This window comes from Hippocampus guttulatus, chromosome 10 (assembly GCF_054856545.1).
Source record: "Hippocampus guttulatus isolate MCC_2025c chromosome 10, RoL_Hgut_1.0, whole genome shotgun sequence".
NCBI classification, from domain to species: domain Eukaryota; kingdom Metazoa; phylum Chordata; class Actinopteri; order Syngnathiformes; family Syngnathidae; genus Hippocampus; species Hippocampus guttulatus.
Window position 1 is genome coordinate 16,429,073 of NC_141270.1, and position 288,358 is coordinate 16,717,430.

Consider the following 288,358-nt stretch of genomic DNA (forward strand, 5'->3'; position numbering starts at 1 on the left):
CTGCACTTTTATATAAATAAATCATTTTAAATAAAGAGCAACAAGTTTTTTTGTATGAATGTATTTATTGATATACAGTACAATGCATCCATTTTCCAATCCGCTTTATCCTCACAAGGGTCGCGGGGGGTGCTGGAGCCTATCCCAGCCGTCTTCGGGCAGTAGGTTCACCCTGAACCGGTTGCCAGTGAATCACAGGGTACACACATATGAACAACCATCCTTGCTCACACTCACACCGAGGGACAATTTAGAGTGTTCCATTAACCTGCCATGCCTGTTTTTGGAATGTGGGAGGTAACCGGAGTACCTGGAGAAAACCCGTGAAGGCACGGGGAGAACATGCAAACTCCACACAGGAAGCCGGAATCGAACCCTGCATCTCAGCACTGTGAGGCGGACGCGCTAACCTGTCGACCACTGTTCCACCTGTACAATAGATTTGGTAAGCTTAATGCTGACCCAAGGAGAATAAATAACACATCATATACCGGGGAGGCTATTTTCATACCACAATGAAAGTTTACAAATAACCACTAGATGGTGCCTGTGAATAAAACACAATGCTGTTGTCGTCCTCCTGTGGGTCTTTGCTGTTTCGTCCTCCCGAAGCCCCCCCCCCCCCCCCTTTCAAACGATGACGATGAAGTGTTGGCAGGTTTACTTTAAAAGTACCGTATTCCGAGACAATTACTAGTTACCTGTTTAAAAATGTAGTTAGTGACGTCATCAATGTCCCGTAATAAGTCATGTAAATTGAATACTTGCACTTACCGGTACTTTTAGATGACTCCAACACCAAATATGTTGAAAACATTCAAACAGACAAAACTATCTGCATTACAGTATAAATATTTGTACAAATGTATCCAGTCTTTTCTGTCTTATAGATAGATAGATAGATAGATAGATAGATAGATAGATAGATAGATAGATAGATAGATAGATAGATAGATAGATAGATAGATAGATAGATAGATAGATAGAGAGTGTTTGTTAACTTGTGAGGAGCTATTCACTTAACTACAGGAAAGCTTGTTTTGCCAACAAGTTTCAAATGGCGAGGCGGATACTTTTATCCATTTTTTTTCTCTGCATGACAAAAAGTGTTTTTCTTCACGATATGGATATCTGAAAATAGCATAGTTATTAGATCATTACAGAGCACTGGCAGATGTAAGCATTAGTTTAAATTAGCTGACTAGATTAGCGCAAGATAGCATTTTTCGGACCTTGCTTCAGCCGCAGTGCGTATGTTTCGAGGTGGAGGCCATTTTGTAATTGAAGGGAAAGTGCATCTCGCAGCTTGTCAGTACTCCATGCTATTTCTTTCTTTACCTGCAGGCCAGTCCGTGCAGGGTTGCTTGGTTGACACATTCCATATTTTTTTCAAACCTTTAAAGGAAGAAGCCCAGTGTCTGAGGATGTGAAGCTTTAGACTTGAAAGTATTTCCAGCCAAAATTGGAATGTGCTGTGCTCAATGTTGGCCTCCTGCCTTCATCCACAAGATGATGGGAAGGGAGTTGTCCTTTTGTTCGCCTCTGGTGGTGGTTTCTTGAGCGAGAAAAGGCCTCACAATGGGAGCATGACTCCTCAATGTGCTCTTCACTAAAGATAGCTCAACACAGGAAATAGTGCAGACTGTCTGATGGATGCTGGACAGGTGTTCTCCTTCTCCAGTGGTCAACAACCAGCTGTCCTGAGTACCGTAGTTTTAGTCCATTATTTTTCATTGACTATGAAAACTACACTTGTATGACAATTAAAATGTGTTTGTTTTTATTTTTTTTAATGTTTTAACATCGAGACTAAGTGCCCAAGAATGGGCTGTGTTTGACTTTTGGCACGAGCCATAATTCTCCACTTCTCTTCCTTAACATTTGAGAGACTGTCCACTTTATATCACTGAAGCCTGACCGCTATTGATTTTAATTGACAACTGACAGAAGATGGCAGAGACAGCTGAAGTCAAAGTTCAAAGTGTAACATGCTCCCATCTTGACCAGCCAGTTTGCAAGTACTCCTCCAGTTGACCACATTTTCAGATCTGTGTCATCAAAGCAAGAATCCCCTGCTTGAGTGAGCTACTCTCCCTTCAGTAAAGCACTGGGAGTGAAATAAACCAATCGATCAGTCAAGCTGCTATTCGTTCCATGGGGATCAACACAAAAGTGTGAAAAATGATGAGTTTTATTTCAGTTAGAATTAAACACCGCTATCCTGTATCCGCTTTAAGTGTTTAAAAAATAGCAGCAGGGTGATTGTTATAAAGCAAATTGAAATTCAAAGGCATACACCAAACCCTTTCAAGATGTTTGCCTCCAGCATGCGTAGAATGGACTGTTTACAATATTGTGAAAATGAATGTGTACATAGTTAAAGTCAATGTTCTTCCATGGAGTAATTAATGAAATGGACAATTTCTGAAATTAACTTTTTTTAATTACTGCATAGACACAAGACACACAAGGACATGGTAATAAAAAAATAATAATAGTAAATCACATTTACATAGCCCTTTTTCAAAACACTGAACAATACTTTACACTCCAAACAGATAAGAGTAGTAGATAAGAATAATATAATTGCAGAGAGCATGCAGGAAATGGGGGTGGGGTATCACGTAACTATGGTATTCTAGAACAAACCACTGTTACTTTCAGTGTTCAACATTCTTCAAACACACACAGACACAGATTCACACACATTAACACGACTATTTGGTCTTTGTCGAGCATTTCGATTCAAATTTTTGAACTTGTCACGGCATCGATGGACGATCATGGCACATACTCACGTACAGTCAGGATGTATTAACACAATGTATTAACCATTTCTAAGGGAATCGCAATTCTAGTTTGCATCAAACTACAATGCACACCATACACACACATATTTTATTGAAGGGAAACTAAGGTCACCGAGACATATGAGTGATGGTCCTCAGCTGTTTGCAGTACCGGGCGATGAAGGTTAGGATCACTAAAAATAAAGCCTGTAATTTCACCAAACCCTCCCAGGGAGTTGACACTGGCCGCGCGCTCTAATTTAGGAGCTCATCTGGGCTCTTTGTGATTGCACTGCTCCACTCTCGCTTATCTACTGCCTGTGTCCAGACGGTGATTAATGTTGCTCACAGACAGGGAGGAAGTGCATGTCAACGTGCATGTCCCCACATATGTTATTTATAGGCTAAAGCATGGACTCTACAGCAATACCTGAAACTGAATAGGGAGTAGTGAGCGGAAATACTCTTTTTTGCCTTTCTTCAAATAGAACACTAAACCCCTTGCAGAGCAGATAGCTCATATAAACGGATGTCATGCCTCTGTCCAAGAGCTTTATTTTGTTTAATCGCCTATATTCTAATGTTGATAAAATCGACGCTAAGAATAATGTCATGCCATTGTACATCTAAAAGTATGCCGATATCACGTGCATGTTTTGACTGTCATCTGTAAATGTTTCCAATTTGCGGGGGAATAAAACTCCCAAAAAGCCGCAGCCTCATCCAAAAGAGTTGATATTTAAATGTCATTCATATGAGAAATGGGAAGACCATACGTTGTACGAAGCACCTGCGCTGCATCAATAGTCAACATTGTAGCTGTCAACTCGTGACAGTAGTAGCATAAAGAAAATATCAGTGAAAAATCAATTGGAACACAATGTATGCACACGTGACTTATAGAACTGCCTAAATGTTAGTGTTGCTGTACAGTGTCAAACAAAACATTTACTGTGGTATTTTTTAGGTAAAAAAAACTCTGTCTTGTTCTGATTTTGAAAGTTTTTTTTCTCTTTTAGGAAAAAGAAAATGGAGTTGACGGGGTACACCTTGAACTGGTGGCCAGCCAATCGCAGGGCACACAGAGATGAACAACCATCAGCTCTCACAATCACACCTAGGGACAATTTAGAGATTTCCATTAACCTGCCATGCATGGTTTTGGACTGTGGGAGGAAACCGGAGTACCCGGGGAGAACCTACGCAGGCACGGGGAGAACATGCAAACTCCACACAGGAAGGCCTTAGAGCAGCGTCAGTGTACACCAGCTTGGTAACACCTGTACAAAAATGTATGTATTTTAACTTACTTTAAATTGGGCCACTTTTAGAAGTCATCAAAAAAAGAAAAAAGAAACGTTCAGCGGCTGTACTAGCGAATGAAAACCACTTATTGGCAAGATGACTGGATGGAATTTGCCCCCTAAAAAGTACAGCTGATGAGACGATGATTCACCTTCAACAAAATGATGGAAAAGCAAGAGGTTAAAAAAAAGTACCTGCTCATGATCCTAAACATAAAAGCTCATCCGGGGAGGTAATTCACAGAATAAAATAATTGGCCTCCCCGTTCCAATGCTTTTAAAGGTGAGTGTACTCTCCATCAGTGGTACCCAACCACTGGGCTGCGGACCGGTACCATCCTATGGGACATTGGGTACCAGGCCACACAGAGAGACAGGGAAAAAAAAATCACACTTTAGAGTCCGACAGAAGTTTTATTTTCAAAATCAGTTGCATTCACCTGCACCTCCGCCAGCATGTCGCTCACCAGACATGGTTGTAAGAAAATAAGCCAACAAAGTAGCAAAAATGAATAAAAACGCTCTGGAGAGCTTCTTTGGAAAGTGGAAACATCAACAAGTGACCCAAGTGATTCTATGCCCGCTCCGCATAATATGAAATCTTCTAAGCTGTCAAAAAACAACAACATCAACAAGATAAAAACACTTGATACCTTGCTTCTATTTCCAACTTCCTATATTTGCCAAGCAAATTTGTCTTGAATGACAGTGACCAAAACAAAATGATGCAGTAGACTGGACAGACCTGTAAGTAACACACTTAAGGTGCCTGTAGTCTCCCATTACCCAAGATGAGACCGGTTCATCAAGATGAATTACAATCGCTAAATTCACCATAACAGTGCACTGTATTCTTCATCATTTGTTTTAATCTATTTCACTAGGATGGGGTCCGCTGCTGTATACTGTGTGTGTCTTACGGTGTCCACTCGGTGACAATGGTGGTAAATTCAGTTGCTTTTCTAGAATGTTAACGGTATTAGTGTTACAATTGCACATCCTTCTTATTCATAAAGCACTATTGATTACTTAAAAAAGCAGTAATGGATTTATTGGTCCATCTATCCTCATAAATCCCAGAACACTGACTTGAAGTGGCCGTGGCTTGATGTGTCAAACCAAGCACAGAGAGAACTGTGGAGTACATGTATGAGGTAATTGTTCATGTTTGGTCACATGACCTCCTGCAGCAGCTGTCAAATACAATGATAACAGGAGAATCCTTGTCCCCGCCCCCTGCAGCTGATAGGATTGCTAGCAGCAGTCTAGGGACTGTTAACCAGGATGCCATCCCATACATGCACACATTCAAGCTGATAGTTGGAACAAGGATATACAGGTATAGTACTGTACATGTATTGATCATTCACCCATATGCCTCGATTTACTGGTGATCTGAATTTCAATTTAATATGGACAGTCAGTGGGGTATACAACTTGAAATTACTAATATCCTCTTATTCAGAACAAGTTCAGGTGCACTGATGGTTTGAAAAATGCAGATTCCTACAAATTTACTGGCCTGCGTTCCACAAGTATTGTTTTTTGAGCTCACATACTCTATTTTTTAAAATTTTTTGAAGACTTTCCAAAAAAAACATTCTGCAGTGTTTCTATGTTGACGGAGAAAACTGACCTCTTTGAATTGTGCTGCATTATTTAATTTATTTAATAATAGAACATTTATCTTTTTTTTCTTTTTAATAAAATGAATAAAAACAAAACTGTACATGTGGACAGTGGTCTTAGGCTAAATATGTATCTCTAGAAATGCACATCTACACATCCATTTTCTGTACGACATGTCCCATTCAGGGTTGCCTATCCCAGATGACATCAGGCCAAATGCAGGCCACACTCCTTTAAATAGTGTTTGCTTACAAGTGGACGCCACTATTCATGGATTATAGGGACTGGGCCAGCCATCAATTAGCGAAAATCCATGTATCATTGACGTCCACTAAAATGTGTTGGGATTTCTTTCTTTCTTTATTTATTTATTTTAACCCCCACCAAATTCTTGAGCCCCCCCCCCTCTGATTAACCTTCGATATGCATTCCCCACAAAGAATAAATAAATAAATAAACACACTTGAACCCCTCCCAAAAAACAAGAAAAAAAAGAAAAATATTTATAAAATATTGGAAAAAAATGCAAAATATGTGAATGCGCGGGAGCCAAACCATGAGTATGTGGGCTCCACTGCACGACAAATTGCTCCCATTTTGGTTCTGATTATGGAGATATTCTAGCAGGAAACAAGGCCATGGCTCACCGCAAAATCCTGAAAGATCTTCAACAATTTTGCGTTAATTGCGTTAAACAGAATCTTTGAATGAGCACTTTTTTCCCCAAATTAAATATAGTTTATATCAAAAGTATACAGAACTGCGTTGCATATATTTATTCACTGATGGATTTGTTTTGGTGTGTTTAATAAACGCTTAAAGTGACCCAAGCCGTTTTCTTCAGGGCGGTTCTCGGAGAAAAAAGTAAACAGAAATACTGTATAGCTGTGAACTACAGCAACATGGTCCGGTAGCCCGTTATCAATTTTGCATTTTTTATCTGAGTCTAAACTCGGAATGTTATAAAAGTTGTTTCCGCCAACCGCCGGCCGCCTTCCGTTTCTGTGCAGAATCATCTTAAATACTGCAATTACTTTTTTGTTTATCGGTTGCCAATTGAAAATGGAAAGAAAATTTGATACACGGATCAGTAAGACGGCATAATGAATTAATACAATAAAAATCGCTTAGATGGTTAAAAAAAATCAAATCGGCACGTCTGTACAGTACTTTACGCGATGCACTTTCTATACAGTGCCTTGGTTCCAAATGTAAGCTCCGCCTCTCCACCAAGCGCACTCACACACCTTGTTCTGGCCTCAGCTGCTCCACAGAGCGTCCGGCAAAGCGAGTCACGCCGGGAAGCGCACACAACTGATCGGCTGGAGATGTGATCCAACACGCTGGAAAAAAAGCTCCGATGAAAAGGTCACATGTTGGATTAGAAAGCCCTCACTTAAACTTCATAGTGTGGCCACACCGAAGATAGTGACAGAAAAGTGCTTTTCGCCACATGTGGGAGCAGTGTAACCGGTGGTGTTGAGGTAAGGGAGGAACATGCAGTTGTGTAGCCTCTCGTTACGCCTCGCAGCCAGGCACCGAGGCTGGTGATGCCCGCCGCCGTGCGGTGATCACCGGCGGTCGGTAGCAGCAGCAACAGCGGGAAGAGAAAGCGCAAGAGGGCGGCAAACCAGGGCGGTCGAGGACAATGATGATGATGATGATGATGATGATGAGTTTAAGATCGAGATCATGGCAAACGGAACCGGTACTATAATGTTAAAATGTGTCGTGGTCGGAGACGGTGCAGTGGGCAAAACGTGTCTTCTAATGAGCTATGCCAATGACGCCTTTCCTGAGGAGTACGTCCCAACGGTGTTTGATCATTATGCAGGTAGGCACAGAAATATCATATTGTTTCTAATAATGACATGTTTGCGTGTTGCTGTTTTTTATTTTAACATACTTGTATAGAGAATAGTGCACTCACTGTTTCCTGCTGCACTCAAACTGCATCGGCCTGCATGTGTTGCTATAATCAAAACCACTTGTTTGCCTTCTTTGCAGACAGAGGTTGGGGACCCACAGCCCCCCGCTCCCCTCCGCTTTATGCACCCACCCATACCTTGTCACCCACAAGGCTTCCTCTTTCTAACTGCTCTTTGTTATTTCCTCACAGTGAGTGTTAATGTTGGAGGAAAGCAGTACTTGTTGGGACTGTACGACACTGCCGGTCAGGTACGTACGCTTTTTTTGTTTTTGTTTTTTTGTAACTCTGGTCTGATGCCAAGCATGTCAAAGAAAAGCACACACACCCCCGCCCCCTGCGCACCCACACACACACACACAAACACACAGGCTTCATATTTAGATCAGACACTAAGCTGCAACAGGTGATAGTGTTCGCACATATTTGCTGCCAAAGTCTTGTGTACCATACACATTGGTGGTAGTGAGAGGCATTCAATAGTTCCATTATGGCAAGAACAGGCTTCCTATGTGCAGTAAAGATGTCACAGATGTGTTAATAGGGCTGCCTATTGCTGCGATTTTTTTCCCTCAATGTGCCATTCAGCACACAATCGTTAAAACTCAGATCCAGCAGCCCACACACACATGCACACACACAAACACACACAATATTTTCTTTCAACACTAGGGCCTGTGTGTGTGCAGAAACACTGGCTGAAGCAATCATATACGAACAACAGACACAAATTGAGTAAATGTTGAGAAACGTCTGGTTGCAGGCATTTGAACTTCCTGTTCTGACAAATTACCAGTCATTTAGCGTTTTAACTACGACAAAAACTTGCTTATAGACCAGTGGTGGGCAAACTACGGCCCGCGGGCCGAATCCGGCCCGTTGGTCTTTTTAATCCGGCCCGCCGAAGGTTGGTGCGCAATTAAGGTTCGATGTGAATGATTGGATTCATTTCAATTGGACTTGTAATGACAGGCATTTCAGCGGCAGGTGGCACATTGACTTGAAGTTGCAGAACACGGGGGGGCGCGGCAATCTTTTCAACCACCTAGTACCTCTGTATCGCTCTACTTCTACTGGTCTGATCACAACCCATCTGCAGCGATGCACAGGCTAAAATAGGTCATCAACAACACTTTTGTCATTTTAAAAAAGTATATTAATACCGTACTTTCATGCTTTTGTTCTGTTGATGTTTGATATGGACTGTCAACAAATGCAGTTTTTTTTTTTTAATGTACCATAGCTCGTGCTGACCTGGCCCTTCTGTCAAATTTTAAAAGTCAATGCGGCCCCCGAGCCAAAAAAGTTTGCCCACCCCTGTTATAGACAGTACTGAATTTGAATTATTTTTTTTGGCTACATATTCCTAAAAGCAAATACTTGCGTTAAAATATTTATGCTTTACCATTTTTTATAGGTTTGATTTGACATATTGTAAATCATTTACAGAGCAGAAATGAAGTCACTGAATGATCGGCAAGATTAATGGTGTCTTGTGGAGTTTGTGGCAGTGGGCGCCTATGAAGGAATGTTTCCGCCGTTAGCTCCTGTTTGATTTGTAATAGCATTGTGCACAATGAAACCAGCTGCAAAGTTTTGTTCTAAATATGCCTAGGCATACGTATGTGATGAGGACCATATGCTGGATTCATTAAAACAGAGAGGCAGGAAATAGCCCTCTTGGAGCTTATGAATCCAGTTAAAAGTAAACACAAAGACACGTCTCACTACTTAGGTCATAGGTCAGCATAGTATCTAGCAGAAGAGGTAGAAAATGCTGAATGCTAATGGCAATGTTTAGGGAAACCCATCTTTGACTGGTGCATTTTGAATAATAGTGCATCAAAATATAATAAATATAAAGATAATGACCAATTTCTATTCATAACGTACATTAAATGGCAACATTGAGTTTGCTGAATCAGACCAAAATCGTGTGTTTGTATCAAAAAAGTTGTCTGAAAAGTAGCAAGTATTTGGTAAGAGACGTGGGTGTTTGAAATGTACGCCTCACAGTGAAGTAGTGGTGCAGTAGATCACTTTATCCCAGCCAGAAAAATAACAATTTGAAAATACACGCCGAGCGCGCACTGCTTCACTCCAACCATTTGGAAACTCAAGACCTGTTTTTCAAATGTGCCATTGGGTTATTCAGAGTGTTCCAAAAAAGGAGTGCTGGAGCCCAGTGTGTCAGGCAGTAGAGATGGAAACTGTTCTAGTACGAGGTGCTGATTGGTTTATAATAGGCTGTGTTTGTAAATTAGTGGAAGGGGGCACACTCTGCCTCTCCAAACCCACACATCTCGGCTTTTAGGGTATCTGAGTGAATTTCCGAACGCACCTTATGTTGACGGGTGCGAAAGAGTTCTGGTTGGATTCGAAACTTCAGCTTCTACTGACGTAAAACTTTTTCTTTTTAGTTTAAAATGGATTACCTTAATGAGTGTCCTGCGTCACAAAGATAGAATGCTGGTCGGTTATGGCGTTTTTTTTTTGCTGCTGTAAATCCTTGTTGCAGCATATGGAAGCCACATGCTAACAGGGGCGGTTCTGGATCAATTTCACTGAGGGGGCCGGGCTGGGGCCAGGGGTTTTGATGGGGGGGCACATTCAACCTAGGGCTAAAAAGACAGATTTGAAATCTTATTTGACTTTTTATTTCTTCAGACTTTGAAATTGTAGTCATAACATTACAGTGATGAGAAAAAAAACAGTATTAGGAGGGCTAAAATGTCTGCAAGCGTAACAATACGCCGTGTCCATCTGTTGAGAATATTCAAGCCAGGGGATGATATGGTACCAGCCCGCCGGCGACAAAAATTGCAAATACACTGAAGCTAGATGTTTTACATGCATATAATTATCCAAATTTTAAAAGGCAATGTCTTATATATTGATCCTGTTAAATAAAAATTAAAATAAAAAGGGAGACTAAAAAAGTTACACACAGACACACACACACACACGCGCGCACGCACACACAAACACGCGCACGCACACACACACACACACACACACACACACACACAAACGCGCACACACGCAAATAGCACTTGTGTCGTGGTAATATCCTTCTCTGCGGACTGCTTCTCATTTTCCCGCTCATTTTTAAATGGCACAGCGCACTAAAGGGTCCGACTAGAATGTTAAATCACGCACTTTGGTTCCACCTTTCACGTCGGCGACTCGGCACGACTGCGTAATCTGCGCTCGGAGGGGGGGCCACAGGGGGGGCCAGAATCGGTGCTACAGGGGCACTGGCCCCCGCTGCCCCCCCCCCCCCCCAGAACCGCCACTGCTTGCTAAGCTAGCGATACTTCACACATTAGTTGCCATGACAACTACTGCACTACTTATTCTGAAACAATGCTGTCTGTTCCTTTGTTGGGAAGGGAGCAAGCACCTTTTTATCTCTCCTTAACCCGCTGACGTCATCCAACAAAGGTGAAGGAAAAGCGGCATGAGGGTTAAGAGATTGGACTTTCCGAAGAGGCCCTTCGAAAGACCTAAGAGGTCTTTCCAGCAAGCTACAAATGTGCACGTCACATGTTGGATAGCCAAAACTGCTCAGGCTCGATTAAAGAGTGTGAATGAGTCACAATCTGAAACCAAATCTGTTTGCCGGGAAAAAGATAAACAAGGCTCATAAAGGATAAGAGATTATTGAAGTCTGTACCTCTGGGCTCTTAATTTCTGAATGTTAAATCAATTTCTCCTCTTGCCACACAACAATCTATCCATGGCTTTGTGTGTTCCTCTGCAGAACACGGATCGCTGTTGTGTTACACTTTCTTATGCTTCCTGATTGTCTATTCTCGTGTGTGTTAATTGTAAGTGTGTGCATGTGTGTGTGTGAGTGTGCATCTGTGTGTTTGTTTTTAGCTCATTCTGAAATAGAGAAGTTCCCCCAGATGTCAGCCAGGGAGAGTAGAGTTTCCACCGTTCAAAATCCGTCCCCTGCCGCCCCTGACTCTGCTGACCTCTTTCAGGGAGCAGGAGGCCAGCTGCTAATGTTTATAGCTTCAAAGTGTGATCAAAGCATTGTGGCCCAAATAGAGGGCAGAATGACTGAGGAGATACAAAGAGGAAGGACAGACAGATGCGGCAAAGACAGAGTAAGGCATGACGCTTTTGAGAGAGTGAAACTCCTTATGAGGAAGAAGAACCCACTTTCAGTGTTTGTTGAAAAGACTGTGACCTGGTTTAAAAAAAAGTTATTGGAGTAGTTGTAGCAGCTGTTGGGTCTGCTGCTTGATAAAGAAACACAATGTGCAACTGTGATGTTGTCATCCAAAAGTATGCTTAGCATAAAATGTGCATGCATGTTAAGTTCATTCAAGATTCTAAATTGTCGATAGGTATGACTAATGGTTACTAATGTGTCCAGTGATCACTTGGTGACCAGTCTAGGGTGTACCCTGCCTTTTACTCAAAGTAAAATGAGGTAGGCTCCAGATCTCCTACCAATTCAAGGGCATTCCCCATGTGTTGCGCAGTAGGGGGTGACACAGGAATGGATTTTCAATCCTGTCCCATCCCACTCCCACAGAAAACAATCCTGTCCTGCACCAGCCCCAGACCATAGTTAAACAATAAAAAATCCTGTTTCATCTCCTTCCAAGTACATCCCATTCCCCTACTGCTCGCATTTTGGAGGTCACCTACATTAAAACTGACTGTGCATCTGCCCAGTAGGTTTTTTTTCTGACTGGATAATGCAGCTGCCCTTTGCTCTCGTGAACTTTTTATCCCGTACCATCCCAATCCTGTGATAAAAGGTTAAGTTGACTCCCATCCCATGGGATTCCCACGGGACTCCCGAAAAAATGTCAATCTCATTGATTTAAATAGGTCATTTGCTCACCCTTTTGTCGTTTACGCAGTGCAGGTGGAGTAACCCTGAAATGTGGGCATTCCCTGTCTAGCGCACATTCTCCCAAAGAATTAGGCTACGTTAAAATGATGACGATCTGAACAGAAGACGTAAAAGCGGTGTCTGGTCTCCACTTTTCATTTTGTGTTTAGACAAGCGTTGAAAAAATATGCATGCATACGGTGATGCAAGCGTGTGTGTAATTATTTTGTGTATGCATGCCAGGCAGCAAGGTGGTGCTCTGATATAACACCGCCATGTCCGTACGCATGCATAAAATCTCCCTTCAGCTGATCTGCGTTCTACGTCAATGCTCTGCGCCACGAAAACCAAAATTATGTCTACTAGCAAAAAAAAATAAAAATCTTTTGGACAGACGAAGTTGAGTTACTTCTACCAATCACTTTAGAAAAGGCTCTTGAACGGCCGACGGATGGATGTAGTCAGACATGTTTGTTCACCTCCCGGTACCGGCACCTGTATGTGACGCAAACGCGGATGCGACGGAAGCACATCTGAGTGGCGTTTTGGGCATGAAGAGGAGTTCAGAACATTCAGACAGATATGCCTGTCTTTTCCCTCTAACTCTTAGGAAAGTACACCAGTGTCCCTTATTGGATGAGTCACCAAGCAGTCACTCCAGTGTGTGTGTGTGTGTGTGTGTGTGTGTGTGTGTGAGTGTGTCTGGACCACACATTCACAGCTCATTACAGTGTTTTGTCTGCCTCCTACCGTCTGAAAATCCACTCGCAATTAAATTATTCCATAGGGAACACCAGAAAAGCCTTTATCACTAATTGTGACAAGGAAGCAGAGGGCAAAGTGTTTATTTATTCATTTGTTCATCCGCTGCGCCTGCACTCAAAACAACCTACCAACACTGTTCAAGTAGCTGGACAAAACAAATCTTCGAAGGGTTGAACTTGCAACCCACACCGAGAGTTCATTCCATGTCTGGCTGCCTTATTAACCCACTCCCTTTTATGTAGTAGGGCTGCCTATCGATTCAGATTTCGATTGACAAGGACCCAATTCAGTTGGATTTGCGATTCAAGATTGATTTGGATTGATTTTCGATTCGGTTCAAGGATTTCACGCAGTGCCAATTTTACTTTCAGATGGAAACACATTCTCTGAAGTAACAATGCTGCAAATAGTAGAAATTTCTTGCTCTAACTTTTTAAAAAATTACATTAGGAATTGAACCCAATGCAGTTAAATGTACGTTTTATTGAACATGACCCGATCAAAACAAAAAGTCTTATTTTAAATCAATTCCAACCACAGGACAGGCTGCGTAAATAAAGAGGCAACAACACACTGTAAACCAGGATGTCAAGCTTGTTTTCATCATGGGCCACTTTTGAGTTGCGTCTTCCCTCAGAGGGCCGTTATGATGTTTAATCTCATTATCGCATTATTACTCTTAAGGGTAACAAAATGATTGCAAAATCTCAACGTTATGTATTCCACATGACAATTTGACATTTCAGTATTTTTTTTTTTTAGCAAGGATCATGCAAGTTGACACACATGATTTTCTCTCAGAGGGCCACATAAAATGATGTGGCGGGCCATATCTGGCCCCCGGGCCTTGAGTTTGACACTGTGCTGTAAACTAATAACATTCCCATTCTTGTGACTGTCTCACAAGGTTTCAGTTCATTGCTGTCTTTCTGGTTGTTAAAACTCAAAAACCTCCGGACATCTGCCTTTTAGCTTGTTGGCTCTGATTTCATTGCTTCCACCATCTTGTTTTGTTACGCTACTCTCACGAAGTGACAAGATCTTGTGTGACCCAAGATGTCACATGAATGTGGGTATGAAAAGGATAGATTCATTTATGAATCAATATTGGGCTATAAAAGGGAAAATCAATTTTATAACAATTAGTTGATTTAAAAAAAACATCGGTCTGGTCCTCACGCACTACACCATCACACCTTACACGTCACATCTGTTCATCAACGGAAGACTCTTCTTTTCGAGATGTCAAATAATGTTTATCCCACTGTCCTCAGTACATGTATGCGTCTATGGAGCAGTTGCTTGTAACGTAGCAAGACAAAAGACGACCACTTCTGTGGAGCCATTTAAGAAGGTTGGCTAAAAACTAGCTGTTGGCAATGCATCTTGATCCACATTAAGTGTAACAATAAAGAGATAGTAAACATACTTAAGCAGCAGATGACTTCAGAAGGCTGGCAGACCTCTTCAGATATCGCAAGACTCTGATGTCTAACATCCGGAATGCCTTTATACTAACCGATAGCAGTTCTGTTTCGAATGAAGACAAACGCTGTATAAATAAGCAGGTTCTTATCAAGATAATAATGGTTAGTTTTGATTGACACTGATGGTCGTATTAAATAACAACAATAGTTTATTACTGGGGTTGTAGTTTGCAGTGCTGTAAAATGTATTGTTTAAATGAGAACTGAACTATTTTAATAAAGGGGAGATGCATTGGCACATACATATTACATTGCTAACTACAAAAGATGATTATTATTAAAAGACAAACTATTGATAAAACACCTGTGTTGGATATCTTGTGACTGAAGGTGTACCTAAAGTAGGTTGCGAGACTTTTTTTTTTTCTTTGTGGTTGAATCTTCAGTTTGCAGCTGAGTCTTGTGATAAATGTCTTGATGTCAGCAAATCGGTTATACTAATCAGGATGAGTCAAAATAGGCAAGCTTGAGTTCATGGTAAGAAGAAATGTCAACCAGTGGAGCTCTTAAATGTTTTTAGCTGGTTTGAAAACTGGGCATCGCCACTGCACCAAGGAAAACAATCCTTATGCTAGTATAAAGAAATAAATACAAATCATGAATGTACTGGGGACCAGTCATCAGAATGGCCTCCCTGCAACAATGTCGACGACATGGCTAACCTACCGTCCCATCGTCTGAACATTTTTTTGGTGTTTTGGAAGCGATAGTTTCTTATGAGCGCCACTGCCTGTAAATCAACCCATTAGATGTGAATTCTATGGCATGATGTTTATTGATCATCCTAAAATAAAAGGATTTTTGAGTAGAACCCTTTCATGCACCAATAATGATAACCGGATAACATGCTAAGCTGTCCACTGTAGTGACCGCTGGCCCAGAAAAGGTTAAATCCAGGTCAGTACAAAGCTTGGGTTTGCAAGCCAGATAGTGTCAATTTGGTGTTGCATTCTTACCCAATGGCCATGTGAACACAGATAGTTCGCGGAATGGAAGCTATCAATTTTATTGACCCCTGAGGAGGTTACAGAAACCGAAACAGAGGACAATGAAGATGAGGATGTGGTGGTGACTCACGAGATTTGTGCTCATATGTCTCTGAGTCACACAGCAGAGCTCACACAGTGACCTAATGAACGCAGCAAGCTCTGCATGGACTCAAAATACGGTGATTCTGCTCGAGGTGTCAAAATGAATCTATTCATTGACAACTACTCAATTATCAAATTAAGCAACAACTATTTTAATAATCGAGTCCTCGTTTACAGCAATTATTGAACATAAAATCGGGCAAATCCTCAGCAGTAATTTTTTATGGCTGTGTATTTATGAAATCAAATGGATTCTTTTGTGTTCAATGAAAATATGACATTCAAGAACAGCTGCTTTTACGGTGGAAAACAATGACTGAGGGAATCTGTTTCAAATTCATTGGCGTGTACATCAGTGCCTCTCATGTGGATTGCTTAAATTGTTTGTTTTTTTTAACCACTAAACAATACCTAATAAACAAGAATTGGTTCGTAAACCGTAATTAGGGGAAACATAGTTTTGTAATACACTTTAATGCAAAATTACAATTTGAATTGACAAATTTATGGAATATAAAATACTAAAAATATTCGATAGTGAGAGCCACACATCTTATCAGTTGCCCGGATTTCTTGTCCCCCCTACTGATGATAGGACAGTATTTGGAATATTTGTGATGCAATGTTGCTGCAATGTCATGAATTGTTGAGCTGACCTAATAAAACTGACATCCTTGTGATAGAAACATTCAACTCAACAAAGTGCCCTCTGAGCAGCAGAAGATTGAACAGAACTGGGCCAACAAGCGCCGAACAGCGATTATTAGAGCTGAGCAAGCATGTAAACCGCCTCACTTGCGGCTCGAGGACATATTGCGTTTAGTGTCAGAGGTAAAGTGAGGAAATGCGCGAGGCATTGATTTGGTCTCAGGAGCTGTGGGCCTGTTTGGGAGGAAATACGCTGAATGGATCCCAGTGTTTCTTCAGTACTGTGCATGATCGGAAGATTGAATTTCGTGAGCACAAGTCACAGGCAACGCACCACATTAGCACGCCACTGGAGTATTTCTTCCTAAATGGACACAGGAAAGCACATAGATTGCAGATTGCGTCACAAGTTTGCCGTCGCCAAAGGAATGCCAACCGGCTACGTGGGAGAATGTAAGCCCGCTTGTCGGAGATGCCGCCATCAACAGGGACACATTGTTTCAACGGCGGTGGCGGGGGTTGGTTCACAGCCTTGACCGGGTCAGGGAGCCTTGTTTTGAAGGTTTCCCGACACGGTCAGCTCTTTTTTAGGCACATCACAAGGGAAGCAGTGACAGCTCAGACGAAGGCTGAAGCGACAGCCGAAACTGTCAGCTAGGTCAGATTTTTTTTTCTTCACTAAAAAAAAGACCATTGTCTGATTAAAAAATAAATCTTAATCTATTTCAACTAATAAGAAGACAAGATACATTTTCTAACCCGCTTATACTCACAAGGGTCTAGCCTTCGAGTCAAGTGAGAGCCACCTTCTACGCCACCAACACAAGCGTCTTCTCCTCTCAGAAGGCAATGTTGATGAATGTTAACTAATGTATAAGGTTTTATAATTCAGGATTTAAGTAAATATGTGTACTGTTGTCATCTTTGTCTCAAATATTTAAAGTATAAATACTCTTTATATATTTCAAACATGCTGGTGCCCACATACACATACATGAAGATTCCTGGGGCGAGGGGGCAAATCATTCCTTGCGGTTTTCACCTTCTGTAGGGGGTTTCTGTTCCCCATGAACCGTGAAAAATGAGGGCTACTGTATTTAAAATTAAAGACTCAGGTGGCATAAAAGTGTGATTGGGACTACCCTAGTCATAAACATTCATCCATCCATCCATTCATTTTTGGATCCGCTTATCCTCACAAGGGCCACGGGGGGTGCCGATACATCCTGAACTGGTTGCAGCCACTTGCAGAAATTCCTCAAAATCTTTTATTGTAGTTAAAGACAAAAGAGCTAGATCAGATGCACAAAGGATGGTTTTCTGTGTGTGATCTTACAAATTTGACCTATAACGGATAACAGAGGCATGGAATCTAATGTCACACTTTGTGGCTAGCTTACTCTAAAGGACAGCAAGTTAAAAAAAAAATTGTATGTCATTGAGAGGGCGAAGGAGAAAGTAAATCCCACATGAAGGTCTTCACATTCTTTGCTCTTCATAACTCAGATCCACGTGACAGTCTTACGAGTATCAAGCCTGTCATAAAATTACAAAATAAAATTTCATATGCGAAAAACAGCTGGACCTTGGCAGTGTGTATGGAACAAACCACTTGATAAACGAAGAATCAGTTAACTCTCCCAACCTGGCTTCGGTGAAGAGAAAATGTTAAAATTGTATGCACCTAAATATTTCGTAGTGATTCATTACACTGAGGTACATTAAAGAAAGAAAAAAAATGATAACTGCCTATGACTTTCCTAACGTTGAATCCTTTTCTAGGAGGACTATGACCGGCTCAGGCCACTGTCCTACCCGATGACCGATGTTTTCCTCATCTGCTTCTCGGTCGTTAACCCTGCCAGTTTCCAGAACGTGCGTGAAGAATGGGTGCCTGAGTTGCAGGAGTATGCACCTAATGTCCCCTACTTGCTCATTGGCACTCAGGTGAGCCCAAACCAAAATGCTGATCCTAAATCACCCTTTGACCTTCCCGTGTGTATAAAAATCTGCAGATTCGTTTCGTATAAGTCATTTTAAATTGAACGTGCTGAAATGGTTCTCTTGACTTTGACCAACCAAGTGTGCAAGATGTTGGTATGCACACTTAACAGCCATAACGTTGGGCACACCCGCGCTTTTAACCCTTTCAGGGACAGCGGTAACTACAGTAGACAGCTTAGCATGTTATCAGGTTACAGGTTATCATTATTGGTGCATGAAAGCGTGAATGCCAATATCCAATGCAATGGCTGTGAAAACTACGAAACTCTGCATTTAGCGTGGTAACAACGAGCATGTCTCTTGTTCATTCCTCAGACTGACCTACGTGATGACCCAAAGACCATTGCCAAACTGAATGATATGAAGGAGAAACCTATACTGACTGAGCAAGGCCTGAAACTGGCTAAGGAGGTCTGTATATTTTGAACGGAACCTGAAAGCTTTTATGTTCCACGCAGACGAGCTGCCAGGCCCAGTTACAGCACGCAAGTTGCCTTTTTGTTGAAATGACACCTCCAGAGGATTGTTCAGAGCTTTCATCTAGAAATAAAAAATACAACCAATCACATCCTCCAAACACTGATCGTCATATTCAATTAAAGTCCTTTTATTATACCGTATTGGCCCGAATATAATATAAGCTAACTCCTGTCACGAAGAATAAAAATAAAAATAGCGATAGAAGAGTTAACAGAAAATGGAGAAACGTAGTGACAATCTGGAGAAAAGTGGGTGGAAGATCGGCCAGGTTATGATGTCATTTATATTTCAAAAACCAGAAGCCATTCATTTACAAATGTGATTGCACTTTAGTTTACATATTTAAATGTTCAGATATTAAGATTTGAATGAGGCAAAATGACATGCATTTTCTCTCAAATATATTGTTATAATCATTTGTTTCAGATGTACTGTAATTATTTTCTGTATAAAAATTAATTTGGTGTTCAAAAAGTCTTTTTTCAAACTTGAGTCTTGAAAAAGAGGGAGTCGTCTTATAATCAGGGCCGTCTTATATTTGGGCCAATACGGTAATATATTGTAGCATTTTATTCATTTTTGAACAGAAGTCAGATCCATTATTCATCCTTTACATCCATTCTCCTGTGATAGGCAGTGCACACACAAACACAAAGAAACCGACAACCACTTATATACCTTGTGCTAATGGCAATTTCAAGTCAACAATTGACCAAATGCTGCGCATGTAAGGAGCCTGGAATGAAAGATACATGAATTGCCATGGCATCGCACATTAGTCCATCCATTCTTGGACATAAAAATGCAAACATTTGAAAATTAATGGAAAAATAATCCCCACTGAGGCGACTTATATTACTTAAAAAAAAGGGCTCCTTTTGAAAGGGGAAACTGCCCCCCGGCCCAACGTTACCTCACTGACAGGTGTCCATCCATCCATTTCCTATACCACTAATGTCCAGCGTCTTCCACAAAGTGCTGATTGCTTTGCAGCTATTGAGCTGACACGGACAAATATTTTCACTTCTATCCTCACCTAAGGGCCATTCAAATTCTTAATAGTATTAACCTAACACACCCGTTGTGACTTTGGAAGGAAGTGCAGATCGAAACTCCATAGAGAGGTTAAACCGAGACGCCAAATCAAAAATCTTGCTACAGAATACCGGATACATGACTTGTTGACAACCGAGGGTTGTTTTTGTGTTGTTCACTGACTGCCAAATCATCCTCTTTCCTACTCCTCAGATTGGTGCATGTTGCTACGTGGAGTGCTCAGCACTTACCCAGAAAGGCCTGAAGACAGTGTTTGATGAAGCCATCATCGCCATTTTGGCTCCCAAGAGAAAGAAAGGAGCTCTGAAAAGAAGACTGCGACCCCGTTGCATGAACTGCTGTCTAATCACATGATACAAAGATGTCCCTTTTCAGCAGCAGACCACACATGCCCCGGACTTGCAAAAACTCAACGATAGTTGAGCAGGGATAAAGAAGAACACAGACAATGACTGAGTTTTGAAACTGCGACGCACTCCAAAGGCCATGACTTTCTTTTGCTGCCCAACATGTGAAGCGGCGATTACAAGGAGCACAAACACAAAGAAAAAAACCTCTTCTCCTAATTCAGCTGATTTACATATAAATAAATCCATTCAATCAAAAGTTTAAGAGAACATGTTTGCATTACGAAAAGGGAGCTTGATTTGTAAAATGTTTTTAAAAACACGAATGTTGACCTATGACGCCATCTCAAGGGAGACGTCACTCAGAGCAAAAAGTAGTACGTGCCCCTTTTTGGGCATGAAAGCCAGGTTGTTGTCTTTTTTTTTTTCTGCCACCCAACTTGTCTTCAATTAGTCGTCATTTGACAAACTGTAGTTCAAACCATGCTTTGTATAGGGATTACTAAATGAGAAATGGAAATGTATCACCAAAATATTTTGGACCGAGAGATATTTTTTCATATTCTTTGTCATGCAATTGTATGTTGTACTTTTATCGCTTTTTAAGTGTGAGAGGAAAGACGGTCCATCTTTGGACTATTCACATCCAGAATAACTCAAAGAAACAAATGCAGTCATCAAAAGCGGGTTGCAAAAATGACCTTTGCGCTTTATAGGAAAGGCTCAACTGATGAAGCACATTCCTCTGCTTATAAGCCTTGTCCATCTTCCAGCATGGGGACGCACTGAGGATGCACCTACTTGCAGGCAGAGCTTGAGCAGTTTATCATTATACAAATTTGTAATCCTAAATCAAAGTCTAGAATGCTATTGCTGTGCATTGGATGGAAATTTTTGCGTACAATACAGGGTCAAATGTGAAGCTTGTGAGTAAGAACATTTGTCAGAAAAACAAGATGGAACAAAGGTATTTGCAATTAAATTAGTTGCATCTATATGTTTATGAAGTACTGTATCTGATAAATTACGGTAATCTGGAGTAGTTTTTTAAAAGGCTGACTAGAAAGCAGCGCTTTTGTTTTTGCTCTCATTTTTCAGAAATCAAACTCAACTAATCTGTCATTTTCCATGTACACAAAAGGCAATTTCTCCCCAATGTCGTTTACTTTTTTTATCTGTCAATCAGTACCTGGTGTGACGTCCATTTGCCTCATTCACAGTGCCTCTCCTTCACATTGACATGAGCTGATCAGGTTGATTGTGGGGCCTGCAGAATATTGGTCCACTCCTCTCCAATGGTTGCTTTGGCCAAAATGGCAGGAACTGGATACCACTGTCCGGGGCACCCCAAAAACATACTCAATGACGTGATTGTTTTGGACGAATGGCAAAATTGCATGTGAAGATGTCTTGAGACAATTCTGAAAGAATTGAATTATAGTCTGTCTCATTAAGATATAGAAAGGCTAGGTTTTAAATATTGATCCATCCATCCATTTTCTGGTGTGTTTAACCTAGCAAGCGTCGCAGGGCGTGCTGGAACCAATCCCAGCTGTCTTCAGGCAGTAGGCGGGGGATACCCTGAACCGGTTGCCAGCCAATCGCAGGGCACACATTGACAAACAACCATTCACACTTAGGGACGATTTAGTGGTCAATCAGCCTGCCATGCATGTTTTTGGAATGTGGAAGGAAACCAGAGTACCCGGAGAAAACCCACGGGGAGAACATGCAAACTCCACACAAGGAGGCCGGAGCCGTAATCAAACCCTGCACCTTTGCACTGTGAGGCCGACGCGCTAACCGGTCGTCTACCAGCCCACGCTTTCTAATTTCCTTCCTCAATTCATGTCGTTGTACTTTATTTACATGCCATGACTATTACACATTGCCAATAAATGAAGTATATTGTTATATAACATTGACCCAAGTGAACAGTAGCATCAGATTTTATTCTCAGAAGCATTTATTTCTATGAAGTTTGGGTGTCTGATGAATCAGAGGGAAATGCTCAAAGAATGAGATCACTGCAGCCAAAATGAGTTGAAATGCTTATGGGTGGCTGGTTTGGTGTTGCTTTTCAATTCTGCTGCAACAGAAACCCAGAGAGGCAAATTTATTCCATTTGATGCTGGGGTGAAGACGTGAAGACAGAAAAATCACACTTCAAAACCTCAGTGGGTAAACAATTAATGGATGACGGACTTTTATGAGCCTACGCCTCCTTTGAATAAAAATAAAATCAAACAAAAAGCTTTCATATAAAATAACATATTAACCTGCTTTATTGCAGACTCACCCTTTTCTAAAGCAAATGTAGGAAAGATGACATTTCAAAATAACTGGCACAACTCAAGATTGGTGGACAATGAAACATTTTCAATCTTTTTTCCTACGATAAAACATGTCATGTGATTGAAGTGACTGTGCATGTTTTTTTGTTTTTATTTTTCCTGAAATGCCCGACTGGGGCTCAAATGCATTTGGACATTTGACCGTCTCGCTGCAGCCTGTTTTCTTGTTAGTTCGAGACAGCTAAAAGGCCAAGTGATAAAAATCTGGAGTCTTAGTTCAAAGAAGACAAAAAGAGAAAACTGTCAATTGAATCCAACATGTATACAATTCATTAATTTGTAATTTTAATGATGTCATATTAAACTATATTTAAGATTGATATGTTGTATCATGTCAGGCGAAACAGGGCCAGTGGGCACTATGCTGGCATCTTAAAATGTACTTTTCCTGCAAGCCAAATGTCCCCCAAAATGGCCTATGTTTTGTTTTGTTCATTTGCTGTTGACTTTACTTGATACTATACTTGTGTCATTCTCCAAACTTTTGCCATGACTGTAGATGAACAATGTATTAAACTTGTACTTATAAATTTCAGTAATTAATCGTATGAAATTAATAAATTAATTAATCATGTAGCGGCCCGGTAGTCCAGTGGTTAGCACGTCGGCTTCACAGTGCAGAGGTACCGGGTTCGATTCCAGCTCCGGCCTCCCTGTGTGGAGTTTGCATGTTCTCCCCGGGCTTGCGTGGGTTTTCTCCGGGTGCTCCGGTTTCCTCCCACATTCCAAAAACATGCATGTCAGGCTGATTGGACGCTCTAAATTGTTCCTAGGTGTGAGTGTGGGCGTGGATTGTTGTTTGTCTGTGTGCCCTGCGATTGGCTGGCAACTGATTCAGGGTGTCCCCCGCCTACTGCCCGAAGACGGCTGGGATAGGCTCCAGCACCCCCCGCGACCCTAGTGAGGATCAAGCGGTTCGGAAAATGGATGGATGGATTAATCATGTAATGGCACTTGGTTAACGGCCAGTACTCAAATGTAGACTAAGTACTTAAAAGGGAAATCAACCAAGAAATTTCTTTACAGTAATATGTTCTACGTGCCTCCACTAGTCTAAACACGGCATTCAGATTAATACTGCGGTTAAGGAATATGAGTTAAGCATCAAAATTCACCCATTTTTAGCCATCTCAGGGTCAGACATTTTGCCACTTGCTGTCAACTGAATATGACATCACAGTTAAGAAAACCTTTATTAGTCTCGCAATGGAGAAATTCCCAATTCACTGCAGCAAAGTTATGAAAGGAAGAAGTAGAACAACAAAATATAGGAGGTGCTGGAAAGGCAGTTGCTCAGGGCTCGGGTAACGACCAATCACGGCTCACCTGTTTTCTGAATTTGAGCCATGATTGTTTGCTGTTATTGTAAAGAAAATGTTGGGATTGACTTCCCCTTTAAAGACGTCAAATATTTTCATCACATTAATATGTTCTATGTGCCTCCACTAGTCGAAACACGGTTTTCTAAAATATATTGCACTCTCAAGAATAAGCAGTTTGGATATTGAATGGATGAATGGATGGAATAACAATGAAACAGATCAATCAATCCACACGTTTCAGCCAGCTGTTGACTGGACATGGCGTCAAAGTGCCCTTGGGCTCATGTTACAAAAATTATGGCTGACCTGTTCTCTAGGTTTGTTCATGTGACATTTGCAAAACGAGCCCAAAGGCACTTTGACATCAATTCCCGTGAAGTTCAAAGAACATTTTTAAATCGACTTCCACTATAATGGCCTGAAAAGAAAAAGTGGTATCTGTGTATGCCTAGTTAGAATTGTAACCAAGTTTATGAACTACAAGCAGCATAGTAATTTGTCATATTTTGAAGAATTAAATACATCACATTTGTATGTCAGTAATAGGCAGAAGGGGGAGCTCAAAGAAAATAAAAGCACTTGGCATAAATGCTTTACAGATTGTTAAAAAAAAAAAGTATTGTCAAATCAGCCTCAACCTGGGCAGGAGTGAAATTATCATTTGACGATTGCAGAAGAGGTCCTGAACAAAAGCATAGAAGTTATAAATCCCCTTATTATCATTATGAATCTAAAGGTCAGGCTAGAATTGAGTACAGAGACAAGCCTAAAAAAAAAAAAGTCTGGGGCAGTTTTATGGACTGAGTTGAAGATTAACCTTGACCAGTGTTTTCAGTCTCCAGCAAGGTGTATCGCACATTGTGATGAGCAAGCAAATGGATACAAATCACCGTTGGACAAACTGTGCACACTGGACAACAAAATGGGTCTCATCAGCCTGATAATGATCCATTGGGAAACAGTAAAAAGCTGATTGAGTAGAACATATGCGCATTTACCAGAATATCCTCCATATTATCCATCATGAGATTATCCATCCATCCATTCTCTGAACCGCTTTATTCTCACAAGGGTTGCAAGGCGTGCTGGATACTACCCCAGCTGTCTTTGGACAGTAGGCGGTCGACACCCTGAACTGGTTGCCAGCCAGTCGCAGGGCACACAGAGACGAACAACCATCCGCGCTCACAATCACACCTAGGGACAATTTTGAGTGTTCAATCAGCCTGCCGTGCATGTTTTTGGAATGTGGGAGGAAACCGGAGTACCCGGAGAAAACCCACGCAGGCCCGGGGAGAACATGCAAACTCCACACAGGGAGGTCGGAGCTGGAATCGATCCCCGGTACCTCTGCACTGTGAGGTCGACGCGCTAACCACTTGAACTCCGGGCCACCTCATAAGATTATATTGCTACAAAATACTCGACAACTGTGTGCAATAAACAGTTGCAATAAATTATTTTATGAATTATATATGAATTATGAATGAGTTATATTAGAAATTATATTTTCTTGCTCTCATTTTGCATCAAATAGAATGTTTTATTTAATATGTTCATTTTTGTAGGGGGTTCCCAAGTATTAAGTGGGTAAGGCCCTGTGACATCATTTCAAAGCTTTATCATAGGGTCACCTCTCTTATCATCAAAACTTGGACTATGGTCTTGAGTAACGTAAGCTTGTCTCTATATGGTATTGACATATTGTTGGATCACAAATTTGATATTGGACCTGAGAGCTTTAATTTTCCCATGACTTTAGTAACATACATGCAGAAACTATCGTGCGCTCCCTTGGCGGTCAGCTCATATACTTGGGCTGACGTATAAAAAATGAGGACCAATTCTTGATTTGATTTGTGACATTCAAGAGGTCACATAAGCAAGAACATCCAGCCCAGGTCCATTCTGTACTGTGCTGTACACAACAACAAAATACGAAGGCCGGATATGGATCCCTCATCTGATCCTTTCGGACTGAAGAGTTTAGTGGACTGTATTTTCAGAGCAGTATATTTTTCGCAACCGACTGACATGAGTGATTTTATACACCAGTATATATCGGATCTAATGGACTTCATCGGATTTCACGAAGAAGAGAGTCTTGAACGTCTTTTTGTGGTTTTTCAAGAACAATGGGGTAAGATACAGTTCTTAAAGTACTCGTAGCTTGATCATGTAATCCTGCAAATTACTGCATCAGATTTTAGTTACTGGTACTTGATTCAGGCTACAGAGCAGCAACTACGGTGCTTCAAATGATATTTTTACATTGATAGCCTTCGTATGTTACAGTTACACCGTTTGTTACACAAATACATCCTGTCAGTCATTAGTACAGATTTAACGAATTTCCTCAAATAATGGCCTGTAAATTGTGATTGACTCGATGTGGTGACCTCTAATGAGACGAGGTGAAAGTTACATACACTTGAACGTGCCATCCAAATGAAAAAAAAATGTGTCCGTCGATTATTATATCCAGGAAAAACAAAATGGTTGCGCCTCAAAGTAGTCACATTTTAATAACATTTGCACAAGGTCAAATCTTTATTTTTTTCCAGCAAGACCAATGTCACTGGAAAGAGCTAGAATCAAGGAACAAAACAATGTTTACATTTTTGTCGATATGTTAAAACTTAAGGAAGATACGACATTTTAAAGGCTTCAACAAACGGGCAAAAGTGTCTGTAACTTTCTCCGTTGTTACATTGGAACGGCTTGTGACTGAAAGCGGTGCGTGGCTGTTTAGGGGGTAGTAAAAGCAAAGAGAATCCTTTGGAGTGGAGATAAGCATAGGGAACGACTATATGTGCCATAAAAGCCATTTCTATGATACGATCCCGATCTGCCTGTTGTTTGTTTGGCTATCGGAAATTCCCACACCATTGCTGGCAACGGACGGCTGGCTTATTCCCGGGGGAAGCCTCCCCTGCATCTCCTCCCGATTCAAGGTTAGGCGACGCAAATTTTGGCAACATACTATGTTCTTTGGCGACATACTGTACGAATTGGACGTATCTTCATCCACATGTCCCCTAAAACTCGAGATTGGCCGTGTTGATATAATTATTCCAGATGGCGATCAAAACGTTTCTCCGATGAGTAACCCTGCCGTGTGTGCAATCAATATAGTAATACTGCATGAAAATCATCAAGTTGAAAACAAAGTGACATTATATCGAAAAATAGTTGCAGAAAACACATTTTTAACAAGCCAAAGCTAATTTTTCTGTTAGGATTGCAAAAAGCACACAAAAATCGCCTCACAAAAATGGCGTAAATGAGTCAGTTGTCACGTCCCAACAATACTGCTACATCATAGCACCCGGATAGTGTAGAAAAAGCTGGCAAACTGCAAAGAAAACATGACCCATTTTTTTTATAAATCCATCCATTGTAACCCTTGGCATTTTGTAACACATTTGGATTGTATCTAATTCTTTTGTGTCCCCTGTTAGAGGTATTGGAAAAAAATATATATTCTTTCACATTGGTAACATAATAGCACATCAACCAAAAAGGGTCTGTTAACAGAGGCAATTTCTTCCCATTGTAGCAAACAAGTAAGTGTAGCAAACTTTGACCAAACAATCAGTGGCCACTACTTGAGGAAATACGGTATTTGGTGTTGGAATAAAATGAAGTGAGGATTTGAAATGTTACACAAAATCCTATTTTGAAAGTATAAACTCATATCTGTCGTTTTGTAAACGACTTTCTACAGAGAAGAAGTTTCTAGATATTAAAGACACAAAAACATGCATGGAATCCGTCCCATCCTTACAAAATATATCTGAGGCAGAGATCGAAGACCTTTTGCAGAGGCTGTACAAGGATTTGGCGATGGCAAACGTATTACCACAAGAGGTAATCCATAAAACTGGAAGAAAACGGGAGAGAATCCAGAAGCCAGATGATAATACATGTGCAGTGGATTTGCCAGCACAGGTCGATGATGACTGCACAGAAATAGATGTAGTGTCGATACAATGCGTACCAGATGAAGAGGATGACTTTGGAAGGCATGCTGAAGCACTCCTGGATGAAATGCCATGCTTGTCGCCACCTTTATTGGTGACGTCTTCAAATGTAGAAGTGGCTACATCGCCGATTTCTTGTGATAGTCTGTCACAGGTGTCACCAGAGCCTGTTGTCGCACCTAGTCCACCAAGGCAAGAGCTTGTTCTGCCACCTAGTCCACCAAGACCTGAGCTTGTTCTTCCACCTAGTCCACCAAGGTTTGAGCTTGTTCTGCCACCTAGTCCACCAAGGCTTGAGCTTGTTCTGCCACCTAGTCCACCAAGGCGAGAGCTTGTTCTGCCACCTAGTCCACCAAAGAAAGAGTTTGTTCTGCTACCTAGTCCACCAAATGAAAAGCTTGTTCTGCCACCTAGTCCGCCAAGGAAAGGGCTTGTTCTGCCACCTTCTCCACCAAAGAGAGAGATTCTCTCACCTTGCCCACGAAGACAAAAGTTTGTTCCTCTACCTAGTCCACCAAGGCGAGAGACGGTTCCCCCAGCTAGTCCAACAAGGATAGTCCAGCATGAACCAGTGATTACTGAACAAAGTAATGTTGTGCCACATATGAAAGGATCAGCCGAGGGCAACCGCAGATCCACAGGGCAATATGTATTGCAGACTGAAAAGGATAAAACACCTGGATCTGAGAAGCCCAAGTGTATGAACAGAGTAACCCTGCTGTTGCCTGATAAGACCAAGGAAGAGTCATTTGAACCCAAAAAAACAGGGTCAGATGCCAGGCCCAAACAAAGCGAGCCCAAGAGCCCGAGGATAAGCCCCTTCAGTTTACCTCAACGGCAAAGACCTTCAAAATCTGAACTAGTGAGCAGATCAATGCAAGAGTCCAAAAAAACCAGGCTTGTTTACGGCCAGGCATCTGGACCAAAGAAATCTGAAAGATCAGAATCACAAAGCCGACTAACAATTCTGGAGGCTGCCAACATGGTGTCTCGTGTAACATCTGCACCAAAGAGGCCAAAATTAGGACCAACACCATCCTTACCAGAGGTGAGGAGAACAAGGTTGAGTCTTCACCGCTTATATGGAGCAGAAAGGCCTAAAACTGCTGGAGCGGACACAAGATCAAAACCACAGCCAAAACAGCCCTGGAAAAATCCTCTTAGTGATCCTCCAAGAAGGGAAGGACCCCCACGGGTTCTTTGGATGGAGAGGGAAAGGGTAAAGCCCGTGCAAAACAAAAAACATTGGAAACTTCCTGCCAACCTCTTGTTTTGATATGAACCAGAACCAATATCCAAGAACCAAGTTTTGAATCCTTTACTGTTTGTCTTTTTTTTCCATCCTGTATATTTTGAGCAGTTTGTTGTCTTTTTGCATGCTTTTGAGTTGGCATCGTGTCTTACTGACTTCCTGGCAAGTTCCCACCTCAACCCACGGACTAGCCCATGATGAACATCTCTGCCTAGCCATGTGAGATCCCCCTGGGGTAACACTGGCAGCAGGATATGGTGTCAGAACAGCCCTTTTGTGTCTGAGATACAGATGATCACATATTTTTTTGTGCCTACAGGAACTTCATTGCAAAGGTAGCAATTGCGAGCGGGTCCGACAGCTCGGATTGGAAGTGAGTTGACGCAAGGCGTGCTGCGATGACTGGCTACAAAGGATGTTGGAGGACCCCATTCCACCGTCCCTCAATGATGAAATACCAAAATTTTACACTGACATTTGGCTCACTGGAACCAATATTTTATTAATTGGTGCTGGCAAACTCAAACTCTTTGGTAACATTTAATTCAGATATTATTAGTGGTAATGGAATGTGAAAATACATTTACTGCCTTGAGTAATAACATGTAAATAAACCGCTCTTTGTATTCAACCAGCAATGTCCAAAACATTTTGGTTGTGCAGATCTCAGCAATGGTTTGCCATGTCTGCTTTTTATTGAAAAATAGAATCTTCAATGGAACTTAGTCGAACACTATAGTTGAACTGTGGGTCCCATAAGAATATTTCATCTTTTACAAGGATCCCTATTATGTTGGAGTTTGACATTTGCAACAACACTAAATATATAGCTTTCTGCCGGCACCGGATATTGGCTTTCAGAAGAGGAATTAGAATTGGGCTGTTCAAGGGAATTTACAGTATAACAAACCAGTGCTGGTTGCAGAAGGCCAAAGACATCTGATGAATTCTCTAGGAGGGTGAGTTTGACCATGGACCCGATCAAACGGTAAAGTGATGTGACAATCATTTTCTTTAAAGGAGTTTGCAATTAAAAAAAAAAAAATTCTTGTATTTGTGAAAACTCAGTATGACCTGACAGTACTATATTATGGTATGAGCCAATCTGAACCTTTTTTTCACAGATTTGTCCCTAGGTGAGTGTGAGTGTGAGCGCGGATGGTTGTTCGTCTCTGTGTACCCTGCGATTGGCTGGCAACTGGTTCAGGGTGTCCCCCGCCTACTGCCTGAAGACGGCTGGGATGGGCTCCAGCACCCCACGCGACCCTTCTGACGATGAAGCGGATCGGAAAATTAATGATTCAATGAATGTGTGATTATGGCTGCTGTGACAACTTATTTGCTGTTCAGTAGCTACTCACCTATATCCACTCTGATGTAATTCTCATTGAAACGTAATCAAACTTTGTGTGGATGGTGGAAGATTTTGAATTACAAAAGCTCAATACCTTCAGATTTCAATAATAAATGAAAAATCCCAACCATACCTTGTAAACAATCATGTGGTTATAATACTCTTCGGATGAAGGTGGTACGGCATTTTGTTAGATGTGTGTGGTGCGGGTTTCTTTGTTTTGCTGCCACAAGAGGGCAAAAGAGCGCTTAGTTCAAAATTGTTGGCATAAATCGTATCCTTTCAAAGGGGTTAATGTCCACACACAGAAATTAAGTTAACCATAGTTACTACGACTTGAAAACAAAATGATTTGTCAGATCATGACAGAATAACAGTTTTATAAATTTAGCAAATCAAACAGTGCAAAATCATCAGATTCCCAAACTTTCTAAATTTTAAAAATGAAGGATGACCATTAAGAGATATGTTACACATTTACCTCTCTGTCCACATTTCTTGACTGATTGAAACCATTACTATAAAAAAAAGATTTAATACATTCCCAAATCTCCACAATTAAATTTTCAAATGTATGTGATAGCTTTGTACGGATTTAATACCCCCTTCCACTTTTTTTCAACAGAACTATTCCAACAAGTCTAATTTTACAAAGCACATTTAACCAATTTGTTGAATTTCACGAAATTCCAATGTCAAATCCTCATGCAATTACTACCGAAATTGTATTTCTAGTTCCTCAAATAATCCTTGGCATTAGACGTTTAAGGTGGTGGTTATTATTATTAGTAGTAGTACTTGTAGTAGTAGTTGTTGTATTACATTTAACGTTTAAAGCTCTGTTAGTGTTCTTACCTTGGGTGACGTAATTGTGAGTGCGGCCTGCTTAGGTCACGGGAAGCATCATTGCAACGGTCCACGTTTCCAAGTAGCTGCCAGTGACTTGCCCAATCCTGGGCTGTGTGCTCATTGGAGGCACGGCACGCCCATCACTGGGCGACGGCTCCGGGGGGTTTCCCTATCCGCGTTCCCAGTCGGAAGTGCAATTGATTCCCTTGTTCTCCATTGGACCACCACGCCGTCAGTCGTGCTGCTGAGGTGAACGAGCGCTCCCCGGCCGTCAGGGCTGCGAGACCGCAGTCATATTGGCCGCTGGAGGCTGCAGCTACCAGCTCGTTGGCGAACAAGACTCCCCTACTCGCATGGAGAACGGGAGTTGGTGGCTGTAATTTGATTTAAGCCTTTTACATGTTTTGCACTGTAGCTGCCAAATGTTTTGAGACCTAGGGATGACATCATCAAGGATCTTCGGACCTTTTGCGCCTTCGTCCGACACCGTGGTGAGCCAAAGGGATATATGCCTGCTCTCGTTCAATAGCCATTTTTTGCAGACAAAGAGGGCTGTTGAATAGGGCTCTCAAAAAGCCACAAGGGTAAGCTATATTTCGACAGCACAACACATTACATATGAATCATATTCTGTCTGTCCGCGCGGTTACTGCTACACACTGATGTTCACCTCATTTATGGACAATTTGCCATGGATTTTTTTTAACGCCAACCATGCGAGCCATTATCTGTGTGGCTAGCTTGAACGCTAGCTCCAAACTAACGCTATAGGCGCCCCTGTCCGTGACTTGCTAATGGTTAGCATTGTGGGATATTTTTTCCCCTAATTGCAAATATTTAGTATTAAATGTTCGAACATGCTGTTTGGGTGACCGGTGTCTTTGTGATTGTTTGGCAAATGTATGTCAATATTGCAATTTTTGTAACTGCGTTTTCCGGCGTATATGGGCGAATGCTAGCAAGAGAGCTATCTTTGCTGGGATTAGGGGATAAGAGGAAGACGTCCTCCTCTATTAAATTAAAAGATCTCGCAACTGTAATTAGATGTCTACAACAATGTTTCAGTCACTCGATGGAACATGTTACAGTATTGTCACCAATAACGCACCTCATATGGTTTGGAACCTTTCTTTCTTCCACAAAGTAATCTAAAATAAATATACTGGTACGCATAGTAAAATACCCGGCAAAGGTATTAAAACTACCTCGGCTTTTATAATTTTATTGCACAGTCTTGTTTTACGAATCGTTTGTCATTGTTTTAGTTCCTAAATTCGAAAGGAACTGTTATAGCTCTGGCAGTGGTTATTTTGCCGTGGCCGGAAACTCCTGCAAGCGTTATTTTGCCGTGAATGCCTCCGATTAGTCACTCGCCGGTGGGAGGAAATCTTGACCGACAGTGCCGTGTACAGTATCGGCTATTTTACCGTGATTACAGGAGGTTGGACGTAAATTGGTTATGGGGGCCCCAACAATTTTTGTGGTTCACAAGCTACAATGAAATTGTTCAACTGCATAATTGTTTCGTTCTTCCATAAAAACGTGAAATAAAATGTCTTGTTTAAACTCCCGACTGGTTGCAAAAAATTGTAAACATAGTTTTTAAAAAAAATCAATATGTAAATGTCGAGAGTGGTATTTGAACCAGTGATGCAATGGAATAAAGCATCACTTTTGGTGTGACTGCTCGACCCACTACACCATGAGCTGGCACACTTTCTCTGGCACAAAATTTTTACTTGTAGTTCTCGCGCAACTTACCGCAAACCACTAAGTGGAAAGTTGCCAGTCACGGCAAAATATCAACTGCATAAAGCTTTCATTGTCTTTGTTAGGTATGTACATGAAACCAGCATTATGAGACAGATCTTTTAGAGATCTATGTTCTTGTGATGAACACAAAGTTATGCCTATTTAAGAGCAGTGAAGATGTACCAATTTCTGGCCAACTTCTTAATGCAAAGTCGATGGGGAGGTTTAGTTGTGACTGCTTTATTTGTGTAGAATCCAAGTGGCAAACTTCCATAACTTTCTTTAAACCTGAAAACCTGGACTCACCCCCACTCACCCATTTTTAATATGCATATATTATCATTTATATTTATTTATATACTTTTTGTTCTTCTACTTCTCCCTTTCATAATTTTGCAGCTGTAAATTGGGAATTTCTCCATTGTGAGACAAATAAAGGTTTTCTTATTCTTATCTGATAATTCTTATTCATTTTTATCCTGTTTTCAGAAGACTGCAATCATTGGAAAGCTTGCTAAGCACAGAAACCGACACCATACAAGATGGGAATTATTTCAAATTAATTAGGTAAATAATTCTACTATGTGAAACAGTATCAAAATTTTAGGAGAACAAAAATCTGAATTTCAAAACGGGAGGCCTGGTGGTCGCCTGGTTAGCGCAGCAACCTCACAGTGCAGAGGTGCAGGGTTTGATTCCGGCTCCGGCCTCCCGGTGAGGAGTTTGCATGTTCTCCCCGCGCCTGCGTGGGTTTTCTCTGGGTATTACGGTTTCCTCCCACATTCCAAAAACATGCATGGCAGGTTAATGGAACACTCTAAATCAGGGGTGTCAAACTCATTTTTGTCGCGGGCCACATTGTGGTTACGGTTTCTGTTGGAAGGCCGTTATGAATTTTGGGAAACCATATAAATGTTGAATCACAGCTCCACATATGACAAACACAGCGCACAACAAATTGATAGATAACTAGTTTTAAAATCAGAAGTCAAGAAAAATGACTGTTATTGCGGATTACATATGACAATTTGAAACTTTGGTTCAGGCTTTAGCAAGCATCATGGAGCTTGGCATGCTTGATTTGCTTTTGCGGGCCACATAAAATGATGTGGCGGGCTAGATCTGGCGCCCGGGCCTTGACTTTGACACATGTGCTCTAAATTGTCACTCGGTGTGAGTGTGAGCGCGGATGGTTGTTTGACTATGTGTGCCCTTGGATTATCTGGCGATTGGTTCAGGGCGTCCCCCGACTGCTGCCCGAAGACAGCTGGGATAGGCTCCAGCATCCGCCGTGACCCTTGTGAAGATAAAGCGGATCAGAAAATGGATGGATGGATAAATGTTAATACCACAATGAATGTTTTTAAATTTAAAATTTCAATAGAAAACAATCTCCCTTTAAGTAAATATAATGCACAATTATATTGTGAATGTATTAAAGTACGACAAAATATTGCTGTATGTCATTTTTAAAATGGGTGCCGTGCATACAAAAAAAAGTTCCGAGAGTCAAAAAAATAGTCCATGGGTTGTTAATATATAAGGGACAAAGGTATCACTACAATTAGGGGGGCATTTGTAGTTGGGGGAGGGGCGAGGAGGTGGTAAAATGAATGTCGAAGGCGACGGACAACTTGAACCATCATGGTGGGTCAGAGTCACATCATTATTGTGATTTGGCAAATTCTCTCGATAAGTTGACCAATTCTCTTAAATTTGGCAGAAGCATAGAAAGTCTATATCGTCAACAAATACGGGCATTTGGATTTGACGAATGACCTTACTCACCCAAAAGTTTCTGAAGGGGGTTTGTCAACTCCAAATTCGAGAAATATTCAATCTTATCTTAATCTTTCAAAACATTTCAAAGTCGTAATTAAAACTTTGACGACTGTTCTGCGTCATCGTTAAGTGGTTTATAATGGTAAGATGAAAACGGCGGTTCCGGCGTCACTCAAGATGCATGTTGGTTTGCATGGCTCTATGAGTGGCCATTTTTTGTAGGCGTATACAGTACCCACATACCTAAAATTCAACTTTACACAAATACTGCTATGTCAAAAAGGAAGCAATAAAAATAGTCAGCATTTTTTTGACCAGTGCATATTGTACCCTTTCTTTGCCTACAAATACATTTTGAGTTATGCGTTAAGAGATTATTCTCCCACCCTCTAATTGAATTGCTGGGATTCAAGCAATCACAAGAACAAACCCCTGAATAGCTTAGCATGTGAGGCATAGCAGATATCTTCTCCACTCGCCTTCTCCCTTCATCATGCCTTGCCAAGAGCCATCTCAGAGATCAGTTTGATCCCAGGAGAATGGGTGTGTTGGCCTGCCAGACAGGCGAATTAGCCTAGTTCTGTTAGCCACACAGTTGCTGGATTTATGTTTCCTGCGTGAACATGAAGATGTAATCGGGGCTCTAAAATAACTTTTGCACTGGTAGCACCAACTTTTGCAAGTGGTCTCACCAGCACAGTATTTGCTCGCACATTTTTGGGGGCGGTACATCTTGACCATGTTTGCTCATGTGTAAATCGTCCAACTAACTTCAGTTTTCCTTTATATTGACTTCGAGCATCCGGTTCCAATGATGGACAGGTGTCCTAATAGGTACCTTTTTCACAAAACTAGACATATGTAGACAGTTGACCAATAGCGCTATCAATGGATAAAGCTTCTCTTCGGGTTTACCTTTTGCGTGCTGGCCTTTAGACATGGTGACCGGAAACTAAGCATTGTAAGTAAAGTGACGTTGGTGGTAAAGGTCTGTACAGACTGTACGCTAGGAGGTTTTGTTGTCAGTTCTACCACTTTAACGGGTATTTAGTGCCCTTTAAGGTCTTTTTTAAAAGTACTTTTTAAGGTCTTGGCGGGCATGGCGAATGATTTCAGAACTCATAGTCCAACTCAGAGTGAACAACCAAGTAAATTATGCAAAAAGAGCATAATAGACAAGAGCTGTTAGTTCAACAATGGTTAGCATTAGGGCGACCTGGCTATTATTATCAATAATGTGCGCTGCTGCGCCTCACTGAAAACATGACATGGAGTTGTGCGTGCACGAGACATGCGAACCAACATGGAACAGTCGAACTGAACCGATTTTCAAAAGCTATTTAACTCCTACCGTGTGTGTGTGTGGGGGGGGGGCAACTCTCACAGCGCCGAACAAGTTGAGATACAGCAGGGTGAAGAAGCAGTGTGAGTGAATGATGATGACGTAGGTAAGCAAAAATGCATGCAAATGACCATTTATCTAGTCCCAAATTTTGGGACGATCTTGTCCATTTTTTCTGATCAATTGATAAGTCGATATATTAATTTTCGTGACCGGCCAAACCCCCATCATTTTTATTGTTACAGTTTGACAGAAAGCCCACATTTTTGAGGATGTTTGTAGTTATTAATATTCATAACTGTATTCATTTTTCTGTTTGAGTGCAAAATGTCCAACTGTATTTGAATGCACCTTGAGTCTCGCCAAACACGAATGATGTCAGTGTTCAATGTCATGTTCCCGTGCGGTCCCTATCCGTTTGAACCACAAAGGTTAAGGATGTTTGACAAAAAATAATACAAATAATCAATCACGCAGTCTGACAGTGAGACACAAGATGCATCTTCGCTGTATGATTATTGATCCTTTTATTGTATTGCATACATTTTTTTTTGCACGTCTTGTTAAATTTGTAGTCGTAAGCAATGGCTTGAACAAGTCAACGCCAAGAAAATGTTCAATTTTACGCAGCGAGAAAACAACATAACATGCAAAAAAGAACTATCCTGAAGTAATATTTTCTTAAAAGCTCAAATAATTCAGTGTCAAGGCGCTAAATATGAAATAATTAACTTATCGTATTATATCATGAATATAAAGGGCCAGTGCTGCAAGGCCACCACTGTGTTCAAACTTTCCTCGTGATAAGAAAACTGTTTGCGACAGGTAAGAACTGTCTGTGAACATTTTTTTGCAACCTTTTGCAAACTTTTAGGAACCTTAACGGAAACCTAAAATGTTCTTTGTTCACTTGCATTCACCGTTCATATCCCCTTTGTACCATGCACCCCAATCCAGACCAACTTTGTCTTCTCCTGAAGAGCTTTAGACTTGGAGACCAGAATTTGAGGGATCATTTGCCGTTTTCCTGAGATGGCAGGAAGGAGTGGACACAGGTTGTGGTTTTCTCCATAATTACACTTCGGACGAGGCGGCAGCACGATTCACTCGCAGTCTGGTCACAGAGGGTGCAAACATCTTTTGATATGACTACATTTCGGAGAGAGCCTCCAATAACTAAAGAAAGGGTTTTTAGATTTGTCACTTAATATTTTAAAGCGACACTTTTAGAGGGGTGTGAGTGTGTTTACGTTTTCTCCTTACAAATATCCAAAATATGATTCGGAGGATAAACCCGGAAAAATGAACCACAATTCTGGATGTTCCCTGTTTTTCTGACAACATAAGATCCAATTCAACTGCAATAGCAATTTCAAACAATTTTTAAATTCTTGTTGGTGTTGAGACTTTTTGTGACTGCGCAGCTCTCCACAAATCACAATTTGCTATCAATTTTCAAATTGGAAGGTATTTTTCGTATTTGTATTTTTCCTATTTGTTTTTCTTTAGTTGGTGATGCAGTCCTGGTTTTGATAGTAGCAGTAACAGCAGACAGCCGTATGATATTTGCGACGTGCAAATGATTTTGTCACAGCAACTTAGTGCTCGTGTTGCACATATAAAATTCTAGATTTATTTTTTGCACATGCTATCATTAAAATTCTCAGCAGGCCTCAAGATAGTCACATCTCTAGAACTCTGCAATGGTTCTTTTGAATTTATCATCAGAAATAATCTTCAAATGTGTCTTGGAGATGCACCGAGCCATTTGATTTGAACTGGAGCGACATGCCTAACCAACGTCTTACGCTGTGATAGAGAGTGTTATAGAAGTGTGACCTGGGGAAAGAAAAATCACTTCTTGCTAAAGTGCATTGCACACAATGTCAATTTGATGCCGTTCAGTTTGTACTTTGCACATCTAGTCTGACAAAGTATTGAGAGGAACATGGGGAAAATGATCTGTCTAGGTTTTTGACTCTTTCTACAGTACGTTCAAACCACACTAGTCTTTGTTTTGGAAGAAAAGACATCTGTCCTCTGCACCTTCTTACAAATAACGATAATGCTGCTTTGTTCAAGATATGACAGAAGCACGCGAAACAAAACTCTCACAAAAAATGGATAAGCGGATAAATGTACATGTTGGGAATGATAATTTCATTGTCCTGCCTGTCACTATATGCCGCTGGCGGAGATAGTTGAGCAAACATGCATTATATGTTGCAAAATTTGACAGATTTCCCCCCCACATTTGTTGCATTCACTATTTTTCCATTCTATTCTTGAGCACATTTCCTATGGATTGAAAAGGCACGTAAGTCAGCTGCAGGCATTATGTAATTTGCAAAGCGAACGGTAATCTTTTTGATAATGTCTGCCGTCCCTCAATAGTAACGAGCATTGTTCACCACCAGAGGTTATTTTGTACCGATCATTGGTAATTTATACTACTTTTTCTACCAAATACAGTGCCTTGTGAAGTATTTTACTTCATCAAATAATCATTGCTTGGGTAGTTCCAACTCATAATTCTGAATCCTACATTTTTGGACGATGTTATGCTGCTACCTTTTGTGCTATGCCTCAGTGGACAAAGCAACGCTGGTTGGAACAGCGCATCGCTGAGTGCATACAAAAAGGAGGGCATTTACATTTACCCCGTCTGCTCTCATTTCAAGAAACATTTTGGTCGGGTCTAGACTAGCTCTGTAACAGAGTACATACCGGCAGATCCTGGGTCATTTATAGCTTTGGCCTTGTGTCACTGCACGTCTGCCTGGCAACCCTTAACTCTACTGTTCCAACAGCTCAAATCCTATGTATCACAGTCTATGTACCTTTTATAATACCATTTTTTTTGGTCTTTTTTTTTGCAGGTCCTTGGGACTCTTGTTGAAAACAAATTCAGCAATATGTGGAGTAGCCTGAAAAGCAAATGCCAAACTCTCTTTCACAACAACAGTTCAGGACCCAGTGAAGGCAGGAATGAGGCAGACGCCGTCCACTGCGTGGTGGATCTCGGCCAAGGAGGTGCCTCAGGTTCAGCTCAGGCATCCGAAGTCTCCACTTCATCGAGTACCCTCGTTCCAGTGCCAATGGTAACCGTAGGGCGTCGTCACAACTGTGTCTCGGACACCCCTCAGATAGTAGAGATCACTATCGACAAGGACACAGAGGATGAGGGTGGGGGATCAGGAGGTGCCCCCTTGGCTCGCAGAGACTCCTATTCCCGTCATGCGCCATGGGGGGGCAAGAAAAAACACTCGTGTTCCACAAAAACTCAAAGTTCTTTAGAGATAGATCGACGGTCTGGACGCCTGCGAGGTAGTGGCAACCGTCGAGACAGACGCTATGGTGTCTGCTCGATCCAAGAGATGAGCGAGTCTTTGTCTGGAGGACGCAGTTTGAATAGTCGGTCGTTGCGTCAGCGACTAAGCGATACCGTAGGCCTTTGCTTACCACTACCTGCTAGCAGACGCTCTTCGAAGAACCCCGTTATTTCCAAACGAAAGATTCACCTGACCGAGCTGATGCTGGAGACCTGCCCCTTTCCACCAGGCTCAGACCTTGCCCACAAATGGCATCTGATCAAACAGCACACGGCACCAGTGAGCCCACATTCCTCAACTGCCCTGTTGGATGCCTTTGACCCAGCACACCCTTCTCCTGAGGACGAGGAGGAACGTCTGCGCGAACGCCGCAGACTTAGCATCGAGGAAGGTGTGGACCCACCTCCGAATGCACAGATCCACACCCTTGAGGCTGCCGTGCCAGGCTCATCTGTCTACAAACCGGGACCAAAGATGGCTCCAGGCATGGGAGATGTCCCCAGCGATGGCCGAGCCTCAGGAACTGCTAGTTCTTTAGGAGCTTCAACATCGGGGGCCTGTGCACAGGTGTTAGGGGCCGCAGCTTCAGCCCAGGACACTGACTCTGAGGAGGACTCGACAACCCTCTGTCTACAGGCCAGGAGACCAAAACAAAGGCACGCCTCTGGGGAAGGTCACCTGAGCAGACAGCAACCTGGGCCCTGGAAGGTTCACACGCAAATCGATTACATCCACTGCCTTGTGCCAGATTTATTGCAGATCACATCATCGCCCTGCTACTGGGGTGTCATGGACCGCTACGAGGCCGAGTCACTGCTGGACGCACGTCCGGAGGGCACCTTCCTGCTGCGTGATTCCGCCCAGGAGGACTACCTTTTTTCTGTCAGCTTCCGCCGTTATAACCGCTCACTACATGCCCGCATTGAACAGTGGAACCACAATTTCAGTTTTGACGCACACGATCCTTGCGTTTTCCATTCTTCCACCGTCACGGGGCTGCTGGAGCACTACAAGGACCCGAGCGCCTGTATGTTTTTTGAACCTCTGCTCACAGCACCTCTCCATCGGACATTTCCCTTTAGCCTGCAGCACCTTGCACGAGCAGCCATCTGCCGCTGGACCACTTACGATGGGATAGGCTCTCTGCCGCTGCCCCCTGCCTTGCAGGACTTTCTCAAGGAGTATCACTATAAACAGAAAGTTCGAGTTCGCTGGCTGGAAAGGGAGCCGCCGCTAAAAGTCAAATAGTGCTCTTTGTCCATTTGCCTGTCAGATCATGGTGAAAGATTACGGAACTCAAGAAATGCCTCATGAGAGGCCACACCGACTGAGTGATTCACCTCTTTCCAGTGGAGGTTGGAATTCAAATGTAACAACCTATACAAGATTCATTCTAATCTTTATTTTAGTTATCACTTAATAAAAAGCATATGAGTATATCTGTGTAGTACTGCCTGGCTAGCACAAACGATGGAGTACTCTATGAGTATAAACAGTACCGGTATATTTTTGAATGAGGGCAGGGAGGAGTAGCACAAATAGTGCAAAAACATCGTTTACCTCCTGCTTTGCCCTTAACATACTGTATGCCTGATCCCAAAACATCACCCTGCCTGTAGACCTCCATGCATGCCTCCCTGTCAACTCCACTCAAAATTCTAATTCAAATAGTTATACTAAAGCCAGATTCTGTAGCTACATTGTACAGGTCACTTTTTATGCACTCAATTGTTTTTCTTGTCAAAACACATGGTGGGACACCTTTCCAAGAGTTTTTTTTTTTTTTAAAGGTGTGTGCTTGTCAAGGCATCTGGAAGTGCTTTTCGTGTGTTGCATTCTGGGCTTGCCTCATAGATAAAGCTACATAAGCCACATCCTTTGCCATCTCTTTGCACATGAGCATTAGCTAAACAAGAGACGGGTGAATTCTGAGAGGGCCCATGGATGTTCAGGAAAGTAGATCAGGGAACTTAAGTGCTTTTTAAAGGATTATAGGTTATTATCAACATGTTTCTCCCTAAAAGGTTTATGGTGAATGATAAATAATAAACGAGCCTACTGTTTCTTACTTTGTGAGCTATATTGTCAACTTTATTCTCACTGTATGGATTGGCTTTGTGATCAGGCGACCACAGAAACACCCAGTATATTTCCTCCTGGATGAAATTCAAGTCCAGACTCCATATTTTTCTCGTTTCTGTTATTTAACATACATGAGGTTTCTTCATCAGCTTCATGACAGTTCTTGTCTTGCAGTAATCATGATTCAGTCACTTAGTTGATTGTGCTTACTTTTTCTTCATCAGCCACTTGGAACATGCTTGTGTCACTTTTTGAGTATTTAAAGAAATAAATAAAAAAGGAATCAGTCAGAAAAGACAATCAGTCAATGTCTAAAATTTGAGGACATCATTCTCATGTGGCTGTGTGGGTCACTTCCAATTCTTAGGGTTATGTACAAAATGGAAACTTGTAAGGCGTTTTTTTTTTTGGTCATAATTTCAAAAGACCACAAAAAGGTAAGGTAGCTCTTTAATAAATTGTTTTGATGTTGCCACCCAGTTAACATAACCCCCATTGTTAGTCTTGGAGCAGCATTGAAGAGGCTTTCCGACAGCATGTAATCTGTGCCGTAGTGTTCTGTGCTGTTATGCATCATGCTGCAGTCAAAGTTGAATTTTGTTGCAAAGCAACCTGCATGGTACAGAGCAAGCCACCGGACATCGTGGCTTTTAGAACATCGTGGTGCTGATGGTGCTTTGAGTCCGAAGGTACTGACACATAGACAACTTAAGTGTGACCTATGTGCCTTTTGTGTCGAACACATGTTCATCTAAATTTGAAGTAATTCATGCCTCATCAGTCCACTGATGTTACAGAATCACAAACATATTGGTGCATGAGCTCCAAGCTCTTTCACTCGCGGTGCACATAAGATCTTTGTTTACTGGTGCTAAGTTGGATAAGCTACAGCAAATGAATTACTTTCGGGGGTGTGATAAAAAAAAATACTTCTTATATGTATTTCTATCTCCATACACAGTTGTTGGGTCGCTAAAAAAATGCAAAAGAATATGGGTCCAATGCCATCTCTTCTGTACCTGACAGCAGTCGAGGCCAAAGCAGCTAGTTTTCCTTCTGCAATTTCACAAACTACCCCGAGAATTTAAACATGTTTGTTCGTTTATTTTTGTTCACTTATTCACCAGCATTCAATTAAAACTGCATGATCCACATAGCTCTTCAAAAAAAAAAATGAAAGCCCAATAATCATCTGTGCTAAATATACGCTCCCTTCCATTAAACAATGGCTCTATGTAAATCGCCACCCTCATGTCACTTTGTCAGGACGCATCTTGCCATGGTTTATTTCTTGTCATTGTCATTGAACAGAAATTCTTTATTTTTTATGAATAATTTTTGAAACGCTCTTCTATTGCCATTGAAAAATCCTGTGACCACGGAGCAGTATGTGTCGACAAGCAGGCTAATCATCGCTGCTGTGCTACAACGGTATGTTGTGCCAAGTCACATTTAAATTGATTATCAGTTGACGAAAATTGGACACTTTTCTTGGTTAATGAAGAAAAAAACAGGACCCTTTTCTGTTCAAACCTACTCGCAAAAATCTCAATCTCTCATCTACACCTTCAACCCATTTGTTTTGGATTTCTGTAGCTGTAATTTGCCTCATATCTCACGAACCCATACAGTATTGTAATGTTTCCATCACACTGTGAATTGATCCGGATATGTCAAACATTTCTCTGAAAAAAATGTATCCTCGGTCTTTAAGTGGGATATATAGTGTCAGCAATGAAGTCATATGCATTATCTTTTATACCATGGCTATCCTGCATGGTACTTCTTAGCAATAACATTACCGGTACTCCTTTTGTTGTCCTGTTCGCTAAGTAGCGCCAATCGCAGGCAAATTGAAAAACCGAGCGCCCCTGCGTGTGGCCTTACGGAGGCTGTTGGAATTAGGGAAATCTTTTTACCGTAATTCTTGACTCTCTATCGAGCTGCGGGCCTCCCCAGGGGGCCAAGTCTCTCAGGGTATCAAATTGGCTGAAGTCCTGGAGCCAGTCAAAAATGGCTACCGTCTCCCGAGTGCCCTTGCCCATTGATTACAATTTATATATATTTTATACAGTATATATATATATATATTCTCTTCAATCAATATTACCTTAATTACAATTATAAGATGCAAATGTTGAGTATGAGGGCAGTGATATATTTTTATTTATTTTATTTTTTTTGCAAAACCTGATTCCAATGAATCTGGGACCATTGTGTTAAACATAAAAAACAGAATACAATAATTTGCAAATCATGTTCAACATAGACTTAATTGAATGCAAAGACAAGATATTTAATGTTCAAACTGATCAACGTTATTGTTTTTAGCAAATAATCATGAACTTGGCATTTTATGGCTGCAATCCGTTCCAAAAAAGAAAAAAAGCTGAGACATGGTCATGTTTCCCCCAATGTGTTGCATCACCTTTTCGTTGAACAACATTCAATCAATATTTGGAAACTGCGGACACTAATTGTTGATGCTGTCTTGGTTGAATCATTTCCCATTCTTGCTTGATATACAACCTCAGCTGCTCAACAATCCAGGGTCTTCATAAATCCTGACACATTTTTTAATGGGACCCCATGTGGTGAATTCCATTACACATCGATGTCGGCTTTAATGCAGTGTTTGAGGGGTTGACGGTCACGGGCATTCAATGTTGGTTTTCGACCTTGCCGTTTACATGAAGTGATTTCTCCAGATTCTCCGAACCTTTCGATGATATGGACCGTAGATGATGAAATCCATAAATTCCTTGAAATTGTACATTGAGAAACACTGTCCTAAAACCGTTCCACTGTTTTCTCACACACTTGTTCATAAAGAGGGGAATCTCGCACCATCTTTGCTTGTGAATGACTAGCAAGTCAAGGAAGCTCCCCTTTTTTTTTTTTTTTTTTAAACCCAACCATGGCACCCACCTCTATCCGGTTGGCTTGTTCACCTGTGGGATGTTCCAAACAGGTGTTTGATGAACATTCCTCAACCTTCTCAAGTATTTTTTTTTCCCACCTGTCCCAGTTTTTTTGGAACGTGTTCCTGCCATAATATTCCAAGTTAATTGTTTGCTAAAAACAAGTTGATCAGTTTGAATGCGAAATATGTTGTCTTTGGAGTGTATTCAGTGAACTGTTGCATGATTTACAAATCATTGTAATCCTTTTTTTGATGTTTAACACCACTCCCAACTTCATTGGAATTGGGTTTGTATTTGGTTCATAGCCATAGACATCTAAATCAGTATCTGAATTATTTAATCTTTACCCATGATACAGCAAGTAACTAGGAATGGGCATGAGATGAACATTTCTTCAACTAAGGAAAATTACCGATCAGTTATTTATTAACAAAAAAGCCTAGTGAGGTAGGACTCTCTCTGGATGCAGCTCAACTTTTCATAGCTGTCAAGTTTTATGCACCACAAACTAACTGTAGTTAAGACTGTAGCAACAGTGCCCGTGCTGGTTGCCTGAGGTAGCGGACTGCATGTTGCCAGAGTAATATACACCGATGAGTTCTGTACAATCCACTGAATTCTTAATGATTAAAAATATTATGCCCATCCATACAAGAAATTATTTATTGGGGAAAAGACATGTCGAAAAAATATAGTGAAAATCAAAACAATGTAGTTAGGGGGAAAAATATAAACTGATATTTCATCCATCCAACCATTATCTGAGCCACCTATCCTCACGAGGGTCGCGTGAATGCTGGAGCTTATCCCAGCTGTCTTTGGGCAGTAGGCGGGGGACACCCTGAACTGGTTGCCAGCACACGACTATTCACACTCACACTCCCACCTAGGGACAATTTAGAGTGTTCAATCAGCCTGCCATGCACGTTTTTGGAATGTGGGAGGAAACCGGAGCACCCGGAAAAACCCCCACGCAGGCACAGGGAGAACATGCATACCCCACACAAGAAAGCCGGGGCCCAGAATCCAATTTGCGCTGTGAGGCGAACATGCTAACCAGTTGACCACCGCGCCGGCCACTGATATCTCCGTATTAGAAGAAAAAAAATAGTACAATGTTACTATTTCAATTCGTGCTCAAAAGATGATTGACAGATATGGGTTGAGGTTGGCTCATTACAAATGACTATTTCGGGATTGGATATTTCAATATAAATTCAGAACCTTGGTTATGCGACAGTGATTTCGACCCACTCGATTATCTGCAAAACCAATAGCAGGTTTTTCATCAGTCAACTGAACAAAAATGTGTGTTCATATAAACCGTCGCCTGAAATTGGAGAACTCATTCATTTAGCTTCAGGCAGAAGCATGAGTAGGAGTTCCATCATGCAGCCAAGTGTGTGTATGTGTGTGTGAGGTGTGGGGAGTCCCTATGGAAAGGATGTGAACAATGCCTCTGTCCCTATTGCTTCCCCATTAAAAATCAAGCCGATCCATTTCAAGGATGGTTCTATGACCCTCTGAACTCGTTTTTTTCCCCCCATGGGAAGTAGATTCTTAGCATATAACTGATGTGACAAACTAGGAGAAATAAACCATCGTGATCTCAAGCGAAGTAATGACGCCTGATAGACATTTTGTTTTATGTTGGTGCACGGACACGCACATCCGCACACGTGTTAAACATGGACCACATTTAGCCAGCACCATGTGTGTGTGACTTCGAAAAAGCATGAGAACAAGAGGGGAGTGTCTACATTTGTATTATTTACAAGAGGAAACTACTTTTGTTATGAAGCTGCACTATTAGGAACCTTGTTTGTGGCAAGACACGACCAGGTCTGGATATGAGTGAGAAAAGAATATTTAAAAAAAGAAAATCCACTTTCCACAAGAATATATATTTTAAAAAGTTGGTTTAAATGCTGCATACAAACAGAAATCTATGTGTGAATGGGTCTGAATTTTCCATTTGTCCCCCTCCCTCCAATATGCAACCGAGTAATGTAACAAGAGTTGCAATCCTGTCACTTTAATGCTGTATGTGCACATTAGTTTTGGGTGTGAATGTGAGTGCGGAGGCAACGGGACTTGACAAATGATGCCAACTAATGATTTTCACTCTGCAGTACGGCCGTGCATTCCCCCAGACTGCCTTGTTCGTTCTGACCCGTCCCTTTTAAAGTGGGACCGCGGCCGCCGCCACAGGCCGGCCAATCTGACGTCAAATGAATATCGCCGTTTCCTTTACCTCAATCCCACAGCTCAACCTGTTTTCTTTTTCAGTGCGGTAGGATTTGGTGTGTGTTAATGGCATAAACATGTTCATGTTCCATTGTTTGTTCTGTGCGTTTGCGTCACCAGTCAGGGTGTTGGGGGGGGAATTAAAATTCCAGTGTAACCTGTTCATTTGGAAAAGTCATATATGATGCTATACATGTAGCTGTCACTCTTGGTGCTTGGCTTCTGCTTCATTGTCTTAATATTCCAATAAAACTGTTAAGTGTAAACCACACTGACCTGTCTTTTTTTTTTTAATACCTCTTCTCTTTTGACACCTAATCGGTGAAGTTATCAAGAATTGAACAAGACGCTATTGGATACACCTGCACTGTCTGAGATCAATGTACTTTTTCTGCCTTTGAGAAGTCTTCATTAACTTTTGCACTGGTGATGCCAACTTTTTCAGATGCTCCATTAGTTCATAGAATTTTAAAAGAAGACACCAAAAAAGGGGGAAAAAATACTCTGGCAAAAACTTCAAACATGAGTAAAAAGCAGTGAAATAATTGACAGCCGAGCAACTTCAAACTTGACTTACTTGTATTAGTTCAACAGAATACGATAAAGATAATTAGAATGTGTTTGATCACAAAAAAAAAAAAATCAGTCCAAATGGAATTTACAAATGCTCTGAACATAAATTCTGAAAGATTCTATGTATGAATCAACAATTGAATATGAAAAATATTTTTAACATTTTACACACTATTATATTTTAAAAATAGACAAGAGCATAAGCGCCTCACTGAATTGGAGAGAGCTGAATGGAAAGCCGTCCTTTTTAACGTAAATGGTGCTCATTCGGATAGATGGCCGTTAACGTGGCAAAGTACACCTCCCGACTTCATTTTTACAGAAACTTAACCTTAACCTGATGTGCGTTCTGCAGTCCGTGTGCAGTCTGATAGACAGACGAAAAATTGGCGTGCCTCTGCTGTATGTGCCGGTAAAAGCATTAAAAACAGGGGTGTCAAACTTTTTTGTCGCGGGCCACATTGTAATTACGGTTTCCCTTGGAGGGCCGTTATGAATTTTGGGAAACCATATAAATGTTGAATCCCCTCCACATATTACATACACGGCGCACAACAAATTGATGAATAACTAGTTTTAAAATCAGAAGTCAAGAATAATGACTGTTATTGTGGATTATATATGACAATTTGAAATTTTGGTTCAGACTTTAGCAAACATCATGCAACTTGACATGCGTGGTTTGCTTTCACGGGCCAAATAAAATGATGTGGTGGGCCAGATCTGGCCCCCGGGCCATGACTTTGACACCACTGATTAAAACACACACAATCGCGTTGTGCGCTCAGGTCAATTTTTTACCAGCACCCATTGAAAAGTTGATCGCACTTGCGAGCATAATGGTCGCAGTATCGAGCCCTGCCTTTACAGATACTGTACGCCAACCATCATTTGACCTTCTTGTATCTGGTTAAGATAAACCACCCACGAAGTGCAGCTGAGCATTGTCATCTTTCTTCAGCCATGTTTTAAGATACAATTGGGTCTTGCATTATGAAACACTTTCCCTCCGGATAAATACTGTATTTATATCAATCTAATATCATGCCTGGTGGCTCTATACATGATTATTTTACTGCATCATATATGATGACGCGTACATTAATTAACAAACATTTCTACCGGTATGCTGTTCAAAAACTATTGTGCACCGCTGTGTTATAGATTCAACATTGAACTATAAGGGGCGGCCCGGTGGTTAGCGCGTCGACCTCGCAGTGCAGAGGTACCGGGTTCAATTCCAGCTTCGACCTCCCTGTGTGGAGTTTGCATGTTCTCCCCGGGCCTGCGTGGGTTTTCATGATCACCTCTCAAACACAATGTGAATCCTGTCTTTCAAGATAATCATTCTAAACAAAGCAAGCCACTAAAAATGTGTCTTTGTCCCACAGTGAAGTCCATTCATGGTAGGGGTAAATCCCCTCAACTACTCATTCAGTTGTTGACCAGTTGATTGAATTTGCATTCAGATTTGGTCATCTGTTCAAGCATGGCAATTCACCAGTGCGCAACGCTAGTTTTGTGAAGGCATCTGGTGTGGAATAATTTGAGAGAGCTCTCACCCCAACACCATTAACCAACTTTGGGATGAACTAGAAGAGCGATTATGAGTCCGGCCCTCTCTTCAAAAATAAGTGCCCTTTGTCCTTCCAAATGTTGTTCTGGATGGACAAAAATTCTCTTTGACACAATGGAATCAGTTCTATTTACAATGTGGAAGATCCCAATACACATATCAATATTTCTTTTTAATATACAGTGCAGTGCAATGTGACTAACCAGAATATCCCTGGTTTTTAGAATATTTTTTATCATTACATGCCAGACAAGTTACCTGTAGGTGCAGTAGATTCTCAGAAAACAAAAAAGACCCAGCATTCATAATAGGCACGCTCCGAGGGCTGTGCAATTGGGCAAATAGTTCAAAGGGGGTGTTCAAAAAAATAGCAGTGTCTGCTGTTGACTGTACTATTTCCTCTATTTTGTATTTCCAAAAAAAAGATAGGATTTAGCAATCCTAATATTTAGTTGCATGACCACAGTTGCATGACCACAATTTTTTATAACTGCTTCACATCTGTGTGGCATAGAGTCAACCAACTTGTGGCACCTTTCAGTTGTTATTTCACTCCATGATTGCTTAACAACATTCCACAATTCATTTACATTTCTTGGTTTTGCTTCACAAACAGCATTTTTGATATCACCCCACAAGTTCTCGATTGGATTGAGATCTGGGGATTGGGCTGGCCACTCCATAACATTAATATTATTGGTTTGGAACCAAGACTTTGCTCGTCTACTGGTGTGTTTCTTGTTGAAACACCCATTTCAAGGGCATGTCCTCTTCAAGGCAACATAACCTCTTCAAGTATCTTGACATACACAAACCGATCCATGATCCCTGGTATGCGATAAATGGGCCCAACACCAGAGTAGGAGAGACATTCCCAGACCATGATACTTGCACCACCATGCTTCACTGTCTTCAATGTGTACTGAGGTTTGAATTCAGAGTTTGGGGGTTGTCTCACACACGGTCTGTGGCCCCTGCACCCAAAAAGAGATCATTTTAGCTGAACAGCCAACAAGTTTTTGCACCTCTTTATCGGTTCTTCCCTCTCCAATCAACTTTTTAATCAAAGAACGCCGTTCTTCGGAGCAGTGTCTTGAAACGACCCATTTTCCTCAAATGCATGTTCAACCTGTGCTGGCTTTATCATCCTTAAATCGGCGCCACCCGATTCACACCTGTTTTTGTTTTTTTTCTTCCCCAAAATTGATGAACTCAGAGATTGGTTGCCACACTGCTATTTTTTTTTAACACACCCCTTTGAGATCCTCAGATCCTCGTCCTCCCTCCGCCTGTCAGTGCCCCCTGCCCGACTGAGCACCATGGGAGCCAGAGCCTTCAGTCACGCTGCTCCAAAGCTCTGGAACAACCTACCTCCGGACCTCCAAAACTGCACACCTCTTTCCACTTTCAAGTCCCGTCTAAAAACACACCTGTTCAGGATTGCCTACAACACATAGCTCTTCCATTTCCTATGTTTTTATGATTTTATGATTTTATGTCCTGTTTTTATATAATATCTCGTTTACTAATTTTTACATTGTATTTTCTTATTGTCTGTACAGTGTCCTTGGGTGGCATGAAAGGCGCTTTTAAATAAAATGCATTATTATTATTATTATTATTATTATTTGAACTATTTGCCCAATTGCACAGCCTTCGGAGCGTGCCTATTATGAATGCTGGGTCTTGTTTGTTTTCTGAGAATCAATCTACTGCACCTACTGGTAACTTGTCTGACATGTAACAATAACAAATATACTAAAAACCAGGGATATTCTGGTTAGTCACATTGCACTGCTATTATTTTGAACAGCACTGTACATAAAATCTTTCATGTACACCTTCAAAGGTGGCGAGCCACTGGTTCAACCTTTCTCCCCAAAAAGAAAGTTGCCCCTGCATGCCTCCGGTCCAACCATGCAAAGACTCCGCTACCGTGGCCAGAAGCAGCTGTACAGTCACTGCCAAGCAGCCAGGAACGCCACGCTTGAAAGTATAAATAGAACGCGGGTTATCAGTTTCAAGTTAGCTACCCAAGGCTTATGAAAAGATCTTGAAAAGTGTATGAAAAGTCATTGTTTATCATACCATCCACAGTCATGTTTTCATGAATGAGAAAGTCAACTGCTACTGCACGGCCACCCTTCAGTGAGACGTTGTCACCCCACTGAAAATTTTCTAGCTACGCCCCAGCCCAAGGACGTCAATTGCCCGATTGTCGTAAGTCTAAGATTTTCTTGTAATATTGTTCTTTGGCTGAAGTGTGTTAAATTGTGGATTTTCCCAATAGTAGCGTGCAAAACGGGTCGGGACGGCAATCTTAGATTTTAAACATTCAATATTTGTTTGTGTGTATGTGCAAAGTACATTGTAGATATCTGGAGTCATTTGACTCCATGCCCTGACTTGAATGGAAAGGAGCCAATCAAAGAAGCATCCTGACTGACGTTAAGGAAGCGATGGTCGGTAAAATAGGCTGTACGCAATGTTCTTTTATTTATTTATTTATATTTTTTTTTTCATCAAAGTGGGTTCCCCAGAGACCAAGAAGTACTTTCCAAGGCGCATCTTTTTTTGCCAACACCACCATTCTGTTCCAACACGACTTAGCACCAGTACATAAAGCAAGGCCCATAAAGACAGGATTGGCTAGAAGAAACCTCCGACTTCAACTTCAGCCCTCACATACTGTATGTGCTACTGGGAAATGTTCAAAAATTGCTCTTCCGAAACAACCTGTTGAACCTTGTGGAATTATACAGGTATGTCCAAAAGAGTTGAAGATGTAGAAGAGTGGACCGATGTTATATTGAACGCCATGAATTAAGAAAGAATGCAGGTGCCTGTACACCTTCACATTTAATGCCATTTAAGAATGAATAAATAATTTTGGGCCATGCAGTGGACTGGCTTCGTACCAGCACAGATTGTGTAATCAGCGAGCATTCACAGCATTTTCCATAGCCCTAATTGTTTTTCTTTTTCCAAAAGAGATGTCAGATGTCTTGTTTCCCTGCCAAACGCAACAAAGAGGGTCTTTGTCTTCATGTCATGAGGATGCATGTGTAGAGTTGTCTTCAGCGCGGTGTCAATGCTGTTTTTTTGTTCGTCTATTTTTTTATTTTTTTATAACGATATCCTAGAACAGCGAAAGGTATGAGATGTTGGAAGGCTTTTTTTTGGGGCGGGGGGGGGTGTCAAATTAAAGTGCAGTCATTTGATGAACTCAAGAATCTGACTCAACCTCTTGAAGAGGATGGAAATGAGTGTTGCTTACCACAAGGACTAAATAAAAGCTCATTTCAGCAGTTCACAGTTCAGTGACATGCAGATCAATTATGCACGTGTTAAAATACTTTTTCAGAAGGCAATTTCTTGCAAGTTTGCAAATGACTATTTGCAAATCTTGAAAGTCCTTTTGAAAGTTGAGGTTAACTGTTAATCATCAAAATGATGTAGAAAACAAATTATTTCACTCTGTGTGTACACAATCAGTACCAGGCATAAGTTAAATTTTCCACAATATTCAAATGTGGTGAGCTGCACCTTTGCTTGGAGTTAAAAGTATTTCAAATAAATTCTTCCACGATAAGCCCTTAGGTAATATACTGTCATGCCTACTCCACCTTCACAACACAAATGTATTTTCTTGGATATACAGCCATCCTTTGCTCGTCTAACCTGCATGTCAACATATGAACCTTTTCATTCTCGTTACAATTTCTCTGGAGGCTCCGCGCGTGCGCACGCAGAAAAAAAGCCAGATCAGAGCTCACATCCACATCACGTGGCTCCTTTACCGTTTTATCTGCAAACTGCAGCCCGCTGTTAAAAAAGAGACAACAGCAAGAGCAGGCAGACAGTGCCGTTGTTTATCCCTGTGTTGGAGAGCCTCCAAGTCTGTGGCTCACAGCCATGTGAGCCTTTGACCTCTGCCTGACCTCGTTACAAATGCACAGGAGCCTGCACATTTCATAGCGGAATTATATTTGGTTGATACAGAAAAGCTATGGTTGAACATTGTCCGTTTCTTGATGCTCTAACTGATCCATTCCATTGATATGTGGAAACGTATTGTCAATGAAGACCCTGTCAGGTGAATTCAGGGCCAAGTGATGAAATTGGGTGTCCAGCATATGAGTCCCCCCCCCCCTTCCCAACATAAGAATTGAACGCCTTCATTTCATCCGTGGCTTTCCAGTGTACACTGTAATTCAGTGTACACCGGATAGCTCACGTATTTATCAATCCTCGGCCCATTTCTACCACGATATCATTATTTACAATGTAATCATCTGATTTGGGAAAGACGGAAGGGGGGTCTGATTTGCTTACCAGTGGTTCAGTTCCAACTTCACCTCCTACATATTCTTAGACATCCCATCTGTTCAACATCCGCCGGCCAAAAAGACTACAGGCTTTCTTTCAAATAAAATGATTCAAATAAGCCACTCAGTTAGCCTTCAACCTTTGCCTCCCCCTAAACCCCCAAACCAATCGAAAGCTCTCCAACGATTTTTTAAAACTTTTTTAAAATATCCAGGTCAGACTGTGCCCCCTGTCCCGCAACTTTTCATCTCTTGCTCTCACACACATACACACCCTTGTGTCCTTCTCCTTCAGCACAGTGTATCATTGCCGCTTGGCTGGCCTTTGCATAAACCCTCAGTCTGCCCAGCAGCCCTGCTTACTCTCCCCCTCTGCCTTCCCATGGCCCAGCGAGCCCCCGGAAAGTTCTCCTCACTCACTCAGAGCGCTGGCACCGGGATCTGAATCCATGCATGTGTTTATGGAGCTCTGACAAATTCCTTCCTCCTCACTCCCTCTCTTGAGTTGCAGACTTGACATGCGAGCGAGCATTATATTTAATCCCTCATTCCCAGTGCATGCAGAGGCTGTGTGGTGGAGCCTCCATGGCTTTTGGAGCTCAAACTGTGCCTTCTGTGGTGGCTGGTGCACCATTATGGATGCAAGCAGGCAGCGTTATTCAGATTTGTCATGCGGTGGAGCTATGGGATCTATGGCGGAGCTGTAATTTCTGATGGTTTGACTTTGCCCGTGTCCTTGGTCGTTTCGACCGGGCAAACTTTGGGGTCAGAATCCAAAAGAGGTTTTTACTGAGTGGTTGAAAGTCACAGAAGGGTGGTGCGACTCTGAATCTGGATGGCAGATGGTTCCACTGATGCCATCATGACTGAAAATTAATCAATTGCTGCATGTGTGCCTTTTATTCAGAGGCTCGACGGGATTTAATTGTTTCTTGCTTCACCCAGCTACAAAGTTGAGAGGAAATCTGTCATGCGTGTTTGTGTAATCTTGTTTTGTCTGTCCCTTTTTTTGTTGAACACTTTTAAAATGACTGTTGTGGAAGAGGTCATTAAAATATCAAAACAAAGTATGACCATTGGGTGTTTGGATGTGTTTTTGCAACAACAACAGAAACCTCCAATAACACCAGAATTTTTTTTTGTTACATGTGTCTGGGGAGTTTCATTACTTTTACATGAATACATCTTACAAAAAAAAGAATAATAATAATAGGGGAGTGACGCATAGTGCTCAGAGGGTTAGCTTCACATAAACAAACTTTATCAGAATCAGCCATTTTTTTGTTTACATTCACCTTGAACGCTTTGCAGTTGGAACTGGGACAATGCAAGTGGGATAATTCCGACTTCCCACTTTCCTCGAATGCAGCATTTGCTTGCAAAGGTTACATGACCAAATCTGGAAAACGGGTGAGCCATGATTGATCATTACCTGAGCCCTGAGCAACTGTGATCAGTCGACAGCAAGTGGCATAACTGCCGTCCCCCGGAAATAGATACAAACAGGTGGATTTTACCGGTTAACTCATATCTCAAACCCATTATTGATCAGAATGCAGTGTTTAAGCTAGTGGGGGTGTATTGAACATTTTATTGTACAGAAAATGATTGCTTGACTTCCCCTTAGACAAGTAACCAACCACAATGTTATGCAAAAGTATCTTACTCATCATAAAGAAAAAAAGCACTCGAATAACTTTGGTGAGTCAGCTATTCTGAAAAACATTGCTTTCCCTGGGAGTTCAAAACCAAAGCATGTGGCATTTTAAGAGAGCTTACTTGAAAAAGACCTTAACAAGAAACGGCACCGGAAAATCTGTGTTCCCCCCCCAACCCTGGCCCCCAATTCTGGTGAAAACTTGCAGTGGCAGAATTGACGGGGTCCCAGAGAAACTGTGGTTTTGTTTCTCAGCAGTGTGATTGAGCCAAAGATTACCACAAAAGAACCCAGGGCTATTTATTTCATTCATCCCCCAGGGTCCCCTCGGTAAAATCTAGGGTGTGGGGGACGGGGCGGTTTTGTTGGGGGGTTGTGGGGAGGTTAATGTGACATTAGCCCGACACCCCTGGCCTAAGTGAGTGGTCCAGATCCAACACGGTCTGATGAGAAGTGTGACCGTTTGTGTTGTTATGGAAATTGAGGGAAATGATGATGAGGAGGATTATTCCATCCATTTTCCGATCCGCTTTATCCTCACCAGGGTCGTGGGGTGGGACCAGATTTTCCACACAGATTGCAACCTATCACAGCTGTCTTCAGGCAGTAGGCGGGGTACACACTGAACCAGTTGCCAGCCAATCGCAGGGCACACACATACGAACAGACCATCCGCGTTCACACTGACATCTCAGGACAATTTAGAGCACCGGTGTCAAAGTCAAGACCCGGGGGCCAGATCTGGCCCCCCAATTCATTTTATGTGTCCCGCATGAGCAAATCATGTGTGTCAATTATCATGATTCTGGCTGAAATCTGTACCGAAATCTCAAATTGTCTTGGGTAATAAATAACGTTGAGATTTGCACCGGCCCTCAGAGGGAAGCCATAACTCCAAAGTGGCTTCAGGCTCCACATACGTACTCCTGTCTTGAAAGTGTTGGCAATAATTTAAATCAAACCAGGGGGTTTGTGTTTTGGGAATAAGGTACAGTAACGGTATATGGTGAAATTATTAAGACAGGTTCTTTTACCGACATGAACTGAAAAAGCAAGAAGAATATTAAGTATCTATGAAAATCGACATGGGTCCCACTCGGGCCCATGTGATTTACGACAGTCCACCATTTATTTCATTCAATTGTCGGCCACATGACCTCCCACATACAGCTGCTGCCGTGATGTCCACCACTCTGCTTGAATGCATACAGACACTCTGCCTATTGTAAAATGTATATTTGTAGAGAGAGCTGTATAGTCTACTGCATAAACGTGGCCTGCTTGTGGGGTCTTTATATGGCCACAATCCAGAAGAGGAGGAGCAATTGAAATTTGTCACAAGGTAAATTCACTCTGAGAAAATACCTCTTTTTTTTTAGCTTGACTGTGCTACTGTAAACGAGACCCAAAGCCAAATCGAGAACATTTTTAAGAACGTGCTGTGTTTGGCTGTGAGTCTTTAAGCAAAGCATAGAGAGGCACCAAGTGTTGAGTCTTGACTTTGTGGTCAGCAGAACTACGAGCCCGACCACAGGAAATGACAGAACTCTGCACAGTGGCTAAAAATAATGGCCGTTGTTAAGAGAGAATAGCGCTCGGGAGGCAGTGAAGAACAGCAAATATTATTGCAATTAAACCACAAGCCTAAAAATCGCGGCTGTTATTTTAGGGAAAAGACCAGTTGGCTACTAGAAGGGGAAAAAATGGAGGAAATGTGGAGAGAGGGGAGAGGTGAGGAGTTTAAATCATTGCCAATGGAGTGAAATGCGAGGTGGGGGCGATGGGGTAAGATTCCTGAAGTTATGGCGCAGTGCTTGCACGTTTCCACCCTCACATTACATTTGTGAACAAAAGCTGAAAGACGGGGTGCTGAGGGCTTTAACTTTGGAATACAAACTGACACCAAATGCCACTCCATTTCACCTCCCCCTTTTCTATGTCACACACACACACACACACACACACACACACACACACACACACACACACACACACACACACACACGCACACACTCTGGCGAGCTCCACACACCCCTGGCACTCAGCAGCGCCGAGCTAAGAATGGAGCCCTCCTCTGCTCACGCAATGTGGTGTGCTGAAAGTTCCTGCTCTGAAAAAGTTAGTGGGAAGATACCCATTAAAGTGTGTGAGGGAAGAGGAAAGAGACGAGCGCTTGTGCCAACCAACTGCAGACACATGGAATGATAAAGAAACGAAAGAAGGCGGTGGAGCGGGTGGAAATTAGTTTAGTGGAGGAAAGTTAATGACAGAAAAGCACAAGAGGGGGATGACATGCTTTCCTTGCTGACCACTGGCTAAAATGCCACCCATTTTCAAGGAGGGGGTCAAACACATTTTGGCTTTATTTCACATTCCCTTTCTTAAAATTCAGTTTTCAATTACCACCCGGCAGTGCTCCCTCGAACTCTTGACTTACCCAAACCAGAAGCTATTTCCCGATTCACTCCCTCCCTCATATAATTATTCTTGTAGGCCGTTCTTTCTTCAGCCTTTTTTCTTCCAGTACTGCCCATTCTGTACTTCGGGTGACATCACCTCCCCAGTGGGGTAGCCTGATAAAGTATGTTCGCAATAGACCAGAGGTCACGACTGCTCAGAATTTTCACATATACTTTGTGTGCTCTGCGTCGGTGTAACATTCACATGTAGAGTTTTGTGGGAAAAAAAAAACATTTGAATGGAATACTGTATTTAAATCATGTGGCAGTGAATGGCATCATTTAAAGACCCTGTAAAGTGAATCTCGTGGTTTGTATGCAGAAACTGAGAATTATGTAATACTCAAATACAGTGTTGAAGTGGTTTTCGCCATTTCAATTTTCCTTTTTCTTTGGGGGTGGCTAAAACAGAGCCGAGTGAGGCACCTTGACGCCGGCATGAGTCGCCCCCTACCCCGCTGTATTACGTCAGCACGTTCATTCATGTCATCAGCGGTTAGCCGTCATTGCGGTTAGCTAGCTATATATGCCAACACCCAACAGTACATCTTGATTAACAAGAAATGCTATCGTGTTTCATTTAGATCGCCTTTTTGTTGGCCATGAGTGCATCTGCATCAGCAAGAGGAAGCTGGCAGAGCGAGGAGGCTGGAAAAATGTAAAAACAAATGAAAAATATCTGACCAAACAGTCACCATATGATTTGGGCGTGGCCGCTTTGAGCGCCTCGTTCTCGGCCACGAGTGCTCACAAGTCATGGAGACAAGCCAGAAGTGAAAGGGGGAAAAAAAATCCGACCTGGTAGACACCAGGTGGAGAGGGGCTTTGCGCTGGTGTAGCTGCTTTAGAACACCTTGTTATCATGGTGTGCACAAGCCCTATGATGATTCAGCCTTTAAGCAGATGTAGTATATTTGCATCGCTCACCCATGTAGTTCAGCGTAGGCCTAAGAAAGATGCTTTTGACGAATTGGCATCCATTTGACCAAGTAGTAGAGGTGGTGATTGACAATGGTGGACAATTCACAAAAAGTGGCCGGTCCCTCATCTGTCATATTTTTTTTCAAGCCGAACCAAACCGAAATCATCAGTTGGTCAGGTCGTAATGTTATTTTAAACGTGCTTTCGTAAATGCTTCCATCAGTAAATTTCACTGGTCCGCCAGTCGGTCTATCTTCAGTCCCTCAGGCCATTTGGAAATTATATTCGGTGTGTATCACAGGAACGCAAAGGGGAATTGAGTCACATGCAGTATGCAAAAGGCCCTTTTTGGAGGCATCACTAGCTCCTCTATAAATGGCTACATTGTTCCTTTGTTCCATTATAACTATCGTATATTTTCTATAACAAATTTGATTCATTTGGAATGTGCCCTGAAATCATATCTTGTGAGCCCATGACCGCATTGCATTAATTATTTATTTCATCTACTAAACCTGCACATGTTCTCAAAGCACTCTCTCTCCTTTTGTCTCTCTCTCTCTCTCTCTCTCTCTCTCTCTCTCTCTCTCTCTCTCTCTCTCTCGCTTTCACTCTCTCTGGTGTATGCTGTGTGGACCTGTGTTGACACTTGGCTCTTCCCCTTCCATCTGTGTTCTTCTGTCCCTATTCCAGCTGTTCTTGGGTGTGGCTGCTGCTGGCATCATCAGGAACTTTGGCTGTGGCTCGACTGGAGAGAAAGAGTTCTGTGCAAAAATGGGGATCTGACGAAAACCCTGTTGCTACATTTTACTACTCCCAATAAGGAAAAAAACCCCACAGTGTCCTAATTTTACAATAAATACCTTAACTTTGGTGGCATATAATGGAAGGGCTGCAACTTTTCTGACTTCTGGCTTTGAATTACTTAAAATAATTACACTGCTCATTATGTGTCCCAAAACGTATTTTTGACACTAATTTTTAAAAAATCTGTTCAGATTTTTTATATATTTGCATTTGACCTTTGAAACATTGAACCATACACATTTTACCATGCCTGACGTTTCAGAAAAAAAATCCATCTGTTGGTGAAGTTGATCTCCATCTTGATCTTATAATTACTTCCTAGTTTATTTGATTGTGTGTCGTGCTTAATTTCGGAAACCTTTGTGTTTAAATATATACATTAGGATGCAGTGAGGCAACAGTGCTAAAGCCTCTCCTATCACCTGCTAAGCCGTTGAGTGATACTAAGTGAGACTGTTAAATTAAGCCACAGCTTTTACAGCCACACTAATCAGTCTTTTATAGCAACAATGGGTCAGCGACAATTGAAGTGAAGTATAACGTGACACACCCATTGAGAATTGTCACCCAGCTGTGCAGTTCCTTGGGAGCCTTTCATGTTATTGTTATGATATGATTTTATTCCTCTTTTGGCATGAAAAAAAATAATAATGACAGATGTAATGAAAAGAAATAATGAATATAAGAGATAACAACATTTGAATAGCTGTCCCTGAAAGGGTTAGAATGTTTGCTTCCACTATCTTGTGACTTTAACAGGCAGTGTGAAATATTGTGGAATCATTGAGAAACATCCTCTCGCACTGATCCGAACCTCTCGACTGTGAGACAGCTGTATCTCAAACTGCTGTCATTGGAAAAATTGACCGAAATATTTTTAAACAAAATGAGTTAAATCTGAGTTCAATTTAGTATGTTTTTGGCCTGGGAGAACAGTGTATTTGTGGTTAGCATGTCTGCCAGAATTATGACAGGGTTTGAATCTCCGGTCTTATGTGGCATTTGCCAGTGTTCCCTGTGCTTTTGTGGGGTTTCTCCCAGCTTTCTTCTACATTCCAATGAACATACATTACAGAGTACCTGTACTGTACTCTAAATGGCCCCTAGCTGTGAAGGTTAGCGTAAAATGCTGGTTGTACCTTGCCTCTCACCCAAATCAAATCAACCGCAGCGATTGGCTCCAACTCTCTCGTAACCATGAAGCGGTATAGAAACTTGGATGGTTGGAAAGAGAGTCTTAATTTAGCGTAAATGTATATTGTTACCAAGATATTGGAATTGGAGCAGCTGTTTTGGATTTGGTCATTTGAAGTGCAGGATGCAAAATGCTGTTGACTTTCTAGCTCTTTCAAATTTGAGTTGACAGTTTATTATTATATCTGGCAGTATAAATAAACTTTGCAGAAAAAAACCCCCACAACACATTATACATTATAGGGGTGTTCACACGGCACACATTTGCTCCGGCGCTGCACCGATGTATTTTGTTGCGATATATTTTGCACCGCAGCAAATTGTGTGGAGCGTTCACACGTACAAAGCCGCTGAGCGTGTCTGCACCGGCACAGCGTCGGTGCAGCCCCACTTGCGTTCACACGGCAGTTTCTGCAGCGGGGCAAAACGACAGAAAACAAATGAGCTGTCGTGTTGGTTCTTTTTAAAACGTATACACAACTCAAGCGACTACTGGACAGGCACGTCCTTCTCCTTCTCGGTCTCCGTGCCTTCTGCTCGAGAGTGACCGCCCCCAAAAACGTAAATCAACGATGACTTCAATGACACTCAGAAAAGCAAACACGTAATGCGCCAAACAGAAAATCAAGAGAGGAAATCACAAAATAAAAATAAATTATATGGGGAGCGGGGGGTTGTGAACACACAACAAATGAACAAACTACACAAACAACTCCGAGACAGTCCAGTCTTCTACAAAAGGAAAGATGTTACCAGCCAAGTCTTATGTCGTTATTAAACAAACACATGGCGGAAGTCCGACAGAGCACGAAAGCAACGCATTCTCGCCGTACGTAAACTCTTCACAAGCATTTGCTCTGGAGCAAATTTAACCCAGTTGCGTTCACACGTGCAAATTTACACCGGTGCTGCTTCGCTAACGAGCATTTGCTCTGGAGCAAATTTTTAAACCACCTCCCTGAGGTGGATCAAATTTGGTCCGGTGTAAGCTGTTTTTCCGGGGCTACGCCGGAGCTAATTTGCACGTGTGAACGCTCTACTGGGGCAGCCCCGTCATAGCACCGGACCAAATCTTGCCGTGTGAACACCCCTTATGTAACCATGACATCATATTTTGATGACAGCGTTGCACGAAAGATGTAGTTTCCAGCGTGCGAAAAACCAAAAGTTGACGGTTTATTTAAAAAACAACAACAACAACAACAAACAACCTTGCACATGCACTAGAAATCTAAGAATCTAAGACAGCAACAATTTGAACATGGTGATTTATTGAAACATTCCAGAGCGTATCTGATCTTTCTATTTCCAAAACCAAGCAACACCCCGACTTGTCCATACTCTCTTCTAAAGCAGTGCCACAAATAGGCCACAGATGAGACTACAATATATACTGCAAAGGCAGATGACATTCTACACCAGATTAGAGGTCAGGAGGTATACAGATAAGATCCTCATCCCCATAGGAGGTAGCAAATGAATTTGCAGCTTAAAATACAACATGCGTGTTAAATTGGGGACGCATGTGGAGTCACGTCATACGAGTGACTGATGATGTCAGGCATCTGCTGTGTGAGGTCAGGGTGGCGTGCCGGGGATCAGAGCGGGGTTTAGCACCAGTGACCATGATCTACTGTAACATGGATCGGGCTGCTGACCCGCCATGGTTGCTGACATCAACATACGGACACACGAGTGCGCACGCACGAATGCACACACACACGTTCACACACCAACAAACATGTAAATAAAGTAGACCGAATCTTGCGGGATTTGGAAAACGACCTAATCCATATTACTGTGCTCGAACACAAAAATCTTGGGGCACCACTCTTAACAGTATAGTCAGTCAGATGTTGGGTTTAACCCCTTGGTTATTCGTTTTAAAGGTCAGATTTTGTTACCTTGACTACTTGGGGTGGAGCTACAAGGCTGAATCTAACCGGCATCCAACATATAAAAAAAATAAATTAAAAAAGTCGATGGTGAACTGTGATCAACACGCAATCCCCTCCAAAACAGCTTTGGCTTCGAGTTCCCTCGTCAAGGCAGCACCAGCTTGTCCAATAACACTTGTCAATTAATATATGGAGTATGGGAAGCGCGCACGTTAAAGCAGCATTCAAACAAATGCACCTCTTCTGAAACCGTGTTCACAACTTTACGGAGCAATGGCACAAAGCTATTTGAGTCTCGTATTTTCTGCACTATAAGGCACTTTGGATTATAAGGCATAACTTCAATGAATGGCCTATTTTAAACCTGTTTTCATATATAGGGTGCACTGCATTATAAGGCGCATACAATAGTGAATGCAGTTGCATTATGCATCCACTAGATGGTGGTACGCGAAGGCAATACCATATAATACAATAGGGCTCGCATCCACAAGGGGCTCAATATCCTTAGATGCCTTGCTTGTCTCCTTCTTCCTTTGTTTAGCCATCAGTTAACTATGCTTTTGGGCATTATCTACGTTTCATAATGGCTGCGCAGAGCTCACAAAGTAGTTGTCTGATTGTGTGTTGGCGAATGCACATGTCAGTTAGTGTCGGGCAGAACCCTTTTAGGTGACAATTGGTTCTTGCTAATAATCACCACGAGATGGCATCGGAACACGAACAGGGAAACAACTCAATTAGGCATATAAAAAGACTGTGTAACACCATACATAAGGTGCATCGGACTAATGGGCACACTGTCGGCTTTTGAGAAAATGGAATGCTTTTAGGTGCGTCTTATAGTCCGGAAAATACGGCATTTATTTGTGAGCTTTAATCCGATATCCTTAATATCCATCTTAACGTTGATGTGAATCATCAGTCTCTTTCGAACTTGGGTGATCATAGGACCGCATATCAAGGAAAGTCCTACGTGAGAGTTTCCGTTCATCTGGCGCTGTAAACACACGACAATGAAAGATAATGAATGGGAGCTCCTTTGTTCTTCTCTTCTCTGTTCTTCTTTGCAATACAATAAAAATGAGAAACAGAGCTTGAGGCATCAATTGAAACAACAAATTATATGATTAACAGTGAATTAAATTTAATGACAGATATCCAGATCATAGTCCATGTACAAGTACACATTTTTTTCTCATTCATAAGAAAATGTTGCCCACGAATTGAATGACTGGGAGCCACGAGTAGAATGGCTGAATTTGTTTCCCACTAGTAGTGCAAATGTTGTCTTATTTGATTTCAATTACACCTGACTAATAAACTACTATACAACTAATAACACCCCTACACTTAAAGAGTGGGCATGACTTTTTCTTATTAATCGTTATTTTTTTCCCCACTATTCGTACCACTTTTGCATTGTTAGTACAATAACAGCCGTGGCGCTCTAGTCACACCTCTAAATCCCACTCGTCGACATATGTCACACACTAGTAGACATTAAGTTTCACATTCCAGTACACTTGTTGTTCCCATTAGTACTCTAACTCAGTGGTTCTTAACCTTATTAGAGGTACCGAACCCAACCAGCTCATATGCACATTCATCGAACCCTTCATTACTGAAAAATAAACATTCAAGAAGTGTTCCTTCAGGTTTGCCGGTGCGAGACTAGAGTTGCTCAACTTGGCATGACAAAGCATTCAGAGAGGATGCTGAGTCCCATCACATTCTGTGATGCATGTGAATCCATGTGGTACATATTCGTCCGACCACTTCTTTTTTTTTTTTGCTCGACATAGTTAGCGTGTATTAAAACATTCAAAAAAAATCACACGACGTACTATCACGACAGTCACAAGTTGACTACTGAGTAAACTAAATTTCCCGCAGCACTGATTGGACAAGCAATGCAATGTGATCGTCTGCAGCCAGTGATGGCCAAGTGTGCGTGTCATAACTAATGGACATGTTGAGTCGGGTGTGTCTTAACCTCCATGGCAGAGTCTCCGTCGAACCCCTGAGACTGATTCACCGAACCCCTGGGGTTCGATCGATCCCAGGTTAAGAACCACTGCTGTAACTTGAACATACGCGGAGGACAACTGCATTTTACTTTTGGGGCAAAATTGTGCACAAGTTGACATCGGTGCGCTACTATAGTTCTACTAGTAATGTTATAACATCTAGTAGAAGAAGAAAAAAACAGTAAGACACAGTCGATCGACTGGTGTGCCGAATTGTCTTATAGCATACCCGTTCATGCACCTGAAGACCACTAAGACTGAATAAACAAAAATCTTAAATTCTGTATGTTAACACCTCTTTTGACTGTGGACCTTACAAAATCAGTGCAGCTCAATGCTGCAGACCTTTTTTCTTTGATATCATCCTTTTTTCCCCCCTTCGGCATCTAGAATGCAAAATCATGCCACTTCGGCAAAGCCGCCACTGTCTAATTCAGGGGTGCCCAAACTTTTTTGACTGAAGATCTACTTTTCGATCAACCAACCTCCTGGGATCGACCCGTTACCGCACACACGCGCGCATACCGTTTTAAAACGCTTCTCTCGGCCCTCCAGATTCCGTTTCTTTGCCCGTCCCCTTGGTGAATTGTACAAAACAAACTCTGAATGAGAATAATGATGAAAGATATAGCACAACAACTCTGTTCACAAGCTGCAACTGCAGACTGCTGAGCACTAACAACTTCAGGTGACGCACTCACACACCACCATAGGTTAAAGATGACCCGCTTTATTTTAGTTTAGCGCCACTTTCAAAAATACTTTTTGCGAAAGTGAGACTGATAGAATGATTAGGGTGCAGTGTGCATTAACACAAAAAATATATTACTAACATGCACAGAGACACAAATGTTTTTGGGGTTTTTTTTCCTTTAAACCCCTCGGATCGATTTCGGACCAGTCCCTGATCTACTGGTCAATCACGATCGACCTAATGGGCACCCCTGGTCTAATTGAACTCGTCTTGGTTGTTCAGTTTCACACGTAGTGGACGGTGAAGGCCCTTGTGAGACCCAACAAAAAGTGAATTTTCCATCAGACTTCTTTGAGACATTTTGGATGTCTCTATGCTTCCAAAATATTGGAAAAAGAATGTCATTTTCGGTTTCAAATTGACAGTGTCCCCAGTTAACAAAGCAAGAACTAGATCGTCCAGACTTCACAAAAGTTCTTTTGCAAAAAAAAAAATCCCAATTTTATTCTATATTCAGTCATTATAGGTTATAATTACAGTATTTGTGATGCAGTCATGTGATGGAAATGGAAATGCTGCAAAGAGTCTTTCCATCAACACTCAAGAGGCTCTTGACTTAGCGTGTTGCATCTTGTTAAAAACATTTCGGGTTGAAATGTTGGAGTTCATCGTGCATGTTGGGTTTTTCCCTGAGAATTATGTGGTGGATTTTGGCACACTGACTTCCTGGAGTCTTGCCGTGCCTAGCACTCCAAGCCTCAAGCAAAGACGCTCTGTCGAATATGCCTAATTATAACTAAAGCTGCAAAATATCCTATGGCGAAACAATTTCATTTGTCCAAAGGAGAAGTGAATGTAGGGGGCAATTGTTAGGTCACAAAAAGGGACACGAACACGGAACGTGATAGGTTTACCTGTGTGATATCGAGATGAAACCAGATCAAGACAGAGAGGAACAAAAGATGATGACTATACTTTGGCACTGCCTTGCTGCTTCAGGCTCTTTCCTGTGGTCACACATAAAATCTAAGGCAGGGTGGCAGTGATGAGCTCACGGAGCGCCTTTGAGGATCACAGAAGGCCGATAAAGCCAATAAAAGGCTGCCGGGAAAGAAAGGGGACACCACCAAGGGAGTCTGGGGCAGCAGGCATCCAGACGACAGCTCTGCAAATCCATGGGCCTTCTCTGCCAAACAGCTGAGCCTCGAAAACCTCTCGCAGGGCAGGTTGCCACATGCTAGCATTATCTACACTATGTCATTCTGTGATGAAGCTGACATTTTCGTGGAGGTTGAGTTGAGAAGTGGGACACAGACCATTGTAGTAACATTTCATTCATGATAAAGCCTGAATTAAACTAAACTAAAGCTGGATTATCGTTAGGCATCTTTACAATTTGTAAGAAAACATGTCACGATTGTCAAAACTTCTTCTCAGATGTTTGTAGTCTTGAAAGATGAGAGTCCCGTGGCGCAGATTGCATAAAGTAGCGTGGCAGGCATATGATCAGTTAGAAGGGAGGCCGCATACCGCGCCATCTGCTGAGTCATAGCGAGTGCAGTGGTTTCCTTTTGACCCTGAAGACTGGTCCAATGGTTAGAGGGACAGTCACTTTCACCCAGTAACATTTTGCAGTCAGTCACGGCAAAGAAAGAGACAAGAACAGCAATTTCTATCACACACAATGCAAGTAATCACCACGGTGTATTAACTCATTCAGTACCAGCCAATTCTAGACCAAGTCTGAAAAGACGTTTAAAAGCGTCTTTGGGAGTGAATGAGTCAAGGCCACGGTAAAACGAGAACAAAAAGGACATATACGAGAACAATGATGTAATGGGTCAAAATAAGACTACTTGCCTGAAAACTGGGAAGTTGGCAATTTTTTTACCTCTGACAAGAAAAAGTGCATTTCAAAATTAGTTTGTGCTAAGAAGCAGAGGTGGAACAACTTAAAAAAAAGTTGCTGGTCTGTCGTTCGTCAGTCATTTCTTCTTCTTCTTGGTTCATTGGCGGATTACAGCTCTTTGGTGCATACTGCCACCTACTGAACAGGAAGCGCAAAGTGTTTCCATATATAGTCAGTTAAAGCAACCCTGCTTGTATTCAGCCCCGCGAACAAACACCCAAGACACATGGCCGTGTTTGTGTCAGTCGTCAGCAAAACAGGCGTCCATCAGTGACAGTGAGAGTTTTGTCTGTACTTCACCCGATTAGAGACGATTCGATTGACGAACGAAATCCCAGTTCTATCGGTGCTTCATGTGGTTTTTTGGTTTTTTTAAGTTTCCCCTCATTCGTCAATGGTCAGCAAAATAGGCAACGTCCTTCGGTCAATACTTACGGAATGCCCACCTCTGCTGATAAAATGTACCACTGCATCTACTTTGCTCTTGGTGAAATTTAAAAGGCTTCCAATCACTAATACGTTTTCAGCATAAATATACTGTAATGTAGCATGCAATGCTAAGAGCGTAAACAACATGTTTTCTGTTGCCAGTCAACTGAACACTTTTTATCTAATTCCCTCCTTTACTCTAAAATGGTTGTGATGATTCTGAATGTAAATAGAGTCTTGTTGGATAGGTGTCACTTGAAATCGACATGGTAATAAACAGACAAAAAATATATAGGCTATTGGCATTGGAAGTGCCGAGTAAATCCAACCCGAGTCCTCCGAGTTTGGGACTAATAGTTTTTTAAACCTTTGCACAGGAAATTATGTAATCACTGCTGCAATTAGCAAGATTATGCAAAAATAGCAGGCCACTTACTTTGAAATGGAAAGGAATTGTGGCGCGTGAGCCAAAGCTGACACCAATGAATATTGTGCCCATATGAGGAATTCCAACATAATCTGTCCTCGGCAGATTGATTTTCCTTTCCCACCACTGCTCTTTTTCATTTTGTTGTAAAATGCCATTGTTGTTTGCTGTCGGGGAGCTCTACCTGCCTGTAAGGTTGAATGCTAAGAGATAAAAGGCATCCTTTGCACGCCACAGTTTCTCTTTCCTCATACAGCTGGGCGAGAATACTGTTGGGTGGACGAGGAAGGCCAGAGACTGGGGGGGCTTATTGTGACATTGGGGGGTATGGGGGAGGGAGTGGGGAGGGGGGGTACATTCCTTCCATCGGATCTATGCTTCTGCTGACCGGGTCACTCCCAGTTCAGTCCTAGGAAACTGTGAGTGAAGAATGTCCTAAATGTGTCCACACTGGGGGCGGCCACATCTTGCACAGTATGCTTTGAGCATTTGGAACATGTGTGTGTGTGTGTGTGTGTGTGTGTGTGTGTGTGTGTGTGTGTGTGTGTGTGTGTGTGTGTGTGTGTGTTCCGACTTCCAGGCTTCCTCGAGTTGTGGGGCCATACACATGGTTTCATTGTGGGGACCCAGCTTTCGTTCTTTCGGGGAGATTATAAATCTCATCCTTCTTCTTCTTCTTTTCCTTTCGGCTTTTCACTTCAGGGGGTCGCCACAGCGAATCAGTTGCCTCCATCTTACCCTGTTTTGTGCATCCCTTTCCCTCACACCAGCTACCTTCATGTCCTCTTTCACTACATCCATAAACCTCCTCTTAGGTCTTCCTCTCAGCCTCCTGTCTGGCAGTTCAAGACTCAGCATCCTTCTCCCAATATATTCACTCTCTCTCCTCTGGACATGTCCAAACCATCTCAGTCTGGCCTCTCTGACTTTCTCTCCAAAATCTCCAACATCAGTTGTCCCTCTGATGTACTCATTCCTGATCTTATCCAACCTGGTCACTCCCAAAGAGAACCTCATCTCCTACCTCCAGCTCTGTCTCCTGTCTTTTCTTCAGTGGCACTGTCTCCAGTCCAAACAGCATGGCTGGTCTCACCACAGTTTTATACACCTTTCTTTTCATCTTAGCTGAAATTCTTCTATCACACATGACACCTGACACTTGTTTCAAATCTCATCTGTTCATTCAGTCTATTTCCATCCATGTGTGTGTGTGCGTGTGTGTGTGTGTGTGTGTGTGTGTGTCTGTGTGTGTGCGTGCGCACATGTGTGTTTGATGATTGTTACCGAGCACCTACTATTGTATGTCCTGCATGTTATTTGATCGCAAGTCCAACAATGGAGGGATAGGTTGGTGTAAACTGCAGATGTAGACTGCGTAGGCAGACAGGAAGGCTGGCAACTAGCGCCTACCGACTCGCACCAAGACATGAGAAGAGGAAGAGGAGCCTGGCTCTATTGCTGACTGGAAAGTACCTTTGTGTGGTGGGATGCCTCCGAGTGGTGCGAGGGGGGAACGCCGGGACTCTTGGGCCCCTGATGTGGCTAATGTCCACCAGCCGGCGGGGAAGGAGGTGGGGTCTCACCGGAAGGTGAGTCGCCCAGCGCTCGCCCCGCCGGAACGGACGGGAGTGGGAGTAGCCGCCCCACAACCCTCCTTAAACATGAATCAGGCGAGGGCCCTTCCTGGGCCCGCACTGGGTGTGAACCTCGCGAGGCACCAGCGAGAGTCGCACCGGGTGTGGGACCCGAGAATGGGGGGCAAGGTCCTGATCGTGGCCGATTGCCTAGAAGGAGGATGAGGAGACTAGAAAGTAGAAAGGTGTGTTTTGAGAACAGTTTATTATTTAGTGATTTCTCCAAAAGAAATTGATCAAATTGAAAATGCAAGCTAATTTCATTGTGCTTATAAAAACCTACATAAATAGTTTGGGATAAAAAATGGGCCATCCAGGTCGGATGATCCCCTGAAGACCAAATCCCCTGTCTTACCTATATCGACGATGGCTGATATTTTATTCATAAAAACTCATTTACAGTATGTAGCATTACACATTAATGTCTATGATTGACAGTCCAGCACATCTGCTTTAGTGATAAACTTGCAGTCGAACTAAATATAAGCTGCTAGTGTGGCTGTAAACTCGATCACATTCAATCTCATGCAGTTCATCATGACATGGCCATCTGTCGGTTATAAAACCATCACTGAGGACAATGCAAATACGGAGAACATATGCTGGAATTTACATGAGAATAATCTCGTGGTTCATTTCATCTTTATGAGTACAACATGATTTTGATTTCAAATACGTTTGTATTATGCATTGCATTATTTGATGGGGACATTCACTCAAGAGCATTGTTGGGCTTTAACAAAGGACTTGCATAATCATGCATTTATTTAACCGACTATGTATCGCAAGAATTCTCGCAAATCTTTTTTTTGGTACTTTTGATACCAGCGAAAACTATGCCAAAAAACATGGAATGATCTCCTTTGAGAATTGTGGTTTCTGCTTAATATGGTTCAGATTTTTTTTTTCTCAAGATGGCACAAAATATAATAGAAGGAAATGCGTTGACAAAGGCTGACTTCACTAGATGGGAAATAGTGACAAAGTTTACAGGGTGGGAAAGAAAATAAAAACTGGCCCAAAATACAACTTGCATCAGCACATATGTTCATATCCTGGAATATGTTTTGAAAGAATATTATTGATCCAGTGTGAGATGATAACTGTTGTTAACACGCCTGATTCACAATTCTGAGGATTCGGGTTCAAATTGTAACTCCACCTTCCTGTGTGGAGTTTGCATGTTCTCCTGATGCCGTTGTGGATTTTGTCTGTGCGCTCAATCATCCTCTCACATGAAATATATATTTTTTTCTTTTTTTTGTGACACCAGTCCTGGAACTATTCTGAAACAACCTCGTGTGTACCCTGCAATTGGTTGGTGGCTGGTCCAATGTGTAATCAGCCTCTTGTCCAAAGTCAGTCTCGGATTTTGCCGAAATGATGTGTATTTCCTTTAGATTATTCCGAGATGATTGTATTTTATTTGGAATTCAAAATCATAATGGATGGCCGTTGCTTTAAGAACATGACAAAGATTTCGCCATTTAGTTTTTCACGTGCTTAGGCTGAATTACAAATGTGGGTCTGGTCAAATGCATTTGTAATATCTAATACAGAGTCAAGAAATTACTTAGAATTCATTACCCTCACACATAGCTTGCATAATGAAGATTTTGTTTCTACTCATCTGATTTCAGGTCTTTTGGAAAAGTTTCATTTGCCCAATACAGTGACTGAGCGGTTTTAAGTTCTTTTCTGAGAGTATAGTGCCCTCGTGTGGCCGCATCGCTTTGTGACCTGTATAATCTTGTTACAATACGGATTTTACCATGCATTGTAATTTATAGCTTTGACATTTCATTAAAAAAATTATTATTATGAAAATATGATGTGCTGGAGAAAAAAACCATTGCAGGTTCTGAACTAGTGCAAAAAATAGGCTGGAAAATGTTACCTTTTTGTAAACGTTTATTGTTAAGATAATATTTTACTTACCTCAGCCACCCAAGGATTTTTTTTCAAGAAAATAAATTCATTATTCATCTGTTTAAGACAATGCTGCTGGATTTTAATTATTTAAGATTTTACCTCCTACAAGTCTTTCAAGGTTTTTTTGGAAATGATTTGTATTTGCACACCTGAGATGGGTGGAATTGCCTATAGCTAGCTCTACAGCAATCCATTTTGCTAAAAATCCATGAACACAAAGCCAAAATCTGACAGGGCTACTACAGTCTTATAGTGTACTACAGGGGTGTCAAACTCATTTATGGCGCGGGCCACATTTGAGTTACTGTTTCACTTGAAGGGCCGTTATGACTGAAATCATGAAAAGAAGTCAAGAATAAGTATTGATTCAACTATTGTTGAAGTTACTATCATGAGGGGTTTGGTAACAAGAACATGCTTCGAAAATATATTTTATTTATTACATATGAGAATTTAAAATGTTGGTAGATATTTTAGAAAGGATCATGGCAGTTGACACGTTTGAGCTGCTTTCGCGGGCCACATAAAATGATGTGGTGGGCCACATCTGGCCCCCTTGCCTTGAGTTTGACACCAGTGCTGCACTATAAACATGGGCCCTTTTTGATTTCTCGTTTTCACCTTGGAAACTTCCTTTCCTATTCAATCCAAGCGAGCTGACCCGGAAGTATTTGGAGAATCGGATTGTTCGAATTCTACAAATTCTTAGCAAAGGTGCTTTCAGCCACCTTTGGCAACGGTTACTTTATGAAAATATGTTATCGACAATTCTTGACAGCAGCAATATTTAAAGCAACCGACAAAGTTTGACAACGCCAAGAGGTTTGACACTGTCACATTGGTGACTTTGAACACATTTTGAAAAATAGAGATGCTGGGAAACAGCTTGGCATCTATAAATCATTATCTATAAAGTTAATGCAAACGAATATTTATTATTATAATAATTATTATTGTTACATCTAAATATTAAAAAAATAAAAATAATACTACAACTAATAACCAAACAAAAACATAGCATTAAAAAAATGAAAAAATAACAAAAATAAACCTGCTTTCAGAACTCAATTTTAAAAACAAAAGTCAATGCTTCCTTTTGTCATTTTCATTATTTTTTTTAGAGTACTCTTGACTTCTGTTGATGTAAAAGAGTTTTCTTCATCAAGGAAAGGATCAGCTGATCATCCATTTGTCTTCTGTGGTAGTCTTGTCCTGCATGTTTTGGTGAAATTGAGTTTACCAGTTTTTCCTTCCTTTCAAAATAACGGCAAACTGTGAAACAGCTCCTATCTTGTATTTATAGCCCTGAGCTAATAATGGCTGTCATCGCGATGGCAATGTAATCTCCTTGCACATCATATCAGACAGCTTTCAAATGCCATCTTATTACCGGTACTCAATATTAACACCAGATTTGTTATCGCTGCAATACCGCAGTTATCTACCACTATAAGAAGAATGCCTGACTTCTTATTGGACAATGCAACCAAAACTCTGTATTAAGTTGTCATGGACAAGCATGCAACGACACCAAAAATACCCAAATCACAATCGATGTGTCATGTGACAGTTGACCCCATCCCTCATCCACACCCACGGAGACAAAGGTGTGTGTGAGCGTTGGACCACCAGATAGCGCTTCCTCTCCCATCAGTCAGCAGTGCAGTGATGGCCCAAGTAAAACTAACAAGGGATGCGATGAGGAGTCATCAGGACTGTGCTGACGTGTACTCTAATATGGCCACTGTCAGCTCCACTGCGGGTAAGTTCACAAAGCCAGATTTATTCACGTAATAATTTTCCCATTTGAAACAAAAAAAACCCCAGATTTTATCAATTACTTTTCATTCATGATGTTTTATTCAAGTACAGCGATGATGCAGAATGAACTTGATTGAGTACGCGTGTACAATTAATGTGATTCACAAACGCTTTCTAATTGAGGGATCTTTTATGAAAAAGATAAATGAAGTAATGCGATGTCATTATGTGTCCTCCAAGGTACAGTATGTATGTACGTATGTAACATTTAGTACGTATGCTGTTGCGTGACATGCCGTTGGATAAATATATATACTTATCCATAAAGGGTACACTTAAACAGCACAATGTAACTCCACATGTTCCCTTTATTTTTTCGAGCAGTTCATAAATAGAATGAAATACAAATAACCAGTGGCAAGAAAACACATTTAATTAATGCAATTACAAGGACTTTAACCCTTGTCATATGTGTTTTTGATACCTGTAGTTGAAGGTGTATCATATTGAGCATATTGGTGTCTAATTTAGGTTGCACTCTGTTTTTATTTTTAAATTTAGATTGTGTGTAAAATAGTGACATCCACATCAATTCCTTGCAAAACTTGCATTGCTCACCTAAGTATTGTTTGTAAAAATTATGACTTTCCCATTGAATTTCTTTTTATACATTTCTTGATACAAGGTTATAAAAATAATTATGTGTAATAAATAATGAGCCCGGTGTTACCTGTGTACTTCTGCTGTGAATGGTTAGAAGCAGAGAAACATAAGATTATTCAAACTGGCCTTTTTGACAGGGCAAGGTTAGCTCAGTTTCCCACTCTGGCAAATTAGTCCTTTCGCTGGTCGTGGTGGTAATAATCTGCATCAAATCCCTCCGTTTCTGGTATCTTTTCTCACGAGCTTGTGTTTGGCTGCAAAAGCTCTCTGGCTCTCATGTTGCTTCATGGCAGTGGGAACCATGAAGTCTGGGTAATCCCTCTTTTATCGAAAAAGTCATCAGTGAGCTAACAAGTTAAGTCATGCTTTTCGCGTGATGCCAACCTGAGGAAGGCAAAGAAATCACGAAACAGGAGAGGAAGAATTGTCTTGAAGTACAAGTAAAGGTGCAAAACCTCACCCTCTTTGTTCACCCTGAAAGCAGATATTGGAGATCCGCTGAGCAAGGGGTCATTGAGTGAGACCTCTGCGGCTGTGACTGTTGGCCGACGGAGCCGAGCTTTTCAGTCTCCGGTGAGAAGGCGCCTCCGCACCACCTTCAGCCACAAGCAGCTAGAACATCTGGAAATGGCCTTCGGACAGAACCAGTATCCTGACATCTACTATAGAGAGGAGCTGGCCCGAATCACAAAGCTCAATGAGGCTCGCATCCAGGTACACGCTACATGAGGGTCTACAGACTGAAGCCGACTTGCCGAATTTACGACATCAAATTTGGTTTTGGTGTGCGTGAGGTTCAACATTGATGTGTCTAGCTCACTTTGCCGTCTGTCAATGAAAGAGAAATATGCAATGGCACGTCAAGCGTTGGCTGCTAGCATAACACAAATTTATCTTACAGTCTTAAGTATTATAAGTAGGATACATTACGTTTGGATAGATGTATTTTCTCAGAATTTGATATAAAATATATCAGAGAATCGGAAAATCTGGTGGGACACTGTCAGCACCCCAGATTTATAACTGGGAACAATAGTCACTTCCTTCTATCGTCACTTAATAAGAATAAGAATAAGAAGACCTTTATTCGTCTCACAATGGAGAAATTCCCAATTTACAGCAGCAAAGTTATGAAAGGAAGAAAGTAGAAGAACAAAAAGGAGCTACTGTAAAGGCAGCCACTCTCGCGGCGCCATCTTGAAGTCATAATAACATAACATCAAAGCATAATACTGTGCAATGCTTTCTGGATTCTGATGAGGACTTAAAAAAGACATTGTTCATTTTTATTCACAATGTCTGACATGTCCGTAGCATGGTTGAATCAGGATCAATGACTGAAGTATACTTGACACACTATTTCGGAAAGCAGTGTGTTTTTATTAGGGGCTGGCCTAGCTCATGCAAGTGAGCCAGCCATTATCCCACTCCATAAACTGCTAGGCCAACGCTGAGTCCTGCTTTCATTACCATGATACTCAACGACAGTGCCTCAGATTTGCCACTACCAATGCTTTGAGGGAGATCAAGCGTACTGGTGCTTGATCTCACCGGAAAGTGAAAGTCATTGGTCCTCTCTTTTTTTAATCGCTTTAGCAATTTATATTTTAAGTGGGTGTAATCTTTCCAAATTGTTTGTCTTTACGTTTTTTTTTCTGAAGCAGAATTGAAAACATACACTGTTAAAAAAATGTTGGGTGAAACTCAGTTCATTTTCATTTTCTTGAAACAAAAAGATAGGATGTTAAAGAACTAACTAACTAAATCACTAACATTGCTGCCATAAATGTCAGTAATTTATATTTTAAAGTTGTGCCAACTTAAATTTCTGTTAATTTTGTTCTTCACAGCACATACATGTAAAGTCACTTAACTCATTCAATCCCAGCCATTTTCACTGGAGCAACCCCCTCAATCCCAGCGTTTTACTGGATTTTGACTGATCTTGCAAGGCCCACAGAATATTTGGTTCTAATGCTACATAAACATGGAGCCTACCAAAATAAAGTTTGGAGTCTCTTCTTTCAGCAGAATTTTTTTTTCCATTCTTCAGCAATCGGCATTACAAAATGGCTAAATTTCATGAAAATGGCGATTCCTGGGCAAAAAACAGAGAAAAAGAGCTTTTTGTAAAAACATGCATTTCAATCACGTGAGGCACCACTGACACCTACTGGTCACTTTTTTACATGATTTACAATGCAAACGGCTTATTCTCATTCACAGATTGCATCAGACCCTCCTCCTCTCTATGACGCAAAAAAAGACTTAGACGTACAAGTACGTCCTTGGTAGGCAGGGCCTAATTTTAAAAAGATGTACAAGTACGTCTTGTGGAATGAAAGAGTTAACAGGGAGGTTCATTTAAAGAAGATGGATGTATGATAACATGTTTCCATTTAGTTGTTATTGCCTCTTGTCTGCTAATTCATCGATGTCTTGTCAACGCGTCAACAGGTGTGGTTTCAGAACAGAAGAGCCAAACAGCGCAAGCACGAGAGGGTCTCCCAAAAAGTGCACCCACTGGGTGTGATGTCGGGCCCCAGAGCACTACTGGGCAGCATGCACGTCACACCATCCATGGCCCGACAATACTACGGCCAGCCTCTTGCCCATATTCCCCACGTTACTGCGGTGCTGCCTGCCAGAGTGTACCCCCACCATTCCCAAGGTCCGGTCAGCCCGTATCCGTGTCCCCCCATCACGGCGCAGGCGACCTCTCAGCAGCAGCATGAAGAATGGTACAGCCACATGAGGAGCAACCTGACCTCAACCATGTTCTCTTTGACATCCATGCAGCCCCTGGAATCTTCCGCTCATTGGAGCTAAGCATTGTAGGGTCCTCAGTCGAGATTTTTAGCTAGGATGTATGTATGTTCTGAGTACCAAGTCAGTTATTTCGGACTTGTATTAATTAGAAATGTATTACAGTGGAGATGATGTATTACAGTGGAGCAATAATTATGCTGCTGGTGTTCATGCCCACAACCACAATGTGTACCAGCCGTAATGAGTCTGTTATTTTCAATCAAACCAATTTGAATCTGCAGGAGCACGCTGGTGGCCGCCCACCCAAAAGTTGTGTAGCTCTACACTACTTAAAACTACAACCAGAGTCAACAAATTGTTTGAACGAACACCTGACAGTGGCAAGAGAAGACTGGGCATGTTTGTTACTTCGTTAATTGGCTCTCATTCAACTGTGCCAGTGTACCCAATAAAGTACACTCATAAAAACACGCCCGGATGAAAATATTTATTGTATTTCTTTATTGCACTTTACTAGCTGCACAATGGCTTTCAAACTAGTTGCATTAGTTTGTGCTGGTAAAAATCAATAAACGAGAAGAATCCCATCTCTTGATTACAGATTTTAATAGTTCACATTCCAGTCAAAAACTTTTGTTTTTAAATATTTGTATTCAACAGCAACCTGACTGAAGAAATTACAAGATGGGAAAATATATGTTGAGAGAATAACAAACTGTACATTGTCAAAAATCAGATGGATTTGACAGTTTTAAAGACGTTTTCATCTCGAGGCAGCGTATGTGTGTGCGTGCGTGCGTGCGTGCGTGCGTGCGAGTTTAGCTTCAAAGGTTTACAAACAAAGAGCAGCAACCAGCCGGTCTAAGCCAGTGTTCGAGAGACAGCATTGCACAGGACGGCACTGCGTTACATTCATTGTGACGGGTTCCTGTCACATATCCGCATGAAGACAGCGAGGCAGACAGTCATTGGCCCATACGTACTGTATAATTCTTTGACAATCATCATCAAGACACAAGTTTCAGTAAAATGTTGCAATCACGGCTACTACATATCACTTTTTTGGTTTTTTCGCTCTTCCAGGGCGCCACTGTGATGGCCTCTGCAGCTTCATGACGACATTGTTGTGGACAAAGAAGTGGAAACAGTATGGTGCTGGGTGATGTGTTATTCCAGTGATTTGGCAAACTCTGCGTAGTCAATGTAACCGTCATTGTTTTTGTCATCCTCCCTTAGAACATCATCGATGAGCTTCATTAGCGTTTCCTCTCCTATTGACTGGCTGTCCTCCCCTCCCTCCTAAAAAAGAAACACAAATAAGTGACATCCATCCAAATCAATTGCATTGGGGAATATACATACACATATATAAATATATATATATACAGTATATACACATACATATATACACACACACACACACATATATATATATATATATATACATATATATATATATATATATATATACATACATACATATATATATATACGTGTGTGTGTGTGTGTGTCTGTACACCATACTACTCACAAAACAAATAACTATACATTATAGAACATGTAAGAAAGGAAAATTCGGGCATTTACAGGTTGAACATAGTGAAAGGCATTGTAGGAGTATTCAAATGGAAATGACCATCGGAAGGACTGACATCATCGTTTTTTCTAACGTGTCCATAAATGGCAATGGAGGAAAGAGTCAGAGATTTGCGTTTTCAAGCAGAAAGTGTAGTCTATTTTTCAAGTTTGTCAGCTCAAAACAAAAATATTTCAGTTGCTTGCACACTCTACGGAGCTTTTGTAGCTTCACTGACACGACATTAAAAAAAAAAAAACATTTATCGCAGCGCAAAGAGAAAGTCACACCAGATTGTGTGAGTGCAAGAGGTCCCTAAATGTAATAATTAACTTTATAAACAAGTATAAATGTTGAGTTTTGCCACAACACCATGAATAGGTACATGTGTCAAGTAAAAAAAATTGTAAATTTTATTTAAAACATATTTATATTAGGTGAAGTCTACAAAGACTTCATTCACTCTTGAATTAAAAATGAGTAGCGCATTTATGTTAAGTGAAATCCATTAAACCCTTTTTTTATTCCAATAATTGTAGTAAGTCAAACAGACCGTCTTCATTTTTATTTTTTTTGTAAAAACTAACTTTATTCTTAAATATAACTGCGAAAAATGCACTTGCAATTAAGTGGCAAAACCAGGTACCATTTTATGTTCAGCAGGGTTCTCTGTGTCTGCTGAATGTAACTATTAAAGTAACATTTGTAACTTTTAAATTCAAGCAATCGGTAAAGTAACTCAGTCAGAGGTCAGTAAAGTGACTAAATGACTCCGGTAAGGTAACTGTGGCAACACTCATGATGCTGCTTGCTCCCCAATATTCTTTTAACAGACCTCCGAGACCATCACAGAGCAGATGCTTTTATACGGAGACTAGATTACACATAGGTAGACTCTATTAATCATCATTCAGACAATTAGGTCAACGTTGGATCATTCCAAAATCATCAGGGATTAGTTGGCCGCACTGACATTAAAGGGGCTTGCCACACTTTTCATTTATTTATTTTTTTTACCTCCCAAAAGTTCTTGAACAAGAATGGATAGCAATTTCCACGCAGATATGGGGATTTGCACAGCAAAGAAAAGAAATGCTGCATAGTAAGTACCTTTGCAACGTATCTTTGTTCACATTCAAGAATTACAACATCTATAGGAGGAAGTAATTCTTAAACGTTCACACTCATACCTCTTTGTGGACGTGTGTGATCGCTGTTGCCAACTCCAGCCCGTCTAACAGGTTGTTGCCATCATAATCGTGCATTTTAAAATAGTGAAGCTGAAGTTCCTGAGGTGACATGTCTTTCTCTGGTTTGTGAATCACACCCTCCAGATGCTCCATAATGTGGCTGCAAGACAGGAAATAAATTGCTGCACACTGCTCCTATGTGTGTGCGTGGGGTGGGGTGGGGGGGTCGGAAGTCCACTTGAATGTGTAAAATCAAAATATCACTCACTCTCTATCCTGGACCATGTTTTTGTCGAAGCGACCATGACTTGACAAGTGATCCGCATTCGCGTCAATGGGGCGTTGTCCATGATGCTCAGCGTTCTCGCGAGAGTGGACACACAGAAGACAGGAGGTGAAGAATAGGAGGAGACTATGATGTCTCATTCTGCTCCAAGGGACACATGGAGAGACAAAAGTTACATGAAAGATCAATGTGTTACGGCATAGTGTTGCAATTCGACACTCAAGTAAATAAAACCTTCAGGAAATGATCCTCTCGTTATATAAAGCATTGATTTCCAACCATGGTCTTGCAGCATATCATTGTGCTGTGTTTGTTAATCTATCCATGCCATCAACCTATTGTAACAGGCCTTTATGCTCTTCCATGAGATGGAAGAAGGTGCAATCCTTTCTTTGTACCCACCCGTTACCAAAGCTTTAGTCAACACAGGCCCAAATTTCACACTGCTGAATACATTAAATGTGTGGGTACATTGAGACCAGATCACCATTATTCGTAGTATCTATACTTTTTATGACGTTTTTTGTGAAGTGGTATGTCGTGAATTTTTTTTCATCTGACTTGGTTTGAATGGCTTGGGAAACATTGAACTAATTGAATTAACAAAACTCAATTACACGCCGTATATAGTAGCTGTGTATCATGCAGAATTTAAGGACTTCAACACTGGAAACCTTCAGCACAAGGAATATATATAGCGCGTTTGCAGTCATTTGCTGTCCCACGCACATAAAATTACGAAAATATATTGATTGCAATGACGTTACCTCAAAGTCGATTGTTGCACAGCAGCTAGCGCGGATCTTAACGTTTGCAGTGCGTTCGGTGTATCGCAGAAATTGGTGGCGCGGAATGAGTTTTGAATCAATTATTATCACACGGCTGCATATATTCTTACTTATTTCACTTGAATCAAAGTTGCGTGATCAGGTTTCGCGGATCACTGGTAAAGACTAAGTGAACAAAGCTTTGACAGAGCTAGTCACTTGCCGTAGTTCCACTTGTACACGACATCGGATTTTGATTGGTTGTTTTTGGCAAAGACTATTGAAGTCAAACAAGATAGTTACCACCATCGGTTTTCGTTCATTTTTTGGCAAAACCTGGAAACGTAATCAAACCATCAGTCAGACAAGTCTGCAGTACTGTTAAATACTGTACTGAAGAGTAGATATTGCCGATTATTTCATTCTGTTGAACATTAGTTCGACAAAACACGACTCGATTTCAAGTTCACTATCAATGATTGATTGACAAAACTGACTTCGGTTCGCGTCTGATAAAACTAAAACACTAAAAATAAATAAAACAAAAAATGTAAACACAATGTGATTAAACTACAAAACACGTATGATTTGTTTTACAAACTCATCAGTTTAGTAAATACTAAAGAGACTTTCTTGGCAAACTATCATTATGGTCTGTTTGAGACTTTATTTGCACGATCCGTATTTGTCCATCATGGTGGAGGTCCACATTGGGAGGATGAGAGGATAAACTTTTAACATATGATCGTGTAATTCACAGTTAAAAATAATTTTACTAGACTACAGACTACTATATACACATACAGTATATACATATGTGTCTTTTTTTTTCTTTTACACAAAGAATATCAACAATTCATTCAGTGTTTTGGAATCAAAAACCTTTTTGTACATAGATCACGTTTAACTGCAGAAGAAACGCATAAAAACAATAAATCTTAGATTGTATGTACAGGTACCTTTGGTAAATTACAGAATACGCCCAGAAATTTTGTAATAAATCAATTCTAACTTTAGTGAAACTGGGACAGAGAAAGGCGACATAGTACTGTAGGTGGATGGATGGATGGAAGGATGGACGGATGGCTAGATGGAGAAGGCACTCCATTTTGTTGTAACAGTCTCCCCCTGTCAAGGAAGTCTTGTGGGATTTTTTTTGGGGGGGGGGGGGGACAATTTTTGCCCCTGTGAACATTTTTACTGTGGAAACTTTACCCTGTTCATTTTAAAAGACATCTGACAAAAGTTGATGAGGCCGTGAGAGTCATATTTTTTTTGTAATGTTACATTATTATTATGATTCAACAACTCTTGTTGTTTTTTTTAAATCCAAATTGGGCACTGTGAAATATTATGCCTTCATAAAATGCAGGTGACCTTTCACCACCACAAAACTCCTCCTAGTTGCCTACTCCCACTTTTGTATTTTGGACTTTCAGTGACAGTCGGACTGACTGCTTAGTGTAGAGAAAGAAAATTGTGGCATATTACAGCAATAAGGCCCCAAACTTTGATTGAAATAATGAATAATAATAATCTTCTTGTGAACGTGGAGAAGTGGATAGCAGAGAACCAAAATTCGTTCCTGCCACCAGTCTGCAACAAGCTCATGTGAGTAAGCTGCGTTACATTCATGTATTAACAATATTGTTTCGTATGTGCCAACAGAAAGGAGATTTCAGAGTTGCAATCATTAAGAAACAGAATAAATTCACACCAGATCACTAGATTTGAGCCGCTGCTGTTTGTTTAAAGATTTTTTTTTTTATCTCATTCAGGCACTTTTCCCAGTTAAACATTATGTTTGTTGGAGGACCAAATACCAGGAAGGATTACCATATCGAAGAAGGGGAGGAGGTATTTACAATCATTATCACAATATTCTGGACATATTTGCAAATAAAACAACCATGCATGACTCCGGTATAACTGCTGCTATTAGTTTCTGGTCTTTTAGTTATAATAAGATAAGATAAGAAATTATAATTAGCAGAGTAACAGTGTTACTCAGAGCGATGTTTGCAGATGGCCGACAATCACATCCTCTCCTTTTGGAATGCTTGATTAGTATTCCAGACAAATAACAGTTTCATCATGTATGACTGGAGTTGATCAGGTAGGCTTTTTTGTTTAACAATTCAGAATTGTTTAGCTATGATTTCTAACAAGAATTCTCCAGGACCTCCCAATTGGGTAGAAGCAGCTGTGGCTCAAGACAAACTGTGGCAGGGTTTACTTCTGCACCTGGATATTATTTGCATTTTGGTCATTGATATGTAACACACACTATGATTTCCACATGATATGGAAGTTATATACAGTATGTTGTGGCAATATTGTATATTGTATATTCCCAACAGCTCTTCTATCAGGTGAAGGGGGACATGTGTCTGAAGGTGATTGAAAATGGCAAATCCAAGGATGTTCACATCAAGGAGGGCGAGGTGAGCTGAAATGGAGAACAATGCATAAAGAGCAACTAATCAAATTGTGTTGTTATAAGATAAGATAAGATAAGATAAGAAAACCTTTATTAGTCTCGCAATGGAGAAATTCCCAATTCACAGCAGCAAAGTTATGAAAGGAAGAAGTAGAACAACAAAATATAGGAGCTGCTGGAAAGGCAGCCACTCTCGCGGCGCCATTTTGAAGTCAAAATAACAAAAATGACACAACACAACACATAGGACAACAGACAGTCTAAATAGGGACCTTGTTCATTCCGAGCGTATATGGGTTCTTTCTGGGTCCCACAGCTAGCAAAAATATTTGCAAAAGTAAAAACACCGTCCAAAAATGGAAGTGACGGTGGATGGTTGTTTATTTTCAATGCAGTATGTGACCACCCTGAGATTGACAGTTGATCAGTACAGGGCATGCCCTGAGTCGGCTTGAATGGGCTCATATTTCCATTCATAAACCGTTGTGGAGGGTCAATCCACTGGACCCAAACAATGAAGCTTAGCATTAACAAGCTGTACTGCGGTACAGTTAGAGAGCAGCAGAGTCAGTTCAACAACCAGACAACTCATGACAAGCAAGCTTTTCCATGGGAAATTCCATATATTATGCATTTTATCATCAGCCAAAAGGCAGATGTCAGACACTCACAGAGCACATATTGAGACAGACACCCATTCACACTCACATTCACACCGTCACTGAGTGGAACCTGAACCCATTTTGTCTCAAAAACATCAGTGACCTACTATAATAATAATAATAATACATTTTATTTATAAGCACCTTTCAAGACACCCAAGGACAATTTACAATAACAAAAAACACAAAACAATACGGGTTGAGCAGCGGCAGCCAAAACGCGCCAGCGTTCACTCAACCCGAAAGCCAGAAAGAAACCACAAGGGAGGGAGATGGCGAGAAAAAAACCCACGCTTGAACTACCCTCATTTTGAGGATAATTTGAGTGAGGCAAAAAACTCCTGCACAAGCATATGACAGTTACAACAGGTGAAACAAGGGAATGTATGAGGGAGGGGGTGATGGTGGGGGACTAGCTCCCGTGCATACTTTCATCAGGGGAAGGTCGAGATAGCAGATGTTGTTTTGGTAGCAGGCTGCCCAAGAATTTAAGACAGCCTTGAGTCCGTGGCTTATGTCTCTTTAGTGGCGTCGATCAGCCAAATCCGTGATTTCAGTCAATATTTGAGCACGGATTCCAGTTTCTCCAAGTTCTTGACCATCTTGCAGAGACGCTCCAAAACCGCAAAAGTTTGTGGTTGAGCACAGTCTGAGTCTGAGTGTTGGACATCCGCACTATGCCATCCTTAGACCGGCAGCCTCTTCACTTCCAATAGAGCCGCTACCGTCGGTTGAATTTTGCGATAGATCAGGAAACTGCTAACACCAAACAGCAGCATACCTGTTATCGGAAGGCCGAAAATGTAGATGTCATCCACATCCTCAACGGACAGTGTTGACAGGCACACCATTCTCCGCTTCCTCCAAGGATCTAGGGTGTACCCAGCAGCAAAAGTCCCCGAGGGGCAAGTAGGCTCCCCACTGCCTGCTCTTCTCATCGAGAAAATGTTGTCGATGGCATCGAGAGACCAGCCAACCAATTCCATGTTTGTTTTTAGGATGAAAATACGACAGGAGGCTAGGAAAAGTCAGACAAAGACAGCACATGGACTGAGTGGCGAGCAGGGAAGGGTGGGGGTGGGGGTGGGGGACAGGAGCAGAAAGCAAAAGCGTCCGCCTTCGTCGAGAGCCAAGCAAGAAAAAGTACTATTATCCATCCATCCATTTTATGGGGGATGCTGGAGCCTATCCCAGCTGTCTTTGGGCAGTAGGCGGGGGGACATCCTAAACCGGTCGCCAGTAAATCGCAGGGCACACTGAGACAAACAAACACCCGCGCTCATACTCATACCTCGGGACAATGTTGAGTGTTCAATCAGCCTGTCATGCATGTTTTTGGAATGTGGGAGGAAACCAGAGTACCCAGAGAAAACCCACGCAGGCATGGGGGAGAACACACAGGAAAGTCGGAGCTGGAATTGTACCTCCGCACTGTGAGGTCGACGCGCTAACCACTCACCCACCGTCCGACCTACTATTAATCCATTTTAAATATTCTGACAAAAAATATATCCACTTACATGCAGACCTGCAATAGTTGGAATATTCATTTTATCCTGGTAAAATACAATAACTCACCAACTCAGTCTGAACATGTTCAACAAAAAGATCCCTGAGTCTGGACACACCGAAGGCATGGAAAAATGTATCTTATTTTTTTTCATTTGGTTTTTATCGTATGCCCTTTTTTTTCATTTGGCTTTTATCGTATGCCCTTGACTGAGATGGGGCATCATGATGGTCTATAGTGTAGCAGTTAAATTCACAGCCCTCCCCTGAAATCGTCTTTTCCATTTTCAGATGTTTCTGCTGCCTGCTCGGATCCCCCACTCCCCTCAGAGACAGGCCAACACTGTGGGACTCGTGGTCGAGAGGAGACGGCTGCCGACTGAGACCGACTGCCTCAGGTGATGTAATGAGCCTATTTGGAAAAGGATGGCAAATGAAAACGACAAAGACAGAATGGAGATTTCCAAGCATTTTGTATTGAATGATTTTGTTTTGCCATGATGCAAAAATGCATGTAGATTTATCTGGTTCAAAGTCATCTCGTAGACACAATCATGTGCTGGTGCCTTCAGGTACTACGTTGACAACACAACTGACATCCTGTTTGAGAAATGGTTCTACTGCGAAGATCTTGGAACCCAACTGGTGCCAATAATCCGAGAGTAGGGAAAAAAAAGCTTATTTTATGATTGCCCGCTCTGCGCTGCATTTCAACCAAACTTCCTTCCATGATCAGGTTCATGGCGTCAACTCAGTACAAGACAGGAAAACCTGATCTGAGTGAGTTGCCGTTTCAGATCTGCAATTGTTTAGCCTTTTGAGAATTCTGTTATCATTATTATTTTGCGGGGGGAACAGGCGAAGTCTTCGCGGAGCCTCCATTCCAGATGAACAACATGAATGTGATGTCACCCTTCTGCTTTAAGTCCTGGCTGGAAAAACAAAAGCCATTCCTTGCCAATGGCAACCCCATTAATGTGTTTGGAGCTCAGTTTGAGACCGAGGTACAATGTTGTCACCTCATCGGCCATAGATGCAACCTTTGATTCCAATAAACAAACCTGAATATCTGGATAACATCAATAACATATACTCTCTTGCCACATTAGCTACCCCTTGTTATATCGAATATATGATGACATACAAGAAAGATTTTGAATGACGGTGTCAAAGAGGTGCCAGCAATTGTACAATATGAAACACCAACACGAAATAATGCAGCTACGTGTGACCCTGACAGGCAACTATGTTTGGACCCGGTTTGTCTGATGCATCCTTACCACAAAGTGATGTATGGATTTGGCAACTGGTAAGTTCTCTACATATGTTGCTTTTTGCATAGCTTCATGCTCTTGTGCACCAAAATCAAGACCAAAATCATTCATACCATTGCCACATTTGGAATCAAAGCAGAATTATAATACAGTACAGTAACTTTGTACATAATGGAATTATGATAAAAATTCAAAAGGCCTGCCTTAGAAAAATAGTTTGAATAATTTTAGACATGGAACTGTATGTATGACTGCAAAAACATAAAAATCACTTCAAACCACAGATTACAATCTTTTTTTTCACTCTCTTGTGCCATTTGCAACAAAAACAAAACCCACATTCACTGAACACAATTTTACCATAAGTCAAAATTGTATCGCTCATTCTGCTTTTCACCATCAGGAGGGCTCGTCAGTGGTGACCATGAATGAACAGGAGTTTCATCTCTCTGCTGGAGACAGTTTACTCATTCCCGAGCACACCGAGTCAGTACACCCGTCTAATTTGCAATGTTCATTCTTATTCAGATCATTCATTAAATTCACATGTATGACTTCAGTGGTTATGATTTTTAATACAGTATGTTTTCATATCTACTGTTGTAGGTACCAGTGGAAGAGAGATGAGGAGACTGTTGCACTGGTTGTGGTTCAAAACCCTGAGCGTAAAAGACCCTGATCAGACCTGCCGACGAAAACTCTCAACGTCGAGCAAACCGCAAATTGCAAAATTAAAAATAAATAAATAAATAGACTCAATAGACGTAGACACGAGACATGTGAAATTTTGGGATTAGTTGTATTATTCCATAACTTGCTCATAAAATATGATCAGAGCTTCGTCTGTTGAATCACTATAATGAACAGATGTTGTCGCATTAAACTAACACAACACAAACAATCGTATGATTCCATGTGCTTTTTGTACACACCACGTTAAATTCACAGTGCAGGGTGGAAAAAGTATGTGAACCTCGGCCACTGACTAATCTGTGTCAGGAGTCAGCGATGGCTGGCGTATCCCGATGGATCCCATGCGGTGCACTATTCTACGGAGCCCCTAAGTGGACATGGAAGGAAAAAATAAATAAAACTTTGCAAGATCTTGCAAAGTAATGCGAGATCTCGCAAAGTTTTATTTGTTTTCCTTCCATGTCCCCTTAGGGGCTCCGTAAGAATGGGCATAATGTCCACAATACATTTTAAAATGACAATTGAATGCTTTTTTCTTTTTTTTTACATTAAGTAAGGTAAGCGTTCTTACACTGTTCAGCATGTTAGACTGTCCCGTTTGCTTGTTTACCACAGTGTCCTTTATTATTTACAAATATGTAAAAAATTTTATTGATATGCCACATGACACAGTGACACACAAAAAACCTCATCGGTTCACTTTGAAAAAACAAAGTGCGGGATTTTTGCATGCCAACATTGTCGTATTTGTCGCATACAGGTCTGTGCATCTAAAATATTTTTCAGTAAGGCCCTAATAGGCTGCTGCAGATAAGACTCAAACAAATCACACCTTTGTTTCTGTACACTTTTAATGTCTTCGAGACAAACAGCTCGACAGAAGTATTTTTTAACACAAAAGTAGCTACTATGATAAAGCAACATTTAAATTTAATTAGATCTATATTTTATTCATATATACCGGTCAGTATCTCACTGTTCAAACAATCAGTTTCAAAATGTACAATTCATATAATAGTTATCAACAAACAAATTCAACCATCACATTTCTTTCTTGCGTTGGGTTATTGGCTGAAAATGCTGGAAATGACCTAAGATTAGATGTCCTTCCAAATCTCAACAGAAGATTTTGTTATGATATCATCCATCCATTTTCAGATCCGCTTATCCTCACAAGGGCCGTGCTGGAGCCTGTCCCAGCCATGTCCGGGGCGGCAGTAGGCGGGGACACCCTGAACCGGTTGCCAGCCAATCGCAGGGCACACATAGACGAACAACCATCCGCGCTCACACTCACACCTAGGGACAATTTAAAGTGTTCCATTAACCTACCACGCATGTTTTTGGAATGTGGGAGGACACTGGAGTACCCGGAGAAAACCCACGCAGGCATGAGGTGAACATGCAAACTCGACACAGGAAGGCCGGAGCCGGAATCGAACCCTGAATCTCCGCGTTGTGAGGCCACTAACGCACTAACCAGTCGACCACCGCACCACCCTTGTTCTGATATAGAATAACTTTAACATAAATTATACTAGATTATAATAATGAGAAGCCAATCACACATATAAAATTAGTCCAACATAAAGGCTTATAAAAACAATGGGGGGGAAAAAAAAACATTTCATAAACTTGCTTTGGTGTGGTTTGTTCCAAAATGTGTGAAATAATTCGTGAGAGCAGCTGTTGGAAACTAATTTTTCCAGATGATAACAATAGAGGTTCACTTGCACATTCTTACCCTCAGAGTGTTTTTGATCACATGCTGCTCTGCGATGAAAGCTGCAACCGCCCAAGGTAGCGAATACTCCAGAGTCACCACTCCACCCAGATTGTATTTATAACCTGAGTAGTCCCAAGGACAAGCCCCCAGCAGCCTGAGCCCACTGCCCCAGCTGAACTCCCACAGGTAGATGAAGAGTGTATAGGTTATCAGACGCACAGAAAGTGGTTGGCGATGAGTCAGCAGCCATCCTCTCAGACTCTCCATGAGGTAGATCGCAGTGGCGTACATTGGCAGCGCCCAAAGGCTGCTGTATCCCATCATCCTCCTGTCCTGGATGCTGCACCAGTCCAACACAGCGGTGAAAGTCACCTCACAGAGGCAGCCGTGCAATGCATAGACATAGAGGCGAGCCAAAACGGGGAGGGAACGTGTGGAGACACTCCCGCTAAACTCTGATGGGTCATCACTTCCAACATGTCCTGCTACCAAGAAAATATTGTTAGTGCAACTTAGGGTGGGGTGTGGCAAAACAGAAATTTTAAAAAAATGAAAAAAAGAACCCAAAACAAAACAGTAATTAAAAGTTGAATACTGCATAAAAAAAAGGGAAACCCGTTATTATTGCTCATAGAACGAATATGCTATTTTGTTTTTGTTTGTTCACAAAAACGTCCATTCATTGCCTTCTACTGTCTTGTTCTTGTCAGAGTGCACACTGCTGATTGCAGAAAATGCAGCTAGTCACAGTATGGCCAGACAAACAAACTCAAATACTGTACTAAGTTGCATCATTTTATTTTCACTTTTGTTAACTTCTCAACTTTGGAGGAGGTCTCCCACTGAGTCCCCACTGCAGACACAAATGAAAAAAATGGCAGCTAGTTGTTGAAGAAATGCTTGTCTACTAGGTTGCTTCTGTCCAGGTGCCCTTAAGCAAGGCATTGTCCCGACTACCCCATGTCAAGTGGTGTAGCACCCTTTAAGGCTTGCAATTTACCTGTATAAATGCCCTATGCGCATGCCAATCGCATCACTTTAGCCCCAGCAAGTCAATGTCTGCTTTCCTAATGTTAAGCATGTGTGCGCTTTCACCGCACTGATTTTAATGCCAATGAGGGATTCCGCAACGTTGGCCCGAATTTGAGTACGTTCCATCACATAACAGCACACAACAGCGCAAAAGCCCTGTTACACCCAATTCTACCTGTGCAAAGTATAGGAAAACACCAAATGAAAGAAAACTCCACCCATGCGCACATTTAAACTGAGCTTTGCGCTACATTTGTCCTGGGAACGAAAACAGGGCCTTGAATCTCTCACTGCATGCGTGATCTGGTTGTAAGAGTGGTGTACAAAACAAAGTATATGTTGGAGTGTTAGATTAATTTCCCATTGTGGCACTATATTGAGGATTAACATAGAACCAGTTGGATACCAGAAATGTCTCCTTCGAACTGACCAAATCCAAATGCAATGGCAGTTAAAAGTATTGTCTCCTTTTCAGGAATGGAAAATGATAGGGAGGCATTATTTTAATAATTTCATGTCACTTGGACTGCCCATCCACTTCCACTCTCCCAAATTTTCGATGTTATTGTCGCTACGCTATACACACATTCCAATAGCTGCAGCTCAAGGACTGACCGTCTTGTGTGTCTTCTCTAACTAGGATTAATGAGACAGTAGGTCATTTTAGCAGATCAAAGACTTAGAAAATGCGCACCGCATTGAGAAATCAATACCCAAACAAATTAGGCATATTTCATTGCATCTCTATTGCGTTTCCTTGCCACAAAGTTAAGTACAATACGATGACTGTCGCTCCGTGACTTAATTTTGCCAGTGGCAATGAATGCTACATCAAGTCGCCAAGTGTGAACATGGGCAGTCATTCAACATGAGTTAACGTGACAATAACAGCCATAACTCTCACCTGAGTGGCCGCCACCTTGTGCCTTCCTCTCATGTAGTATTCTCGCCTCCATCCTCAGACAGCATGTGTTTCCCCTGTGACTTTTATATCCCTAGTGTGTGTGTGTGTGTGTGTGTGTGTGTGTGTGTGTGTGTGTGTGTATTTTGAGCTAAACATTAAGCTGATCCATGTTAGACAGAGAAGTGCCCATCCTGGCCTGAGATCGAGAACAGATGGATCGACTTAGCAAAGCAAACCTGGGCCACTTGATAAAAATTATGTGGCCCAAATGCCAATATCGATTGCAAAGTTGCTCATGTGAATGTTCGCTTCACAACTTGAGCAAATGTGCCCATCCTTGTATTGAATGTGTGCTGTAAACCAAACATACAGTCATGTCTGTGTATTGGTGCAGAAGCTCCATTGAGTACAAGGTCGTTGTGTCATTATCGGGTAAGTTCTCAACTGAACAATAGACCCTTAGAAGCTAGACATGCCAGTCAAGTGAATGAAAGTTAACAATTGCCACTCCACGCTGTTCATTTTACAGAATGAGCAGTTAAAATCGCTTTATAGATTGGGTCTACTGCAGGCCTATTAACTACAAAACACACTCCAGATCTATAGCAGCGAAGCTAAATGCTACATTTCCGTGAAAGAGTCACTTCGACACAAATAAAAGTCATGTCGAAAACAGGTTGTCGAGTATAATTCCATGCATGTAATGTTGCCATGTGAGCCAGTGCCAATTTAAGATGTTTATTTAGTGTGACCACCGAAAACCAGTTTGAAGAATGATAGCTCTCCAGATCAGAGTCCAGGGAGTCAGTAAACATGCACATGAAAGGAGAATATGCCAATACATCAGAGTCAATGACCATAAAGTTATCAAGCTGTCAACGGTTGGATGCTTGATACAAAGTTTGGTTTGGGAAATTAGCTGTCTCCTTGTGGGGAAAGTCCTCATTTGGATACCAATTTTAATATGAATATCAAAATAACTTCAAATAACTGATAATATTTAGCCATCTGTGATAGGCTCCGACGACTAGTGAACCTGAACATTGTGAATTTATTGTTTTATTGTTTGTTGTATGAACTATTTCTGCTCCATGTACAGCACTTTGTATACAGCGGTGATTGTTTCAAAGTGCTCTATAAATACAGATGAGTGGAGTTGAGTTGAAATGAGTTGAACAGTTTAGAAAACGGTCACTGCATGGTAGCAGAGTTCATAATACCTCAGATAACATTTATTCAACACACTGATTACTGTGTGAAGCACTCATTTCCAAAAGGAGAGAACATTTTGAAAAGATAGCTCTTGCCATGACATTCAGTGTGTACAGACTGTAAATTTTTGTTAAACATGTTTGGATCAATCTTTTACTGTTACCATGCCAAACAAATGTTTTCCTGCACGTCGGTTAATGTATATTCGGTTCATTATAACATTTGACAATTCCTATAGCATCAGAAATAGAGATCCCCTTTGCCTCAGAACTAGTGATGATTGTAAGTACATGTAATCTATTTTCGTCCCTATGTTAAGTCTAGCCAAAGCGCAGTCTAACTGTACTTATGGGTGGAATTTACTTTGTTTTGGTATTTTTGTAAATGGGTGCTGTTACAAAGGGGAGTTTGCGCTATTGTGGGAGTGAACACAGCCGACTTGTTTCCCGGACAATGGAAGCAGCTAATCTCCTTCCCTTTGAATTCAGCGAAGGAAGCACACACACACAAATTACGTGGTTGGAGTCCATGCAGGAGATTGACCTGTGCAAAGTACATTCATAGGAAATGTAAGCTCTCCATTTGCAGGTGATGTAAATGTGGCCAAGGTGATGACAGATCACCACTGTGAAGTCCACTTGGAGACCCTCTATCATTTGTTCGTGTCCATGTGTGGCTCCCTCTAGTGTTCAGGAGGGAAATTATGGATGGGGGTATCTTACCCAAGGGGAGGTCGTACCGCGCTCTATCTAGCCTATATGTTTGCTATTAAATATGTTAGCTGTACTATCATACAACATTACGGAGCGGGAGGTGCTATATACATTATCAATTAGCTGTCTTGACTTAGTACCATCAGACTTTTTCAAAACTATTGTAAAATCTGTGCAAACCAATTTTCAGCAACAATTCAACTGCTCACTTCAGTCAAGCGAGCTACGTCTACCCCTTAAAAATAGGCTCTGTCAAGCCCCTTCCAAAAAAAGACAACGCTGGATTTCTCTATGTGCTTGTCTTATTAGATCTCAATACAGCATTTGATACAAATTATCACAATACAGTGTTGACTAGGTTGGAAACTTGGATACTTGGAGCAAAGGAGTTACTTCGTGACTGTTCAAGTTTTGAATCAGATCGAATGACCATGACATGTGAGGTGGCTCAAGGGTCAGTCCTTGGACCCCGTCTTTTTATGTGACCTTTGGGTCAAATACTTCACATGTTTTAATGTTGGTTATTACAGTTATGCAGATGACACACAGCTATATCTCTCAATGTCCCCAAATGACAGCAGTTTAATCAACGTACTGTACTGTGTAACTGTCTATAGAGCAAATGTACAACTGGATGAAAGAACCAACATTTGCCTCAGCTATACCAAAACAAAACGGGGGTAATTGTTTTTGCAATAAAGAAAAGATGATTGCACCTGAAGTCACTGTCTTTAGAAACCAAAGACCAAGTTTGAAATGCTAGACTCAGACCTGACAAATACAAATAATTTGCACAAATTTTGCAAGACATTCGGTTAAAGTCACTGTACGCACAGCAACAGCACTTGTGGCTCTCTGCCGCGATTTTTGCAACTACAACTTCCTTTTTTCACATCTACAAGTAATTTTTTTGCAACAACTACAATGTTTTTTTTTGCTCAAATTAAAAACATGATTGTCTACAACTAAATTTTCTTTTGTACATCGAAAATTTACCTTTGCCAAAACTACAATTTTATTTATTTACTTTTTTACAACTACCGGTACAAGTTACTTTTGCACCAGATATACCTCAAACTACATGTTATTTTGGCTACAACTACAAGTATGTTTTCTATTGGTAGAAGTTACATTTGCATCATTGATCTTGATATTAAACAAACCATCTTATGGTTACCCGATTGCTTCATAGATATTGGGGGTGTGGAGAGTCCTGTTATTCGTTGAAAAAAAACCCCCACCCCTATTTGTGCAATACAAAAACCTTACTGTAGTGCTACCTGGTGGCAACTTTTTGTAAATCAACTACAGTATATTGAAACGGAGTTCAGGAGATTCATTTATTCAAGGCATCGCGTTGCCCCCCTCCCCCACAAAAAACAAAAGACAACAAACGTTATTTGCTGCTATCTTGTGCTATCTACAGGCAATTGCAGTACAAACCTTTTTGGGTGAGCGTCAATTACTCATTGAATGCCGCAACTCACCTGCGTGAGACAAATAAGGGGAAAAATACGTAAACAGATTAAACTAATACTTCATTCGATTTAAATGTCAATCAACCAACTCTATTAATTTCTCTTCCCCAACATGATACCTTTTTTTTTACAAAACATGTAAAAATTAAAACCCCGATGTTGGGATGTGCAAAACGTTGATAACAGAATACAATAATTTGCAACGTCTTTTCAACCCATATATTCAGTCCGATACATCACAAGCAAGACATTTAATGTTAAATTGATAATTTATCAGATAAACATTATCAATTGGTCATTTTCAACGTCATGCTGTCTTTTCTTTGCAATACGCATTCGTTGGCGAACGATTAAATCAAGTAAATATGACGTTATTATTTGAAGGTTACATTTTTTTAACGGTCAAATTAACAATAATCTAATTTCTACAACTGAAGTAAGGCGGGATTCGGTTATTTAAAGCAGATTTGTTCAAGTAGAGGTGCCGTACTAGCTGCCAAAAGTAAACGTGAATGACGTTGAGCAAAATGCCCAGTATCGATGTTCGACAGCAGGGAGCGCTAAAGAGCCTCCACGATTTAAGAACTGCAAACAGCGAGCTCTTGCACTGGGAAAAGGGATTTTCTCTGAAAGCAAATGTCAACTTTCCAGAGAGAAAATGACCCTGCCAAATCCTTACTCAGAAGACTTGAGGTTTTATTTTATTTTATAAAGTAGCTGGCGTTGACTTCTGTAATAGTTCGTGTTTGTATACCTGTGTTGTACTAGAACAAACGCAATTTTAGAATTGGGGGAGTGTATCTATTTTATCTAGTGTGTTATTTTTTGTTCCCTCTTCAGTTGTGTTAGTGTTCGTTTGATCCTTCCCTGGAAGTGACTGATTGACTTAAACCAGCCTTGAAATATTGCCGAGCCCGGACAGACGTAGGAACAAGTTGCAACCGAACAATGTGGAAATGATGTGTCGTTTTCAATGAGCGACGACCTTTTTACCGTATTTCATGCATGTTCTATATACACTCTGTTTGGACACACAACTCGTTGCATTGCTGTTTTTGCAGTTTGTTCAGGTCTTCCCGATCCACTTAAGGTATTACCTGGGGAAAAAAAAGCTTAAGAGCAGGTGCCGAATACACTCCTGACTCCTTAAGCCACATATATACGTTGAATATACTAAATATCGTTTTGATAATATCTATAAATTGATACAGTACTCAATTATCACAGCATTGTTCCACAGAGTAATTTAAAACTGTAAGCCCCGCACACACACACCACCACCACCACCCCACACACACCGCACGCTCCAAAGTACATTTTTTTATTTCTCCTTAAAGTCTGCAGTGACTCCCATCGTCTCCGGGGAGTACAGTCAACACCGGGACCGAGCTGCTATGGCATCCCGGATCTCCTTCACCCAGTTGCGGCTAGAAGCGGAGCTGGATCGGTACCGGGCTGAGTGCCAGTGGGACAGGATTCCTCCAATCGTCGAACATATGCAGGCTACACGTATGCACGAAGATGGTGAGTGCACGTGTTATCCCCAAGTTTTACTTTACAGCCCGACTTTTTCTGGCAGTGGTCGCAAAATACATTTCTTTTTCCCCCCCTGCCTGCTGCGGTCGAGTCGATTAAGATAGTAGTACAGTACTGATGTTTGTGTAACTGTAGTATGTACACGAGTTGAACTTTGTACTGTTGACAGCATACAGTACGGACTCGTAGCTGGCAGGTATTTTTGAATGGCTCAGTACATCGACAAAATGTGTGTGTGTGTGTGTGTGTGTGTGTTTTTAATGGACTTTACTAAACATACTGCAATTTTGACAGCGAATTTGATATGAATCACAAGAATGCAAATTTAGAGCAAAAAAATGTACTGGGGGCGACATGACATATAAGGAAAAGGAAAGAAAGACGTTGGAAAAAAAGATATACTGTACATACAAATGTCATTTCAAACATGCATCATTTTGGGCTTGGTTTGGCAGACACTAACAGGTTATAATTATAATTCAAAGTCCTTATAAAATGCTGCATAAAATTATAATAATAATAATAAATTTGTAATTATCAAATGTATATTTATGAGAGCAAACCTGTGTATATAGATTTATTATGTAGATTTTTTTTCTCATTGACGCCTTAATTACTCTTTTTATAAAGAAACCCAAAACAACATGCTCATACGGCAAATGTTTATCACAGGTTAATCTTGCCACATCCCTTCATAGTTTTGTGGTGAGGGGGTAGTTATTAGTTTTCAGAGTTTTTAAATGTGTCTGCAGTTTCCTGTGAAGAGTTTGTCATTCATAACATTGTAATTTTACCAACATGAGTGCCAAGATTGTATGGACAGTAGTTAGGCTTCAAATTACTCATGACCTGGCCAACTTCTGAGGAGCAGTGAATTTTTATTGGGTAAATAAATGTGAAACTTCTGGTTGTAAATGATTTTCATGTGGAAAATCTGACTGATAGATTTTGCACTTGGAAATCAGGCAAAATGTGCAATGACAGCCTCGTATAATGATGACACATGTGCACTATATTTTTACTAAATGTTACAAAGTTACACATCCTCAAAATGTAATAATAATAAAAAAACACACACACACAATGCAACATTTTTCTGCCTGTACATCATCCAAATAAAATCCATGTTCGAGCTAGTTGTCCAGGCAGCCTTAGTTAACAACAGCTGCACCCCCAGGAACCTTCGGGCAGTAGGTGGGGTACACCACGAACTGGTCGTCAGCCAATCACAGGGCACACATAGACGAGCAACCGTATACACCAGTAATAAACAACAATGAATTCTGTCCAATCCACTGAATTCTTAACGATTAAAAATATCATGCCCATCCATACAAGAAATCATTTGTTGGAGAAAAGAAAATTGTTGAAGAAATATGGTGACAATCAAAACAATCTAGTTAGGGGAAAATATATACACTGATCCATCCATCACACCTCGGGACAACTTAGAGCAGGGATGTCAAACTCATTCTTGTCACCGCTTTACCCTCACAAGGGTCGCTGGGTGTGCTGGACATTTTCCCGGCAGTATTCGGGCAGGAGGCGGGGGACACCCTGGACCGGTTGCCAGCCAATCGCAGGGCACACAGAGACGAACAACCACCCGTGCTCACACTCACACCTAGGGACAATTTGGAGTGTTCAGTCAGCCTGCCACACATGTTTTTGGAGAAACCGAAGTACCGGGAGAAAACCCACACAGGCATGGGGAGAACGTGCAAACTCCACGCTGGAATTGAACCCGGTACCTCTGTACTGTGAGGTCGATGCACTAACCACTTGTCCACCGGGCCGCCTACCCAACAACCACATTGTTTTTTTTAAATTCAGGAATTCAAATTACTTAATATCTACACAGACATTCTGCATCTTTGAAAAGACATTCATTTAAATCTCAGTGGGCATCAAGAATTATTGTTACACATTGGTTTACTAATCATGACAGAAACATATAAAAAATGTTGCTCAACAAATTTAGGGCAGCTTTGGCATAAAGGTGGTGGTGGTGGTGGTGGGTTCAAGTGTCAATAAAGTGTCAAGACATAAACACTGCTGACTGAACTGGCATTTGAACACATACAAAACACTGAACAGGAGTGTGCGTCTTGAAAACCGCCCAGCCTAGAGTATGTGTAAACTGTATGCAGTATCCTGATTTAGAGGTTACATTTCAAAGCATCACGGAAGATAGAAGCAGTGGTTTTAAAACCATTCCAAAACTGTGTCTACTGCAGGACTGTGTCCACTCCTGAGATTTTACAACATTTATTACACTGTGTGTGATATGAAAGAAAGACATATAACCCGTTTACCTTGAGCGTGGACTTTCTGGAAACTGTTCACCGTGACTTTTTTATATCCCGCCTTCAGATGATTATGGGACACTGCTGTTGGCAGAAGCACTGCTGGAAGAGTCCCTGCAGGAAAATATGGACCTGCTAAGGAGTTCCACACCTTTGATGGACAAAATGCAACCAAAATTATGCCGGGCTAAAAGCTACCTCAACATCATCCTAAGCCGAGGCCGTCTCAGTGTAAGTCAAAATGGTTTCCTTTCAAGAGCTTTTCATTCCTCTTTGAATATTACATTATTAACACTTTCCAATTTGAACAATGTGGGAAAAAAAAAATGAAGACAAATCTCGTTTTTCCGCCTTCTCCTCCAGCCCCGATATCTGAATGAGGCTCTACTGCTGATGGCCAAAGTGCATTATGTGCAGGGTTCCCATCGCGATGCCCAGGGAATGTGTGCAAGGGTGGGACTGGAAGAGCTAACGCAGGACGATCAACCCACCTACCACCTCCGCCTACTGGCTGAGGCCTTTGTCATTAAAGGTACTCCTTGTATACAAAGCTTCCCAAACGTACACATTTCAAACAGCATTGATACATTTCACATCTTTACGAAGGAGATTATGGGCCACGTTGAAAAAAAGGTTGTCTGCAGTCAGACCCAAATCTGTATGGTTCTTCATCTGCACTAACAATATTTACCGGTACATAATCGCTTCAAATTACTGATACTGATGATCATCCAAAGTTAATTTGCGAAAATACTGAGTGTTTCATTTCATTCTCATAATATTACATCTAGAAATAATATTACATCTTAAATCACGAAAACATACACACCATAAAGCCTTTTTAAATATTCCAACTTTGAACTTGAACATACTGTATACAACTTTTTATTGTGAAAATGGGACACTCTCATGATGTTTTATTTGTTTGTTTGTTTGTTTGTTTGTAAGGTGGCCCTAATATTCATTTGTATATTTTGGGATCTTATACTAACAAATATCTGTCCAGATCGAAAGGGAGAATCGAATCTGAAGAAAGAGCTTCAAGTCCCCAAAAAATAAAAATGGAATATTCTCCATGCCTGTACGTCCTTTCAGCTCTGCATCGTAGACACGGAGTTTTTATTTAAATAACCTGAGTAAGATCAGGTGCAGTGTGGCTATGAATGGTTTTGAATTTAAAAAAAAAAAAGGCCCAATACTTTTGTCTTGGGCGGAACTTCCAAATGTCTAAAGTCAAACCAATCTGTTCAATGCTGACTCTTGACATTAGTTTTTTTTTTTCCTGGTCCTTCCCCCCCCCCCCCCTTCCCTTTTTCAAGTTATGGTATTTTTACATTTGGTGAATAAAGGAAAATACAGTACTGCACATATGGATCGTCTGGACCCAAGCTACATTTATTTTCAAGTTAACATTTCAGATCCTTACATGCTTTGCGGTCACTAACAGATACAATCCATGGTCAAGGTCAAGGGTCAGATCCACAGAGTATGATGTGCGTCATACTGGCTAATCTTGTGATCATCATCATCATGTCATTACACCCAATATTTCCTGATGAGTGAATGTGACTTTCTGCTATTTGTAATATAATGATGCCAGAGTCACTGGTTTGCTTTCTTGGAAAGTCTTGTAAATTATTTTAAGGTGGACTAACACAGATGTAGTCAAAGACTTCATGAGAAAGTCGACCTATTCCTTTGGGGGTTGCCTCCCTTTTTGGAGATCTTGCTTGTCCTGCATGCTGTTGTGGGAATCAAGTGTAGTTTGGCTATGATGTCTATTTGGAGCACTTTGCTTATTTGATTAGGCCTGGCGTCTTGCCTGAAGAAGATGCTACCCATATCAGGCCTCTGGCTCACTATAGGGAAGGTTGCTCTGACTAGGGGTGAGACGATTTACGGTTTGCCGCTAAACAGTCAGAGCCTGTTTCAAAGCGAGTCAGTGAGTGAGGAGAAATTAATGATTGCCTAATATCAGCTGTGGGCAAACTTTTCTCTTCAAGGACCACGATGGATTTTTAAAATGGTCTGCTGGGCAGGCTAATCCAGCGCACTGGGAAAGTTCACCGCGGGCCAAGGTGTTGTATGGGGGTGCAAGGGGCTGCTATTTTCTCTGGCCCGCTGATCTGTTTTGAAATCGTTTATGATCTGGACTGGCAAAGCGCGTTTCATACACAAGGGGGCAGAAAGTGTGTCATATAGTTTCAAAATAACGTTTTATTTCCAAAAACAACATTTACATACACCTATACAACAGATACACACAACAGGCAAAACACAGAAGAATTTCATACATCTAATACAGTAGCAAAGTAGAAAAATAAAAAGTACTTTGCTACTATTACTAGAACCGACAGCGCAAGAACATGATTTTGGAAAAGATGGGTCTGGTCCATCCCTCCTTCCTCTTTCCACAAAACACATCTGCTTCTAAATTTCTAGAATCCAGAGTCATTTTTCTGGGTGGTATCTGGAATGCAAAGGTCATAATAAGACTTGATGTTCTGCACATGAGTAACTGTCATCCATGTGTGCCCTGGATACACCTCAAGTTATCACACTGGCAGTCAAACTGGGAAGCTCATTTCTTTGACAAGAAGACAATTGTGTTTTACGAGTTTTTGACATCAACATACCTGTCAACTCATACGGTTTGGCCATAGTTCATTCGGATTTTGTGGTGAATCTTACGTATATGGCCGTATCGCACAAATCATACGGATTCTGAAAATTTCCGTCCGTCCCCCCTCCCCCAGAATGGTGCTAGTTCATTTCCAAAGTAAATATGAATGGATGCTGTAACTTCGAGCCGATGGGTCAGCATTTGGAGTTGGTGAAAAAAGTAACGCAGGAATACAACTCTGAACACAGTAATGCCACTAACTAGAATGATGATTAGACATTAACCAGACATTGTATTATGGAGATCTACAATATATAATATAATTGAAAAATTCGTTGGGTTTTTTCTGCCGTTATTTTGACATATAAAATGCTTTGGTATGTTATAAGGATTTTTTGCTCTTTATAAGGATTTTTTTGGTAGTTTATACAGGTTGGCGCTCCGAAAAGTTGACAGGTATGCATCAATTTTTTTTGTTGTTGTTTGCTAGCCTCTGACACTTTTGTTCTGGCCTTGGGGCTGGGCCTTGTTGGTCTGATCCTGTGGTTCATTTTGTTTTTCGAACCAGCTAGTGCTCAAGCTCATCCATCCTCTTCTTTACTGCGGACTCAGAATGTTCACATTCTGAAATGTCTTTCTCGACATCATCATCAAGTCTCTGTCCTCTGAGCAGATGAAGAACCATACTGGCAAAGCTTTATTTGCGTCCTGAAAATAAGGTAGTGTTAAAATTGAGTATGAGAAAATTTTCCCAAAATGCACTACTGTTTCCACATTTTTATAAGCACTGGGTCCCGTGGACCTGAAAACCCTGCAATATAAACTGACTCAACCACCAACCGTAGCCTAGTCGCAAGTCAATCATGGAAATACTGTGACTAGGGCAGTGAGTGGGAAATGATCCCAATCCAGCTACCCAAAACGACAGCTCCAGACCTGAAGCCCCATAGCTGCTGAAGCTCCCTGAAGGAATGATAAACAAGTGACAATGTTTGTGTTTTCCTTTGCTTTGCTTATTAAATTCCAAACCGTGGTATCTGTATATATTCCAGGTCTGTCTCTAGACCACCAGGCTCTGTCTTCAGTGTCTCGTATCCGTCTGCTCGAGAGGGAGGAGGAGAGTCTTTCCTGTTACCTCAAGGCCTGCGATGCGGCTCTTTCATATCTGCAGGAGCTTGATAAGGTGCGCCCGAGGAGATTTTTGTCCGTTACGATCTTTTGTGTTGGAACGGGCCCAGTCAATGACACAATTTTGTGCACACAATGTGTAGCGGGGCTGGGCAAACGTTTGTGCTGAAGCAGCGCATTTAAAACAGACAGGTGGATCAGGTTATTTCAAATAAAAAATAAAACAGTTTGAAATTTACCCTGAAACATGTAAATGCAAAATTAATTAAAAAAGCATAAAAAGTCATTCTAATTTTTGAATTCAAATTTTTATTGTATTATTTTTAAGTGACCATTTTTAATAAAATAAAGAGGTGTTTCACGTATTTGTATTATTTTTTTGACTTTACTAATATATTTTTTTATTATTTACAATAAATCAATTAACTACTGTTAATAAATAAAGACAATGAAATATGAATACATACATTTTACAGAAGCAATTTCAGCAAAGAATGGCTAAATTACTGTAACAAATATTACAGGACTCTACGTAATGTAAATGCTCGGTAGGCTGTATCATGGATGAAGCGGGCCTGATGTGACACGTGGGCCATACTTTGTTGACATCATCACTATTTAACTATAGAAATATTCGTGCACAAAAGTATAAGCACGTTCCTGAATAGATTTTTTTTTTCATGTTAACCAAATGAAGACACTTGAGCTGCACTCAAGGAAGGTGGGATGTTGGACTTTTCTGACTTCCAACTCGGCAAACAAAGAATCATAGAATTCTTTGAACTGGGAAGTCCTAGTTTCAAAGTCGGGGGAAAAAAAGGGACCCGAGTTCACTAACCGATGTGTTCTCACGTGACAATGGCGACCCCATGGAGACACAGACCATGAATGGCAAAACACGATTTACAAGATTAGAAAAATAAATTGGTATTTATTTATTTATTATTTCTTTTATTTCGTAATTCGAAACAACCTCACAAAACACAGCGTGATTTGTACTGACTGAGTAAATATGCCGTTATCGCCATGCATGAAGTTTTTTGGTGAGATGAAAGAAATGCTGTGAAGATATTCCTTTATTCATAAATATTAAGGAAATCATATGAAGGTTTGCTGGAGCTCCAATGTGGTGTTTTGAACTAGAGCAACAAACAATTTATTGGAATCAGCCATTTTTGTTGTGTACATTCGCCTTGAACGCTTTGAGGTTAGAACTGGAACACAAATAAAGAAGAGTGTTTTTCTTCTACCGCTGCTACTCTAAGTGACTCGGTAAGACATTGCAGTATTTTAGTAGAGGATAAAGAATATATGCGTGTGAATACTCTTACATTATCTATTTACATGTGTTGACCCACAGTTTAGGTTCAAATATCTGTTGCTTAAAGGGTTCTAAAAATGTGACTGTCAATGCTAGTGTTAGCATCTCAATTACATTTTCCATTATGTTAGCATTAAGCTATCTCAAGGCACCATTGTAGTGTAAATGGGACATGATTAAACAGTTTTGACTGCTGCAAATGAAAGGGGACGTTATTTTGGGAATGTTAACAAAATGGCACACATTAATGAAGATAGGATTAAGTTTGTTGATCAATGGCCGTTGGCATGTGAGTTGTATGGCTCTCCAAAGGTCCAACACACTGAGATTATGTTTGAAGTCAACATTTACTTTCAGACCATTTCAACACCCCACCCAAAGACTGCCAAAGTCCATCTGCTTTCTCCACCTGTGGACTTGGACTTGGGCTTCTTCCTACAGGCAGCACTCCAGAGTGCATACCTGTGTTTGCTGCAGAGAGGGTGAGAAACACGCATGCACACAGCACACTGTTGAGAAATTTGGGATTTTAGCAAGTGGCTTTTGTTAAAATCAAGATGCGTTCCAAGATTTCACCAGTAGGTGTCAGTATTGCTCTTAGACTCAGAAAATGATTGCTGTCACGTTCAAACTGTATGGAAATGACAAAAGAAAGTCATGGGCGAGGAGTGTAAAACGTTTTCTTTCATATTGTCTTATTATTTTTTCTGTTTAATTTTTCTGCATGATTACAGTATGAAAATCCTGAGAACATTAAGATCCTTATCCAACAATTGAGATCGTTTGCACCATTCTGAAGTTACTGTATCTAGCATCATTAAAAGCTTTCCAATTAACTACGAATGTATGACTTGCCTGTATTGAGAAATGCTATGAATAATTTTGTGCAGCTCTTCTCATCTGCTCCTCCTTGATGTGTTATTTGATTTATCTCCAGTTTCAAAAACATTGAAAAACACTGTGTTTTTTTTTAGTCATTTAGCGCAAGGTGCTCACCAACTACGTCGTGTGATGAGAGTGGTGGAGTCACGAGGGTCTCAGGGTTTCAGGAAGGTCAGCTGCCTCTCTTACACAATACAAAAGACGTTACGTATGGATTCTAATGTTGGCCTATTTTATGAACTAGTCAAGAGCTTTTAGGTGACAGCATGTGTCAACATAGTACTGTATTGACACTTGACAACAAACCGTCACCGAGTGACTACTTCAAAATACTAAGTTCAACCACGAACACAACGTTCATACTTTTGCAGGCCGCAGCAAGGAAGCTCGCAGAGGTGCTGCTGAGCTCAGTGAGCGAAGACAGTTACTGGCCCCCTTTAGGACCACCACCCTCGGCCTGGCTCCGTAGAGAGGGAGCAGCCACCTCCAAAGACGCACTCTACCCCACCGTCAAACCACCACAACGTTACATGATTGACAGGTTTCAAGCCTCCGTCTTGCTTTTCACTGCCACCATGTGCTGATTCATTCATTAGCAATCCATCATACTGATGTCAGGAAACGTTAATAGTTTGATAGTGTGCAAATACTACCACTAGCTCTGTTGTTTTAATGACCTCTTTCAGAGATTTTTTTTGAGGTAGTTAAGGTTTATGCTGTAGCTGTCCTACATTTAGAGCATTGGTAATTGCCAAAATCACGGTTTACGTTTCAATAATGGTTAACACACCAGTCCGAGGTACATTTTCAAAATTACTGTTTTAAAAAAAAAAACACAAAAAGAATGTCTTTTGTTATTGAAGGTTATGCTTGATAAATTGTTGACCCCTCACGGAAGCCCTGTGAACTTGCTCAAAGTGGTCTCTCATAAGGTGAATTCCTCATTCAAAATAGTAAAATGTTTAGTGCTCTGCATGAAAGCTCCTCTCTACCTAACATGTCTCGTTTTCTCCATTTGGACACACAACTGTCTCACCAATTAGACTCTTCTCTGTTCCCCCTCCTGCTTGCTCGTTGTGCAGACCCTGCAGCCAATAGTTACTGCCACATGAATAATCCTCAGACACCTTCAAAAGATCTTGATCCATGTCTGAGATTAGAGATAGAGACGTGACACAATTCATTCTGAGGAGCAGCTATGCTATAGTATTGTTTGCGGCTCCTGTATTGTCATATGGCGTACCTTCTTTTCAAGCCCAATGACGTCTTCTAAAAATATGGTCCCGAATAGAATAGTACAGAAAGTGTTCATTAAACAGATTTACATGTTGAGAATGGAAGTATGAAGCACTACGTATGAGATGTATCTGAGAACGTGTGTAGTTAATGAGACTCCAAAGGTGGGCCGTGTAGGATTACACACCATGTGAGTCCGAAACCAGACACTCCGGAAACTCAAAAGGCTTGAAGTAAATGATATGTGTGGCTTTGCGTTTATGTCGACAAGAAAGACTTTCAATAATCTTTGTTTCCTTTGTCACTGCAGTTGCTTCTGTCCCCAGGACGTGGTTGAAGAGGCTGTGTTGCTGCTTCTCATAACAGAGTCCATGGTGAGACACACACGCACACACACACACACACACACACACACACACATACACACATACACACGTGTTTGTAATAATAATACATTGAGACCCCTCATTGTCTTCTCTTCACTTCAAATATCATTTTCATCCAGGCTAGTGGTGATGCGGTCATCAGTCGTCTGCCAGATCAGGCCGAGGCTCTCCAGGCCACCCTGAAAAATTCGATTTCTGTCTACGACCTGCTCGCTATTGGCATGGCGAGAAGGAGGCAGTATAACATGTTGTCTGAGGTCTGCAGACACACACACACACACACACACAGTCTTGCAGATGAGTGAGAGATGTAATACGGATTGCCTCGTCTGGAGCAAACCTTTTAATGAATGCCCTTATCACTCTGATCTTAAAGGGATTGCAGCATGTAAGAGAACTACGCAGCAATGACAAGTTTACAGCACGGCACAGCATCACATTGCAAACAATAATGCTAGGCTAATAACCGCAGCCTATATAGTTTACCTTTCTTCGAATCTCGATGGGTCTCATCTGCACTTCGTGTTCGGCCGTTTGTGGCACAACATTTTCTACATCCCGAGCATCTCACTCGTACATGTATGGTCCAACATACATCTTGCCAACAACCTCCTCTTCCCCCAATGCCTTCAAACACCTGGAAGCAAGCTTCATATTTGTTTGTTTGTGTTTACGCCGCTAGCTTGGTTGTTCAATTGTGTAGCAGTTCTTGTGGTGACAATTGTTTTATCAATCCACCTCTCTGACATTCTCCTGAGTGTCAAAAGCAACAGTTCTCCACTTTTCTCTTAATTTGTACTGGAGTTTGGTATTCGTGGCTTGTTATCTAACTCCTCACTATAATCTGCCATTGCACAGTGGTGAGAAACCAGCCACCGTATTTTGAGAACTATCAATCGATTTTCATTTGTAGTTTCTAATCCAACGTAGTTTCCTCTATAGGTTCTCGTGCAGCTGTAATTTTATCAGTCTTTATGATGAAGGATGAAAGCTTTTCCTCTTGCTAGCCGTTGTTAGCTCCATAGCAAATCACTGCTTCTTGTAATGTTGGTCCAAATCCTTTTCGTGCGCTCCAAATTCTGGGCTCCAAAATAAGTTTTCAATCCTACGCATTCTTTTAGAACGGCTCTTATTCTAATGTTATTGCAGTTTACTGCGACTCATGGTTTTCACGCGTCTACGAGAATTGATCCTGCACGTTGGTAGTCATCCACTTGCGTCTGCCCATGCTTTGAAAAGACTATGTTAATCACTGACAGAAAAATAGACGTATAGTAAGACATTTGGTGTCTACACAGCTCAAGACTAACCCTGACTGAACAAAGCCTTTTTTCCTATAGTGAGCAAGGTGGAAAATGTAAGAAAGCACCTAAGTATTTTATAGAGTCTAAATTAATAAGAGACAAAGTAAATAAGATATAAATGAGTTAATGTGTTTATAATGTCCATGACACAAACTGCATTATATATCGATTTCTGTATGCCTGCTAAAAAAAAACCTCTAGTATACAATTTATATATTGTGTATATGTTACCTTTTTGAAAATTCAACTCTTGTCAATCGTCTGCATTCACCTTGCAGTGTCTGGAACGAGCAATGAAGTTTTCTTTCAACGAGTTCCACCTTTGGCACCAGCTGGGCCTGTCGCTCATGGCGTCCGGGAAGGTGAGTTTGTTTCACCTTTAAATGCCACACTCACCCATTTTGCTACAGACATCCGTCCCGCCAAATAAGCAACAAATGGTGGTCACAGATCAAAGGTTTATTCTACTTGTACTGTCAGGGGGTTAAACCAGTACGAACACAAGATCATGCTTGAATGTACAGTGCAAAGATTTACTGGCTTGCCCTGCACCCTTCATCAAACAATCCTAGAATAATAATTTGGGTCTGTTAACAGGGCAGAATGTAATTCAAATATTATATCAAGAATTAATAAAGGTATTCATCTGAGTAAGACAGCAAAGGACTTGTCTGCGGCTTCTGTGTTTCTATCAAAGTCCTGCTGTGTATAGACATGTTTGTGTGTGAAAAATCAATCTGGTTCCCAGTATGAAGTGACACTGCGGATCAATGGAGAGTTCTACAAATAGGCTGCTCCCAAGAAGGAGAAAGGGCCGCCTCAGTGTTGTAAGTTGCACGTCTATTTAGAGCTCAGCGGCAGTGTGCATCTGCGTCTTTGCATGCGTGCGCCAGGCCAGCGTCGGCTCGCCCATGAGGTGAGATATTGTAGGCAGATGCTGAGGGTACCGTGGACTGTTGGGGTTGCCAAAAATTCAACTTCAATCGACAGTGATCCTTTGCCCCTTCGCACTTCAAGTTTTGCGGCTTCAGTGTTGCACTTTTTTTTTCAGTATCAATAAAATAAAGAAAATACAGCCATATCGGCACCCAAATTGCGGAAAGACGCGTTGTTTCATATTTATGCTGCAAGAGAGATGGTTTGCCTCGACAGGATAAGCGGTGTTCATACCTGTCAACTCATACGGTTTAGCCATAGTTCATATGGATTTTGTGGTGAATCTTACGTATATGGCCGTATCGCACAAATCATACGGTTTCTGAAAATATCCGTTTTTTTTTCTTCCCCTAACAGGTAGTTCCGTTTGCATTTGCCCAGAATGGTGCTAGTCTACTCGAATGCTTTCATTTCCAAAGTAAATATGAATGGATGCTGTAACTTCGAGCCGATGGGTCAGCATTTGGAGTTGATGAAAAAAGTAACGCAGGAATACAACTCTGAACACAGTAATTCCACTCAGTAGAATGATGATTAGACATTAACCAGACATTGTATTATTGAGATCTACAATAAATATCATTGAAAATTTCGTGGGGGTTTTTTCTGCCATTATTTTGGCATATAAAATGCTTTGGTATGTTATAAGGATTTTTTCTGTAGTTTATACAGGTTGGCGCTCCGAAAAGTTGACAGGTATGGGTGTTGAAAATGGGTTGATGGACTTATATGGGTTTGATTCACTCATGTGGTACGTGTCTTCTGCATCTACTTACTGGTGACTGCTAAATGAATACAAATGACAATTTCTCTCTTATATTTATGCGTGTATGTTACAGGCAGTTGGTGCTGTGTCTGTGTTCAAAGAATGTGCCAGGATGAGACCGGAGGACCCGTTGCTGCCCCTGTTGGCCGCTAAAGTCTGCATTGGTCAGCTGCACTGGGTAAAAACAACACGCAAAACCGACTCATATAAAACTAGGTTATAATTCACACAAATGTTTGTGCTATGGATAGCGGGCTTGGGGCATGATTCACTCTTGTCTTGTCTTTGGTTTTATTGGAACTTTTAAAAGTTAATTCCCATCACTCTTCAGTCACTGTTTATACCGACACATTGGCTACTCCTTAACAAGTCGCTTAAAAAAAATAGATGGCATTCATTTTATATTAGTCAATGCTTTGCGGCAGTAATTTGGTCTCAAGAGATTTGTCTTTGGACCAATTGCAGAACACATACACCACATGGGAGGCCCTGTCCCTTGATTGGTGTGAAGCAGGTAAACAAAATCAACTTAAAGTACGATATTAAGCAAAAACATGAGGACCTGTGGTGACTCCAAGTGGAATAAGCTGCATAGGGCAGCAGCAGAGTGCACTTTGCCTGTTCTTGTGGTAGGCTACTTAAGGGACTACTCAGGCTTCCTCCCACAATTTAAAAATATACATGTACGGTTTATTATACATGATGGAGGAGGATGTACATTGTATGCCTATGCATGTGAAATCATCGCACACCAACACTTGTGTTGCAAATGTTACACAATTGGCATATCGGTGACTCACACAGATGCGCATGGCCAGAATCTCGTGCAGCTTGCATAGTCCTGCTGTTCATGACCTATAGGCATGAGTGAGAAAATCAATCGTGGCATGTTGGCAGGGGAAAGAGAGACCTATAAGGGTGAGGCAGAAAGAGAGAAAGAGAGAGAGACAGAAAGGGCTAGATTAGAAAAGAGGAGTTCATAGGGGTGAGTGTGGAGAGCACATCTGTCGGTGACTAGAGCTCATGCTAGGCGGGAGACACTAAGGAGCTTAAGGTCTTAATCACAATGGGCCTCTGTGGCCATAGCGCAGTGGGGCATTACATAAATGGGCCAGCATTATCGGCCATCAGATGAGCTGGGCAAACAAATGTGCAACTTTTTCTTTCGCGGATCGTAGCACTTAAAATCTGACACACCCGTGCCCATCCTGTGCCATCACTACAGCAAAACTGCATTTCCAAATTCCTGAAAAGCAGTTTTATATTGGTTTTTATTTGTCAACCTCAAGATTACTCAATTGATCTCTGTCCAGAATGTTTATGACGCTTATATCTGTGTGTTCCACATGTGCTCCCACCATCAAGTGTGGTAAATGAAGTGAAGCATTTATTAGTAAAGTAGAGTTGAATATTACACGATAAAAGGCGACTGGGAGGAAGCAGAAAACACTTTGGTGAAGATCTGGATCAAGGTGATCAAGGAATTTAGTTTGACCGTTTTACTCACTATGACATCAATGGAAGACACCGCCTGTCTGTCATCCACCAACACTTCCAAACAAAACACACTATTGGGTAGAAACATAAGTACACACACACACACACACACACACACACTCAATTCTTCAACACAAAGTTCAAAAGCCAGCATCTGTGATGGTATGAGTCTGTGTTAGTGCCAATGGCATGGGTCACTTGCATATCCGTGAAGGCACCATGAAATGCTGAAAGATACATAGAGGTTTTGCAGCACCATATGCCATCCAAACACTTCTTTTTCATGGACGCCCCTCTTTATTTCAGCAAGACAATGCCAAAACACATTTTGCCTGTGTTACAACAGTGGGACTTTGGAGTAAAAGTGCAGGTAGTAGACTGGCCTGCCTGCAGTCCTGACCTGTCTCCCATGGCAAATGTCTGGCGCATTATGAAGCGTAAAGTACAACAACGAAGACCCCGAACTGTTGAGCAGCTGAAGCGAAATAATTCCATCTATAACGCTTCTACAATTAATGACCTAAGTTCCCAAATATTTATTGACTGTTGTTAAAAGAAAAGGTGACTTAACACAGTGGTAAACATGACCCGGCTTTTTTGGAATGTTTTGCAGCCATAAAATTCTAACTTGATAAGTTTTTGCTAGAAACGTCAGAGTTTATCCGTTTGAACATCAAATATGTTGTCTTTATAGTGTATTCAATTAGGTATAGGTTGAACATGATTTGCAAATCATTGCATTCTGTTTTTATTTACTGAATATTTAACACAAGGTCCCAACTTCATTGCAACCTGGTTTGTAGTTATTTATAATTGTGTTATTATTTCAATGGTTGTCTTTTGTGCGTTATGTACAGCACGTTACAGCTGCAGTTGTTCTTAATGCGCTCATGAAATAAAGTCGAGTTAAATTATGACACTTTGTGCCTTTTTCCGTGTGTTTCAGTTCTCCGAAGCGGAGGCTCTGTCCCAAAGCGTGGTCTCAATGGGAGAGGGAGCCGGGGAATCGCTTCCTAGGGCCTACCTGGCTTTGGGGCTCTCCTACAGTCTGCAGGCTTCTGATGGTGATACAGAAATTGGCTTCATTCTGAAATGTTGTTGGGGGGGGGGGGGCTGAGGCTGAATTCTGAGCACCAATGAATATCCTTGAGCAAGGCACTGGATCGTGACTAAAAGGGTCACGATCACAGTTGAACATGTGTAATTCAGCGGTCGGGTGGTGTGTGAAGTGTTGCCTCCATGAACCAAATCGCGATCGTAAACCATCCCTGTCTTTATGCAGGCTTAAATTTGTTTTGCGCTTGATTTCAAGCTGGCCTATCCTCTTGCTCCGCCCCTCGTCGTTACAGTAACCCAATCCATACTCTCAGCACCAGTTGAGTGTAGGCCGAGCAGTTGCTCATTCACCTGCGACGCGCAATTTTCAAAAACGTCTGCTTTCAATTGAGCTGTAAAAAATTGGGGAAAAGTGTTTTGTATTTTTATTTTTTTAATCCTTGGGGTATTTTGACCAAAGCGTGCCACAGACACAGACCACGTGAGAAGTGCTAGAATTTGGACAAAAATCATATGTGATTTTATTTCCGATCTCGAGACTTGGCACATGCAATGAAGTTAATCTTACTGCTTCGTTTCATCGTCAAACACAAATTTTTGAGGCTAATGTCTCAAAAGAGCAGACAAAGCTAAAGAAAAGGCAAAACACCAATGTTGAGTGAATCCTATAAGCCTTAATATTTTTTGGTAGGTCAATGAAGTACTTTGTCGTCTTGCGTGATATGGAGATGATCCTGTTTCAAGGTGCTGATTCTGTCCTTTTTGTAGCCTCGTTGAAAGAAGATCGCGACGAATACAACAAAAAAGCTGTACGAATTCTGAGGAAGTAAGTTCTACTTTATGTAGTCAGATGTTTGTAAAATGTATGATTTTGAGGCATGAAGTGTGACACATACTGACTGTTAAATATGTTCAATAATTCTGATCTAATATCTCAGGCAATATATTATGGGCGGTACATGCATTTAACTCAACTGTGCAGTTTTTATTTGAATCATTTTTGGCGCCGTTTGACCTGGCATGACTCAATCTGTCTGTCTTCACAGGGCTCATTCATTAGACCCACAGGACGCTCACATTGCCATGTGCTTGGCTCTGCAATTGGCTCTTGTACGGCAGGTGAAAGCAAACAAATACAGGAACACATTACACGTTGTCTCTCTTTCCATTGTCAAATCATCTAAAGGGTTCTAAAATGATAGAATTGTATATTAGCCCTACCGTAGCAATTTTAGGCATCCCTCAGTTGGGGGTACTAAATATTGTGCAACCTAAAGGGTGGAGTTAGACACCGCCAAATACCAACAAATAAACAGGCCAAAATGATGGAGGTCCTCCAGTGTTGTCCTGTTTACTTTGTGATGTTCCTCTTCTTCATCCACATATGCAACATTCCAAACTGTACTCTTTGGAACTGTGGAAATGCGGCTGAAGTTACCTAAAATGATGCCTATGCTTGGGCAGGTATCCACAGCCATGGAACCATTGCAGGAGGCTTTATCTCTCCAAGGGGATGACTTGCACTCCCTCCATTTGCTGAGCCTTCTCCTCAGTGCTCAGAAACACCACCGCCATGCCCTGGACACCTTGGGACTGGCCCTCAGCCAACACCCTGGCAACTTCAAGTAAATCCACAACACCATCCCACTCACGCAAGCAAGAGGAAAAACACTGATGCATGTATTGGTCAAGTGGGAATGAAGCACTCAAAGTAAAAATACACAATCCCTTTTTCGACTGCGCGGTTTCTTAATCTTTGAGGGAGCCAAAGAGCGAGCGAGAAAGAGAGCGAGAGATCCTGAAAAGCCACACAGCACCAACACTTGTCATCTTGCAGGGGTAGGGTGTCTCAGCTCCACTGCGTTGGAGGCCAGGCGCACGCTTGCACGAGCGCGCACACACACACACGAACACACACGCACACACACATTCACACGCACACACACAAACACGCACACGCTCTCAATGCCTTATTTAGAAGTGCCAGAGTGAAGGCCTGCATTGCGGTACCTATTTCCCCTCATACAGCCCTTTGCCTTTTAACACTGTAGCTTTGACCCACTCCCAACATGGTCATCATGTCTCACTGTTGTTGTGTTTTATTTTTCTCCAATTAATGTAATTCATTCTATCAAATGATAATAAATATCAGTAAATCAATAAAACATATTGAATTATCTTATAACATCATACGTGGAGGAAGCCAGATGATATTTGAAGGAAAAAGTAACAGTCCAGGTCAGTGGCTTCACACAAATTACATTATGAAAGCATGTTGCGTCATCTCTCGTATGTGTTTACTCGGTGTTTTTGGACGCCTGTAAATGCATTTCTCAATGCAGCCGTTTGGGGTCAGTGTTGACCACCATAGTCCCAGTATCACTAGATGGTCTACATCACTACATTAGAAAGGACGGGGAAGTGAGTGACACTGCATGAGCACAACACAATGAATGCAACAAAACGGGGACAGAAATAAGGCCCCTTAAAGAAGAAAAAACAGAAGAAGAAAGGAATGGTTCTCTGATGAAGGTTCATTGCTTTCCTCTTCTTGGAAAAAGAAAGTCTTTGTACTCTCCTCTCCGTCTAGAGGACAAAGTCACACATATGCACCAGCACACGCACTGCTCCTTAGTCGAGACACTTGACTACTTTGACCCATTTAAGTGCTCTTTTCCCTGCCCAGCCAATCACCTTCGCTCTTTGAATCCCTGATTCAAGCCCGCACCACCGCGGTGACGACAGAGTCGTATGAGTAGAGCACGTAGCATCAGTTGTCATTCCAAAGCTTTTTCGTGTGAGCTTGTACGTAGAAATTATGTCAGAAAACAAAAGGGCGCGAGCAATAACTTATAACTTTGTTATGTTTAGATGTGTCAGTGAGAGTTCCTATCTATCTATCGATCGATTGATCGATCGACCGATCTATCTATCTATCTCTTGAAATAAATACTGATTATATGATTGAGTAACATGATTATGGTTATGTATGGTTAGCAAGTCTGCTTTACAGTGGAGAGGTTTCTGGTTTAAAAACCTTAGCTCAGGCCCGTTGCATGTTGTCTCTGTGCTTGTGGGGATTTTCTCCAAATTCCAACAACATGCATTGTAGCTTAATTGAAGATTAGAAATTGTCCATTGATGTGAGTGCGGTTTGTCTATGTGCCCCGCAACTAACTGGCGACCGTCTCACTCACGACTTTCGTGCGGATCCGCGTTATGCCAATTGGATGGATGGGTGTCTGAAACCAATTATGGTTGTTATTTGGCACAATTTGTTGAAATGAACTAGATTGCCCACAGAGAGGATATTCATGAACATTTTAAAGTCACAGAAACTCACATGATGTGGCAAAGAAGAACTAGATAACAGGTAAGAAGGCATTCGGCACCTTTAATCAGTTGGAAGTTCTAATTGTGCTCATCCTCAATGGAGGTGTATTCTCTTCTAACAAATGATGTTCAAAAATATCATTTGTGCTGAGTGAGAGTCGCATATCCAAGGCAGAACGACACATGTCTGGGTACTGCGCTGGTGTGAGGAAATGGATAGTGTGTGTGGATGCGAGAAGGGGTGAAGTACTTGCGTCCAGGATCTTAGTCTTGCTCATGGAGGATGATGTGTCTTACTATATTTTGGAGTGTGCATGCATGTATGTGATCCCTGTTAGCGATTGCCTCTGCGCACCACAGCAAATTTGTTGTAGCGTAGCAAATTTCTTCTTCCTCCATTTCTCTCTCATCCTCTTCCACCACCCTCTCACTTACTCTCCAGCCCTACTTCCTTGGCCTTTATTCATTGATGTCCTTTACACAGTGCCTATTGAAATATTGATTTTCTCCTTGTTTAATTGTAATCACACTAGGATATGGATATGCTCCCACTGGTGGATATGCTTTTGCATTAGACTGAGAGACATCAGTGTTTGAAGGCTATGGGTGTGTCAGAGTGTCCAAAACAGAATAAATAATCAGAGCCTTTGATTGATATAGATAGATGTGTGTTTACTACTGGCAAGCACTACATGCAAGCTTGCCCAAGTGTCAAAGGAAGTGCTGTATCTGCACAGGCTTTCATCATGTACACTCTACGTGTTTTGTACATGTGCACCTGCTCACAAAGCAGAGAAAACAAAGTGATCTGTGGGGGTGCAGAATGAGTAATACTGTAGCTGGACCATTTTTTTTTCAACCGAACATTGCTAGCTAGCTATTTTTAAATGCGGTTGATGCTGGCACTCGTTGCCCAAAGCCGGCCACCAACTAAGCATTAACGCAGAGCAACTCCGCTCACTGCCATCCACTCGTCAACACGACGCTCCGTGCACACTACAGTCGGTGCATTCCCGGAAGGCTGAAAATGACAACAATTGTATTTGGGTGCATATCGTCTCATCTTGAAATCCACCTTTACTTACTTACTGCAGCTCGAAATGAAAACGCTGGCTTTGAAGGAGTGCTGAAGTTGTCCTTGGATGACTATGAACAATTAGCATTGACATGAAAATAATTTCTTTTCTGAGGAAATTGAATTAGCTCGCCTTACATTCATTGAAATCTAAAGCATGCGTGTGATTTTATTGAACGTAGGAATACCATATAAAGGCGGCCCGGTAGTCCAGTGGTTAGCACGTCGACTTCACAGTGCAGAGGTACCGGGTTCAATTCCAGCTCCGGCTTCCCTGTGTGGAGTTTGGGTGGGTTTTCCCCGGGTACTCCGGTTTCCTCCCACATTCCAAAGACATGCATGGCAGGCTGATTGAACACTCTAAATTGTCCCAAGGTGTGAGTGTGGGCGTGGATGGTTGGTCATCTCTGTGTGCCCTGCGATTGGCTGGCAACCGATGCAGGGTGTCCCCCGCCTACTGCCCGAAGACAGCTGGGATAGGCTCCAACACCCCCCGCGGCCCGAGTGAGGACAAAGTGGTTCGGAAGATGAATGAATGAAAAAATGAATACCATATATACTGGAATTTGTTTTCCTTAGGCACACACAGAATGATATTCTGTCTATAATACTTTTTTTCTACTTATCAACCACCGTTATGTTCAGATCTCCAAACATTTTCTCCAGAAAAAGAAATACTCACTTTCAGAGTCAAACTGTCACTATCACAACATTCTTACCGATAATAACAGAAACAAAAGTCCCTTCAGTCTCTTCTTCAACAGACGGAAACACTATTTTGTTTGAAGTCTGAACATTGACTTCATCAGTGTAAAATAGAAACTTTTAAAAATCTACTTCTTGCACCCGATGAACTCCTTCAATGTTTTGGCAGTGATTTGGCTCATTGGCTTGCTGCAATTTGAAGTATATTCCAATTAGTTTGGTTTATCCCTTTCAGGGACAGCGGTGACTACAGTGGACAGTTTATCATGTTATCAGGTTACAGGGTGCATGAAAGGGTTAAATAGGCAGATAAAATGTTTCTGTTGATTTTTTTTGCTGTTGCCATCATCTGACGACATATTGGTAAATCCCCCTGAGAAGAAGCCATCCAATCTCAAACTATCACATTACATCAGGAGTGTCAAACTCATTTTTGTCGCGGGCCACTTTGGAGTTATGTTTTTCCTCGGCGGGCCATTACGACCGAATAACCGAATAAATCATCTCAAACAGGGAAACAAAATTATTGCAAAATCTCAACATCATTTATTACACATGACAATTTCACATTTCAGTACAGATTTTTGCAAGGATCATGCAAGTTGACACGCATGATTTTCTTTCGCGGGCCTTATAACATGTGGCGGGCCGGATCTGGCCCCCGGGCCTTGACTTTCACACCTGTGCATTACATGGACAATGGACAAACATGGGTATTTTTGTTAGGAATTGGATGCATGATGTACCTGTATGCATTTATAGCCCATATTGTGTGTGTGTGTGTGTGTGTGTGTGTGTGTGTGTGTGTGTGTGTGTGTGTGTGTGTGTGTGTGTGCGTGCGTGCGTGCGTGTGTGCGTGCGTGTGTGCGTGTATGTGTGTGTGTGTGTGTGTGTGTGTGCGCATATCCCTTAACCCTTTCAGGGACATCGGTCACTACAGTGAGCAGCTTATCATGTTATCAGGTTACAGTTATCATTATTGGTGCATGAAAGGGTTAAAGGACTTCTTCACGTTCCTATTTTGAATGCCATTTTCAATGTGCTAATTCATCTCAAACACCCTTAAGGTGGTTTAACATTACAATCAACACCTTCCATTTAGTCCAGAGAGAGAGAGAGAGTCTGTTCACATGATACACACCAAACACACTACGTCACATTTCAACACTAGGGTGGGTTTACACCATCAAAATGCCTCGGAACGTTTTGCCACAGTGGTAATAGGGAGCCTAGAGACACACACACAGCAGGTGTACCCTTCACACAAGCAGCCCCATCCTCCCACACACTCAAACTTACAACTCTTCCTTTTCTCCCTCTCACTCTCAACACTCTCTCTCACACACACACACATGGACACACACAAACCCACTTACACACTCCCTTGCCCCGGGAGGCTACTGACCCATGTACTGGTAATAAGGCGCATTTCACAGTGAGTTTTCTCCCCTGACAAAAGCGCTTCTCACTCTGCTATTGATCCTCACCCTCCCTTCATACTCCTCATCCACTTGGTTTCCTCATCTGCTGTCCACACTCCCCCCGCCCAACCTTCCTGACTGAGCATAAAATGATTGGAGGATCATTCAGCGAGGATGCAGCAGACAGCAAGATCACCTTAATCTTGTTGACTCTTGTGCTTACTGTCTGTCCTTGCTCCTTAGTGATGTCCATGACAGACTGCTTTCACTGAGGAACCCCCCGGCACTTAACGCATGCACTTTCTCTCTCTCTCTCTCTCTCTCTCTCACTCACACTCACACACGTTGACCATGCATGTGTACCTTATAGCTGACATTCCCACGTCACTTATCCCATTGTTTTCAACTAAAAGGGCTGAGTCGAAATGCTATGACATCTCCTCGTCATTCTTTCAACATACCTCACACACACACACACACACACACACACACACACTTTGGATGCTTTACAAGATTTTTAAAGCTATGTTACAGTAATTTTGCAGCAGGGTCCAATGTAACCAATACATCAAAATGATCAATTCAAATTTGTACTACAACACAATATACCGGTAATTACCGTTCAGATCCTGCATAGCGCACATGCAGCGGACAGATGATCAGACATGAATATGTCCAAATCTCCGTCCATCGCTTGAAAATGGTGACTCATACTCCATCCTGAAGAAACTCAGTGTGGGAGAGGTGTTATGTAAACCAGCTACGTTGTTACACCACATTCCAGTTAAAAAGTCAATTTTCTATCATCTCTGATGTAAAGGAACATTTACATGAAGATTGATAGCATGGTCAAGAAGAATCTCGAGTTATTTGCTGCCACAGTACTTGATCATCTTTATATCTTTACACATCTTCTTTGGAGCAGGCGGTCTTTGCGTTTGGACTATTTATGTTGAAAATATCTTCAGATACCTCTACTATGGAACAATTGCTGTACAACTTGAAGCCTTATTTTGTTCACTTCAATACTGGCAGAGAAACAGGGATGAAAATATTCAGATGAATATTATCAATATTCTCCCATCCCAGCAAATAAAATAATTAAAAAAAAGACTATTAATTAGTTGAATAAAATGAATATATCAATATTCCCATAGACATTATGCTCATCTAGCGGTTAGCATGTCTGCCTCAAAGTTCTGAGGTGTGGCATTTACATGTTCAAAAAACACATGCATGGTAAACTGCACATAGAAGTGAATGTGAATTATTTGTTGTCCAAATGTGCTCTCTGATTGGCTGGTGACTGGATAATATTCCCTATAATTGATCTGAAGTCTTGTTTGTTAAATGTGATTCTTGTGTTTTGTGTTGGTTAGTTTTTTGTTTTTTTTGCTCTAGTTTGCTGTTCACAAAGGCTAAGCTTGAAGAAGTCCTGTATGGTCCATCTGTGGCCTTACAAACCTGCCAAGAAATGCTACAAATCTGGCAAAGGCGCTACGATGTCAGCCGCTCAAAGTGAGTAAACCTATAATAAACTATATCTACATTTACAATAGCGTCGACATATAGTAGAATCCCATATTTTATTATGTCCACATATGCATTTGTATGATGCTCCTATGGTAGATAAAAACCTTCAAAGGGAAACTACTAGTTTACTAGCTTTCCGTAAAATCTTTGTTCAGCTTCTTTGGGGAACTTTTGAAATATTTCAGCAATTTGTGGGAATTAATTGATCGGAGTGGGAGTAAATTCTAAACACAATTTTTATAGACAGTGAGAAGACAATCGAAGTACGGATGGTTCATCATAATGTAATTTACAAATGTGTGTGTGTGTGTGTGTGTGTGTGTGTGTGTGTGTGTGTGTGTGTGTGTGTGTGTGTGTGTGTGTGTGTGTGTGTGTGTGTGTGTGTGTATTTTCCAGTGAAGCAGATGACAGTAGCAGCATAAGAGTGGTTGAGAGGCTGGATGCCGGCCCTCGAGTCAGTAAAACATCCATCCACCTCACTCTGCCTGATTTCCAAGATACCTCCACTGGTCTGCCTTTTGACTTTTTAAATGATTGTTTAGCCTTGTGTTTGTAGAAACTAACACTGTACTGCGCACATTTTGAAGTTTTGAGTATACTCACACCGGCACGGGCAACGAGTGGCCCACGGGCTTTGTGCGGCTGGCGAGTAGGTGGATGCCATATGAATCTGGTTGAAATTGCTATGATACAAATCACCCACAGCGGGAGGTCTAAAAAGTGGGGAAGCCCAGCAGCTGCAAGAGTACTTAGAAATATGTCAATGTGACACTCGCTTGAAAAGGTGTTCTTTTTTCTGACTTCGAAACAATATACTGTATTGTAGTGTTATGAGTTCCTCGTTCTGTATTTACAAGGGATTGTCAGTTCATTTGAAATGCGTAGTTGGTTATTGAAGTAGGAGTCTTTGTATGACACTATCAAGGTCTCTAATATTGTCACACAGTAATAGTATTGTTCTGAAAAGGAAAAAAAAGATGAAGTATCACACTTTTTTTTTGCGGTACTCTCATTTCAAGGCTAAAGTTTTTCATGTCGTTCTAACAATGTATTTTATTCATGTTTATTTTTTACTTCACTTTCCATTTTCAGGTTCAATGAGTCCATCGTCAGTTGCAGCATCCCGTCTTGAAGCGGCTCTCTCAGAAGTGTCGGACATCAGCTCCACGCATCGCCAGGGACCCACATATATCTGGACTACTCTTGAACGTATTTGGCTGCAAGCTGGTATGAGAGCAGCACACTGATTTTAAATAAAACATTCTGAGTGTTTTGATTGGTTGTTAATTGGGGCTGGAGAGTGAAAGCAGACTCAATAATGGATCATGTATTATATAATAAAACACAAAAAATTCCCGTCTCCTGACCTTTGAAATGCGCGAAAAAGCCTCATTTAGTGGCTGGAAAACTACACCCATGTCTCATGCAGTGTTTGATCAGTGCTGGGTGTGAGTGTATGTATGCCAATGTACAGTATGCTTCAATCTATAGTAGAACATCTGAGTGTGCAGTATCGGTCGCACTACTGACACTTTAAAAGAAGTGGGAATGGTGTGGTGTCCTATTTGTAGATTAAACTGCTGTGGTAATGAAGGAATGAGTGTAGGCATGTCATGCGTGTGCTTGATGCTCCCCAGCGTGAGAGCAGCACGTAATTGGGCACGCTCGCAGCTTAGAGAGAACATCGCCGCTGACCCCGCAAAAGTTTAATACTTTGTAAATGGACAAAACATTTACATCATATTATCACAATGGTTCCGCAGAAATTGTAGAACAAGAACAGTTGTAAGTCTAGTATTGACAACGTTCCCGCACTATAGGTGACGCATGGAGTTAGCATCGCATGTTCCTCGTTCTTTCAGTCACCTCGTTCCAAAGAATGTAGGTATGAATGTGAGTGGAAATGGTTGTTTGACTACAGGAGGTGATCTGTGATTGACTGGCAACCAGTACAGGGTGTGCATTGCCTCTCGCGCAGTGACCCTGAACAGAATAAGCAGTAGCAAAATGGATGGATCAAAAGGGTCTTCACCTCACCTCTTGTTGGAAATGGAGCACGTAAAGTAGTAATCTGGAGGATTTCTTGAGGATAAAAAGTATGATAAACGGCTGGCCCAAAGGAAGACAATGGTTTCTCGTGGTGGTGTGGTTTACCATAATTACAAAGCTCGAGTAAGGCAGAAAAGCCGGCAAAACAGGATGGCAGCAAAGAGTTCGATTCATCTGCACACAGAACACAGAAACAAAACAAACAACAACAACTGATCTGCCAAATTATTGTTCATAAACTGAACAAGTGCTTCTGTACTAAAAGGCTCAAGCGTGAGATAGGTAGATGAGATGCTCACCATAGAGACAGTGGTCAGCACGCACCTGTCACCCTCTAAAGTTCTAGTAGGCTTTTTTTTTTTTTGCATTGAAAACAAAACAAAACGAAATGTCCCAAACACTTGTGTTAGGGTCCATTGAAACTAAGGCTGAACTTTTACACTGTCGTTTATTCTGCATCTTTTCCCTTATTTCTCAACAATCCAAAACTAGTCAGCAGGCAGTGATGATTTAAGGTCTAGTTTTACTCTCACAACAGGGTGGGCTCACTTGTGTGCCACACTTTATTTTAAACGGACACAAAGATAAAGTATAGTTGCAGCAGAGGAGACGATTCAAAAGGGAAATTGAACAACCAGTCTTCCAGTGTGTTTATAGCGCCCTAGTGGGTCGAAGTGGGTGGGGCAGATGGAATTATGTCGGGGTCGTGTCCCTTGTGGCTCTCAGTAATTCGAAAGTTATTTTTTTTTGGGACCAGCCTTTTCCTCATGTTATTCAGCCGCTTGTGAAAATACGGCATAGTTTCACTGAAGTCTCTTAATGTGTTTCCTTAGTGTAATACGACCAGGCTGGGTTCTTCCCAGCATTCCTGCTCTCATCGCCAACTTCCTGTCACAATCTCAGTCGGTGATTGACCACGCAGGAAAAAAAAGCACACACAGAGCAATGCACTACTTTGTCACGTGCGACTGCAAATGTAGATATTAGTACTTTGCATCAGTTATCCTGGTTGCCCAAAATAAAGCTACTGCAAGAGAAACAAAGTTAATTATGACAAGTGATTCCTTCCGGTATATTTATACTTAGGTAAGAAAAAAAAAACAATAACAACAGAACACCTGCCCAATGCACAGATTAATTCACAACGCATTCAGGAGCAAGAAGCGTGCATGATATTTGCACAACACGGTTCACCTCAGATCTCCCTGAACCACTTCTGCTGTTTCGTGGTGTGACTGTTTCGAGGTGAAGAGTTCATTTCTCAAGGCTTGCTTGGCTGTTGTTGCATAATGTCATGGAAGTATTCTCCAGTAATCCAGATCTGAGGTATCACTGGACAAAATGGAACCATTGCATGAACTTGAGTGGAATATGTAATGTTTAGTGTAATTGACCTTAGCGCTGTTTGTATTCGAACATGCTGCTTTGAGGTTGTTACTTGCACTTGGACCCGACCGTCTTGATATGTCTGTCTGCCTGCGCAGGGGAACTGTTCATGGAGGATGGCCGACTGAAAGAGGCCCAGTTTTGCATCGCCGAGGCGAGCTCACTCTTCCCCAACTCACACTCAGTGTTGCTGCAGAGGGGTCACCTAGCCGAGCTGCGGGGTCAACTGGATGAAGCTAAAAACCTCTACGATGAAGCCTTGGCCATCCACCCTACTGGGGAGCGAATACTGGTGCACATGGTGAGCAATGGCAAGAGCTATGCTGATGCAAAATTTCATGTATTATCGGGCTTTTTTTTTTTTTTTGGAGGGGCGGGGTTACGATTCTTTTAAGCCCTCTACATGGTTCCCACCTTTCAAAACAATTGTTACACTTAATAAGTTTAAGTTTTAAAATGCAAAATGAAGAATAAAAACTGAAGCTGCAGGCTGCATTCATAAATTATTGTGAGCGGAGCATGCTCTGCTCTGCACGCCAGCAGCGGACGAGGATGACGGAATGTAGGTTAGCCAAAGGTACGATCCTGGTGGATTGACGCACCTTTTAAATCCTTGTTGTTGTAGTTTTTGTTGGGCAAAGCGAAAGTTAATCGCTATGACGGCCGTCTTCTTTGTCGTGTTCTTTTCTCTTCTCTCTTCTGAAAGAACTCTCATATAAAAAAAAAAAGACGATGAAGAAGAAGCACTTCCGTCGGAAGTAGTCATGGAAAATAACTTTAGCTTTGCGCAATGAGAAGAATTTAAAAGGCGCATTAATTCACTGTGATTGTTCTTTTGGCTGCAATGCGAGACAAGATTCTAGTTAAGTTAAGCTGTTTTTAGACAAACTTGAGAAAAACTTTTAACATAGTTATTTGCCAATATTTCATCATCCTTGTTTGCGGTTGGAGGCGGAGCGTGCACCGCTCACAATTTTTATTGATTGTACAAATCTTCACAGGCAAAAACTCAAATCTGAAACGTATTCAGACATCCAGCATTATTGACCCGCTCGGTTCACAATATCCTCCTCTGACAGCCTCCCAATATTTAAATTAGTTAAAAAAAATATACAGTATATATACTGTATCTCTCTCTCTCTCTCTCTCTCTCTCTCTCTCTATATATCCATCCATTTTCCGAACCGCTTGATCCTCACTAGGGTCGCGGGGGGTACTGGAGCCTATCCCAGCCATCTCCGGGCAGTAGGCGGGGGACACCCTGAATCAGTTGCCTGCCAATCGCAGGGCACACAGAGACGAACAACCATCCACGCCCACACTCACACCTAGGGAGAATTTAGAGCGTCCAATCAGCCTGACATGCATGTTTTTGGAATGTGGGAGGAAACCGGAGCACCCGGAGAAAACCCACGCAGGCCCGGGGAGAACATGCAAACTCCACACAGGGAGGCCGGAGCTGGAATCGAACCCGGTGCCTCTGCACTGTGAAGCCGACGTGCTAACCACTGGACTACCGGGCCGCCCCTCTCTCTCTATATATATATATATATATATATATATATATATTCACACGCAAGAAGCAGCTTTTGTAAAGGGAGAATCAGGCATCTGAAAAAAAAGTATGAAATTCCACAATTAGGCCAGTAGTGTTGTGCTGCATAATGAGATGTTGCATAACAATATGACCCAGAAATAAAATCTGTTTTTAACTGCGCACACTATCAACACTCCCCCTCCGCCAGTATTCCCCATTCCCCACACATTTCGGTTCAGCATGTACATGACAACTAAAAGGATATTAATCTTCTATTTCTACTCATAAAAACAATCATGATAACAGTGAGCATAATAACTTGTTTGTGCTGAGGAGAAAATAGTGTGCAAATTCACATTTCTGATTTGCTTTTTTTTGGAGTTGAGGGAACTGATTTTTACCTTCTGCCACCTGGTGATTTCCTCATCTTGATCACAAATGACGTGTTCAGCTCAGATCTTTACGATCAGCGTGAACATTCCGGTTCATTGGCTTCGATTCTGTCAGTGGACACGGGAACGAGCAGATGGCACTTTTTGAGGTGATTATTGTGTGGATCAGTGCTAGATTGAACGGCACAGATCAGGATGAGTGCCACATTCTGAAAATGAAAGACGACTACCACCTGCCTATGCCTGAGTCCTCGTGACCATGGAGGCACTTGCTGAAGATTTTAGAGAAGGTGGAGTTGTTTAACGCTGAGAAAATGAGGTTTAACTTTTAACTATTTATTTTAAATATGCATCGATTTGGTTGAATTACAATATGCTGATTGAGATCCTTATCCAATCCCAGGTGCTACTTTTAGGTCTAAAAAGTGTCCAGGGAAATCTGGACATCTGGTCATCACCTGACTGACAGATGAGACGCCAAAAAGCTGCATGCGGCTCTGTGTTGGCCACCCTTGAACAAGGATACATTTTTAATTTTAACGTGTCATCTATGGGATGTGTGTGTGTTTGTGTAATTCTAAATCACCTCTTTTTTTTTTTTGTCAAGTACAAATAACTGTACGGCATTAATGTCATTTTTGATTAATCTGTTCTTTTTGTGGACTCAGAATATGGGTCGCATTAGTGCTAATTAGCACACCATCAAGTGCTGATTCTTTCAATGCCTAGAAAGCTTTGAAACTACCGCCAGTTCTTGACCAAAAAAAAAAAGAATTCATTTGCTAGTGACTTTCTCCTTTCTGATCATTTGGGCAACCCACGTTGTCTCGCTCGCTCTTGTTTTACCTCTCACCCAAACACACTTCCGCTCTCCAAAGATCCGCTCCCGCCCACTCCCCAACAGTCTCTCTCTCTCTCTCTCTCTCTGTCTCTCTCTCTCCCTCCGACTGCCTTCCAAATGATCCATGATTAACCACTGTCCCTGTGACCTTTGAACTGTCTCTTCTATCCTGCTGAAGGGACTGGCAAGGGATGTTCCTGAAATCCAAAGACTTGTGCGCAATTGACACATTCACCCACCCACACACACACACACGCGCACGCGCGCACACACACACACACACACACACACACACACCAGTCGTCTCCATAGTTACCATCGATGTGTTGGCTGATACCTCTGACTGGCTTTCTTGTGACCACATAAGGCTCGTGTGTTTGCTCTTATTGCGTACTTTAGTGTGTGTGCATGTGTGTGCGTGCGCGTGTATATGCCAAAGTGTAGTCGCGTCTCTTCCATATTTGGCCTGTGCTAAAGCCAATCCCTAGAGGTGAAACGTTGAAAGGAAGCCAGCTGGCAGTGTCCCACGCTGTAACTCTCACAGGGCAGATGCGCTCTTTGTGAACTTGTGTGTGTGTGTGTCTGTGTCTGTGTGTGTGTGTCTGTGTGTGTGTGGATTTAGTCTCATGTTGTGGTGAGCGCTGGTAAAACAAAAGAGCTCCTACCATGTCTCCCTTCATATTTTGGATTAGATGAGTGTGCTAAAGGGATGCATCCTTGCTTGCTCAGTGGGACAGCGTGTGGGCCATTTAACTTGGAGATCTTCCTATATTTCTGGCTTGCATCAGCCTGCAAGAATACAACCCACAATGGCAGGTTTTCTCAGTGGCTCAGGCTCCCTACATGTATTTTTATACTGTATGTGCCGCTGACACTTTATGTGCCAGTGGCCCATTTATTCTGCTCTGCCTGGAGGGGGAACTCTGATTATTCTTGGTTGATGTTCTTGAGTTATTATTCTCCAAAAGTACATTCTGTTCTGCACTTTCCTTGAATATCCTCCAGGCTTGGGTTATTAAGGTTGGAAATAAGATACTTTCCAGCTGTTGCTTGCACCATTACGCAAACATGATTTGTGGGTAGTCATCTTAATTAAAGTCAATCAGTCTTATCTGGACAAATTCTTCCCCAAAAAGTCTGAAATCAATGCATATTATTTCAAGCAATGATGATTTTTCCAAATCCTCACAGACTTCTCTGCCCGACTGTCTCCGCACATGGACCAAATTGCTGATACAAAAAAAAAGAGAGCACTAGGTTTTATTTTAATTGGGCACCGGAACTCACTACGCGTCGCTCTAGCTGCCCAAGAATTTCGTCAACGTTTTCTTCGCTTCATTACAGCAGACTTTTTCCTTGAACCAACCCTTAAAGCAGGGGTGTCAAACGCATTTCATATTGTGGGCCGCATACGGCCTCGGTCGATGTCAAGTGGGCCAGACCATTAAAATTATACCATACTCTGCTGTAAATAACCAAAATATCATGTTTTTCCTTTGTTTTTATATAGCGAAACACAAGAACATGAGGAAAATGTTGAAATGTACCTACATTTCATTTACCTAACATTTCATAAAACACCTTAGATTTCCTTAGACAAATGTTCAATTTACTTTTATTATTCACATATATGCATTGCAACTGATCCCACTGATTGTACAAAGGCACCAAACTTGAACAAGTAGTTAGTATTTAAAAATATAGTCATGCATTTTAAGATTAAACAAGATTTATAAAGAAAGATTATTTTAAACCATGTACACATGTGCATATGAAATCTTAATGTAACCCCCGCCTACACTTTACAAACTAAAGAGAAAACAGTGTGCCCCCTAGCGGATAATACATGAATTGCATATTATTAAAAATATTCATTCCATGTCATTTTATGCATTTTTTCATTTTTAAATTATGTCGCGGGCCTGATCGAACACCCCCGGGGGCCGGTCCCGGCCCGCGGGCCGTATGTTTGACACCCATGCCTTAAAGAAAAGTCACAGGGTGTGAAGTTAGGACTCTTGGCTAGCCACTCATACGGACCACGATGAAGGCCAGGGAAGTGACCTTGCAGCCATTCACTGATGACAATAGCAAAATGTGCAGGGGCACCCACCATGCCTTGCATGGAAGTCAAATATTCAACATTCTCCCAACACTGATAACTGGACAGATTTCTCAACATTCATGACATGGTGAAGAATGAATGGGAGAATAATCCTGTCTTTGTTCAGCTCCATTCTCCATTTTTTTTAGAGATAATGAGGATCTTCTCCTGCCCGATAGCGCTGGTTGTTACAGTGTGAAATACTGCTTCTTCAGTCAATCTTTTTGTCAAGCCAGCGTAATCACCGCTAACTCCACGTGAATGTTGCAGTCTTCCACTGAGAGTGATTGCCACTAGTGCGGCAAAGCGAGCATCTCCTTTCAACTCCTTCTCGAGCACAGTTTGTGTGATGTGAAAGGAGAGCCAACTTGATTCGCTTGAGATTCATGTTTCCAGTTCCACGGGCAGCTCCTTCTTCGCGTGGCAGCTCAATCTGATCATCTTTGTGTCAAGTGGAGCATGTAGCTTTGTGGTCTTTTATTTTAACTATTTTTGCAATGATGATTTCCGAAATTCGTACCTTTGCCACTCGCCGGGCATTCTCCTTCCAAGGTATGACGTTCAGCCATGTTCACAGGAATTCCGAATTTCAGACAAATATCATCCATTTGAAAACAATTGCAGATTAATACAAACACAAAGTTGAGAAATAAATTCCAATAAATAAATGCTCAATAAGTGGTTTAACCCTTTCAGGGTTACTACAGTGAACAGCCGATAATGTTATCAGTTTACAGGTGCATGAAAAGCTTAAAACGGTGAGTTACTTTTCAATCTCCCCGTATAGCTACTGTATATACATACTCGTACCAGCAGCCATGACCGCATGTTTCTACTGTCATCAAACAGTGACTCACAGCAATGGTCAGCTGCTGGTATTTTTAAATCAACGCAGGCGTGGCTGTGAGGAAAAACTGGAGTGTGTGCGTGCGTGTGTGTGCGCGTGCTCCTGGTGAGTGTAAGAGTCTTAGTTCAAGCCCTCGCAGCAGCCCACAGGCGAAACTAAAGCCTATTTTCAGTTTGTATGCCTTGTCAGCCCGTATGCATTCGTATGCGCAACTACATGACGTCTGTGCAATGTGGCACAAGTTTATACAGGTATGTTCTGGCTGTATAGCTGATCCCTACACAGAGTCCAGCCTTTCAACTTGTGGTAAGGTGGTATGTCATGAATCTGACCCACTCCCAACATCCTCCACATTTCATTTCCCATGTGCCCATAGTGGCACCTGCTCTGAGTCAGCCACACACGCTCTGCTTTGCCTCCTCTCCTCCAGAAGCATATTCATACACATGCATGCAAAATCTCAAGGACGGGGACTTGTGCTCATTGAATTAATTTTTTTTCTCCCAATTATCAAATGCTCCCATCTTTCTCTCCTCTCCTTCCCTGTGCTTGGGGGTGGCTGTCAGCTGATTGGATCATGGGAATACATTATTTATAACTCTTCTTGCCATTTTATGGGATTGCCTAGCAACCCAGGAAATATATTCTATTGAGTAAGACCTTCGATAAGCAGAGAGGAGGCAGTGGAAGAGATTCAGAGGGAAAAATGAATCAGTGGCACAAACACTCGGGCAATTGCGAGCTGGTTGCTGCCTTTTTTGCAACGTATGGCTTCATGCAGTTGTTTGCCATTCGTCTGCCCCTTTCATTATTCAGGTTTCGCTAACTTGAAGCATTCCTTGCTTTGGAATGTTTGCCTGCATTTACATCCTCAACTCCGCCCTCCTTCCATTCTTTCTATTTGTCCCTTTCCCCTTCCACTATGGATTGCCATTCACTTGTTTCCCCACCCTCTGACTTGGGCTTTGCAAATGTGTGGGTGCAAGGGAGAAAGGTGGCAATGGTCTTTGAAATCCAGGGCTCAATTGTGGAGGCATGCAGACACGCAAGATCCACCGACAGCCACTTGCACTCCTCGTACAGCATGTGAACAAATGATCAATAACTGTGTTTAAGATATTTGGCTCACATGAATGATAATTGATGATTTGACAGTGTCAGCCTTTATAAGGCACTCGTTGAAATGGAATTAAACTTTAAGGAATCTTTAAAGATTTGTTTTACTTAAGGTGAACTAGAAAATGGCTCAATTTTTTTCCCATTTCACCTGCTGACACAGGAGGCCATGCCTCATGCAGGGAACGACAACGGTAAAGATCTGAACCACAAACCTAAATGAGATTGTCAAACAACTGGGTCAGACCAAGTCCCAAACGACATGTCTTGTGGGGGGTTTTCCACTTTAGACTGGTTGGTACCTTCTGAAAACGATTTAAGAAGATGGACAACCAGAGAAGAGAGTATGACAGGTGCAAAGTGTTGCTAAAATGGGTCGAACCGATTAGTCGACAAGTGGACTTCACTACTCCACTTTGACATTTAAACCTTAAAGTCAATTAATTGCTCATCGTGTGTATTTTAAAATCTCGTCTTCGAGTTGGTGAGTTCAGAGTGAACTGACAGCTCGCCTACCACCACCACAATTCTGTAGTGCAGTGAAATGTCCAGCTGACAAGGCACCGCGGTCTTCATACATCTGCGCAGGTCCCAGAGTCTCAAAATAAGATGGTTGTGGAGGAGAATGGAGGTTAGCATCGCATCGCTAACCTCGATTTCCGTTCATCTTAAAAGATTCATACCAGCGTTACCATGGGACTGGGTGAGGAATAAGGGCAGCGGCGTGATGTAAAGCTACATCTATGTCGCCAAAGTGTTATATGCAATCATTCACAGGCAACAACAATGAGCTAATGGGCAATATTATTAGTGTCTAAACATTTTCAGTGGGACAATTGCAAGCAAATAGAAACTGAGCATTTCTTGTATCAAAAACATAAGGCATTAAATACCAAAAGGCTTGAACAGCCTTTGGGCAGCTTCACTTGAGCGGCGGCCATTTTAGCATGTAGCATAATATCATACGGTCGGTACGTTGCTGTGCATTTATGACCTTAAACCAGCAAAACTGGAACAAGACAAATATTCAGTAGTACACGTTTTGTCAGTGTGAGAAGCTTTACAGTTAAGACACCTCAGGAGGAAACGGTTGAATTAGTGTACTTCAGTTTAAGAGTTAAGTTGGTTCGCTCTAATTCTCAAGAAGGAGTCAAATTACTTGATGTAGCTCAGGAAATTCAACCCTTTTCATTGGTGAGAAATTGGCGTCTTAAAATCATTTGTGGTAAATTTTCGATCAGCCAGCTAACTTAAACTGTCTGATAATTGTAACTTATTTCAGAACAGGACCAACTGAAGATTCGTAGTCATCTTGTTTGCATGCTCCTATCCGTTCATTGTAGAGCTATTTTAGAGCAATGTGACACACGCAGATCGACGTCAACAAAAATGTGATTTATCAAGATGGAGTTTATTAGTCTTTCTATCACAATGGTTGTGATTATTTTAACACTTTAACCCCTTCATGCGCCAATAATGAACCTGTAACTGTAACCTGGTAACATGATAAGCTAACCACTGTAATAACCCTACACTACAATAACACTACACCAAGCTACACCAGCCAAAACAGTTTTCTGGATTGAATTTGCTGAACATTCATTCATCCTCAGCGTTGCTATTTTTAAAAGTCCTCTTCTGTCAACATGATTGAGACGAGTATATATTCAGTATTGAGTCATTTGCATTCATTAAGAGCTGTGGAAGACATTGTTGATTTATTGATTTCTCCTGGGAACTGATTTCCAAAGTATGAAACCAGATAGCTTTTTAAAATAGATGCAGATGAGTTTAGACTTTTTTTTCCTTTTCATAAATGAAATCGTCATTTTGTTTTTACTTGGGTTGTTTTTGTAAGATAGTAAAATTGGATTGATGATCCAAGACATTTCAGTCTGTTAAATATAGGCAGGAGGCAAATACTTTTTTACTGCACGGTCTGCAACTAATTTCTTCAATGACATTTAATTCCGTAACAAAATGCTACTAGGATTGTCTGTTTTGTAGAATTATGGTTTTATTCTCACCTGCAAAGGAAAGATGCTGTCTTAGGTGGTGTATTTTGAGCAAATTTTCCAAATTATTTGAAAGAGGAATGGAAAGACAACTAACTAGCTTGCTTTATTAGCTAACACTCAGCTTGGCTCAGCTCACTTCATTTGTGCTTTCACGAGACACAAATCTGCATCACCAAGCTTGTTGCGATCGGCTGAAGTAAAACAAGAGACAGATGGCTTGAAGCAGTTCAAGTAAAATCAACCCGGTACGAGTTTTATTTCCTGTGATGCCAGAAACAAGCAGTCCCAATGTTCCTCTTCCCATTTTTGTTGCAAGTTCCAATCTGTTCACTGTGAGATGTTGCCCACTTTTAGTGGACTGTTTTGAAGTTGAAAATTCAGTTTTTCCATGACCTCTGCCTGCTCATTATTGTCAAGCGTTGTGGTCCCCAACCTTTTTTCCGCCATGGACCAATAAATACAAGTCCATAATTCTTGCAGAATGGCAAATGGGAGGAGGTAGGTATTAGCGGGGTGGTATATTTGCTACAACTACAAATGTGAATGTGTTGTGTATTTTTATGTACCTTTACTAGCAGCAGAAACACCATAATAATGTTAATAACAATGTTTTAATGTGGTCTCTCTGGTAACTGAAACATGCTACAGACGCCACAGAACAAATATGAAGTGTATGAATAATGTTAGGTGGGCGGGGCTGTTTGGTGTTTGTCACACACAGCCCCACGCTATGGGTGGAAGTTGGTTTGCAAGTGCCCACTTCACAGTGGCCAGCTTTACACCATCCGCAAGTGGAGATTGTCTTGCAGTTCCTCAAAAATGTAAAATGCTTGGCTCACATTGATACCTTCTGGCGAGTCCGTTTGTGCTTCCTCCATGTCGCTTGTGCGCTTCTCCTGCACTGAATTGAAAGGGAATGAGAGGAGCTGCTTCCTTTGGCCGAGAAACAAATTGGCTGTGTTCACTCCCACAACAGCACAGACGCCCATTTCAACCTTCGCATTTCTACGAAAATACCAAACTAAAGGCTCCACCCATGTGCACAGTTAGACTGCACTTTTTGCTAGACTTGCAATTGGCACATAAATACGACCCAAAGCGTAAAAACACTTTTTTCACCTTCTCAGTTATCATAGTTAATATTTTGGGCGGGGCTAACACGAGGCATGTTGATATCCAGTGCGGTTGCGAATTACTTATAAAACATAATAAAACCTTGACCCATTTCTAACACAACACTGCTGTTATCTAGCTGCCATCTCGCAATGCCTAAAAGCCCCAAAGTATGCATCAGTTGCGTTTCAGATTTGCTAAAATATTGTGTCAATGTAACATGCAGTTCCACCAGAGAATTCAAGCCCATCCAAATCCGGGAGAAATAATTGGAACAATAGCTCATTATTAAAGGGACTTTTATATCCTGGCAAGGCTGCATGTACGAGTGCATCCCGTGATAACTTTTCTCCATAAACGACAGTTTTTCTTCTCAGCAGCAGCAAGAAAATGAAAAAAACAACCCAAGGTAGACACAGCGGGTGTACACGCTCTCATTGAAAGTTTCGTCAGAGCTCCTCGAGAGCGACCTTCATGTGAATCTCAACCTGTGCTCTACCAAGTGGCATGCAAGTTACGTACAGCTATTATAGCATTGACAAGAAATTAGCCTAGAATATTAACATAGCCTTTCCCAGCTTACTTTGGGGAATAGGCGAGGTACCCTCTGGCCTGGTCGCCAGACAATCGCTGGAGAAATAGTTTGCACGTGTATAGCAGCGGCACTGTAGTAGTGGAGTAGAAGAGGCTACAATATATCACGCTGTGGAGCAGTTCAAGGTTTGAGGCTTCCCTCAAATTCACTTCCACAGTCCTTGTAGGGGAAACTTAGTGCTGTGTGTTAGTGTTAGTACTACGGTGTTTGTCCGTTCCCAGCAGGTCTTGAACTATACGATTTCCAAGCCAGCAGCCTTGTGAGGTCCTACGTTTTTTTTTAAGATCAATAATGATATCCAATATGAGAGCTCCTCAAGTTATGAGACTGTTGTGCTCTACTGAAATCTGCATTTACAATTTTAAACACACTTTATGAATGAATACTACTTTGACAATGTCAATCAAAATTGAGCATTTTTGATGCAAGGCAGAGTATTTTGATGCAGTTCTTGAACTGGTTCTCATATATTGTGGGAGGGTTCATTGTGGTTGGTATTGGTCGTCGTAAAACATTGATTTCACAAAATTGTGAAAGATATTATATATGAATTATAATTTTACAATTATTTGCGCAGGGTCGGCTGCTTGTGAAGACGGGGCGTGCAAACCTGGGGGAGAAGGTCCTACGTGATGCCGTTCAAATCCACAACACGTCCCACAAAGCGTGGAGTGGACTGGGAGAGGCTCTGCATTCTCTGGGAACCACTCAGGCCCCCGACTGCTTCCTCACAGCTCTGGAGCTGGAAGCTTCCTGTCCCATCCGACCTTTCACCATCATCCCCAGGGAGCTATGAGGAGTCTGGACTGGATTGTAGCTGTGGGTCAACAAACTGACAGACAGATTCGACACTGGTGCACACATAGTCTATGGGTGTCATAGGCATCAGGGATGTTGTTTGTGTGGTAGGATCGAAACACTGACACAAAAACTCGCCCATGTTTGTATTCATTGTTAGTTATTTTAAGTGAGGCCTAAAGAGTGATTTAGCTTCACAGCACAGCATGTACAGTATTGACATTTTCTTAAAAATTGTAAACATGTGCATGAAGGAGGTTTGTCTCTCAATTAAAAGAATGAACAGAAAATGAAATTAATTCATGAGATTCATTCCAGGAATTCGCTATTTGACAATATACGCGTGATTTAAATTTTACACTGCATCCAAATATGCAAAACATAAAGTCTTCCTATAAGGCTAGTATCAATATAGAAAATGAAGCCTACAGACTTACAATGATGGTTCAGTTACCTATAAATTGTGATAATAGATGGAATTGTCATCATTATAACTATTTGGTTTTGCCTAAAACGAAGATGAACTGAATACACATGAAGGCAGAATGTGGACAGTATGTAGCAATGCATAGACATTAATTTTGTATAGGGTTGGCAGGCACAACAGCAGCCCAGATTCCTCTTTATTTTAGCCTCTGATTTATCTTTGATGATTGTGTTGATTGGCGTGTCTTACATATGCACATAAATTCACCCTCATTCATTTTTCAGCAGACCCGTTAAGCTATCAGTGTGTCATGAAAGGGGATGTTCATACTGTAAAAGCACAGTAATCGTGCATTGTTAGTAGCTTTGTGTGAAAGAAAAGCCAAGTAACAAGTCACAATGCCTTTGTGGAAGATTGTTGTTTTTTTTTTTTCAGGAGGGATGGGGTTGGGGGGGGGCTTCACATCCAGTCTTAATCCTCCCCATTATACATAATAACAGCTTTTAAAATCACTGCCGGATGCTGCATCTTCACCTGCCTTGTCAGTTGTGACTAATGGGCATCACTTCCCCTCCCAGTGTCTAACCGCATTAATGTGAACACTGGGACTTGCCTACTGGCTTATGTAACACTGCCAGCACAGTTTTCTGCCTCTGAACGTCCCCCACCTCGCTCTCTCCCTATCTCGCGCTCTCTCCAGGCTAGCCTGATGTGATGTGGCTTGGTTGCCTAGCAGCCACCCCCTTGTTTGAGTTACTGGGGAAAGCGGAGTGATATCTGGTCTTCTTAACGACACACTCACATGCGCACAGCAAGAAGCATCTGATGACCGCATTGTCATTTTACAGGCTTGTCAGTGTGTGTGTTTGACTTGTTTGCCTGCTGTAGCCATGCGAGCTACGATGCAGCTGCAATCAAAGGCTTAGCCTGGTGTCAATTGATTTGTCACAAGAGCACGGTACCTGTCTTTGTTCTTAAAAAGCACCTGTTTCCTAAATCATATATTTCGTTTTAATGCAGCTAGAATTCCTCTTTGATTTTGAAGTCCTTAAAAAAACAACAACAAAAAAACATTCGAACCGCCCACACACTCCCAATATGAATAACCTTCCCTTATCAATACTCCTGATGACGCAACCCATATCAATCACTGTCTTTTCTTTTTCAGCTGTCTGTCTATTTTTACTCTTTCCTTCATTGCTCAGCAGCCAGATCTCCCTCGTTTCCAGCCTTCCTCTCATTAGCACAGTGTGACACCCACACTGTGGCTTTGGGAAATGAATGGTCTATCCCTGTGGGTAAAGAAGTGAAATATTGCAAGTTCTGCTGCATGCATGCACGGGCATGGACTTGCAGGCGCTCACAGTGGCACAGAAAGAGCATGCACGTATTCAAGCGGGGATGCAGACAAACACTGTCTTGACAGCCCCTGTAAAAGGAGATGGATTAATGGAGGAAGCGAGGCCACCGTTGAGCCTTTCAGAATGTCTTTTGGGCAAATGCTGCCATTCAAACTCACACACATACAACTAATATACTTCTGTACACTTGAGTTCAATGATCGGAACACATCTGACTCGAGAGGGGTGACACTGGGTTACGCACTGTTCAACATCACAAAATCTATTTCAAACACTTTGAATAATAAACAATGGAATGCAAGAGCTCCTCTTCATGAATCCAATGAATTTATTGGAGCCAAACAATTACCGCAGTACAAGTGAAGGGAAGAGATCGCCGGGGACTTCAAGATGGCAACTGAGTGGTTAAGTGTGTCGATGGGCTTCTTCTATGCATTGTGGCCATGCAACGCATCATTGCCACACGTTAGTTGCGGCACCATGCATACTGGCTTTTATAGCCAAGAGAGTAATTGAATATGTCTCACACACACATACACACACACGCGCGCACACACACACGCGCACACACATGCACACACACACACACACACATTCATGAAAAATATTCCACAGACTGTCAAACATCATCGTGTGCTGTACATGTGTGATAAAACATGCCTACTGGCGATAGAAAGACAAACAGCAACAAAAATAAAAAAAATTAAATACTTTAAACCGGGGTGCCCAAACTTTTTGGACCGAAGATCGACTTTTCGATCAATCAAGCTCCCGCGATCCACCTGTTACCGCACACGCACATACACACCCATGCCATGTTGAGCAACAACTTGACACGGAGGCATGCGACGCACTTTTGCAGCCTGTTAACTATCGTAGCTCACACTTACCGTTTTAAAGTGCTTCCCTCGGCACTCTAGATTGTTGTTTGTTTGTTTTCTCCTCCAAACCCCTTGCGATCGACTTGGTACCAGTCCGCCATCTACCGGTCGATCGCAATCGACGTAATGGGCACCCCTGCTTTAAATTAACTGAATTTATCAAACGAAACCCATCCATCCATCCATTTTCCGATCCGCGTTATCCTCACAAGGGTGTGTGTGTGGGGGGGGGGGGGGGGGGGGGTCCTGGAGCCTATCCCAGCCGGGGATAGACTTCGGGCAGTAGGCGGGGTACACCCTGAACCGGTTTCCAGCCAATCGCAGGGCACACAGAGGCAAGCAATCATCCGCGCTCATACTCACACCTGGGGACAATTTTGAGTGTCCAATCAGCCTGCCATGCATGTTTTTGGAATGTGGGAGGAAACTGGAATACCCGGAGAAAACCCACGCGGGCCCAGGGAGAACATGCAAGCTCCACACAGGGAGGCCGGAGCTGGAATTGAACCCAGTACCCCTGCACTGTGAGGTCGACATGCTAACCACTGGACCACCGGGCCGCCAAAATGAAAGCAAAAACAACATAGAAACTCTGATTATACCCCAAATCTCAACCCAATAGAAGAACTTACCCCATAAACCAGTCCGCAAATTAATGTGCCTGCAAAAAAACACCTTGATTGGAAATTCTTTATGTACAGTGTATGTGGAATAAAACCTTTGAGATGCGACTTCTCATCTGTGCGGGGTTACAGAGGTCTGGCAAAGCATCTCCAGGGAGGAAAATCAATAGGTGGTGATGTTCATGGGCTCCAGATTTCAGGAGCTCATTGACTGCAATGACTTCAAATTTTATTTGTTTGGCCTTGTTTGTACTTATGTGTATGATGTCCAGTTTAGTTATGCATTGAAGTTCAACATCGATCATTTTTTGTATACTAGAACAAACACTTCATATCACACACACACACCCGCACACACACACACACACACACACAAAATTCTATATATATATATATATATATATATGTATATATATATATATAACTTCAGTTATATGTATATATATATATATATATATACTGTAAAAAAAAATCCTCATCTCACCCCTCGGGTGGTGTCCGTCCCTCATTCAGCTCGGGTCCTCTACCAGAGGCCAGGAAGCTTGAGGGTTCTGCGCAGTATCCTTGCTGTTCCCAGCACTGCACATTTCTGGACTGAGATGTCTGATGTTGTTCCCGGGATCTGTTGCAACCACTCATCTAGTTTGGGGGTCACTGCCCGAGTGCTTCGACCACCACAGGCACGACTGTCACCTTTACCTTGCAGGCTCTCTCCAGCTCCTCTCTGAGCCCTTGGTATTTCTCGAGTTTCTCGTGTTCCTTCTTTCTGATGTTTCCATCACTTGGGACCGCTACATCCACTACAACGGCTTTCCTCTGCCCTTTATCTATGATCACGATATCTGGTTGGTTCGCCATTACCATCTTGTCAGTCTGGATCTGGAAGTCCCACAGTATCTTCGCTTTGTCATTCTCCACCACCTTCGGAGGTGTTTCCCATTTTGACCTTGGGGTTTCCAGTCCATACTCCGCACAGATGTTTCGGTAGACTATGCCAGCCACCTGGTTATGGCGTTCCATGTAGGCTTTCCCTGCCAGCATCTTACACCCTGCAGTTATGTGTTGGATCGTCTCAGGTGCCTCTTTGCACAACCTACACCTTGGGTCTTGTCTGGTGTGGTATATCTGGGCCTCAATGGCTCTGGTGCTCAGGGCCTGCTCCTGAGCAGCCAGGATGAGTGCCCCTGTGCTGTCCTTCAGGCCAGCCCTCTCTAGCCACTGATAGGACTTCTTGAGATCAGCCACTTCAGTTATGGTCCGGTGGTACATCCCGTGTAGGGGCTTGTCCCTCTTCCAGCGCCTCATCCTCTGTTCCCCATTGTCTGAGACATTCTCTGAGTACGTCATCCGTTGGAGCCTTCTCCTTGATGTATTCATGGAGCTTGGATGTTTCATCCTGGACAGTGGCTCTCATACTCACTAGTCCTCGGCTTCCTTCCTTTCGGCTTGCGTACAGTCTCAGGGTGCTGGATTTGGGATGGAACCCTCCATGCATGGTTAGGAGCTTTCGGGTCTTAACGTCCGTGGTCTGAATCTCTTCCTTTGGCCACCTTATTATTCCTGCAGGGTATCTGATCACTGGCAGGGCATAGCTGTTTATTGCCCGGGTCTTGTTCTTGCCATTGAGCTGGCTTCTTAGGACTTGCCTCACTCGCTGGAGGTATTTGGCCGTAGCCGCTTTCCTTGTTGCCAGTTCGAGGTTGCCATTGGCTTGTGGTATACCGAGGTACTTGTAGCTGTCCTCAATGTCTGCTATTGTTCCTTCAGGGAGTGAGACCCCTTCAGTGCGGACTACCTTTCCTCTCTTAGTCACCATTCGACTACATTTCTCAAGCCCGAATATATATATATATATATATATATATATATATATATATATATATATATATATATAAAACATTTTTAAGTAACTCAATGCTGGCAAACATCACTCGTCACACTGGACTAAATAACAATCGACAGCAATTAAAACGAGAGCCACATTGTGGTGTGTAAGTGAGCTGGTTTTCAGGTCACTGTTGTGTTTATGTGGATGTTTTGCGAATCCTTATAGATAGCATGGCCACGGTAGTGCATGTGCGGGTTGCCAGAAAGGAAGCAGTTTCTCTTGTCCAAACCAAGATTCGTTGTCTTTGGTGTTTATGATCAATGACTGACCAATTTTCTGTCCATTGTGTCATTGCAGAACTGCTGCTATAATAATAGAAATACTGTACTTTGAGAAAGTACGCAGACTGTGCTTTATTCACTGTGCCACCATGGGTTTGGGTAAACCTATTTTATGGTGAAATGGGATGAATTATTGTTGATGCAACACTCAAAAAAATGTTCTGACGACTTCTGTCAGTCATTGCCAATTGACTATCTCGGGTCAACATTAACACCACCTAAACTATGAACCCCTTTGTTTGGTAAAAGTCACAAATAGGGGCTGATTAAGGTGTCACTTGTTGCTGTTCTGTCCGCCTCATCACCAGCGTCGACATAGATACGATTGCGTCAATGTATATGTACTGTAAATACTACGGTAATAGGTCAAGACTATTGACTGGGAGCAGTAGTGCTTCGTGAAGACGATGGTTGGATCAAATATATGCAGCAAAATAAGCATTGTCTGTGGGATATTAATTCATAACTGGGCCCTCCCATGCATTTCATGTGCATCCCTTAAGTATAAGGTCTGGGGATGGGTTTATGCGGAAGGCTGCTGTGTTCAGTGTCAACTCGGTTTAGACTTTTAACATGGTTCCCAAGTTACAGTAACATGCCAATCACATGTGTACAAACCATTTTACCACAAACACGAAAACGCAGCATGCATAGAGTCCATTAATCCATGTGTCGATATTTTGTGACATTTGTGTTTCGGTGCACACTAAATGCAGTTGGGTCAAATTGAACCCAAATTCGTTCATCTTCAACCCAGCCGCTGGATTATTCGAGCACCATCCCAACAGTCGTTCATTTGACCCAGCAGGAAAGCGCTTGCAGAAGGTCAGGATATAAATAACTAAAATAGCTTGCCACCAAAGTACATGAAAAATCCAATTGCAAGTAAAAATAAGCAACACAAAATTAACAAGAACACTACTTACAACACAAGACAAACTACGGCATGAGTCAGAATTGAATGTCTAGACCAGGGGTGGCCAACTAGTCAGAGACTAAGAGCCAATATTTTTACCGTGTTACTGCAAAGAGCCACACACTTTTTTGAGCAAAGATCGACTTTTGGAGCGACCAACCTCTCCCGATCTACCTGATCGCGCACATGCAAGCACACACACACACACACACACACACGCGCGACCATGCACTCGCGCACATATGAATGCACGCCACAACGAGCAACAGCCTGAGCGCCCGAACATAAATGAAACCTAAAGACACAAACACACAAATCTTTTTTTGTTTTTCCTATTTCCTCCTCCCACCGGTCGCGGTCGACTTGGGACCAGCGTGCTGGCTCTTGGTCGATTGCGATCGACGTATTGGGCACCGCTGCCTTAAAAATAGAGGTAATTCGCTGACTAGCTTAGCACTTAGCTGTTGTCTGCGCATGAGCGGTGATTCAGTCATCTGATTGGTTGCCTTCTATGTCAATCAAGTAACGGGACTGGTGGTAGGCTGACGTAGTATGTTCTATGTATTATGCACCGTTGTTTCAATGGCAGCGCCATCGTCGAGGCATTTTCGACAATTGTCGTGTGAAAGCCCGGGAGCCGCGGGCCAGTTCTAATAATAAATCAATATCATCCCAGGGGCCACTGAAAACATTCTCGCGGGCTGGATCTGGCCCGCGGGCCGGCACTTTGACATATGTGGTCTAGACAATAAGCACTTGCCACATGGGCTGCAATCAAGGCGAATAATCCAACGGTAAATTGTCGATGTAGCAGTCCTTAAGTAGTCCACTAATGGTAATACGTGACAGGTGCGGCATCAAAGGAAAACGCCCACGACTCCCGCTGGAAACTGAAAGCAAAAGCAAACAGGAACGTGACACAAATATGACTCAACTTACAGTATATTTAAGTACAGAATCTGAGTACAATTGTCAGCTCTGTCTGGAAATCGTGCTCAGAAAACCAATGTTGTTCGTGCAGATCATCAACTCATGACCTTTGAATTATGTAATTCCACACTGTCAGTGCAACTTGCATCTTCGATCACACTTAAATCGCCTTCTCTTCACTTGAAATAGTAGCGCTGTTAAAAATATCCGTGGTACATTATGTGTGGAACATTTTGCTCTCTCTCTGGGTGCTAATGTGTGGTGTGTGTGTTTTACTGTCAGTTATTATCAATTCCTGTACAGTTTATATAAAAGCCGTTTCTCATACAGGAGAGGGTTGTATGCATTCAGTCACCAAAATTGAATGAACAAAATATCACATTTTCTAGAGATGTGAGTGTTCTCTAGTCCACTCATGTTTTAAATAGACAAAGACGTGTGTACTCATAAGATGTTACAGAATTTACTTTTCCCATTTGTATATATTTTAGATGTCATTTCAGAGTGTAAAATGGAAAAAAAAATGTTTGCGTGAAATTCTTTTTGTCAGTTTCCCTTCACCGGCACAGCAACACCAGACCCTAGTTTTCCATTCTAATTGCCAAGTGGCCATGGCCTGCAAACACCAACACACCTTCATTGGTCTTTGGGAACATACTTTACTGACTTAGCACAACTCTGCCGAGCATTGTGTGGCTGGGAAAATGTTTTCAAATTTGGACAATTACAATGGTACAGTTTGACTAATCAAATAGAATACTGTACATGATATCCTTTTTTTAAAAATACTGCTTTAGTGTTTTTGGTGGGTTGGAGTCTATCGAAGCTGACCTTTGGTGAGAGACAGAATACACCTTGAGCTGATTGCCAGCCAATGAAATTAAAAATAGTACTGAGTTTCATCATATTGTTCCCAAATATATGTTATTATTTAAGTATAGTACCGTACATAATGTGTTACTATGAAAAGGGGGGAGCTTGATTGGCAGTGAAGAAACAGGTGGGTGGCCGCTCCTACAAAAGTGTTAAATTGTCGCTATGAGGCATATGTCAGAGATCAGCAGCAGACTGGAGAGATGACTGAGATGAGAAGGCAGGATGGCCTCTAAAGGTTGAGAGAGGCAGATTACCGAGGGCTTGGCCTCCACAGGAAGAATGGCTGTTCATGATTCGCGAACACAATGACAGGCATGCGCCATCGTACTTTCAGTCTTCATCTTGCATGTTCACAAGTGTGAAATGACGTGGTCGGGATTCAAATGGCAGCTGAGACATGCAAGTGCTAATGTGCCGCACTGTTCGTGTGACAGCTATCCCAAATAAAACACTTAAGTGATGCCACTGTGTCGCATCCTCATGCCAGGTGCTCTTGTAGCACTCCGCCTTAAACTCCATCGTCATTTGTCCAACTATTAATGTCAAAGAACATACTAGTTCTGTACATGCAATCATAGTCTTACGAGCTAGCTAATGAAGTCTAACTAGCTAACAAAACTAGCTAGACAAAACACTGCAGTAGTTAGCATCCGCATGCTACTGTATGAAAAATATATTTTATATCCTTGATGTACAGTATAAGTTACTTGTATTAATACACTCTTTTTCCTGACTAGTAAGACATTTCATCATACTAGTAGAGGAAAACACATTACTTGTAAGACAGTCATTCTACTGTCGTTGATTTTTAGATGGAATTTTAATGTTCTCAATAGTGATTTTAAGCTGTAGTCAGACAAAACGTATTATTAATAGTTGTGTTATTAAGATGAAGAGTTTACATTTGATCTGAACCCTTTAAATGCACCCTGTAAACTGATAAACTGACATGATAAGCTGTCCACTGTAGTAACCGCTGTCACCGAAAGGATTACTTGTTCATCATAATTGAGATCATTCCTTCATTGCTTCCAGCTTTGGGGAGAGAGTTGGGTCAACCTATTTTCTGCATCAAAGCAAGGTCCATAAAGGTGTGGAAGAAAGTGGCTCACTCAAATAAAGAACCTGGATCTTAACCCCATGAAACAGCTTTGGGACGAATTAAAATAGAGATTGTGAGCCAGACACTCTCATCTAAAATCAGTAACCTCTGACTTCACAAATGGTTTTCAGAATGAGTAGATGAAAATTCTGACACACAGTAACAACATAAAGCGGAACAGAAAATGGATGGATGGATGGATGGATAAATGAAATGCTGAAATAAATGCTAGCTATATGAGTGTGCTAAGCATGTACTGTAGTCCATTCATCCATCCATTTTCTGAACCGATCTATCCTCACAAGGGCCGTGGGGGGTGTTGGAGCCTATCCCAGCTGTCTTCGGGCAGTAGGCGGGGAACACCCTGAACCGGTTGCCAGCCAATCGCAGGGCACACAGAGACGAACAACCATCCACACTCACACTTACACTCACACCTAGGGACAATTCACAGTGTTCAATCAGCCTGCCATGCATGTTTTTGGAATGTGAGAGGAAACCAAAGTACCCGGAGAAAACCCACGCAAGCCGGGGGAGAACATGCAAACTCCATACAGGGAGGCCAGAGTTGGAATTGAACTCAGTACCTCTGCACTGTGAGGTCGATGCGCTAACCACTGGACCACTGGGCCTCCTTACTGTAGTCCTAGATCATTAAATTAAAGAAGAACATGGTTGTCATCTTCAGACTTATTGCTCCCTGTAATGAAGGCCACGATTACCTCCATTGCTGCATTCTTTACTTCCCCAAATGATTGGCTGCGTTAGGTTTGCCGAAAGAATGTAGAGTATGCAGAGTCGGGAGCGATAAGAATAGCTGTATTTTTGTGTGCCACTGCCTTGGCTCATAATACTGAATGTGTTATCCGAGGGAGCAGCATGCCACACGAAGCTATGTGCATGTGACGCATGGCTGAGCAGCATTCCTCCTCCTGAGTGCATCGCAGGGCAGAGATAGTAGGAAGGCATAGCTGCCTGACTGCCAACAACAGCGAGGAAGCGAAAGGAGTGAGAGAAGTGCAGCAGAAACATGAAGGGTGACAGCAACACTGGGAACATGTAGTTAAGTGGAATGAAGTACCCTTTGTCGCAGATAAGATCATTCTGCTTTTCTGGCCGCCGTCACTCCAGTAATTTCAGCGACAGATGTAACCTATTATACTGTTGGCAGATCAGAAAATCTATGTAGATCAACATAAGTCCAAGCATTAAGAGACAAACCTCGCAAGAGCCAGATTGATCAATCACTCAAACAAGTTCTCACAGTATCAATCTGGCAATGTGATTTGATCTGGAAATGAGGGACATTCAATGCAAAACTTGGAACTGGTTGGGCGATGCGGCAACTTGTGCACGCCAACCTTTAACTTGTGTTTTGACCAAAATGTCATCACCGTCATGCATTTTGTTTTGATCAGTTGAGTCCTGTTATGTCGATGGTTGGCACAGACGACATCATGGCATTGACTGATGTTTGTCATTTTTGCTGTTTAAATGTACGGATAAAGGCCGTAATTAATTAATTAAGCGCAGCAATCATACATTCGTCCACCGGTGACACCATGTTTGGTTAGTTTGTTTCCCCGAGTCTTGGACCCATATCCCACCCCCAAACACACTGTTGCTTCCTAAATGATGGTGCGGCTCGAGACAAGATGGATTCTCGGGTTTTTGTCAACTCACAAGTACCGTGAGAATTCCGATTGCAGGCAAGGTTATTAAGCTGCTGCAGGTTTGGTAAATTCAATTCACATTTATTACTGGATGAAGACAACATCACTGGCATGGGGGCTACTCTTAAATTGTCGGACTAAGGAGTGTTACGGAAGAGGAGACTGAATGATGGGTCCACCGTCGTCTTCAGTGTCAAGTTGTCAACCCACTTCCAGTGGGGTTCGTACGCGCCTGGCCCTGGTGTCACCTGGATTGGGTAACAGCAACATTCGACACATACAGTACACCTAATAGACCAGGGATCGGGAACCTATGGCTCGCGAGCCATATGTGGCTCTTTTGATGATCGCATCTGGCTCGCAGATAAAACAAAATATTCTCGCTTCTATCACTTAATAGAATAAAATAAAAGAAAACATTGATTGTATACCTTATTTCTCCATGTTATGACCCCCACTAAATTCAAATATTTTCATATCAAAATGATCATTCAATTATCCTTCTAATATCTTGAAAACGTTGCAATTCAATGAACCAGATTAAAAAAAAAAAACAACTATACAGCATGTTCAGGAAGTTCCTAACGACTGTGAAGAAAAAAGAAAGACTCACCGAGTGTACACTGTGGATCCGTGGCAACTTGGATTTGAAACAGGAAGTGATACCATTTGCAGGTTTGCTTGAAAGAGTGTACGCACCCGGAGCAGGGCCTTCCTTCTGGGGCAATCACACAGAAAGTTTTGCTTATTAATTAGTCTTTTTTTTTTTAGATATATCGTTGACGTTAGACCGATTCATACTTGCAAAATCAGCACTTTTCAGGAGACCCCTCAAAAAGAAATTTGTTCAACCATTCACATGGCGTTATGAAAAAGAGCGATCCATTTTCAATGCTTTGGATTGGACAATAATTGATCCAATCCACTACACAGCAAATTTGGGGATCAAAATAATTGTACTCAAAACGTAACCATTGGAGTCTATTGCTTTAATCTTTTTATTTATATTGCGCTTAATTGAACGGTGTTTGTTTGTTTTTTTCTTCTTCTTTCTGCCTACATTCTTGCTGCTGGAGGCTGTAAATTTCCCCAGTGTGGGACAAATAAAGGATATCTTATCTTATCTTATCTTATTGTCTCACAGCCAGTGGGTCACCGTGTAGCAACCTCATTTTTTAAGAATAGTTGCCACCACAAGTTATGTGGCACGTTATGCTGCCTTTCACTTCCTCACATCAACAGCCACAAATATTGGCGTGCACGTGAGGCAAAAACAAAAACAACCCTCCAGTTTCATTTTCAAACATTCAACTGTCCCCCCACAGGGCCATCTCCAGTTCACTATGATCCAAACTGAATGGTAGTTCCCTATTTCAGTGTTTCCCAAACTATATATACCGGTATGTTTTTTTTTTCTCCGAATAAGTGACAGATGGGGCGGCCCGGTGGGCCAGTGGTAAGCGCGTTGACCTCACAGAGCAGAGGTACCGGGTTCAATTCCAGCTCCGGCCTCCATGCGTGGAGTTTGCATGTTCTCCGCGGGCCTGCGTGGGTTTTCTCCGGGTACTCCGGTTTCCCACTTTCCAAAAACATGCATGGCAGGTTAATGGAGCACTCTAAATTGTCCCTAAGTGCGATTGGTTTTTTCATCACTGTGTGCCCTATTATTGGCTCGCAACCGGTTCAGGGTGTCCCCTGCCTAGTGCCCGAAGACAGCTGGGATAGGCTACGGCACCCCCCGCAACCCTTGTGAGGATCTGCGGATCGGAACATGAATGAATAATTGACAGATCATTTCCTGCGGAACACCTAATGATCTCTCACGGCACACTAATGTCCCACGGAATCACTGCCCTATTTGATTCTCTTGAGCTGGTCGAGGATTCTCCCAAATGTGCCAAGTGCTTAATGCATTTGGATTTAACGGGAGAGCGATATAACCAAATAGCCACTGACGTTTGGGAACGTTCTATGAAAGTTGATCATTTAAAATCAACAAGATGTCATTGATGCATGTTCATGTGTGCATGAACATGCAATGACAAACTGTCGAGTTAAGTTTGCGGCAGGATTTGTGTAATGAGCTTAACCTTTGACAATTAACATATCTCGGAGTCACCGTGACACCACTAACAGCAGAAAACTGCTCCCAACTCTGCAGTAATAACACCCTCGGGATTTCTTTGCGCCTTTCCTTCTGTGTCAACACTGCAGCTGCCAACGTGTCTCAAATATCCATCAGCTACCGTCATGGCGACTCGGTGAAGGCTGCAACACGTTGCAATATGAGCCTAAGGTGAACCACACGCGCCTTCAAATAGGAGAATCGGTTTTCTTTGGCTCTTGGGGTTGTCGTAACCTGCTCGTGCGTGACCCAAACCAGATACACGTTACAAAAGGCCACAACTTGTAACCAAAACCTATTGTAAGTGTTTTGGAACAAAGCCGTTTTGTGAGCGGTGGAAAGACTGATGGGTCTGAATAAGGAGTCTTGGCGATCAAATACTTACGGGTGGGAAGGGGATCCTTTGCACGCTTGACCGAAATATAGCATGCCTGCGGAGAAGAAAATGAACGATGGGACTGTCATAAAAGAAAGAAAAAAAAAAGAACAATGATGAACGGAAAGTAAAGAGAAAACGAAAGAACAGAGTGGGGATTTCTCCTCTATCTTAGTGCTTGGAGAAGGAAGTGAGAGAAGGAAGGAGAAGTTAGGAGAAGAAACCGATTGAAGCTCGCACCATTTGTGTGTCAAATGCTTACTTGCGGGGCATCTTCTCCACCGGTTTTGCTGTCACATCGTAATCGGACGGTGAAGTGTTTTTATGCTAGAATATGGAAGAGGATTAAAGAGATCTGTCAGTCCCTATTTTAGAGGGCAAATCTTTCAATGGTGAGTGGTACATCATGATACCAGAAGCTCTCTTTCGGTGAGTTTTTAGCTCAGTTCTCTGCCTTCTGAGATAGTATCAATTGAATTCTCCTTCTAATTGGGCTGTTTTAAATGAACCCAACCTTGTCCCTAATCCCCAGAGTGACAACATCAGGCCGTGGACGTGTTTTGAAAGAGGAGGATGCCATTGACTGGCGCATCTGCACTTCCCCTGTTTTCAATCCCATCGGCTGACGTTCACGGTCAGTGCCTTTAAAGCCACGGTTCTTCCTAATAGGGTTCAAGTCAGATTCCTCGATCAAGTCCCGGATGCGATACAGGCCTGGCATTGGAGTATCTTAAACAGAACGTGTGAAACATTTTACAAATGTAGCAATCAGTGATACAGTGTGAAAAGATTGAATTCTAAGTACACATATATTGTTTATTGTTCTGATTATTAACAGTGGTTTAATCTTACATTGAAGTTGAAATGTGACTTGTGACTTTAACATTCAATATAAGGTTTTGTGCTGACAAAGAATAGGCTCCTTGAAATATACTTTATCAAGAAAAAAAAACTGATTTGAAACAGATTTTGAATGACTTTGAAGATGCCACTGTATAAGCCACAAGATGTCATACTCAAGGCCTGCAGGCCAGATCTGGCCCGCCACATTATTTTTTATGGCCTCATACGTAATAAATAAGAGATATATTGGAAGCCTTTTCTTGTAACCAAACCCTTCATTACAGTAACAAACAATAATTGAATAAACCGTAGTTGACTTTTTAAATTTTGTTTCAGTCATAACGGCCCTCCAAGGGAAACAATAACTAAAATGTGGCCCACGACAAAAATGAGTTTGACACCGCTGGTACAAGCTATTGATCGACTTGACGTGACAAAGCATATGGCAATTTAATAAATGCCTTTCTCACTCCCACCAGTCACCAGTGACCATGAAGCTCTTCTTGCCTATCGCCTGGGAAATCAACATAGGATGTAGGCCGAAAGACACAATAGTCTCTGCTGTGGTAACTTTGTCATGGCAATTGCAAAAACATGACAACTCATTTGAAATCACACATTGAGGACCTTACCTTATCTGCTCTGTGAGCAGCACTCCATGTGTCACCTACCTTGAGAGACATCGCTGCAATGTACTCATTTCAGCTCTGCTCACTATCTGGCTGACCGGAAATCCACTGACACCTTAGCACCATTAAAACTGTGTTTCTATAGCAGCGACTTCACAATCAATTTTTAAACAAGCTGACTCACTTCATTGTGAGCTAAGTTTAAACTTATCGGGTGTCAAGTGTGACAGGAAAAGACAGTTACCGAACCGACCGGGTGTACATATGGACCTCCATGTACATTGCATTCATTCAATTAAACTTGTTCAAACATGAAACTCTAGGGCAAGCAAATACAAGAGCTTAAGCAATCCTGTTTGATAAACTCAGGAATGTATTTTACCATAAATGTAGGCTATTGTGTTGCATTGTGATTACAGTCACGCCCTATGTACTGTTTTCAGTCATCTCCACGGAACACTGATAAAGGACATTGTCCAAGCCACACAAAGCCATGGTTAGACATGGCTCCTTACTTCCTTTTATATGTAAAACGCTTTTCAACAATGCCATAAATTGAGTCACACTAACTTGCATTGAGGAGCACCAAACTACAAAGTTCATGACACAAACTCCAGAGGCAGTGGTCAACAAGAGCTTTATTATGTCAAAATAACTGACTTATACCTGCAAGCTACTGTAACAAACTCAACAAGAAATCTTGGAGAAAAAAAATACACCTTTATTTACACCAGTTTGATGTATGCTCCATCCCCAGCGGCCTAAGACTGGGCTAAATAAGACATGGTACAATGCCAACAGAAGACAACACAGCCTGTGGCCAGTGATGACACCTGACTATTCTAATGTCAAGTACTGTTGCGCACACTTCCGATGTAAAATTTGCCCCACTTTGCTTTTAGACTAAAAGATTTCATCTGAACCATCTTACTATTCGAGGCATTGGCTGATGCTCCTCAGTGCATTTGGGAAATGACAGGTGACACCGGTTTCAAATATGACATACAAGCAAAGTGGGGGAGGGGTATTTCGCCATTAAAAACAGAATGCAGCCCTCAATACGAAAACAAAAATGGCGGTTACGTCATTCAAAACGGAGAAAAGACCAATTTTCCAATCTGAGTAGATTGTAAATTTTATTGGAAAACAAAAATATACAACTTGGAATGGATTATTTGAGGCATGGCCAGAGGCCACAAAAAAAAAAAAGAAAGAAAGAAAATGAGTGAGTAAAACATTAAAAAGCATGGTAAGATTAGTCATTTTCTGGTATATAGAACAGCAGATACAAAAAGAGTTTGTACGAGTACCTAGTAGATACACCCGTGTCATTTTTTTTTTTGCAGTAGTGCAATGCTGAGAGATTTCCCACATATACTTTGTCCATAGTCCATGCAGAGTTTCAACTCCTCTACATTGTTTCCATGCCAACGGTGTTGCCAAGTGACAACCAGCTGACAGGTTGCCAATGTCGCCTTGCCAGAAAAGGCCCCGAGCACAATACAGAGGAGTCGGTCCTCCCGCTCCCAAGGGCCTCCGCAGGCTACTGGTTGGATGACCGTTTGTCACTCAAACACCATGACAACAAAAGAAAAAAAGGGACATGGGGACAAGAGCCTATGCAGTTTACATGCAGTTCCTTTGGACAGCAGTGGGGCAGGGACGCAGGGGGTTAATAAGATTTTACAGATAAATTACACAAAGAAAAAGGCAAATTTATATACGAAATCTGTACAAGGCCCTCACTTCGCCGTCATCATTTGTACGAACTCTGTGGGGAAGGGGAATGACAAGGGATTAACAACATTTCTGAAAAATATTTAACACAATTGCAAATACCAACCTTCATAGTTGACCTGTCCGTCACCATCAATGTCCGCTTCTCTGATCATCTCATCGACTTCTTCATCAGTTAACTTCTCCCCGAGGTTTGTCATTACGTGACGTAGCTCCGCAGCACTGATGTAGCCGTTCCCATCCTGAATGGGCCATCAATCACTGTCTTAACTTTCAGCATTCCTGGATAAGCCGCTCATGTTTAGGGGTCATTCACCTTGTCGAAGACACGGAATGCTTCTCTGATCTCCTCCTCACTGTCCGTATCCTTCATTTTTCTGGCCATCATCGTCAGGAATTCTGGGAAATCTATCGTACCGTTTCCTGAAAAGCAACATGTGTCAAGGAGACGATTCCAAGTTACCACACCTTGGGAACGTTTGGAGGCCACCCACCATCAGCATCCACCTCGTTGATCATGTCCTGCAACTCCGCCTCTGTGGGGTTCTGCCCAAGAGAGCGCATGACTGTGCCCAGCTCTTTGGTGGTGATGGTGCCATCCCCGTCCTTGTCAAAAAGCGAAAACGCCTCCTTGAATTCTGAGGGGACGATCAGAGAAATTATATCACTTCTGTTTCCAATATCAACTCTGTTTGCATACTCCATAGGCAATGTGTTCTAGTTCAACAAAGAGCGACGGCAAACAGAGTTCCAGTTAGCGGGCTAATGACACCCTGCGTTATTTAGCACGCCATGAGGGCTGAAAACTGATGACAGACTCAGACCTGAGTCTGTCTGCATGCAACAACCAAGCCAACTATTTGCAAGATCAACACCAAAGGCCAACGTGTTCTTCATCAAAAGGAAACTGCATAATGAGGTCTGACTGCTTCATGTGAGGACACTGCAAGCCACTGTTTCTAAGGTAGCATAGCACATTGTGCTTGGTTGCCAAACGCCTTAAAATAACTGAACTAAATACTGCCTCTGAAATGCAAAAAACATTTTGCCAGTGAAAAGCAGGCAATTAACTTCAGTAATAATTACTAATGAAACCAGAGAAGTTAACCGATTCACACAAGTGACATATGGTAAACACTGCAGGTGGAAATTTGCCACTTTAGCGATAAAAACACGTTTAGGTTTCAAATGGAACCATTCCGGAAGTTCTCATTTGACCGCGGACACACCCTGGGCAAAGGAAATCATGCTCACTGAACACACAGCCCTGCTGGATTACATCATTTTATTCGATAATGCTACATTTTCCACAGGGGAACCCTTCAGTGCCAAGGCACGTTCATTCATTCCCTATCCGAAAATAAGTAGGTTTCCATAAAAGTACAGAAATCCCTCTCCAAGAGATGCAAGGATCAATAATGCAGGCCCCTTTTGGGAGAAAGTGAGGAAAGCAGCTCTAAAGCAATAATGCAATGGCTTACCGGCAATCTGCTCTTCTGTAAGCTGATCAGCCTGGAAAGGAAACAATTCAAAAATGACAAATCTGCATTAGAAGCCAGCGGCTGAACTCAAGACAGGTGTAATATAGATACACATTAGGAAGAAAACTGGAATTACAAAATTTTAAACTCATTAAGTAATCCAAAAGGGAAGCACAGAGCGGCTCCCGCCTTGAGCACACCCCGCCACATGACATCCATTTCAAGTGGAGCGTTTTTCACGAGAACGCCACACACACACACACGCACACACACACACACACTTCCTTGCAATTTGGCGCCAACGTAATGGTAGCCTGGATAAAGCTACGGCGTCTCTCGAGAGCATGCTCAATACTTCATTTATAAACGACGCTTCCTGTAACACAACAGTCGTCACATGCTGCTAGGTAGAAGAGCTGTCTCTACAACCAGCAACAGGAATATGCTTTGAAGAGAAACATTTACATAACAAGAAACGTAGAATGTGCATTAAACTGTTAGAAGCACCCAACCATGACGCTGCGTCTAGAGAAAACGAACGACAAACCCGAGGACATTCGTTACTTTCATTTTCAGACAAAGCTAAACGAGGTTATCACTTACGTAGACTGGTAATTAAGAATTAGTAGCGCCAAGCAAGCCCTGTAAGTATTCGGTAACAGTGCGGCATATGGGGAGCATCGCAAATAACATACCGTTACGTCGCCACTCGAAAACGACAACGAATTGTTTTTTTTTTCTCTCTCTTACCATGTCGACGTAGATGGAGCTCCTTATTCACGACGAAAACCCGCTACTCGTCTATGCTACACGTAACCTCGCCACACTGCCACTCGGAATGGTGAATACGCCGCGGCCGACTGCAACTGGGCTCGCCTTTAACCGTTGTCCTAAACCCCGCCTCTTTTCAATATCCCTCCGCTCACTGCCATATTTTTCGTATGACTAAAAGCATACATTTGAGACCTCTTGAAGCCACAACCATAAAATAATTCACGAAATATTACTTTACATGCGCGCGTGTCTTCTGTGAGGGTTTGGATTGTGACAAGACGAATTATATACTTGAATTGACGGTGGTCTAGTTTATAGCGTATGTATCTCCTCTGCTTGTCTGTGATGAGGCACACGCCCTTGCTGGAAGAAATGGCGCTCTGTGATTGGTTTGTCTGTACCTGCAATGCGTCACTCCCCATTTTCTGCGTTTCGCTGCATCTTAGCCAGTAGCCATTGACATCCTGCCTGTTAGTGCAGTGCTACATCCACAGAAGGCTAGCTAGTGTGTGCACTATATACAGATGGGCGTCATCAAGGGAACTCCTTAACAGTTTTGCTGTACTACATGTATTTAGAGCTGAGTCACTCGTTCCCTGTGATTTATCACCTTTGTTGTTACAATTGACTAAAATCAAATTACAGTGCATTACTCATAATAATATCATTAGGATGTTAAAATCCATGCTGTCGAAAACTGCTAACCCAACAAGGGACTCCCAGTGTAAATGATCGATGCAGGCATTATGAGACGCACACGTATGTGATTGTTAGGTATGGGTGACTGTGTGGACACCTCCCTGAGCATATTTGTCACATGCATTTTCAGATCTAATTATGCAGTTAGTGCAAAGGGAGTATCTGATAGCATGATTACTGTTGCTTGACTGCACTTCTTGTCTCCCAGTGGCCACCTGTCTCAGGCCCGCTCCAATAGGAGAGGAGGTTGAGACAGAAGGTATGAATCTCCAGCATCTCTTCACAATGCACGATGGTTCCCGCTTCCATCTGTGGTAATGCCTGGTCATGTGATCAACTGTGCCGCCTCACAGTCAGCCAGACTGTTTCAGACTGTTTTTTTGCAACCTGCATAATCTTGAGCACATAGGATTTGTTTTCATGAGGTTTTTTTCACTGAAGATTATGAAATGCAAAATGGTGATGAAACAAAAGGCCTAACTTTGTTACACCAACCAGATAAGTTGGAGCATGTGTGAATGAATGACCACATATAAAACCTGAAGTTCTACATACAAGTGACCATGAACATGGAAATGCATGTCGCCATGACACTGACATTGACATTATTTTGTACCAACAAAGGTCAAAGACTCCAGTGCAACTCTTGTTTGGATACAATAGTTTATTGTTGGGGGCATGAATGTTTTCGCGAATAGCCCTCTTCTATGCTCAGTGCCTCAGTATCTATTGCCAATCTTCACCAATATGTATAGCCAGCTGTTCCTTTTAACGAGCTGCTGGTCTCTGAAGAAGGTCCAGATGAAGGACAAAGGTGATTGAAGGTTAAAGGTTAATCTGGAAAGCCCATATTGGATCTTAAGAGATGCGAATTGCTGCTCCATAAAACCACAAACCAATCTCAGTGATATAAGCAAAACAAGACTTTCATGACACGGTGTGTGTCATGAAAATGTGTCATACTTTTGGAAAATTATATTAACTTAAAAAAATGGGTTTACGAATAAGCTTATCCACCTTTCGTCATCCATGCTTTTTTATCACCTCTGTGAATATGTAACTTGTACACATAACTATAAGGGTCCTTATCTGTCGTTGCCTGACCCAGGAGACTATAATGAAGTCGCAGCTTTCATTTGCCTCCAAGCGGGTTCAAAGTTCACAAAAGCTCAGCAGGGGCAATGTTGAAGTCACCCCTCCATCCTTAACATCACTCAGATTGATTACAGTTAGCATCGGTCCTTATGTCATGCAAGCATATTTCAATAAGGGTGTGTTTACCAGCATTTGAGGACCATGCAAAGTAAATGACAAATATGTGGCAATGTTTACCTGCGTAACAGAAAGACACCATTACAAATGAATGAGGCTCTGTAATGCACCTGCTGGTTCAATGCCAGAGGAGTGGATCACCTTTCATGGGAGAGAATGTCCGGTGTTTGCACACCATTGTCAATGAAAAGATAATTACGCCAACTATGTGTTTCAGCGTGTTTGTTTTTCCTTGTGTCTGGATGTGTAAACTGGCATGCAAGCTCAATGCGTGTGTCCTGAGTGTAAAACAAGAGAAATGAGTGCAATCATTTGTGGACAACGTATGTGAGTCCAAAGCAAAGCATTTCAAGTAAGCATGGGTGCTTTTACAGTCGTGCAATAACAGTATTACCCGTATAAAGTCCAACAACGGGCTTGCTGTATATCAGCCAATCTCATCGAGCACGCTGGCCCACCTGTTAATGACGAATTACTTGTTTTTCAAAATTACATCACGGGGCAGAAATGATTAATGGCCTCAAATCGGATAAGAGGATTTGGCTGTGCCTGCCGGTTTCAGTCGTGTTGTGATGAAATGGATATAGCATAAAATGTGTCCTTAGTTTTTTGTCTTTGTTTTATTGGAGGGGATCCGAGGAGCAAACCCACTTAAAGTCCCTGCAAAGTAAATGTAAAGATATCTTCCAAATTTAATATAATACAGTGTTCTTAACTATGGCAATTTGAATGAGTTAAAAAAAAAAACATCACCAAGTCTATAAAAGTAACGCTTCAAAATTAAAAATAATCATTCTCTGTAATCTATAATACTGCCAACTGTCAAGAAAATATCAATTCATCCATTCATTTCCTAATCTGTTTATCCTCACGAGGGTTATGGGCACGCTGGAGCCTATCGCAGCTGTCAGCGGGCAACCGGAGTACCCGGAGAAAACCCATGCAGGCATGGGGAGAACATGCAAACTCCACACAGGAAGGCCGGAGCCAGAATCGAACCCTACACCTCTGCACTGTGAGGCCGATGTGCTAACCTGTCGGCCACCGTGCCGCCGTCAAGAAAATATAACTCTTATAAGTGGATTCTACTTTGTGTAGCATCTCTTTGCTATGCCTGTACATAACTACATGTGTGAGTCACAAAAATGTAGCTGCTTAAGAGGCGAGGCCAAAACGGGGCTTTTCCACCCCATGACAAAGAGGCGCTCTAAAGCAGCTATGCCAGCGCAAAGCCCCATTCCACACTTTGGCTGTTTAGACAGACTTTAAAAAAAATATATATACAGTATATCCCACACCTTAAAAAATATCCCATGCTTTCACATTTTGGGATTTCTCTGTGTGACATGCCTGGACTCATGGCCAACAGCGAGGTGCTCTAATGTGGCCACGGCAGCAAACTTTTGAAGGGAAATGCTGTTTCAGGGTGTGGGCATAGCTAGCTAGCTAACTGCAAGTCGCAATTTTGATCGATAACCACTGACGTGAATATCAGTGATCAAGTATGGGGGGAAACCGAGGCGTGTTGCTTTGCCTGAAATGCTGAAAAACTATTGAATGCTATTTCTGCACAAGTGAGTTACGACAATGTTGTCATGTCTTTGCATGATTATCTTCAAACATGCATAATGTATTCAGAAACAAATGTTTGAATTCACTTTACAGTGTCTTTAATGGTTGTCACATTGAGTGCCAGTGGCAAATCGTGACACACTCCCTTTTCTTTACCACTTTTCTGTCAACTATCGACTGTATCTTTGGCTCTGTCGTTACCCCCTTCCCCGGATGGCTTGCCTCCAGGTTCTGTGCTGCAGTCTCTGTATGGAGCTGGTGTTCACGAAATTGCTACTTGGACCTTCCAGAAGCGTGGCCCTTCAAATTTCACCTTCACTGGCTATTTCTCCGAGTCACGTGTGGTTGTCTATCATGTGGATCTGGAGTTTTTCCCCTTTGCAAAATACTTAATGTGGCCTACGCACACACCTCTCCCTCAGAAATGTAAATAGACAGAGAAGAACCGAGAAGTGTTCCTGAGGCCATACAGGGTAGCTGTGTACTTTTGTATATAACCAGTAAGAAGGAAGTGACAAGTGCACTGTGTTAAAGAGCGCTGTGTTCTTGCCTTGCTGGACTACAGGTCAGGTCTGCTGCTGCAGGAGTGGAGACCCACAGGCCTACCCCCTTAAGAATGATCTTATTCTGTGGCCACCACCAGATGAAGGCTGCAGAGCAGGTGTCATTTCGCCGACGAGTCTGTGGGTGTGCTGCATTTCTGCTTGTGCTCATAAACAAACGTAATGGAGCTGCCTTGCTTGGAAGACTCAGTAGTGACATCTAGTGGCCAGAGCATAAATAGCTTTCAAAAGAAGAAGAACAACAAAAAAAGCCTGAGGCCTTCCCTGTTAACCATCCATAATATTCTATACTACCATTCACACTCAAATTCAAAATAGTCGACAATGTCTTATTTGTATATTAATTTAAGATTCGTCTTTGTGGAATGCCGGGAAATACCCGGAGAAAGTCTGTAACTTTCACATTCTGGTATCTTAGCAAAACCCTTCAGAATCCAGCAATGAAAATCATTTGAAGTTTTCACTTCAAAATAAAAGTGTTTTGAGATTCATTGCATGGAGAAGTGTGACGCAATCGATCAAATCTTTGCTGGACAAAGGGTAGTAGTTTGCTGCCAGGTATGTGGCAGATGCTAATGAGCTCATCAAGGAGACTGCTGGCTGCATTTTAGCCGAAGGCCAAGAGCACTGCAGTGGATTATTTTCATGTTGCCAAAAGAGATTGTTTTCTTCTGCTGTCGACTTTTATTTGAAACACTTGTTTGCAGGAGCGAAAATCCAAACATCCTCATCAAACTTGGCCAATACTCAGCGGGAGGAAAAAGACAAAATGCAGCCTTTGAAAGTCACTCAGGTTTACTTGTTTTCACAATATAAATAAGTCATTGGTCTTCTTTATAAAACATCAGCTTCAAAAGTGCTTCTGGTATGTTTTGTATGTCTGTGTGCATGATGTCTTTTCTGTATGTTCCAAAATTGGATGCAACGGTGTCAATTCAGCATGTGCTATCTGACGCGTTGCCGGGGTGTGATGTTGTCTATGATCCGGGGACTGCAGTGGGTAACGTAGTGCAGAGTAGGGTCAGAGTAGTTGAAGGGCTGAGGATTGTTTGCTTCTCGTACGTTACCTGCTAACAAGTGAGGCAGACTGAAAGGAAAACATAAGAAAAAAAGAAGTCATCAAGCAGGTTTAACTTTCTCATAAATACAATAATCCTGTCTAGTGGCTGAAGAGTTTTGAAGGCAGACATCTTCAACTTTACTCTAAATTGTCCCTAGGTGTGAGGGTGAGCGTGGATGGTTGTTAAGTATCTGTGTGCCCTGCGATTGGCTGGCAACCGATTCTGGGTGTCCCCCGCCTACTGCCCGGAGACAGCTGGGATAGGCTCCAGCACCCCCCGCGGCCCTAGTGAGGATCAAGCGGTTCGGAAGATGAATGAATGAACATCTTCAACTTGCACAATGTGAGTCGTTACCTTTTAAAAACTGTGAATCATGCTAACTTGTGTTATTATACCTCCTTTGTGGCCAAGAGGGACAAACAGCTCTGTGTAATTTGGATGTGTCGTGATTGTCTTTCTGCGTTTAGTGTGAATTTGCAATTTACACAGGGCATACAATAATCTCAATCAATTCATGGATACGTTTGGTTCAGGCCTTGTGCCATATTCATCAACGAATGAATATTAATGCAGAATCCATCTATCCATCCATTTTCTGATCCGCTTATCTTCAAGAGATTCACGGGCGTGCTGGAGCCGATCCCAGCTGTCTTTGGCCAGTAGGTGGGGGACACCCCGAACTGGTTGCAAGTCAATCCCAGGGCACACATAGACAAACAATCATTCACACTCACAATCACACCAAAGGCAATCTAGAGTGATCAATTAATTTACCATGCATGTTTTCGGAACGTGGCAGTAAAACGGAGTAACCGGGGAAAATCCACGCAGGCACAGGGAGAACATGCAAACTCCATACAGGAAAGCCAGAATCGAACCCTGCAACTCTGCACTGTGAGGTTGACGCGCTAACCAGTTGACCACCAGGCCCCAATGCAGAATCCATAAGAATAGAAATAAAACGAAATTCTAAAATATTATAGATATAGGTAGATATACTAGATTTATTTTGTTTTCTTATTTGCAGATGAGATGTTTTTTTTTGTTTGTTTGTTTGCTTGTTTTTTTTAGGAGGGGTGGGGCATTGCGGTTTGTTCTCATAGCACAAGCTTGAAAAGATTATTTCATCCCACCCACCTCACCATATCATGATTCAATCTAATCCAACATTGTAATCCTACAATACGAGAGCCACGCCCCTCCATTATATCCATAGGGTCTAGTTGACGGAAAACACAGAAAGCGGGCCAGTCATCGCGGGGATTATGTGCCTCTAACACCTAGCCCAGATGCCATACATCTGTCGAGACATGGACACAGCATGCAGCACAAAGTCACCTTGTACTCAAATCGGCCAGTGAGCACTGTATCCAACGTACAGAATTATTCAAACTATTCATTCAGTGTACACTGGAGATATGAAATTCCAACAATGACCTGTGATTATTACGTGCACATATGTTTATTTAAAAAATGACACTATTTGTTTAGTGCAGGGGTCACCAATCTTTTTGAAGCTGAGAGCAACTTCTTTTGTCCCGATGTTAATCGTTTGATCCTGTCAGATCTCGCTTGTGACAATACCCGCTTGTGAAATAACACATTTGCACATATTACCTTGAAGAATGTTAGTATTATTATGTTTTCATGAAGAATTATTATGTCAAGAGCGTGAGCATCTGAATGAATTCTCACAATAATTAGGCAACAGATAATTATCAATATGCAACATTGTATTGAATGTACGCAATGCTCAAATGATTATTTGTACGACATTCTTAAAAAAAATCACCATGTCCTGTCCTAGGTTAGCTTTTTGTTTTTTTTTAAGAACAGGCCTGCTGCTAACGTGGTGCCCACGGGCACCATGGTGGTGACCTCTGCGTTTTTGTTTACGGTACTTTAAATAATGCATTTGCCTTTCTCTTTTTTTTTTAACAAATGAAAATTGTGTCCCAGCTAGTTATGGTAGGACAGTGGCCAATGTTGTTACGAATGAGAAGTTATTGCGGGGCAGATAGAACTTCTGGAGCATTGCACACCACCCAGCTTGCGGAGCCCTCCGATGCAGTTTGCAGGTTTAACCAACAGTTGTTATATATGTCGCTCTCATGACTTACTCTCCAGTCACTGTCTTCTTGTGGCAACAGCCAAAACAGGCCAGTGCAGCCAGAAGAAGCAGCATGGGGATGCCAATGCCAAGAACCAGGCCCAGTATAAGGTCTAGGTTGTCGTTGTTGTTGTTGTTGTTGTTCACGTTGTCCCTATATGCTAAATTTGAAATACAAATGTTATTTGACACGGACTTCTTCTGCATAGTGACAACAACACGGCATTTCTTTCGGATTTGTTTCAATGCAAATAGTATGAGAACTCATTCCTCTCACATATACTCACTTAATACGCACGATTGTGTTTCATCCACATCAGTGGTGCCATTACACACACACCTGTAGCCTCCATAAGTGTTGATGCAAAGGGCAGGCTGCACACACACGGCCTCTTTGGCCTTACACTCATCCAGGTCTGTGGGTGGGAAGGCATTGAGCACTTTGGAGAGACAAATCTCCAACAAGACATTTTCTACTCTAGTATGACAAGACAGAGGCAGTCTGGAAATATTTGGTCAACACTCAATATATGATGATACTGCTTGTCTCACTGAAAATCATAGTGTGATGACATTTGCAAAACTTAAACAAAGTTTTTAAATCTCGAAAAGTAGTGTGTGTTTACCATCAACGTCTACGTTGCTGATGTCATAGTTGCTGCTGACTCTGGCCAGGTAGTCTCTGATGTACCAGTGAGGTGTGTCACTGGACACGTTGATGCGATACTCAACCGGATGCGGACTGGAACTCTGTCCTGGATCCTTCTCACTGGCATTATAAAATTTGTTCTGGAAGCCCAGGGACAGAATGTTTATCAGCTGGAGAAAAAAAAAACAAAGAAAAAACATATTTGTCTGTTAATTTGATTACGATGGTCATTGTAACTTGTCACTAGCCTCCAGCAATCAGTTATTGCCACAGACCCACCAACCCACCTGCTCAAGGCCATCAGCTCTGTTACTCCTCCAATCCATAGACACACTGAACACATTGCTCCCTGTAGACACATTAACCCATCAACACCTGTGTGATGACCTTATGACCAAATATGGACATGGTTGGTATTACAATTAATCCACTAATTACCTGGAGGATTGGCAGAATCCCCTGCGCAGTTAAAGATAATCCATGTATTAGTATTATTGATGTCACAGCAAGTAAAGCTATGCAAATTGGGACCACTACCGTGTTGGCCCGAATATAAGAATATAAGTGTTTTTTGCATTGAAATAAGATGAAAAAGTGGGGGTCGTTTTATATTCGGGGTCTAGACATTATACCCCTTCACGACGCTAGATGGCGCCAGATATCATTGAAGCGAATGCTGAACTTGACTCCACAGACCAAAGCGAACCCCTGTCACGAAGAATAAAAATAAAAATAACGGTAACACGAAGAAGAAAAATAAAAAATAGCGGTAAGAAAGAAAAGAGAAGAAAATAATAGAAGAGATGACAGAAAATGGAGAAACCTAGCGACAATCATATTTAAATAATAATTTAATAATTTAAATGTTCAGATATTTGAATGAGGCAAAATAGCATGCTTTCTCTTTCAAATATATTGTTAGAATCATTTGTTTTAGATGTACTGTAATTATTTTCTGTAGAAAAATTAATTTGGTGTTCAAAAAGTCTTTTTTCAAACTTGAGGCTTGAAAAAGAGGGGGTTGTCTTACAATCAGGGCCGTCTTATATTCGGACCAATACGGTACATTAATAGTGGTCCCAAATACAGCAAGGATCAATTCATTACATTTGCATGTTAGTGCTTGTGAATGCTCAGATCATGAGCAATTGGACTCAAATATTGCTTTTCTTTTGAACGTACCTCTTACAAAGTAGTTTCCATTAAGGAGTAAACAGATTTTACATACCGCATCCATCAGAGTCCTGAGCGTTCTGGTATCTGCAGAAGCAGTCGACAGATCCCGGTTTGTTCTTACACTCAAATTTGGCATTGGGACACGTCGACATCTCGGCACACTCGTCTATATCTTCAGTACATTCACAGACAGCGGATTAGTTTGGGTGAAGGTGGGATTCTTTCCCTCCAAGATGTTCCATACCAGTACAATTGAAGCCATCTCCGAAAAAGCCGGGTTTGCACGTGCAGGTGAAATTTTCTTTTGTGCTGAAGCAAGTCGCATCCTTGTGGCAAGGGAAGGTAAAAGGGGGCAGGCACAAGTCTGGGAAAGTACGCAGAGAAGCAAGACTGAGGAGTGAAATTGCTTGTTTGAACCTTAAGATAGCCATTTATTTGTGACTGACCATGCTCAAAGCACTTGTATCCCTGCTTTCCGTTGGACACAGTTTTATTCGGGCACTGTCCACAGTTGAAGGTCCCGCTCTGTAAATTCAATTGACACGGTACCCCTCGGAAACACGGCTTACCTTTACACGGGTCTGCAATATTGCCACAAAACTTCCCGCTGAATCCTTTCGGGCATAGGCACCCTAATACCTGGGACACAAGTGATAAGGTACATTTTAGGGACTGACTGATGCATGTTTACGACAGACATGTCAGAAGGCAGAGTATGAGGTTTTCCTCGAGTCATCAGTATCACAATAACATGCCGGCCGAATATCCTGGAAAAACTGACGACAAGTCCTGATTCCAAATCCAACTGGAATAATCAATGATCACCATGACACTCTCAACGAAAATTAGCGCCCTTGACAAAAGAAACAATGCAAGCCCAAGCTATGACATTAGCTCCACGGTATTTCCTGAATGAGCTCATATCAGTAGGTTTAGGATCACAAGTAGATATTTTCTTTCTCCAAATGCTAGCCATTTAATTACTTTGGAAAAACTACATTTTAGTCCACAGGGTTTGTCCCAATCGCTCTACTTTTCAACAAATTCCAGCATTGCCTTTATCCTTTGGCCTTTGTTTCAGGAAGTCTTCAGCGAACGGGCAATTGTTTCCCCTTCACCGCTGCCCTCTGGAAGTTGTTGTCACTAACTGATGCTTCGTTGGGTCCATCTTAATGGATCTGTACATTCTGTAATTCTGTCTTCAACTGCTGTTGTTTTCATTGGTGTAGCTGTTCAGTGTCTATTACTTTGTACGCCAGTGGGTTTCTTCCATCATCTGGGGAAATATTTTAACTGGGGATGGGCAATTTTTGTACAATGGCTGTGACTGATTAAAAAAAAAAAACTTCTTTCGGCTTCACAATCACTTGCTTTTCTCACTTGCTTTAACAGCTCGCTGACGTTCACGTTGTTAACACCGCTGACTTTAAATGTAGTCCATACAGATAAAATCCAAAGCTGGAGCTGAGCATTGACATTCAGCACTATATCATCAACAAAACACTCCTTTCAGAGAAATGTACAAATAATGGATGGGTTATAACAAAAATATCATACAAAGTGTATATCCAGATCAAAGTACTGGAAATAAAACCTTTCCCTAGTCTCATATTCTATGTTTCGATATGTCATCGCCAAACGCTTTCGTTAAGGAAAGAATACGCCTAACTGTTTGAATAGTTTTGGAGGCAATTACAGAGTGTATGTGAATAGTCCAATACTTTGTATGAAACATTAGCTTCTCTCAAAGGTTTACCTGGAACTTCCCCTTAAGGTGGTTTTCAATGATGCTGTCAGACAGACAGGTTCCTCCATTAAGGCAGTTGCAGATGCGGAGAATGGGGGTAAACAAGGAGCTGGAGAGCTTGTCTGTGACCTTAATCGCAAGCTTGACGGGCTTGGTGCTAAGGGGCATCCAGGTGAAGTGACCATCACCTGGATTGGAGAAAGCATGTGTGGTCTGATTGGACCTCAATCGTATTTTGCAATGAGACAGTCAGAAATTATACCACAATGAGCAAGGCCTTGAGATCCAAAATAGGAGTGAGGTAACTCTCTCCACTCAGATGAATTTTCCTCACAGATTCAACGTGCTTAGTAATTTGGTAGAGTTCAGAAGTGACTTGAGAACATACATACAATACCTGCAAACTACAGGAACAAAATGTATGCTTCCATCTCATAACAAGCCATCCATCCATTCATTTTCTAATCCGCTTATCCTCACACGGGTCACGGGCATGCTGGAGCTTATCCCAGCTGTCTTCGGGCACTAGGCGATGGACACCCTGAACCGGTTGCCAGCCAATCACAACTCAGAACAAGTTAATAGTCCTTTATTTTGTGTTGCGCTTCGGAAAAAAACTCTCATCTCCCCGGCCAACAGTTGTAAGTAGATCTGCATGCTCCCTAAACATGACTCGGCCAGTTTGGGTCATCACTCATCAAGGGTAAGAAACAAGCCGTTGTATGTTTTTGTGTGTCTCACCACTGCCGATGGAGGTCCGTGGGGGTCGTGGGAAGAGCATTGAATAAATTATAGGATCCCCATTAGGATCCTCGGCAATAATTTGTATGTTGACAGTAGAGTTGACCTGAGCTTGGATCAGTGTTGGTGCTGTCACGATGGGTGGTGTGTTGCCTACCAGAACAGACAGATACAGCTCATGAAATACTGTATAGTCAAAGGTGGAACTCACGGGTTCAATAATATGAAGATGTCTTACCATATGTTTGGGCCAAATTTTTGTATTGTTTCTCTGCGTTCAGAGTTTGAAGCCCCAGGTTTGAAGTGTTGGATGCAAGACTGTCATGCACACAGCGCATGCTGCCTTGGCAGGTTCTCCTCAGATCTTCCACCACATCAGGACTGTAGTCCTCCAGCAATTTGTTAAGGGAAACTGGTTCAAATGGATCCAGTGGAGGGGAAGAGAACAGCAGGCTCTCTGGTTGTGGGACTGCCCCTATAGACACGATTGGTACTGTAATTCGGATGTGCGGTTTGAAATAAGAAATGTACCACAAATACTTGAACCGACCGAGTCCATGTAACATTTGTTCCACTAATTGCACTTGTATTACAAATGAATATATCACAACACACTTGCTTAGAGTCAAAGTGATGCAAACATTTTGCTCCAAGGACAATCCAATAATGTAAATGTATCTGCAATTCACTGACAGGATAATCCAAAAAGATGCAGCTTGTCTTCCGGGGGCGGGTTATGGTCGACTGAGGACAGCAGCCGACCATCAGACATGAGGAAGTCGTCTGAGCGGTTGTTACTCCAGAGGCCCATGAGACCCACTGTTCGGTTGTAAAAGGTCTGGGGAACTTCCAACATGGCTGCCAGCTGGTTGTGGCCTTCCACACGCCAAACCAGCACATGCAGACCAACGGCATACAAAGCTGCGCAGCGATCCAATGAAACACAGCGCACAGCAAAGTCTCTTTCTCCCATGTGAACGACACCTGATGAACATAATTTATCACACAAAAAAAGGTTATCCGTTTCATACCACACACGGTGTTTAATGGTGTGTCGTGTGTAGCTGTTACCAACGGTGACAACAATTTCTGCATTATCTATAAACACCCGCAGTCCTTCTCCTTTCTCTGCACATCTCCATTCAATCTGTAAGAATCAACCAAATACAGGTACAGTACATGTTTTATGCTTGGAAACTTTTTTTTTTCATAACAGTGGTGTTATTTTGAGAAGGCATCAATTTTTGATTAGGTTCGATGATTTGCATACTCTTAATTCTGAGCCTGTCAAATGTACTGTATGTATGGAAAGAAAATTGCATTGAAAGTCTTCAAACAAAAAGCCTTCAGAAGAAAGATTAAAAAAATCCTTAAACTGAACTCACGAATACACCCATACGCTCATTTTTGGTATAATTTTTTCGATACACACAAGCACACTGACCTTGCCAATGCCCTGGTAGAAAGCAGCGATGCGTACCACCACTGGGAAGTTAATGCTCTCATTTTTGTGTGTGTGCAGTCTCGCGGTCTGTCCTTGGAGGGTGAAGATATTAGATCCAGTGTTGGAAGAGAGCCGCGCTATCACAAACTCTCCTAGTGCCTTAAACGAGTACTCTGTGCCATCAAAGGTGATGAAATGGAGGCTGCCATAAACGAGTGCTGCGGTGGGAAAATACAGATGATTTTGCAGCAAATGACGACAAACTTTTGCAAGCATGAAACAATTGAAAACACTATAAAAATATATTTCAATTCAATTCCACTGCTATAGTGTTTTTCTATTTTCAAGGTCCACTTTCACAGTACTACTTTCACCTCATTCATCGACTGATAATGCGACCAGCGACAGATTCTTGCTGAAAGGTAATTGGACGAGGCTGTGGGTGAAGTGGAATTGGAACCCTCAATCATTGGTTGAGAGATTTGACAACTCAGCTGAGCCAAGCCACTCCCGGTGTTTTCTATGGATGCTGTCATTCATGTTTAGTCGTTGAGCATATGCCGTACTTTACATTAAAGATGATGTATAATTCAATCATTAATCTGAATGCGTATTATGCCTGCTGTTTCAGTTGGCTGTGTATGAATGTTTTTCATCTAAAAAATAAAAATAAAATCTGCAGCTACTGTGTGAGGCGTTGACAGTTAAAAAATATATATTTACAACAAAGAGAGCCCATTACCGACACCCTGCGTTGCGATGTTGCCTAGCTTGGAGCCATTTAGACTGGCCCAGCTATAACCTCTGCAGCGGTCGATTGGCCGTTTTTTGAGGTAAAGGTGACAAAGAGGAGACTCAATGCAACACCACTGGAAAGGTAGCAGATCCTCAACTAGAGATAGAAAAAAAATGACAGCACATTTTATATAAGAGAGGCTGATGTCTTAAAGCAAAAAGTTCCGTATACATCAATACTGTACATGATCGCACAAATTTCAGCTGTCTGCACCTTCTTTTACTCTTATTACATTGCAAGCGCACCAAATTAATTTGTCAGCTTCCTGAAATTCTATGCATGGTTTCTTAAAATGTGGCTACTGTACAGTATGTCTTAGTCATGCTCCTTACATAAATAAATTGAAGACCGTTTTGGTTTGGGAGGCATTGAGCTCATAATCATTGCACTCCTAAATATTTTTTTCTCCAAAAAGCAATCACTGAATGCAGTCTTTGCCTAAAATGCAATGGCATGGATTACCGATATGTTTCTCGGTACTTTGTCTTGAGAAGTAGCGCTCATTGTAACCTGCCAACAGAGGCCCCTGAAGATCATACACACATCTCTTTCCTGATCCATATTTGTTGGCAAAAAATGAGCGGAAGATGTGGCCCCCATCACCACCCCATCTCTGACCCCTCAACGTCTTCAGCTGTGATCCTTGTTCAGCGGTATCTTGCAAAAAGGACAAATCTTCTAGAGCCTGGGCGCGGGTACAGTGACACAAGGGTAAGTCGTCGGTCCAGTCGGCAGGATCAGGCTCCTTCATTGCCCATGCCTGGCACATCAGTCCTGGGTTCGCCTCAGACTCATGAGGTCCACTTAAATCATAAACAAGCTTGCCAAACTTCCCCAAAGGCCCTCTCACTTGTTGCGGCCTATATCTTCCACCTGGGCCAAAAATGTTTCCTGGGGGAGTAGTGGGCTCTTTGTGGGTGCTTTTGCCATCCATATAGCCGATAACGGCGTCATGATGTTCTCTCTGGCCCGGGCCCCATCTCATCTCCCCGTATTGCAGGAGGGCAAAGGACTGTACTCCATCTGTGGTCAGAATACACTGGAAAGTGTTTGTCTGTAATGAACACACATCGTGTAAGTTAATGAACACATTTCATTGCTTTGCGAATGCTTCTACGCTTCTGTCGTATGTGCCGGCAATGTGTGCATGAGAGAGACATCATCAGGCTGCAGGAAATTATCTCATTTCACCAAGGCGATCAGAAAATTACACTTGTCCATCAAAACTTGCAATCAGAGTTGGCTTTATGTGTTCTCAAATGTATTTTTGATGTTGGTTTAAAAAAAAAAGTCTTTTCATTTTTTATTTTTTTTTTAAATGGACCTACTCGATAAAAGCTTGCGTACTTTTACCATGCATTTGTTGTCATTTATAGTATGATTAGGAACATCTTTAGAAAAATGAGGGCAGATTCAGAATCAGCGCCCCCAAAAATTCCATAAATGTTTATTTGCAACTCTAATTGAAAAAAAAATAATAATTAAAAGTGGGTTGACGATTGTTGAAGCTCACCATCTGTTTCCTTCTTGAGTTCCTGAACATATACTGTATTAGCTTTGCATTTAAGGGAACAGACCCAGATTTCACACTGAGTACATTGACTCTTGTCAAATGGAACCAGATATTGATGACATTATATTTATAAAACATTTAATTTCAGGGTTGAACGGAATGATCTGTTTGGATGTAGCCAATAGCAGAGGTGGCCAGTATCATATGGAGATGTTTATGGCAGGGGAAAAAAAAAATCCAAATATGGCTTTGGTCATAATTTTAGGAAGGTGACAATATGTTGTCTGTATGCAGGGCAACAGAAAATAAACTGTATTTCTTTCGTTAAACCTGCCTCAAGGGGGCGCATTTGTTCAATTTATTAATTCCAGAAGAGTAGACACATTAAAAGTGACCAGCCAACGATAACAAGCTTCTGATGTTAGTCTTGGCTTTGGTATGCATACTAGTTATCCGTGTCCAATTTCATGCACACCTAAATAGAAGTCTAGTTTTATACAAGCGTTGTTTTCGTGACTAGGAGTATTTTGTCATACAGTGACTGATGTTACCTCTGACTGATTGATCTTCTGGTACGACACAGGCATTACATGGTCCCAAGTGATTTTGAGGATCCAAGAAGGACTGAATGCAGGTTTTCCTCTCTGGCTTTGAAATGTGGAAACATCAATGGCTGTGCGATTGAACACTATGTGGGAGTACACGTCGGCCATATCGGACTCATGGTATTCCTGGAAAAAGAAACAATGAGAGGATGGAATACTTGAGCTCTCAAATATTCTTTTTCAACGTCTTTCCCGGCCTTCAACTCCCAATGACATCAAACCTTGTAGAATAAACGTCCATCGCCTTGGGTGAGGTCAGCATCATCCCAGAACACCGCCAAGAGAGACACGTTCATATCAGTTGGAAACCCAGCGGCTAATGGAGCTGGAAACAGATACTGCTCATTCTCAGCAGCAGACTGAAATTGGACAAGGCCATTGTCAGAGAACTGGAACAGAAAAGAAAAAAAAAGCACAGAGCTCAATGAAAACTGGAACTTTTATTGACTGTTCAATAAATTATGAAAAATATCATATTGTTGTGTATTGTGTGTGTATTGTGTATAGTTTTAACCATATCTTTTTAAATCCAAGTTGAAGAGTAAATGCTGATCCGATGCAGTGGCAATAAAAAGTATGTAAACCCTTGGGAATGAACTGGATTTCTACTCAAGTCGGTCATAAAATGTGATATGATCTTCAATGTACAGCATTGTCAAACTAATACAAAATAATTACCGTGATATAAAAAGTCTACACACCCATTTTTCAAATGCCAGGTTGTGTAATACATCCAGACAAATAAGAGAAGTACAGTATAACATACAGTAGATCATTGAAGTTTTCCACCTTCAATAGGACCTATAACCTGTATAACTAAACTGAATTACAATCGTTTTGACTGGGAAGGGAACTGCGCACACCGTCTCCTAACTGGCAATGTCCAGAACTAACCAGAATCAACCAATCACATTCACATTTATGTTAATTGGAGGTCAGCGCACATCATCCCCCATTTAAAGTGCCTCTAGACTTTTGCTGACATCTGTTTTGCTTTCTAGGGAAGCCTGATGTTTTTTGCAACCGAAAGGCTGGTGCAAACCCAAACAGGTGCACACAGCAGTGCCACGGGCAGAATAAAATACTTCCACTTGTGCAAACATTTGTGAAAAGGTCAAAAATCTAAATTCTAGCGTTGACTCGGAGCCGGTCACAAGAAGGAGAAATGTCATCAGAAACTCTTTCATGCATTTCTGTGCATCTGCGTCGTTTCAGTGCACGGTGACAATTGGTGCTGGTCTCTCCCAGTGAAATATTTTGGGTGTGCAGTCCCAAAGTCTTAATGCAACGTTCTGCAGGATCAGCACGTTTAGCTAACTGGGGGGGGGGGGGGGGGGGGGGGAACACGACTCTTCTGTGGTGGCTGGCTTCCCCAAAATTATCGGAACTACATATTTCTCTGTTGTAACTCGGTTTGTTTGTTTGCCTGTCCCACTTAACTTCCTGTTCCACCTCTTCAAACTTCATTTTGGCACGCCTGATATTTGGGATCCGTGGTGTTTGTTTTAAGCAAATTATTTTTCTCTATTGATCTTGTGACCATGCAGTCTATCCATCCATCCATCCATCCATCCATTTTCTGATCTGCTTATCCTCACAAGGGTCGCGGGGGGTGCTGGAGCCTATTCTAGCCGTCTTCGGGCAGTAGGCAGGGGACACCCTGAACCGGTTGCCAGCCAATCGCAGGGCACACACAGACAAACAACCATTTACACTCACAGTCACAGTGAGGGACAATTTAGAGTGTTCAATCAGCCTGCCATGCATGTTTTTGGAATGTGGGAGGAAACCGGAGTACCCAGAGAAAACCCACGCAGGCCCAGGCAGAACATGTCAGCTCCACACAGGGGGGACAGAGCTCGAATTCAACCTGGTACCTCTGTACTGTGAGGTCGCCACGCTAACCACTGGCCCACCGGGCCGCGACCATGCAGGCAGCCAGGTTATTCAAAAGCACTTTTTCTTGCAACTCTGTGAGATTTCCTCTTTTGGCAAACTTACATAAATTCTGTCAGATAATTTCCCCTTGAATGGAAAACCTATCGGTGGTTTGATGTATGGAGACGTTCCATCTTGTGTGTCCATGTGTATTCTTGTATCACCAACTTCTGTTCCAAATGGGTACAGGTTGCTCTCTGTTGGTGCAATTCAAAGTGTTGATCAGGGCAACTGTTAAACCTACGAGCATTAACTTTATATTGGCCAAACTGATATATATTAAAATATGTGAAGGGAGTTTTTTAAAATAAAATTCAAACAGGACATAAGGTGAAACAGCATCTGTAACAATTGGCTTCAATATCTTTAGCGTACCAGAAACATGTATACAATGCGTTGCAGGTAAGAAGAAAAGAAAAGGATTTCAAGATAGCATATTGTTCAATATTTGAAATAGAAATACCTACATTCCAATAAATGAAATTGAAATAATTCTTAAATTGCACATGCTCTGAGACACACGCATCAAGGCATATGGTGATGTGGACAAGTAAAAAAAAAATCAAAATGAATAATAATAAATGTATAGCTAACCATTCTGGATTATGTCGCAGACTATATTTTCCTCTGGACAGGAGCATGTGTAAGACCCTGGCAGATTTGTACAAGACGTTTGCCCAGGACATGTCACGGGTGACACACATTCATCAAAGTCCACACATCCTCGTTTTCCATGACCACTGTCTTTGGTTGCATTCCAGCCCTGACTGCAGGTACATTTGAAACCTCCAACATGATTGGAGCAGGTGGCAGCAGAGTGACACTGCCCATTGGCCTGTTGGCATTCATCAAGGTCTACACAATGGGGCCCAATACTCACAAAGCCATGGACGCATACACATACAAATGACCCCGGGGTGTTGTGGCACTGAGCTACAGGATGGCACGGATTGGTGAATGCCACACACTCGTCCACATCTTCGCACCATGAGCCGTTTCCGGCGAAGCCCAGAGGGCAATGGCATGAAAAGGAACCGGGGTTATTCCAGCAACGCGCCAAGGAATGGCAAGGTAAATCCTCACATTCATTGGTGTCGACACACATTCTCCCCTCCTCATGGTATCCCAAAGGACAAATGCAGGTGTATGTTCCAGGAACATTGGTGCACACCTGATCAAGGCGACAGGAGGTGTTATAGCTGCATTCATCGATATCTTCACAACCCAACAGAAAGGAAGTGTACCCAGGATAGCACTCGCAGATGAAGGATCCCGCTGTGTTATTACAGGATGAGTGCTCAGGGCACAGGGTTATCGGGCCTTGACATTCATCTTTATCCTGACACTTGCTGCCATTTAGAATGAAGCCCTCATGGCAAAAACAACGGTAAGAGCCAGGGGTGTTGATACATGTCGACTGAGGCGGGCACGCTGTTGAGTTGCGTGAGTCTGAGCATTCATTGACATCAACACATGTTGTTCCATTACTCCAAAATCCAGTCATACATTCACAGTAATATGATCCGATCGCATTACTGCATGTGCCATTGTTGCAAATGTTCTCAAGATGAGTTTCATTGCACTCATCGATGTCCGTGCATAAGTCCTCGACGAAAGAAAATCCAGCATCGCATATACATTGGAAGCTGCCATTGGTGTTGATGCATGTGCTATGTTCAGGGCAGGTGGAGTTGCTCTGGCACTCATTAATATCCTCACAGGCACTGCTGTTATTTTGATAGCCTTCCCAACATTCACAGAAAAAGGATCCCACTGAATTCAGGCAGCTGGAGGAATCAGGGCACTGAATTTGGCCTAGAGAGCATTCATCTACATCTACACATGCGGATCCATTGCCAGAGAAGCCGGAGTCACAAATACACGTGTAGCCGCCATTGACGTTGCTGCAAGTGCTGTTGTCTCGGCAGGTGAAGTTCCCCATTGCACATTCGTCCATGTCCTGACAGTGTGTCCCATTGTCAAGAAAACCTTGCCAGCATTCACAGAGGTAGGAGCCATTAGTGTTGAAACAGGAGGAGAAGCTCGGGCATACTGGATCTTGGAATTGGTCACATTCATCCACATCTGCGCATTCTGAGCCATCGCCTTGATAGCCATCTTTGCACTGACAGTAGAAGGAACCCTGATAGTGGTGGCACTCGGCGAGGGGATGACAGATGGAACTGTTGTTGAGGCACGCATCTTCATTCACACAGGTCCCCTTGTCATATACCAGGCCAAAAATACACATGCAGGTGTAGGAGCCAATGGTGTTGCCGCATGTCATATTTGTGCTACAAGTGGTATTCTTTTGGCATTCATCGATATCCTCACAATCAAAGCCATCCCCCTGATAACCATCCTGGCACTGGCAGTCGTAATCTCCGTATGTGTTGTGGCACAAAGCCTGGGCACTGCAGTTGTGCGGCAGGGTGGAATTCTGCTCGCATTCGTTTACATCTTGGCACTGAAAACCGTCACCCTCCATGCCGACGGGGCAGTCACAGATGAAAGATCCGGGTGTGTTTGTGCAGCTGGCAACGTTATGGCATCCTCCATTTTGGACTTGGCATTCATCAAAGTCTATAATTCATCCAAAATGGGACATTGTCAGGGAAGCGGTCCCACATGGAGATGAAGAAATCTCTCAAGAGAGTAACTAGAATGGAGCAAAATCATCATATTGTGCAATGAATGGGGAATTGACACATACCAGAGCAGTTCTTGCCATCACCTGTGAAGCCACTGAGACAGAAGCAGACATGACTTCCCACTGTATTTTCACACTGAGAAAAGTCACTGCACTCATGTCGTCCTGTTTCACACTCATTTACATCTGACAGAAAAGGGGAGAAGGCAAAAGAAAGAATGAAAAAGACGGTTAGATACATATGAAAACTCCAGGGGAATCTGAGAACACAAATGTATGGAATATATCAGCTCAAGTTTGAATTTCTATCCACCATAGGTGATCTAGGCCCGCTGCACAAAGAGCAACGTGGCTGCATCCGACTGAAATGTGAACTATATTCATAGAAGGCCAGAAGCTTTGCTGCTTTTCCAAATTGATATCACTGGGGAACACCGTCTCAATATCGCAGATGTTGCGGCTATGTGAAATGTCATGTTGTCTGCACGTGAGTTGTTGTTCACAAAAAAACAAACTGTTGACTTGTGGGTATGATTTACCAATGTGGGATGTGAAGTGAACATACTTATTATGTTTTCAAAAAAATAATATTATAGTTTCAATTTCATATATACCTGTAGCTAAAAAAAGCAAAGCGTGGAGAGCCTTGTATGGAAATGCATTCATACAGTCAATGAATGCGGTGATCATTGTTGTACTTTGCAGTAAGTTGGTACTTGTGTAAGAGTCAATTACCTATTAGCGGGTGTGAATTGTCAACTCTATGTTTTTGCAATTGTCCAATTTCCTTGAGTTTAGTCGCACGGCACAGTCTAAGTATTGGTTTTTCCATTGCTTTTGTGTTCTTTGTTTGATTTTGGGGAAAAAATAATCATAATAACGACAATGCAAGAGGTAAAAATATTTTCAATATTTGTCTTACCAGCACACTGACTTCCGTTCAGAATGTAGCCTTGCTTGCAAACACAAGAATATGAACCAGGGACATTTACGCACTCAATGTCATTTTCAGGGCAAATGTTTTCCCTTTGGCACTCATCGATATCAAAGCAAGTCAGCCCATCACCGATGTAACCCAGGTCACACACGCATTGATGTCCAGAAGGTGAGCGGTGGCACAGGCCACTCATGTGGCACCCCGGGTCACAGACCGGACTTGGTGGCACGCAAGTGTCATTCAGAGCGACTGTACCATTCAAACATGAGCAAACGTGTGCTCCGGGGGAGTTGACGCATTTTGAGAAATCTGGACAAATGGCCTCCGAGAGGAGGCACTCATCCACATCCTGGCAGGAGAAGCCATCACCGTCGAACCCCTGCTGGCAGGAGCAGAAGAAGTCCCCGATAAAGTTGATGCAGAGCGCCCGTGGATGGCATGCGTCCATCACAGAGCACTCATTGATGTCATCACACTGTGTGCCGTTGACCGCAAAGCCTCGCTTACAGGTGCAGGTGTGGGAGCCGACTGTGTTGAGGCACGTGGCATTAACATGGCAAGGATTCTCTTTACACTCATCGATATCGACACAGTCCATTGTGGCGGCAGGACGGTAATATCCAGTCTGGCAAGGGCATTCGTACGAACCATCAACGTTCCTGCATTCTTCATTGACACCACACGGATTTTCCTGTGTCGCACACTCATTTACATCCTGGCAGAGAGTCTGGTTCAACAAGATGAATCCCCTTTGGCACAGGCAAGCGAAAGAGCCAAGGTTGTTCACACATGTAGCCTGATTTCTACAGCCTCCGTTATCCACCAGACACTCGTTCACATCACTGCACTGGATCACGCCGTCTCCAGAGTAACCCACCTGACAGGTGCAGTTATAGATGCCGGGCAGGTTAGTGCAAAGTGCGTTGATGTGGCATTGAGTCGAAATGGAACATTCATCCACATCCACACACGTGAGGCCGTCTCCCCTGTAACCTCCCGCGCACTGGCATGTGAAGGAACCGGGTGAATTAGTGCAGACAGAGTAGGGGCTGCAAGGGCCTGCTGCACATTCATCCAGGTCACGACATTCAGAACTCATAAAGATGAAGCCGCGACCGCAGTCGCAGAAATATGACCCATTGGTGTTGACACAAGTAGTCGTAGGAGGGCAGATGCTTGGTGTTTCACACTCATTAACGTCCTCACACAATCTACCATCTCCTTCAAAGCCCTCCAGACAGGAGCACTCATAACTGCCAAGTCTGTTAATACAAACAGAATTGAGATCACAGTCATTGTCCTCATTGCATTCATTGATATCAACACACGTCAGGCCATTTCCGACAAAACCGCTGTTGCAGTTACATCGGTACGACCCAATTGTGTTCAAGCAGTCTGCATAGAGACTACAGATGTTGCCTGCACATTCATCAATGTCCACACAGCTCCGGCCATTACTTTCAAAGCCGTTGCTACACGTGCAGCGATAAGTACCAGGTAGATTTTTACAGCCCTTGTAACCAAACAAAGATGGGCACACCTGCGAAGTCTCTGAACATTCATCGATATCGAGACACAGGTAGTTCCCGTTGCCCTTATAGCCTCGATTACAGGTGCAAACGTAAGATCCGGGGTTATTGGTGCAGGTTGCATTCCAATGGCAAATATTTGGGTTCGTGCATTCATTTTTATCGGTGCACTGGAAGCCGTTTCCCTCAAAACCGACTTTACATCGGCACTGGCGTCCGCCCTCAAAGTTGCTGCAGAATGCGTTGGCGTGACAGCCGCCGTTTTCTTTCTGACACTCGTCAATATCCTGGCAGTTAGTCCCATCTCCGGTGAATCCACTCAGGCAAAAACAATTGTAGCTGCCAAGGGTGTTGTTGCAGCGGGCCTTCGGATGACAACTGTGCAGGCCGCCGAGGCATTCGTCAATGTCTCCGCACAGAAGACCATCACCCTGGTAGCCCATTGCGCACACGCAGGTGAAGTTGTTTTGGACTTTTAGACACTCCGCCTGTTGATGGCACTTGCTGCCTGCCGCCTCGCAATCCTTCAGGTCAGCAACTGATAAGAAAAAGATATAGAGAGAAAAAGGTAACAAATGAAGAATCCAATTATTTGGGGAAAATAGTGTGTTTTTAGTGTAAATGAGGTGACTGTGAGTTTGTTCACCTGCAGAGGAGTATTTTGGCATTGCCAAGAGGGTGATCAGCCACAAGAGTGGGAACCTGGAAGGGTAAAAAAAAGATTCAAAAAGAAATGTCTGAAATCTTTTCAAAACAAAGTGGAGGGGTTATATTCTTACAGTATGACAGTATATTAAAAATAAATACATGAAAGAAAGGGGTCCTTCCATACTAGGAATGACAACATGCTCTGCTTCTGAAATTCAAACTCAAGAATTGACCAAAAGGATGAGCATTTGTTACATTTCATTTTCATACCATAAAAAAAAGACGAGATCATTTTTTTAAGGCTCTGATGGCTCTGCAGATAAACATAACCCTAATCCTCATTTGGCATGTGCTTCTCCAAGATCAAAACTCATTTTCAAAAGGGGTTTTCTAATCTTCGCGTAAAATAAAAAAATAAATAATATACATACAGTAGGTTAGCAAGCCTTTACCATTAGCTTGGGCTGCAGTGTATGATGGCAGGTCAGGGAAAAAACTGATTTCTGCAATAAATTACAGTTCTGAATGTTGTATTTTTCTGCAACAAAGAGATGACTGTTGTGGTCAGTGTTCATGCTTTTCAACCAATAGAAATTGGTTGGACAGATGAGCAATGGACTGAATACACAAGACTGACAAGACTGAATAAACAGAAGCAGATAGGAAATGAAAAAGTAGTCCGGTGCAATGGTAAGGTTACAACAAGGAATCGTGGTGGAGAAGCCACTTCTCAGAGCAGTGGCGAGTGTGGAAAAGATGCGAAAGAGCAGACAGGCAGGATGGAACAAGTGGAGGAAAGTGTCAGCTGTGACCTGTGGCGGAAGAAAATCAGCTCAACAGAAAGGAAAGGTTTAAAGGATGATAGGTTCGGAGATGCTGGAAATGAGCAGAATACAGGAAATAGAGTTACGGGTGACAGAGGTGGCCATGCTGAGATTCTCTTTGGAAGTGACGAGTTTGCATGTGGAGTTTGCATGTTCTCCCCGTGTCTGCGTGGGTTTTCTCCGGGTACTCCGGTTTCCTCCCACATTTCAAAAACATGCATGGCAGGTTAATGGAACCACTCGAAATTGTCACTACGTGTGATTGTAAGCACGAATGGTTATCTGTCTATGTGTGCCCTGCAATTTGCTGGTACTGTATAATCATTCACGTCTCTGCAACTAAGTGATCATTTTAACAAATAACTCTGTTGTGTATAGGTTAAGTAATGTCTAACCCAAAAGACCTGCTGTGCCAAGCAGAGGAATTATATGAATAATAGGTCTCTGTTGGTGCTGATTGAGTTACCATCTAGATGTCATGGTTCCCTTTAGGGCACGTCAAACTATTGTTTATGTTGTAGGACAATGATAATATAAAGGCTCCCATTACATAAATATTACAAAGAAAACCTAACTTTTAAAAGTTACTGTCCAAACTTACCTTCCCGTTAGGTTTTAAAGCGCAAATGTGTTTTTTTTGGGGGGGGGGGGGGGGGTTGAGAGATGACTAAATTTTAAACACATTAAAAAGAAATTTGGACAAATCGTATTTTTTATTTTAATTGGTCATTCTTTGTACCGATTTGGCAAAAAGATTACAGTACTGACGTCAGGTGAACATGAACCTAAATTGCAGTTTCAGAGGCATATGAGCTCATTACTCATAAATTACTTGGACGTTATTGTTACCAACCTTTGACTGTACCATGCTCATCTTTCACTCAGAAAAAAAGGTATGCAAAATGTATCATTTTGCACCCAATACACATATTATGGCACCACGATTATTGTAATTATTATTTTTATCCGCAAGTGATAAATCACAAAACATTTGCTCCATTCCGCACTGATTGAAATACAGTCAGAAATTGAATGTGTACTCATAGGTTTAATCAAAATTACGGACCAATTGTACATCCACGTGAGAAAAGTGGACAAAGTATGTATTTGTATCGATAGGCATATTGTGAATATAGCTGTGTCAAAAAGTGGCCAATTTCATATTTTTTTCCCACAAATCGATACGATTGGTTTACAAATTATTGAGCAAAATCAAGTTTTGAAAATGGCGTTCTCTCTTTGTTGATGCAATGTTAATGACTCAACAAACATGCCAGTATGTTCGTTTTTTCGGAGATGCAAGGATTCCGCCATACGTCAGCAATATAATTCCATCCATCCCTCTTTTATCCGAACCGCTTTATGTGAATTAAATATCTGTCATCACAAGAAAAAAAAAGCAGCTGATAGGAGAACTGATTTACACTCACCCCATTCCCTTTCTCCTTGTGGTCTTGTGTGTGTGAATTCCCCTGGTTCGGACCACACACTCTCAACCCGAAAAGTTGTCCTCACCACCTTCACTTTAGTCCTCAAGAGGCTCCTTCTGATTCCTCCTCCTCCTCCTTTGTCTTGGTTCATCCACCTCAGGGAATCAGGACAATAAGGTGCACTGCCCTGACATATTAAACCTCTGGGAAGAGGAACACCCATATTCCCCTGGTTGTGTATAAGCATTTACACAATACATAGAGAAGGTGTACCTTTGATCACATAGTTAAACCATTTCACCTAAATGTCAAAACGAAATGCTGTGTCGGGTGACCTTTGCTTGGAGAATCACGATTGTCCAAATGTCATGTCATTTAAAGGTCATTGTGCTTCAGGGATATTTGGGTGTTTATTTTTTCCATGACACAACCGTGTCTCCTTCCGCTTTGTGAACTGTTCTGTCTTAAGATAAGAAAACCTTTATTAGTCTCGCAATGGAGAAATTCCCAATTCACAGCAGCAAAGTTATGAAAGGAAGAAGTACAACAACAAAATATAGGAGCTGCTGGAAAGGCAGCCACTCTTGCGGCGCCATTTTGAAGTCAAAATAACAAAAATAACACAACACAACACATAGGACACAGACAGTCGTGCAATCTTCACCACTTTTCTGCATACATTTTATTGTCTGGAGCAGTTCTAGATGAAAGAGGAGAGGATCAAAGTGTCCTTTCACCAGTGGATCAGAGACGTCATGCTGAAAATGTGCACACGTCTGCTACAAGCTAAGTTTTGAAAGCAAACACCAAGCTGTAGCGTCCTTTGACGAAAAGAGATTAGTTCACGTCTCCTGTCCCACGTAATCCGCTTCAAACTCCAAGCCGCGACTCTTGTGCAAGGATGTGTCTTTCCCACTCATGTCCTATCAGTTGACAGGGGATTTCAAATTCCAATAAATTTGCATGAACATCTAAAATATTTAAAGCGTATGCTCTTTACAGCATCAGATGTACTGGAGAGCCAATGATAATACATAATTGAGGGTTGTGACATAGCAGGGCACGTCTTCAATATAATTTCAGTTTTATTACCGTATTTACAATGAGGAACCATCCATTGCGGGTTTAGGTTTCGCGGTCCTACTTTTTTTTGTACAGGTGGTAACTATGGGTGAAATGGATGTGATTCGATTATTGACCACTAGACGGCAGCACACACAGGAAGCTTTCAAGCTTGGCTGAAAATTATTGAACATCCTCCTTTCGAAGTCTATAGAAAGCGACAGATTAAGGTTTATTTTCTAATGTACAGGTATGTCTTTCGGTATGTTTATTGTGTATATTGTCAGATGAACAATTGAGTTTGTTTGTTTGGAAAAAATAAGATGTCATCAGGACAGCCTAGTTTTGTTGAAAATTATTGAACGTCATCCACTGTAAACCTGCTTTTTAAGCCTTACAAAACAATGGCAGAGGTTCATTTTACAATGTACATGTCTTTGGACGATATTATTGATATATATTGTCAGATGATATGTTAATTCGGAAACACCGCTTTTTGGCAATATAGTACAATGCCATAACTATTGATATAAGAATTTGTGAAGTGATTTTAGTCTTCATCAAGAAAATGTCTAGATCAGCTTTTAAATTAAACTCTTATGAGCTCTTTTTGTTTTCATGAACATTTCATTAACAATCTTGAGTTGTACTGGGCACTTAAAATGACCATGATACAGAAGAAAAAATGGTGATCTGATACTTTTTTCCCCATCGCTGTATGTTCCAGATTCCCCGTAATAATTGAAACTCTCCTATATGGAATACTCCAGTTAAATGCACCCTATTAAAATGTTCTTTATAGCATATACGGCATATACAGCTCTTAGACATTTTTGAAAGTCTTTAAACATTGTTTTCAAACAATGCAAACAAATTTAAACATATAAAATATTGCGAGATTAAGTGCAAAGGATTACAAAATACTCTACAAACAGTAGGAAAAAAATACAGTACAACTTGTAACCCAAAAAAATTGTGAAAGCACAAAAACGGAACTGCGATTTAACAGGTTTAACTGTATACACTGGTTTACATGTAACATAAACTTCTATAAAACAAAACAATTTTGTGCACTGGTCGATCTTTTAAAAAGTTTCTTCTGAATGACCTGCTCAGTTGGCTCAACTAAACCGGGAAGTCCTTTTGCTTCATCATAAAAACAAGTCATTGCATGAAGGTTAAGTCTTTTAACCCTTTCATGCACCCTGTAACCTGATAACGTGGTAAGATGTCCACTGCAGGTCCCGTTGTCCCTGAAAGGGTTAAATAATATTATTTTTGTTGATAGGGAAGAGGCATATTCTTTCAATTGCAGTTACAACTGGTAGATTTTTTTTTCATGTTTAAAATGTACTTTATGGTTACTGTCCATCCATTCATCCATCTTGCTGGAGCGGATCCCGGCTGGGTACATCCTGGACTGTCGTCATATCACTACAAAGGCATAGAAACTAAATATTATAGATATTATTCACCGTCCTTGCTATAATTTGAATGGTAATCGTCATGAAGACAACAATGAGCGTACGGTCTGAATAATATTTTCCAGGTAAATAATTACTGAAACCTTGAAAGAATGACTCATCTGCATCAACCGTGACTCACAACAGCTATGAAATGCTTTCCCAATTCTGGTTTCTATCCTAAAATATACTGACTCAGTAGACTGGCTCAGGTTGTCCATTATGTCATCAAATGATAATATTGAACTTTAAAGGTTTTAAAAGGCATTTAATATTCACCATAAGTTAGTCCGATGTCACATTAAATCTTAGATATTAAGATATGATGTGTTTTACTAGTAGTGCATTATGAGAAGCCTTATTAATATGGGGAGAGGTTTGAATAACTGAAAAAGGAACTTGGGAATACAGTAGTACCGTTTTTTTTCATTTTCATTTCCCAATTCCCATACAAGCATGTAAGTTATTCACGTTAAACTCTTTTGCGATGGACTACTCGCCACATCTGTACACAAAGTATTTCTTCCATCTTTGCCATCCAAACTGTCCCATGAAAACAGAATGTTAATGACCAACATTTTAAGAAATGTTAATGGAAGAGTTGATAGCATTTTCGTAATCCTCTTAAATTAATGGCCAAAGTCATATTTTGACAAAGAATATGTGTGAATTTTTTGCCCTAAACATCTCCTTTGGATGCTGTCTACCTCTGTTAAAATTGTTTACATCCTTAGTTGAACTAATCGATCAATTCTACCTCTGAAATGAAATTATTAATAAATATATGATATGACAATCTGATTCAGTGTTTCGTGTTTTCTGAAAAATCTAAAAAAACACAAAACCATTATTATTATTATTTGTATTTTCAGGTACTGCACCTCACATGAAGCGGTAAATAGCTGTGTTTACTGATGGGACAAGACAAAAGATGCATACATGCAATAAAGGGGAAGAAGCTTTGAAATGATAAGAGAAAGAACCTCATGCCCAAATATGGTCACACCAGAAAAGGTGTGCGGAGGGGGAGGGAATTGGGGGGGGTGGTTGTTTTTTTTTTGTTGTTTTTTACAAACTCCTCCTCCTTCATACTCTTACTCATATTCATGTGACGTATTGATACTCCCAGCATTATAAATTCTCTTCCTGCCTGCTCATGAGTTTGTAGACGTCCAAAACGAATTAAGTCAACTCGATTCGGTTTTAACTTGAGAGACGCACCTTTTGTTTTGAGTGAACCTTTACACTACTTTCCGCTCGCCCGTCTGTCCAAACAGGTTTGAACTTTGAGGAGCACACATCTGTCGGAAGAACAGGAAACTTTACAACTCACCTGCGTGTACGAGGAACAGATCGAAGGAGGACTTGCAACAAACTCGTTTCATACTATGAAGATGTGGATCGCTCTTGTGCTTGCCGCCCTCGCGGTTGGAGCTTCGGCCCAAAGCTGTAAGTCATTTTAAGTCTTTTTCGTTTTTCGGTGTTTATAGCGTTTAACAACACTAATATTTGGCATTAAAGTTATACTTTAAGGTGTTTTATACACCCACCTGATAGTATTTCAATCATCACGACTGATGTGATGCTCCCTGTACATCAGAAAACTTGGAAAAGACCCTTGGAAAACGATCACCTCAAACCTGCTCACATTTGAAGACAACTTTTTAGTTTTTAGTCACAGCAGTGTCTGAATGAAAACATTTTCGCATCGTGACCGATAAGTCACACTGATGCTGACAGTGAATTATTAGTGTGTTCCTACCAAAATGAATGTTTATTGACTGTGCATTTTTCTCTTTGAATTGAATCCATATACTGTATATAAATAAAACAACCATATTAAAACTTGGTCAGGCATATATCCCCCTTCCTCGATTTACATTTATTGTTCACGTACGCCTGCGGTATCTGCAAAGGCGGCCTTTCCATGCAGTACTGTATTTCTGAAATTTATCAAACCAGCCCTCACTGGCATAAAACACATGTAGGCGGGACCCTCCTCCTCCTTTTCACTGTCATGAATGTCATCGCTGTCAGCAAAGATTTCATATAGTTTTGTAGCTTTTGTGCCGATGTTTGTATACAGCACACATTTTTACTGTCGTCATTGATCCACAAAGCTAAAGCAGACTCCATTCTTACAATGGTCTTGTTATGGACAGTTACAACCCTTTTTGGATCCTTGTTCAAACTTATTGCTGCTGTCGTCTTTGTTGTTTTCTTTCTTCTTTATGGAACGAACGGAAGATTCATTCTTTCCGTAATGGCGCCCGAGAGCCGCATAGCTTTTACCTTCCTTCAGCATGTATAGAAGTTTAACTTTTTCTGCGATCGTTACAATCTTCCTCTTTCTTTGGGGCACGTCCCGAGGTGCCTTTGCCGGTGTAAAATTCTTCCTCAGCATTGTGGGTTTTGTCATGGAGAAAATTTGTCAAGTTGTACAGCGATGAGGTGCCGGGACTGTTGACATTGGTTGACAGTCCCTTAGCCAATCAGGTTGCAGAAGACAATGCACCGTTTAAAAAAACTATCTGTGAAAAAGCAAAGCCGCGAAAGATCAACTGTGTTATAGTGAGGGATTACTGTACACCAAATCAAGTGTTTCATTTCAAAATACAAGTTTGAGTTGAGCTCTCTTTAGAAATCTTTCTAACCTTTAATTCTGGCGTTTTGCTCCCCAGGTTCATGTAACACAATGAAGTGGGCCACCTGTGATGGAAACCCTTGTGAGTGTTATGTCAATGCTGGTAATCAAATGACACACAAGCTTGACTGCTCTTCATGTAAGTAAATAATCTAACTTTTACTGAAGTAATATGATTTCCCTCCAGTGTGGAGAGTGGAGTACTTGACACATGATTTTCCCTTACAATGCATACCCAGTGATCCCCAAGTGCTTCTTGATGAAAGTTGAGATGTTCAGAGCCCAAAAAGAACGTACCATTGGAGGAAAGCCTGTCGAGACCGCCTTTGTGGACAATGACGGCATCTACGACCCAGAGTGTGAGAACGATGGCAAATTCAAGGCCAAGCAGTGCAACAACACAGAGGAGTGTTGGTGCGTCAACAGCGCCGGTGTTCGACGTACAGACAAGGGAGACAAGAACCTCAAGTGTGAGAAGCTGGTTGAGACCTAGTAAGTGTTTTTATTCTCATTTTGTGTTGGGAAGCACAAAGGCAGCCTGTAGTTTCTTTGCACATTGCTAAAATGTTTTGTCTTCTAGCTGGGTCCGCCTTCAGCTGACGCACAAACCGGTGACAGGTCCTGTGGATGCTAATATATTGAAGATGTAAGTACATGCGGTATTGTGACTTTTGGAAAGCTCAGACTGGTGTGAAAGATCTTGGGTGCTGTATATGAAAACATTTTGAAATAAGAGTGTTCTTTCCCTAACAGGGCTATTGCCGATGCTATCAACAAGCGTTATGCCAACTTTAACAAGGACATGATCAAAGAGATCGAGGTAAGTGGAGTATTTTGGTTTAACATACATTTACACACCTGATGTACAAATATACATATATTTTTTTTCTGTAGTATGACCCTGACGCCCGCATGATTGTGGTGGATGTGATGAAGCCCAAGGGAGAGCGCAAGAGTGATCTGGCCACCATGGCCTACTACATGGAGAAAGATGTACTGCTATGCAATTTGCCACCATTTTCCAAATTCTTTGAGGGGGGTGTAAATGACATACTGATTGTCTCCTCTTCTCACAGGTGAAAGCGCTGCCGCTGTTCAAGAACCAGGAGAAATTTGAGCCCCTTATAGGCACCCAGAGAATGGAGATGGAGAACATCTTGGTGTATTATGTGGATGAGGAGGCCCCAACATTCACCATGAAGCATCTTACGGGTGGAATCATTGCTGTCATCGTGGTGGTCGTGCTGGCTGTGGTGGCCGGCCTGCTACTACTGGTGAGTTGACATGACTCCGAATCTCCAGACTTCATCTTAAACATTAGTTATTGACGAATGTTTTGTTTTCTGTCTGTGTGTAGTTTTTCCTCAGAAGGCGACAGAGTCAGAAGTACAACAAAGCTCATGTGAGTAGAACACAAGGTTCCAGAGACTTGACTTCTTTAAGCCTCTGCATATTTTATGTTGACCTTTTTTTTTTATGTTTGTGTAGCAAAGGGAGATGGGTCGCATGTAAATTCTTCATCGCTGCACCAGGCCAGAGTCCTCATCGGATGCACATACTTGCAGTGTGCCATACCCCGTTCTCCGAGGCAGACAAATTTTAAAACTTGTCTTGTAACTCATTTTTATTCTTTCACTTTTGACTCAGCATGAGGCTAGATTTTTTTGTTTTACTGTTTTTGTGCTTTCTTACTGTCTTGATTATTAATTTATTTTTTTATTGTGTGTTGTTGTATGAATTATTTTTGCTCGATGTACAGCGGTTTTAAAGTGCTTTATAAATACACTTGAGTTGAGTTATTGGCACCATTCAAACTGCCTTCTATTTTTACAGCGTTCCCAGAAGATCATAAAAAGTCTTAAAAGCATGGAATGTACGAATTTGGAAATAATACCTTAAAAAAAGATCATAAAAAGTCTTAAAAGCATGGAATGTACGAATTTGGAAATAATACCTTAAAAAGTCTTGAATTTTAATATCTGGGTCCCACATTTTCATTTCAAGTGTCATTTTGATTAAAAGGGAAACATTGAGAATGCATTGTCGTCCCAGTTCAAAAATACAACTTGAGTTCACTGAAGATCATGAGCTGGACCACAAATGTGCTTTTTTTAATGGGTTTATTGTTTCCCACGCATAGCCACCATTTCATGAGTGATATTGGGAAATGTAAATTCATCAAGTCGGGGTTGAGTAAATAATCCCATTCAACTTTGGCTCAAACCGGTGGAGCGCAGTGGGTCCAAGGCTTTCTGCATCCGATGCACAAAAAAAAAGGGAATCAAGCTGGAGACGATGGACATGAAGGTGCTAGAGTCCCACGCTGAGTTGTCCAAGCGCATCACCTCAACTAGAGGTAATGAACAAACACCTTCCATCGCTGGTGTTTTGCTATCTGACGGTTAAAGCCAGCCAGCTGCTCACAAGCCTTATGAAAGCATGAATGAATGAAATTGGCTCTGTTTGACAGCAGCCTCAGAGACAACAAAACACAGACAACTGGATGTCTATGTCTGCTTCAGGGACAAGGCATATTTGGTTCAGTCCAGATATCTGGGCTCTCAGTTTATGGGACATTTGAGTGTGCAATTCTGTTGTCAAATCTAAATTTAAGAGCAACTTATTTTTTGAACTTTTAATGTTCATTTGGTCATCTTTCGTGCATACACTGATAGTTCCAAAGTTTCATGGACAACTGGGTACTTTTTCCTCTTAATATGAGTGGAGGAGCCATTCATGGTGGTTTCTTCCCATCTTGAATGTGTGCTTGCATGTATGTGCATGCACCTTGAGTGTGCAGGCTTTTCTATTATGGTGATTGTCAGTGTACTCGGGGGAAGTAGTCTTGCTTAAGTGTGCTGACCTGTGTGAGAATGTGAAAGGGCAGTGTTAGTCAAACTGCTGAGACTTTTTGGGGGATTTTGCATACACCTACTTGACCTGTTGTCTGTGGTGTGGTAGTGTTGCATGACTCGCCGACCCCAAATGCTGCATTTATACATCTTGCATATAATCCACATATTCGCGTTCAAAAAATGATATAACAGAAATTTGTGGATTTTGTTTTTCTTTGCAAATGTTAAAAATAAATGCACACATGATATAAAATGAGTATACACAACAATGAACTCTGATCGGCTCACCTGATGTGTAGACAGACAAAAGCAGAGCAATCTGGTAACCCAGTTAGTTCAGAGTAGCAGCAGTTGCAGTGTGTATTTACAAAGTGCATGTTCTGGACACACACTCTCACTTGGTATATGAAATACTGTACATCGGCTAATGTTAGCTGATTATTTGCATTTGAGTTGACCCAATCTTTAGTTGTTAGTTGCGCCAATGTTGGCATCATACATATTTTATTGTGTAACTCGCCTGATCCTGACACACGCTGGAGGCTTTGCCGAGGAGTGGGAGGGAGCACAAAACTCATCAGACACCGCACTTCGTTTAGACATGTCCTGCCACCTATTTTGCACAATATAATCTTCTAGTAAGCTTTGCACTGACGCAACTGTTTGTTTAGTTTAACAAAGTTTAAGCCGCACTTGTGATCGGCGGCAGGTACACCTGCACGACGTACGTGTGTCAAACTTATCGAAGGCACCTTCCATATCTGATTGACAGTTGTCTCACGCACCACCGGGTAAACTGTCAGGTCAGTTTTTATCAAAATGATGAAATGTAGTTGTTAATTTAAAACGCTGGATGTGGCGCCGCCAGGAAGAAGACGACGAAGAAGAAGGTCTGTTGGTTTTAAATTAGTGATGAAGAACTGTCATTTAGCAATGATGAAAGCGTGGTTAAAATATTGATGACGGACTGGTGACGACGAACTGGCTCAGGCTCCTAAAATAGTGGTGACGAACTGTAATTAAGCAATGGTGGAAGTGTGGTGAAATTAACGATGACAGACCGAATAACTGACGATGACAGATTTTAAACCAGTGCTTTATCATATATTTAATGAGTTAGCCCCTCAGGAAGACGAAAACATTTCGCTTCCACCCACCACAGAAATCCGATAATTTACGCACAACCTGAAAATGAGCACACAACTGCCATCTGCTGTGTGGTAGTAGTAGTCGTGCAAATACAGTCACGTAGTAAGGAAAAAAAATACAGTAGGTGGTCAGTGATTCCCCTCATTCCCCTTCCCCCAAAAATGTGTACAGTCTTGTATTGCTAGTACAAAATTGTAGCGAACCCACCCAGACAATGGTACAGCGCACTCACTGATGTTTCACAAAGGTTTTTATTCCTTACAGTTGTGTTGTTTCCATTGTGGACATACCCTAAGTGCTACAGCATGAAAGAAACAATAACAAATATAAATGAACATTCTTATAATCAGGCAAATGGTTATTTAACATAACTTTAAATGGACATATGAAAACGTTAGCTATAAACAGAAAGCTATCAACTCTACACAAAAACCGACGAGAGGCTTTAACTGCAATTAAAGTAACATACGAAACACCTTTCAATGGTTAATACCACATCATAAAAAATTTAATAAATCAACGAACAAACATTGTCCCCATTCCAGCCAGGTGCTTTCATCAATGTATAAATCCTTTACGTTGAACGGCAACAATGTCCAATTACCTTTCAATCAAAACCACGTTAAATCGCCGACTTCTTTTTCCCTTTTTTGTGAATCGTCCCAAAGTCAGGAGACCGCGTGTGGATCGGCACTTCCTAAACTACCGGAAAAGCACCGAAATAAAAGCGTATAGCAGAAAAAATACACGATAAAAGTAAAGCATAGCAAGAACAGGATGTTAACAGAAGAAAACAAAAAAATCATAAAACAGATGAACATATATGTGACTATTTTTTACAAATACAATATTTCAGTTTGTGACTGGAAAAGGTGACGGATGTTGACTGAAGATGACTTGAGGCTTTTTTTCACGGTCTGATGATTAGCTATTCTGTCTTGTGTGACAGAAACTTAAATTGTCACTTCAGTATTAGTTCACATCATTCTGTCCAAAACCTATATGAATGTTACTCATCCAGCAGCACGCCTTATGAGTTGTAACTTTCGTTGTAGCTGATTGTACAATATGAGTGGGCTTTAAGTATTGGCAATACTGTTTTGAGGAGGAGACTAAGTGAGTGACAACAGTTTAACGTAAGGAGGTGTGCTCCTGTGTTTGTTGTCTCTGTGAGGCTGTTCCAAACTACGCTCAACCTGACAGTCACGTTTGGCCTTGCTTGTAGAAACACATGTTGGATTCATGCGACAGGACATCTGCAACCGTATTCGCGTCACCAATATGGCACTGCAGAGAGAGAGAGAGAGTGGAGAACATTGTATGACATGGGCAGGGTTTTTTTTCTTGAGAGAGAGCGTAAGCTACCAAGAGAAGCTGTGGAAATATGCTTTCCAGATAGCAGCAACAGCACAACTCGGGAACGACCTCCCAGCGGTGTTGGGCGTGCCTTCGGGCTACGAACAGTTCCCAGTCTACAGCCGACAACTGGGTCTGCAGGTACCCGGATTGCTGCGGTTTTAGGAGCCGCTTTGGGACCCAGTTGGAGGTTGCTCAACAGCAACAGCAGCAACATGAAAACGCAATGTTACAGCAGATGTACAAAGAATACGCCGTGCAAGTTCTTAACATTGACAGCTCCACGCTTCCGTATGCAAAAGCCAATGTGCAGTAAAAATATTTTGACTGGCAAATGCGTCTAAACCTACTCACAAGCAAGTTTGAACGTACTCGCAAATACGTTGGAACGTACAATACTTGCAAATATGTTCCAATGTACTTGTAGGCTAAATGCTACAATTCCCATGTCACATACCAATACAAACAAAAATTAAGTTAGCAAACATAGTTTGTTCGTAATTTTATGGTTTTATTATGTCTACAATGGATGCTTTATGTTCAGCTTTGCGTTGTTTTTATGCCACTGGATCGGGAATTCAGCATGTGCAATCCTGTGGCATTATGGGAAACAATATCAAACATATCAATGCGTTCCAAAGTTAAGTTGGTCAAAACTGTTTATCCAACATTTATTTTTATGGTTTTATAATGAGGTCTGCAATGCATTTCCCCCCGATATGCATTGTTACCCGTAATGCCACACGGGATTGACTTCCACATGCACATTTTTGTAAAATGTGGTATCTTTTGTAATTTTTGTAAAACATTTTTGTAAAAAATAAAATTAAAGTAAATCATGCACTGCAGACATAATAAAACCATAAAATTCCGACTAAACAATGTTTACTCACTTAATTTTCGCACATTTTGTATTGGTATAATAATTTTAAAAAAAGGTATGATTGCTTTTTTTCTGTAAGGGCACAGCGTATGCACATGTGAAATGAAATACCACATGGCATGATGCAAAAATGCGACGTTTAAAGCATTTAGACTTCCTGTTTGCGAGTACGTTTGAACGTAAATGAGAGTGCGTTTGAACGCATTTCCCAGTCAAAATATTTTTACATCACAATAGCAGCTCCACGCTTCCATACATTTGACAGCTATTGTATTCCCTGTATCTGCTAATAGGAGAGAGAGATGGTCATTGTCGGAACAGAACTAACGTGTTGTTGCATGGCCGATAATGGAACATAACTGTTCTGTGCCGTTGATGTCGACCGACATCCTCCTGACTACCAGGAAAAAAAAAATGTTGTCCAATCACATTTATTTTGACATTCCCCAATCTATGTGAAGTAATTGGACTACTCCAAAATAAAATTTTGAAATCCCACTACATTTTTAAACAGGCTCAAATACACTTAAAACAACTCAAACCACACTTTAACGTGTTCATAAGAGTCTTATAATTAAAATGCCAACAGCATTTCAAGACAAAATGTTTTTGATAAAAAGTATTACTTTTCCTCTTCCCATAAAAAGTGCTTGCACTGAGGGAAGCCATTTTCTTACTTTTTCTAACCCCTACAAATTTGGTATCATTGGAAAGCACTGAATGTCCTCTTTCGAGTAACAAAAGGAGTTTATGCGATTGGAGGCACTGGGTGGGAGATATTTAGGTTCACAAATGTCCTCTATAGAGGACAAATTTGAACTACTGGTAGTCAGGAGGATATAAGAAGCCGTCTGTCGGAGGTCATTGTCCAGCTGTCAGCGCAGCGCAATCAATGAGAGGGGGAGAAGGCAGAGGAGGACAGAGGAAGTCGCCGTCCGTCGCGAACAGGTCGCGCATGAATGGATAAATGTAGGGAAACACTGTTGCCGGCCGCGATATATTAACAACTGCGCAGCATAATTTTTAATTACTTCCCACTGCGGCCAAACTGCCCCAGTCTGATAGTTAGTCCGCGTCGGATATTGGGGCTGGGGCACAGCTCGTTAATGCTGGGGCGCGTGCACAATTAAAATGGGGTCTTGCGACGTCGACGGACAAGACAATAGTCGCATACATAAAATACAGGGGGAAAGCAATGGCCTGAGAACCTTATCACACCACAAAAGGTGCGCGCGTATCTCCCCACCCCTTCACAACCGACGCAAATGAATGTGACGTATCGGGACTCACGGCGTTATAAATTCTCTTCATGCCTTCCTGCTCAGTGCTTACCCCTTTGTAGCCAGTCAAAACTGATTGAGTCATCTCGATTCAGTTTTGAGACACGCCTGTTGCTTTGAGTGAGCCTTTACCCTACCTTGCGCGTTCCCTTCTTTCCAAACAGGTTTGACGAGGACACACCTGTAGGAAGAACAGGAAGCTTTGTGTCTCAACTCAATTTTTGACCTCTGTGGACGACGGACGGATCGAAAGCAAGCTAAGGAGGACTTTCAACAAACTTATTTCAGCTATTAATTCGACCATGAAGATGTGGATTGCTCTTGTGCTCGCCGCCTTCGCGGTTGGAGCCTCGGCCCAAGGCTGTAAGTCCTGGATTCAACATTTGCGTTGCCTTTAGCGTTTAACAACGTCGTTCGATTTGACAACCTTTTAACCTAAATAATAATTTTAAGTAGCCCTAACACCTTAAAATGGTAATATTCGAGGTTAGAGCTAGTTTAGGGTGATTTATATCGTGTTTCAAACACCTAACCCACCTGTATTTGAATTGCCGTGACGTAGGTGAGTCAATCAAAAGTTGGTCGTTTGAAAATACATTACGTGTTTTTATGTGCCGACAGAGGTCATTTTTTTAAAACCGAATGCGGATATCAAGCGCATTCAGTTTCGTTGCCAAGTGGGGGTGGGGAATTAGTTGGTCCCGCTCCCCAGGGACTTGTCTGTTTATGAAACCAACGCCCAAGACTTGATTAGCATTTGCTTTTATTGCGCTAGCGGTATCTAAAAAACAGTATTATACCATGTAGCAATCATGACCTTGGCCATTTTTATATCTATCAAATTATGATGGAAATTTATTTTAAAAAATACATTTGCTCTCAATGTTTAGAATTCTCGAAACCCTTTAGTTTTTTTTTGTCACCACTTGGTTGGGATACATCTACCCTTAATCATTTTTATGTTTCCATCATTGTTAATTCTGCTGCTCCCCAGGTTCATGTAACACAATGAAATGGGCCACCTGTGATGGAAATCAATGTGAGTGTTATGTCATGATTGGTGATCAAATGAAACAGACGCTTGACTGCTCTTCATGTAAGTAAATAATCCAACTTTTACTTAAGTAATTTTCCTCCGCTGGAGAGTGACCTACTTGACACATGATTTCCCTTACAATGCATCTCCAGTGATCCCCAAGTGCTTCTTGATGAAAGCTGAGATGTACCGAGCCAAAAAAGGGTTGGACACTCGTACCATTGGAGGAAAGCCTGTCGAGACCGCTTTTGTGGACAATGACGGCATCTACGACCCAGAGTGTGAGAACGATGGCAAATTCAAGGCCAAGCAGTGCAACAACACAGAGGAGTGTTGGTGCGTCAACAGCGCCGGTGTTCGACGTACAGACAAGGGAGACAAGAACCTCAAGTGTGAGAAGCTGGTTGAGACCTAGTAAGTGTTTTTATTCTCATTTTGTGTTGGGAAGCACAAAGGCAGCCTGTAGTTTCTTTGCACATTGCTAAAATGTTTTGTCTTCTAGCTGGGTCCGTCTTCAGCTGACGCACAAACCGGTGACAGGTTCTGTGGATGCTAATAAATTGAAGGTGTAAGTACATGCGGTATTGTGACTTTTGGAAAGCTCAGACTGGTGGGAAAGATCTTGGGCGCTGTATATGAAAACATTTTGAAATAATAGTGTTCTTTCCCTAACAGAGCTATTGCTGATGCTATCCACAAGCGTTATGCCAACTTTAACAAGGACATGGTCAAAGAGATTGAGGTAAGTGGAGTCATGGGCGTGTATTTTAGTTTCACATAAATTTACGCACTTGAAGTTGCAATCATTTCCGAAAACTTCTTTTTTTCCCCTTCTGTCTCTAGTATGACCCTGACGCCCGCATGATTGTGGTGGATGTGATGAAGCCCAAGGGAGAGCGCAAGAGCGATCTGACCAAAATGGCCTACTACATGGAGAAAGATGTACTGCTATGCAATTTGCCACCATTTTCCAAATTCTTTGAGGGGAGTGTAATTGACATACTGATTGTCTCCTCTTCTCACAGGTCAAAGTGCTGCCACTGTTCAAGAACCAAGAGAAATTTGAGCCCCTTGTGGACACCCAGAGAATGGAGATGGAGAACATTTTGGTGTATTATGTGGATGAGGAGGCCCCAACATTCACCATGAAGCATCTTACGGGTGGAATCATTGCTGTCATCGTGGTGGTCGTGCTGGCTGTGGTGGCCGGCCTGGTACTACTGGTGAGTTGACTCACGAACCAACGAAGTTGACTCATGACTCCGAATCTCCAAACTTCATCTTAAACATTAGTTATTGACAAATGTTTTGTTTTCTGTCTTTGCGTAGTTCTTCTTGAGAAGGCACCAGAGTCAGAAGTACAACAAAGCTCAGGTGAGTTGAACACAAGGCTTCAAAGACTTTCCTTCAAACCGTTCAATATTATAATGTTACTGTTTTATTTTTGTGCAGCAAAGAGAGATGGAGCCCATGTAAACACTTCATTGTGGCAGGAGGCCAGAGTCATCGTTGGATGCACATACTTGCAGTGTGCCATACACCGTTCTACAAGACAAATTTTTGTAAAGGAACAATCAAAATGCTTGGTTATTGGCACAATTCATACTGCCTTGTATTTATAACTTGGGTAAAGTTTATCCCACCTCTATGCCATGCTTAAATATGGTATTTAAATTTTAGACGTTAAATGATTTGAATTCCATGTTAGATTGTACAGTTTCTTACAAGTGTGTGTGTGTGTTCTTGTTGGATTATTTTTAATAAAATGTTTTAAAGGCTGCGGTTGAAGCTTTATTAGTGTTTTTTTAAAAGGTGTGTTAGGGTCACATACTGCAATGAGACAGAACAGGGCAATAAGCAAGTTATCGCCATTTGTTACAATGTGAACATGAGTTGATGGCAAAATTATTTGTCATCCATCCATTTTCCGATCCTAGTTATCCTCACATGGGTCGCAGGGGGTGCTGGAGCTTATCCCAACTCTCTTCGGGCAGTAGGCGGGGGACACCCTGAACCAGTTGCCAGCTAATCGCAGGGCACACAGACGAACAACCATCCATGCTCACACTCGCACCTAGGGACAATTTAGAGTATTCAATCAGCCTGCCATGCATGTTTTTGGAATGTGTGAGGAAACTGGAGTACCCAGAGAAAACCCACGCAGGCATACATGGGTTTTCTTACTCCAGTTTCGCCCATGGATTTGCAAACTTCACACAGGAAGGCCGGAGCCGGAATCAAACCCTGCACCTCTTTACTGTGAGGTTGACGCGCTAACCACTAGTCCACCGGGCCGCCAATTATTTGCTAAATGAGAACAATTAAACTTCTTTTGTACTTTCCAGAAATGATCACAAGCTGTGTGCATGTCTAGTCCTTGCACAAATAATGGCTAAACGAATTTCTCTAGAATTCACTTTGTTCACGTTTTCTTCATATGTTAGAAATTATGGCCACTGGTGAACCACCCTAAAAAAGGAGGAATTCATTCATGTAGTACACTACTACGTTCTGGTTCGTGACCGAAAAAGGTGGTGGATGTTGACTCAAGGTGACCTTATGTTTCTTTCACTGTCCTGTCCTGAGGGATAGAAACTGAACTTGCACAGACAAGAGTTGACATCATTCCGCCCAAAACCTACATGAATGTGATGCAGCCAGCATGCATTTGGGGTTATTTGCTGAGAGTGCGCAATATGAGGGCACTTTATGTATTGACAATACTGTTTTCAGTCAGGGCCTGCTGAGTGTCCCTTGGTGTCGGGGGTGTGTTCTGTGCATGTGTTTGTCTCTGAGGTTGTTCAGAATTGCGCTCAACCTGACAATCAGGTTTTGCTTTGCATTTAGAAACACACTGTATTCATGCAACAAGTGAGTCAACAAGAAAAAGCTCTTGTTTAAAACGACTTCACACTGCAAAGGCAAAATGGCGGAAGTGGCAAAGGAAAGAGGCAATTACTAAAGAAACTGAGAGGGCTGTGAATCTGTCACTTATTTTGATTGCCTGTTGCAGCTCGTTCAGAGTGTTTGCGAACAAAACTATCTCTGTGTAAGTTCTGTCAAATGATGTACAGTTGCAGAGAGAAATTTGAAAAGATGATAATAATAACAATACTAGGCAGCACAGATTTAAGTCATTACAAGTGGCAATGGTTATTTCTCTTTTTGCCCTGCGATTTGCTGACCAGATGCGGTGTATCTATCCTCCTCTCACTTCAAGTTCAATGGGTAGACTCCAGCTCACCCCTGACCCACATTGAAACGAGGGAGAGAGAAAATGGATGGATTATAATGACAGAAGTTTAAAAAAAAATAAAGTTAAGCAGGTGAATACCTACTCAATAGCCCCAATATTAGTTTCCACAACAGAATTCAATACATTCCAATACAAGAGCAAGAAAAAAAAATACAGTAATTGAAAAAATAACCAGACTTTACTTAAATGATTCTTTCAATGCTTTTGTACTTCAATTTGTTCCTACTGCAAGAAGTTAAATGGGGTAAACTCCCTTTTCATAGGCAAAGCAGCTCGACAGCACTCAAATCCATGGGTGTGGGCAGAAACTTTCGTGGGGTGGCCAAAGTGACACAAGCACTTATAAATAGTGGGCCGCTCATGTATGCGTCATTCTTTTGCATACCATCAAGAGGGTGTCATGAAATAAAATTCCCACTATCCAAAACAATGCCCATCTCACTCATAATGAAGCAGTAACAAGTCCAAGTACCGGTAAATAGCAAAGTTTTACTGAGCCTACCGTAATTTATTTGATAATGCCCTTTTCTTTGCCATTGCTTTCCTTTTTTTCTTTCCTTTTCTTAGTCTACTTTTAGCCAATGCACTTGCTAGCTAACAGTCAATCAAAAACACCACTTGTTATAAACGGCCAAAAACCATTTCCATCCGACAATCGATCACGCCTTTCTTCAAATTATTCACAATTAAAGATTTATTTTTTTATTCAGGCTTGTTTCTGCTTGTGTTATGTCTGAATGTGTCTGCAACATTTCTAATTGTGTGCATTTTATTTCATGAACCCATGACTGTGGATGATGGTAAACAATGATTTCTCATTGTTTTCTAAGGTTTTTTTTAAATTTGTTTGCTTCTTTTGGTTTGAAAGTAATGATTTCAATTTACATTAATTATAAATGTTATTCATCTGGGATAGATTCTTTTCTAGCTTGCATGTGGATCAATTGTATGTTCATTTCTTAATCATGCAGTCAATATTGCTAATTTGACTATCAAGGGGATTAGAATACAGCATCCATGTGATAATGGCAGAAAAATTGGAGATAAAAATTTTCCCTCGGTGTCGGGGTGACCAGAGAGAGAGAAGGGGTGGCCTTCGCCACAATGTACCTCCGTAATTATTCTAGCGGAATCTGTTTTGGAGGGATATGGTGGTACAGTAATAGTGATTGTGCTTCCTAATTCCCACGTATTTCCGCATACAATAGTCACACAATAAGCACAAAGGGAGGTAGTATCATTATTTGTATTTACTTATAACTGTTTAACTTCTTTTGCCGCACCCAATTTTCGACTTCCCCCTTTGCCCTCCCTTTTTGATCACCACGGCAACCTGGAACAAAAGCATGTCTCAGACTCGTTCAGACAGGTCGGGTATCATATACCCTCCCCCCCTGCCTTGTGTGAAAGAGGGCTGGAATGAGGGAGTGTCACTTGCTGTCAGGTGGCGGTTGACGGTATCAGCACGTCACTCAAGCCACTCCAATGAGGTCGCAGGGGTTATTTTGTGGGGAAGTGCAATCTAAGATTCGGCCATTGGAGAGTGGGAGGTTTCTCTGGACTATGACATGGGTTTGAGCAATCATTCAAATAGGCTCACAACCAGTTTAAGGTGCATGTAACCCTGCGTTCTTTGCCTTAACTATGAGGGCAACTTTCGCAGACTAGTTGGGCAACTCCATGTGTCCGGTGAGGCAAGAATATCGTTGAGAACTGTGAGCTACTGGTATTACTAGTGGTGCCATTACATAAGTCAAGTAGTTCACATCTAGTGCCTCACCAAAAGTACTAGTAGCGTAAAGATGTTAAGTAGTGCACAGTTTTGCCTCATTAGCAACACTCTTTACACGTGCCCTTTTCGTGTGGACAAAGACTCATACAGTGACCTTAAGACGGCAGATATCGCATAAATGCTGAATGTTACATTTCACGTTAAAAATGAATGTCATCAAGACCGATCACAGGGTTGGAATCTTATTCATATGCAGTTTTATTTATCATCGTTTCTTCACTTATGCATGTTACAGAAATGATGTAAATAAAAGGGGAGCAATTTATTAAAATAAGATAAATGATGTCCAGTTTTTAATCCACATGATGATGTGTGTGTAAATGTTGCAAAAATGAACATAATTCTGAAGCTTTGATAAGTTCGTATGGATGTCAGTTTCCTTTCCGTCCTGGTTATTCAGTAACTACAAAGCACATTACTGGCAGGTATGTTACTCTTTTACAACTTGTCCTTCTCCCCGACCAGGTCACCATATCTACAGCTTCATTTCTCTTGCTGCACGCTGTACTACATTTTGATACTTCCAACCAGAGTATTAGGTCAACCAAACAGTGTTCTGATTTTCATAAAGACAATTTTGTCCTCATCCAGTCTGACAAGATTCTGCAGCTGCAATTTTCATCACGGGAAACTTGTCATACATTTCTACTTTCGCGAGCTTTCGTGACTTCTTACGTAACATAACCTTGAATCCAGAACAGTATGCACTGTGGTGTGCTCCACTGCGCTCCACAAAAATGATGTAAATAGGTAAACTTCATGCCATTTTAGTTTTCAAAACATCCTCATCTCACCCAGACCACAGTGTTTGTACATAAAAATGCACCCGACAGCAGAGATTAATGATACTGAGAACATTAGATTCGTCAATCAGTAAACAGTGTTGACTCTTTAGCCAGGACACTGAAAGGCAACACTCATAAGGAAAATGCTCGAATTGGTTTGTACCTTTGTACCTATAAAGCTAGCGGAATGCAATTCAAGTGGTATGTCAACTCCCAAACATTGTGTGCAGGGAACTGCTCAAGTTCTCCCTGCAAAGGGCCTCTAGAGACCTGTCCTTTTTTTTTTTTTAATAAACCCAGAAAAGGACTGTGTTGTTACAACAACGTGGGGGCCTTACAGGGACGATCCAGCGCTGGTGGAGACTTGCTCCTCAGTTCTTTGCACTTCAGGCTGATTGGCTGGGCCACCATGAGAGCAGGGGCGGAGAGGTGATGGGCTGCAGCCTTCTGCTGATGCGCGCTGTTGATGTAGCTGGAGATGAGCAGGGTGATCTCTCTGATCTATTGATGAAACATAACATCATTTGTCTACTTGGCCCCCTTAATGCCTTCTTCTTTGTTAGGGGCAACGGAGAAAAAAAAATCATGTGACTCATGTCTGGCAATGAGTAACCACACAAAAGTGTGACGTGCTATAGAGTGATCCGGTTAGCTAGCTTCAATTTTCTTTCATTGGGGCCGATGCAGCGACTGCTGAAAGGTCCTTTTTGTTTCTGTCGGAATTCTTCATCTTTGCAAAGAATCACATTTTTGAGACCATAAACATGAATGAATACTTACAAAACACACACATCAGGCCTGGCAAAAAATGTATCTTTTAAAGATGTCATATGTATATGAGTATAAAAAAAGAAAAATGGGTCTGTCGTGCTCCAGAGAGGTTGAACGGAACTCTGTCCCGCGATGAATGACTGTAAGGGTCAGAAAAGTGGGAGGTACTGTACGTGTAGCACCCTCAGCCGTACAATCAAGTCGTTGGTGGACTTACGCTAAAGTTAAACGGACAGGAAGTGACCTGTGAGCATTTGAATCCACTATTGTGGACTATTTTTGCACATTTACAGGGGTCATACTTTTAACCCTTTGTAGTAGTCCAGTGGTTCTTAACCTTGTCAGAGGTACCAAACCTAACCAGTTCATATGCACTTTCACCGAACCCTACACTAGTGAAAAATAAAATTATGATTTTTTTTTTTACAAATTCAAGACATTAACCAAAAACATTTATTAAAAACAGAAAAAAGTAAATAAAATTCCATGGCATTAGTTTTTTTTTTAATTGTTCAACGTACTATCACGACAGTCACACGCTAACTACTGAGCAAATAAATTTCACGCAGCACTGATTGGACAAGCAATGTCATGTGATAATCTGCAGCGAGCGATGGCCAAGCGGGTGTGTCATAACTAATTGACATCTTGAGTCAGGTGTGTCTTGCCCTCCATGGCAGAGGCTCCGTCGAACCCCTGAGACCGATTCACCGAACCCCTGGGGTTCGATTGAACCCAGGTTAAGAACCACTGTCCGAGACATTTGATTCGATTGACTTCAAACTCGGGGTGCACCAATTCAACACCTGGGAAAACAACAGGGAATTTTTTTTTCGAGTTTTCTAAATACTATATGATGGGGGCGGGGCAACACATTTTGCTTTACAAAATTCCTTCTTAACGATGCATTTTCGGTCTATGAAAATTGGGAGCCATATTTAACAGCCCACCATCAACAAAAAGGTCTTTTGGAGCCATATGCTGAACCAAACGAGAAAGCCGCCATTTTGAATCTACTTTGGAAACGGAATTTTTGGCCTTTTCAGAGGTCATACTTTAAGTTGAGATCCATAGGTAACTGCCCAAGACTTAAAAAAAAGTATTTTATAGTCCGGCCTTAACCTAACACGTAGTCCGCCATGTGATTTGCGTTTGGAATTGGGCGCCATTTTTGGCCTGTTATTGTTATTTCTGAATGCATCACGTGAGTCGGGACGGGAGATCGCAAGAGCAGTTGGAAGAGGAGAGTTTATGCTACTTTTTAAAGCAGAGTTTGATGCACATTCTTCCACTAACCTTTGATGCATCCATAGCAAATGTATGGTTCTCTGAGGGTTTATCTTTGGTCGCGTTGTTACCGTTGTTCTGTGCCACCACAAACATAAAATCCTGTTTGCAGCCCCCAAATGTCATCACATTTTTGTAAGGGTGGGACACCAGTGGTTTCTGGAAAAACAAAAGAAAACAAAAAACAAAAATAAGCATCTATTTAATAAATCAGGGTTGAGGTCGTGATGCTCGTGATGAACTTTGTTCTAGCCAAATGGCACAAATGGCACCGACACAGACTAAATAAATTGAAAGCTGTCTTGACAGCAACTTAATTTTTTTACTTTTGATCTGATTAACACAGCAGCTCAGTAGAGTTAGTAAAATTGACGTGTGGGTGATCAAAGAGAAGCTCACAATAGAGTTGTGGTCCAGGACACTAATCCCATCTTCGTGAACCGCCAGCCAAACACGTGTGGCTGGGTCTGGAGAGGGAGTGATGGACTGCAAACCCAAATCAAAATAAGAAATTCATTAATATCACAGTACACCTTTATCTTAATGTCATTTTCAGTGGAAAAAAACTCTGTATTACACTAAAACAAATTTTGGAAACTATAAACCTAAAAATGTTCTAATCCACAGTTATAAAGAAAAATGTAACTAATAATCAGCTGTCAGTCATTACCGGTAGTAATATTATTTTTTTCCTCCGCTAAAAGATTGCACTTGACTTTTCAGTTGAATCGCAAGCATTGCTTGCAGACAGATGTTAAGTTATATGAAGTGTAATAACAAATGTCATTTGTCTTAAATATGGTGACATTTTGTAACCATTGTTGACATGATAGCATGAATCACAATGATTTTCACTGATGATGGAACTTCAGCTTGCTGCGCTCTAACGATATATCAGGACATGTTCTCTTTTTAACTCTGTACCAGTCCAATTTTCAACCAAACTTTCTTCAAGCTGTTCAAGTTTGTTTATCCTTTGTCGTAAGAAGAGCATCTTCTTAATTTAAGGCTGGATTTACACTGTGTGCTTCAAGTGACACGATTCCGATTTTCTGCTTTCAAATGCCACAAGCGAATATCCTCAGATCAAAATCTGGCTCCTTCCAAATGTGGATAAAAATCTGCTACTTATTGGATGTCACAAATTAACACAATTAAAAAAACACTCATTGTAAAACTAAACTACAACAAAAACATATCCCAAGAAATATAGTCTAAATCATGCTATTTGTCGTACTGGTAATTATTGTTTGCGTCTCTGTTTTCACTGTTGCTTGTGGAGTTTGTGCTTCTGCAAATGGGTTGTTTCACGTGGTCGGTGAACATTAACTTATAAAATAAAACCATGTATTTTTTGAGTACCGGTACTTTGTATGTAAGTATTTAAACACTCACTTCGGCTTCAAAAAGTTTGGCACCAAAGAAAGGCCACTTCTTAGCAACAGTCAGGTAAATCCTGACACACTCGGATGAACTTCGACCTCTGAGTGAGGACCAGCGAGCAGAGAGACGCTGGAGCAATTGTCTGAAAGCAAAAAAAAAAAAATCCCCAATCATCGTCTTGATGCCTTCCAAAAAGTTAGTTGTATTCACTTAGCAATTTAATGCCAGAAAAAACTGTAGGACTGGAGTGTCAGGAGACTGTGACGGCCTATTTGGATTCGCTATGGTGAGAAATAATCTTCCAACAAACGAGTTGCCTTTTTGGCAACCCCAAAAACTCAAATGTGTTCAAGCGCTTTAATCCTGGTTATGGTGTAACTAAAATAGGCGCCTCGAATATGACCCTCCCAAAACCTACAAGTTATTCTTGCAAAAAAAAAAAAAAGAAGGAGGCTACAATACCAGTTTCACGAATTGAAACAAAATCGGTGTACTATCATAACAGGATGCACAAAAAAAGTCACAAGGGCCCATGCCTGAAACAGGGGTCTCCATGAAAAAGTGGGATCGAGTTGTTCATTGCTGCTAGCGGCTTCAGCATTATTACTTCCATCCATCCATCCATCCATCCATTTTCTAATCCGCTTATCAAGGCTCGCGGGTGTGCTGGAGATCCCAGCTGTCTTCGGACAGTAGGCGGGGGGCAACCCTGAAGTCGTTGCCAGCCAATCGCAGGGCAGTACTATTACTATTGTAATATAAAAAAGTGCTTCTGTCAGTATATTTTGCTACCTGAGTTGTTCCTCAAACGTGGTCCGACGATAGTGTTTGGGGTAGAATCTGTCCAGGACCTGTTTCAAGGTTTGGTTGGACTTAGTTTGACCTGGTCCGGTACTCAAGAAGGGACGTTCAAAATCTCCAAACTCAACCTGATAAATAATTCAAAACAGACTGTGAAATCACAACAAATATTTTTGGGAAAAAAAAATGTAATTATAAACATTTGGTAACTTTCAGACCTGGGCCAGCAAGGCAGCCATTTCCAGAGCCAGCTCTTTGTTGACAGGAAAGTGTCCTGCCACAATGGCCTCGTTGATTTGATAGGCTAACAACAACCTTTCCCTCTCTGACTCCCCCCTCGCCTGGCTGGAGAAGTATAGCCTGAAAGGGTGAAGATGAGTAGTAAATGTATAAGTCCTTCAAGATTTGTCTAACGTAATTATGGAGCTACATTACATGGATGAAAACACTGGGACATTACACCTGCAGGGAATAAAGTGGAAGGACTTATAGATTTGGTCCTCTGCCTGCTGCTTCCACTCTTCTAAAAAGAATTTAGAATAAACCTGTGTATATTTTCCATCAGTTCACCCAAAAGAACATTTGTGAGGTCAGGTACCACTGAAAATACCTTTTTTTTGAATAGATGGATTGCTGTTTGTCAAGAAGCTTAATTGTCTCACGACCTTTGTTGTAGGTCATCCTCAAGGTTTTTCATCCCCAAAACTCATCCAACCTTTATTGAACTCTATGGAGTAGGAATCATAAAACTGTCTAAAATGCAGAAGCTTTAGCATTCAACAGTGGGCCTACTGTGAGGTTCCAGCCCACCCTGTGATTGATTAGCTACCGGTAATTCATTAGCTGTGAGTGTGGCTACGATATGTCCCAAAACTCAGATTGTTCAACTCAACCAAGTTTTCCCACAGTGCTTGATGCCTTTAATATTTATATGTCATTACCGAGCAAAATTCAGTATTTGTCACTGTGCCAGATGTGCTGCATGTTAAACACTAATGAGGCAATTTCATAATGCTTTAAAATGAACGCCTTTGTCTGTTGGCTTACCTGTTCTTGTAAGTGAGGCGGACTGTTCTGGTGTTCTCCGACTTGCCGGTGTGCTGCTCTTTGGATGCTTGCTCCCATTTGGATATAATATCACAAATCTGCCATAGACATGTATTAGATCTGAACTTACAGAAGAAGAAGTTTAGAACATGCAACTTCCACACATGACGCACACAATTTCTAATTCAAAGCATCCACAAAAACAAACAGCAGCTTTTGATGATTGGAAAAATCACCTTGATGCTCCCTTGATGTAAGCAGTGTTCCAGCTCTCGTCCAGTGGGGTCATCAGTGTACACGCTGAAACCTGACAGCCCCGTTTTCCTCATGCCGGTGTCCTGGTTGAGACGACTTTGGAAGTCATCCACTGTGGTGGACGCATCAAAACTTACCACCTGTGAAAAGGCAATTACAAAATAACAGTACACTGTCTTATAGCATTGTGCCAAGTGATTTAAAAAAAATGGGTTGCCCAAATTTGTGCCGAAACTAATTTGGTCAATAGAACAAATAACCTTCATGATTATTCTGACCTGGTAGGTGTTGTTGAGGAAGTGCACAGGGACACTAAAGGGCAGGGAGTGGTGATAGGGATTCCTTAGCAGAATAGAAAGGATCTCCATGCGGGATGGTCTGGCCTGCCTCTCACCCTTCTGCTGGGTGCGTTCCATTGAACGTTGGCAGTAGATGGCATATTTACCTACCTCAGTCCTGGGGAAAGAATAAAGTGTGTTTGCAAACACTATGTAGCACAATTTAATGACATCACAAATCACAGTAGCACATGAGCATATTGTTAAAATATTAGCCAATTGACAGTGTCAATTAAAATATTTCATTGTCTTTGTAGGTAGAAAGGTAGATCTTTTTTTTATTTTTTTATTTTTTTACAGCTCTTGAATTGGATCTCATTGTAGAGCCAGCATGCAAAATATTATAAAAGATGACTCAATGTTAAATCAACATTACAAGCAACCAAAATCAAGATTACAGCCCAACCAATACTGGAGTATTGGCTCCTTTAAAATAGGGCATATCAGCCCTTTTTTTTTTTTTTTTGGACTCGTGTGTCCAAATTTGTCAGCCTCATGTGTCCAAACAGATTACAACACAAAACAAAGATGACATTCAACCCCCCCCCCCCCCAAAAAAAAAGAAATTGGCCAAAAATCAGATGGTAAAACAATAAAATGTTCTTTCTTATATTAATATAAAAAATTAAACAAACAAATAAATAAATACATAATCAGCCCATGACTCGATTATCAGAATGTCATTCCGGCAAATATCGTAATTGGGTTCAAAAAATTATTTTCGGTCAGGCCCTGATCAAGAAATACTATGATAACATTTATATAATCAAACGTTTGAACATGTACAATACAGTATTTTGATGATGATAAAAATTCAACTGATAACTTTGTGAGCACTCAGTTGCTATAAATGGGCCCAAATTATCATCTGTTTAGTACTGGAAAAAAAGATGCAACCAAATTATATTAAAATACATTCAAAGCAACCAGCATGACAAGTCCTTAATTTTGAATAACAATTTCATGAGGTCAACACACATTGGAGCAGGATGATGTTTAAACATGTTTTTAAATGGCTGCAAAGAGGTGCAAACAAGAATGATGTGCATACCACACTTAGTATTACAAAAGCATTGTGTGAAATTTGATGAAATTAGTTCAAATTCCCGATATGTGGGCACAAATGAGAGCCACGACATGACAGTAAATTCATCAAGGAGGGCCTTTTTAATGCGCACGTCTCCCATTAAGCCTTGTCTACTGTAATTATAATGGCAAATTGTATTTTCAGACGGGATCAGGAAATGATTAGCAAGAATTGTTTACATTTAGAGGGCTAATATGAGCTGATATCGCAGGTACTGAACTGCCAATTCATGTGAGGTGTCTGGTGACTCAGCTCACCTGGAATCCTCATGTCTTTTGAGATGCGCTTGGAGCAGCCAGAGGAAAAGATGCTGAGGCAGAAAGAGTCCAACACACAATGCTAAAAACTGCCAACCCTGAAGAGTGACAAATGGCACATCATGCATTAACACAACACCACTGGTTTTAAAGTCAAACACAAGCTCAACTTCATTTGATGTCAAGCAGCTTGACACATATATTGCTTTGTGACAATAAACAGACTCTCTAAAACTCAGCAAACTAGCTCCCCAATTTGTCACCAGTCTGGTAGGAAATTGGCTCTGCTGGAAGAGCAAAAACAGTTCAGTACATAAAAAAGGGAGAGCGTGCAAAGGGGGGAAAGGCCCTGAACACAGTGATGGCAATTAGAGGCAGGTTGAAAACCAATGATGTATTATATGTTCAATCATTTATCATTTAATGAAATTCACAAAATGGTATTTCGTTGCGTGCCAAATGGGTCCCGACTTTACCCTTTCCTTTATCCACTTAATAGCAGTCTTAGTGGAGAACCTATTGCTTGTAATGCACCTAGAATCAGAAGACAAAAGGAGCTACTCTGAAATAGGATATAGATCTATTGCAGTTATTTTACTTATCGAGCGCCAGTGGCGCAATCGGTTAGTGCATGGTACTTATATGACAGTACACTGTACAGCAATGCTGAGGTTGTGAGTTCAAGCCTCACCTGGCGCACGATTTTGGGGCAAGTGTCATGGGCTTGGCGGTGTGGGGGTCCCTCATTCAATTTTGGGCAAAGAGCAGCAGAAGAATGTGGGTGGCCACAACATCACCTGAACCCACAGCTGTGGTGTTCTTGAACCAGACAGAACTGCTTCAGGGTTGCTAAAAGAGCCCCCAGCTCCAGTATCTATGTTGGCCACGGTGTCACTGAGTGTTTGTGTTTATGGTGTTCGCAACTGTCATGGATTCAAAACAGATATAAAATGTGCACGTATCTCATGACATAAAAGAAGATTCTTCTGGTTCTTTTAAAAAGTGAATTTCTGCCAATTTAGGTTCATTTAAGACTCTAGCTGTACTGTATTGTCAAGGTGTGAATGTGAGTGTGACTGGTTGCTTGTCTTTATGTGCCCTGCAATTGGCTGGTGACCCACAGTCAGCTGGGAGAGGCGACAGTTCACCCACCGACCACCCTTGTGAGGATGGAAGCCAACACCGCCCTCTTCTGGTGACTGACGGAGAACTCATAAGAGGTTGTTACGTATCATGATCACGTGACTCTAGTCAGTTGAACCCGAAGAGCCGCGTTATGACTGAGCTACTGTTGCCACCAGGTGGTGAGCATGCGCACCTGCAAGGGTCCCGGTTGGCCTTGCGGCTGCCTCTTTGTGGTCTGCTTGATGAGCTGGCAGAAGAACTCGTTTTGAAGCTCAGGGTGGGTCAGACACACTTGTAGGGCACTCTGAGCCAGGGAGACGTGATAGTCGATGGCCGGGGCATCGATGGCCACATTGATGAACAGCTGGCAAGTCTGAGAAGAAAAGCAAGAGGCACTTAGGATATGTAAGACAAAGAGCACAGAAGGACGAGCTGAGTGATTTATTGCGTGATTAATTGATTGGGTGATTAATTGATTAGGTGATTAATTAACCTATTCTGATCTATTCGGCCAGTGTTAATCAGCTTGCTCAAAGAAGTGTCTATGAGCAAGGCACCAAAGCGCAGACATTCTTTAATAGTAATGATTTTAAGCAAAGCAAGAGCATGCATATTTCCCTACCTTAAAGAGTTTGACCGCCTCAGTTTGCAGGGCCTGTGAAGGTAGCGTGGTGAGTGGAGACAATAAAGCCTCCTTACTGAAGCATAATGTTGGGTTTCTCCACATCTGAGAGTCTGCAAATAAAACAGTAATACAGCTTAAAGAAAACATATGTAAAGTAAATAATAGAACATACTGAAAGTAGCAAGAAAATAGAAAACTGTGAGGGCACTCATTTAAATACATACAGTTTTGAAAAATCATTAGTTGTACAAAGACACAGATCAAGTCAGAAAACACAAGAGCCAGAGTTTTGAACAAGTTAATATTTGGGCTCTCCTTTCACACTCTTGGAAAACATCTTTTGAGAACCATCCATTTTTCCGAACCGCTGAATCCTCACTAGGGTTGCAGGGGGTGCTGGAGCCTATCCCAGCCGTCTTCGGGCAGTAGGCGGGGGACACCCTGAACCGCTTGCCAGCCAATCGCAGGGCACACAGAGACGAACAACCATGCGCGCTCACACTCACACCTAGGGACAATTTAGAGTGTTCAATCAGCCTGCCATGCATGTTTTTGGAACGTGGGAGGAAACCGGAGCACCCGGAGAAAACCCACGCAGGCCCGGGGAGAACATGCAAACTCCACACAGGGAGGCCGGAGCTGGAACTGAACCCGGTACCTCTGCACTGTGAAGTCGATGTGCTAACCACTGGACTACCGGGCCGCCCTTTTGAGAACCACCCATTGTGAAACCAGAGCGCCCACATTGAGGCAGAAATCTGATCTGTATGGATCCCAAATCAAGCATGCAAGTGCTTTGGGATCTGATTTGCTCAAATTGGATTTCATGTGATAGTTTTGGTTTAGACTTCATAAAATCAGAATAGATACATTGTGGGTATGATGACCCAAAAAATGTTTTGGGGCTGGCAGTCTGAAAGAGGAGTTACACATGCTTACTTGAATCTCCATCCACTTGAAAGAGTTTCCCCACCAGTTTTTCAAACTCAGTGCCGACTTTCCCCATCATGGTTCCTGCTGCGACACACAGGTGGTACAGCCACGAATCCTGAACAAAAGCATGACTCTAAAGTCAATAATATCGCTTTGATGGAATAAGCCCCACTTCTGACAAGTTTCGTTCTCATGAACGGATTATGAAGAAAGATGAAGAAGGCTTGCTAATTGCTAACAGATAACCTGAAAATCGACACGTATCGTTAATCACCGGAATTAAGTGCTTGGGTGATCCAGTACACTTTTCACGGATGTCTGACTGGAACCACGTTAAGGAAGAGCATATCCAACTTTGACCAGCAAAATAGCAGGAAATATAATAAGTGTCTGGACAGAAAGTTATAGAAAACAACATTCAACAGGACAGACACTGGAAATTAATTCTGTTCCTTTACAGTGTACGTTAAGCAGCAAAGAAGAGGCCTATGACCTTAAAAGTATATTAATAGAGAATAAAACATGAATATTAATCATGTTATTTTTCAGAATGCAGTTCAGCATTTCGATTTGGGCTTTGGCTTACAGTAGATATTCCTTTCAAAAAAAAAATCAATGTACCTTTGCTAAAGACCAATCAACGAACGCAGAAATACCAAATTTGAACTGAAATGTATATTTGTGTTTGAAAGTGCACAACAGAAAATGTTTCCAGTTAAGAAAATACTGTTTGCTGTGATGCACAATGCAAATTCAAGAAATTAAAAAAAACCCTTGTAGATTAAAAGAAAGGCAATTGTTCAATTGTTATGTTATATTGTTATATTACATGTTATATTGTCGTATTTTTATTTTATTGTTTAATAAAAATTGCTTCTCAAAATGAGTAAGTTGCTCTATAAATGGTCACACAGCAAAAGAGTGAATGGCTCTTTTCCTCCTGACCACCACAGGTACACTTAAAACATTGATTAGCAAAACTGATCCATAAAGAAAAAAAGGTATTTCGAGCCTGGTAACACTTTGTCTCTTATACGTGTAGTATGGAAAAAAACCTGACTGACCTTCTCATGGCCAGATTCAATGAGCAGGTAAGTTGGTTCTTGATCCTGTGGATGGATGGCGATAGTATAGGACACTACCCGTGATCCGCCCCCACATGCTTTCAAGCCATCGTCCGAGTCCCGAGACTTGTCCACCTCCTCCACTTGGGCATCCCAAAGCTTTATCTGACCCAGTGGAAACTGAGACAATAGATAAAAATTAAACAGCAAAATCAACAAGGGCTCTTTTTTACTTTTCATTCAATCATACCACTAGCATTTGTGGATGAAATCTGCATTGAAGGTGGTAAATACAAATAGAGAGTGGAAACAACTTCAAAGCTGTGCTTTTTTTTTTTGACCTGTTGGTCAAATTTGTGTCACGTGTCAAGACAAATTGGAACTAGTTCAAGTGCTGAAATCCTCTCGCACCCGACAAAAAGTTTTTATACCAATGATGCCTCAAACAGAAAAGCATAAGATACCAAAATCATGTTTATGTTATGGTTAATATGCCAATATGAAGATTTTTCAGGGTAAAATGTAAACAACCACGGTGCTTTGCATGATTTTTCTTAATATAGTGCTATTCTGAAAAAAACCACCCCAATATAGAGCACGTTATTATTTCTGACAAATTTTTCTTAACTTATTAAGATGCCCAATTGTGCAGTTTTTGTGGCTGTTATGAGCAATTCTGAACAGAAACATTTTTAAAGATTCTGTGTTATGTTTTGAGTTTTTATGATGATTATCATCCTTTCATGGTAAAATGTGAATATTTTGAGCGATGCTGTCATTCATGAGTAGAAAATTATTATCAATGAAGTATTTTGAAAAGCAGTAAATCAATTACATTTTCTGAATAAACTGAAATTAATTTTGTAAATTGTACCTTGTCCTCTTGGCTCCGAAAGTAGTACAGAGTTTTGCCAATCAGAGCACACCAAACCCGCTTAGAGTAGCCATGCTTTACCTGCCATTGACGAAATGAATTTTATCATTTCAGAAATTGAATGAAAATAGGTCAAAAGAACAGTAGAGTGTACATAATGAAGCAACACGGGAGGCAGATGCTCAGTAATTGCAAATGGTTTCATTTGGCAAAATCGAATGCAATGATGTGACCTTGATAAGCTGTCCCTTCATGTTGGGCCTTATATCCGGCTGAGTGTAGAGTGGACTTGCAGCTTTGACTCTGAGCACACTCTGCAGCACTGCGAGCCATTCCTCGAGCAGATTAGGGGAGTCGGCTTTCAGGTAGTACACCCGCTTTCCTGTCACTATCTACACAAAGTAATAATAAAAGTAGTAGAAGGGAAAAGGATGCAAAAAAGGGTGCCATAGCTTCCATGGTTTCTGAGCAAAGGAACTTGAAATAAATGAAAATGTTGTCATATTTAATGTTTGGAACACAATGCAAGAGTCAATACCTGGAGCACTTGTTTTCCTTCTCCTCGTGCGATGTTGCTGGTGGCATTGACCTCAATCTGACCTTGTGGTTTCCTGATCACATCACTCTGCCGAAACATGACCATACATAAGAGCTCACAACAGCATTAATAGATCTCTTGCAACACACTCACTGGGGATTTATAATAAAGAAGCTCTCCATCTTTCAAGACAAACCAGCGCCTCTTCCAGGTTTTCTTCCATGTCTTCACCATTTTCAGCAGGTAGCCGGATTTCTCCATCGACTCCTTAAACAGGGAATATTCAGAACGAGAATTACACTAACCTTTAGTGGCTATGTTTGTCAAAAATACACCAAATTCGATTTTGGGCCACGGTTGTCAAAATGGATGATTGTTGTTTTTAAAACTCATTCAGTACCAGCCAATTCTGGACCAAGTCTGAAAAGACGTTTAAAAACGTCTTTTGGAGTGAATGAGTTTGTGCATACACTTTTGCTGTTGTCACCAGCAGAGGAGCAGGTTTTGGGGAATTTTGGCTCTGGTTCCGAGCACTCAGTATCGGTGGAATAGGCATCAGGTGGGATGGCATAGTCACTCTCTGATGTCATTGAAGACGTGGATACAGCTGCAAGTGAAGCAAAAGCGGTGTAACATATGGTATACGGTTATGGTCACAATCCACACCCAATATTTGTTTTTTTAAAAACGAAAACAAAATGATCATATTGCATATTCCATCACAGGTTTCATACTGACAAACAACCAATCATATCTATGGCCATAAGTGTTAAATTAACCTAAGATGCATGTTGTGAGACCGTGAGAGGAAGTCAGAGACCCAGAAAAACCACACGTAAACAGAAGACATGGAGGACACGTTCGACCTGTCGCCAGCCATTCGCAGGGCGCATATGGACACACTCACATTCACACCGATGGACAATTTGGACTTCAGAGCAGTGTTGTCCAGTATATGGCCTGGGGGCCATTTGCAACCCACTATCCATGTTCGGTGTCGTTTGCTTGTATTGTATTACTTACTTTCTCCACTGGGTGGCAGAAGAAGAAGAAGAGGAAGGAGAAGAACACAATGATGAAGAAAAAGAAGAAATTGTTTCTCATTTGTCATTTCCTCATTTTCGACTGATCACACACCAATAAAATGTTAGCATAATTTGCATTCATCTTACCGTATTCATATTCATTATACGTATTGCGCAAGATGTTATTGGTCAAATATTGAGAAAAAAAACCCAACAACCTGATACAATCCAGAAATATGAAATATGTTTTTGAAATTTGTGTCCAAAACATATATAGTGACACATACAGTCAACTGTGGTAAAAATATGCTCTTGACCAGTGTATTTTTTCCTTCTGACTGTATCTTGAATACAACCCAACTGTGATTAAGTATTAGACTGTGTCCATCCATCCATCCATTTTCTGAACCGCTTATCCTCACAAGGGCCTCAGGTGTGCAGGAGCCTATCCCAGCTGTCTTGGGGCAGGAGGCGGGGGACACCCTGAACTGTTTGCCAGCCAATCATCAGGGCACACATAGACGAACAACCATTCGCATTCACACTCACACCAAGAGGCAAATTTCAAGAGTCTCAAATCAACCTGCCATGCATGATTTTGAAATGTGGGAGTAAACCGGAGTCCCCCGGAGAAAACCCACGCAGGCAAGGGGTGAACATGCAAACTCCACACAGGAATGCCAGAATCAAACCCTGCACCTCAGCACTGAGGCGGACGTGCTAACCAGTTGAACACCGTGCCACATTTTTGACTGTACTAATTGATATAATAAAAGATAGAATGTTATACACTTTTATGAATATATTTCCCACTGATTTTCTTGATCTGCAGATGCTAAGGTAATTTCCTTGCAGTATAAGTGTACCTCTTTTGACAGAGCGTGGGCTGCCTGGGTTGCTGTCCTTGTGGGAGCTGGAGGACGTGTGTGAACTGCATAAGGAACCATCCTCCTCTTCAGAACTGGATGACTCCTCAGAACTACATGACTCATCTAAGTATGGATTGTTACTCAACAGAGTGGCTTTCTGCAGAGACAAGGGGTTTAGTTTTGGTGTTCACAAATTACAGACATACTTCATACTAAAGTAAACATGCATGCACAACACTCAAAACCAGGGTGTTGCACAAAGTTGTACTTACCCCCTTCAGAGTAGTGTAAACTGGTGCGGTCATATTTCTATAAATGAGGGCTGTGTATATTACAAAGGCAGGACAGGAGGATTGCAGAGAGGGATCTACAAAACAGAGTAAAGCTCTCAGGAAAACATCAGAATGTAACTTTGTCATCATGACTATCAGACTCACTACCTTACCTTTGCTTGTTGAATCTGTGCATGATGTTTCGGACAGCCTGATTCCTGATTTAGCCACCGCGTAAATGCGACTCTCCTTTGGAGACAGTAATTAAGATACCAGTCACAACATACTGTAGTTACACCTGAACCGCCATAGGAAGTCCAAACACAAGAGCAATATAATCGCAGAGTGAAAAAAAGAATCCAATCTAATGGAATGATGCCATGACTAACTGAGATTTTCTTTGGGTACCAGTGTTGAGCAAGAGAAAGTAAAAATGAAAAAGAGTTGTTTTGCATATCTCTGCCCTGGCTGCTCATTATAATACGGTTATAAAAAAGAACAGTTGTGCTTAGCCTTGATGTGGAGACATTTTGATGATAAATGAATACATCAAGTAGAAATTGCTGAACTATAATGAGACTATATCGATAAATGTACATATATAAATAAATGAGAGTCTTTTTGTGTGGGAATCACAATCTTACCCAGGAGGGGAGCCTGTGTAAAGGCGGCGTGGGAGGTGAGCTGTGACTGTCTGAGTTTATTTCCGGACACCCAGAAGTTGGGTCAGGTGTGGCCTGTATGGAAAGCGCTGTGGGTTTGCTACGAGAGCTGGGGCGAACCTGCAAGGATGGATCCTTGCCTGTTTCCATGTCAACCTCCTGCACTTGGTCAAGGTTGGTTTCCTCTGGTCGAGAGGAGCGCAGCATGCTGAGGGCGTTACGTGTTTGTCCGGGTGCTGCCTCCGTGCTGATTGGTGGTTGGCTCAAATGTTTCTTGTTCATAGCGACGTGAGTTAACCCCAACCCTGCTGGGGTCCGCAATCTGGGTTGTTTGGGTGAAGCAGGGTTATCTCTCAGGTCTTGGGGCGGGTTGGGTCGTTTGGGAGTGAGAGCTGGCGTGACGACGGGGCTCGGGGTGTTGAGTTCGCTGGACGAGGATGACGAGTCAAGTCTCTGTGACTGGAATCGTTTGTTGAGCTCCTCAGGGGTGCAGCCCTCCTTCCTTTTACACTCCCCAGGTAGCCCATCCGACATTGCCAGAATGCTGAAGCTGGGCCGCTCTACTCGCTGCATGTCGTCGTCAAACAGGGAACTGCTGTCATCCGAGGCTGTCAGGCAGGCCTCGCTCCCAGCGCGACTTAACTCCAGACCACCTTCTCCGACTTCACGCCCTCCTCCTTCTTCAGCACTCGAGAGTGCTGAGGAAACAGTACAAGAATCGCGTCTGCTTGCTCTGAAGTCCAACGCATTAATGTTCTCATTCTCATCCAGATGAGTAGCCAGCAGCCCTGTTTGATCTGGGCTCTGGACTTCGGCACCTGTGGCTGAGGAGGCTGTCTGCTTACTTCGACTGTCTGTCGGAGTAAAAAAGTGGATACTGTGTGTCTTACTTCATACACACTCAATACAGATACTTCATCGAATGAGATCCAACATCTCTCATTTTCAAAGACAATAATACTCAGACCTCAGTTTGCAGTTTAGGATCTGTACTTAATACTACTTACTCCCCACCTCTGCTCAAGGAGTTTCAACTTTAATCCAAAATTCTCGTTTTAGTACTAAAATCTAAGAGTGGGTGTTGTTGCTCAGTGCGGTTAGTGAAATGATCGTCCTGCATACCAATCAGTCGTTCACTGGTCTTGTAGTAGCAAAGAACAACAATGTCCAACCGCTGGCTTGAAAAATGTGTAAAAGAAGCTAGAAAATCAAACTAGAAATGTGAGGAGGAGGTTGAAGGCATCGCCTATTGTCTGCCTTTAACAATGTGTTGACATCCCTTCCTCCAAAGCTAGCCTCATTCCACGTGGAGACTGGAGAGTGTCTCTCACGAGCATTTTTGCCACGAGACGAGTGAAAGACCGTGGACGGTCATTTCACTAACCGCACTGAGCAACAGCATACTACTGTTGACCAATGACCACACCCAGCGTTGTAAGAGTTTGGGATTTTTCATTTTCGTAGTTTTTATTATCGGTTTAAGTTTTGTTTTTTAAATTCACTTAATTTGAATTCATTTTGAGAGCAGGTTTGCTAGTTGTTGTTGTTTTTGTTTTTGAAAATGCTTTATTTTAGTTTAATCATTGTTAGTTTTAGTAATATATGGAGTATATGTGTTGAGTGCAAGATTTAGAAAAAGGTCACTAAATATTATCTTAGAAAATAGAGTAAACTACAATTATCATACACGTGTTTGACCTAAAATTTCTTCTGTACGGTCATACAGCAATACCGCAATAAATACATGTAAAACAAACCCCAAAACCTGATGTATGTCATTAATTGGAAAAGATGAAAATAAATATTATCAAAAATAGTTTTATAAACGTAAGACACGGCTTCAGCTATTTTTTTGTTTTTTAAAAGCATTTTAAACATTTTATTTCATGAACAAAAATGGGTTTTTTTCAACTTTAGTTTTAGTTGCTTTTTGAGTTTTTGTGAACTCTAATTACCTTGCTCCAAAGCTGTCATTTAGAACTGAAGAAGCCATTTCGATTAAACGTGAAACATCTTCAGCAAATAAGAATAAATCCAGTGGTCAACCTTGGTGGACGATCATAACCTGGATGACTGAGAATCTACACCACATTCCTACCTCAGCCTTATTCATAGCACTGTTTCTTTATATAAAGCATTCTTACCAATGTTGACCCTGCCTTCAGTTTCTTCCTCGACGCTGAGGCTCCTCTGTGAGGGAACGGGCCCGGTCAGAACCTGCGCGCTCTTTCCTCTCACCTGGAAGCAGCCAAATGTCAGGCTGCTAACCCGGTGGGCTTCAACAGACTTGCCCAGAGCTACTCGTTTACCGGAACATTTCTGTTCAAATTCTGAAAAATGACCAATACAATGATGTGGCATCTTTTCGCAGATGAATGGATAGCCTTGGATCTCATACTGACCATCCATTTTCTTCTTTAGCTCACCAATCTGAGCTTCCTGTTGTTTGTTGGTTTCTCTTAATGCGGCGTTCTCTACCTCAAACTGAGGATGAAACATGTCTTTAGCGGAGGTAGTTGGACTCAAGTAACCCACGAAATGATCATACAGAAAAAGTATATTATCAATTTAATCTGTGCGTCTGTGTTGTTTTCTCTTTTTTTTTTCCTACCTCTGACAACTTCAGCATCACCCATTCCTTTATCTTGGCTGCTTTCTCCTCCACGGTCTTGGCATCTTGAAGCCTTGACTGTTTCTGTTACGGGGATACACACACAATGCACAGGTCACAGAAGCACACACATCAATCATTGTTCCCTGTAAAGCAAGCAGTTGGAGAACATTAAACTGAGCGTATTTTTTTTTCTTCCAATAATGATATTAATGATCGATCCTTGAAACAAAGGACATATTTTGAGTTGTAGTTTGTATGCAGTAGTATTTGGGGGATATGTGGTTGGGGTTTTGCATTTCACAATGTGGCATGTTTACAATGTCAGCAGGTGTGCTTTAACCTCCATATAATCCATTACAAAGGCACGCCAGTCTGTTGTGCGACCTATGGTTGTTACATACAGACTGAAAATCTACTAATATGCAACTGTGTGTGTGAGACAGGATGTGTGTGTGCACGTTTTACCTGCTCTTCCAACCGCTGCTCCAGCCGGGTGATGATATCTTCCTTCTCCTGCACTAAGGCTTGTAGCTCCTGGCAGCGCTCAAACCAAAGCTTCTCAGAGTTTTCGGGCTGACCTTCTGGGGCCCTCAGCTTCTCCTCCATCCACTGCGCCTAGAGTTATACATGGGTAAACTACAAAGAGCACATCCCATACAGTCAACATGAAGCCGCTTGCTGACTGACCTGCTGCTTTGCGGTGAAAGCTCGTTTTTCCGCATCAAGCACTTGCATCTCCAGTTGTTGAATCTGTGACACAACAGAAAACGGAGTACCTGCGTGTGCTTTCAAACACACTGCTTAAAATAAAGATGGATGTAAGACGAAGATGGCTATGTCTACTACGACAACTTCCACTTCTACTACAACAAATGACATGCCGGCTCAGACGTCGCCCGGCCAAACAAGGTCTGCGTCAGGTGCTGGGGAACCAGAGCACCTTGATGAAAAATGGGCTACTGGAACAAAGCGGAGATGGGCGAGATGTGATAACATGGCTCTGTTGGAATGCTACTACTCAAGCAACCCTCGTCAGAGGGGTTACATGCAGAGAATGTGGGCTAAATGGTTACTTCGAAACCCACAGTCACGGTTGACCGCGAAACAACTAGTAGCTCAGTGTTCCAACATCCACAAACGGCAACTGCTGTCACAACTTGAGATTGATGAGGTACAACGCAGGTTCCATGATGAAGGGCCCCAGGCTGCCAGATCAGAGGAGGAGGTCATACCAGAGATTGGGAGGCAAGCCCCAATGAATGCAGATGATGAGATTGGGAGGCCAGCCCCAATGAATGAAATGCTGAACACGGCAGCAACTGACCTTAAAGTTAAGATCATGGCGAGAATGAAAGCTGGGCAACCTAGAAACCGATTACAACGGCTATGTGAAGTACCACCTGAAAGCCTCATGGAAAGTGTGAATGCAGCACTGAGGGCGATCCCTACCATAACGATCACGAAAACCAATGAGCTGATATACGCTTCAGCATCAGTGATCCTAGAGATGCTTGGCTATAAGAGCAACCATGGAAGCCATGAGATACGTTATCCACCATGGAAAAAACGGTTGGAGGCTAAGATCAAGGCGGCTCGGAAAGATGTGAGTCAATTGACGGAGGCCCAGAGAGGTGTGATGAAAAGGCCGACACCCTAGAGGTACATCCAGATGACCATACCTGAAGCACTCGAAACTGCCAAACAAAGACTCCAAGCCTTGTCCAGCCGCCTAAAGCGGTACATGAAAGAGAATGAGGCCAGACGAATAAACAAGCTGTTTGCAACACAACCTGCGAAGGTGTACGCTCAGTGGCAGGGTCCTAACAACAGAGCTGACCCACCAAGACTGGAAACTGAAAGGTACTGGAAAGGCATATGGGAGAAGGAGGTTGCACATAACAGCAGTGCACAATGGCTGGTGACCCTGAGAGAGGAGCACAGCGACCTCCCTCAACAGAACCCAGTTACCATAACAGTGGCAGACATACAGTAAAGAGTCTCAGATATGAAGAACTGGACAGCACCAGGCCCGGACATGGTCCACACCTACTGGCTAAAGAAACTCACAGCACTCCATGAGCGCCTAGCAGCACAAATGAACCAGCTGCTGAGGGATGGGACTCACCCAGGATGACTAACCGAAGGGCGAACGATCCTGATCATGAAGGATCCCTCAAAGGGTGCAGTCCCATCCAACTATCGGCCAATAACCTGTCTCTCCACAACATGGAAGCTCATGTCAGGCATCATTGCGGCTAAGATAAGTGGACACATGGATCAATACATGAGCGAAGCACAGAAGGGCATTGGTAGAGATACCAGAGGAGCCAAACATCAGCTCCTGGTTGACAGAACAGTCGCACAAGACTGCAGGTTCCGACATACCAACCTGTGCACAGCCTGGATTGATTACAAGAAAGCATATGACTCGATGCCACATACATGGATCACTGAATGCTTGGAGTTGTATAAGGTGAACAGGACCCTAAGAGCCTTTCGATGCGAACTCTATGAGGATGTGGAAAACCACACTTGAAGCCAATGGCAAGCCACTTACCCAAGTGTTCATCAAATGTGGCATATACCAAGGTGATGCACTCTCCCCACTGCTGTTCTGCATAGGACGGAACCCCCTAAGCCAAGTAATCACCAAGACGGGCTATGGATACCGCCTCAGAAATGGAGCTACGATCAGTCACCTCCTCTACATGGATGACATACAGCTGTATGCTAAGAGCGAAAGGGACATAGATTCCCTGATCCACACATCCAGGATCTACAGCAGCGACATCGGGATGTCATTCGGGCTTGAGAAATGTAGTCGGATGGTGACTAAGAGAGGAAAGGTAGTCCGCACTGAAGGGGTCTCACTCCCTGAAGGAACAATAGCAGACATTGAGGACAGCTACAAGTACCTCGGTATACCACAAGCCAATGGCAACCTCGAACTGGCAACAAGGAAAGCGGCTACGGCCAAATACCTCCTGCGAGTGAGGCAAGTCCTAAGAAGCCAGCTCAATGGCAAGAATAAGACCCGGGCAATAAACAGCTATGCCCTGCCAGTGTTCAGATACCCTGCAGGAATAATAAGGTGGCCAAAGGAAGAGATTCAGACCACGGACGTTAAGACCCGAAAGCTCCTAACCATGCATGGAGGGTTCCATCCCAAATCCAGCACCCTGAGACTGTACGCAAGCCGAAACTAGTGGCCGGGGACTAGTGAGTGTGAGAGCCACTGTCCAGGATGAAACATCCAAGCTTCATGAATACATCAAGGAGAAGGCTCCAATGGATGACGTACTCAGAGAATGTCTCAGACAATGGGGAACAGAGGATGAGGGGCTGGAAGAGACACCATCATGGGAGGACAAGCCCCTACACGGGAAGTACCACCGGACCATAACTGAAGTGGCTGATCTCAAGAAGTCCTATCAGTGGCTAGAGAGGGCTGGCCTGAAGGATAGCACAGAGGCACTCATCCTGGCTGCTCAGGAGCAGGCCCTGAGCACCAGAGCCATTGAGGCCCAGATATACCACACCAGACAAGACCCAAGGTGTAGGTTGTGCAAAGAGGCACTTGAGACGATCCAACACATAACTGCAGGGTGTAAGATGCTGGCAGGGAAAGCCTACATGGAACGCCATAACCAGGTGGCTGGCATAGTCTACCGAAACATCTGTGCGGAGTATGGACTGGAAACCCCAAGGTCAAAATGGGAAACACCTCCGAAGGTGGTGGAGAATGACAGAGCGAAGATCCTGTGGGACTTCCAGATCCAGACAGACAAGATGGTAATGGCGAACCAACCAGATATCGTGATCATAGATAAAGGGCAGAGGAAAGCCGTTGTCGTGGATGTAGCGGTCCCAAGTGATGGAAACATCAGAAAGAAGGAACACGAGAAACTCGAGAAATACCATGCGCTCAGAGAGGAGCTGGAGAGAGCCTGGAAGGTAAAGGTGACAGTCGTGCCTGTGGTGGTCGGAGCACTTGGGGCAGTGACCCCCAAACTAGATGAGTGGTTGCAACAGATCCCGGGAACAACATCGGACATCTCAGTCCAGAAATGTGCAGTGCTGTGAACAGCAAGGATACTGCGCAGAACCCTCAAGCTTCCTGGCCTCTGGTAGAGGACCCGAGCTGAATGAGGGACGGACACCACCCGAGGGGTGAGACGAGGATTATTTATTTATAAATATATATATAATTGATTATTATTATTGATTATTTTCCAAATTGTTCAGCCCTGCTTAACATGCATGTTTCTGGAATGTGGGAGGAAACATGCAAGCACAGGAAGAACATGGCAACTCCACACATGAAGGCTCCAGCCGAAATTCAAACCTAGAAGACCTAAGAACTCTGAGGCAGATGGGCTAAACACTTTGAGTATGAAAGCCAGCGTGAAATCCATTTCCTTCGCTAAAGTCAAAAACACACGCACGGACAGTTTTGTTTTACAACTGTTGCAGTCAGTGCCTTCAATGAGTAACATAATGCCAAGGATGTGTAACATCTATAAAGGTACAAATGCAAACCTGCAACATTTGTTAAAACTGAAGCAACACAAACAGGGTACAAAATTCACGGAATCTACAGCACGCATTCAAACATGTGCACCCCTCCACTACAGTAAACTGTCAGCGTATACACCAGGCATCGTGAGGATAGGGATGACTTGAGAAATTTCCTTCTGACGTTCTCAGCTTTCAAGTGGTGGGAGCCTCTGGGAAAGCTTCTTCAACTCAAATTCGGGGGCTTCGGTGAGGATTATATGTCAATGGAAAATCATAATGGGTTCATTGACATAATCCTCAAACATTTCGCTTCATGTGCTTCTATGAAAGTACAAAGAAGACAAGAGCTTCTCCAAGTTTCCAGCGCTCCTGATAAAGCCAAAACAATCTCTTTCCAAGGGAGACTTAATAAAATAAATACAGTATAGGGAGATGTTTTACTTTAGAATTATAACTAAGGTACAATTTAGTTTGTGCGCGTTGACATGAAAAAAAAATCGTATTTACTTTTTGTTGTTCTTAAGTATTGTGATAGTTTAACCGGGTAAATTATAACCTAAAAATACAAAAGTGTTCCATTCAGCACCAGCAGAGAGACACAATACTGCATCCAGATGCATTGTGGACAGTTGAGGTTGCCATGGCGGTGTTCCCACTTTCACTCTATTTCTGCTCAGACCAACAAACTAAACTCCCTGTTCTCAGAAGCAGCCACACCCTGCCAACGCCATTCATAGTTTCCACAAACCAGGCCTTCTCTGGACACATGGTCTTTTCTTCAGCTTGACCTCCATTTATTGTCACTATCAAGCGAGAGTAACGTGGGTTTATGAGATTACTGTGTGTCGCTGGATGTGTCCACACTTGCTCACGGAATTGGCTGTTCAGGATTGTATGTATGGATAGAGTTAGATCATTTATTTGGGATATTGTTAGCAAAACATGGCTGCTTCACTTTTTTGAAAATACTCTCATTTGCTGTATATCTTATTGTTAGGTTAAATATTAAATATAAAGCAAATGCAGTCATTCTGTTCGCTGTGAACAAACATGAAAAAGTTCCCTGTAACTCAAAACACACTCTTCCTCTCGTCACGATACCACAGGCCACTCTAAGTAGCAGATATAGCATCTGGCAGCGAATAGCATGCTAATTACAAGGCATTAGTGCGGCATGCTATAGCTGCATTTTACACATATACCCACGTATACCCACGTACACACACACACACACACACACACACACACACACACACACACGCGCACACACACACACACACACACACACACACGCACACACACTAGATTTAACATCAGAGCTCTGTGTGCTTCTCATTCTCAAGGCTATATATGAAACAAATATCAAACCCTTACAAGCCTGTGTTGTCTTTATGTCATATTCCGTGCAACTACAGTGGGATTAACAGAGAGAGTTCTGGCTTGAACATTGATTTGATTAAACATTAAAAGCAATATTATTCAGGTCTAATCTATGTACCCCCTGGTAAGTGTCGTAGACGCACAAATATGTCCTCTTAGCTCTCCCAAAGCCCCATAACCATCCTTCACTGCTCTGTCACCTCTGCATATATTCCCTGGTCAGATTCAAATGGACTTCCATTCCTGGAATTCCACACCGGGCGCTCTGGGTCCAACCTTTCTTGAACTCAAGCATTCCTCCCCCCGTCCACAGCCAGTTCACAAAGCCTCTTTCTCCGCCGTGATGGCACACATTACCTACAGGTTTAGGACCAAAAACACTCAGCCCAGCTAGAAGTTATTCACATTTAATGCTCACAATACCCCATAAAATGTATAGTTTGAACATTTTACACGAACAGTATTCAGTCACTGGCCACAGCAATGGCTACACCTGCACAGTCAACTACAGCTTTAACTTAGACTGTCAGAGGTCGGAGAAAAACGTTATTGTGTTTGTAGTCCTTCTGACTGACATTTCTAATAAATGAAACCTCTCACAGGGTAGCAAGGCGTAGTGGTTAGCACATGTGCCTCACCGTTCTGAAGTTCAGGCTTTGAAAGCTGGCTCTGGCCTTCCTGTGCTTGCGTATGTTTTCTCAGGTGTGAAAGGTTGTTTATATAAAAGTTGCAAGTAGCTATTGCTTCAATATTTTATGATGGCAACAGTTTGACAGATTATTATTTTTAATTTATTTTAGAAACTCCAATGGAAAATGAAAAAAATATGCAAATGTGAACAAATTGGAAACCTGACCCAAGAAAGATTGTTTTCTCCCTTTAGGGTTCCACACTACTGTATTTTGTATTTAGGCTGTGTAGTTGGGTTCAATGAATATATTTAAATTCTAACATACGGAAGCATTTGAGAACTTGCTCAGATGTCTGCTGTGGTGTTGCAAGAAATACCACATTTCTGATTAGAGCAGGAAAAGTCTGAATCACTTCAACTTTTGCTGTTGGCAGTTATGTGGTAGTGGTTTTGGTGCCAGTTAATTACAAGAGGATGTTGCAGGGCATATGGAGAAATGCTCTTTTTGGATTTCACGACTCGGTAACTATTGGTAGATTTCATATAGATAGAGTTGTATAACTTGGCTAGAGATGCATCCAGCTGACTTTCGGCAGAATTGGTCAGACGCCAATCGCAGGGTACATATTGACATAAATACATTCACACTCTCCTTAACACCTATGGACAGTGTTGAGGACTCTAACATGGATATTGTGCGAATGTGGAAGTAGGTCGCAGTATCATGAGAAAACCCACGCAAGTACTGGGAGAACAAAGTCCACACAGGGAGGCTATAGCATCGACAGGATGGCGGAAAGTATTACCACTGGAAAAGAAACAGAGGCAAACAGCAAGTGTGTTCGGTTCAAGAGAGAAGGCTGAGAGATTCAAAGCAGCAACATTTGACTGGACGGAAGCGTAGACACGTGCAACAAACTCAAAATGACCTCGTTATTAAACACACACACACACATACAGTTAACCAAACGAGCTATTTCCTCCCTTGGGGGGCTCGGTCTTTACACCAGCCCCCTCCCCTCCTTGTTCCAATTTATTTTTATGCCCTCATTCTCAACGTATCATTCCTCAGAAGCTTTCTAGGATTTCATTACTTCTCGCCAAGTCTGCTAGGAGAGAGCAGAGTGTAATTGCCAGTAGAAAAACAAAAAGCGAGTTTCAGAAAGTTTTCAACTGGTGACAAACAAAAATCGTACCTAATCATTTTATAAAACCATATCTAGAAATGATAGGAGTTTGTGCATCACCACGTAGCTTTAAAATAACAATCTTTGTTCGCAGGCCTGGCGGTTCAGCAGCAGAGACCAAACCAAGCATGTTAACCATGACCTCATGACATCAGTAGTTGGGCCTGGACAGTGAAGGGACTATGGATGAATTTTTAAATTTCTCAGAGAAAGCCTTCGAACTGTCGGGACTCTGCGACATACCATGAATGACGCATTTGAACATTTTTCTGTGTTGATATTAAGTTAGACTACATTTTTCAACATGAATACACCTCAAAAGATTGTTAGAAAACCTTTCGGAATCTATGATTTCAATACTAGAAACTTCTTCCACAAATGTGATTCTTTGATTGCAAATCAGATTTGTCGATGTGCACACACAAGAATCATCCTTTTAATGAAAAAATAAATAAATAAATTATATATACGGTATATATATATATTTTTATTTATATACAGCATATATATATTGATGTTGCAAACATCAATGAAAGGTTTGCCGAAGAACATTCAAAATCCAAACGTTCTTGTGTTGACTGAGAAATGCATGAAAAGCTTTTCAAGGGTATGTAATCATTTTGGTTGAATACTCTACTGGATGAGTGAAAAGTTGGTCACGTTTACTTTAAGCTTGATAGTCGATTTCATTCATTTAACTAGCAGTTTACTTTTTACTGACCCTATGCATTTTGTTGCCTGTTCATTTCAAATATTCAAATCACAGACTGCAACATACAGAATAAGCAACAACAAGGTAAATAAGTCTGTGGCAGCAGATGTTTATCACAAAAGTGATATTTGAATTCTTAAACTCTGAGGAGCAGTCTATTAATAGTGTCAACAACAACAAAATTGTTATTCAACGTCTTCTACCGTCAGTAGCCAGAACAAAAAACTCTTTGTACAAGAACTCATGTTTGTTCCCGGGTTTCTTCCTGTGCATTTTTATTTAGTTTGAAGGGGGCTATTCATTCCTCCTCCTCCCAAAATAGGAGCAGTGGCCAGTCCTATACAAACTATATACTGTACTACAGTATATAGAGCACTACTCCCTACGCTAACTCTAAATAAATAGAAACCTTAAACTACATTGAAAACGGTCACAGTGATTATTAAGCATATACTTAAAGTAGAAAGAAATGTACTCCAACCAACCTTGTCAGCAGTAAGCTCTCGGATTTTGATTATCTGAACCCTGAACTTCATGAGCAGAGCTTCGAGGACCATACACTTGCCCTTCCAGTCCTCCTGATTCATGGTCTCCTCGCCTTCCGCCATACTGAATGTTCTCTGGAACACACACAGCATCACACCGACAAATGAAATGAAATGAATGAAATGTATACTAACATATTTCATTCAGCATTTATTTCATACAGAGCTTTGGAGTGTATGTACAAACAAAGAGGGTGTGTTGTCGCCCAGATGTTTTGCCACAAGCCAACACCTGAAATATTCCAAGGCTGAGCCCAGCTGGACCAGTGTGGGCAGTGGGCGTATCGCTTTCCTGGGCCAAATAAAAAAACACGTACAACCCAAGTTTTCCAGTGCTGTCGTTGGAAAACAGATAAAAGAGAACGATGGATGATAATTTTTAATGGCAGACAAACACGACAGAGAGCCTGACTTTCTGCTCCATGTAATAACCTCTCATTACCCAGCTGGCGTCTAAGCAAAGAGTCTGAAAACATGCTGAGGACGACTATAAACTGGCTTCCACAGACTTATTTTTGCCACTTTCTGCTGTGGTAAACACTGGGAATTACAAAGAGAGCGGGCAAATACATATGGGTGCTCTTCTCTTCAAATATACAGTAGCTGTTTTTTTTGTTTCTTAGCATGAAAGTCATTTTTACATGCAAACAATGCTATTCCACATACCGAGTTTCATAACCACAACAAACTGTACTTTACAACATTAGAGAAGTTGTATAATTATTTTCCCTATATCCATGCCTCTTTCTTTTCTCTACAAGAGGTGGAATTTAAAAATATTCTAAGGTGCAAGATGACATTTACAAGTTCAAGCAGTAGTTTCATCACTTCATAAAGTACACTGTGGTTGGCATAAGGGAATGTTTTGCAACCCCTGCTGAACCCTATTTTTTTTTGTTTCTTTTTGTCCACATGATGACCCTTTCTCCGTGTCTTTATCATTTTCAAACTTACGTCTGGTTAACAGTTTGAGATGCTGTCTTGTTGAAAAGATGAGCCTTTCGGCAGGAGCGTAATAATAATAATGATAATGATAATAATAATAATTGTTATTTTTGTTGTTATAATTATAATAATTCATTCATTCACTTTCTGATCCGCTTAGCCTCACAAGAGTCGCGGGGGGTCCTGGAGCCTATCCCAGCTGTCTTCAGGCAGTAGGCGGGGGACACCCTGAACCGCTTGCCAGCCAATCGCAGGGCAAATTATAATAATGAATGTCATTATTATTATTGTTCTTCTTCTTATTATTAGTGGCTTTGCTTTTGTGTACTCACATACTGTAGTCAACTATCTCAGACAGTGATTCACTAACTAAACGCCAATCAATGTGATCAATTGTCACTGGTGGCCAATGCCATTTTGCATACTGCGATGAATGTCTCATTTATTCAAATTATGTAGAAAAAAACACAATGACACAAAAATCTCTTTCCTCTTCACAATTGTAAACATAGTTTTTTTAAAATTAGGTTTGTTCCTGTTTCTAAATGTTTGTGCTAGGTTGGTATATGTGTTAATTTCATTTCATAACACCATGATTGTGGATGGTATGATAAACAATGACTTCTCAGCCATGTTGGGTGAAAGTCATGATTTTGATCGATATTCCCTGCAGGAATCAAATGTTCTTTACTTAAAACAGCATCGTTTAAAGTTCACCTTTGGGTCAATTCTATATTTGCTCTTTAAATATTTCGTTAACATAATTAGCCTGGAGCAGATTATCAAGGCGTCTAAGAATATTGCATCCATGCAAAAAAATAAAATAAATAAAAAGACAGAAAAGTCATAAATCTAAATGTTTTCCTAGATATGAGGGTGGCTACAGAGTGACAAGGGGTCGCCATGGCCACGCCGGGCTACCATGTCGCTCCGCCCCTGCCTATTTGTTTATATGCAATTACGTCTAAATCAATCTTAATATTACTTACTTATTATAACGAGCACTGAGCGCATACATCAAGAAGAAGTTACTCTACATAATATGTGTGGGTCATTGAAACTAAACTTGATTTCATAAATATGATTATTGAAACAATAGTTAGATTATCTAATCTGATATTTCAACATGTTGCTCATGAATTTATTCGTCTTTTAGGCAATTGGTGGACTACAGCCCTCAACTATCTGCTTTTCAATGAAAACTATGACTCACAAAGACTATTCACTGTTCGTACAACACTGGCTGGTAGCATCGGTCCATTGATGGTAACGGACATTGGTCCATTTAATATTCAAAAACAAAGCCGCTGTCCACTACAAATGTGACGCGAAAACAGCGACTATTCACTGTTAGTGCATCAGTTCATTGATGGCAATGAACGTAGTACTATTAAAATAATAATAAAAAAAACATTGTCCATTACAACTGTGACGCGAAAAACATCGACTTTCAAAACATGATGTGAATAATTTAAATCTGATGATATAACAGTTTGGTTTTGTTGAGCCATAACTATTTACAGAGTTTTCCCCAATACAACAATTGAAGTTTCCCCACTTACCCGTGAAAAGAAAAGTGATGGAACGCCGCTACACGCGTAATTTCATTTCACGACATGTCCATGTCGAAGTCGATAGAGATCAACTTTCCCGTTTTCGTGAGTAAACCATCAACAACTTTCTATTTTCCTAAACAGTTTCAGTGAAAAAAAAGTTGGGTTTGCCAACAGATCCAATCAGATATGTGGTGGGCGTTTCAATGCGTGGGAGAAAAAAACCCCCCGTCTGTTTGATTGACGTATAATTTCCACCATTCAGAATGGTGAGCGCTATTCGGAGACAGGACGTACTCTTTGCAGTTTTTGTTGTAGCAGGGGAGTAGTAAAATATCTTTAGCAAAGTCTCTAACGAGTAGATGTTTGCGCTCATGATAGAATGTGATCTTAATTTCACATCGTGGTCCAACCAGAAGTTGTACCTACTCCTGCACATTATTCTTTATTATGAACACCACTGTACATTGCAAGTCACGCCCTGCTGCAATATGATTGGCTGTTGCATCCACCTAGGCCGCGCCCTCCCGCATACAGGTCGGAAAAGCAGAACGCTATGATGTCGGTGTGGTGACGTAATCATAAATCCCAACAATACTCCCCCAAAACATAATCTGAACCAACATGATTGTTTTTATTTTTTTGAAAATGCGATGCACATTTAGAATCGTTCTATCTTTTCATCTGCCTTCCCTGCCTTGATGCAGCAGCCAATCACATTGCAGCGGGTATGTACGGCCTATGATTCAAATGGGATTTATAAAAATAACGTGGGCGATCCCTAGCGGGGAAAGGAAGAGAAACATTATGATTAGAGTTTAATTCTGAAACCGTAGATTACCGGAAGTTGTCACGTTATGGAAAGTGACGCAGTCGGAAACTTGAACGCAGTTGCGGAAAACCAGTGCCGCGTGCAGCAATCTGGAGAATCCGAGTTCGTCCTATTGATCAGTATTTATATCTTGACATGATTCAAGCTTTTACTTTGTGCCAAAAAATAATAGTTTTATCTCTGGTCTGCTGATATATTTCACAGATCGTTACCGCGGTACGAACGAGGAAAACCTGCGAGCAGCAGCCTGTTTATACTTTTACAGCACTCTAAAAAGTAGTGTTGTAAGTTATGTTTGTGTTCATGTCGGAATTGCATGCTTTACGTGTTTGTTGATGCATCTTTGCTGTTTCCTTAAAATAAGGGTCACTGAGCACGTTTGCTGACTAGTTGCTGACTTGCGCATTCAAGGTGCAACATTGTTTTCAAACGCTGATGAGTTGAATGCTGCTGTGCTATGGTGGTGAAAAAGAAGAACCCCAAAGTCGAGGCTTTGGTTTTGGACGAAGAGACATTGCACATGCTATTAGGTAATCTGGTTCAAACCATTGTTTACATTGATTGTTTATGGTGGACACAGTTTTAACCGAAAGGTTCTTCACATTTCATCATGTCACTCTATTAATACTGAGGAATGTACTTTTGCCACTAGCATCTCTCTCTGTGGATGGAGGGCACGATGGCGTCAGGCAGGTTGCCAAAACTTTACAGTCCTGTTTAGAGCTGAAAGAGCCAGTGCAACAGATCCAGCAGGTCAAAAAGGTGATACTAATAAGGCAATGCATTACTTTCTTCTTTCTATAATTCTTTGGCAAAGATGAGTCATGTCGCATCATTGCTCATTCTACATCAGGCTGGTTTGCTGCTGGAGGCACTCGACGAAGAGCAATGTGATGGAGAAATCTTAGGAGCTTGTCTGCAGACATTGGCTTTGAGCTACATTTCCCTGCAAGCCAAGAACCCCTTGCGACGTGCCATTACCAGGTGCACAATAATATTTGTATATTCTTGAATTAGTTTCTTTATGAAGAGGAGTGAGGCACATAGTTAATACAGAAACGACGAAGGACATCTTTTCCTGACATATCATTCATGCAGATTGAAGTAATTGAACTAGTTCTGTTTGTTGCTATGTCTATGCTATGTCCCCCCCACCACACACACACACACACACACACACATTTTTTAATATTATTAGGCAGTGATCTTAACCACTTCTCTATGGATGCCAGTTAATTACATTAATAAACATTAGGTCCTGTTAATGTCCTATTTGTTTCATTAAAATCAGCGGAGATATTTCCTTTTAACTATTAAAACAAGAGCTTTAGGGTTTAATTCCGAAGTAGCATCTTACTGGCAGTATGAAGTAAGATTCTTTTCAATTTGTCTCATTTATTGTTATTATTACTATTCTGAGTATGATTATGACGATGATGGTTAATATTATAATAATTATTACCACCTCTATGAAACATTTTTTGTTTCTGTGCATCTGTGCTTAGTGCCCTAAGTTCAGTACCAACCTGGCTTCAGGAACAAACGATAACTTGTCTGTCCAAGTGCCTGTCAGACTCTTTGTCTGATCCAACACCAGACCAATACTCGCATGTTGTGGATGCCATTACTGCCTGCATGGATGGCTTTCCTCTGGGTAAGTGCACATGCCCTTGGCCTGTCTGTTGATTTCTAGTCATATACAGTGTTTCTCTCTGACTGACAACCATACACTGCAATATGGCAATTTTCAGGCGAGAGATGTGTCAGTAAACTTCTTCCAGAAGGTTTGTTTTTGATGCTATGTTCAAAACATTTCTTTTGAAAACGATCCTCCATTGACCCTATTGTCGTTCATCATTCTAGTTTTGGAGTTTCTGCACAAGGGATTACGCGAGTATCTTAATCAAAACAGGTTTGTATACTGTATATAGTACTGTAATCTGCAATTACAATTTCTACTGTGTAATTTTAATACTTCTCTCATATACTGTTTATGTCTCCCTCTGCTGTCTAAAAAGGGGCATCGCAGGCCGTCACATAGCTCAAGCCCAGTTGATGCATTCCTGTTTGGCCGCAGTGAAAACATCAATGCTGGTCATCCAGAGGTGTCAAGGTTCAATTAGTTCTGCCATCACGATCCACCAGACACTGAAAGATACACTTAATAGCCTCCTGGACTGCTACATAATTATCGTTACCGATGGTAAGCAATATAGTAGAACACATTTACAATACAATACAATACAATAGATCCTGATTTATATAGCCTGTTTGGGGAAATAGAAAAAACATTTCAGATGTTTTTTAAAAATTTAACTTAATTTAATAAAAAATAAATACAACAAATCTGTATATGCAGTGCATATTACCAGTGTGGGGGTCCTGTCATACTTGAATATTATACTGATATTTAAATAAATGCTAAACTGATATTCAGCATACAAAGTGGAAACAATGCATTACAACTGTTTTACAGAACTGACATTGCACATTTTTTTCCCTCTCTCCTTCGTATATTAAACCCAGAGGATTTTGTGCAAGCAGTTCAGAGTACATCTGGCATGGCCATTGTCTTATTAATTAGAACTGTGATGGGCTCTGGCGATGAAGTTGCCTCTGTGGTAAGTTTCAATGACTAACAATCTCCACTTATCTGATTATCTACAGTAACACACACATTCAATTTATTTCAAACTTTCATAGGGGAAAAACTCTTTCAATTTGAATGCATGAGTGGAACAACACAAAAAAAGCACAGTTCAATTTATTGTTTGTTCTTCATTGATCCCAGTATACATATGTAAACCAGTGAAGTAATTGAATGTATATCATGTTGTGTTATGTCAAAGTTGTTCATGACTAAAATATTCTTCAGTTAAACAAGCACATTGTTCCATTTCAGGTTTGCAGTTTGCTTCATAGCTCAGTGAATGGCTTGGACTCTGCCCCCGTGTGGATTAAGAAGAGTTGTGAAAACTTGTGTACCAGTGCTCGTCCGCCAGGTGTTTCTTTGTATCTGTGTCATGGGGCGCTGGCAATGCTGAGTTGGAAAGGCTCCCCTGCAGGCCCACACTGGGAAACACTGCTCCTCTTGGTCCCAAACACACTCCTGGATTTGGATGTCAGGTAATTCATTTGAAAAAGAGCATCAACACGCCACTATCACAGAAGAATAAAATTTGTGAGCAAATGTTTGCAAATATTGTCATCACACTACTCGCAAAAAGTTAGTGATATTTGCCTTTTGGGTCGGATTTCACGATGAATCTAAAACGCAATCTAAACCACCACAGGGAAACTTCGTTTTACCTTTCCAGTAGTTCAGTCTATCAGTACTTTTTTCCAAGTACGCTTTATTTATATACATATTTATTTATTTATTTATCTTTTTTGTGGTTTGTTTTCTTCTGCTTTCATACCTGGATATTGTCCAGGAAGCAAAGCAAAATTCATCCTGTACAGTTTATCGCATCCCTATTTGTTGTTGTTTTTTATTTTTTTTCATTTATATGAATATTTGATATTCCTTATGGTTACAAATGTTTCTGTTTCTTTCTGTGTATTCTTCTATCTGCAGTATAAAAGAGTCCAGTACCGTTTTGCTGGTAGTTCGGGTCCTGATGCTGTGGAGCAGTGCTGCCCTGGACTGCATGCAGGGTCAGAGGTCGCTCTGTGCCCTCAGTCTCCAGCAGTCATTCACTGGCGGCTCTGATTTACACCGACGCCTCCTGGAGCATATCTACTCCCACTGGGAACATCCCTTAGATGGAGTCCGACACCAAACATGCTCCCTGTTTCGCAACCTCCTCCTGCTCCATCAACATACCGTTTCTTCTACCTCTGAGTCAAATCCGGACAGCTATGTCATGGAGCTCACGCAAAGACTGTTCCAGCTCGATTGGCACATGCGGGGAAAATACGGGGCCTTGGGCTGCCTTGTGGATCTTTATGGTGCTGGATACCTGCTTGAGATCCAGCCACCGCTTCCTTCACATCTCCTGGGTCTGATGAGTGACCAAACTTTGGCTCCATATGCCAGTGACCTTCTGGAGAAGCTTTTCATCAGCCATAAAGGACAGCTTGCCGCTGAAGCCTCGACAGAAAAAGGGACCACTGCAGAAAACTGGATGGAGTGTTGGCACCGGATGTGGGTTACGCCCCTATTACAGGTGCTGTGTAGTGCGAGAGTGGACGAGACCACTTACATTCTGGATTATTTCCTACCTAAATTGCTGCGCTGCAGCCCATCGAGTCTGACACACATGGTGCAGGCATTGCAAGACAGACTTTCCTGCTGCAAAGGTAAAAAGCACAAAGACTGACAACCACAATCATCCATCCGTTTTCTATACAGCTTGTCTTTAGCTGTACCTGCAGTGCTCTGCTACATGTTGTTGCAATGTCCTTTAAGAGCCTCTTGGTCATTTCAGATATTTTTTCTGGATGCTCAACAGATTCAACTGGAAGCAGGGGTGCACTCGGGGCCCTAATGACATGCCTGCGGGCAGCCAGGTCTCAGGGTGTGATACAGACCTCGGCGGAGGGTCTATGTGAGGAACTGGTGCCTTTCAGTCTGGTTCGGCAAGCGCTCATACATAAACATGATCAAGTGAGTACATTTGCGTTGCGTCATATCCCTGTTATTTATGTTACATGTAGTTAGTTTTTTTACAACATAATACTGTATGTATGTGACATATCTGCCAGGTGAGAATGGATGCTTTAGGCTTGGTGTGTGAAAGCCACCGAAGCACTGAGGTTTTGACATCACAGGAAATGGATCTTATTCACCACTTCTTGGTTCCCAACCTCAACAGCCAGTCACCAAGTGTCAGACAGCAGGTGGTCAGCCTTTTCAAGAAGGTTAGCTAATTAAAACACACACACACACGCACGCACACAGAGCATACCACTTATCTTTTCAGTCAAATCTTGATATTGGGAATTGTGCTCAGCTCGTATTGACCTTTGTCAACCTCTGTTGCACAGATGCTCTGCCGAGTAAAGGACAGTATGCAGCTGTTGCTAAAGAGACAGAGTCAAGAGAGAGAACAGGAGCAAAAAGCCAAAGACCAGCAGAGTATATGTCTTTATAAGGTACATGATTACACACAATACATAGTTCCCCCTTCATCGTCAGGGTAAATAACAATGTGTGTGTGTGTGTGCGTGTGTGCGTGTGTGTGTGTGTGTGTGTGTGTGTGATAGGAATTTCTGCACAAGTTATGCTCAAAGTTGTTTGATGTTTTGCTTCCTGGAGCTTCTTTCTCGAAATGCATCATGTCCCTCCACTTGCTTGGTCTGCTGGCTGAACTCTTCACTTTTGGTGCAGGTATATCCACACTCCTCAGCAACACCAATGGTGACATTTTAGATCAGTGGTTCTTAAGCTGGGTTCGAATGAACCCAAGGGTTCGGTGAATCGGTCTCAGGGTTTCGATGGAGCCTCTGCCATGGACGTTAAGACACACCAGACTCAACATGTCAATTAGTTATGACACGCCCACTAGGCCATCACTGGCTGCAGATGATCACATGACATTGCTTGTCCAATCAGTGCTGCAGGAAATTTAGTTCACTCAGTAGTCAACGTGTGACTGTCGTGATAGTATGTCGTAAAATTAAAAAAAAAACTTACCTATGTCTTGAAATTCTATTTTTCTGTTTTTAATAAATTGGTTTTTGAATTTGTAAAAAGTCATATTTTTGTTTTTCACGAATGAAGGGTTTGGTGAATGTGCATGAACTGGTTGGGTTCGGTACCTCTGACAAGGTTAAGAACCACTGTTGTAGATACTTAAGATGTCAAAAGAAGTAAAGCATCATGCCTTTAAAAAATAAAAAGCTGTTGAAAGCTTTGTTAGTATGGAAACAGGTTGCATATTTTGAAGCTTTTGTGCTTTTATTCTGTCTTCAGGGCCTGATGGGTTCGCCCTTGGTGAAGTTGTGACCTCTACTTATGCTCAGAATGTGCTCTACTGTGTAGCAAGCAACTTCATGGAAGTCAAAATGCTGGCTACAACATTGTTATGGAAACTTCCTCTGTCAGCACTCGGACTAGAGGTTGATATGAGGGCTAACGCCTTGTGCAGCACTGCATTTCAAACATCATGTCTACATTACGTTTTATCTTTCTTCCTCACACGCTAATATTTGTATTGTCTACAATTACATTACCGTATATACAAGACCATATAATACACAGAAGCGCATTATTAAAATTGATCTTTCAAATGTTTATCAGTATCCCCATTCAGTGTTTTTGTGCGGTCGGAATGAAGTATCTGAAGAAAAACAAACACATTCTGATCCCTTATTGTTCTCTGTGGGTTTAGGAACCAGACGTGATGCGTGGTCTACTTCAGGCTGCGCTAGATCTGAGCACCAGCACCAAGCCCTTTGACAGTGTAACGGCTGCCCACCTGCTCAACCTGCTGCTCCACCAGCCCAATTTGAGAATGGCACTACTACATTATGCCCAGGAGCAGGGACTTGACTTCCAGCCTCCTTCCTCATTGCCACAGGCACCTAATGTCCAGGAGCTTAACACTTTATCTGGTATAAGATGGTATTCCAGCGCTAAAGAACGCATCTTAATGTGAAAAAGACAGAGATTATATTATCTACAAGGTATTGTCTCTCCGCAGTGGTGCAGTTCTTGCTGTGCTGTCTGCAGTCAGAGGTCTCCAAAGCGGAGTTTTGCCTTTTGCAGGCAGCGGCTTCCTATCCCCTCTACGGCCGAGCCCATTGCATCACTGCGGTCCTTCGGAATCTCAACACAGAGTGAGAGCGATCACAGCATTTGCATCCTTACATCTAATTTTTTAAACTAAATAATGTATTGACTGTATTAGTTCTCACTTGAATTGTGTGCGTGCGTGCGTGCATGTGTCTGTCTAGGTGTTTACGTCACACAGAGGAGTGGAGGCGACTGGTGTCGGAGCTCATTGCCACCTGTTACAGATTGTCAGATGTGGTTTCTCCTGTTGTCCAGAGCTCTTCCCCTGAGGGTCTCATCCCCATGGATGTTGGCACAGGTAATTTCGGTTTGCGCTGTGACTGATTACAAATTGGCTGAGGCATGTGCCCATTTTTTTCTGAAGGCATGCCCTGTTAATGAGATATACATCAGAAAGTTATATATCCCATTTTCTGCATTTTTTTTGACCCCCCCCCCCCCCACCCCCGCCCCAATTTACCATGTATGATAACAGAACGAGAATGAATTAAAATGATTTTTTAATGTTAAAATTTTGGGCATCTGAAAAATATGTTCATTCTTGTGCAGTTAATACAGCACTTAGAAACAAAGGAGGGGGACGGGGAATTACAGTGTTGAAACTGCGAGCACGATTTGAACATAGGCTCACTTTACTGATAACGTTTTGGTTACATGGAACTATCATAGTCTACTTGTGCATTTATGGCCACTCATTTAGCAGAAGCATGCGTTGGTTAAAGATGTTGCATCACAACGGTGGAATTAGGAATGCCATGTATTTGTTTTTATGACATTTATTTATAGCTCCGTTACTCCCATCTGTGTGTGTGTGTGTGTGTGTGTGTGTACAGTAACAGACACATCAGCGGGACTTCAGAAGATCTTGCACGAAATTCAGCCAAGGGACACCAATGATTTCTTCACCTGCGCCAGAGAGCTGGATACGCAAAATGAAGAGGACCAGGAAGAAACTCAGACTGCACACATAGTGTCACCTGACACCAGTGAGTGACACACATCATAAGAGCACCCCCACCTCTTTTAAAATCACATCAGAAAGCACAGTTGTCACCTTAGACATACTGCAGTACTTAACTGAGTATTCCAGCAAGGGTCTAGAGTAGACCGTCACCATGGCTGGCCAACATCGAATAAATTGTATGCAGCTCATTTCCTGCCTCGGTGCGTCCAGCACCTCACCTATCAAGACAAATTTGTTTTCCAAGAAATGTAGAGTTATTTTCACATCGCTTTGACAAATGGGAGGATTCGTATTTTACTGTATCACAAAATGGGGAGCCTCTTTTTGCAAGCCATACTTGGCTGTTACCTGAAACATCCATTCAGCTCACTTCAAGACAAGTGTGACTCGGCAGCCCGGTGGTGAAGTTCTGCCGTTCATGAGTGAAAATTCAATTGATGCCTTTCTCTTGTCTTTTTCGAAGTTTGCTTTTGTCCTCTAAATTTTGGTCTTTTTTAAAAACAAGTAGCTGATCGCCTAATCAAGACAACTCAAACTCGGCTAAAAGACACTATGTTTTGATACGTGTGTGTGTGTGTGCGCGTGTGTGCGCGTGTGTGCGTGTGCGTGTGCGTGTGCGTGGGTGTGTATGTGTTCACAATACAATACATTTGCATAATGAGGGCCGATACAAGATGTGTATCAAACATTGTGCCTCAACCAATATACCATATTGGCCTGAATATAAGACTGTGTTTTTTGCATTGAAATAAGACTGAAAAAGTGGGGGTCGACTTATATTTGGGGTCTAGAGTTTATACGCATTCACAACGCTAGATGGCGTCAGATATAATTGAAGCGAATGCTGAACTTGACTCCCCAGGCCAAAGTGAACCCATGCCACGAAGAATAAAAATAAGAATAGCAGTAGCACAAAGAAGAAAAATGAAAAATAGCGGTAAGAAAGAAAAGAGAAGAAAATATAATATATAAAATAATAGAAGAGATAACAGAAAATGGAGAAACTTAGAGACAATCTGGAGAAAAGTGGGTCGAAGATCGGCCAGTTTAACCGTCAGCTGAGGAGAAGTTATGATTTAATTTACATTTTAAAAACCAGAAGCCATTCATTTACGAATGTGATTGCACTTTAGTTTACATATTTAAGTGTTTAGATATTAAGATTTGAATGAGGCAAAATATGCCCCTCCGTGAGTCGTCACCTTACCGTGGTGGAGGGGTTTGTGTGTCCCAATGATCCTAGGAGCTAAGTTGTCTGGGGCTTTATGCCCCTGGCAGGGTCACCCATGGCAAACAGGTTCTAGGTGAGGGGCCAGACAAAGCACGGCTCAAAGACCCTTATGATGAGAAAAATATATGGACCAAGGTTTCCCTTGCCCGGACGCGGGTCACCGGGGCCCCCCTCTGGAGCCAGGCCTGGAGGTGGGGCTCGTTGGCAAGCGCCTGGTGGCCGGGCCTACACCCATGGGGCCCGGCCGGGCACAGCCCGAAGAGGCAACGTGGGTCCCCCTTCCCATGGGCTCACCACCCATGAGAGGGGCCAAAGGGGTCGGGTGCAATGTGAGCTGGGCGGCAGCCAAAGGCGGGGACCCTGGCGGTCCGATCCTCGGCTGCAGAAGCTAGCTCTTGGGACATGGAATGTCACCTCTCTGGCAGGGAAGGAGCCCAAGCTGGTGTGTGAGGCAGAGAATTTCCGACTGGATATAGTCGGACTTGCCTCCACACACAGCCTGGGTTCTGGTACCAGTTCTCTCGAGAGGGGTTGGACTCTCTTCCACTCTGGAGTTGCTCACGGTGAGAGGCGCAGAGCAGGTGTGGGCATACTCATTGCCCCCCGGCTCAGTGCCTGTACATTGGGGTTCACACCGGTAGACGAGAGGGTTGCCTCCCTCCGCCTTCGGGTGGGTGGACGGGTCCTGACTGTTTGTGCATATGCACCAAACAGCAGCTCAGCATACCCACCCTTTTTGGAGTCCTTGGAGGGTGTGCTGGAGAGTACTCCTGCTGGGGACTCCCTTGTTCTGCTGGGGGACTTCAATGCTCACGTGGGCAATGACAGTGAGACCTGGAGGGGCGTGATTGGGAGGAACGGCCCCCCCGATCAGAACTCGAGTGGTGTTTTGTTATTGGACTTCTGTGCTCGCCACGGATTGTCCATAACGAACACCTTGTTCAAACATAAGGGTGTCCATATGTGCACTTGGCACCAGGACACCCTAGGCCGCAGTTCGATGATCGACTTTGTAGTTGTATCATCGGATTTGCGGCCGCATGTTCTGGACACTCGGGTGAAGAGAGGGGCGGAGCTGTCAACTGGTGAGTAGACTCCGATGGTGGGGGAAGATGCCGGTCCGTCCTGGCAGACCCAAACGTATTGTGAGGGTTTGTTGGGAGCGTCTGGCGGAATCCCCTGTCAGAAGGAGTTTCAACTCCCACCTCCGACAGAACTTTTCCCATGTTCCGGGGGAGGCGGGGGACATTGAGCCCGAGTGGACCATGTTCCGTGCCTCTATTGTTGAGGCGGCCAAGTTGTGGCCGTAAAGTGGTTGGTGCCTGTCGTGGCGGCAACCCCCGTACTCGCTGGTGGACACCAGCAGTAAGGGATGCCGTCAAGCTGAAGAAGGAGTCCTATCGAGCCTTTATGGCCTGTGGGACCCCAGAGGCAGCTGACGGGTATCGACTGGCCAAGCGGATCGCAGCTTCGGTGGTCGCCGAGGCAAAAACCCGAGCGTGGGAAGAGTTCGGTGAGGCCATGGAAGCCGACTTCCGGACGGCTTCGAGGAAATTCTGGTCCACCATCCGACGTCTCAGGAGGGGGAAGCAGTGCACCACTAACACTGTGTACAGTGGGGATGGGGCGCTGCTGACTTCGACTCGGGATGTTGTGAACCGGTGGGCAGAGTACTTCGAAGACCTCCTCAACTCCACCAACACGCCTTCCTTGGAGGAAGCAGAGCCTGGGGACTCTGAGGTGGGCTCTCCTATCTCTGTGGTTGAAGTCACCGATGTGGTTAAAAAACTCCTCGGTGGCAGGGCCCCAGGGGTGGATGAGATCCGCCCGGAGTTCCTCAAGGCTCTGGATGTTGTGGGGCTGTCCTGGTTGACACGCCTCTGCAACATCGCGTGGTCAACAGGGAGAGTGCCTCTGGATTGGCAGACCGGGGTGGTAGTCCCTCTTTTTAAAAAGGGGGACCGGAGGGTGTGTTCCAACTACAGAGGGATCACACTCCTCAGCCTCCCTGGTAAGGTCTATTCAGGGGTGCTGGAGAGGAGGGTCCGTCAGGAAGTCGAGCCTCAGATTGAGGAGGAGCAGTGTGGTTTTCGTCCCGGCCGTGGAACAGTGGACCAGCTCTACACCCTTAGCAGGGTCCTCGAGGGTATGTGGGAATTCGCCCAACCAGTCTACATGTGTTTTGTGGACTTGGAGAAGGCGTTTGACCGTGTCCCTCGGGGAGTTCTGTGGGGGGTGCTTCGTGGGTATGGGGTACCGAACCCCCTGATACGGGCGGTTCGGTCACTATACCACCGATGTCAGAGTCTGGTTCGCATTGCCGGCAGTAAGTCGGAATCATTTCCAGTGGGGGTAGGACTCCGCCAAGGCTGCCCTTTGTCGCCGATTCTGTTCATAACCTTTATGGACAGAATTTCTAGGCGCAGCCGAAGCGTTGAGGGGGTCCGTTTTGGTGGCCTCAGTATTGCATCCCTGCTTTTTGCAGATGATGTGGTGCTGTTGGCTCCTTCAAACAGGGCTCTCCAACTCTCACTGGAGCGTTTCGCAGCCGAGTGTGAAGCGGCTGGGATGAAGATCAGCACCTCCAAATCTGAAACCATGGTCCTCAGTCGGAAAAGGGTGGAGTGCCCCCTCCGGGTCGGGGAGGAGTTCAAGTATCTTGGGGTCTTGTTCACGAGTGGGGGCAGGAGGGGGCGAGAGATCGACAGGCGGATCGGTGCAGCGTCTGCTGTGATGCGGACGTTGTATCGGTCTGTCGTGGTGAAGAAGGAGCTGAGCCAAAGGGCGAAGCTCTCAATTTACCGGTCGATCTATGTTCCAACCCTCATCTATGGTCACGAGCTATGGGTCGTGACCGAAAGAACGAGATCCCGGTTACAAGCGGCCGAAATGAGTTTTCTCCGCAGGGTGTCCGGGCTCTCCCTTAGAGATAAGGTGAGAAGCTCGGTCATCCGGGAGGGGCTCAGAGTCGAGCCGCTTCTCCTCCACATCGAGAGGAGCCAGATGAGGTGGCTTGGGCATCTGATTCGGATGCCTCCTGAGCGCCTCCCTGGTGAGGTGTTCCGGGCATGTCCCACCGGGAGGAGACCCCGAGGAAGACCCAGGGACACGCTGGAGAGACTATGTCACCCAGCTGGCCTGGGAACGTCTCGGGATCCCCCGGGGAGAGCTGGAAGAAGTAGCTAGGGAGAGGGAAGTCTGGGCTTTCCTGCTAAAGCTGTTGCCCCCGCGACCCGGCCCCGGATAAGCGGTAGATGATGGATGGATGGATGGATGAGTCAAAATAACATGCTTTTCCTCTCAAATATATTGTTAGAATCATTTGTTTCAGATGTACTGTAATTATTTTCTGTATAAAAATTAAGTTGGTGTTCAAAAAGTATTTTTTCAAACTTGAGTCTTGAAAAAGAGGGGGTCGTTTTATAATCAGGGCCGTCTTATATTCGGGTCAATACGGTAATTATGTTGCCTTTTAAATGGAAGTGTCAAAGTTATTGATGTAAATATTGGTTGGTTCGTGGACTACATAACATTGACAAAGGTTCCTCTCATTTCGATATTCTGTTGGAGCTGGATAAGGTAGCCAAAATAGTTGAAATGCTGTAGCTCGTTAGTACTCATATAGGTTCACCAAATATTATGCAAGTTACTGTGGTAATATGTTAAAATATTTGTTTTGTGGCTTTTGCGATGGGGTGCGACGCTTTATGCTAAGTCAAGTTGGCCTCACTAAACAACCACACAATGTGAGTGTCATACGACTCAGATCATTATTGTTGCTTCTAACTGCTATGTTCGTGATGTACTGATGGGGGCATTGGTTGTCCTTTTTTGTTGTACCGCCACTATTTCTGTATCTCGGTAAAGTGATGAAACTTCCTTTTTCCTTTTGTGTGTATTTGTGCACGTGTCCGTGCATGTGTGTGGGCATGCTCCAGGTGGCGAGGGCTACAGGGTGACAGCCCAGATGGTGCTGGTGTGTTGCTGGCGGGGCATGAAGGAAGTGGCCATGCTGCTGGGGCAGCTGTGTCAGAGTCTACCACTGCACTATACCAATGACAACACACACACACATCCTGGGCTCATCACAGAGGAACAGGTAAAATCTAGAATGTATGCCTTCACACTTGCCCGACAAGTTTGTTTTTTTTCTGCCATTACCTTGTGTTGCATTTTACTAGAAATCAGTAAAACTATGAAGATTTAAGTCCGTCATTCAAACAATAGAAGTTTAAATATTGTTTATTAATTTGGAGAGTGAGATAGTAAATTACCATCATAGCATGTCAGTACAGTGAAACTCCTCTATAACGAAATCATGCTTTCACAACAGGGGGTTTTTCACTGTAGCAAATTTTATCTCAGATGTAAACACACACAAACATACACACACACACACAAAACGTATATGTGTACTCTTTATTCTTATTCCAATACTGCACGTAGTGCATAAATACGAGCATACACTTATTTGATATTGTTTAACATTAACTTATAATTTTTTATATTAATCACTCCCCTTTGTCTGTTGGTTTAAAAAAGTCATTTATACTCTTTTATAAAAAAGGAAGTTTCAATATCTATAATTTGATTTCAAACTTTACTTCAATAAAATGCACCTGAAGCATAACAGTGCTGTAATGAATAATATGTCAACTGTATACAGTACTGTAACACCTTATGAATGTGTAATTAATACATTTAATGATACAAAACTAAGAAAAAAAAGCACCCAAAATTACATTTTTTGGTTATGTTGTAAAGCATCATTCGAATTTTCTATCCATTCGTGAAAAAATAACAAAATAAAAGTATTAATTTGTTAATTTTTATCTGATTTAAATTGGAATTTAAATCAATGATTTTTGAAATCAAACAATCCTAATCCCAAAGACACTTTATACTGTACAGTAGTGTACTGTATAGCCAATGTACAGTTGTGCACAAAGAGAAAAAAAGGGAAAGAAATTGCGAAATTTACGATCAGCATTCACTTTCACTTACATCAATTTCTTGGATAATATCTTTTATTTTGCCTCCTCCGTCTTTCATTTTGATCACTTTTACCCTCTCTTCCAGCGTCAGAGCTCTTCTTGTCTTAGCTGCTTGGCATCCAAAGGTCCGTTTTGTAGCCAGTTTAGCAATGCAACGAAATACTTCCTGGAATTCTGCGCGTGTGTAAACCAGTGTGGTGGTTGCTGTTGCAGTTTCGGAGCGAAGCAGCAAAGGTCGCTGTTGGCTGAGGTTGGATTAGACTTTTGCGGAAGGCTTGTTTTTGTTGTAGTGAATCTCGTCGAGAGGCAACAGCAGAAAAAAAGATTTCGTATTATGGAACAGGTGGATTTTTCGTCGTAGGGGGAGCAGAAAAGTGGGAATGACTTTAATGCATGAACATTTTTTCACACTAGGGGGATTTTCACCCATGTAGAGGAATTTCACTGTAATGTATAAATTGTATTGTGTAACTCTCAACTTAACTCGGCTTTATTTCTTAAGCACTTCAGAGTACAAAAAAAGCAGTGCTGTTCATAATAAAGATTCATCCTAAAACACAATGAATAATATTAATAGCCATCATAATGACAATAATAACATGAACAATAATACACGGAAAAACATTATTTTCTACTTATTGTCATAATACTTCTAATTTTCCGGGTAATTTTCACAGAACGTTCCTCTAAGGTTTATTTATTGTCCTTTGAGCTTCAGGCGTCAGTATATCTCAGAGCATGGGTGGGCACTTAATTTGAAAAGGGGCCACATGATACATTTTCCGTGGACCAAACCAACATGCTAACTGCAATTTTGTCTGTATTATTTTTTAATGTATTTCAAAAAAGCACATTTTCTTGTCTGCTGTGTGTGTAGATGTGATATGCATTTTTATATTTCAGAAAATTTGAACCAAATTTTAAGCAGTCATTCAAATTATAGCTTTACAATTAAAAAAAATTATCACAATTTTGTCCACCAACCAACTCATATTATCTTTTCCAAGTCAAGACTCAATTATATGCAGTATAGAGAAGTCTTCCCATTATATATTATTGAGGGTGATGTGGAATGATACACCGATGATTCATAATGCATCCAATATATGAAACTTTAGATTTGCATACAGAATTATTAGGTCAAATTTTCTTAGCCCTCTTCCCTCCCCTGTGCATGAAATGAGAATGTTGCTAGCATTAGGACCACTGTTGCCATTTTCGCTAGTCTCTTTGGAAAAATAGTTGCTAGACGGGTGGGAAAAGTCTAAAAAATAGCAAAAACACTGCGACCCAAGTCATATTGCTTGCTCACTGCCTTTCTTGTACTCGTGTCCAAATGTGCACATAAAAAGCACAACTTTCACAATAAAAGAACCCCATATTTTACATTTTACTTTGACTTCATGGTCACTGTGAGGGCCGGTCAAAGGCGGGTCGGATGTGGCCTCTGGTCCGTACTTTGCCTCTGCCTAACTGAAAGCATGAGCCATGGCATTAGCATTTAGCATTAGCAGATAGACAATACACAGTTACATATGAACTGCTATCAGTGACACTCTCTCTAACTCTATTGTAGTAGCAACACAAGAAAAAAATTATTCTGGACATGAACACATGGTTACTCGTAAATAAGGTCTTAAATGAACAGATTAGCTACAGGATATTGTCATCTAATTATGAATGGATATTTATTCATGATTAGAAATTATAATCCAAGTTAACTATTAGACCTTTTGAATTATTTATCATAAATATAAGATCTGAGAGCAACACTTACAGTGCATGTACCATTAGTTACCTTGAGGCAAAGCTCAGGTAACATCTAAGGCTGGTTTTCAAAGTTGGAAACAGATGTGACTTGATAACAAAAATATGTGACTCTGACCGGCCTTGACTGTCATTGTGGATGTGTGCAAGTCTAGACTTTGATTGTACTTGCCCTCAAACCACTGTGGTACCTCCCTGGGGGGGATCTGCTCTGCTCCGTTATAAATACATGTCGTCTATTTTTGACAGAACAAATTAAGTGAGACAGGAAGTCCCACACAAAACTTGAAAGAAGACATCGAAGCGGTTGTAGGATGGATCAGATGAATCCTGTTTGAGTTTTTAAAGAAGCAGCAGCTGAACCAATGTGAAGATGTGCGTGCGTGCGTGTGTGTGTGTGTGTGTGTGTGTGTGCGTGTGTGTGTGTGTGCTTGTGTGTGTGTCGTATGCATGGCAAATTAAAATGTGGCGTCATTCAAATAAATGACCAGTCGCCTGAGTACAACTCTTGCAGTACGATTATATTGTGCATACTAAACCTGATGAAAGGCGTACGGATGAAGACGTGATGCTGGTATAAGTAAAGGAGTTCCCCTTCTTTCATGTGCTAGCTCTGACCTTCAGCAGTCACAATTAGGCAAGTAAAACATGAATAGATGATGGCAATAATGACCCCGCTAAAAAGATAAAGTTGTCCGAAGGCAGTTGGTCAACTGTAGTGCATGCACTCCACTCCCCAATAGTAGTGCTTTATTTAATTTTATCTTTCACCAATTGATTTGTTCTTATTTTACGTCATTAAAAAAAAAAGTCAACAATTATCACTATCAACTTGACCAGTTTGTTTGACCTTTTCATAGTTGTGTTGACCTCTCATTAAAGCTTAAATATTATATATGTTAAAATAAAATTAACCAAATTCAGCCTTTTTTCTTAAGGTCCTTTTTTCAATAGCGCATATCGACCAATATGAAATACATGTACTTACTTCGTGATACACTTTTCAGCCATATCACCCTGTCGTAGTGTTGTGGCACAAGAAATCTACATAAGACTTTTTTTCCCATGTGTAATTGGAATCCACACTGTCTGTTTCATATATGGTATCACTGTGTTGTAACAAAAAATTCTGACTTCAACTTGAGCTTACTCTGCAAAATTTGCATTTTTTTTTTTTTTTTTGTCGGAATGAATGAATTTGTAAAGGAAGAGTCTGTATTATGGCCACCATTCTTCTTCTTTTTTTTTTACTTCATTTTCCGCCTTTTGCAACAAAACATACTGTTGGAGGGGCTTTGTGCTCTGCCGGCGAGACTGTACAATTAACATCTTTCCTCGTTAGCGTCAGGCTTTCGTTTAAAGCGCGACCCTGCTGCTTTAACGACCGCGATCCTCCTCCCTTTCTACTGCATTCTTTGTAAATCGCTTCCACCTCGAGCATGAAAAACTCTGGGCACCTCAAACGTCTACGCTCAGACAAACTAGCGCCGGAATAGTTGTCTGAGTGGTTCAGCATGTTAACAAGAGAGCCAGACAAAGAGTGCGTTTGCATTTGTAGGGGGTAAAGGCTGTGTTTGCGTGCGTGTCTGGTTGTTTTTACCCATTGACTGCGCAACTCTCCGCGTTGGTGGGAAGTGTATGTGCTGAATGTATGTCTTCTTGCATGTATGTCTTCACACCCGTGTTATTTGAACACGGGTGTGATACTTAGATTGATTGTCATCCACTGCATACTTTTTGCCTTTGGAGGGATAAAACCAAGCAATTCACAGTGTTAGCTGCGTGATGAAAACACTAAATATCCTGTGGCCCTTATAGTTTGGGTCTTAATTTTAGTCAAAATACATCATGTTAATTGAATGGGCAGAACAATAAACGCCATCTGTACATATCTCTCAGATCATAGCAACTACAGTACTTTGTAGTCGAAAATATGACATCACTGATGGAGACTTTGGCTTAAGTGGTGTGTATTATTGCGTAAGAGGAAAAGCTGACCCGCTCTTCCTTCGTGGCGTCATTTTCTGCTTTTTTTTCTCAGCTATTTTTGTAGTCGACACTATGCGTGAGCGAGTAGTTTGTACGTGGCATTGGCGGTCTTTGGGGTGACTCCTTCTGTGCTTGGAAAGTTGGGTGCAGGCAAAATCATTCGGCCCTACCGCAGTGATGACATGCATGAGCGCACGCGTGTAGTGTGTGAGTGCTTATTTGGAACTAAGACATGTCTCTGTCAGCCAGCATTGTGTGTTACATCTCCGTTGGCCCGGTAACGGTGCAGATGTTTCTGTCCGTTGGTAGAACCATGGCAACAACAGCTGCTGTCGCTGTGGAGTGATCAAAATAGTTTGGGATGATTTTTTTGTCATGTAGTTAAGATGAGAATGAGTAATGCGCTGAATGTTTATTTTATTTTAATTACCTCATGCATCGTACTGACCGCACAGTTTACTGTTAAAAAATAAATAAAAGTGGCTTTCACCGGAGCCACTACTAGAGGAGATGAAGATGCTGATTCAGCGCATAGGCTCCTCCTACTAGCTTCTTGTATTTTTCAGTGTTTTATTTTTTAGATTTTGTGTCGACTGGTGACATTCCCACACTGGCCAACTTGATGGCGCACTCAAAATTATGTAGCAGAAATGACTGGTTGTAATTCATACATTTTACCAAGCAATAGGTGGAGCGCAGACCAATGTAAAAAGCCACGACTATGAATTAGGGATGTAAGGATAACGGTGATATCATGACATTAAAATTGTCACAATATTGTTGTCATGTTACAATATGAAAAGCAGCACATCTCCGTCAAAAAAACATGACTTTTTGCACGCTTCAGCCAAATCCAGCATTTCGAACTACACATCTCATAACACTGAGCACCGCTGAGCCGGTAGGAACGTATGACAATAGTTTGTCACGACTGTTGTAGACAAAGACATTTTTCAGTATCATGAGCTTTTTTTTTTTTTTTTTTTTTTAAATTTTCTGTATTATTTTTTTTAATGGTATTGTGAGCTGTCTGATTCACCATCCTCTCCACAATATAGTGATAATTATTGTATTGTGAGGTTCATATTTGACATTTTATTACAATTATAATTGTATTTATTTTATATATTTTTTATATATTTATATGATTATATATATATATACACACTACCGTTCAAAAGTTTGGGGTCACCCAAACAATTTTGTGTTTTCCATGAAAAGTCACACCTATTCACCACCAAACGTTGTGAAATGAATAGAAAATAGAGTCAAGACATTGACAAGGTTAGAAATAATGATTTGATGATTTGTATTTGAAAAACGATTTTTTATACATAAAACTTTGCTTTCGTCAAAGAATCCTCCATTTGCAGCAATTACGGCATTGCAGACCTTTGGCATTCTAGCTGTTAATTTGTTGAGGTAATCTGGAGAAATTGCACCCCACGCTTCCAGAAGCAGCTCCCACAAGTTGGATTGGTTGGATTGGTTGAATGGGCACTTCTTGCGTACCATACGGTCAAGCTGCTCCCACAACAGCTCAATGGGGTTCAGATCTGGTGACTGCGCTGGCCACTCCATTACCGATAGAATACCAGCTGCCTGCTTCTGCTCTAAATAGTTCTCGCACAATTTGGAGGTGTGTTTGGGGTCATTGTCCTGTTGTAGGAAAATTGGCTCCAATCAAGCGCTGTCCACTGGGCATGGCATGGCGTTGCAAAATGGAGTGATAGCCTTCCTTATTCAGAATCCCTTTTACCCTGTACAAATCTCCCACCTTACCAGCACCAAAGCAACCCCAGACCATCACATTACCTCCTCCATGCTTAACAGATGGCGTCAGGCATTCTTCCAGCATCTTTTCATTTGTTCTGCGTCTCACAAACGTTCTTCTTTGTGATCCAAACACCTCAAACTTGGATTCATCCGTCCACAACACTTTTTTCCAGTCTTGCTCTGTCCAATGTCTGTGTTCTTTTGCCCATCTTAATCTTTTTCTTTTGTTGGCCAGTCTCAGATATGGCTTTTTCTTTGCCACTCTGCCCTGAAGCCCAGAATCCCGCAGTAGTGAATCCTTCACTGTAGATGTTGACACTGGTGTTTTGCGGGTACTATTTAATGAAGATGCCAGTTGGGGACCTGTGAGGCGTCTGTTTCTCAAACGCGAGACTCTAATGTACTTATCTTCTTGCTCAGTTGTGCAACGCGGCCTCCCACTTCTTTTTCGACTCTGGTTAGAGCCTGTTTGTGCTGTCCTCTGAAGGGAGTAGTACACACCGTTGTAGGAAATCTTCAATTTCTTAGCAATTTCTCGCATGGAATAGCCTTCATTTCTAAGAACAAGAATAGACTGTCGAGTTTCAGATGAAAGTTCTCTTTTTCTGGCCATTTTGAGCATTTAATTGACCCCACAAATGTGATGCTCCAGAAACTCAATCTGCTCACAGGAAGGTCAGTTTTGTAGCTTCTGTAACGAGCTAAACTGTTTTCAGATGTGTGAACATGATTGCACAAGGGTTTTCTAATCATCAATTAGCCTTCTGAGCCAATGAGCAAACACATTGTACCATTAGAACACTGGAGTGATAGTTGCTGGAAATGGGCCTCTATACACCTATGTAGATATTGCACCAAAAACCAGACATTTGCAGCAAGAATAGTCATTTACCACATTAGCAATGTATAGAGTGTATTTCTTTAAAGTTAAGACTAGTTTAAAATTATCTTCATTGAAAAGTACAGTGCTTTTCCTTCAAAAATAAGGAAATTTCAATGTGACCCCAAACTTTTGACCGGTAGTTATATACACAATATATATATATATATATATATATATATATTTATAATAAATATTTATAATTTTATAATTGGGAATTTGTCCATTGCGAGACTAATAAAGGATTTTGTATTTTATCTTTTTACCTCCCAATTATTAATACAGTGGTACCTCTACTTTTGACCGTCTCTTCATATGAAAATTTCAAGTTATGAAACGTCTCAACAGGAAAATATAATATATTTTACATAATTGTGAATCACCCCAAAAAGTGTTCACCAGTCGGGCGATCGCTCACTATGCTGATGTTTGCCTTGGACATTTTCGAAGGATTGTTAAAAGCCGACAAAAGCAAAAATCCTCTTCTGAGAGAGAACATGGACGAAACAGGGCAAAAAACGATGAGGACGCAGTTAAAAGTTAAATGACCAACTTTTGTTCTTTATTCTTTGTTTTTTTTTACATTATGCACAACTGTCATTTATTGTGCAATAATCTAATTGTAACATGTATTTGTTACATATTTCGATGTGTTTTTATGCTTTAGGAAATATTTATGTCTGAATTTTGGGGGGCTTGGAACGAATTAGGGCATTTACATGGAAAAACGCGTCTCTACTTACATTTTCTAGTTAAGAAATTTCTTCCAGAGCCAATTAACTTCGTAAGTAGAGGTGACACTGTCATAATGATACTAATATTTCAGAAGCATTTGATTTGCAAAATTCCACTGTACATCGATAAAAAGTTCCTTATTTCCACACAACATATTGCACATTGACGATTTATGATTATTTATTTAAAAATATTGATCCAGCACCATTGTTTGCCACTGCTGTTGATCTTAACCATCTATCCATTTTCTGAATTTCATGTTAATGTTCTCTTTTTCTTCTCTTCGAAAACATCACCATAAGTGTCATTGCGAAAACAAAACTGTGTTCTGCGTGAAAAGTAGTAATCACATGATATCAATTTACAGTTTACAATTGCTGGTGTGATTTTCAAAGTTGAAATTCATGATTCTCCAATAGATGGAATTTCAAGGAGAAAGTGCAACAAACATAGCAAGAGTTGCTGTCTAACCCATTTGGGCCAGTGTCACGGGCTGATCCATATATGTAATTAGACTTGGGAAACTTCTCGCTCCCCACAGGGAAGTTTTTCAGGGAAACAAGGCACGCTTGCAAACAGGAAGTTGATGTCTAAATAAAACTCGTCTCCCGCCCTTGCTTGCTCTGCCTTTTTAAACAGTTACACAGACGGGAACCTTCAGGAAGAAAGCTTTAAATACGCGCAGCAACGGCCCGGCTTGGCCTCGCTCAACACCGCAGTGGTCTGGGCCCGGCAACCTTGGGCATCTAACAGTGACTGCTGTTTTTACTCTGGTGAGGTCAGGCCTGTCCTGGGTGTCCGTTCTCAAACGTATGCGATAAGTCATTGTGCTTGGTGCAGTTGTGGTTTACTCATTCTGTGATTGGGTGTTTTAGTTGCTGCGTTTTATGTCTGCAGGGCCAGGCAAGTTTACTAAACTGTGAATTACCTAAATAAATGGGCTGCCTCAGCTCTACACTTTGGTTCCACATGTCCCGATAATTTGTTCAGTTTCTAAATTTAGTTGTCGATTTATCATCTTTAACAGATCGTAGGGTTGTTCCCATGTAGATTATGTCACAAAATAAGTCGTCAACATACACTACATAAGTGAAATTGAAATATTTGAAAAATATTTTTTTTCTTTTTATAATACCTTTGTTCCCGCATAGTTAGGCCACATTTGAAATGAAAAAAAAAACTGGTTGGTAAAGGCTCAGTCACTTGTGTAATTCCCCCCCCCCCCCCCCCCCTGTGGTTTCCAGTCTGTCTATTTATTTATTTATTTATTTTTTTGGAGATGCTGTGTCAAACCCACATCCCAGAAAGGGTCATTTTGGATTGATTCTTGTTTGTTTGTTTGTTTTATTTGCACCAAAACCTTGTCACTCCTCCCTGTGCCCTCTGTGCCACCCCAGACTAAGCCGAGGGTTGACTGCCTTAGTGGTAGCGGTGACACCACAGCCTTAATGACAGGGCACTGAAGCTCCGCGTCCGCCTCGCCCTGCCGCCTCACCTGCTACACACTCACCAGTTTACATACTGCCACAGAAATGGCACTGTAGTAGTGTGTGTGTGTGCGTGTGTGCGTGTGTGTGTGTGTGGATAGAATAATGTTGCTAACACTATTACTAACTGGATGGTTTTACTTAGACTGGCTATTATGCGGATGTCTCAGCATCCTTATTTGAACACACTTGTCACGCTACTGCCATGCTGCTCTCATGCTGGACATGCTTGCTGGTCGCTGGCCGAAAAGTAAGTGGTGACTCTAAAACAAGCCTGTTGCTGGTGTTCGAGCTTCAGTTTGATTGCCAACTAGAGAAAAGGCGAAAGTGTAGCTACAGTTCTTCAGTGGAATAACAATTCTTTATGGTCCGTTCTCATTTGCTTCTAGTTTTCCATTTTCACATTGAAGATGATAGACTGCTAAAAAGCGATGTCAGCATTTTATTAATAACTGTGGGATTATGCAAATCACAGTAGTGGAGTTAGATGGGTGTTGGGCAATGGTTTTGGTGTTAATTTATTGTTTTGTTGGAAAATGACATGAAGTATATTGGTTATATGAGTGGTTTCATTTTAAAAAAATGTACAGACTTCCTTTTTGTTTAATTCTGTTTATGGACAAAATCTGGTCATCTCGGTCACATTGAATGATTATGCATTCACCAGGAGGTCTCACTTGGCAATAGTTGTGGCAAAGTCCACTTTTTCTAAAAGTCAAACAAAGTAGTATTTTATTTAGGTATTGTTACATGTGCCCCCACTCTGTCAACATGCACTGATATCCCAGCTGCCTGCATTACAAAATGTAATATTCCATCGCATATTCTCTCTCTGTTACAGGTGGCTTGTATTGGCTTGTATTTCCGTCAGCAGCTCCTGCAGTCCCGTCATCGTGGCGCCTTTGAACTGGCTTATGTGGGCTTTGTTCGCCTCACTGACATGCTATGCAGGTATGTGTTACTGTACAGTGTTGAGGGCTAAAATGTAAAAGCTGCTCTGTGGCGGTGGACATAGCCCTGCACATTACAAGGATAGCTTTTGTTCTTTCATATAATTCATCAGTAGGCACATCCTTGTGGCGTCACTCGTCTTGACAGTTTGTACGACATTCCTTTGTGGTGCCCCTTATTGCGCTGGAAATTACTTTACCTACTGTGTTTTTTCATGGCCATACCTATATTTGTCACTTCATGTGAACCCTATGTTGTCCCTGAAAGGCAGCATGTCTGTCACATGTGAAAAGACAACAGTGTTTTGAACCAGTGGTTCTCAACCTTTTTTCAATTTTTGTACGCCCTGTGAGAAATAAAATTCCTCGTCTCACCCCCCCTCGGGTGGTGTCCGTCCCTCATTCAGCTCGGGTCCTCTACCAGAGGCCAGGAAGCTTGAGGGTTCTGCGCAGTATCCTTGCTGTTCCCAGCACTGCACATTTCTGGACTGAGATGTCCGATGTTGTTCCCGGGATCTCTTGCAACCACTCATCTAGTTTGGGGGTCACTGCCCCGAGTGCTCCGACCACCACAGGCACGACTGTCACCTTTACCTTCCAGGCTCTCTCCAGCTCCTGTCTGAGCCCTTGGTATTTCTCGAGTTTCTCGTGTTCTTTCTTTCTGATGTTTCCATCGCTTGGGACCGCTACATCCACGACAAAGGCTTTCCTCTGCCCTTTATCTATGATCACGATATCTGGTTGGTTCGCCATTACCATCTTGTCAGTCTGGATCTGGAAGTCCCACAGGATCTTCGCTCTGTCATTCTCCACCACCTTCGGAGGTGTTTCCCATTTTGACCTTGGGGTTTCCAGTCCATACTCCGCACAGATGTTTCGGTAGACTATGCCAGCCACCTGGTTATGGCGTTCCATGTAGGCTTTCCCTGCCAGCATCTTACACCCTGCAGTTATGTGTTGGATCGTCTCAGGTGCCTCTTTGCACAACCTACACCTTGGGTCTTGTCTGGTGTGGTATATCTGGGCCTCAATGGCTCTGGTGCTCAGGGCCTGCTCCTGAGCAGCCAGGATGAGTGCCTCTGTGCTGTCCTTCAGGCCAGCCCTCTCTAGCCACTGATAGGACTTCTTGAGATCGGCCACTTCAGTTATGGTCCGGTGGTACATCCCGTGTAGGGGCTTGTCCTCCCATGATGGTCCCTCTTCCAGAGCCTCATCTTCTGTTCCCCATTGTCTAAGACATTCTCTGAGTACGTCATCCGTTGGAGCCTTCTCCTTGATGTATTCATGGAGCTTGGATGTTTCATCCTGGACAGTGGCTCTCACACTCACTAGTCCACGGCCTCCTTCCTTTCGGCTTGCGTACAGTCTCAGGGTGCTGGATTTGGGATGGAACCCTCCATTCATGGTTAGGAGCTTTCGGGTCTTAACGTCTGTGGTCTGAATCTCTTCCTTTGGCCACCTTATTATTCCTGCAGGGTATCTGATCACTGGCAGGGCATAGCTGTTTATTGCCCGGGTCTTATTCTTGCCATTGAGCTGGCTTCTTAGGACTTGCCTCACTCGCAGGAGGTATTTGGCCGTAGCCGCTTTCCTTGTTGCCAGTTCGAGGTTGCCATTGGCTTGTGGTATACCGAGGTACTTGTAGCTGTCCTCAATGTCTGCTATTGTTCCTTCAGGGAGTGAGACCCCTTCAGTGCGGACTACCTTTCCTCTCTTAGTCACCATCCGACTACATTTCTCAAGCCCGAATGACATCCCGATGTCGCTGCTGTAGATCCTGGTTGTGTGGATCAGGGAGTCTATGTCCCTTTCGCTCTTAGCATACAGCTTTATGTCATCCATGTAGAGGAGGTGACTGATCGTAGCTCCATTTCTGAGGCGGTATCCATAGCCCGTCTTGGTGATTACTTGGCTTAGGGGGTTCAGTCCTATGCAGAACAGCAGTGGGGAGAGTGCATCACCTTGGTATATGCCACATTTGATCAACACTTGGGTAAGTGGCTTGCCATTGGCTTCAAGTGTGGTTTTCCACATCCTCATCGAGTTCGCAACGAAGGCTCTTAGGGTCCTGTTCACCTTATACAACTCCAAGCATTCAGTGATCCATGTATGTGGCATCGAGTCATAGGCTTTCTTGTAATCAATCCAGGCTGTGCACAGGTTGGTACGTCGGGACCTGCAGTCTTGTGCGACTGTTCTGTCAACCAGGAGCTGATGTTTGGCTCCTCTGGTATCTCTACCAATGCCCTTCTGTGCTTCGCTCATGTATTGATCCATGTGTCCACTTATCTTAGCCGCAATGAAGCCTGACATGAGCTTCCATGTTGTGGAGAGACAGGTTATTGGCCGATAGTTGGATGGGACTGCACCCTTTGAGGGATCCTTCATGATCAGGATCGTTCGCCCTTCGGTTAGCCATCCTGGGTGAGTCCCATCCCTCAGCAGCTGGTTCATTTGTGCTGCTAGGCGCTCATGGAGTGCTGTGAGTTTCTTTAGCCAGTAGGTGTGGACCATATCCGGGCCTGGTGCTGTCCAGTTCTTCATATCTGAGACTCTTTCCTGTATGTCTGCCACTGTTATGGTAACTGGGTTCTGTTCAGGGAGGTCGCTGTGCTCCTCTCTCAGGGTCACCAGCCATTGTGCACTGCTGTTATGTGCAACCTCCTTCTCCCATATGCCTTTCCAGTACCTTTCAGTTTCCAATATATATATATATACATATATATATATGTATGTATGTATGTGTCTGTGTGTGTGTGTGTACATATATATATATATATATATATATATATATATATATATATTTGCCAATCCAATTCTAGACCAAGTCTGAAAAGACGTTTAAAAATGTCTTTGGGAGTGAATGAGTTAAAAAGACTGACAACATGACCGACTGTCAACACTGAACATTGCGTTGTTGCACCGTATTGAGTTTTTTTTTTGTCTTTAGTGAGCCCCTCAGGCTTGTGCTTCACTTTTGTTATTCTTGGTGGAAGGGATGTAATTGCTGTTAAGCAATGTTTTTTTTTTTTTTTTGCATCGATGCTACTTTTTAAATACAGTATATTGTAAAATATCAAGTACCCCCTGAAATGCCCCACCGTTTTAAACTGTCCTACTGGTCAGAATCTCTTGTTTTGTTCTTGTATACATCCATCATAGGAGCGCTAGTGTCTCGTTAAATGATGGTGAAATTCTAGTGGTTGTGTGGTGCGTGTCTGTTCTTCTCTGGGCCTGTGTGTATGCATGTCTGTGTTTCAGGAAGGAAAGAGCTTTTGTGGGGATGGTATGCAGGCTCTGTGCTGGGTTATGGGGTGTTGATTGCAGGGTGCTTAACCACAGCCTTTTGATTCTCTCTGTCTTGGGATCTGGCATTGGTGTGCTCCACTGTGTTAGCACTCTGGCACGGTGTCTCTTTTTGTGCTTTCTCCTTTTTCCTTCCCTCTCCGCATCATTTTTCAGGTTCTGTCTCTTTAACATGACTTTCACTCTCCATTCATTCACGTAAAATGTGTGTCCGAAAACATCACAAACCATATAGTTTAAATCTAAACTACAGTTTACAAGCAACAGTTGTCATTTGCTTTGTTCAAAGGATAAGAAGATGTGAGAGATGTATGTATATGTAGATGTATAAAAATATCTATCTATCTATCTACAGTGTTACCTCCACTTACGAAATTCATTGGTTCTGGAAGAAATTTCTTAATTAGAACATTTTGTAAATAGAGACGCGTTTTCCATGTAAATGTCCTGATCCATTCCAAGCCCCCCAAAATTCAGACAGAAATGTTTTATGAGGCATAAAAATGCATCAAAATATGTAAGAAAATACATGTTACAATGACATTATTGCACAATAAATGAGAGTTGTGCATAATGTAAAAAAGAATAAAGAATAAAAATTATGGTCATTTAACTTTTAACTGCGTCCTCATCCATCGTTTTTTTGCCCCCTTTAGTGCATGTTCTCTCTCAGAAGTGGTTTTTGCCTGGCGTTTTGTAAAGAACTGATCCAAGGACGTTTGCTTTTGTCGGCTTTTAACAATCCTTTGAAAATGTCCAAGGCAAACATCAGCATAGTGAGCGATTGCTCGACTGGTGAACACTTTTTCTGGGTGATTCACATTTACGTAAAACTATCGGAACGACTCATGGCCCAAGGGGCGAATGACGAGGACGCTGCTGCACAGACACAGATCTATCTATCTACACTCATAGACACATTCGGTAGAGGTCCCTTTTAGCCAATGGTATGCCAGGATGATGCTCGGTAGTAGCCAATGGCAGAGCAGCTATAAGTATGTTGCGTTCAGGAAACTCGGAGCTGCGACTAGCAGCCCATACCGTATTTTTTACCTTTCATATCTTGAAATTTCTTTCGTAACAAGAGGCAATATTTTCCTGTTGAGGTGTTTCGTAACTTGAAAATTTTGTATGAAGAGATATTCGTAAGTAGAGGCACCACTGTATATAAACACACACGCGCGCACACATACACACACACTCGCGCACATGCGCATATTTACGTGTACTTTTTTCCCCAAACACCTGGAGTTGGAAAGGTGTGTTAAAATCTGTATAGTCATACTGTATGTTTGTTTGTGTACGTGTGCATGTGCGTGTGCGTGTGCATGTGTGTGTGTCTGCATGTGTGTCTCAGGAGTGGCAGTAAAGTTCTGCAACAGCTTCCAGCCTGCTGGTTATCTGAAGTTTTGGAAGAGGTCAAATCTAGTGACCCGTCTTCCAAACTGTGTGCCACACGACGCAGCGCTGGAATACCCTTCTATATTCAGGTAATGATGCTTGGTTTTAGTTAGATTTACTTAAGATTATCAGGGTTGCTTGAAATGAATAACTGTTAACCGACGTTTAAGCGGAACATTTAGCAGTAAGAACAAATATGACCACTTGTATCATGGAAGTTCATCTAAAGATGTCCTGACAATTCTCAAAGTTTTTTTGGTTCATGAAGCGATACAACTATTTGGAGGTACTGGGCTGAACCACAAGACACCTTCCACATATACTTTTTCAGATAGAAATTATTTGTCTGTTGAAATATGTCATATCACGCCATACAAACAAAATGATCCAGCCATCCAGGAATGAAATGCCATTTTTGGATGAGTACCTTTGTCCTGATCTCCTCCGAGTCCAATTTCATTACCCCTCATTTTGTTTCTAATCTGTCAATCATTTTTTCTAATCCTGCCACCAACAAAAAGTGTCGAGGGCACAGTCTTTTTGGGGGAAAGCGTCCTCTGCTTGTTTTTGTTCCAGTTTACTCCTAAATGCAGTCGCAGTCAACAGTTCTTGGCATGCAGCCGTAGCATTCATGCTGGAACAACATTAGTTTTCCAGTCATTGTTTCTCTTTCACCTAAATGACAACCGTCATCCTTGTCCTTTGGGTAACCCCTCTTATTAGCAGCACTTTAAATTAATCCCATTGAAAACATAAAGCGGACATTTGTGGTGATGATAATAATAATACTGACACACAGACGGTGTGTTTGTGATAAGTGTCAGTGACATCGCCATCAAATGACGACATCGAGGAGACTATACGAGTTGCTTAGTGGCTTGTTGACCTCCCGGTTAGGAACAAAAAGGAATTGGAAAGCTCTCTATGTAAAGGGATATACAGTAATGTTGGTGTATGAACTCGTTTTATTTGCGTTTATGAGCCCCCCAAAAATTTGTAGTGTGTAGTGTATATGACAGCATTTTAGTACAGTGAAACTCCTCTACAACGAAAGCATGTTTGCAGCAAGACATTTTTCACAACAGGGGTTTTTTCACTGTAGCAAATTTGATCTCATATGTAAACACACACACACACAAACGTATGTGTACTCTTTATTTTTATTCCAATAGTGCATAAGTATGAGCATACACTTATTTGACACTTCATATAGTCAGTGTAAACAGAAAAAAAGGGAAAGAAATTGCGAAATTTACGATCAGCATTCACTTCCACCAATTTCTTGGATCATGTCTTTTATTTTGCTTCCTCCGTCTTTCATTTTGATCACTTTTACCCTCGCTTCCAGCGTCAGAGCTCTTCTTGTCTTAGCTGCTTGACATCCAAAGGTCCGTTTTGTAGCCATTTTAGCAATGCAATGTTCTTGCTGCGTCTGAAACTAACAATAATACTTCCTGGACTACTGCATATGTGTAAACCAGGGTGGTTGCTGTTGCCGTTTCCGAACGAAGCGGTAGAGGTCGCTGTTGGATTAGACTTCGTTGTAGTGAATCTCGTCGCAAGGCAAGAGCAGACAAAAATATTTCGTATAACGCAACAGGGTTTTTTTTCGTTGTACGGGGGGCAGGAGAGTGGGAAAGGTGTTAATGCATGAAGATTTTTTCACACTAGGGAGTATTTTCACCCATGTAGGTTTTGTTGTAGAGGAATTTCACTGTGGTAAGTGTGAGAGCTAATCCTGAAGAATGTCCCTAACTGCCCCTCAAAGAGATTGTATTTTCTCTGCCCTCCTAGCCTTGCTTTTGGATTTCTTAAAGGGATTGCTGGTATGATATATGGTCAATAGGAGGCGTTTCTCAATGCAAATGAGGTCAGACATTGGTGAGTGTGGCAGTTTAGAACATATGGGATTTATCACTGCACATTCCTTACTGGTGTGCATACGGCAGGTGTTCGCATGTTTGATGAATACACATTTAAAAAAAAATTGTACCTGCACACACTCTAAATTTCAGTCGTGCAAACAAACTTTGAACTTGTTTCACACACTCTTTGATAAATGAGTCCCCAGGAGAAGAAAAAAGATGGTTAAAAATGTCAGCTAAAAACGCGATAGTCTATGGAGGAGGTTATGTCGACACCTTGGCAGAGGTTTGGCCAGCATTCATTACTACCGGAATGACAGAGTCAGATCTGGGAAAGCTGCCTCTTGCACTCGCTCTTCTTTGGTCTGGACCAACTCGACCTACACTTCACAGGAAGCAGACTCTGTTTTCTTTCCATCTCCTCCAATCCCCAAGAGTTTGGAAAGGCCAAACCTTGTTGCCTTCTCCTCTCCTCCCTACCTTCATGTCTCCATACCTCCCATGCATAACTCTTAATCATAACTCAAGCCAGATGTTTAATGTCAACTTCCTTCTCAAGACGACTAACGCATGCAACGGCCTTGCACCTACATTTCCCCCTTTGGACAGTCACATATAAATTATGTTGTCCAATAAAATTATTGGTATGTCATCAATCAGCCATCTCAGTATGAATGCACAGTATATGTTGCTGTGAAGAGCAGGCCTTTTTAGTGGCAACATCAACTATTATTTACAACATCAGGAACCCAAAAGTATTCTATCATGCCCATGACTAATTTTCATAAAATAGTTGGACAAAGAAATGTTGTCCATTCAAAATACTGTATTTATATTTACAGTGGGACCTCTAAAGTCATACATGTACCATATCTGTTTTGTGATGCTGGTCAACCTCGATTTTTTTATTTTTCCTTTTTTTTGGAGAGGGGATAAATTGGAATGTAAAATCAATCCCCCTGTCAAACCTTCATCAAGATAATGCCTTTATGACTTGTTACCACTTATTTTCAAGAAACATTTCAAACAATTTATTCTGTTCACTAATATATCAGGCATAATGCACTCGGGATTCATGTTGCAGATGCTGATTCTCAGTAATCCCAAAATCTATTCTTCTCGCATAATAAGAATGTAACCATGTTTAATATTAACGCAACACTGACAGCGCAAAATCTTAACAGCACTGGTTCGGAAACTCAGAGTATTGTTCAAGTGTATGGTTTAGTTATTCAGAGTGTTCCAAAAACAAAGTGCCGGAGTGCGTGCGTTTGGGCACTGTGAGTGGGGACATGGTGCGGCCAGCGGGAGCATGCACTGCCTCTCCAAATTTACCACTCTGAGTGATGCAAGGACATCAGAGTGAATTCCCCCAACATACCCTTAATATATATATGCAAGTCGCACATGAGTATATGTCATAGGACCAGACAAACTATGAAAAAAAGTGTGACCGAAAGTTCGAAAAAGACGTTAATTTTGACGCAAATCAAATTTATTCAGTTTTGGAATAAGGCTATAACATGACAAAATGTCAAAAAAGGGAAGACTTTCGGATACACACACATCAAGTTAAAAATAAAATGTACTGCACAACAACAAGGCCTGCTCCCAGCATGATTGTGGAGCTATTTCCTTCTGTTTGTGTTTTGGAACTTTTGTATCTGTCATGTGTTGTTTGTTCTCCGCAGGCTCTACTCTCTTCTGAGCCAAAATCCTCCAGTTGCAGTCTGTTAAAAATGACCATGAGGGAGCTGATTACTCTCGCCATGCCTACCGCTAATAGAAATACAGACGCTTCCACTGTTCCTCAGGTTTGTTAGATCAACCCATCTTGACCTTGCGATTGTCACATTCTTCGAAGTGTTTGTGCGTTAACTGACATTGAATAAATGTGAATCAGCCCGTCCACCGTCAATGGCGCAGCATTTGTAGTATTAGTTTATGCTGGCTAGATGACCAATTTTGTCACTTAATATCCAGCCAAGTTGTCTCTTAAATATTTGTCTCGTCCTAGCTCAACTGAATGCTCAAGTGCTCTCCTTACAGGTTCACGCCCTGAACATCCTGAGAGCTCTTTACAGGGACACTCGTCTGGGAGAAAACATAATTTGTTTTGTGTCGGATGGAATGCAGGCTGCTGTACTTGGCTTCACCTCTCCTATCTGGGCAGTGAGTTTCCGTGCCTGTTGCCCTTTTCGCTTTTGTACAAATCAAGCGTGACATCTCACATCCAGTATAACATGGCCAGTTTATTATTCAGTCACTAGAAGATGCCATCAAAACAAAAAATGTTTATTTTACACCCCACAAATGAGATATTAATTCAACCCTGAAATTACCAGCTATTTGGCACGAGCTCTGATTAACCTCTTAAAATTTGTGAAATATTGGTGACTTTTTTCCCAAAAAGTAGCTGGACATTGAAAATAAATCTGGTCTTGACATTTTTAGGTGTTTCATTTTACAAATCGATATTTGCCTGTCTCAACAATCCCATGAGAGATCGGCAATTGTTAGCTGTAAAGGTGTCTTACTTTTGGTGTCATGTATGTGTATATCTTCATTCTATATCATCATGCTCCCTACATTTCCATTCTTATTTCAGGTAAGAAATTCTTCAACTCTTCTCTTCAGCACTCTGATCACAAGGATCTTTGGGGTGAAGAAAGGAAGGGATGAACACTCGAAAAAAAACAGGTCTGCTTCTTTTCTGTTCTTGGGGTGGAATGAAATGTTTATATTGGCCTGCAGTTTGTAAAAATCAGTAGCCATTCACATACAAATTGTGTAAATAGCATCACAAGGTCACAATTACTAGTTGCACAGAGTTATCATCTACTCCGCAATCTATATTTTTGAATTTCAACTTTGAGCCAATTTAGAGTCGGTCGGGATAAACATAGACATACACAATGTAAAAATATTCTCACGCAATGGTGGTTAGGGGCCACCAGGGGACACTATTGTAACATAACGGTGCATTTTTTTTGTTTTAACTGCCTCAACTACATTTGCAAATGACATGCAAGGTACTGTATTTCCTGCTTTTAGAGCTTCACCTGGCATTTTATTCCTACTTCAAAGTAAAATGCATCTAAATACTTAATGCTGGATACTAAAATGTGGTACCTACTGAACATTAGTAATAATCATACTGTATGGACATTCTGTTTCACTACTTTGGGAATTCATCATTTTAAAACGCTGCAATATTTGCATTCAACACAACACAAATCCAAACACAGATGTTGAATATTGTACACCAAGGACCCAATTTACGAAAGGTTTTTATGTGCACTGGAAATACTGGAAGCTGATCTACTAACCAAGCACAACCAAGATTAGGTCAGTCAACAACAATGCCCTGTTGCAGTTAATTTGACCCACTGTGGAAAAAGTATATGGATTCATATACCAAGCGCAACATGATCTAACAAACCTGATATGAATGGCGCTGGCTGTGTCTTTAGATAGCCCATCGTATTATTATTATTATTATTACCGGTATTATCGTATAGGTAGGTGTAAACCAGCATGCAAAGCACTGACAGCGTAGCACAAGCAAAATGAAAGGTAAATGTTGCGTGTGTACATCTTGAAATGCTAAGTAAAAAATATTGTAAAGTATTGTCTAACCAGCAATGCAATTTTGAAGCTTTTTAACCATCTGAAGACTGACTTGAAGCCAGTCACAAGAAGGAGTCATGCTATACCGCCGAGGACAAAACTTCTTTCAACTCTGCATTCCCATGCATCTGGGTCATTTCAGCGCACTATGCAATTAGTGCTTATTTACGGGTGTGCTGCCCCAGGTTTTAAGCACAATATTACACACGATGGGTACATATCCGCACATCCAATTGCCACGCGCTTGGGGAGCGTTAACTCAAACAGAGCATGGCTTTCATGAGGTTACTGGCTTCCACAAAAGTGTCCCAGTGATCTATTTTTTTCCCCTCAGTAACACAATCATGCATTTATTTGCCTCTTCCACTTAAACTGCCAATTCCATCATTCAAAGTTCATTTTGCACTCTCTTTTAAAAATGGAAGTTTCCATCATTTGTTCTCAACAACATATATGCAAGCTGTTCCATTGAGTGAACATGTCGTCTCGCGCCTGTTGTTTTGGATCTTAGTAACTCAGGCTCCTTATGTCTCATTAGAATAACGATTAAATTCCAAATTGCTGTTGGTTATTTATGGCAGTAACAATTACCGTATTATACCGACCATTCGTGCACTGTATTATTTGGCGGAAAATCACTGAACAGGCCTGTTTAAAAAAAAAAAAGTCACATTAGATTATTCATTTTGTGAAGCAGTTTATTCTAATTGTATGTTTAATTGATCGATTACTAGGCTGGGTTCAGACCGGATGTGAAATATTGCGTAGTAGCGCGTCTCGTTTGCTTTTGTTCGCCATGCAACTACACGGGTGTTGCTTCGAGTGGAGGAAGAGATCCTCTGACAGACATCTTAAGTCAATCTGGTGATCGGTGGTTGTGTTATTACTTTCAGCTAATGCTAAATGCTCTCTGGGTTGACAGTCATATACAAGTCAGTGCACTCACCATTATCCGAACTTTTTTGTTGGTGTTGGCAGCTAAAGGAAGCTGGCTATGTTGCTCACCTCGCGGCAGTCTGTTCCCACATTGTGAAATTGGAAATTTTATCCCACGTACTTTATTTCCTGTATTTACTGTGTTTTATCTAACTTGAGATTGAGAATCATGGGATTGTGTCACTGTTTGCGATAATGATTGATTATTATATAATTGAATGATTGCACTCAGCAGGCATGGACAATGAAAATGTCTTTTTGGTTGGAGGAAGGTATGGTTGGCTTTATTAGGCCCAGTTGATTTTGTAGAGTTTCACAAACATTTTACTGTGTTTCTGTTGGCTCACTTTCTAATGGACTCCGAATGCCATGAGCCCTGCTAAGGCTGCTTCTGTTTATCTCATCTTTCATTCAATTTCTCTTTTTCTTCAGTGTCACTTTAAGGTATTCCCCACCTCGTGACTGCTGGATCCGTCTTTATCAACACTGCGTGGGTTTAGTTTTGCATGTGGCAAAGCGTAGTCGTTTAAAACATGATGTCTGCTGATAAAAAAAGATCTACCGGTACATATGGGCTCTTCAATGTTTTCTGGCATACCTTTAAATCTGCCTTTTTTTTCCATCAATAGGAATTGCAGTTCCGTCGGACTTTTTCAAGTAGTTATTTTACTTCCATCTTTTGATGTAAACGATTTTATCAGAATAGGCTTTTGACTGAATGTTCTGAACTCGTGCAAGTGCGGATGTTCAGCTGAGCAAATGAATTGTGCCCTTTGGGGTTGCCATAGGGAAGATTAGCAAAGGTCAAGCCATAGTTGACATCGTGTTTTTGTTCAGACCATAAATCCGTGAATGAACGGCGCCTTTGGTGGTTGTAGCCAAATTGTCCACTCGATTTTGGTTTCAATTCCTTCAAGATACGATTAATTTTACACAATTGACCACGTGATCCATGATGGCAGTTTGTCCTTATTTGTTTACGTCGGTCTTCGTGGGGTCTTCTCAAGTTGTAAGATCACTACATTATCTACTGCCTCGGTTGTCTTTTATAAGACTTTGCTTCGTATTGCAGAAATTTTCACTCATGTATTTTACTTGAATCCAGATGTATGTGGATTCCTGCTCCATTAACTGAGCCCAGACGAAGTCTTCTCTGCTTCGTGACCTTGCATTGATGTTGGTCTGATATCATCTTTAGCATAAATACAACCAGCTGACACAGAAACCATTGCTTACCAAGTTCCGTCTCAAACATTCAGCCTTATTATGCATGTAGAGACTGCCCATTTTTCCTGCATCTATGAGCCGATGGAAGAAATTTACACACCCCTTTTCAAATGCCAGATTTTTGTGACATAAAAAAAATGGAGACCGTAAATTCCTTTTCAAAACGCCCCCCCCCTCAGCAATAATGTGACCTATAAGCTTTACAATTTGGGGTAACACATATTTTAAAAGAGGGGAAGTCAAAAAGAAACACTTGAGAGTCGGGTTGCACAACTGTGTATCTCTTCTCATAAGTGAGAATGCGGCTGTATTTTGAATCAAACAATGACATTCAAACTCAACTTAAATGGAAGTCAGCACATACCAGCCACTATGTAAAGCGTCTGATTAATGCCAATTCAATTCAAGCGCTTCTCGTTTGATTTTCCTGACATTTTTTGTGGTCATGTCAATGATCCCATCTTCTGCGTAGCGCTTCCACAGCCTCACAGGGCATTCATTGTTCTAAGGTGTCATTCGGGACAAGGGTACAAAAAGAGGTCTTTGAAGCAATGAATGTACAATGGAACACAGTGAAGACAGTCATCATTAAGGCTAGAAAATATTGCACAACAGTCAAATGACCAAGAACTGGGTATCCCTCCAAAATTGATTCAAAGACAAGTAGAAAACAGAGTCAGGATGGCTGCCAAGAGGAAGGGCTAAAAATTCTGTCAAGTACTAGCTGTGCAACTCCCGCCTTCTTGATATTTCTGGGCTTTAAGCCTGGCTACATTTTACAATAACACACAGGAACCCTCCCAGACACATGTGATACAATTTATTACGGTCCACTCAGATAAAACCAAGCGTGAACTAGTCGGTCATAATTTCCACTTTTTTGGCTCAAACATCACGCTGCTCATCACCAAAAGAACCAATGGCGGCGGCAGCAGCATGCGTTGGGGCTGTTTTTCCTCAAGCCGGAACTCGGGTCTTCTCGTCAAAAGAGGAGGGATTTCTGATCAGTACCAGTCAGTGATAGGAGAAACTCTTGCTTTAAAGCAAAAAAAAAAAAAAAAAAAGTAACGAAAAGCCTGCTGAACTTTATTTGGGGTTAATCAGAGGCACTTCTCAACTGGTCTCTGGTGGATTCTGACACCAGTTTACCATGACTTTGAAACCCTTTAAGACTATTTTAACTTGTTTCTGTGTAGTCTAACTGATTTATTTCAGCCTGAATACACTCCACCACCCCACCCCCCAGCCCCCTTGTCTTCGTTCTCATCCTCTCCATGACTTCTTACCACGACTTTTGTCTGAAAGGACTCTGAAGAACTTGCCCGCGTGCACATGCTTTAATATTGAAACAACTGTACTTGCAAGTGTACGTAGTGATCCGTTTGAGCATCATGTTTGACCTTATGTGTCTGTTGGGTCACAAGTGGTGAGTCTCACACCCTCATAGACTGCAGTTTTTACATGCACGCACGCACGCACATGTGACAGCTTTTCATCACATTGTGCCTGTTCATTCCTTCCCGAATGTGTGCAACCCAGAGGCAGTCCCGCTCGTCATATGATCTTGGGTTTGGTGGAGCAGGCTCTCCTCCCTCAAGGAACAACTTTATTTCGATATGCACAGTTAAAAACTTTAATAGCGCTGAGGTTGAATGGTGGTTGCAGAAGCAAGACAAAGAGTGTGTTTGATATAACGTCTGTCATTTTATTGACACGTTTCTGTGCGTGCTTGATTGAGGCCCCACAAGTCTATGCATACGCTTCTTTGAGCACCGCAACCAAAACAGGTTCAGTTTGTTTCTGATTGAAAAAGAAATGCATTGAAAAATTAAAAGCCGTGACAGAGTTAACTGTTGTGCATTCATTAAATTGTTTACTCGAACAAATTACACACATTTTATCCTTCCACCAAAACACTTAGGAAGGGAAGGTCCAACCAGGGAGTCGGTGGGAGTCTTTTAACTGGTGTTGCTCAACAGTTTCCAACTAAAAGGGTCAAGACATCTGTTTATAAACTTACAATATTGGCTTTGTCTCTGTATTTTTATTTATTTTTACCAGCATAATATAAACTTATCACTCCTGGCATGAGAAAAGGTGAATGAAAGATTTTAGCATTATGTAGTTTCATTCTTTCTCTCTTTTTTTTTTTTAATAAAAAGTATTTTTAGCGCAATAATTTTGTTTCCTTATGCTTTTGTCTCTTGCCTTAGAATGACTGGCCGTGAGTTTTTCACTCGTTTTCCAGCTCTGTATCCATTTCTTCTTAACCAACTCAAGGAGGCAGCTGTCTCAGTGGAAAGGTGAGGGGGTCGTTGTAACTTGACTTTCTCAGTCTCATGTAATTTTGTTGTTTAAGATACATTATTTTTTTTGTTAAGTCCAACCACCAGTTGTATTGGCGGATAAAGTTACTCGAAGCTTAAAAATGATCTTTGAAACACACATTTTGCGTGTGAAACAAGGTCATCAACTTTCAGCGTTTGGTGAAATGAATACTGTTTATAAATTCCACTTCCTCTGTTGGCCTATTTCAGGAAAAATAAAGAATACAGCAAATGTGTCACGAACTTTGGCTCAGCGTGTCTGCAGTGGAGAGTTGGGTCCGCTGAGACTCATCTGCCTTATCTTTCCCTGCTTGGACAAAACTCCCCTTTTAAAAGCATTTGAATCATCTAACAGCTCTCCAGGCAGCTTTATCTTACTTTAAATCCAATTAATTGAGGACTCTTTCCCAATCCCCCTCACTCCCTTGACTGGTTGTTTAAACTTTCATGGATTTCCCACAGACCCCAATGTCAACTCTCTGACTTCCCCCACATCATCTACAGGAAGGGCGCCCAAGCCTTTTTGAAGATCTACTTTTCGATTAACCAAACCTTCCGCGATCGATCTGTTACCGCACGCGCGCGCGTACGCAAGCACTTAGACAAGCATGCCCTGCTGAGCAATGCCCATAACGGCCCCTAAGATGAACGAAACAGAAAAGTAAAGTAGACACAAAAGTTTGTGAAAAGAAGATCATTGCCGACCTTAGCAGAGACCTGACGCGGAGGCATGGGACGCACTTTTGCAGCGTTTTAACTATCGTAGCTCATGTGTACCATTTTAAAATGCTTCTCCCGGCTTTCCAGATTCCCATTCTTTGCCAGTGCCCTCGGTGAATTGTACATGAAACAAACTCTGAGTGAGAATAACAATAACAATACAAGATATAGCGCAACAGTTCAAGCTGCAATTGCAGGCCACTGACCACGAACAGCTTCCGGTGATGCAGGTCACACTCCACCTTAGGTTAAAGGTGACCTGCTATTTTATTAGATTTTATTTTGAATATACTTTTTGTGAAAAGGAGACTGATAAGATGCTGAGGGTGCAGTGTGCATGAATACAAAAGTATATCATTAATAACATGTACACAGACACACAAATGTTTTGGGGGGGGGGTTGTTAGTTTTTTTTCCCCGCTAGACCCCTTCGCGATCGACTTGGGACAAGTCCACGAGGTACTGGTCGATCGACGTATCTGGCACCCCTGGAGTAGATGGTGGCAAATCCCCCTCTCTTGATTTAGAATCTTAATGATGCTTCAGCCTTGTGCTCAATTTTAACAAGCTCGGTCTCTGTCCAGTTGCCCAATTCCCAATTCAAGGCCTGTATCTGAATTCTTTTAGATTTCGATTTACGAGAGACGACAACGATGTAAACAATATTAGAAAACAAACAAACAAATATGAAACGTAACTGTATCCATGTATTTTAGTGACAGTGGTCAAGTGAAGCTGCATCCCAGTCTCTTCCTGCTTCTGCTGGTGCTCAGCCGAATTTACCCGTCTCCAATGGATGGCTCCTCTTCACCTCTGGGACTTGCCCCATTCATGCCTTTCATCATCAGGTAAGGAGGAGGCAAGAGCACACTCATATCCAAGCGTGGTTCTCCTGCTGTAGTACAGTGAAAAGCGAACATAAACTCCACATGGTTTTCTTTTTTTTTTTCTGGTCGTCATATCAGTGAGAGACAGAGAAGCATCACATGCCCGTTGGTGGCAGTGGCTTAGTTGAATGACTGCCTTTTTTGTTTTTTCTTTGGACAGCATATCATCTCAATCTTTTAGAAAATTCCAGCAAAGCTTTTTTTTTTTTTTTGAAGCCAAAATGGTTACTTGCCTATGTGCCACATATCCTTGCATGTGTTTTCCAGCTCAAGTGTCAAGCGTGGCACTTGGGTTTGTCGGCAACAAGTGAATGACACATGTCAGCATGTTTTGGATGCCGGAGTTGATGTTTAATGAGGAACTTAGAAAGCAGAAAAAAGTTGTCAAATCCAGTAATGTATCCCTTCCATATGACATTAGTACATGCAATCAAATATGAGGTGCATGTTTGTTTGTTTGTTTGTTTGTTTTTTAGAACAAAACTTAATTACATGAACTGTTGATGATTTTGAAGCGTTTGTGTGTGTATGCCTGCGTGCGCTATAACACGATATCATCTGACAGTACAGTCTAATGCTTGGTTTTTGTTCCAGTCTACCTGCCAACGTAAGAGTTGAAGTGCCCTTGAGTAAGTCTGAGATCTGCGTGGGCTGACTCAGTCGCCAACTTAATGTTCCATCCGTAGCTCCTCCCTATTGTCATCACTATCAATGAGAATGTGGCTTGCCGGCAACTGGAATGCCGTATCACATGAAGAGGGTCACACACCTGCTCGCTCAACCACGATAAACTTCTCAAACAGTTCTACTCAGCTGTACAGCTTTTCTAAGTATGGAAACATACAATCATGAAGACAAAACACATGTAGTCTAAACGTACATCGGCTCATCTATTTTCTTTTGCTTTGCACTGGTTGCCCTGCAAATTATACACAAAGTTGTATTCCCATAAGATCAGTTGTTTTTATTTAATCTATCTGGTTTTAACTGCAATGATGAAGCTAAAAATTAAACATATAACATTTTTTTTCATGTTAACAATAATATTGTGACAGTCTTAAGGCATTTGTTCACATGGGCACAAAAAACAAAACAATGCATGCAGTGTGTTGTGTTTTGGGCTTGCGTTCACAAATATTGATATTTATCATTAACAGTGGTGCATTAAAAAAAATCCCAGCATTCACTTAAATACAAATCCGATTCCAATGTAGTTGAGACATTCTGGTGAACATCAAAAAAAAAAAAAAAAAAAACTGGGACAGGGTCATGTTTACCATTGTTGTCAGGGGCATCCATGAAAAAGACGATTGGATAACGGCATATGTTTCTCCGAAACCTGTATGTACCTTTCAGTGCCTTCACAGCTATGTGAGTTACCCATTCATGACTAACACAGTCATACTCCAAAAATCAGAATACATGTATTCCAAGATCATCTTTGAAACACAGCGGAGGTAAGAAGATAAGAAAACCTTTATTAGTCTCGCAATGGAGAAATTCCCGATTCACAGCAGCAAAGTTATGATAGGAAGAAGTAGAACAACAAAATATAGGAGCTGCTGGAAAGGCAGCCACTCTCGCGGTGCCATTTTGAAGTCAAAATAACAAAAATAACACAACACAACACATAGGACACAGACAGTCGTGCAATCTTCACCACTTTTCTGCATACACTTTGTTGTCTGAAGCAGTTCTAGATGAAAGAGGAGAGGATCAAAGTGTCCTTTCACCAGTGGATCAGAGACGTCATGCTGAAAATGTGCACACGTCTGCTACAAGCTAAGTTTTGAAAGCAAACACGAAGCTGTAGCGTCCATTGACGAAAAGAGATTAGTTCACTTCTCCTGTACTAAGTCATTTTACAGTTTGGGCTCCTTCTGGCATGGACTCACTTAACATCATTCCTAATTTAGCACCAGGGCATCAACAAAATGAACTCATAAGTCTACAGAAAGACTTTGTCTGACAATTTACAGCGGAAGTCAAGTGAAAAAAAAAATCTTTGCAATAATATGTGTATGTGTATAATTTGTTGCGTACAAATAATAATATGATGAGATGATTAAACTTTTATTTGCTTACACTGTCATAATGGCCCTCCGAGGGAAGACGCAACTCCAAAGTGGCCTGTGACAAAAAGGAGTTTGACACCCATGCCCTAAAACAACCGACAGAAAGAGGCAAGCTGAAAAAGTATCACCAAAAAAGCAATTCTGCAGAAATTTGGCAACGTCACCTGGTTATTGCCAATGATTTGCAATTATTTGCTCATCTACAAATGTGTTGTTTGATCTCCTCTAAATTGTATATAAGATCCAGATTGTGCCTGGAATGAAAAGCCTCTCTTGTGTTGATATCAAACCCAAATATTTTTAGTCGGCAGAAATTAAATAAAGGAACTTACTGTTCCAATACCTTTGGAGAGGAGTGTAGATCCTTTTACCTCGTGCCAGGAAAATGCTTTTTATGCTTTGAAAATATCCACGTATTTGTGAACATGGCCTTAGTTGGAAGTTTTTGTTTTTAAAAAGTTTTGTTGTTTGTGCTGTCTAATGTCAGACTGAGTGATTAGATGTGACGGGTTTTATCTGGACTCCACTCTGTTTACTGGGGAGTCAAGCTTTCAGGCGAATGGGAAACTGTGTTTCTAACCTTCATTTTCGACATTCCTGAGATGGAGAAGTCTGCAAATATTATTCAGACATGTTCATCGACTGCACCTGCAAATCAGACCCGACCTGGAAATCAACCCCCCGTCTTGCGTTTAGCAATCCAGAAACGAATCCAAATTTTGACAAATGACGTTTTGACAGATAATCCTGCATCATCCCAAATGCAACATATAAAGTCATTTGTTCATGAATTGAATAGGACTACGCTTCCGCCCTGTACACAACAATATAAAAAAACAAAAACATCACACGGTACCGTCTAAAGCAGTATGAGTTAAAAAAAAACTCCCGCGTGCTCTATTTTAACAATGCAGCCGACATGTATATTTGCAGATGAGATCAAGATGTCTTGCAAAACCCATGTTATGCATCCACAAAGACGAGTTATTTCTCAATACAACATGAGTCACTCGAAACCAAAATGATTGTCTGGTTAATGGCTGCTGGAATAAAACCTACAACATGAGATGAGTCAATGATGAGCGAAAAAAACAACACCAATTTCTGAGGCCTGCCAAAAGTGATTCTCTTTGTTCTTACACATTATGATTATTCCCAACTCCCGGGTGGTTTACAAACCCAGCGGTTCACCTTGCTGGTAGAACCACCCATATTGACTCCATTCATCAATATTTGTTCAATTAAACTTTTGTCAGTAAACATAATTTAATCTGGAGAAACCAAAGTGCGACAATAGATTCCACACTGCCGTTTTATGATCGTGTCTTTTTAAAAACTCAGATGTCATGAATATCCACCGATTACTTGTTGGAGCTTCTACAATCCGGTGAAATCTTATCTTAAAAGATATTGGAGTTTAAATTTAGATTTATCTTGGTTTGCCACTCATCTGCATCCCAATACTTGTTACTGTGACTGTAGACCAGCAGGTCTGTAACAATAAACAGTTACTCATAAGCCTTTCTCATGAATAAATACCCTTTTCCGTAATAGCTTTTTTTTCTTCCAAATCTATACCGTTGTTTTTTATTTTTTATTTTCCAGACATTTATCCATATCATAGTTTTCCTCTCCTTGACAGCAGGATCCTGACGGGCCGCTTGACTGTCAGAAGTTATGCGGTGAATGTATCCACCCTAAATGAAGACCACATCTTGAAGATGTTAAAATTAGCATCCGTCCCAACTTAATTGGCCCCGGTCTTAGTTGTCTCTACCTCCCTACCATTTCTCAAACACGCTTCATCAGGCCTGTGCGAACATGCCCCATGATATGAATAACTTTCACTCCCTCCACCTGCAGAATGTTTTTCCTATTTCCATTTTGCATCTCATATTTACATGTCGAATGATCATGTCTCTGTCAAGAAAAAAAACGACAACAATATGGAGATTCATGTATTTCTCTTTAGGATTGATGGTCTCTCATATTTCAAGGACTGAACAACTGGTAACAAGTGTCTTATCTCCACCGACGTCTGTAATTTTCTCTCCCTGGTTCTCATGTCATGGCAAAGTGTCAGAGCTCCATGAGTTATGATAAGAGCCCAGAAATCTCTCCTCCCTTCTTTCTTTTACCATACTCCCATCACATTTCTCATCTCTATTCAGACGGCTCTGTAATGGCCACACACTGTATATTTTCCAAAGTTAAACGTTCTTTTTTTTTTTGTTTGTTTCTTATCCACCCACATGTCATTGTAATACCGGCTTATGTCAAGACTGACAGTACATGGTGACACATCATGACGTGTTTGAACTCAAAATACAGTGAAAACAAATTCAACTTCTATAAAATAGTTTCATTTGAAATACGCATGGAAATATAAAAAACAATCTTGGTTGAAGTTTCTGTCTTCCAATGTTTCGAGGAAAAATAACTAGTATAACAATAGAAAAACATATAATAACAATCATAAACGCCAATAAAAATAATACAATACATTCTACACAAGTAATTATTTTGTAATTAATTGATTTGCATGGAGACACGTACCGTATACCGTACATGTTTGATTATAAAGCTGAAGGGAGTTTAGTTCCGTTTTACTTATTTCTTTTTTGAGAAAGTAAATAGAGGCTGTGACGGTGTTTTGATGCATTTGTCTCACTTTCAAGAATCCAAATGAATGTGTGAATGACCAAATGGAGCCCTCTCATTTGAAGTGAGTCACCACTCCACTTCCTAACTTGGGTTCATTCCCTAGTGACACATTTGAGTGCTTGAGCTTGTTTGTCCAACAACATGCTGAAAAGTCTCCGCAGGAAACCATTTGACCAGTTTTCTTCAAATGAAGCCCAGATGAGACTCACCCATGCCAGTCAACAGCCTTCATACCATTGGGCACAGCTCGGTTGCTAAAATTACACACGACCAAACTGTCATTTCCTTTCACCAGCGTTTCATTGGAACAAATTACCGGTACAAAAGATAGTTAACATGTGCGCCAGAAATAATGGCAAGGGGTCGGGTCCAAAATCAGGAACAGTCAAAGGTGTGTCTGTGTCTGCCTCGCGTGCAAGTACATGGATAGATGTTTAAAGGCCTATACAGTAAAATGAGTTACTTGTGTTTGAAATCTGTTAGTGTGATGATTTCAGCCTGGTTTGTGTGTGTGCGTGCCTGTGTGTACGTGCTTGCGTGCGCAATCAGAAATGGTTGACCATGAACTTCTTGGTCTGAATGACCTCATATTGTTTATCAACATGACTGTTGTTTATTCAGTCCTCTGGCAGAATGTGATTCGTTAAAAACGTTTGAAGATACAACTGCGCTTCTATCCACATCTGACATTTCCTATTGCAAAAATAGTTAGCTTTCCTTCTGATCTCTGCATTCCTTTGTGATGATTTATTGCCGCTTGACATAGCTCCCAGACTTCCACTGATTTTTGCCCTGCCAAGCCAGCCTTTTTTTAGACACAAATTTTAATACAATCACAGACAAAATCATGGAAACAACCTGAGAAACATAAATACCCATTTAAAGTGTGTGCCCCCCTGTTAACGTTGGCTCTTTATGCAGTAGGTTGAAGCAGAGCAGTAGGGTGCTTTATCTTCTGTGGCCTGGATTTTTTTTTTTAAAGACAAAATCTGGGACTGAAACACTGCCCTTAATGTGTGATACATAACAAAAAAACACTTGGTTGTAAAAGGCCTCGCACTAGCGAGGATAACAGTTATGCAATCTGGTAGACGAGGCCACTTCAGTTCACCCTGACTCGGAGGTGCGGATTACACAGGGCAGTCTGTAACTTAAAAACAGGAAAAAATGCATTTTTTCCCCTCTTGTTAAAAAAAAGAACCCCCCCCCCCAAAACATCATTGTTTTTGTCACATTGATTCCTGAACACAGTGCTGTTGTTGAGTTTGGGCTGCCGAAGATAATGAGCTTTATCGCTCCTGCTTTTTCACAGCTGCAATAGTCACACATATTCTGACTATATCTATAACAATTACAATAAAAACATTGTAGAGAGATTCAAAGAAATTTGCCTCTCATCTGAAAAACAAAACTTTTAAGAAGTTGTTATATACAGAGATGCCAATTGTTTGGACTCATCCATATTTTCTTAAGGGACACTTGTCAAATGTTCCGATGTTACGGGTAAGTCATAAATGTTCTAGAGTATAGCGACCGAGTAGTTATTAGTTACTTCAGATGTGAGTATCGTGGCTTGTGATCAGCTGACAAGATTTGGATTCTTGTGACATAATCGCGTTTGTTGACCATGTTTTTAAGAGGGCCTGACAGTGCGGGCTGCTTCATCAGCTACGCCAGGCTAGTTAGCGCTGCTAACATGGCATACACGACTGCACCAAAGTCACTAATCATTGCCCCCATAGCGGCAGATAAGTCACATTTCTGATAATATTTGAAAAATCAGGACTAGTAACCATTAACAGGAGAAGACTGCTAACTACGCATGGGTATCACAAAGATTTTAACGATACTATTATTCTTCACGATGCCACTTATCAATCTGATACTTTAACTGTATTTTATCGGTACTCTTTTTGAAAAACACTAGAGCAAATTACAATTGCGGAAGCAGAATGCAGATTTGGTGGTCACCTCTGTAAAACGTCAGGTGTAGTAGGAGTTTGGTGCGTCCATTGAAAAAGACTTCACGATGGCTTTGAGGTCCTTTTGGTCCTCCATCCGGCGTCTTATGAGGGGTGAAGCAGCGCACCTTTAAGACTGTTAACTCATTCACTCCCAAAGACGTTTTTAAACGTCTTTTCAGACTTGGTCCAGAATTGGCTGGTACTGAATGAGTTTTAATAGCGGGGATGGAGTGCTGCTGACCTTGACTCGAGATGTTGTTAGTCGGTTGGAAGAATACTACGAAGACTTCCACAATCCCAGCAACAGGTCGAGGTTTGAGGAGGCAGAGAGTCCGTGAGAGGAAAGGCCACCCTTCTCCGATTGGTCATGGTCTCAGAGCTGGAGGTGCTTATTCTCCTCCCACCTGCTTCACACTTGGCTGCGAACCGCACCAGTGAGAGTTGGAGATCACAGCTTGATGAAGCAGCAGAACCACACCAAGCAGAAAAAGAGATGTCATAAATACTGAGGTCACCAAGCCGGAGATCCCCTCAACGCCTCGGCTACACTGAGAAATTTCTGCTCATAAAGGTTATAAACAGAATCAGTGGAACTTCACCCAACCAGTCTCTATGTGTTTTTGTGGACTTACTCGTTCGGCTGCCATTCCAAGCACCACTGTATTTATTAGTTTGGACACCCTGACCAAACTTGTAGTCTTGATCATGTCTTTTTCTGTCGGCAACGATATTTTTTCACGATAGGAGGAAAGATTATAAGCATTTAAACAAGGTTAATTTGCAGTCAGGGTGACTAGTCACATTTTCCCTAGAAGCATATGGTAAATACTTTAACATGTGCTTGAGAGAAAAGTACGAAAGGAAGAATGCCGCCTTTGGCCAAAACACATTTTCCGGGCTTTTTAGGTAATTACTTGATTAGGGGAGCTTAGACCATTTTGGGTCTTCATGGGTTGAAGAGAAAGGGGGTGAGAAACTCAGAAAGTAAAGATGCAGATGTTGCATAAGGAAAAAGAAACCAACCGTCCTAATGTAATAAATTCTGTGGCATGTTTTCAAACTGGCAATGTGCGTCCCACATAAAATACCGGGGTTTAAATGAATAGCGAGCGATACAGACCCTACCAACGCCAGTCTGACACAATGTATTTTGTGTTTTTTTTCAACGAATTAGCTCCACCATCTTCATTAGACCATTCTACATCCTTCTACTAAATGTCTTAATAGCTGACCGGGTTCATTTTATACCATGCTTCACAGAGACAAACAGAATAACACATCAACAGATAGGCAAGTGAAAACATAATGTCCTGAGAGTGGTTGATGCTTTCTTATCATAAGAGTTTTTTTTTTAATAAATATAAATGAATAATTACAATGAGCCAACCTAACAGCAAATGCCGAATATTGCATAACACAAAAAGCTGTAAGGTCTCCATTTCAATGCTTACACTCCTGTTCATACAATTTAGGGACCATGACCTGCGTGTGATTGTTTGTCGTGCAGATGTGGCCGTTCAGCAGTGTATCGGACCAGAGAGATGGCAGCTCGAGCCCTCGTTCCTTTTGTGCTGATCACCCAGGTCTCGTCAACTGCGCATTCTTTGCTTCAAGAGCTTCCTCAAGACCCTGGACCCAAAATCCAACACAATTACATCCATGGAACCCTGCTACAGGTATGCTTATGTCGATGCACAAATGAGTTACAGAGCATTTTAGCAAAATTTTACCCTACGTTGACCTTCTCTAACCTTCTGAATGCACATGGCTAATATACAATTGTTTTTTGTTTTTTTTGAAGAAACATAATTGTGCCCATAGGTTTACATACCAAGGCAGAATTTGTATGATATTCACCATTATTGAAAGGAAACATAAGTGATCAGACTCAATCAATCACATTTATTCTGAATGAGAGAAACTATAAGGCATTTCAGAATAGCACAATCATAAAACAAAATACAGCCATAAAGAATGTACAGCGTGCACTTGCGGCTCAGCACCCATGGATTCACTGATTTGCAGAATCTTAGGGTTCAAAAGTATTTTCAATATAGATTTTTTTGGGGTCTGGGATGTTATTCTTTCGGTCACACAGCTTGTTACCCGAGGTGAGGGTAGGAACATAGCTTGACCTGGAAATTGAGAGTTTCACCTTTCGTGTCAGCTCCCTCTTCATTCACCATGGCGGATCGGCACAGAGTCTGCTTCACTTTAGATATATACACACACACACACACATATATATATATATATATATAATAATAAATAAAAAAATCCTCGTCTCACCCCCCCTCGGGTGGTGTCCGTCCCTCATTCAGCTCGGGTCCTCTACCAGAGGCCAGGAAGCTTGAGGGTTCTGCGCAGTATCCTTGCTGTTCCCAGCACTGCACATTTCTGGACTGAGATGTCCGATGTTGTTCCCGGGATCTCTTGCAACCACTCATCTAGTTTGGGGGTCACTGCCCCGAGTGCTCCGACCACCACAGGCACGACTGTCACCTTTACCTTCCAGGCTCTCTCCAGCTCCTGTCTGAGCCCTTGGTATTTCTCGAGTTTCTCGTGTTCTTTCTTTCTGATGTTTCCATCACTTGGGACCGCTACATCCACTACAACGGCTTTCCTCTGCCCTTTATCTATGATCACGATATCTGGTTGGTTCGCCATTACCATCTTGTCAGTCTGGATCTGGAAGTCCCACAGGATCTTCGCTCTGTCATTTTCCGGCACCTTCGGAGGTGTGTGTGTGTATATATATATATATATATATATATATACACACACACACGCACAGTTGCTTGGTGGTTCATATGAAAACAGCAAACCGGGGATGTTGTTTTTTACAGAGAACAGTAAGGCTTTCCAAATCTCTTTTTTCCTGCTTTATTAGTCCCCCCACCCTTTTTTTAAATTGTTTTTTGCCTAATTGGCTTTTTTAGGTTTTATGTGAATGCCGATTTATGCCTTAGCGCATATGTTTTACTGGACCAAGCCATAAATTGACACACAATTATTTGCTTGAGCACAAGTGCGTTTGTGTGCGCATGTCCATGCATGCTCACTGCATCATGTGGTTCAGTCTGTGGTTGCGGCAGTCGGAGGGACCGCAAGGCAGGCTGATAACAGAGTCTGAATGGAGCTCACTTCCACCACCACTATTTTTACCAGGCCAAAATACGGATTAAGGCTCTTTGCAGCACAGATTCACATACAGAAATACACACATACAAGTACTTTGTATTGTAAGTTACTGGAGAAAAGTGTGCAACGTGTTTTTTTTCCCCCTAATTAATACACATTATTTACCTTTAATAATGGGCACATGTTCAATTGATGAAACACAGACGTGTCAAATATATCAGTTATATTAGATGATCTCATTTGCAAAAACTGCATTTTTCCGGCCTTTTGGAGCCTCAGTTCGCCACAGATTTGACCATTTTATCACTTTCTGTAGTACTTTTTAAGAGACTCAGATGTCATTTTTTCTGATATAAAGAGTGCAATTGGCAAGACATGGACATTGTAGTGTGTTGGTGTAATTGTATTAAATATCAGGTATCCTGTTTTTCTCCTCCCTTTGGTAGCAGTTACGTTCTGTACATCATTTTTTAAGGAGTAACAAAGAGGCTGCATTCTCTCTTAAAAAACGTACAACTTTCTAATCTGGACTAAGCCAGATAAAACACGTTGAACATGTGCCTTCCTGTGACACTGCTTCTTATGAGTTGCAATACTTTTCAAATATGTAAACAAAGAAGCACCAGTTGTTTTTATGTCAGATTTTTACTCCATATATAGTAATTTGTATGCAGCGATGGTTGTTTTTAAAGTGGTCTATAAACAAAGTTGAGTTGAGTCATAGCCCGTGTAATGTGACATCCTCAACGATTGGTTGTCAGGCATCTGGGGCGCTTCCCGACCACGACACATAAAGGCTGGCATGTCCGGATTTCTGTTCATCTTGCCACATAGTTTGGCAGGTCCCATGTTGTGCTACGATTGGTAAATGCCCATCACTCGCTGATCAGCGCGTTCTCGCTCTCTGTTCTGCTCGAGAGATAGTGCAGGTCCGGAGCTTGGCATTAATTGCAACTCTACTTCACTCAACCTGTTTGGGAAGCTTTAATATACCGGACTGAGACTCCAAATGTTTATTCAAATTTGGTGTCTTTTTTTTTTTTTTTTTTTAAAGATAGATAACACATTGTCGTCAACCAACTTTAGTATTTTCATCTTCATTGTCATGAAGCTGTAGAGACTACGTCTGTAGTTCTTCATTGGCATGTATATGTGATATTTCACTGTGCTGAAAACATGATCTGTTTGTTTGTTGTTTGCCTGTTGGTAAATAAAAAGGAGGTGTTTTCCACTTTTATTTCTTATTTAACTCTTATGTTTCCTGCATGTGTAAACCATGCATGTACCAGACCATGGCTGAATTTGGTGCGGTGATCGACGACTTGCATTTCATGTCACTCACTTCTGCAGCCTAGTGGTAATTGTTTGCTATTGGCTTTCCAGAAGATAGCTATTCTAAAGTTAACAATAATAATTAATAAAGCATTATCTTTAGCAGTGGTCCCCAAACTTTTTCCTGTGAGGGCCACGCTTCTCTGATGGGGGGGCCGGGGTCAGTTTGTAACAGCAAAAGTGTGACTGCAAGAGTACCTAGACGTAAAAATGTATTGTTTCCCAGAAACCCACACAAAATCAAATAACTTTTTTTGATACACTCGCGGTATTAAAGACGTCTTTCTTCTCGGGACACACCACCTCTGCGACAGCATTCATGCATTTCTTGACAAACTCTCCTTACCGCTGCTTGCTATCAGTTGAGCAAACCGAAAGCTAGCCCAAACAGATGGCTGGTTCAGCTGAGCTTGGCGTACAAATGTATTTTGCTGAGCTAACGTTCCTCTTTTTAGCGTTGACAGTTTGTCTGCTCTCATTTGCCCATGCAAAAAATCGTACTTGATGTTGTGACCGGATTCATAGTGTCTCCGCAGATTGTGTTCTTTGAATACCGCCACTGACAGATGAGACAGACAATCTTTTCTTTGCATTGAAAAAAAAAAATCATTTAACCATTTTGGGTTAAATTCCCTGTATTCTGAATAATAATTTTTATATAATATATTTATATAATAATTTTTTTCTCTTACCTCACCTTTTCGCCATGATTACGTTCTCTTTTAGAGGGACGGGTTTAGGATTTTTTTTTCTGGGGTTGTCAGATAACGGCACAGACCGCAGAAGGATGGAACAAATGTCACGTTATACTCTGTGTTTATGAAATTGTTACTAGCTAATGGTTAATCATGAAAATAGTTCATAACTAAGGAATATTTTATTGCAAAAGTCAAATTTTATGATAAAATACAAATATACATAGATGAAAAATAAATCAAAAGACTCTCTGGTATTGTTCAGGGGGCCGGACCAAATGTGAAGACGGGCCGGATCTGGCCCGCGGGCCGTAGTTTGGTGACCACTGCTGTATAGTAACACATGAGATTACGAGATACTGTACTCGTAATAGCACCGAACATTGAGTATTGCGTTACCGGCATCACTGATTAGGACAAATAATTGAAATTTAGTTTACAGGTCTAACATGACTAAATGTACAAATAAAATCTGAAGAACTCATACAAAAAAAAGTACAGTAAATATACAGGATGTTGACCATTTTGTTTTGAATCAGGTCAATTCCACCATTTTGTGGGGTCCGTCTATGATGAATGTGTCCTATAGATGTTGTGCGATTGATAACAAAATTGAATTACGTGTGCTGAAGGGGAAAAGTCCTGTGTGATTTGTGTGATGATAGTCCCAGCCTGAAGAGATCAATTTTACCTTACTTGGTGACTGGTGAATTTCTGACGGGCACACAATACAAAGATGAAACATGCGTTTTAGTTCATTTATGATTTAGATCAAGCATGGTGGCAAAATAGGACTCAAAATATTTAGGACTAAGATTCAAAAGTTCAGAGGTTCTCCAAATTGCATTAGTAAGTGGCATTGCTCATTCGTGACCGTTTACAAAAAATTTTTTTTCTGACCAAGTGTCTGTCATATGTTGTTCGATCAGAACAGACATCAATAGCCGGGTTTACCAAACGGAATGAAAATGCTCCATATAAACACCTCAGTCTGAATACAAAGGTCAAATCCAAATGGAATTTCATTCAGATTCACAGGGGTGGTTCATTCCTCTTGCCAATCCGAACAACTGTCAGGTAAACACTTCATCAGAATAGCCAAGCTGCGTCCGGTTTCATTCATAGTGAAAATGTTTTTCAAATGGTTCATCATATCTTGGTATCATCTATGTATTTATTTATTTCCATCACAAAAGCCTTGTATTTGAACAGGTTTGTGTCCACTGTAGCTTGCAAGACATTAGCCATCCCCGACATTTTCAATATTGGAGAGCATTTGAATGGTTCCATATTTAGTTTGGGATTCCGTTTGACACTGGCTCCTTGAAAGAGAAAAGACCTTTATACAATGACAGCAGAAGAAAGAGGGTCCAAGTACTCTGCAGGCTGTTTTTGTGCACCAGTGGGTGTTGCCTTGGTGTGGAGGCTGCAGGAGAACAGAAGGGGAAGACCAGGCTCAGTGCTACGTGGTCAGCCTGGTTTTTCCCCACGTTGCCTTCCTTGCATAGTGTAATGAATGGCTTCCTATTTGTCTGTGGCCATGGCCCAGACCTAAAGAGTATACTTACCAAGGCCCAGAATACACACCCCAGCCAGTCAGCCACCCAGCCAGTCAGCTAGTTAGCCAGCGTTCTTGCCTTTGAACACTCCCAACCACGAGGGCATCACACACTGTCACGAAATTTGAGCATTCTATTTTATGTATGAAATGTGTTCATACATTTCAGCAATACATCACGATAGCATGAAATAACGCATCACCATCGTTAGCACTGTTTTAGGATAATTACGATGTATTGTGTCGTTGAATTTGAAGTCGTAGATGAGATGGTAAATAATACAGCATATAAAGAGCTCTTTTCCAAAACGAGATGAAGGCCCAATTTGACAAAGTGCTATACCACTTGAGTAGAGACTCCTTTCTTTAGTTGAACATGTTTTATACTGAGCCAATGAATGGTTAAACATGATGTACGTCAAAGGATCAGGGTTTGGGAAACGATCAGTTCATTTTTTTCACTGGTCTCCAACAAATTTTAATCAGAGATTTGTCCCTAAATCCCAAAACATTTTTGCTGCTAATTTCACATATGTTTTTGCTTTTTTCCAGCACATCACGTTTTACAGATATTTTCATTTTAAATTTTTATGTTTCACCGATAAAAGCTTGTGCAATCCGCAATTTACCATGCATTCTAATTAATAGCCATGATGTTGCAGAAAACAATTCCACCTGTTGCTCAATCTAACCCTGAATTCATACATATTCATAAATACATTGCCATATTCTGTATAGTATTATAGTTGTTGTTGTTATGGAAACCTGATGTGCTTGAGAATAAACAAGTGCAGATTCAGAATCAGCGCAAAACCAACTAGAATCGTCAATCTAGAAATGTTTAATTGCATTTTTGATTTTATTTTATTCATTTTTTTTTTAAAGTGACAAATTTACGGTGTTTTTATTCGTAGCCTTGCCCTAGTCCTTATCAGAATGTAACGCTGCATGCTACAAGACTATGTTCATAATATCAACGGAGTCTTTCATATACTGGTCAATGTTGATTTTAGATACAGTATTGCACTTCTTTGTGTGATAGTGCAGTGCTTTTTTGGGGTCATGTGTATGCATATACAAAATTTGACATGCATTTAAGCAATCACACTTCATATAGTATAAGCACTCACTTTTAATACCACACTCTCACCCTAAGATAACGAGTACATGCTCAGTGTTACGGAATGAAGTATGTTTACATTGTCATTGAATGTTTTTGCAGGTGTTGTTTCTGCTTCAGTCTTACCAAAGTGAGTCACACAGACCCCTGCCAGCAGGAAATGGAATCGGTGAAGCTGTCCTTCAGCGCATGTGGCTTGGCTCTCGGTAATTTTAGACACATGCACATACAGATAAGCATCCCTCAGTCCCTCCTAACTCTCCTAGCAGAAGAATAGTTCCTTGTCCCTCCAGTTGACCCCTCCCTGACCATGTCCGCTTCATGTCCTGCCGAGGCTTCAATTTCAAAGGGACTGCCTTCTCTCCGACCGGGACACCCCTCTCCCTACCCTCTACCTCTGTTCCTCTTACCCAAAATTAAGGTCTTGAAATGGGGCACAGATTGCTGCCCGGCTGCAGGCCCCCTCCCACCCCCCACCCTCCTCTTTTTATTTCCTAGCTGGGTTCAGTCCAGGGTTTCTGTTCTCATCTCATCAGCATAGAACACAGGGTCACTGGGTTAGCAACAGTAGCCCTGCTAGCTCCGCTTGGTTACACTGATGAGTCTTAATTAGGATGACAAGGTGAATTCTTGCTTACCAAAGCAGCTAGCTTTTTATTTGTTCATGCAGCCAGAACCAATAACCCACTGATTTAAACACACGCGCACAAAAGAACTGCACCCAGCTCTATACGTCTCCCCCTGCTACATGTCAGGTTAGCTTGTTCATTACACGATGGGTTAAATGCAGCTGACAAATATTGGAAGGCATGTAAAAGTGTGAACAAATGGCCAAACATCTGATTATTTTTCATTTAAAAAAAATTATATCAATGTATTTTGACCTCACTCCATCACCTTCACCAAGTGTGAGTCAGGTCATGAGCCATACTGACATGATGGGGATTGTTTGGCCACTACAGAGTCATTTTATTATAGGCTCGATTTACATTGCAGCTCTTCCGATTTATGCCCATATCGTATGTACAATTTTGTTGACATCCTCTTTATACCAAATATTTTTACGAGTGTCCTACATCCGGCGTCACTTTGTTTACATATGTAGTTTGAACACCTGGTTCAACCAGCGTCAGCACACAGCCAAAAAGCATACACAGTTAACAACTAAATGTGTCAATAATGGGCAGCAGCAACACACAAGTTAACAGTAAATCACTCAAATATTAAATATGAATACAATTTAGTTGTCCTGGTCTGACTCTTCCCACCCTGAGTGAAATAAATGAATGATTTATTTTGCCGATGGCAGGATTATGTTGCTATATTGCTGCTGCAAATGCTTGGGCAGATAGCAAATTCATATCAGATGTTATCCATATTCAGAAGATTCATCCTGGGACTTCAATTCGAGGATATCCAATTTCATTGACTTGTTTTTCTCTTTATGCTGCCATGACCGATATCCAAATTGGTCCACATGACAGATAATAAAGAAGAAGAATTGGTTTCTTGATCCGTGTAGTGTGAATCCAACCCGAGATTTTGTGATGACTGTAGCCATTGATGCCGATATTACAATTTATTAGCTTGAACTGACCTCAAAATCGCTCTTGAACCTTTTTTTGCAAGGTTACTCAGCTAACACCCGCACTCCTTCCATGCTCCCATCACGATTATCGTGTCTGTGCATGTGCGCATGCATGTTTGTTTAATATCTGCTTGTTGAAAAGATGACATTGAGCTCACACAGTCTCCTTTGTCCTCACACAATTGTAGGCTTTCATAGTGGGCATAGTCTTAATTGAGGCTGCACATAAAGTGAACATACACTGCCCACACAAGCTACTAAACCTAAACACTGATGAGGCAGCTCTAATATATATATTTTTAATTCTGTATAACTCTGGTATCTGCTTGAGGGTGTGCATTTATACTTTTTATGACTCATAGATGAGGTTGTTTAGCTCGGGCATCTCATGTGACTAGCAAGCCACGATTTGCTGCAGTCCTATGATCCGTTAACGGCAGCAATGCTTTGCTCGGTTTTAGTTTTAGGGTTAGCTCTGATGCGTTGCATTTGAGGAGATATGTTTTGTTCAACTCAGGAGATCACAGGATTTAATTTCTATTAATATCTGTCACAACATGTCTCACGATCTATTTGGCTGTGTGATTCACACACGGATAACATTTTTGATACCCCAAACGAAAAACCTCAATTGGTAAAAAAAACAAAACCTTGGAATCTGACAATAGTCATAAATAAAATATAATAATAATGAAAATTAACAATTGATAATCAGATTGCTTAGAAATGGGGAAAATATTGTAACAAAATCATCTTTATTGTAATTTATTGTAAATAATTTGACCAGTGGGACATGGTCAACCTAGGTGTGCCCTCTAATGAGCATCATAGGTATCTTCAAACTTGTGATCAGTCAATCGACCTATTGAAACTGTGACGTCATCATTGTGCTGTTTGGTGATATGGCATGTAGCACACTAAACATCGACCAGAGGAAACAAATGAGAGAATTTTCTCAGAATAGAAAACTTTTTAGACAAGCATGGGCAAAAGTAAAGGCTATGTGTCCATATCCAAGTGGTTTGATGCTCCTCTGACTTCAATTGCACATTAACGGGGCTGCAGCCAACCTCCCTGGCTATGGTTGCATGAGGAAAATCGAAACGAAAATTGCTTGTCAATTTAAAAGGACAAGAAAATCCAATACTCGACGAACGGAAACCAAGAACACACAAGGAAAATACTACAACAAAAATATTACGAACTAACGAGGCAAGGCTATGAGGCCAAAAAGTGTCAAGAATGTCGAGAAAATTAGGCACTTGGCGACAGTGAGCAAGGTTAATAATCCGACAGTCATTTGTTGGCGTGGCCTGGCTTTTAAAGCAGGCAGGTAACCAGACAAGATTCGAGACATGTGTAACTTGTTAGGTAACGGCCACTCACCAACTGGCGAATGAAACAAAAAGCAAGCAAGATAGGATCATGACAGTTTCATGAGTTTGTATGTTGAAATACTTCTCTTGAAGCACAATTAAATATTCAATGGTGAATTTTTATAACATTTTCCTGTATTATTACTTTTGAATCAAATTTGCTTTGTCAGATTCAAGTGACTGTATTTTTTGACCACTGTGAATCCTTCTTTCATTTCCAAAGGGGTGCCAAGAGCTTTGTCCATCTGTGTATTTAATCAATTGTGTTGGATTTAGCTAAATTCAAATGAACACCTGATCTAAGAATGTGATTTAATCACATTGTATTGTACTCACAGTAGTGACACCAGTTGCAAGGATAAAACAAAAAATAATCGCTCATTTCTCTTTTCCCCCTTCTCATTTAAGAAAGAATACCTGTGTGGTCACCAGAGGAGCCTTTCTGGATGTGTTGGTCTGTCTGTGTGGGCCAAAGATTAGTCTTCTGTGTGGTGAGTAAACCTAGACACAATATAGTATATATCAGTGCCGTGCGGTGAGGTGCATGGTTGGTGAGGCACTGACTCTTTTAGTGTTAGATTTACAAATATCCATCCATCCATCCATTTTCCGAACCGCTGAATCCTCACTAGGGTCGCGGGGAGTCCGGAGCCTATCCCAGCCGTCGTCGGGCAGTAGGCGGGGGACACCCTGAACTGGTTGCCAGCCAATCGCAGGACACACAGAGACGAACAACCATGCGCGCTCACACTCACACCTAGGGACAATTTAGCGTGTTCAATAAGCCTGCCATGCATGTTTTTTGAACGTGGGAGGAAACCGGAGCACCCGGAGAAAATCCACGCAGGCCCGGGGAGAACATGCAAACTCCACACAGGGAGGCCACAGCTGGAATTGAACCCGGTACCTCTGCACTGTGAAGTCGATGTGCTAACCACTGGACTACCGGGCCGCCAGATTTACAAATATATAAAGCAAAAAAGGGTAGCTTATTCAATTGGCTAAACATTATATTTGCGACATGCAGATATACGGCAAGCAGCACAAGCCAGTTGCATGTATCAACCCAGTTTGTGATGATTGCGCAATGCAATGGGCATTCAGAGGTGAGATACTATATATTCATCATGAGCCACGGTACCACGAAAATGTATATACTGTAACCATATATTACGGTATATACAAGGAGTGGAACAATCTTTGAAAACCGTTAAAACTGATCGCTTCAACCATTTCGGTTCGGCTGGCGTCCATGGTTACGGCAGTGTGTAATGACATCTGCGTTTATCCTTCCAGCGAGGTGGTAGACAATCATGACAATCATATTGCAGTGGGGCAGATCCAGCCTCAGAGGCCAATTTTTGTTGTGTCACTCTCTCTCTCTCTCTATACATACTGTATATACTGTATATTTATATATATATATATATATATATACATACTGTATATATACAGTATATTCATTCATTTTCCGAACCGCTTAATCCTCACTAGGGTCGCGGGGGGTGCTGGAGCCTATCCCAGCCGTCTTCGGGCAGTAGGCGGGGGACACCCTGAACTGGTTGCCAGCCAATCGCAGGGCACACAGAGACGAACAACCATGCGCACTCACACTCACACCTAGGGACAATTTCGCGTGTTCAATCAGCCTGCCATGCATGTTTTTGGAACGTGGGAGGAAACCGGAGTACCCGGAGAAAACCCACACAGGCCCGGGGAGAACATGCAAACTCCACACAGGGAGGCCGGAGCTGGAATCGAACCCGGTACCTCTGCTTCAACGCGCTTACCACTGGATACCGGGCCGCCTCTCTCTATCTCTATCTCTCTCTCTCTTTCTCTCTCTCTCTCTTTCTCTTTCTCTCTCTCTCTCTCTCTCTCTCTCTCTCTCTCTCTCTCTCTCTCTCTCTATATATATATATATATGCATAATGAGAAAGTAACGTACGACATGCATGAGCTGAGCTCATTCACACCTGTGATTGTCATTAAGGTAGAGATAGAGGTTGGTAGTGGGAGGGGGAGATGGAGACAGAGGAGATATATAAAGAGAGAGTCTCATCCCATTACAGTAATATTGCTACGATTTGCGGAAAGTGGAGAGTATATATTTTTGATCTTATTTAGTTGCTTAATGAAATGTTTTGAGTTTCATTTAGACTAGTTTTGCTGATGTCATCTTGTCAAAGTGTTGTATATGAGCTTAATTAACAACAACTGTGTTCCCATCCGTTTGCTGTGAATCGAAACAGATGACCCCACATTTGCTGACAAGGCTGTGCGCGGCACTCTCCCTCTAGACCGACTGTTAACAGAAGTCATACCCCATACCATTCAGAGAAGCGCCCTGCTATGTGTCTTTGTGGATTTGTAATTGTGTATCTGTGTGTACTCAGTGGGGGTCTCCTCAGGAGGAATGTGAAACCAACAGCACGCAATCTCAAGCAGATGGTGGGTTTGTGCCTTTGACCCAGTTTATTGAGTGCTTGGAAAAAAAAGAGAGGCGAGGAGAGAGTGAGGAACTTATGTTTTCGGTCAGCCATGTGCTGAACACATGCTTGCATTTGACAGTGGAAATACCGAGGATTTCTTAAAA

General features: G+C 41.8%; 13 protein-coding genes, 2 long non-coding RNA genes and 1 other non-coding gene across 19 annotated transcripts in view; 10 read left to right on the forward strand and 6 right to left on the reverse strand.

Annotated features, from left to right (window-relative positions):
* Positions 1-6,983: 6,983 nt before the first annotated feature.
* LOC147199454 (rho-related GTP-binding protein RhoQ) lies at positions 6,984-23,271 on the forward strand. The gene is made up of 5 exons (XM_086121591.1): positions 6,984-7,556; positions 7,842-7,900; positions 18,278-18,442; positions 18,815-18,910; positions 20,228-23,271. The coding sequence occupies exons 1-5, from the start codon at positions 7,415-7,417 to the stop codon at positions 20,387-20,389; spliced, it is 624 nt and encodes a 207-aa protein (XP_085977717.1). The 5' UTR covers positions 6,984-7,414; the 3' UTR covers positions 20,390-23,271.
* An 8,418-nt stretch (positions 23,272-31,689) lies between these two features.
* On the forward strand, positions 31,690-47,228 carry socs5b (suppressor of cytokine signaling 5b). Its single transcript, XM_086122185.1, has 2 exons — positions 31,690-32,080; positions 39,252-47,228. The coding sequence occupies exon 2, from the start codon at positions 39,288-39,290 to the stop codon at positions 40,950-40,952; it is 1,665 nt and encodes a 554-aa protein (XP_085978311.1). The 5' UTR covers positions 31,690-32,080; positions 39,252-39,287; the 3' UTR covers positions 40,953-47,228.
* Positions 47,229-73,037: 25,809 nt separating this feature from the next.
* Positions 73,038-77,050, forward strand: prop1 (PROP paired-like homeobox 1). Its single transcript, XM_086122405.1, has 3 exons — positions 73,038-73,187; positions 74,331-74,563; positions 76,307-77,050. Exons 1-3 carry the CDS (start codon positions 73,094-73,096, stop codon positions 76,676-76,678), a joined length of 699 nt encoding a protein of 232 aa, XP_085978531.1. The 5' UTR covers positions 73,038-73,093; the 3' UTR covers positions 76,679-77,050.
* Positions 77,051-77,207: 157 nt separating this feature from the next.
* Positions 77,208-80,673, reverse strand: mcfd2 (multiple coagulation factor deficiency 2, ER cargo receptor complex subunit). Of its 2 annotated transcripts, none has more exons than XM_086122865.1 (4): positions 80,569-80,673; positions 79,653-79,811; positions 79,385-79,544; positions 77,208-77,917 (listed from the first exon to the last, which is right to left on the reverse strand). In XM_086122865.1, exons 2-4 carry the CDS (start codon positions 79,808-79,810, stop codon positions 77,786-77,788), a joined length of 450 nt encoding a protein of 149 aa, XP_085978991.1. In that variant the 5' UTR covers position 79,811; positions 80,569-80,673; the 3' UTR covers positions 77,208-77,785. The 2 variants fall into 2 exon arrangements, with proteins under 2 accessions (XP_085978991.1, XP_085978990.1); XM_086122864.1 differs by having other exon boundaries at positions 80,438-80,656.
* A 1,188-nt stretch (positions 80,674-81,861) lies between these two features.
* haao (3-hydroxyanthranilate 3,4-dioxygenase) lies at positions 81,862-87,223 on the forward strand. The gene is made up of 10 exons (XM_086122712.1): positions 81,862-82,048; positions 82,216-82,294; positions 82,798-82,881; positions 85,340-85,446; positions 85,621-85,710; positions 85,785-85,828; positions 85,907-86,052; positions 86,289-86,357; positions 86,726-86,808; positions 86,929-87,223. The coding sequence occupies exons 1-10, from the start codon at positions 81,960-81,962 to the stop codon at positions 86,999-87,001; spliced, it is 864 nt and encodes a 287-aa protein (XP_085978838.1). The 5' UTR covers positions 81,862-81,959; the 3' UTR covers positions 87,002-87,223.
* Positions 87,224-87,848: 625 nt separating this feature from the next.
* Positions 87,849-90,754, reverse strand: LOC147199459 (transmembrane protein 229B-like). 2 transcript variants are annotated; one of them, XM_086122895.1, is made up of 2 exons: positions 90,678-90,754; positions 87,849-89,223 (listed from the first exon to the last, which is right to left on the reverse strand). In XM_086122895.1, exons 1-2 carry the CDS (start codon positions 90,727-90,729, stop codon positions 88,742-88,744), a joined length of 534 nt encoding a protein of 177 aa, XP_085979021.1. In that variant the 5' UTR covers positions 90,730-90,754; the 3' UTR covers positions 87,849-88,741. The 2 variants fall into 2 exon arrangements, with proteins under 2 accessions (XP_085979021.1, XP_085979020.1); XM_086122894.1 differs by having other exon boundaries at positions 87,849-89,226; positions 90,678-90,745.
* A 3,890-nt stretch (positions 90,755-94,644) lies between these two features.
* Positions 94,645-134,186, forward strand: ttc7a (tetratricopeptide repeat domain 7A). Its single transcript, XM_086122029.1, has 21 exons — positions 94,645-94,773; positions 95,418-95,604; positions 97,990-98,153; positions 98,286-98,454; positions 101,598-101,728; positions 103,352-103,476; positions 103,969-104,047; positions 104,248-104,417; positions 105,423-105,486; positions 105,618-105,755; positions 107,081-107,164; positions 108,578-108,682; positions 110,948-111,065; positions 111,826-111,883; positions 112,104-112,176; positions 112,522-112,682; positions 118,993-119,109; positions 119,521-119,633; positions 120,217-120,351; positions 122,658-122,860; positions 133,700-134,186. Exons 1-21 carry the CDS (start codon positions 94,717-94,719, stop codon positions 133,916-133,918), a joined length of 2,670 nt encoding a protein of 889 aa, XP_085978155.1. The 5' UTR covers positions 94,645-94,716; the 3' UTR covers positions 133,919-134,186.
* A 13,514-nt stretch (positions 134,187-147,700) lies between these two features.
* On the forward strand, positions 147,701-148,810 carry LOC147199461 (uncharacterized). Its single transcript, XR_015101963.1, has 3 exons — positions 147,701-147,808; positions 147,912-148,013; positions 148,702-148,810. It is a non-coding gene; the product is annotated as an uncharacterized LOC147199461 (long non-coding RNA).
* Positions 148,811-149,974: 1,164 nt separating this feature from the next.
* On the reverse strand, positions 149,975-152,965 carry calm2a (calmodulin 2a (phosphorylase kinase, delta)). The gene is made up of 6 exons (XM_086122009.1): positions 152,820-152,965; positions 152,070-152,100; positions 151,083-151,226; positions 150,905-151,011; positions 150,695-150,830; positions 149,975-150,622 (listed from the first exon to the last, which is right to left on the reverse strand). The coding sequence occupies exons 1-6, from the start codon at positions 152,820-152,822 to the stop codon at positions 150,594-150,596; spliced, it is 450 nt and encodes a 149-aa protein (XP_085978135.1). The 5' UTR covers positions 152,823-152,965; the 3' UTR covers positions 149,975-150,593.
* Positions 152,966-157,743: 4,778 nt separating this feature from the next.
* LOC147199463 (uncharacterized) lies at positions 157,744-176,540 on the reverse strand. The gene is made up of 24 exons (XM_086122257.1): positions 176,492-176,540; positions 174,302-176,383; positions 173,443-173,565; positions 171,324-173,312; positions 170,793-170,926; positions 169,013-169,180; positions 168,738-168,917; positions 167,136-167,727; positions 166,620-166,769; positions 165,878-166,095; positions 165,505-165,580; positions 165,127-165,417; positions 164,672-164,908; positions 164,434-164,586; positions 163,702-163,880; positions 162,392-162,584; positions 162,190-162,309; positions 161,998-162,117; positions 161,208-161,228; positions 161,057-161,118; positions 160,747-160,939; positions 160,408-160,536; positions 160,131-160,281; positions 157,744-158,036 (listed from the first exon to the last, which is right to left on the reverse strand). The coding sequence occupies exons 1-24, from the start codon at positions 176,511-176,513 to the stop codon at positions 157,895-157,897; spliced, it is 7,725 nt and encodes a 2,574-aa protein (XP_085978383.1). The 5' UTR covers positions 176,514-176,540; the 3' UTR covers positions 157,744-157,894.
* Positions 176,541-182,407: 5,867 nt separating this feature from the next.
* LOC147199464 (epithelial cell adhesion molecule-like) lies at positions 182,408-185,711 on the forward strand. The gene is made up of 9 exons (XM_086122673.1): positions 182,408-182,721; positions 183,954-184,055; positions 184,156-184,408; positions 184,497-184,562; positions 184,670-184,736; positions 184,811-184,909; positions 184,993-185,190; positions 185,274-185,318; positions 185,405-185,711. Exons 1-9 carry the CDS (start codon positions 182,661-182,663, stop codon positions 185,426-185,428), a joined length of 915 nt encoding a protein of 304 aa, XP_085978799.1. The 5' UTR covers positions 182,408-182,660; the 3' UTR covers positions 185,429-185,711.
* A 2,441-nt stretch (positions 185,712-188,152) lies between these two features.
* LOC147199465 (uncharacterized) lies at positions 188,153-191,486 on the reverse strand. Its single transcript, XR_015102018.1, has 2 exons — positions 189,286-191,486; positions 188,153-189,207 (listed from the first exon to the last, which is right to left on the reverse strand). It is a non-coding gene; the product is annotated as an uncharacterized LOC147199465 (long non-coding RNA).
* Positions 191,487-191,595: 109 nt separating this feature from the next.
* On the forward strand, positions 191,596-194,254 carry LOC147199466 (tumor-associated calcium signal transducer 2-like). The gene is made up of 9 exons (XM_086121818.1): positions 191,596-191,802; positions 192,434-192,535; positions 192,628-192,889; positions 192,978-193,043; positions 193,151-193,217; positions 193,319-193,417; positions 193,501-193,698; positions 193,805-193,849; positions 193,928-194,254. Exons 1-9 carry the CDS (start codon positions 191,742-191,744, stop codon positions 193,949-193,951), a joined length of 924 nt encoding a protein of 307 aa, XP_085977944.1. The 5' UTR covers positions 191,596-191,741; the 3' UTR covers positions 193,952-194,254.
* A 3,435-nt stretch (positions 194,255-197,689) lies between these two features.
* On the reverse strand, positions 197,690-227,722 carry plekhh2 (pleckstrin homology domain containing, family H (with MyTH4 domain) member 2). Its single transcript, XM_086121816.1, has 30 exons — positions 227,616-227,722; positions 225,049-225,183; positions 216,823-216,885; positions 216,601-216,750; positions 216,133-216,216; positions 215,924-216,005; positions 215,666-215,851; positions 213,504-214,375; positions 213,033-213,108; positions 212,860-212,954; positions 212,585-212,744; positions 211,164-211,300; positions 210,847-210,960; positions 210,694-210,780; positions 210,389-210,547; positions 210,156-210,236; positions 209,282-209,461; positions 208,224-208,332; positions 207,282-207,394; positions 206,853-207,032; positions 205,535-205,632; positions 204,131-204,308; positions 203,834-203,992; positions 203,598-203,695; positions 202,769-202,910; positions 202,542-202,678; positions 201,762-201,891; positions 200,766-200,852; positions 200,376-200,525; positions 197,690-198,809 (listed from the first exon to the last, which is right to left on the reverse strand). The coding sequence occupies exons 2-30, from the start codon at positions 225,169-225,171 to the stop codon at positions 198,624-198,626; spliced, it is 4,416 nt and encodes a 1,471-aa protein (XP_085977942.1). The 5' UTR covers positions 225,172-225,183; positions 227,616-227,722; the 3' UTR covers positions 197,690-198,623.
* Positions 206,140-206,233, forward strand: trnai-uau (transfer RNA isoleucine (anticodon UAU)). Its single transcript has 2 exons — positions 206,140-206,177; positions 206,198-206,233. It is a non-coding gene; the product is annotated as a tRNA-Ile (tRNA).
* A 785-nt stretch (positions 227,723-228,507) lies between the features above and the next one.
* thada (THADA armadillo repeat containing) overlaps positions 228,508-288,358 on the forward strand; it is an 83,510-nt gene continuing 23,659 nt past the window's right edge. Inside the window, exons 1-32 of one of the 2 annotated variants that reach the window (XM_086121522.1) lie at positions 228,508-228,722; positions 228,803-228,968; positions 229,091-229,200; positions 229,292-229,422; positions 229,944-230,092; positions 230,190-230,222; positions 230,302-230,350; positions 230,457-230,641; positions 230,965-231,059; positions 231,341-231,564; positions 232,016-232,740; positions 232,893-233,047; positions 233,146-233,301; positions 233,428-233,535; positions 233,647-233,770; positions 234,356-234,501; positions 234,774-234,996; positions 235,086-235,221; positions 235,339-235,475; positions 236,011-236,163; positions 241,311-241,471; positions 251,842-251,951; positions 256,614-256,746; positions 260,214-260,336; positions 260,572-260,694; positions 261,131-261,222; positions 266,529-266,618; positions 268,079-268,210; positions 276,460-276,628; positions 282,901-283,004; positions 286,175-286,253; positions 288,159-288,213. In XM_086121522.1, the coding sequence (XP_085977648.1) occupies positions 228,896-228,968; positions 229,091-229,200; positions 229,292-229,422; positions 229,944-230,092; positions 230,190-230,222; positions 230,302-230,350; positions 230,457-230,641; positions 230,965-231,059; positions 231,341-231,564; positions 232,016-232,740; positions 232,893-233,047; positions 233,146-233,301; positions 233,428-233,535; positions 233,647-233,770; positions 234,356-234,501; positions 234,774-234,996; positions 235,086-235,221; positions 235,339-235,475; positions 236,011-236,163; positions 241,311-241,471; positions 251,842-251,951; positions 256,614-256,746; positions 260,214-260,336; positions 260,572-260,694; positions 261,131-261,222; positions 266,529-266,618; positions 268,079-268,210; positions 276,460-276,628; positions 282,901-283,004; positions 286,175-286,253; positions 288,159-288,213 (4,483 nt within the window). In that variant the 5' untranslated portion in view covers positions 228,508-228,722; positions 228,803-228,895. Of the gene's footprint in view, positions 228,723-228,802; positions 228,969-229,090; positions 229,201-229,291; positions 229,423-229,943; positions 230,093-230,189; positions 230,223-230,301; positions 230,351-230,456; positions 230,642-230,964; positions 231,060-231,340; positions 231,565-232,015; positions 232,741-232,892; positions 233,048-233,145; positions 233,302-233,427; positions 233,536-233,646; positions 233,771-234,355; positions 234,502-234,773; positions 234,997-235,085; positions 235,222-235,338; positions 235,476-236,010; positions 236,164-241,310; positions 241,472-251,841; positions 251,952-256,613; positions 256,747-260,213; positions 260,337-260,571; positions 260,695-261,130; positions 261,223-266,528; positions 266,619-268,078; positions 268,211-276,459; positions 276,629-282,900; positions 283,005-286,170; positions 286,254-288,158; positions 288,214-288,358 lie in introns of both variants that reach the window. The other variant, XM_086121523.1, reaches the window with a different exon arrangement.

Coding starts and splice junctions, on each gene's coding strand:
- LOC147199454 (XM_086121591.1), top strand. CDS start 7,415: ATGGCAAACGGAACCGGTACTATAATGTTAAAATGTGTCGTGGTCGGA. Junction 7,557..7,841: donor GGTGTTTGATCATTATGCAG/GTAGGCACAGAA, acceptor ATTTCCTCACAG/TGAGTGTTAATGTTGGAGGA. Junction 18,911..20,227: donor GCCTGAAACTGGCTAAGGAG/GTCTGTATATTT, acceptor CCTACTCCTCAG/ATTGGTGCATGTTGCTACGT.
- socs5b (XM_086122185.1), top strand. CDS start 39,288: ATGTGGAGTAGCCTGAAAAGCAAATGCCAAACTCTCTTTCACAACAAC.
- prop1 (XM_086122405.1), top strand. CDS start 73,094: ATGGCCCAAGTAAAACTAACAAGGGATGCGATGAGGAGTCATCAGGAC. Junction 73,188..74,330: donor CACTGTCAGCTCCACTGCGG/GTAAGTTCACAA, acceptor TCACCCTGAAAG/CAGATATTGGAGATCCGCTG. Junction 74,564..76,306: donor TCAATGAGGCTCGCATCCAG/GTACACGCTACA, acceptor ACGCGTCAACAG/GTGTGGTTTCAGAACAGAAG.
- mcfd2 (XM_086122865.1), bottom strand. CDS start 79,810: ATGAGACATCATAGTCTCCTCCTATTCTTCACCTCCTGTCTTCTGTGT. Junction 79,545..79,652: donor AACATGGTCCAGGATAGAGA/GTGAGTGATATT, acceptor CCTGTCTTGCAG/CCACATTATGGAGCATCTGG. Junction 77,918..79,384: donor TCACACACGTCCACAAAGAG/GTATGAGTGTGA, acceptor TTTCTTTTTTAG/GAGGGAGGGGAGGACAGCCA.
- haao (XM_086122712.1), top strand. CDS start 81,960: ATGAATAATAATAATCTTCTTGTGAACGTGGAGAAGTGGATAGCAGAG. Junction 82,049..82,215: donor CCAGTCTGCAACAAGCTCAT/GTGAGTAAGCTG, acceptor TATCTCATTCAG/GCACTTTTCCCAGTTAAACA. Junction 86,053..86,288: donor GAGCTCAGTTTGAGACCGAG/GTACAATGTTGT, acceptor TGACCCTGACAG/GCAACTATGTTTGGACCCGG.
- LOC147199459 (XM_086122894.1), bottom strand. CDS start 90,729: ATGGAGGCGAGAATACTACATGAGAGGAAGGCACAAGGTGGCGGCCAC. Junction 89,227..90,677: donor ACAAGGTGGCGGCCACTCAG/GTGAGAGTTATG, acceptor TTTTCTTGGTAG/CAGGACATGTTGGAAGTGAT.
- ttc7a (XM_086122029.1), top strand. CDS start 94,717: ATGTCAACTTTCCAGAGAGAAAATGACCCTGCCAAATCCTTACTCAGA. Junction 105,487..105,617: donor TTCTCATAACAGAGTCCATG/GTGAGACACACA, acceptor ATTTTCATCCAG/GCTAGTGGTGATGCGGTCAT. Junction 105,756..107,080: donor AGTATAACATGTTGTCTGAG/GTCTGCAGACAC, acceptor TTCACCTTGCAG/TGTCTGGAACGAGCAATGAA.
- calm2a (XM_086122009.1), bottom strand. Junction 151,012..151,082: donor CAACGAGGTGGATGCTGATG/GTGGGTGGCCTC, acceptor GTTGCTTTTCAG/GAAACGGTACGATAGATTTC. Junction 150,831..150,904: donor CATTCCGTGTCTTCGACAAG/GTGAATGACCCC, acceptor TGGCCCATTCAG/GATGGGAACGGCTACATCAG.
- LOC147199463 (XM_086122257.1), bottom strand. CDS start 176,513: ATGCCAAAATACTCCTCTGCAG. Junction 165,418..165,504: donor AGAAATTGTTGTCACCGTTG/GTAACAGCTACA, acceptor TATGTTCATCAG/GTGTCGTTCACATGGGAGAA. Junction 162,118..162,189: donor AGATGGCTTCAATTGTACTG/GTATGGAACATC, acceptor AATGTACTGAAG/ATATAGACGAGTGTGCCGAG.
- LOC147199464 (XM_086122673.1), top strand. CDS start 182,661: ATGAAGATGTGGATCGCTCTTGTGCTTGCCGCCCTCGCGGTTGGAGCT. Junction 182,722..183,953: donor TGGAGCTTCGGCCCAAAGCT/GTAAGTCATTTT, acceptor TTTGCTCCCCAG/GTTCATGTAACACAATGAAG. Junction 185,319..185,404: donor AGAAGTACAACAAAGCTCAT/GTGAGTAGAACA, acceptor ATGTTTGTGTAG/CAAAGGGAGATGGGTCGCAT.
- LOC147199466 (XM_086121818.1), top strand. CDS start 191,742: ATGAAGATGTGGATTGCTCTTGTGCTCGCCGCCTTCGCGGTTGGAGCC. Junction 193,044..193,150: donor GATGCTAATAAATTGAAGGT/GTAAGTACATGC, acceptor TTTCCCTAACAG/AGCTATTGCTGATGCTATCC. Junction 193,418..193,500: donor CCTACTACATGGAGAAAGAT/GTACTGCTATGC, acceptor CTCTTCTCACAG/GTCAAAGTGCTGCCACTGTT.
- plekhh2 (XM_086121816.1), bottom strand. CDS start 225,171: ATGGCGGAAGGCGAGGAGACCATGAATCAGGAGGACTGGAAGGGCAAG. Junction 216,006..216,132: donor TGATGCTGAAGTTGTCAGAG/GTAGGAAAAAAA, acceptor TTTCATCCTCAG/TTTGAGGTAGAGAACGCCGC. Junction 213,109..213,503: donor TACACAGGCTCCCCTCCTGG/GTAAGATTGTGA, acceptor CTGTCTCCAAAG/GAGAGTCGCATTTACGCGGT.